Source organism: Saimiri boliviensis, chromosome 14 (genome assembly GCF_048565385.1).
Source record: "Saimiri boliviensis isolate mSaiBol1 chromosome 14, mSaiBol1.pri, whole genome shotgun sequence".
In the NCBI taxonomy this organism is placed as follows: Eukaryota; Metazoa; Chordata; class Mammalia; order Primates; family Cebidae; genus Saimiri; species Saimiri boliviensis.
In genome coordinates this window covers 80076390-80364747 of record NC_133462.1, presented here as the reverse complement: position 1 = coordinate 80364747, position 288358 = coordinate 80076390, and the positions used below count along the sequence as shown (strand labels likewise).

Genomic DNA, 288358 nt, shown 5'->3' with positions numbered 1-288358 from the left:
AAAATATAAAAACCTAGCCTGGTGTGGTGGCACATGCCTGTAATCCCAGCTCCTTAGGAGGCTGATTCAGGAGAATCGCTTGAACTAGGGAGGCAGAGGTTGCAGTAAACCAAGATGGCACCACTGCACTCCAGCCTGGGCAAGGAGTGAAACTCTGTCTCAAAAAAATTTAAAAATTTAAAAAAAAAAAATTGTTGGCTCCAGAAAACCAACAGCTATCTTTAACTGCTAAGAAAACGTTTAGATTACTAGCCTCAGAACTGAAGTAACAAAATCAAACTCAAAATTTGAATCTGTGGACTGTAAAATTGCAGAGTAGGCCGGGCGCGGTGGCTCAAGCCTGTAATCCCAGCACTTTGGGAGGCCGAGGCGGATGGATCACAAGGTCGAGAGATCGAGACCAACTTGGTCAACATGGTGAAACCCCGTCTCTACTAAAAATACTAAAAATTAGCTGGGCATGGTGGCGCGTGCCTATAATCCCAGCTACTCAGGAGGCTGAGGCAGGAGAATTGCCTGAACCCAGGAGGCGGAGGTTGCGGTGAGCCGAGATCGCACCATTGCACTCCAGCCTGGGTAACAGGATCAAAACTCCGTCTCAAAAGAAGAAAAAAAAAATTGCAGAATAAGTTGCAGTTGCAGCATTATCAGATCTCATGCAAAATTAGTGCAGTGACTGGGGCAGAGTGGAAGATCCTGAGAATTGAAATGAGGAAATAGAGGAGAATTTGGGTGACTTAGACTACTCCAAACTCCACTGGGCATTCCTTGCAAGCTAGAATTTCCCAACCCATACATCTAGTGAGGCTATTCTTGTTTTACTTGAAGATCTTATCATGACCTTGCCTCAAACACTTACCTTCTAGGAGGTAGCCAGATTGTCTCATGTCCCATTTCTGTCACTACTAATTTGCCTTTGTATCTATAATTAGGGCCAATTGATTCAGGCACATGAAGGTCAATTATAAAGTCAAACTCTAAAGAAGAAGGCTCATACAACAAAGCAATTTAGTTTATTTATATGGCAAGAGCCTGAAGAATATCAATGATAATGCATTCTCAGAGTGATAAACTAGGGAAAGGGGAATAATTTAAGATGGAACACCTTTATTGAAAGGTGTTCAAGCAGATGGGAGTCATTCTCGTAGTTTATGTACTGTATTCAATTTTCTGAAAACAGGACTCAATGGTAGCCATAGCAAATGTAATAATGTTGCAAGAAATTTCTTTCTACTAAATATGGGAAAGAATATAGGAATGTTATAATTAATTAATCAAATCTGTCTACTCAGCTGTCATTTACTATGTCCAATAAGAGGACAGGTTTTAGTAGTCTGGAGGTACAAATAGGTGATTCTGCCATCGAAACAGGCTCTTTGGTTTCAATGGGGTTTATGGGATAAGAACTTAAAAAGCAAGGTGGGCATGGTTACTATAATAGACAGCAGGGTAGGAGTAATAATCAGAATGGTTCTAGATCACCTAGACCCTAGGACCAAACTGCCCACTAAGTTCCTAGCAGATAGAGCCTCACGTAAGCCTCCATGGTTGAACAGTACTGTTCCTCATCTAATTCTCATTCTGAATAAATGCAGGACTGAGAGCTCTTTGAAGAAAAGCATGTTAAGATACTCTTGAAGAAGACACCAGCAGTAACATCACTAGTACATTCTTTAAATTATCCTCCTAGGCTTCCACTTAGGGATTTGAATTCATTTACCAGGGTTATTATGGCACAGACTAACTGGGAGTCAGGAAGCTGCTATGGTCAACTGGTAAATGTGGAGGTTTATTGGGATTAGGTGATGAACAGGGTTGCTGCTTTTTTTTTTTTTTAATTCCTCATGGTGCACTCAATGCATCTTTTAGCCCTTTCTATTGTTACTTCCTTAATAAATAAATATATAGTTGGAACACAAGCCCTCTACAACTAGCAGAATTTTCACATTGACCTTCTGATCTGTGAAATATATACTATAATTGTAGGAAGGACCAAGTGGAAGTCTTTGAAGCTCTTCCTATCAAAAGGCAAAGCCAAAGCAATACTACATTCCTAGAGAAATCTGAGGCTATTACCATCATCAAAGACTTGCAAGAAACAGGAACGACTATTCTTAGCACATCCCTGTTTAACTTCCTTCTTTGGCCAGTGCAAAACGAGTCTAGGACAGTGAGAGTGTTAATTAGGCAGTGATTCCAATTGCAGGTGTTCTAGGTAGAGTCTCTTTTATCGAGTAAATCAACACAGCCCCAGCATCTGAAATTATGGATGTTGATCTACTCGGTTCATTTTTCTTTTCACAGGTATGAAAAGAACATCAGAAGTAGTTTACTTTTACCTCACAGGGGTACCACAACATACTCACTTCTTATATCAAGGCTGTCAGCTCAACAGCTTTGTGCAAGAATTCAGTCTGCAGCGATTTTGTTCGTAATCACTATCCCACAGGACATTGCTTTGGTCCATTCATCAAGAGAATCATATTAACTTAAAGTAACATTTTTCAATGTCTTCAGATGTTAAAATTTCCATCATTCGTAACAGCAAATCAAGAAATTGTCTAAATATCAACAATAAGGGCATGAACCAAATAATGATCTACCTATGTGGTATAATATGAAAAAAAAAAAGTACCAAGAACTTGAAACACATGGGCAAATTTTTATATTACTATATTAAGTGAATAAATTAGTATAATCATACTTTTTTAGCTATGCACAGAAAATGATATTAAGTATAATCTGCTGGGTGCAGTGGCTCACACCTTTAATTTCAGCTCTTTGGGAGGCTGAAGCAGGAGGCTAGCTTAGTGTAGGAGTTCAAGACCAGCCCGAGCAACATAGTGAGACCCTGCGTCTACAAATAATTTTAAAAATTAGTGGGGTGGTTGAGCTACTGGGGAGGCTGAGGTGAGAGGATTGCTTGAGCCTGGGAAGTTGAGGCTGCAGTGGGCCATGATCAGGCCACTGTACTATGGCATGAGCTACAGAGCAAGACCTTGTCTCAAAAAAAAAAAAACCAGTAAAATTAATGATAAGGATTCAGCAATACATGCACACATATTGCTGAATGGAATTCAAATTCTACAACCATTTTGCAAAGTAATTTGTAGGTGTATGTCAAGAGCCTTAAAAAATTCATATATAGATGTTTGCTTTACATTGTGTATATTTTTGCAGTATAACCAGTATGTATTATGTTTGTGATTAGAAAAAAAATCTTTTTAAAATTCATTTTAAAAATTTTTTATGGAGATAGGGACTCGTTATATTACCCAGGCTGGTCTCAAACTCCTGGCCTCAAGTGACTCTCCTACCTTGGCCATCCAAAGTGTTGGGATTACAGGTATGAGCCACCACACTCAGCCAGAAAAAAATTTTAACTTTAAGGTTTCTTTCTTTCTTTCTTTCTTTCTTTTTGAGACAGAGTTTTGCTCTTGTTGCCCAGGCTGGAGTGCAATGGCATGATCTCAGATCACTGCAACCTTCGCCTCCTCGGTTCAAGTGATTCTCCTGCTTCAGCCTCCCAAGTAGCTGAGATTACAGGCATGTGCCACCACGCCCAGCTAATTTTCGTATTTTTAGTAGACACAGGGTTTCTCCATGTTGGTCAGGCTGGTCTCAAAATCCTGACCTCAGGTGATCCACCTGCCTTGGCCTCCCAAAGTGCTGGGATTACAGATGTAAGCCACTGTGCCCGGCTGACTTTAAGATTTTTAATAAAGGCATGGATACCACCAAAATGTAAAGATTGTTTACATCTATGTATTTATTGGCTTTTTCAATTTTCTGTATACATTTGAATTGTTCCAAATTGTCTATGGCAGCTTTCCTAATCTATTGAGGAAAACGTTGTTTAGAAAAATAACAACAGTGAATATCTTTTGTAACTGGACGTGGTAGGTTCCCATCCTCCCCATTTTCTGGATTTTTTTATTTTTCCAAAAGTGCTTATATTAGAATGTATTATTATATGTTATGATATTATTATATTAGGTAATATGTTGTTTTGCCATGCCCAATATCATTTCCTTTAGGCACTTGTTCTTCTTTATGCCATATAATCCTAAATCAATCTATTATCTCTCACGGAATTTGACTTTGAAACAGACACACCCTGGGAGGAAAAATTATTGTAGCTGAGTCATTTGCTTGACTTCCCAAGGATAAAATCCCTGAAACTACACTGGTTCCTGTTCTCCCCAAGGGCTCACTGATCATCATTAATTTTGATGCTGGCTGCTCATCAGAACCTCAAATAAATTCTTTTTTATTACCTAAGTTAGAGTCCATTTCTATTGCTTGCCACACAAGAACTTAAACTGATTCAGAAATTGTAACCACAAAGTGGATCACAGGGAACTGTAGAGAACACAGAGCTGGTCATGAGGAAAAGATGAAAGGAAAAGAGTCCTGTTTTACATTCCAAGATGAGAAGATAGCAGCCCACAGTACACAATGGCAAAATGTCATTTCCTGTGACCGTCTAGGCCCATGTGCCCCCTAGAAGTGAAGTTCAATCACTTTGTAAAACATTTTGTCATTACCTGTTGAAGTTAAACCTGTATGTATCTCATTACTAGCACTTTCATTCTTGGTACATTTACATACCAAGAGTCTTATAAAAGAACATTCATAGCAGCAGTACTTTCAGTAGCCAGAGACTAAAGAGAACTGAAATTTCCGTTAACAATTTAAATGTTTTTGTTTCTATTTGTGAAATAGTTGCAAAAATTCTAAACAAAAACAATAGCAAGGCAAATATAGCTTTGCCTAAAAGGATAATGAGCACTTATAAATTCCTGTTTATTTCTGTAGTGAAAGCTTGGTTTAACATTTGCTATGCTAAATATCAAGACTTACTATAAAGTTAAAGTAATTTAAACTGTATAGGATATGGACATATAATTTATGACAAGTCTTGATTTATGCATTTGTCTTTACAAAAGAGAGTGTCAACGGGCGCAGTGGCTAACACCTGTAATCCTAGCCCTTTGGGAGCCAAGACGGTTAGAATGCTTGAGCTCAGGAGTTCAAGATCAGCTTGGGCGATATGGAAAAATCTTGTCTCTACAAAAAATACAAAAATTAACTGGGTGTGGTGGCTTGGGCCTATAGTTCCAGCTCCTGGGGGTCTGAGGTGGCAGGATGGCTTGAGCCAGGGAGGTTGAGGCTGCATTGAGCCAAGATTGTGCCACTGCACTCCAGCTTGGATGATGGAAATGAAACCCTGTCTCAAAAAGAAAAACTATCCTTTAATTTTTCTTTCTTTCTTTTTTCTTTGGATGTAGTTTTTTGGGTTTGGGTATCAAGGCAATGCTGGTTTCATAAAACAAATTTGGGAGTAATTCTTCTTTCTATCTTTTATTTCTCTGGATGAGTTTGTATAAAACTAACATTATTTCTTCCTGAAATGTTGTTGGAATTTAACATCAAAATAATTAGCCCATGAGGGGGGTGTGTGTGTGTGTGTGTGTGTGTGTGTGTGTGTGTGTGTGTGTCTGTGTGTCTTCCTGTTAAAGGGAACTGTTTTTCCTTTAAACATAAACTTCTTTTTCTTTAGTAAAAGTTTTCACTTTTTTTTTTTAATTTTTGTTTTACTTATTTATTTATTTTGAGAAAGGGTCTCACTCTGTTGGCCAGGCAAGGGATCCACCAACCTCGGCCTCCCAAAGTACTGGGATTACAGGCATGAGCCACTGTACTCAGCCTAGTATTGTCTTTTTATATTTCATTTGTTGGATCAAATTTTCTTTCTTATTTTTCATTGGTTGTATCAAATTTTCTTCTGTTGGTTTAAGAGTTATCCTTTTGGTATTTTTTTTTCTTATGATGATTGTCCTTTTCTTAACCCAACTGAACTGACTTCTTAGGCTTATCCATATCTATATCTTCTGCTCAGACAAGTGCCTTAGCTTCTCACATTTCTTATAGATAGAATTTTGGTTGTAAGGTTTTAAAAAATGTTTTTCAAAAAATGTTTGTCCTTCCTTTTTATCAGATTATCAATTCATTCTCTATATTTTCTATCTGTTGTAGCATCTCCTTGAGTTTTTCTCATTTGGCTGTGTCTCCAGTAATTTTTTTTTTTTTTTTGAGTTGGAGTCTTACTCTGTTGCCCAGGCTGGAGTGCAGTGGCTCAATCTTGGCTCACTTCAACCTCCGCCTCATGGATTCAAGTGATTCTCCTGCCTCAGCCTCCTGAGTAGCAGGGATTACAGGCACCCACCACCACGTCTAGCTAACTTTCGTATTTTTCAGTAGAGACAGGGTTTCACCATATTGGCCAGGCTGGTTTCGAACTCCTGACCTCATGATCCGCCCGCCTTGGCCTCCCAAAATGCTGGGATTCAGGCATGAGCCACCTCACCTGGACTCCTGTAATATTTTTTAAATAGCTTTTTGTGTGACAAACCTGTTGTATGCCTGAGAATATCTTTTTTTTTTTTTTTTTGAGACGGAGTTTCGCTCTTGTTACCCAGGCTGGAGTGCAATGGCGCGATCTCGGCTCACCGCAACCTCCGCCTCCTGGGCTCAGGCAATTCTCCTGCCTCAGCCTCCTAAGTAGCTGGGATTATAGGCACACGCCACCACGCCCAGTTAGTTTTTTTGTATTTTTAGTAGAGACGGGGTTTCACCATGTTGACCAGGATGGTCTCGATCTTTCGACCTCGTGATCCACCCGCCTCGGCCTCCCAAAGTGCTGGGATTACAGGCTTGAGCCACCGCGCCCGGCCTGAATATCTTTAATATTATTATTACACACATGTAAATGAGAATTTGGCTGAATATAACATTCTATGCGCAAAATGCTTCTTCAGCACTTCTATTACTTCCTTATTTCCTGTGTCTATCAGTCCGATAAAATATGTGTCAATTGAAGTCTTGTTTCTTTGAAAGACAAGGTTTTAAATGCTGTCTTTGTCTTAGCTATTTTTACATTTCATTGTATTATATCTAGGTATAGGTTTTTCCTTATCTCTCCTTGTTAGCCTTCTCTGAGTCCTTCAAATCTGGAGTCTTCCATCTTTAATTCTGCAGAATTTACCACCATTAGCTTCAAGTATTTTATCCCCTTAGTTTGTTCCTTTTCTCTTATTTTCCAGATGTTGGCACTTCTACACTTCATTTCACTTACCTTTATCCTCTTCTCCCTTCTATCTATCTTGCTTACTAATTCCTGCTTTAGCTCTGTCTATCTGCTATTTATTTCACAGAACCAGAATATCTGTGTTTAAATCCTAGCTTCCCCTTGGACAATTTACTTAACATCTTTGTGCCTCAATTTTTTTTTTTTTTTTTTTTTGAGACGAAGTTCTTTGCTCTTGTTGCCCAGACTGGAGTGCAATGGTGCAATCTCGACTCCAGAGTAGCTGGGATTACAGACATGTGCCACCACGCCCAGCTAATTTTTTGTATTTTTAGTAGAGACGAGGTTTCTCCATGTTGGTCAGGCTGATCTTGAACTCCCAACTTAAGGTGATCCGCCGGCCTCAGCCTCCCAAAGTGCTGGGATTACAGGCGTGATCCACCTCACCTGGCGCCTCAGTTTTCTCATGTGAAAAGTAGAAATAATAATAGCACCTACCTTGGAGGATGGGAGCTAAATGTATTGGTACTATATATGAAGTGCACATAGAGCATTACCTGGTACTTAGTAAATAATATGTAAATGCTAGTTAGTATTATTTATTGTGTTCTTATATTGTTCATGTCTATTATTTCTACTTGTTCTTTCTTTGACCTTTTGTACCAGCTTCATATTACTAATATCCCCTGTGAGGATATTTATTGCTTATTTTTAATTTAGAGACTCTCTGTACCAATAATTCTGCTTTCAAAATTCAGGTAGTGTATGCAATTCAGTTTTGTTGTTTTTCCAGTTAACTATATATAGCTATATATATTAGGGAAACGTCAAAGCCCAGGGCCTAGTTTGTGTTTCTCTTGGTGACTGTAAAGTAATGGAAGAGATGAGCCTTTCAGGGCAGAGAGCCACAGGGATCAGGAAGGGGCTGATCTTAGCCCTGCTTCTTGCTACTACACAGGCAATCTCCTTTGAACAGGAATTTTCTCTTCAAGTCATAGACTCTGCTGCACTGAGGTAAGACACTCTTCTTAGAGTATAATGCACAAGTCTTGGTGGTTGGAGAAGGAGTGGGTGCAGATGTGAGTGCTTGAGAAAGTCTGATCAGCTAGCATCTGCTTTCATCAGTACCTCTCCTCCCCTCTGCAGGGCTTCAGGCTGCCCTGGTATTATCCTGAGTAACAGCTAGCCTAGCAATTGCTTCCGTGATGGTCTTCCAAAGGCAATGTCAGAGAGAAGCAGGGTTAGAATTTAAAAGACTATCCTTTTCCAGACCGGGCGTGGTGGCTCAAGCCTGTAATCCCAGCACTTTGGGAGGCCGAGGCGGGTGGGTCACGAGGTCAAGAGATCGAGACCATCCTGGTCAACATGGTGAAACCCCCGTCTCTACTAAAAATACAAAACATTAGCTGGGCATGGTGGCGTGTGCCTGTAATCCCAGCTACTCAGGAGGCTGAGGCAGGAGAATTGCCTGAACCCAGGAGGGGGAGGTTGCGGTGAGCCGAGATCGCGCCATTGCACTCCAGCCTGGGTAACAAGAGCGAAACTCCGTCTCAAAAAAAAAAAAAAAAAAAAGACTATCCTTTTCCTTCTGTCTGGCCCTTCACCCCAGGCTATTCTCACCAGGCTAAGGTCTTCTCCACTGGCCATCCCCTTCTGCACACGAGAATGAATCCTTTAGTCTATACTGAGGTTTTTAACAATTTTTATGTGGAGTCATCAAATCCTTGCTTTGCTCTCATTTCTGACTGGTGAGATGGAGCCAGCAGTCTGCGCTAGTTACTTTTTTGTCAGGAGACAGAAATTTTCTAAGCCTTTTTCTCTTCTCAGAGTTTCAAAGATAAACTTGATTGTCAAACATAGTGTTTTGGATGAACGATACCTGGAAAGATGTAGTCATTTAGAAGTTCAGTTAGTCTCTTAGAAGAGTACTGTGAATTTATACTCTTTGAAATAAGGCTTCGTAGAAAGACCAAGCACCCCTACCCACCCCCTAAATGCAGGAGATGTCTTTTTTCTTTTTTGTTGTTTTTCTCTTTAAAGCATAGTCCTTGCACATAACTTGGTAACTATATATTGACTTGATTTTGATCTATAGTTAACTCTGTCATGAGATACTTTTAAAAGAACTGACAAAACCATCTGTAATGGAAAGTCTCTGCCATTCTTAACTTTAAATTGATGAAAGAGTCTAAGTTCTGATGAAGGGTGTGTGCAAGTGTAGAACAAATTCCTTCCATGATTAGTCAAGCTACCTGACTTCAAACAAGTTTTATTTTTGTCTCTATTACTGTTAAACTGCATAGCCGTTTTCTGCTGGGCTCAGAGCAGGTTGGATCAATGTGTTTGGCCAGGGTAAGTCAATAAATCCCTAAATAAATCAACTTGTTTGGGCAAAACAAATGCCTCTATTATGACATGAACCAAGCAGAAACTTCCCTTGCAACTTTTCTATGGATATTGCATGTTTCATGTCCAAAGGTTCCACCCGCTACTGCATGGAACAAAGCTGTTGTACCTGCCTCAGAGCACATTGGAGTTTACACAAGTTTAAGAGTCTGTGTCATACTGTTGCTTTGACTCAGAATTGAATGATGGACAGATTAATGTTACCTGGAGAACATCCGATCTTAATCTCAAATCTGCCTCTGGTTTTGGTGAGACTGTTGAGAGCTCTGAGAAAGAAAACAGACATGCTCTCTTATCTGGCATGTGAGATAAATGAAATACCTTTAATTTTTAACAGCACTCTTTTGAAAGTGCCTAAATAAGCCTGTGAAAGTATGAGTTTCTGCCATACTTTGTGCTGCTTTCAAGTCTACTGAAAATGTAGTTTCTCATACCTGGTATTTCACAATGAGTTTTCTTGGTTCTCAATGATTAACAGGTACCTGTATAAGAAGAAAATCTATGGCTCTTACGGTTTACACATAGTCCCAGACATTCCATATTCAAATATAGATATCCGAAATGATCACTAGCAGCCAAAGTATGTCCTTGTATTGGAGTAGGTCATGTTTAGAGGCGGCACTGCGGAGCAAAATGTGGAGTGAAATAGCATAGTTTTAGGAGTTAAATGAGCCTGTTTTTGAGCACTGATGCTGCCAGCAAGTTAAAGCTTATGCTTTCAAGCGTATAATTTTATCTCTTTGAGCCTCATCTGTGTAATGATGCTAATCAAGTGAGATGATGTATGGAAAGTGTCTGATACATAAAGATGCTTGAATGATAGTTGCAATGAACCATTACAGTTACAACATTTACTTAATAAGCATTTAAATGTGTTCTGATTTCCAGTAAAGAATGGAATACAAAATTTTCTCTCTCCTTTGAACATACACATATCAATATATAGAAAATTTATGTTACAGATATACGTATGGAGTTAATATACATAAATATATCAGATACCTCCCAGATAATTCTGAAAGTTAGAAATTGGAAATGCAATGCGAAGGCATTCCACTTCTTTTTGCCAGGATTTAAATCATTCCAGATCCTTTAAATGACCATAATATTAACTGAATGTAAATTGAAGTATTATATAGCTACAGATTCCTGATTTATTACATTTACTCCTTCTAGAATGCAATAAAATGTTGTGCCATTCTTATTTCATGACTTTCATTCATGCCCGTAGCTTCAGCATTTTTTATTACAAACTTTAAAGATTGTATATAATAAGTTATTTTATACCTGTTTTAATGATATTTACCTAAGAAATAATGCTTTTAATATATTAATAAAATTATGATAGTGTCATGCCCAAACTTGATAAAGATAGCACCAAAAAGAAGGAACTTTATAATAATGTCACTGCAAAAATAAGAGTATGCTTAGTTGAAACCCAGTAATGCATTCAACAAATAATTCATAAATGTCAGGTAGAATAATTATAGAAACATAAGAATATAGCAATATTGAGAATTCTCTAAATGTAGTTTACCATATTTGTATGTAAAAACCATAAGATGTTATAGTGGTTTCCTTATGTGTGCACGTGGTGAAGTTGAACCAAGTTCCACCGAATTCCCTTCCCTTAGCTATAGAATAAGTTAGCTGAAATGAGGTAAATATTCTCAACTATGAACAAGTTTTTGTAGCTACAAGCAATAACAAGTGCTTCAACTGACAGCAGAAATAAAGTGTTATCAATTTTAAGGCATATTCTGATTTTAGAGGTTTCAAAATGTCCAAAAGATGTGTGCCTAATAATCAGTAGAATACAGACATACCTTGGAGATATTGTGGGTTCAGCTCCAGACCACCACGATAAGCTAATATAGCAATAACGCAAGTCACACACAGTTTTTGATTTTTCAGTACATAATAAAGTTATGTTTATACTGTGCTATATAGTCTATTACATGTGCAATAGCATTGTGTCTAAAGAAACAATGTGTATGCCTTAATTAAAATACTTTATTGCTAAAAAATGCTAATAATCATCTGAGCCTTTAGTGAGTCACAATCTCTTTTCTGGTAGAGAGTCTTCTTTGCCCATCTATCAGAAGCAACTCCTCATCCTTTCAAGTTTGATCGTAAGATTGCAGTAATTCAGCCACATCTTCAGGCTCTACTTCTAATTCTAGTTCTCTTGCTATTTTCATCACATCTCCAGTTACTTCCTTCACTAAAGTCTTGAACTTCTCAGTCATCCATGAAGGCTAGAATCAGCTTCTTCCAAACTCCTGTAAATATTTATATTTTGACCTCCTTCCATGAATCACAAATGTTCTTAATAACATTTAGAATGGTGAATTGATTCCAGAAGGTTTTCATTGTACTTTATCAAGATCCATCAGAGGAATCACCAACTATGGCAGCTATAACCTTATGAAATATACTTCTCAGGTAGTAAGACTTGAAAGTCAAAATGACTTCCTAATCCTTGGGCTGCAAAATGGATGTTGTGTTAGCAGACATATTAATGTCTTTGTACATCTCCATCATTGTTTGGTTGACCAGGCACATTGTCAATGATCAGTAATATTTTGAAAGGAAGAGTTTTTTTCTAGATAGTAGGTCTCCACAGTGGGCTTAAAACATTCAGTAAACCATGCAGTAAACAGTTGTGCTGTCATCCAGACTTTCTTGTTCCATTGATAGAGCACAGACAGAGTAGATATAACATTTCTTAATTAAGGGTCCTAGAATTTTGGAATGATCAATGAGCATTGGCTTCAACTTAAAGTCACCAGCTGCATTAACCTCTAACAAGAAAGTCAGCCTGTTCTTTAAAGTTTTGAATTGAGGCATGGACCTCTCTCTAGCTGTAAAAGTCCTAGATGGCATCTCTTGCAGGAGAAGTCTGTTTCATTACATTGAAAATCTGTTGTTTTCTGTAGACACCTCCATCAATTATCTTAGCTAGATCTTCTGAATAACTTGCGGCAGCATCTATAGCAGCACTTGCAGCTTCACTTTTTACTTTTTATTTTTTTATTTTCTTTGAGATGAGGTTTCACTCTTTTTGCCCAGACTGGAGTGCAATGGCACAATCTTGGCTCACTGCAATCTCTGCCTACCAGGTTCAAGTGATTCTCCTGCCTCAGCCTCCTGAGTAGCTGAGATTACAGGCATGTGCTACCATGCCCAGCTAATTTTTTTGTGTTCTCAGGAGAGATGGGGTTTCTCCATGTTGGTCAAGCTGGTCTCAAACTCCCGACCTCAGGTGATCCACCCACCTCGGCTTCCCAAAGTGCTGGGATTACAGGTGTGAACCACCATGCCCAGCCCTCCTTCTACTTTTATGTTATGAAAATTGCTTTTTTCCTTAAACTTAATGAGCTAACCTCTGCTAGCTTCAGACTTTCCTTGTGCAGATAGGCAAAAAAATGTAAAGTTTGATAATACCCAGGACTGTTAAGAGGAAGGGAAAATATGCATTCCTACATTATTGGTAAAGATATAAATGGCATGTCGTTTTGGGGACAAACTGTCATAATGTATTAACTTTTAAAATGTGTTTTTGGCTTTATAGAAATGAATTGATGCCTGTGATTTGTAAAGTTCTCTGAAATGGAGCATTTGAACTCAAATTTATCAACCATGTGCCTTATGTAATGAGACCAATCTAGATATAAAGGCTGAGCCTGGCCAGGGGTGGTGTCTCACGCCTGTAATCCCAGCGCTTTGGGAAGCTGAGGCAGGTATATCATGAGGTCAGGAGATTGAGACCATCCTGACTAACAAGGAAAAACCCCATCTCTACTAAAAATACAAAAAATTAGCTGGGTGTGGTGGCACACACCTGTAGTCCCAGCTACTCAGGGGGCTGAGGCAGGAGAATCATTTGAACATGGGAGGCAGAGGTTGCAGTGAGCCGAGATCATGGCATTGCACTCCAGCATGGGTGACAGAGCAAGACTGCCAAAAAAAAAAAAAAAAAGAAAAAGAAAAAGAAAAAAGGCTGAACCTTAGGATTTGATATAAATAAGGAAAAAAAAAAAAAACACTGGCATATAGATAGAACTAAGTCTGTTTACTTTAGTGTTTTCTTTGAAGTACAACCATAACACCATGTAAGTACTTACATACACGATTCTGCCAGTCAAAAGAAAAATGCAAGTAAATGCTGCTTGGAGATGTAGAAACATCATAGAGTTTATAGCCAGGGCCAACCCATGAGCTTATCTCATCTCTAGTGCTTATTTGATATGGGACTTGGGTAAGATATTTTCATTAGGCCGGGCGCGGTGGCTCAAGCCTGTAATCCCAGCACTTTGGGAGGCCGAGGTGGGTGGATCACGAGGTCAAGAGATCGAGACCATCCTGGTCAACATGGTGAAACCCCGTCTCTACTAAAGGTGCAAAAAATTAGCTGGGCATGGTGGTACGTGCCTGTAATTCCAGCTACTCAGGAGGCTGAGGCAGGAGAATTGCCTGAACCCAGGAAGCAGCGGTTACGGTGAGCCGAGATCGCGCCATTGCACTCCAGCCTGGGTAACAAGAGCGAAACTCCATCTCAAAAAAAAAAAAAAAAAAAGATATTTTCATTAAGATTCAGAAGCCAGGCCTGGTGGCTCATGCCTGCAATCCCAGCACTTTGGGAGGCCAAGTCAGGAGGATCATTTGAGCCCAGGAGTTTGAGACCAAGCTAGGCAACATGACAAAACCTCATCCCCACAAAAAAATACAAAAATTGGCCAGGCGTGGTGGCGCACACCTGTAGTCTCAGCTACGTGTAAGGCTGAGGTGGGAGGAACATGTGAGCCCAGGAGGAGGAAGTTGCAGTGAGTTGAGATCATGCCATCGCACTCCAGCCTGGGCAACAGAGTGACAATCTGTCTCAAAAAAATTTTTTTGGAAGTAAGTAGAGCAACATCTACTCACAGAACTGTGGTAAGGACCAAAAAAGATAACATGTAATGCTTCTATGGTGTTACCTGACACATAGTATATAGTCAAAAATACTAACTACTACTATTGTATTTTTAGCCTACTCTCTTGGCTATTTACTCATTTTAAAAGCTGCCTTGTGCTTTATTTAATAGACTCTAGGAGAAAGGAGACCATTTGAATTGAGTAGTTAGTTTGTAATGTCTCTGCTGTGATCTGAATGTTTGTATTTCTCCAAAATTCATAAGTTGAAACCTAATCTCTATGCAATAGTATTAAGAAGTGAAGCCTTTGAGAGGTGACTAAGACAATGAATTATTATTATCATTATATATAAAAATATAATGATAATTATTGCCCTTATAAAAGAGGCTTAATGGAGCCCTTTTGCCTATTGGCAATCTCCCAAACACAAATGTAATGTCTACCATGGGACTGCTATGAATAGATGTTTCTAGAGTTCCAGTGATAGATTCCACATCAGCAAACTGACATTCTTTAGGATTAGCTGCTCCTTTTGTCAATTTGGCTTCTACAAAAAAGTTCAATCATTATGAAATGCAAGATATTTTTGCACGTGGCTGTCCTGACCTATGGTCATCATAAAACAAGAGAAAGACCTGGAACAGTAGCTGTGTATTGACTGAATATATGAAGTGAGAACTTTATAGCAAGAACTAAAACAAAAACAACAAACAACAAATGGATGTTTACAACAGGAGAGACTATCTTAGTCCATTCAGACTGCTATAACAAAATATCTTAGACTGAGAAATTTATGAACAACGGAAGACTATTGCTCACAGTTCTGGAGGCTGATACCTTCAAGATCAAGATGCCTGCAGATGTGGTGTCTGGTGAGGGCCTGTTTCTCATTGATGATGCCTTCTATATATGTCGTCACATGGCAGAAAGGCAAAAGGACTCCATCAAGCCTCTTTTATAAGGGCAATAATTATCGTTATATTCCAGCCAGTCCTTGCTTTGTAAGGTAGTGCAGGACCCCAAAAATGACTGTGCAAGCTGAAATCAGACAAAGCATTCTTAATAACCAAAAGGAAAAGTTACAGTTTTTTTGAGACAAGGTCTCACTGTGTTATCCAGGCTGGAGTACAGTGGTGCGATCTCAGCTCACTGCAACCTCCACCTCCTAGGTTCAAGTGATTCTTGTGCCTCAGCCTCCTGAGGAGCTGGGGTTACAGGCATGCACTACTACAGCCCAGCAAATGTTCTGCATTTTAGTAGAGATGGGATTTCCCTGTATTGGCCAGGCTGGTTTCAAACTCCTGGCCTCAAGTGATCCTCCTGCCTCAGCCTCCCAAAGTGCTGGGATTACAGACATAAGCCACTACACCCAGCCAGAAAAGTTACAATTGTTCCATGATAATTACAATGTTTATCAAAATATTAAAAACTCTCTAATGTCAGATATAAATGCATAGCAAAATGAAAGAATAGTGTAACTCATATTTAGCATGTTATAATTTAAAAATTAGAAATACAAAAAAATAAAGTATTGTATTTCTTTTTTTTGAGACGGAGTTTCGCTCTTGTTACCCGGGCTGGAGTGCAATGGCGTGATCTTGGCTCACCGCAACCTCCGCCTCCTGGGTTCAGGCAATTCTCCTGCCTCAGCCTCCTGAGTAGCTGGGATTACAGGCAGTGCCACCATGCCCAGCTAATTTTTTGTATTTTTGGTAGAGACGGGGTTTCACCATGTTGACCAGGATGGTCTCGATCTCTTGACCTCGTGACCCACCCGCCTCGGCCTCCCAAAGTGCTGGGATTACAGGCTTGAGCCACCGCGCCCGGCCAAGTATTGTATTTCTTTACTAAAAATATTGAGTGGGCCAGGTGTGATGGCTCACACTTGTAATCGCAGCACTTTGGGAGGCAAGGCAGGCAGATCACTTGAGGTCAGGAGTTCAAGACCACCCTAGCCGACATAGCGAAACCCCATCTCTACTAAAATTACAAAAAATTAGCCAAGCATGGTGACGCATGCCTGTAATCCCAGCTACTCGGGAGGCTAAGGCAGGGGAATTGCTTGAACCCAGGAAGCAGAGGTTGCAGTGATTATACCACTGTGATCCAGCCTGGATGACAGAGAGAGACTCTATCTAAAAAAAAAAAAAAAAAAAAAAAAAAAAAAGAGAAAAAGAAAAAATCAAGTGCTTGGAACACTTCTTGCCTTCTTATTGTGTAACTTTTCACATGAAATAGTATGTTGCTATGCCTTGGCAAATTGGCAAATTGTCATATTCCTTTCTAAGTTTGGATCAGCTTCAATATTTTAACTTCTGAACTTTCAACATGTTAGATTATGGGTCCCTTAGGGTCTTTCTCTGTTGCTCAGGCTGGAGTGCAGTAGCATGATGATCTGAGTTCACTGCAGCCTTTTAACTCCTAGGCTCAAGCAATCCTCCTGCCCCAGCCTCCTGAGTAGCTGAGACTATAGGTGTGTACCACTATCTCCAGCTAATGTTTAAATTGTTTTGTAGAGATGGAGTCTTGCTATGTTGCCCAAGCTGGTTTCTAACTCCTGGTGTCAAGTAATCTCCCCTCCTCAGCCTCCCAAAGCACTGGGGTTATAGGAGTGAGCCACCACACTGGCCTTTGAGAGTTCCTTTACTGTAGAGTGTTTTTTTTAAAGCGGTATCATGTCCTCTAGGACATCATCCTTTTAGTCACAATTGCTTTCTTCTTCATTTATGGCTATGGTAGCATTTCTCAAGTCTCTCAAATGGTGCTAGTGTCAACATTCCCATGGTTAGTTTTTTTCTTCTGTAGCTCCATTTATTTGCTTTGAATTTCACTTCCAATGTTATCACTTTTCTTTCTTTGTAGCACTTTTTTTCTTCCCCCCTAACCCCAGAGTCTATCTCTTCAGAAAACTTTGTGGCACTTTTATCTTTGGCTGTGTCCTCCTTCAGTTATACAATTTTGTGAACTATGACATGGGTCTGTCTGTAAGACAAGGAGACAACATGACTACCTGCTTTGCTGTCTGAGTGTGAACGGAATAGAAGATGCACGGTAACCGCTAAGAACAGCCTCGGATAGACTTTGAAAAAAAGTGATGGATTTGATCGTGATTGTGCTGTGCATCTGTTATTCACTTAGTGACCCGAGGACTGAAGAACTAGCAGCAAAGTGTGCATTGTAAGCAATTACTCACAGTTAATATATTTATAGTAACTGAAATTTAAACCAGATTATTGAAGAACAGATGTTATTTAACTAAGCTAATAACTGGAATTTGTTCATACTGGAACTGTCCAAAGGCAGGACTGCCTATAGTTTGAGTAAATGGTCTTAATTATTACTCATGAATCAACAACCTCATGATTGTAGAGAAATATGTAATATAGATATGTTTATACTACAAGATATATAAATACAAAGTAAATATTAGAATAATATTATGAGGAAATTGATGATTTGGGCCTTCTGGAGCTTACGTTTTATCAGAGGATATGGGTAAATAAGTAGCCAGTCACAACACACAATGTGAGAAGCCTGCATTAGGAAAAATATTGAAAGCTATGAAGGTGTACAATAGGAACACTTAACTCTCTTTGTAATGAGCTGAAAAAAAAATTCCCTGGGGGAAGTAACAATCCTGTCTTGGGTGTGGAGGAAACCAAAAGAAGACCACAGAGGTCAGAGTATTTCAGGCAGATGTAAGGACCCAGAGGTGGGAGGGAACTTGGTGATTTCACAGAACAGAAAGAAATGTCTTATGTTCCAGGCAGAGAGAAGGGAGGAGGGAAATGGTGAAAGACGGGAAAGCTATAAAGTCAGTATCTAGGTGGAAGGATCACAGTGATAGGACTTCTATGAAAATAGGAAATAATCAAGTGCTTGAGAATGAATGGAGGTACCTTATACGTGACAAATTTATTTCCCTTACCAAGGTCAGGACACTTATTTTTTCTCCAAAACGTTTATGCTAACACACCATAGTGAACAACTTACTAGCAGTTATCCCAGTGGGACTTTACTTATTCTATCCCTGATAGGAAGTGACTCACAGCAATTAACTTATGTAAAATTTAAAAAATGTTATTATTTGCACAAAAACTTGTGGGGTTTTCCCCAAAAATATTAGAGCTGGAAAGAAACTCTTTGTTCTTGGACAAAAATCTTACAGATAAATTTGGCCTTGAGGAAATCACCTAAATATTCTGGTCATTTTGAAACAAAGATGGTTGTTGTTTTCCAACTTCATAGTCACACATAATGAGTATTCTCATGAGTTAAATTCCTTGGATGAAACAAGGAATTATTTTCTTAACGTTTATATTATGGTTATAACCACTAGCTGTTGATAATGACTACATTTTTTAAAATCTCCTTTCCTTCTTTAGTCTTTATTAAAATTAAGTTTAATAGTAAAGTGATAAAATATTAATAAAGGAATAAAAATTCATAAACATAAAAAATAAAGATCAGGAAAGAAGATGATAGCAGATACAAGATTTCAACAGATTTTCAGAATCTGCAAAGGGAAGTAAGTGTAACTGATTTAGCCTGGTGGAGGAAATCACTACTTATCATGTGTACAGAGGAGGTAGTGAACAAGCTGAGAGCTTGTTGATGGCATTCTGCAAAATCACAGAGAAGGTTAAGACTTCAAGGCAAAGTGAAGGTCAGGTGTAGGGCTAAAAATAGAAAGATGGGTTGAAAGTGTATATGAAAGACCTGTCAGGTTCCTCTTTTTTCCTACCCCTCAACATACCTACAACCATACAGAATTCCTAGGAGGGACATACAAGGTTTATTCCCTGAGAAATATTAATAGAAACAAATCAAGTCACTCGGATGCCAGTTAGAGTTGATAGTAGAAATGCAGTAATGACACACTGAATTTCATTCTAGCCAGATTAGGTGACAGTTTAGAGTCATGCTGAATTTAATTTAAAGACTATAATTCCAATAAATATATATGCCTACTATGTACCCAGAAAAAATAAACATTAAAATCTTAATGGAAACATCTCTAGAGTTTCCCATTAAATAAGATACTGACTAAAAGACTAAGCTATATATACTATATCGTGTTAAGAAAGTATGTCTCAATTCCTATTTTGAGCATTTCTTTTTTCTTTTCTTTTCTTTTTTTTTTTTTGAGACGGAGTTTCGCTCTTGTTACCCAGGCTGGAGTGCAATGGCGCGATCTCGGCTCACCGCAACCTCCGCCTCCTGGGCTCAGGCAATTCTCCTGCCTCAGCCTCCTGAGTAGCTGGGATTACAGGCATGCGCCACCTTGCCCAGCTAGTTTTTTGTATTTTTAGTAGAGACGAGGTTTCACCATGTTGACCAGGATGGTCTTGATCTCTCGACCTCGTGATCCACCCGCCTCGGCCTCCCAAAGTGCTGGGATTACAGGCTTGAGCCACCGCGCCCGGCCTTGAGACAATTTTATATGCCAATTTGAGTGGGCCACTGCGTGCCCAGATATTTGGTTAAATGTGATTCTGGATGTGTCTGCAAAAGTGTTTCCATAAAATATTAGCATTTTAATTGGTAGGCTAAGTAAAGTTGATGGCCCTCTTCAGTGTGGGTGGGTGTCCTCTAATCCGTTGAGAGCCTAAACAAAACAAAACGGCTGAGAAAGGGAGAATTCACTCTCTCTGCCTGACTGCTTGAGCTGGAGCATGGACCCAGGCCTTCAAATTTGGATTAAAACTTACACCATGGAGTCTCCTGGTTCTCAAGCCTTCAGACTTAGTCTGGAACTATACCACTGACTTTCCTCAGTCCCAGCTTGCAGTTGGCAGATTATAGGACTCCTCAGCCTCCACAGTCATGGGAGCCAATAACCTATGAAAAATCTCTTTATATATACTGTCATGCATCACCTAATGCTGGGAATATGTTCTGAGAAATGCATTGTTAGTCAATTTTGCCATTGTGCAAACATCATAGAGCATACATACACCAACATAGATGGTATAGCCTGCTATGCATCTAGGCCAGGCATCCCCAAACTTTTTACACAGGGGGCCAGTTCACTGTCCCTCAGACCGTTGGAGGGCCGCCACATGCTGTGCTCCTCTCACTGACCACCAATGAAAGAGGTGCCCCTTCCTGAAGTGCGGGGCGGGGGGGAGTCCGGATAAATGGCTTCAGGGGGCCACATGCGGCCCACGGGCCATAGTTTGGGGACGCCTGATTCTAGGCTATATGGCATAACCTCTTACTCCTAGGCTACAAAGCTGTACAACATGTTATTGTACTGAATACTGTAGGCAACTGTAACACAATGGTAAGTATTTGTATATCTAAACATACCTAAATATAGAAAATGTATGATAAAAATATCGTTTATAATCTTGTAAGACCAATGTCATATGCAATTCATTGTTGACAGAAACATTATATGGCACATGAAAATATATATATGTATGTATATATGTGTATATATATGTTTGTGTGTATATATGTATATGTATACACATATGTATATATACACACATATATATAATTGGTTCTGCTTCTCTAGAAAACCCTAATGGGCGAGAGTATTAATGGAGCTTCTAATATTGAACCAACTTTTAAGTCCCCAAATAAATCCCACTTAGCAATGGTGTACTATTTTCTTAGTGTGGTTTTAGATTCTATTTGCTAATAATTTACTTAAATTTTTTTTCATTGATATTCGTAAGTGATATAGATATGTAGGGGTCTTTTTTACTTTGTACTGTCTTTGTCTGATTTAGGTACTAATATTATTCCTGCTTCATAAAAACAGTTTGAAAATTTTCTTTCATTTTTCAAGCTCTGAAATAATTTATAAGCTGTTAAGACTTTCTGGTCTTTGAAAACTTGGTAGAATTTGCGTGTGAAACCATCTGGGCCTAGCGTTTTTTTTTTTTTTTTTTTTTTTTTGTGGGGTCATTTCTTAATAACTGTCTTCATTTCTTCTGTGGAAATAGGTTAACTTTTGTAAATCTAATAGAGCTAATTTTGGTAACACGTATTTCGGTAAGAAATCATGCACTTCATCCAGATTTTCCAATGTATTTGTCTAGAGGTTACCAAAGTAGTCTCTTCTGACTTTTAAAACTTCTTTTGTTTGAAAAGTTATTTTCCCCTTTTCACTTCTTACTCTACATATTATACTTTCTTTGCTTTTTTTTTTTTTTTTTTTTTTTTTTTTGAGACCGTGTTTCACTCTTGTTATCCTGTTATCCAGGCTGGAGTGCAATGGTGTGATCTCGGCTCACCGCAACCTCCGCCTCCTGGGTTCAGGCAATTCTCCTGCCTCAGCCTCCTGAGTAGCTGAGATTACAGGCACGAGCCACCATGCCCAGCTAATTTTTTTGTATTTTTAGTAGAGACGGGGTTTCACCATGTTGACCAGGATGGTCTCGATCTCTTGACCTTGTGATCCACCCGCCTCGGCCTCCCAAAGTGCTGGGATTACAGGCTTGAGCCACCGTGCCCGGCCTTTCTTTGCTTTTGATCAATTCAGTTAGTAGTTTGTCTATTTTATTTTTCCCCTCTCCAAAAATCAAGATTTTGACTTGTTAGAGCTACTGTTTTTCTATACTTCATTTCACTATTCTCTGCTTTTATCATTACTATTTTCTTTCATGTATTTTCTTTTTTTTTTTTTTTTTTTTTTTGAGACGGAGTTTGGCTCTTGTTACCCAGGCTGGAGTGCAATGGTGCGATCTCGGCTCACCGCAACCTCCGCCTCCTGGGTTCAGGCAATTCTCCTGCCTCAGCCTCCTGAGTAGCTGGGATTACAGGCACGCGCCACCATGCCCAGCTAATTTTTTTGTATTTTTAGTAGAGACGGGGTTTCACTATGTTGACCAGGATGGTCTCGATCTCTCGACCTCGTGATCCACCCGCCTCGGCCTCCCAAAGTGCTGGGATTACAGGCTTGAGCCACCGCGCCCGGCCTCTTTCATGTATTTTCTTTTGCTTTAAACTGTTCTTTTAGTTGTTTAAACTATAAATTTAATTCATTATTTTTGTCCTTTCACTTTTAGTGAAAAGGTATTTAGTGCAATGAATTTTTCTCTAAGTACTGTTTTAAATACATCCCATATATTCTTATGTGTAGTGTTTCTATTATCTATTATTTGTTTAAAATAATGTATTTAAGCTTGCATTTCTCATTTCAGCCAAGAGTTGTTTAGTGAGAAGTTGTTTTGTGGTTTTTTGTTTTTTACATTTCCAAGTATGCATTATCTGATGTGGGTATTGCTAGCCCTGCTCCCTCTTTATTTCCATTCGCCTGTTATATGGTTTTTTCATCCTTTTATTCTCACAAAAGGACTTCTGAATGTTTTTGTTTTAGGTGTGTCTGCTATCTGCTATATAGCTGGGGTTTAGTTTTGTGAGGCAAACTGCGAATCTTTTTGTCTTAATAGGAGAATTAAACCTATTCAAATTTATTGCTATGACTGACATGTTTGGTATTAATCATAACATTTTATTATATTGTTATATTTTCCATGTTTCTCTATGAGATTTGTATTCTTTACTATTTTATTTATAATTTTCTAGAAAAGTTTATCTTTTTATTTTAGTGGTTACCTTTGAGTTTATATCGTTTTCAATGCTCTTGGTCCCGTTTGTTAATTAACCCTTTGTTGTCTGGTTTATCAGGGTTGGTTTTTTTTCCATTATCTCTTAACATCCCTATTACTCCTCAAACAATAAACTTTTTTCTATTGTCCTTTCTCTCTCTTCTTATACTGCCCACTTTTAAGATGCATTCTTTCTACTTTATCCTATATAACATTTGTATGTTAATGTTTTATTCTCATCTCCACCTTGGTTTTAGCTTATATGTATAGTTATAGTTTATTAAATGCTTACCATCAGTTCTTTTACTCAAGTTTCCCCTGACATTACTGGTTGGAAGTAAGTACATTCTAATAATAAATTCCTCAAAAAGGACTTACTGATACGAAATTCTCTACATTTTTGTATATTGAGGCTGCTTCTCTAGTCTTCATATTGAGGGGCAACTTGGCTAAATAAAGTTCTTAATTCACAATTGCTTTGAGTGAATGCCTTAAAAATTTGTTTGTCAGTTGTTGTTTGCCTTTGTATTTTTTTTTTGAAGTCTGATGCTAGTCTAATTTTTATATTTTTGATCTTGTTACCTGGAGATTTTAAGGACTCTATCTTTGGACCTATTAATTTTACTATTATGTGTCATAGAGGTAATCATTCTGAATGCATTTTTTTCATGTACCTAGTGAGCTCTTTCAAAGCATAGATTCAGCTTTCTATTTCTGGAAAGGTTTTTGGATTATAGTCTTAAATATTAGTTCTGCTTTATTATGTTGTTTGCTTTTTCAGGGACTTTAATAATACAAATCTATTTCTTGTTGTCTATCTTAAAGTTTCAGTTCCCAACTTTCTCTTTGATCCTTTGTAAAGTAAAATTTGCCTTCTGCAAAACTGCACACAAAAAATAATAGACTTATGTTTAAAAAAATAGGATTAAGACAAGTTGCTGAAAACTAATGCAACTTTATAAATTAGAGCACTAACAAATGTACTTAGATAACAATTATAATGAAAATATCAAAATTTAAAGGATACCTTGACTGTCTAAAAATAAAGACATTTTAACTTGATGCAAAAAAGTGAAGCTAGGGATATTTTATGAAATGGCTGGCTTATCCTCTTCAAAAATGTCAGAGTCATAGAAGACAAAAGAAGGCTAAGGAACTCATTCAGATTCAAGGAGACAAAAAATACACAGCCAAGAAAGGTAAAAAGAGCTCTCATACCACGAAAAGACATGGATGAAACTTAAATACACATTGCATAGGCCAGTCTAAAAAGGATTTATGGGAGAGAAAGATGTGTAAGTGGAGTACAGGGTATTTTCAGGGAGTGAAATTGTTCTGTAATAGTGGATGCTTGTCCTTATACCTTTGTCAAAATCCACTGAATATACAACACAAAGAGTGAATTGTAATGTAAACTCTGGACTATAATAGACAGCAATGTGTCAATATTGGCTTATCAATTATAACAAATGTGCCACACCAATGCCAGATGTTAATAATAGGACAAACTATGGAGAGAAGACAGGAGAGAGGTATTTGGGAACTCTCTGTACTTTCTACTCTATTAATTAATTAAAAAAAAAAAAAAAACCTAACAGCTAAATGGAACATGTAATCCTGTACCAGGAAAAACATTTTTTCTTTGCTATAAAGGACATTTATTGGGACAAGCTTGTTAAATTTGAATAAGGGCTATAGATTAAATAATAATATTATATCAAAATATATACAATTATCAGTATATGTTTCCTGATCATTATACTGTAGTTATATAAGAGAATGTTCTTGTTTTTAGGAAATACACAACTAAGGATTAGGGATTAATGGGGTCTTATGTACATAACTCATCCAAATAACTCAGAAAAGAAACCAATATAGACAGATAAAGATAAAGCAATCGTGCTAACATGTTAACATTTAGGGAATCTAGGTGAAGAATATATTAGACCTTTTTGTATTGGTTATTGAAACTTTTCTGTCAGCCTGTAATTATTTCATCAGAAGTCAAAAAATTAAAACAGTTTAATAGAAGGGAATATAAGGAACGTTTACTGTTGCTGAGTTATGAAGACAAGGTAAAAATGTGCAAAAGTGAGGGAAACAATGCAGTAAGCAGTTGCAAGATAGACCTTGTGGTGGGGACTCAGCCCAGAGGAAGCATGCGGGGTAAACATTATGGCTGACTCATCTGTGTTGGTGGACTTTGCATTCAGCTGCTATTATACAGTGGCACACGATGTTAATCTGTACGGAGAAAACTTGAATATGAAGTAGTGCCACTTCTGTGTTCATGGATAACATGTCCTTGTTTATCAATTGCATATGGGCTGATGAGCCTTGCAGAAACAGATATGTTACATGTCTGTTTCATACAAACAGTATTTGTATTCCTGCTTTACAAATCCCAAACTAAGGCTTAGGGATGGTGAGAAACTTTACCCAAGCCATATTGTTGCTAAGCAGCCAAAGTGGTGGTGGAAGAGATGACAGTGTTCACCATAGACTCATGCTTGCTTCCATAGGATGGAGCTATTGCTGAAAAAGGGCTCACTGTCCAGAAACTGCATAAGCCAGGCTCCTTTGCATCTCAGGGAAGCCCTGTGACTAAGTTCTGTCTAATAGCATACAGAGAAGTAATGTACACCTTGTCTAGAACTGGCCCACAAAAACGCCTTCACGATTTCCCATCTGTTCTCTCTCTTGAAATCCACTAGCTGAATGGAGAGAACACCAAGGACCTAGAGGAGGGTGGAAGCCACAATGTCCTAGGGGTAGGAGTCCTTGAATGACCACATGGAAAGTCACCTAACCAGGAACGTTATACTCTGATATGAGCAAGAAACAAGATTTCTTGTTCTATAGCCTCCAAAATTTTTGAGTTTTTGTTTTTTGTTTTTTTGAGGTGGAGTATTGCTCTGTTGCCTAGGCTGAAGTGCAATGGTGCCATCTTGGCTAACTGCAACCTCCGCCTTCTGGGTTTAAGCAATTCTTCTCCTGCCTCAGCCTCCCGAGATACTGAGATTACAGGCTCCCACCACCACACTTGGCTAATTTTTGTATTTTCAGTAGACACAAGGTTTCACCATGTTGGCCAGGCTAGTCTTGAACTCCTGACCTCAGGTGATCCACCAGCCCCAGCTTCCCAAAGTGCTGGGATTACCAGTGTGAACCGCCATACCCAGCCTGAGATTTATTTTCAATAGCAGCTAACATTAAAAAAATACACTGGTGCTGGTCCTCCAAGCTGTGTCAGACTAACTCAAAGAGCCATGCTTTCGGCTGCAATCTTATACTGTCTCCAACAATAAAAGACCAAAGTAAAAATGTATAAAGAAAAAAATGTGTCTGATTCACTGTGACAATAAGAATATACAGAAGCAGGTTTAACATTTTTCTTAATCGTATGCTCCCCGGAAGGCTGAATGTCTGTGTGTTTGTACAACGCATGTGTGCCATTCTGTATATCCTGGAAGTGGGAACTCCAAGTCCTTCAGCTTACTTAAGAAACAGTGACTTTGTCCAACATCCTCCTGCTCACTTTTGATCCTATGGTCACAGGCTCAAGGCTAACTCCTAGACTCCAGTTTCACAGCATCAGCCCTGAATATCTTGAGCAGGAACTCACTAGGAAGGATTCTCTGAGAACCTCAAGCTGTCCCTCCCATGTCACTCAACAACCCCGCCCAGCAACCACCTAGGTAATAATTGGTTGGCAATTCTTATATACTCACATTTCTTAAGCCACTGTCCTGAGCCAGTCTGCAAACCTGCCCTTTCAGATGCCATAACATGGATTGTTCCATTCCAAAAATGAGCCTGTTCAATGTATTTTACCCAGTAAACTGTGGTTAAGAGGTTTTCCTTTTGTAGATGCCTTGAATAATTGAAAACTACATCATCTCAATGTGCCTTAAAACTCAAATCTTCATAATGAGAATTACTATAACATTTTTGGCAGATCAAACTTCTCTATAGTTTTCTTGTTCATAAAGCTGCATTAGCTCTTTAGTAAGCAAGACACATACATCCCTATTCTCCAGTGAAATAAAAATAACACTTATAAGGCTCAGCACAAAAATAAAATAATGACAATAATTGTTAACAGTTATTGAGTGCTCTCAATAATAACATTTCAAGAATTAGAAGCCACAAAGAGTGGTGGGAAAGGTCTCAACCATGAGTCAAATCTTCTGCAATCTATCTCCATTTTACTTTAAATGGCGATGTGACCTTGGGCAAATCACTTAAGCTTCAAATTCCACAACTGTAAAGTGAGAATATATAAGCTGCCTTTAATATAAGGTTGTTGTGGAAGATCAAATGAGAGATCCTGGTAAGTTGTAAAGCATACCATTTTGGCCTGGGGCCTACACAAAGGTAATCTTTTGATTGTTGTGCCTTTTGTTGTTCATGGCACATTACAGATTAGAAAATATTGGACTAAACAAATAAATTAATGTCTGAACAGTTTTGAAAGTTGACAACTTCCATGTTCGAACTTTTAAAAATGCCTGATTTTTATTTTGCTATGACAGCATAGCATAGTCAGGACCAGCTACACAATTTGCAGAACCCAGTGCAAAATGGAAATGCAGAGCCCCATGTTCAAAAAACATTCCAAAGTTTAAGACCGCAGCAGCAGCAAAGTATTAAGCTAAGTGCAGAGTACTTCTAAGTATAGAGCCCCGTGTGACTGCACAGGTCACATGCCTGCGGATCTGATCCTGAGCATAGGTAAGAAAACAAGTTTTGGAGCTAAATAACTTGGTTTCCAATCCCTGGTCTCCCACTTATTAGCTCTGCAAGTGACTTAACCACTCTTTGCCTCAGTTTCCACATCTGCTAAAGGAGGGTAATTAGAGTACCCATCTCAAAAGATTAGTGTGAGGTTGAAAAATTATTTTCATAAAATACTTAAAATTGGCACATGGAGATCACTCAATAACTGTAGCAATTATTGCCATTATATTTATTTTTGTACTGAGCCTTATGAAATAAGTGTTATTATTATTGCACTGGAGAATAGGGATATATGTGTCTTGCTCGCTAATATGCTCCAGGGTCTAGTACAGAAGTTGGTGCCTTGATTGTATTGAACCACTGAAAATTTGAGATTGATCTGCAATAGCAACACACATTGCTTTAATGCACTGGTACTGGTAACTTGAATCTTTGTCAAATGGACTCAAAAGCCCATTCCTTAGTCTCATATACTATCCCCTTTCCAGCATTAAAAATCTAAAGTGGAAGGTCATGGAAAAAAAAGTATCACCTGGGTGAAAAGATTATATATAGCAACAAGTTTCACATTTAATTTAACTATACTCTCCCTGGAAGACTTAAACTGTGTGTATACGTGCATATCTGCCTTTCTCTGTTTCTTGGGACTAGGAGCTCTAGGTACCAAGAAAAGAAAAAGTGGCTTCACTCAAGACACTCCTGTACACAGTAAACATCTCCCCCAACCTCAATTCTGTTAAGTCAATGAATAAATAAGTAAATGAATTATCATTTTACTCATGAGGAAAATAAGGCTTAGAAGAGTTAATAACTTGCTTTAATTACTGTAACTAATAAGTGGTCAAGCCAAGATTTCTCAAATTTGTAATCCTTTTACTCTTTTACTGCTTTCCAAACATATTCTCTCCCATCAGTTGCCTCTTCCACAGGCAGAGTCTTTGTTGAACTGTAGCAAAAGTATAATTCAGGGCACGGAGGTAAGTCTAGTTTCTAGCGTTTTTCTTCCGTGCCCCACCACATTTAGCTCCATCTGGCTATCATCAGATATGGAACTTAGACATTCATTTTGGAACATGATTCAAAAAAATTTTAAAAACACCACGTATTGCTTGCTTGCTCTGGTTTGGGGAACTCAGTTGTTGGAGTAAACCAGTCTGACTGTCTGATGCAAATACTTAATGGTTTTTAAAGTAATCACTTTAAGAATGAATAAAATCATAGTTTTGGAAAGACGTGACACAGTGTGCACAAGTCACCATCCCAATGGAATTTTCCACAAGGAAAAGATCTGTTTACACTTTATTTATGTAATACATGTTATGGAAACTTCTCTGACCCTATAACAGAGATGGCAGTTCTCACAGCTTTAGTCATCATGTTATCATTCTAACATAACAACAGCGACACCATATTTAGAGAACTGGAATTCCGCTGTGATGTGTCTCACTAGTTTTATAAGCAGAGAAAATATGCAAACACGTGTTATGATAAAATTTGACAGTATAATACAATTTGTTGGCCAGGCTTAGTGGCTTAAACTTGTAATCCCAACACTTTGGGAGGCCAAAGTAGGAGGATCTCTTGACCCCAGTAGTTTGAGATGACTCTGGGCAGCATAATGAGATCCCATTTATATTATCATAAAAAATAAAAAATGGGCCGGGCGCGGTGGCTCAAGCCTGTAATCCCAGCACTTTGGGAGGCCGAGGTGGGTAGATCACGAGGTCAAGAGATCGAGACCATCCTGGTCAACATGGTGAAACCCATCTCTACTAAAAAATACAAAAAATTAGCTGGGCGTGGTGGCACGTGCCTGTAATCCCAGCTACTCAGGAGGCTGAGGCAGGAGAATTGCCTGAACCCAGGAGGCAGCGGTTGCGTTGAGCCGAGATTGCGCCATTGCACTCCAACCTGGGTAACAAGAGTGAAACTCAGTCTCAAAAAAAATAAATAAATAAAAAATAAAAAATGTATAAAATAAAATAATAACATTTGTCCTAAGTTTATTCATGTGTAGGATTACTTAAACTGGAAATAAAAACGAATTAGGAATGCAGTTTGTGCAAGAAAGATGACATAGAATTGTGACCAGTGGGTCTATATTCAAAGGAAAGGCCTTGGCCTTACATCGATATCTGAAATATTGGTATATCTACTGCTTTTCTGGCATGAAAAGGAAGTCAATAGCAAACTGTTGAGAGTTGTCACCCATGCCCCCTTCCTACTTGCCTTAACTTGCAAGATATTGAAGAGCAGAATTCAGGACATGTTAACACTACTTAAAAATCCAGCATCTTGGCCTGTCACATTGGCTCGCACCTGTACTCTCAGGACTTTGGGAGGCCTAGGTGGACAGATCGCATGAGCCCAGGAGTTTGAGACCAGTCTGCCTAACATGATGAAAGTCTGTCTCCACCAAAAACAAAAAATACAAAAATTAGCCAGTCACAGTGGTGTGCACCTGTAGGAGGCTGACGCAGGAGAATCGCTTGAACCTGGGAGGTGGAGGTTACAGTGAACTGTGATCTGCCATTGCACTCCAGCCTGGGTGACAGAGCAAGACACTGTCTCAAAAAAAAAAAAAAAAAAAAAAAATCCAGCATCTTGTTTGAGGAGAGGTGACTTGAGAATATACAGGTGGGAAAAGTCAGATAACATGTTTTGTCATCTAATATAAGCAAGTTTCTCCTCAGAACCTCATTGGAAATCCCCAAGATGTTAAATCACACTCATGATTTTGTTATGAAGCCCTACTATCACCAACTGAGAGCTATTTGGGGAACCAAATTTGGCAAAGCTCCAACAACAGTAACAAACATTTGCAAAATTCTCTCGTTTCTTTTGTCATTATAATGATTTATTGCAGTAAGACACATAATACAAAATTTACTGTTTTAACTTTTTATTATTTTATTTTTAAATATTTTTTTGAGACATAGTGTCACTGTTGCTCAGGCTGGAGTGCAGTGGCACAATCTCAGCTCACTGCAATCTCTGCCATCCAGATTCAAGTGATTCTTCTGCCCCAGCCTCCCAAGTAGCTGGGATTATAGGCACCCACCACCACACCTGGCTAATTTTTGTATTTTTAGTAGAGACAGGGTTTCACCATCTTGGCCACGCTGATCTGGAACTCCTGACCTTATGATTCACCCACCTGGGCCTCCCAAAGTGCTGGGATTACAGGCATGAGCCAACACACCCGGCCAATTTTTTTGAGACCAAGTCTCGCTCTGTCACTCGCCTCCTGGCTTCAAGCAATTCTCCCTACCTTGGCCACCTGAGTAGCTGAGGTTACAGGATTCTTCTTCATGCCCAGCTAATTTTTGTATTTTTAGTAGAGACATGGTTTCGCTATGTTGGCCAGGCTGATCTTGATCTGATCTCAGGTGATCCACCTGCCTCGGCATCCCAAAGTGCTGGGATTACAGGCATGAGCCACCATGCCCAGCCTATTTTAACTATTTTTAAGTGTACGGTTCAATGGTGTTAAGTATATTCATATTGTTGTATGATCCATCTCTGGAACTTTTTTATACTCTTTAAATAATTCCACATTTTCCCCTCTCCCCAGTCCCTGGTAATCACCATTCTGCTTTCTGTCTGTAGAAATTCGACTATTCTATCATATATAGATATAGATATAGATATAAAAACATATATATAGTAGAGACGATATTTTGCCATGTTGCCTGGACCGGTCTTGAACTCCTGGGCTCAAGCAATCCATCTACCTTGGCCTTCCAATGTGCTGGGATTACAGGGGTTAGCTACCATGCCTGGCCTGTATCTCATATAAGTGGAATTATGCAGCATTTGTGGCTGTCTTATTTCACTTAGTAGCATGTGACAAGATTTCCTTCCTTTGTAAGGCTGAATAATATTCTCTGGTATGTATATACCACATTTGTTTTACCCATTCATCCATTGACAGACACTTTGGGTTGCTGTGCCTGAAATCCCAGTTACTTGGGAGGCTGCGGCAAAAGAATCGCTTGAAACTGGGAGGTGGAGGTTGGAGTAAGCCGAGACTGTGCCACTGCACTCCAGCCTGGGCAACAGAGTGAGGCTCCATCTCAAAAAACAACAACAACAAAAAAACCCATGAGCCAATTAAACCTCTTTTCTTTATAAATTACCCAGTCTCAGATATTTCTTAATAGCAATGTGAGAATGGACTAATACACTCTTCTTTCCGTTTCCATTACCACTACCCAAGATCAGGAATAAATGAACATATAGTTAGTACCTGTGATGTTTAGTTAAGAGCTGAAAAGACAGCAGTGGGGTTCCTCTCCTCAAGGAATTTAAGGTCAATAAAAGGAATGGAACATACTATAGCAATAGCCCTATAAATGGTCTCTACTTCTTACATCTCTTGCTACTCTGCTTGTGCTATTAGTTGCACTATCCTGAAATACACCTTTGATCACATTACCCATCCAATTGTCTCTATAGTGCTTCTATGTTGGTAATAGATAGTCTAAACTCCTCAGGTTAGCTTTGAAGTCACTGGTCCAGGAAAATTCCCATGTTATTTGAAGCTCCTTGGTATTGCTCACAACTCATGATGTCCCTTTTCCATCTAAACAAATTGTATCACTGTTCATTAAACATACCCTGTACTTCTACCCCTTGAAAATGCCTTTTCCCTACAACTGGCTTCCCCATTCATTTTTCATATCCAAATCCTTTCTGCCTTTTAAAATCCTGTTCAAATTCAACCTTATTCAGAGAATCTTGTCTCTACCTCATAGGTGAGTCTCATTTATTTATTCAACAATAAATGTTAATTGAGTCTTTACTGGTTGCAAAGGAGCTAAGGACTATATTCAGTGCTAAAGATGCATTCCGTTTTTGGAATTTTTATTATCATCTTTATCCATAGCATTCCTTTAACAATAATTGTCTGCTTCCTTAAAGCATCAGTTTTATTGTTTTAAGAGAGAAATTGAATCTTTTTTTTACTGGATCCTGTACCTTACCTGTACCTTACATGTAATAAATTCTTAAATTATTATTGACTTGATGTGAAATAGAAATTCTGGTCCCGTTTAATCTTGTCCTCACCCAGGAAATGTCTGTAAACTCATTAAGAGCCTAATGAAACAACTGAGGATTTCCCAAAATTAGAATATTACTTGTTTTGATAATTCAAGGAAAAGTACTTGTAATGTCTATGGAAATAACTGATATCTACTTTTTTCCCAAAGTGAAAAATCCATTCTTTAGCATGAAAAAGTCTACCCTTTGTCAGGTGCAGTGGCTCATGCCTGTAATCCCAGCACTTTGGGAGGCTGACTTGGGTGGATTACAGGGTCAGGAGATCAAGAACATCTTGGCCAACATGGTGAAACCCCATCTCTACTAAAAATTTAAAAATTAGCTGGGCGTGGTGGTGCACACCTGTAGTCCCAGCTACTCTGGAGGCTGAGACAGTAGAATCGCTTGAACCCAGGACGAGGAGGTTGCAGTGAGCCAAGATCATGCAACTGCATTCCAGCCTGGGCAACAAGAGCGAAATTCCATCTCAAAAAAATAAAAGTCTATCCTTGTCTTCACAGTGGCCAGCTTAAAGTGCTTAGAACCCTGGAATTTACCACATGCTATGATTATTATATGTTGCCTTTTGGCTTGTGAGCCCTGTATTCTAAAAGTCATGTTTAAAAATAGTGTGGTTTATTTATATTCATAGTTTACTTATTTGCTTAGAAGATGAGTATACTATAAAACTTTTAAAGTATAAGTACACATGTGTGGTGGGTCTGTAAATTTTATTCACACAACTCACATGGACAAAGAAAATGCTTAATTTTCTCTGTAACTGATTTGGTCTTCTTCACCAGCCTTTATAGCCTGGGTAGTGTGACATAAACCTTAAGTTTTTGCCTAGTGTCATTAACAGATACAATAATTTAAACAGTAAATTTTCATTTCTACAGATAAAAATAATCAGTGTTAGATTTCCTCTCTATTTTTTCCTTGCTTCTCTCCAAGACAAAAAAAAAAAAATGTATGCTCGCTGTGGCCTTGTGGCCACAAAGGAAAAGCTTCATCAGAAACGACAATGTCCTTGCACTCTTTCCTCTGACCTCCACAATGACAAGCACATCCTCCTGGGTACATCTTGTCTTTGCAGCATCCTGGGGTCTGCAGCCAGAGTAATTTGTAGCTGCGGATCTCTCAGCTGGGTCAGAGGCTAAAAGAGCTCCCTGGATAATTTGGCTTTACTAATATCGAAGATTCTTCTGCATTTTTACTCTGTCTTCCTTTATATTCTGGCCTGGGTGGCCACTTCTCAGCTGTAACTGCTTTTTACGTATTAGGCCCCTGTTGTAGGACCACTAGCTCTCAACTCAGCTACTTGCCGTGCCATCTCTTAGGGGCTTGTAGGAACTTCTCAGTTTTTCCCAAGGCATCCAGAAACAAAGAGGAGCTAAAGAAAATTTAAAAACTGCCTTTATCTGTCTCCAAACTCATCCACCAATTTTAATCTGCTGTGGCCTCGATCAGGTTAGGTGGAAAAGGGAATGTCAGAACCCACTATCTCCCTGCCTCTTTTTTTCTTTTTTTACGCAATACCCAAGACCAAAAGGCCACTTCTGCTTTCCCCTTCCTAAGACTCTATGATGCCTTTTTCTCAGCCCTTGATCTAGATATACTAAGGGGGAGACGAAGGAATTTGAAAAATCCTCTATCTTGACAAAGCCTGTCCTGCAAGATTATTGCCTTTGTGTAAAATATCATCTTAAATGTCACAAGCTGAATATTAACTCTTTGTTTTCTTTTTGCATTCCTATGTAACAGTTCTAATTACCATTCCCTGACTTCCTACATATCATGTCTTGAGCTGACTAAGGAGAAGGTCACGAAGGCAGAAAAGTAAGAGAAAAAAAGCATATTAATATTTTCCAAGCTATTATTCCTAAATGGTGGTATTAATATTGTAAGTTAAAATAGTATAAGTAATATTGTAAATATTTTATTGTAATAAAATACTGGTAAGATAGAGTTTTTAACTCTGGAGTGGATGATATAAACGGCAGAAAACATTTTATTTACTAATCTGCGCATATTGCAGGGTCCCACGTGAGGGAATGCAACCTGGCTGTATTCACTCTGGAAAGTTAAGAGATAAAATGGTGAATTTTGACAGTCCCACTGGTGTTATCCTAGATCAGTTATTTTTAATAGTCCAAAATATGGCTATCTATTATAAAGAATAAATAAAGCCAAAAAGGTCAAAATAAGATACTACAGAGGTTAATTAGAAAAATTAATTTACTATGTGTAATTAATTTTAAATTTTTTGTAAGTTGATTTTCATTTTGTGGATGATCTGAGTCAAGCCAAGTGCCCTTTTCCTGATTATGCCTTTCTCCCCATCCAGGCTATTAGTTGTCCAAGCCCTTCTATCTCTGGGTTATGGTTTCTAACTCTGGAATACTGAAAGTAAGACAAAGCCAAGTCTATGGTTTTAGTGAGACACAAAGGAAAACTAGTTTGTATGGTAGAGAAAGGGAGTAGGGAAGATGTCTGCCAACATTTCAAAATTAGATACAGCTATGTAACATTCTTTCCTTAAATTTTCAAAACAGATACCAACTATTTAATATTGGTTCATTAATTTAGCCATTCTTTATTCAACAAACTTTTTAAACATCTGTCATTTTACTAAGCACAGTGCTAGGTCTTAGGCAAACATGGATAAATAAAAAGCAAAGAACTCACAGTTTAGTGGGAAAGGCCAATTTATAAACTAAATTTATGAATCAAATAACTAATATATTACTAATATTGATTATTCTGTTGATATGCATGATGGATAGGCAGAGATGGGGATCTTAAAGAGATCTGATCTTTTATTATTATGATAAATAACCCAAGTCAGAAGTAATGAGGACCTAGACTAGAGCACTGAGACTAATAAAGATAGGAGATGATTTATTTCTGGGAACTTTCTGAAGTAGAAACTGGAGTGAGATGCAGACCAGCAGGGCAGCTGCCCAGGTCCTCAATCTACAGAGTTGTTAAAACATCATTGGAGCTGGGCACGGTAGCTCATGCCTGTAATCCCAGCGCTTTGGGAGGCCAAGGTAGGCAGATCATGAAGTCAGGAGATAAGACCATCCTGGCTAACATGGTGAAACCTCATCTCTACTAAAAACACAAAAAATTAGCCAGGCATGGTGGCACGTCCTGTAGTCCCAGCTACTCCAGAGGCTGAAGCAGGAGAATAGCTTGAACCCAGGAGGAGGAGTTTGCAGTGAGCTGAAATCGTGCCATTGCACTTCAGCCTGGGCGACAGAGTGAGACTCTGCCTAAAAAAAAAAAAAAAATTGGAAAAAATTAGAACTGTTGTGTCAATTATACCAAGTTTCTACAAGCAGTTTTTTCCATAACTGGCAAAATATAAACTAGTATTGCTCTCATCAAAGGAGATAGCTTCCTAGACAAAAAAAAAAATCGTAAAGCATTTCTTGCTTGTACCAGCCTAGGCCTAACTCTATTATCTCTGCAATAAACACATGCCAAATTTACAGCATAACTTGGGGGCTGGGTGCTAATTCCCAGACCACTCACCTGATGGCCATATTAACTTGGCAGTCATAATTACAATTAGAAGTTGTAGAACCAAATAATGCATGAAGTAATCCTGTTTATTAGGTATGAGAGAGTTGTGTTTTCATATCCCTCTCAAGATGTTATCTGCTTTCTAAAAATTGTTTATAAGATGAACATAATACTTTCTTTATATCCACACTAAACAAATACTGAATAATACTTAAACAGTATCAGTTGAATGAACAGCAGATTATGAGATTGCTAGGACCCTCACATATCTTAACGTAGCCCTAGGAAAAACCAACACCTTGGAGACTAAGCACATGAAAGCAAGGAAAAGAAGGAAGACTTAAAATGACAGTTTTGCCTTGGCTGTATAGACTTGTAAAATCATTGATGAAGAATGTAATATCCCAACCTAGCCTAACTGCTAGTTCATGCTATCATTTTTTTGAGGTAGACTTTTGCTCTTGTTACCCAGGCTGGAGTGCAATGGCGCGATCTCAGCTCACCGCAACCTCCGCCTCCTGGGCTCAGGCAATTCTCCTGCCTCAGCCTCCTGAGTAGCTGGGATTACAGGCACGCGCCACCACGCCCAGCTGATTTTTTGTATTTTTAGTAGAGACGGGGTTTCACCACGTTGACCAGGATGGTCTCGATCTCTCGACCTTGTGATCCACCCACCTCGGCCTCCCAAAGTGCTGGGATTACAGGCTTGAGCCACTGCACCTGGCCCGTAGATGGTTTTTTTACCTTAAGATATGTCCCTTCTATGCTAATTTTGCTGAGGGTTTTAATCATAAAGGGATGATGGATTTTGTCAAATGCTTTTTATGCATTTATTGACATGATCATGTGATTTTTGTTTTTAATTCTGTTTATGTGGTGTATCACATTTATTGACTTGCATATGTTAAACCAGCTCTGCATCCATGGTATCAAACCTACTTGATCATGGTGGATTATGTTTTTGATATACTATTGGATTTGGTTAGCCAATATTTTGTTGAGGATTTTTATGTCTATGTTCCTCAGGGATACTGGTCTTTAGTTTTCTTTTTTTTTGTTATGTCCTTTCCTGATTTTGGTATTAGGGTGATACTGGCTTCATAGAATGATTTAGGGAGGAATCCCTCTTTCTCTATTTTTTGGAGTAATTTTAGTCAGCTCAGTTCCAATTCTTCTTTGAATGCCTGATAGAATTCAGTTGTAAATATACCTAGTCCTAAACTTTGTTTTGTTGGAAATTATTTTTTTATTACTGTTTCAGTCTCACTACTTGTTATTGGTCTGGTCAGAGTTTCTATTTCTTCCTGGTTTAATATAGGAAAGTTGCATATTTCCAAGAATTTGTCTATCTCCTCTAGGTTTTCTTTCTTTCTTTCTTTTTTTTTTTTTTTTTGAGACGGAGTTTCGCTCTTATTACCCAGGCTGGAGTGCAATGGCGCGATCTCGGCTCACCGCAACCTCCGCCCCCTGGGTTTAGGCAATTCTCCTGCCTCAGCCTCCTGAGTAGCTGGGATTACAGGCACACACCACCATGCCCAGCTAATTTTTTTTATTTTTAGTAGAGATGGGGTTTCACCATGTTGAGCAGGATAGTCTCGATCTCTTGACCTTGTGATCCACCGGCCTCAGCCTCCCAAAGTGCTGGGATTACAGGCTTCAGCCACCGTGCCCGGCTTGTTGTTGTTTATTTTTAATTGTGTTATTTATTTATTTAGAGACAGAGTCTTGCTCTGTCACCTAAGCTGTAGTGCAGTGGCACAAACTCAGCTCAATGCACCCTCCACCTCCCAGGTTCAAGCAATTCTTGCCTCAGCCTCTTGAGCAGCTGGGACTAGAGGCCCACATCAACACAACTGGCTAATTTTTATATTTTTAGTAGAGACAGGGTTTCATCATGTTGGGCAGGCTTGTCTTGAACTCCTGGCTTCAAGGGATCTCCCTACCTTTGCCTCTCAAAGTGCTGGGATTATAGATATGTACCATCACACCCAGCCTGTGTTATTGTTTTATAGGCCCTGTGAGATTTATGCTTTAAGGAGGTTCTGTTTTGGTATATTTTGAGGTTGTGTTTTAGAACTCCTTTTAACATTTTAGTGCAGTCTTGCTAGTAATGAATTATCTTAGTATTTATTTGTGTGAAAAATACTTTATCTCTCCTTCAGTTATGAAGCTAAGTTTCCATGATACAAAATTTTTGGTTGATAATTATTTTGCCTAAGAAGACTAAAGATAGAACCCTAATCCCTTCTGGTTTGTAGGGTTTCTGCTGAGAAATCTTCTGTTAATCTGATAGACTTTCCTTTGTAGGTTATCTGATGCTGATAGCGTTTCCTTTGTAGGTTATATGATGCTTTTGCCTCATAGCTTTTAAGATTCTTTCCTTTGTCTTAGCTTTAGATAACCTGATGACTATGTACCTGGTTGATAACTTTTTTGCAGTGAATTTCGGGTGTTCTTTGAGCTTCTTGTATTTGGATTTCTCCATCTCCAGGGCTGCTGTTCAGATTCTTTTGTGTCTTGGGGTGATCCCTTGTTGTGGTGCTCTCTCCCTTCCCTAGGAATGGGGCTTCCTGAGAGCCAGACTGCAGTGATTATTATTGCCCTTCTGGGTCTAGCCACCCAGTATGGCTACAGGGCTCTTGGCTGGAACTGGGGGATGTCTGCAGAGTCCTGTGATGTGATCCATCTTCAGTTCTCCCAGCCATGGATACTAACACCTACTCCAGTGGAGGTGGCAGGGAGTGAAGTCGATTCTGTGGGAGTTCTTTGTTTTAGTTTTGTTTAGTGTGCTGCTTTTCTCAAATGCTGGTTATTCGGTAAAGTTGTCAGGTGGACAGACTCAGGACCTCTCATTAGCCAGGGTCTTACAGGTGGTGGAATTAACTGTTGTTTTCCCCTTCTTTAGAGTAGGGTTGTTCTGAGTTACTATAATGGTTTGAGTTGGTTGGCCTCTAGCCAGAAGGTGGCACTTTTTGTTTTTCTTTTCTTTTCTTTTTTTTTTTTTGAGATTGAGTCTCATTCACTCTGTTGCCCAGGCTACAGTGCAGTGGTGCAATCTTGGCTCACTGCAACCTCCACCTCCCAGGTTCAAGCAGTTCTCCTGCCTTAACCTCCTGAGTAGCTGGGATTACAGGTGTGCACCACCATGCTCAACTAATTTTTGTATTTTCAGTAGAGATGGAGTTTCACCATATTGGCCAGGCTGGTCTCAAACTCCTAACCTCAAGGGATCTGCCCACCTTGGCCTCCCAAAGTGGCAGGATTACAGGCATAAGCCACCATGCCTGGCCTGTGGTGGTCCTTTTAAGAGTGCACCAGCTGCAGTAGTAGAAGGGGAATATAAGCTTGCCCTACATTGGCCAGGATAAATACTTGGGTTTCTCAGGCAGTGGGTGGGGCCATAGAGCTTTCAAGAGTTTATGTTTTTGTCTTCAGCTACCAAGGCAGGTAGAGAAAAACCATCAGGTGGGGTCGGGGTTAGGTGGGTCCGAGCTCAGACTCTCCTTGGGTGGGACTTGCTGCAGGTACTGTACGTGATGGGGATGGTTCTCAGGCCAATGGAGTTATGTTCCCTAGGGGATTATGGCTGCCTCTGCTGCCACAATTTGTTCACCAGGGAGTGGGGGAAAGCCGGCAGTGACAGCTCCTGTGCAGCCAGCAAAGACAGTCTCACTCCCGCCATTTCCCACCAACAGCACTGAATTTATATTCAGGCAGCTGGGGAGCAGGACTGAGATCTTGCCCCAGGCTACAAGCCTCACCGCTAAGAAAACCAGCAGGGCTCTCAGACCTTTCGCCTCCCCACCTGCTGCACCTTCAACTGCAGCTTTTGCACTCCTATCTGCACTTCCCATTCACCACCCCTTACCCTGGATGCTTCTCAGGAAAATTCCTGCTCAGTCAAAATCATTACAAAGTTCGGCTAGGAGCTTCCTTTAACCTGTGGCACCTCCCCAATTCCACTGGCTGCCTTCCCCAAGGACCCTTGTAAAATAAGGCCAGAAATAGCTTCCTGGGCTCAAGTTAGGGACCAAGAGTGCCTAAAGGGTTCTTTCCACTGCTTCTTCTACTTTTTTTTTTTTTTTTTTTTTTTGAGACAGAGTCTTACTCCGTCAACAGGCGCCAGGCTGGAGTGCAGTGGTGCGACCTCGGCTCACTGCAACCTCCACCTCCTGGGTTCAAGCAATTCTCCTGCCTCAGCCTTCTTCTACTTTTATATTTCACTCAGTTCCCTATATCTGTTTCAGCTCTAGGTAAGTTTAAATCCTTCTTCCGTGATCAGACTTTTCAGGTTCCCCAGTGGGGATGTGTGTTTGGAGGCAGACATTTCCCCCTCTCACACTCTGAGAACTCACAGTTCTTTGGCTGTCTGATGGAGTTTGCAACAGCAAGCTACTTCTTTCAGACGGTCTGTGAATTCTTTCGGTTTTCCTGATACGTTTCTGTGATGGTTCTTGGAGCAAAGGTTTGCAACGTGTGTCTCCACACACTGTTCTGTCTGTCCAAATGAAAGTTGCACATTAGTTCTGTCTCCTATCAGCCATTTTTTCCAATGACACTTTAATCACACAACAAACTCCACACTTCTACTCCCCCTCCTCCCACATAAAATGTGAGCTGATGTCAAAATTTACATTTAAAAATCATTTATATTCTTAAGAAGTTATTGTAGCTCTAGTTGTTACAGTGATTTTGCATTTTAATCTTTATACTATATACATAGTTGGTTTATTGTTAGAGTATTAGAGTGTTTTGAATTTGACAATATATTTACTTTTAACAGTGAATTTTGTATTCTCTGTGTTTTCATGTTACTAATTAGCATTTTTTTCCTTCAGCTTGAAAAACTCCCTTTAGCATTTCTTATAAGGCAGGTCTAATGGTGATAAACTAGCTTTTGTTTGTCTTAGAAAATTCTTATCACCTCTTCATTTATGAAAGACAGAGCTGTGGGATATAATATTCTTGGCTGATAATTGTTTTATTTCAGGATTTTTAAAATGGGCTTTCTCACACTGACTGAGTATATCATTCCATTCCCTTCTGACCTGCAGAGTTTCTGCTGAAAAATCTACTTATAACCTTATGGTGTTCTCATGTATATAACAATTTGGTTTTCCTTTGTTGGCTTTCAAAACTCTCTCTTTGTCTTTAACATTGGACAATTTGATTATGATGTGTTTCATGGGTCTCTTAAGTTCATCTTATTATTCAGCGTCCTCTGGGCTTTGTAAATCTGAATTTCTATTTCCTTCCCATAAGTGTATTAAATTATCCAACTCTTTTTTATCCTCTTTTCTTTTTTCTTCTCAGATTGTATGATTTCCTGAGACCTGTCTTTGAGTGCACTGACTCTCTTGCTTTATCTATTCTGTTGTTAAATCCCTCAATTGAATGTTTTAGTTTAGTTATGTTACTCTTTTGCTTTATAATTTGATATTTGGTAGTTTTAAAACTTTTTCCTAATTGAAATTCTCAGTTGTTCTTACACTGTTCTCCTGACCTTGGTTAGCAACTTTATGATTATTGTTTTGAATTCTGTTGGGTAAATCTCATATCTCCAATTGACTCATGTCAGTTTTGGAAAATTGACCTTGTTCTTTTATTTGAAATATATTTTCCTGTGTTGTTATTTTCCTTCATTGTGGTGATTTATGTACATCAGATAAGACAACCACCTCTCCCAGTCTTGTCAGACTGGTCTCATATAGGAGAAAGATCTTAACAATGTATTTTACCGGAGAATTTAAGGTCCTTCTCAAATCTCCAAAACAGATTGCTATCTCTGCTTTTTTATGACCCCCCTGGAGCTTAGAATATATTATGTTCTGTCAGTACCCTCATGAATTACAGTAGGAGCAAGACTCTTTAGACATAGCTGGAAAGATTAATGTGTTAGATGTGTGTTGCCGTTCCTTATATCTTCATGGTGAAGCTGAGCAAGGATGTTTTTCTTCCACTATTCCTGTACTAAACCAGAAAGAGAATCTTTGGCAAATGCCTGTACTCAAATTCAGGCTGCACCCTCTGATCCTGGGGAGAAGGCTGCTGGAAGTGGATCCATCGTGTCTCCACCTCTTTGTTTTCTGTGGTCTATACTCTCACTTGGTTTCTTATCAAGTCTCATAACCTAAAATACCATCTATATTCAGACAATTCCTGCTGTGATTTGGATGTGTCCTCCAGAAATCATGTGTTGAAAATTTAGTCCCCAGTGCAACAGTATTGGGAGGTGGGGCATAATGAGAGGTGGCTGAGTCACGAGAGCCCCACTCTCATGAATGGATTATTGCCAATTATAAAAGGGCTTGAGGCTGTGACTTCAATGTCTTGCTCTTTCTTGCATGCTTCCTTGTCATGTGATGGCTTCTGCTATGTTGTGACTTAGCAATAAGGTCCTCACCAGATATGGTTCCTTGATCTTGGATGTCCCAGCCTCCAAAACCTTGGGCAAAATAAATGTCTTTCCTTTGTAAATTACCCAGTCTGCATTATTCTGCAATGACTGCACAAAATAGCGGAAGACAATGCTGAAGTTTATATCTATAGCCTGGACTTCTCCCCTAAATTCCCAACCAGTATATGCAATTGTTAGCTTGACTTCACCATTTAGATCAATAATATACATTTCAAATTTTCCAAGTCTGAAACCAATCTCTTGATAGCCACCCTCCTCAAATATATCTTCAGCAGTCTTCTCAATCTCAGTTAATAGTAACCATTCGTCTGGTTACTCAGGTAAAACAAATAAAGAAACAAAAGCCCTTGGTGAATTCTGAATTGTTTCTCTCTCTCTCTTGCTCTCTCCCTTCCACCTCCCTCCGTCTCTTTCTGTCTCACCCCACAGCTGATTTGTTAGCAAATGCTATCATTTCCACCTTCAGAATAATTCAACCACTTCTCACCAATCTCATTGGTACTGCCATGGTCCAGTCCACCACTGTCTTTTGCCCATATTATTACAGTAGGCTTGTAAATACTTTCCCCATGTCTGCCCATGTTTCCTACAGTATATGCTCAACGGAGCAACCAGTATTCCTGTTAAAATGTAAGTCAGATCATGTCACTCCTCTGTTGAAAACCCTCCAATGACTTTTCATCTCATTTAGAGTAAAAGCCAAACTTCCTTCTAATAGCTACAAAGCCCTATGTGGCCTGACTGCTTGTTACTTACCTCTATGACCTGAGTTTTTGAAAGTCTATCCCTTGTTTTGTTGACTCTAGCTACAGTGGCCTTCTCATTGTCCCTTGAATCAGCAGGTATGACTGTACCAAAGAGCAGTCTTTGGTGCCTGCTATTCCCTCTACCTGGGGTGCTTCACCCACAAACACCTGAATGGCAAGCTCCTCACTGCCTGTGATCTCTATTTAGTAGACACCTTCCCAGTGGAGCCTTCCCTAGCCACTCATTTAAAAGAATGTTCTTAACTCTATTTAAGAATGTTCAATCTTCCTAACCATTTTTTTTTTGAGACGGAGTTTTCGCTCTTGTTACCCCAGGCTGGAGTGCAATGGTGCAATCTCGGCTCACTGCAACCTCCGCCTCCTGGGCTCAGGCAATTCTCCTGCCTCAGCCTCCTGAGTAGCTGGAATTACAGGCATGCGCCACCATGCCCAGCTAATTTTTTGTATTTTTAGTAGAGACGGGGTTTCACCATGTTGACCTGGATGGTTTCGATCTCTTGACCTTGTGATCCACCCACCTCGGCCTCCCAAAGTGCTGGGATTACAGGCTGAGCCACCACGCCCAGCCTCTTCCTAACCATTATTTGTCTTCATTGCTTTATTTTTCTTACCAGCCACTATCATTTTCTAATATGCTCTATTTACTTTCCTTATTATGTTTTTCTCACTGTATGCTTCATGTAAGGATGCTTTTTATGTTTTGTTCACCATTGTATCCCCAGTGACTAGAACAGTTTCTCACAGACTGTAGGCACTAAAAAAAAAAATATGTGGTATAAGTGAAATAATGAGTGAATAAAAATTTTTAAAAACGTTTGATATATATTCAAAGCTAATGTTCATTAGCAAACAGAGCCACAAGAATGGGATTATAAAAATCATTATATTTATATTTGTCAAAACAGTGACTACCTCACCTTTGATTCCAGATCTGCTTAATAATTACAATTATGGGTGAAAGTTAAATTATAATTAATTGCTTTATATACTACCTAGCAAACTCTCAAAATTATAGCCTTAGGACATTAATATTATCTTTGAAACTATAAAATGCTATTTTATTTGCTTCTTCATAGAAATTAAACATAAGGATGCTTAGCATGCCAGAAAACAATTTTGTTTGATGAAGTTGGTCTTTCTTTTTCTGTTCAAAATGTACTTAATATAAAAAATTTACTTAATTTAAAATGACATTATATTTATACATAGTTTAATTTGTATACAGATTATTATTATTATTTTGCACTCCCAGGCTGGAGTGCAATGGCACAATCTTGGCTCACTGCAACCTCTGCCTCCTGGGTTCAAGTGATTCTCCTTCCTCAGCCTCCTGAGTAGCTGGGATTACAAGCAGGCGCCACCATGCTTGGCTAATTTTGTATTTTTCATAGAGACAGGGTTTCTCCATGTTAGTCAGGCTGGTCTCAAACTCCTGACCTCAGGCGATCCACCCATCTCAGCCTCCCAAAGTGCTAGGATTACACCACTGTGCCTGGCCTCAGATTATTTTTATAAAGTATTTCTAAAATGGAATCATTTCACTGTTACACTGTTACTCATGGGTTAGTTAAGATCCACTTGAGAAAACTTTATATTTCTACTTTCCCATGAAATATTTGAACTATCCATTAAATATAACTTATCAGAGAGTATGGGAAATGTCATATAGATCTCAATTATACAAATATTCCTAAAGAGTCTTAAAATATTTTAAGACTTTCAGAATCCAATTTAAAAATTGATTTTCTGAAATGTATGTAACATAAGTGGCCAAGAAAACCCCTTTTAAAGTTTTCATTTTAAACACCTCAATAAGTAAGTCTTTTCCCTATAGCAACGAAGTTCTCATCATTTTTATATTGTTAACTACACTCAGATCATTGGCATTAATCTGCCTCTTCCTTTTTTTGCATCTTTAGTTTGAACCCTGGTTGGAATTCATTCAGTATAAAAAAGAATTTAATTTTAATTGAGGCATTCTTTAGGCACTGTATAACTGCAAGAATAGAAAAGAAATGATACAGAGCTCTAGCTACTGCAAAAGAAGGGGCTTTGTTGGAAATCCAAAGAAGAAAGCATCCAATGCTATTAAACCTATTAACTTTTTTTGGAGAGACAAGTTCTTACTCTTTCACCCAGGCTGGAGTACAGTGTCGCAGTAACAGCTCAAACTCCTTGGCAAAAGTAATCCTCCCACCTCAGCTTCCCAAGTACCTGGGACCACAAGTGCATGCCACCACACTTGGCTATGGGGTCTTGCCATGTTGATCAGGCTGGCCTCAAACTCTTGGGCTCAAGCAATCCTCCTGCCTCAGCCTCCCCAAATGCTAGGATTACAGGCATAAGCTAAGTGCCCAGCTAATGTGATTAATCATTTTCTTAATCCTTCCTAGGTCATTGCTGGTGATGCCTAAAATTTAGTACTAATAATATTTACTTTAATTTTGGCGTTACTATTGTGAAAGCCCCCTTTACATGATAACACAGACTCAAGATTCAAGAGCTCAAAAATATACGTAGAAGCCATTATGTGCAAAAGATACCTTCTTTTGGCTTCTGGGAATGTCATGTGTTTTAGTGAGTTTTTGCTGAGCATTAGAGACCCATGTCTAAATTTAATTGCAACATCAGTTTTGAAGGAGACAAATATTCAAACCATAGGACCATGCATTAGCAAAATTTGACCAAGAGAAAAGAAGTTGTTATAGATGCTATGCAAGTATTTAAAGATCTAAAGAGTCTCAATGATTCTGCTAGCAAGAAAGAAGAGGGTCATTCAAAGGTCCAGTGGCAAGGAAGTTGCAGATTTATACATTCAAACATGCAAACTAGACTCTTCTATTATGTTCACATAAATTGGTCATGGTGATGCTGGATATTCTTCTCCAGCAAACATATGGAGAAGAGTCTCTAAAAGAGCAGTGGGTTTATCTGCATGCTTTGATTCTATGCCCTTGAGAATACATACAAGCATTTTATAAGTTGATTTGAAAAGTTTAGAGAAAGACATGTCACTTGGTTATAGAGAAAGACAAATTAATGTGGGGGATCTGAAAAGGAAAAACCTGTGGTGAGCAAAAAATTGGAAACAACTTACAATAACGTACAGCTGTTTACTGTATTCACTCCACTGGGGAGTGATCTACAGCTGTTTACAACCATATTGTGCCAAATGACATATGGCATATAGAGTTGATTGTGTTCGATTTGAAATTGGTCAGAAATTTATTTTTGCTTTGCTCTTGTCTCAGCCAATTTAAACCATAAGATCTGAAATAGACTGTAAGGGAGAGAAATCAGTTGTTCGAGGATTCACCAACCTGAATACCAAGAATTTTGAATTCTTGCTACATCAAGAAAAAACTAAAGTTAGGTGATGACAGTCACCAGACCCAACATTCTGTAGAAGCATTTGACGACCACCAAAAGAGGCAAATATTTAGTCATGAATAAACTATTTTTTAACCTTTTACTTTGAAATAATTACCAAGTTCCAGAAAATTTGCAAGAATAATAAAGAGAATTTCTCTATATCTTTTATCTAAGTTAACTAATTTAAATTTGTTTTATCATTCTGTCTTCATATCTGTATCTTATCTATATTCATATAATTGTTTGTTTTCTGGACCATTTGAGAGTAGATCTCATGCATCATGCCCCTTTACCTTATAATTCTTCAGTGTCTGTTTGCGAGGATATTCTTTTATATAACCATAGTACACTTGTTAAAATTAGAAAATTACATTACATTTATCAGATCGGAAGTCCTATTCCATCTGGGCATGGTGGTTTATGCCTTTAATCCCAGCACTTTGGGAAGCCAAGGCAGGAGGTTTGCTTGAGCCCAGGAGTTCGAGACCAACTTGGGCGCAGTAGCAAGACCACATCTCTACAAAAATTAGCCAAGGTGGCGGTTTACAGCTGTAGTTACAGCTACTCAAGAGGTTGGGGAGAGAGGATCACCTGAGCCCAAGAGTTCAAGGTTGCAGTGAGCTATTAATGGATAGCACTCCAGCCTGGGTGACAGAGTGAGACCCTGTCTCAAAACAAAAACAAAAACAAATCTACATTCCATTTTCATCAGATGTCTCTATGTCTTTATGGTACAGTCATCCCTTGGTATTTACAGGGGTTTGGCTCCAGGACCTCTGCAGAAATTAAAATCCATGGATGCTAAAGTTCCTTTACAAAATGGTGTAGTATTTGCATATAATTTATACACCTCCTCCTGTATACTTTAAATCATTTCTAGGTTATGCATAATACCTATTATAATGTAAATGTTATGTAAACAGTTGTTATACTGTATTTTAGATTTTTTCTATTATTTTTATTTTTGTATTGTTATTATTTTTCTGAAATATTTTAATCCATAGTTCGTTTAATCCACAAATAGGAAACCTACCAATAGAGAGGACCAATTCTATTTTCCTCCCCTTAAGTATAGGATCCAGTTCAGCATGACATATTGCATTTAGTTGTCATGTCTTTTTTGAAAAAAAAATTATTTATTTTTATTATTTTAAAATTAACACATAAGTGTACATATTTATGGGGTACAGTGTGATTTTTTTTGGAACGGAATCTCACTTTGTCACCCAGGCTGCAGTGCAGTGGGGCAATCTTGGCAACCTCTGCCTCCCAGGTTCAAGTGATTCTCATACCTCAACCTCCAAAGTAGCTGAGATTACAGGCACCTGCCACCACCCCCCCAGTGATTTTTTTTTTTTTTTTTTTTTTTGTATTTTTAGTAGAGACTGGGTTTCACTGTGTTGGCCAGGCTGGTCTCGAACTCCTGATCTCAAGTAATCCACCAGCCTCAGCCCCACAAAATGTTAGGATTACAGGCGTGAGCCACCACACCCAGCCTAGTGTGATATTTTGATTTGTGTGTGCAGTGTATAATGATCAAGTCAGAGCAATTAGCAAATTTATCACCTCAAACATTTGTAATTCCTTTGTGTTGGGATCATTTGAAATCTTCTCTTCCAGCTATTTTAAAATATACAATAAATTCTTATATAATATTGTTAACTATAATCACCCTACAATGCTATAGAATACTCAAACTTATTCCTCCTATCTAGCTGTACTTTTGTATCTATTAACCAACCTCTCCCACCCACTTCCCCTCTACACTTCTTAGCCTCTACTAATCACTGTTCTCCTCTCTATGTCTACAACAGGTGTCCCCAAACTACGGCCTGGCCCGCGGGCTGCATGCGGCCCCCTGAGGCCATTTATCCGGCCCCCCCCACTGCACTTCAGGAAGGGGCACCTCTTTCACTGGTGGTCAGTGAGAGGAGCACAGTATGTGGCGGCCCTCCAACGGTCTAAGGGACAGTGAACTGGCCCCCTGTGTAAAAAGTTTGGGGACACCTGGTACAGCATCAACTTTTTTAGCTCCCACATATGTGTGATAGCATGTAGCATTTTTCTTTCTGTGCCTGGCTTATTTCACTTAACATCGTGTCTAGCCTCATCCACCTTGCCTCAAATGACAGGATTCATTTTTGTTTATGGCTGAATAGTATTCTGCTATGTATATGTTGCATATACATTTATATATACACATTTTCTTTCTTTTTTTTTTTTTTTTTTTTTTTTTTTTTTTTTGAGACGGAGTTTCGCTCTTGTTACCCAGGCTGGAGTGCAATGGTGTGATCTCGGCTCACCGCAACCTCCGCCTCCTGGGTTCAGGCAATTCTCCTTTCTCAGCCTCCTGAGTAGCTGGGATTACAGGCACGCACCACCATGCCCAGCTAATTTTTTGTATTTTTAGTAGAGACGGGGTTTCACCTTGTTGACCAGGATGGTCTTGATCTCTTGACCTCGTGATCCACCCGCCTCGGCCTCCCAAAGTGCTGGGATTACAGGCTTGAGCCACCGCGCCCGGCCTATACACATTTTCTTTATCTATTCATCTGTTGATGGATACTTAGGTTGATTCTATATCTTAGCTATTGTGAACAGTGCTGCAATAAACATGAGAGTGCAGCTGTCTCTTCAGTATACTGATTTCCTTTCCTTTTCATGTATACTAAGTACTGGGATTACTGGAAAATATGGTAGTTCTATTTTTAGTTTTTTGAGGAAACTTTATACTGTTTTCCATAGTGGTTGTACTAATTTATATTCCAACCAATAAGAGTTCCCCCTTCTTCACATTCTTGCCAATATCTGTTATTTTTTTGCATTTTTGACGATAGCCATTCTAACTGGAATGAGATGATACCTCATTATGATTCTGATTTGCATTTCCCTGATTAATGATGTTGAGTATGTTTTCATGTACTTGTTGTCCATTTGTATATTTTCTTTTCAGAGACATCTATTCAGATCATTTGCACATTTTAAAACAGAATTATTTGGGTTTTTTCACTGTTGAGTTGAATTCCTTGTGTATTCTGGATATTAATCCCTTATCAGATGAATAGTTTTATCTATTCTACGACAAATACTTTTTTCCCATTCTGCAGATTGTCTATTTATTCTATTAAGTATATCCTTTGCTGTGCTGAAGCTTTTAAGTTTGTTATAATCCCATTTGTTCATTTTTGCTTTTGCTGCCATTTGTGCTTTTGGGGTCCTATCCATAAAATCTTTGCGCAGACCATTGTCCTGAAGCATTTCACTTTGTTTCCTTCTAGTAGTTTCATAGTTTCACGTATTACATTTAAGTTTTAATCCATTTTGAGTTGATTTTTAAATATGGTGGGAGATAGGAGTCTAGTTTCTTCATTCTTCTACATATGGATATCCAGTTTTCCCAGTACCATTTACTGAAGAGACTTTGTTGTGAATCAGTTGGCTGTACATATGTGGATTTATTTCTGGGTTCTCTATTCTATTCCATTAGTCTATGTGTCTGTTTTAATGCTAGTATCATGCTGTTTTGGTTGCTATAGCTTTGTAGTATATTGTGAAGTCAAATAGTGTGATTTATCTATCTTTGGTTTTTCAAGATTGCTTTGGTTATTTGTGCTCTTTTTTTGTTTCATATGAATATTAGAATTGTTGGCCGGGTGCGGTGGCTCATGCCTGTAATCCTAGCACTTTGGGAGGCCGGGGTGGGTGGATCACCTGAGGTCAGGAGTTCAAGACCAGTCTGGGCATCATGGTGAAACCCTAACAAAAAAAAAAAAAATAGAATTGTTTTTCCTATTTCTGTGAAAATTTAATTAGTATTTAATATGGATTGCATCAAATGTGTGGATTACTTTGGGTAGCATGTTATATCTCTTTATTCTTCTTTAATGGGAAACAACTCCTCAGCCTTTGTCTTTCATGACATTGACATTTTTGAAGAATATATTTCAGTGATTTTTATAGAATGTTCTTCACTTCGTGTTTGTCTAATGTTTTCTCATGATTAGATTCAAATTCAGGTTATGCATTCTCTGGCCCAAATATCATGTAAGTAGTATCCTTCTCAGAATATCGCACTTGGAGACACACGACGTCCATTCGCGCTGGTTAGTAATATTAATTTTGATAACGTGGTCAAGATATTGTCTTGTTTCTGCACTGTATAGTCACTATTTTCCACTTTACAACTAAGTAGAAGACACTTTAAGACCTCATCAAATTAGATGTATCATTCCTTGACAATGCTTGCCCAAACCAGAATGGAGTTTACCCAGCCCTACCACTCACTCCAACCTAACAGTTAGAATTTTAAGTACAGGCCTTCTGTTGTTTATTTATTATTTATATATATATATATATATATATATATGTAAAATATATATTTTTATATATTATATATACACATATATATTATATATAAAAATATATATTTTACATATATATACACACACACATATATAAAATTATTTATTTATTTATTTATTTATTTTTGAGACAGAGTCTTGCTCTGTTGTCTGGGCTGGAGTACAGTGGGCAATCTCGGCTCACCACAACCTCCGCCTCCCAGGTTCAAGTGATTCTCCTGCCTCAGTGTCCTGAGTAGCTGAGATTACAGACATGTACCACCATACCTGGCTAATTTTTGTATTTTTAGTAGAGATGTGATTTCACCATGTTGGCCAAGCTGGTCTCGAACTCCTGACCTCAAGTGATCTGCCCGACTCAGCCTTCCAAAGTGCTAGGATTACAGATGTGAGCCATTGCACCCGACTCTTTTATTTACTTAATCATAGGTATAAACTCATGGATCTTACTGAATTTAATACATTATAAATTATTACCATCCTTATTTATTGTGATGCTCGAATTGTCCCAGACTTGGATGATGAGAGCCCCTTTTGAGCTGGCTTCTGTGTCTTTTTTCATATAAAAAAATTTGTCCAATTCTTTGTTCAAAATGCCAAGAACCTGGACAACTTGCAGTCATGACCTGCTTGCTACTGGTGACAAAAGGTTAAAAATAGTCTGTTCATGACCAAATACAGAAACCATAACTTGTCTCCTTTGATGATCATCAAATGCTTCTGTAGAACTTATTGATGAGGAACTTATTGGGAACTGGAACAAAGGTCATTCTTGCTAGGCTTTAGCAAAGAGACTGGAAGCATTGTGCCCCTGCCCTAGAGATCTGTGGAACTTTGATCTTGAGAGAGATGATTTAGGAAATCTGGCAGAAAGAAATTTCTAAGCAGAAAAGCATTCAAGATATGACCTGGCTTTTCTGAAAGTGTATAGTCATCTGCATTCACAAAGAGATCTGAAATTGGAACTTATGTTTAAAAGGGAAGTAGAGCATAAAAGTTGAGAAAACTTGCAGGTTGGCCATGCCATAGAAAAGAAAAAAACCATTTTCTGGGGAGAAATTCAAGCCTTCAGCTGCAGAAATTTTCATAAGTAAAGAGAACCCAAATTTTTTTTTTTTTTTTTTTGAGACGGAGTTTCGCTCTTGTTACCCAGGCTGGAGTGCAATGGCGCGATCTCGGCTCACCGCAACCTCCGCATCCTGGGTTCAGGCAATTCTCCTGCCTCAGCCTCCCGAGTAGCTGGGATTACAGACACGCGCCACCATGCCCAGCTAATTTTTTGTATTTTTAGTAGAGACGGGGTTTCACCATGTTGACCAGGATGGTCTCGATCTCTCGACCTCGTGATCCACCCGCCTCAGCCTCCCAAAGTGCTGGGATTACAGGCTTGAGCCACTGCGCCCGGCTGAGAACCCAAATATTAATAGCCAAAACAATGGGGAAAATGTCTTCAGAGCATTTCAGAGACCTTCAAGGCAGCCCTTCCCATCAGAGGCCTGGAGACCTAGGAGGAAAAAAATGGTTTCCTGGGTGGGTCCGGGGCCCTGCTGCTCTACGCAGCCTCGGGACACGGTGCTCTGCACCCCTGCTGCTCCAGCTGTGGCTAAAACGGGACAGGGGACAGCTTGGGTAATTGCTTCAGAAGGTGCAAGCCCCAAGCCTTGGTGGCTTCCACAGGGTATTGGGCTTGTAAGTATGCAGAAGACAAGAGCTGAGTTTTGGGAACCTCTACCTAGGATTCAGAGGACGTGTGGAAATGCCTGGATGTCCAGCAGAAGTCTGCTGCAGGGGCAGAGCCCTCATGGAGAACTTCTACTAGGACAACGCGGAGCAGAAATGTGAGGCTGTAGCTCCCACAGAGTCCCTGCTGGGGCACTGCCTGGTAGAGCTGTAAGAAGAGGACTGGCCTGTAGTGATGGCTCGTGCCTGTAATCCCAGCATTTTGGGAGGCCAAGGTGGGCAGATCACCTAAGGTCAGGAGTTTAAGACCACCCTGGCCAACATGACAAAAGCCCATCTCTACTAAAAATACAAAAATTAGCCAGGCATGGTGGTGCGTGCCTGTAATCCCAGCTAGTCAGGAGGCTGAGGCAGAAGAATTGCTTGAACCTGGGAGTCAGAGGTTGCAGTGAGCTAAAATCATGCCACTGCACTCCAGCCTGGGCCAGAGAGTGAGATTCTGTCTCAAAACAACAACAACAACAACAAAGAAAAAAAGAAAAGAAAAGAAGAGGGCCACTGTCCTTCAGACCCATGGAGGAATCACAGGCATTCAATGCCAGCCCGAGAAAAGTCCCAGAGGTTGTACCCTACAGAACTGTTATGTGCACTCTGAATGAAGAGACCACCTAAATGGGCTCTGTGTATGCAAAAAGGCTGTTCATTCACCAGGTGCAACCAGGCTGAGTCCAAAAACACAGTCAGCAGAGGGTGGTGGGATAGGAGCTGGTTTTATAGATTTGGTGTAGGCAGTGGAAAGTTACAGTTCAGGGTGGTTTTTGCAAGCCAGGGGGATTGTCACAGGGTCCAGTGTCACAAGGTTGGCTTATCAGTTGAGGCAGGAACAGTGGCAGAATGTCGCAAGGTTGATTAATCAGGCACCGCAGGAGCTAGCTCTTCTTTTGTGGTTTTCCTGTTATCTTAGATAGACTTTCCCGTTCTGGGAGGCCATCTGGAGGTGTACATGCAGGTCACAGGGGTCACCATGGCTTGATGGCTTGACTATGGTGTAGTCCATGATGCAGTCAGTGCAAAGGACCTTGCAAGATCCAGAGGAGCAGAGCTGCCCAAGGACTTGGGAGCCAACTCCTTGCATCAGTGTGCTCTGGATGTAAGTCATGGAGTCAAAAGAGATTATTTTGGAGTTTTAAGATTTAACGAGTGCCCTGCTGGGTTTTGGACCTGCATGGTGCCTGTGGAACCCCTTTGTTTTGGCCAGTTTCTATCATTTGGAATAGGAATATTTAACCAATACCTGTACCCACATTGTGTCTTGGCAGTAACTACTTGCTTTTGATTTTACAGGCTCAGAGGCAGAAGGGACTTGCTTTGTCTCAGACTTTGGACTAGGACTTTTGAGTAATGCTGGAATGAGTTAAGACTTTGCAGGACTGTTGGGAAGCCGTTACGAGTTTTGAAATGTGAAAAGGACGTGAGATTTGGAAGAGGCCAGGGGTGCAATGATATGGTTTGCCCCTGTGTCCCCCCAGCAAATCTCATCTTGAATTGTAATCCCCATGTGTTGAGGGAGGGACCTGGTGGGAGGTGACTGAACTATGGGCGCAGTTTCCCCCATGCAGTTCTTGTGATAGTGATGAGTTCTCACAAGATCTGATGGTTTACAAGTGTTTGGCAATTCCTCCTACCTCCTTCTGTCATGTAAGATGTACCTTGCTTCCCCTTCATCTTCCACCATGATTGTAAGTTTCCTGAGGCCTCCCTAACGATATGAAACTTTGAGTCAATTAAACCTCTTTTGTTTATAAGTTGTCCAGTCTCAAGTAGTTTTTTTCTTTTTCTTTTCTTTTCTTTTCTTTTTTTTTTTTTTTTTTTGAGCTAGAGTCTCACTCTGCTACCCAGGCTGGAGTGCAAAGGCATGATCTTGGCTCGCTGCAACCTCCACCTCCCGGGTTCAAGCAATTCTTCTGCCTCAGCCTCCTGAGTAGCTGGGATTACAGGTCCATGCAACCACGCCCAGCTAAGTTTTGTATTTTTAGAAGAGACAGGGTTTCACCATGTTGGTCAGGCTGGTCTCTTAACTCCTGACCTCAGGTGATCTGCCTGCCTTGGCCTCCCAAAGTGCTAGGATTAACAGGTGTGAGCCACCACACCGGGCCCAAAATCTGGAACTTTTTTAAGCCAATGTGACACCTCAAGTAGAATATTCTACATCTAACCTCATATGATGTGTTGTAGTCAAAACACAGGCAAAACAATTTCATGTGCAAAATTATTGAAAGTATTGAATAAAATTACCTTCAGGTTTTGTGTATAAGGTATATGTTAAGCACGCTGTAAATGAAGAGACCATGTAAACAGGCTTTGTGTAAGCAACAAGGCTGTTTATTCACTCGAGTGCAAGCAGGCTGAGTCCAAAAAGATAATCAGCAGAGGGTGGTGGGATAGCAACCGGTTTTATAGGTTTTGAGTAGGCAGTGGAAAGTTACAATTCAGGGTAGTTTTTGCAATCCCCGGGGTGGGGGGGCAGCGGTAGTGTCACAGGGTCCAGTGTCACAAGGTTGGCTTATCAGTTGAGGCAGAAACGATGGGAGAATGTTGCAACCTTGGTTAATCAGGAACTGCAGGAGCTAGCTATTCTTCTTTTGCAGTTTTCCTGTTGCCGCAGACTTTCTGGCTCTGGGAAGTCATCTGAAGGTGTACAAGCAGGTCACAGGGGTCACCATGGCTTGATTATGGTGTAGTCTATGGTGTAGTCACTTCAAAGGACTTTGCATTGTATATAAAACATAAATGAATTTTGTGTTTAGATTTGGGTCACATTCCCAAGATATCACTTTATATAGGTACAAATATTCCAAAATCTGAAAATATCTGAAACATATCTAGTCCCAAGCATTTTGGCTAAAGGCTGCTCAACCTAAGAAAAAGAATTGATAAATATAAAGTCAAAGAAATTAAGTTAAAACCCTGTAATCTTAAATTTGAATTGGAAATATCCGTATGAATTCAAGATTTTTTTTCTCTTGAAAAACTGTCGATTTCCCAGCTCTATTAGAAAGACTCAGAAGTAATGACAGCCTAGTGGCAATGAGTATTCCTGATTATGGTTTCTGTCATTTCCTACTTAAATGAAGAACCAAGGTCTTTGGAGGAATGACCGATTCCATGTCAGGGGTAGGAAATGTACAAGGTAAGTTTGGGCCATTTTGTGCCAGAAAGCAAGAAAACTATCAAAGATTAATGTGACCATGTCCACAAGACATAGGAACCAACTCTATTTCTCATTGGCCAAAGGTGGGACAATTTGAGCATCAAAAAGAATAATTAATGCACTTCAAATATATGAAAACACATATATTCACGATAATTTTTTTTTGAAAACCTCATTAGAAGTTGCCAGGGCACTAACTCATTATTTTGAAAATTGATAAATAAAAAGAAACAGACGTGGACCCTATCTTTCATCTACAAACTATATTTCAAAATAACCAAAGAGTTAATGAAAAAACTTATGGTAGAATTCCAGCTAATAAATTGAGGAGGAATGTTAGAATTAGAAATTTATTATTTTGTGCTGGGTAAGGTGACTCACTCCTGTAATCCCAGCACTTTGGGAGGCTGAGGCAGGTGGATCACCTGAGGTCAGGAGTTTGAGACCAGCCTGACCAACATGGAGAAATCCCGTCTCCACTAAAAATACAACATTAGCCAGGCAAGGTGGAGCATGCCTGTAATCCCAGCTAGTTGGGAGGCTGAGGCAGGAGAATCTCTTGAACCCAGGAGGTGGAGGTTGTGGTGAGCTGAGATTGTGCCACTGCATTTCAGCCTGGGCACCAAGAGCAAAACTCTGTCTCGAAAAGAAAAGAAACAAATTCATTATTTTACAACCGCTATTGAAATATTGGATTGAGTCACAATTAATGGATGCTAAAATAATGGATGGTGGATGAAAAACATAATGTAGGAATCAGGCTGACACCACCTGAACCCATGAACAATATTTAATCATAAAACAGGACTATCAGACATATGTGCCTCATGATGTGATGTAATAGGAAATACACAGCAACTACCATGAAGTATGCTCACCTAAAATTTAGAACCTCAATCTAATAAAAATCCTAGATCTGCTGGGTGTGGTGGCCCACACCTGTAATCCCAACACTTTGGGAGGCTGAGGCTCGTGGATCATAAGGTCAGGAATTCAAGACCATCCTGGCTAACATGGTGAAACCCAGTCTCTACTAATACAAAAAATTAGCCAGGTGGTGGGTGCCTGTAGTCCAAGCTACTTGGGAGGCTGAGGCAGGAGAATCCCTTGAACCCGGGAGGTGGAGTTTGCAGTGAGCCAAGATTGCACCACTGGACTCTACCCTGGGTGACAGAGTGAGACTCCATTTCAAAAAAAAGAAAATAAATAAATAAATAATAAAATTCTAGATCTGACTACCTATTTGCCGAAATAAGAGTAGTTTCACAAGGAAGTAATCAGCTCAATCTAGAATATGGGACATTCAGTAGTACAAATGGCCTAATTTCTACAGTACATCAATGATATGAAAGGTGAGATGCTGGTAAAATTTGAGTAAAAGGGACTTAAGAAACATGACAATTTGTGATGATATTAGGTGAGGCAGTAGGGGGGAAGAAACAACTAAGTTCGATGTATGAACCTTGTTTAGATCTTGAATTGGATAAAGCAACTGTTAACAGAATATTTGAGATAATAAAAAATTAATATTTGTGGATGATGTATAGTGTTGAGATTTTTCTTAATTTTGTGTGATAATGGCATGGTGGATATGATTTTTGAAAGTTCTTATCAGATGTGCGTATTGAAGTTGGGATATGCTTTATAATACTTTAGCAAAAAAAGGCGGGGACATAGTATGGAGAGGGTAGGGAAGAATTGTCTATCAACAAATGTCGATAATTGTTGAGGCTAATAACTGATGAACTTATTAGGGCTGAGGTTGATTATGCTATTATCTCTATTTTTGTGTATGTTTAAATTTTCCTACAAGAAAATGTTACAGGGAAAAATATTTAGCTTTTGTCAACCTGGGTTGGTGTAGTTACTGATTGAGACTATCCTAAAAGTTGGTTCAACATTAAGGTAATGTTTGTTAGAAAGAAAAATCAGATCAACACATTATATAGTATCCCGGGTTTTTGAGCAATAAAAAAATTTGCTATGAGAGATGATTATAAATATTTGTTGTATTTCTGAGATGATCAATTTTAACGGGATTGGTGGTAATTTTTAAGTCATAAACTGATAAAGTTTGATTGATTAATCTCCCCAAATATATAGAAAATCCATTTATTATTATTATTATTATTATTATTATTTATTTATTTATTTTTTTTGAGACGGAGTTTCGCTCTTATTGCCCAGGCTGGAGTGCAATGGCGCGATCTCGGCTCACCACAACCTCCACCTCCTGGGTTCAGGCAATTCTCCTGCCTCAGCCTCCTGAGTAGCTGGGATTACAGGCACGTGCCACCATGCCCAGCTACTTTTTTGTATTTTTAGTAGAGACGGGGTTTCACCATGTTGACCAGGATGGTTTCGATCTCTTGACCTCGTGATCCACCCGCCTCAGCCTCCCAAAGTGCTGGGATTACAGGCTTGAGCCACCGCGCCCGGCCCAATTATTTTCTTTTCATAAGGGAACAGCCTTGGTGGAAAGCACAGCTGTCTCCATGTACTTGGAGAAGCACATTGATCATGTGTGCATCTGGCAGAACCCCCAGTACAGAGATGAGCAGGTGCTGTTTTCCAGTGACACCTGATTGTGTGTGTCCTAATACCATAGTTAGAAAATGGCTCGGATTTTTGAGTTGCTTTTCCCAGAACTCAAAGATCGTTTTCCTGTTTATCTTGGTGGAATGCCTATGCTATACTTGTGATTTTTCTTTTCTCTGTAACCTAGATTGTCACAGATGCAAGAAACAAGAGGTCATTAGTTAACAATCAGATGTTTGATTTCTCGAGCAGAAAATATACTCTGTTATGTTTTTAAAAACATTTTTAAAGGAGAAATAGGGCTACTCCTTGGAAGGTAGATTCTGTTCACTGGGCTTTCCTCAAAAAGTCAACACAGTCGTTTCTAAATCCATTTCCTCCTTCAACTCTGTTCTTGTAGCTAACCTCAGCTTTGGCTCTTATGTCAGCTTTGCCTCTTTTAGTTCTTGTCAGTTCACAGTGGCTACTTCTTTCTAGCTTAAGTAAATACTGCCAGAAGAGCAAAGGGAAGCCAAATAGGTGGTCAGCTAACTTTGTCTAAGTTGGTATGATATGGAGATGAAAGCATTCTTACTTTAATTCATTCTTCAGTTTCTGTAACAGTTGCTCTTGATTAGGTTGGGGCAGGAAAAACATTTGTAATAATTTCTGGCTTTGAGAGACACAAGGCTTTGCTCATCCCAGAGTATTAGTTAACCCACCTAGTGTTCCTAAACATATAATCTTAAGGACTGGAAGGGACATTCATTGTCTCACTCTCTATTTGTTTCACCTTCTGTAAAATTGGCATAATAATGCTACCTACTTCATAGCATTGTATGATGATTACATTAGTTAATATTTGTAAAATGCTTAGAACACAGATTGGGCACACAATACTAAGCATAACGAATGTTTATAAAATAAATTCCTCTGTGCTGCCTTCCGTTAAGGTTTAAATAAGTAAATAAATAAATTAAATACATACTTCCATGACATTCTGAAGTCTGTCTATAAGATCTGAGTAAGTGGCCACTGGTACAATGCTACTGGAGGTTCCAGAATCGGGTTGGTGACAAGATTGTTCACCAGCAAATGGTGTGGTGAAACCTCACTAATTTGGAATTAGTTCAGATTATTAAGCCTGAATAGGTGAAAATCCTGAAATCAAGGATCTTTGGAACTATTTGAAATCAGTATTTTATATTTGCCCATTCTATTTATTAAAATGTTGCAAGTGTGATATTTGATGGGTTAAGTATATTTAGGATATACATGTTCAATTTGTGATTTTGTATACTTAATTGGAACAAGAAAGCTAATAAAGGTTTTGATATAGACATCTATTCTTTTAAGTAAACTTCAGTTAAAATATATGAGCAGAGCATATAGAGATGTAAATAATTTGTGGACACACCATAGACTGAAATAGTGAATTTAAAAGAAATTGTAAGAATCAAGTTTCATGGAACGAGTGTTCCTAGTAAAGTTCTTGCTCTTGTGCATAATTAATAATCACTTATAATTACTATAGTAAAAGAAGGCCTAAGAAGTATTAGACTCTACTTTTATTTAAGTTATACTTTACATGATTTATGTGTGTGAAAAATGTTTTAAAAGTTTTTCGTAAGCCATGAAGATAGCTGCTTTACATTTTAAGAATTTCTGAATTAATTTGCTTGGATTTTATTAGTGCAAACAGCAGAGCTAGATTCTTTCTAGATTCTACATGAAGTGTGTTGCTGAACTGCTGAATCAAAACATAGGTTCAACCCTCTGAGGTGAATGCACACATAGCAAAGCAGTTTCACAGATGGCTTGCTTCTAGGTTTTAAAGCCAATTTAAAACCTTTTTCTGTGTTCCCATTCCATCCTATTCATCCCTCTTTTAGGAAATTCGGAACTCTGGATTGTCGTTCTTTACATGTGTGCCTCCTGCGTTGGACTGCGTGTCTCTGAGTGTAGTATGACTAATTCGTTTGTTTGTCAAGGCTAGCGTAGCACATGGTACACTCCCAATACATTTGTTGAACAGCCTAATTACTAATGCCTGCAACAATGACATTTTACTGTATTTAATAAAGCTCTGAGAAAGTAGGATACACATAAGACAGATCCAGGTCTTAATTCTTTACAGAAATGTGGATTTTTAGTTCGGTTTGGAATTTGAAGATGTGAGTATATTTACCTCAGTTTCCCAAAGGACAAGCGAATTGGAATTATTATCCTCTTTCACCTGACTGGATCCCCAAACTGCCATTTACGTATGTAGCAGACTTTTATAACAGTTTTAAATTATGTATATTTGATGAAGAGGTTTTATATTTTTGGATTCAAGCTTTATTTTTTTAAATGCTACAATGTGGTTTAGTAATTCCTTACATCCTGCTTTTGAAATCCATATTGCAGCTTTTTTAAGCTTGGAAGGCTAAATCTCAAGGACTGAAGTTGAAGTATATTCAAGTGATACACAAGCCTAGTACCGCATTTTCCACAGTAAGTGTTCGATGAAGACTGTTAAACTCTAAGTCACAGGCCTTTTTATTCTTAAGACAAATAACAGCAGAAACATCCTTGGCTTATTTATGGTAAAGTTTTGATGCTCTATAAAACAAAGAATTGTATTCATCAGCGTAGCACAGATTCCATTAAAAAGAAATGTGAGAGTCGTTAATGTAGGAGTACTGCTCTCAGTTACTACCAAAATCAACTTTTCGGGGATAATTCCATCAGTTTAAATTGGATATTGGAATGAGCACTGATTACCTCATTTAACTGGGTAGCCCAATCATGGGGTTTTGAACTCGGCGGGATTTCAAAGGTTTTAAAATTAAGTTTTTGATTTTAAGCCTCAAATTTCATAACCTTTAAGTTAGGTTGAAACGGGGCACGAGAGATGGATTAACACCATAGTGATACTTATTTTTGTCCTTAACCATTTCACGGCTTCTTGAAATAGACGCTGGATGGTGCAATGGAAAAAACAGCCTTGGAATCCGAGCGCCTGAGTCCTGGATTCGCTCCCAGTCGGTTCTGCGTGACCTTGGGCAAGTTACTTGACTTCTCTGAATTTCCGTTTCCTCCTCCACAAACTGAGGATCGCAGTAGCCACCTTGTAACCCTCACCCGAGCGCGCCTCGCACAACTCGCGCCGACCCGCAGGAAGAGCAGCCATGATGACGCCGCCGCCCCCGCCGCTCCGCCGCCCGCTCGCGGCCCGCGCCCTCCCCCAGCAGGTGTAGGCGCTGCCCGCGCGGCCCCGCGCCTTTCCGCCGCTCGCGGGCCGGCCCCTCTGCGTCCCCGCGCACTGGCCTCCGCGGCCCGGCCCCGCCCCGGGCGGAGGGAGGGCGGGCGACCCGGCTCCGAGGCCGAGGTCCGGCCCCGCCGAGTGCAGAGGAGCGCAGGCGGCCCCGGCGCCGCGCCCGCGCCCGAGTGTGAGCGCGGCCCCCGCCCCTCGGCCCTCCCCCAGGCCCTCCCTCCGCCCCCTCCGCCCTCGCGCGCCGCCCGCCCGGGTCGCCGCGGGGCCGTGGTGTACGTGCAGAGCGCGCAGAGCGAGTGGCGCCCGCATGCCCTGCGCTCCTCCACAGCCTGGGCCCGGCCGCCCGGGACGCTGAGGCGGCGACGGCGGCCGAGGGGGCCTGTCTGACGCTCCCCAGGCCCGCGCGCCCGAGCCCAGGTTGCCGTTCGCCGCGCAGGCCGCGTTTTCTCGGCCCACGGCGGCGATGAGGCGCTGAGGCGGCCGCCGGCAGTGCGCCGGAGCCGAGGACTCGGAAGCGGCCGGGCCGAGGGCGCGGGGTGCCGGCCTCCCTGAGGCGAGGGTAGCGGGTGCATGGCGCAGTGACGGCCCCGGTTTCTCTCCCCGCTCCCCAGCCTCGGGCGAGGCCGTCCGGCCGCCACCCCTCCTGCTCGGGCGCAGCCGCCGCCGTTGCCGCCGCCGCCGCCATGGCCAATGACAGCGGCGGGCCCGGCGGGCCGAGCCCGAGCGAGCGAGACCGGCAGTACTGCGAGCTGTGCGGGAAGATGGAGAACCTGCTGCGCTGCAGCCGCTGCCGCAGCTCCTTCTACTGCTGCAAGGAGCACCAGCGGCAGGACTGGAAGAAGCACAAGCTCGTGTGCCAGGGCAGCGAGGGCGCCGTCGGCCACGGCATGGGCCCGCACCAGCACTCCGGCCCCGCGCCGCCGGCTGCGGCGCCGCCGCCCAGGGCCGGGGCCCGGGAGGCCAGGAAGGCTGCGGCGCGCCGGGACAGCGCCTCCGGGGACGCGGCCAAGGCAAAGGCGAAGGCCAAGCCCGCGGCGGACCCCGCGGCGGCCGCGTCCCCGTCTCGCGCGGCCCCCGGCGGCCAGGCCTCGGCGGCTACCGCCGAGGCCGAGCCGGGGAAGGAGGAGCAGCCGGCCCGCTCGTCGTTGTTCCAGGAGAAGGCGAACCTGTGCCCCCCGAGCAGCGCGCCCGGGGATGCGCTGAGCCACGGCGGCGGCCTGCGGCCCAACGGGCAGACGAAGCCCCTGCCGGCGCTGAAGCTGGCGCTCGAGTACATCGTGCCCTGCATGAACAAGCACGGCATCTGCGTGGTGGACGACTTCCTCGGCAAGGAGACCGGACAGCAGATCGGCGACGAGGTGCGCGCCCTGCACGACACCGGGAAGTTCACGGACGGGCAGCTGGTCAGCCAGAAGAGTGACTCGTCCAAGGACATCCGAGGCGATAAGATCACCTGGATCGAGGGCAAGGAGCCCGGCTGCGAAACCATTGGGCTGCTCATGAGCAGCATGGACGACCTGATCCGCCACTGTAACGGGAAGCTGGGCAGCTACAAAATCAATGGCCGGACGAAAGTAAGTGTGGGCTGCGGGTTTGCGCTGGACGTGCCCTTCTCGGCGGGCAGCCCCTCCTCGCGCCTGCGACCGCCGAGGCTGAGGAGCAGCGTTCCTCTGTGTGGAAGGGACTTTGGTGTAGCACCCCGTGAGGAAGACGGACAGAATTCGGAGTAGCTGTGGGATCTAGTTAGCCCCTTTGTGTCCGCTGTTTTCCGCTTACTGCCAGTTCACAAACTTCTCCGGCGAATTGCACAGTTTTCTGGCTAAACGTAGGCGCTTTAACTTTGCCGCTTTCTTTCTGTCTTCCATTCCACTGTTAGTCACAATTCATACCTTAGTGGCGTTTTAGCCACCCAGTGAGGGGCTGTTAGAGTACCACCCAAGGCAAGTCCTGATGCTGCGTCTGTCCTGTGTTTGCATAAGCTCTTAAATTTCCTGTGCTGTTTGAACCACTCATCACGTTTTGATTGAGAGTCAAACGCTGTGTTCAGTTAAGAATTTGCCGGCTGACCACAAAAAGGTAAATTTAAGCATTTAGTCGGAAGACTCTACATATTCGGGAAGAATACTCTTAGAGCGACTCCCCTCCCCCTCTTATAGCTCTTACCCTCTCCCTGTTCCTACTGTTTTGAAACCCATTACAAAAAGGGAAAAGAAGTATTTCCGTTTTCGGATCTCTCTGTGTAGGTAGGCTACATTTTTAGCATTGGTTTCCTTTATTTGCTTTGTTAATGTAATCCTTCTGTTGAAAAAGAACTGTTTTGTGGCTTCCTGGAAAAAACACGGAATTGGAGCAGGAGGACTTGTTTTATCCTCCCAATTTGGTGAGATTTTTTGTTTTCTCTTTATTGTTGCGTTTTTTTTCTGCACAGATTTCTTCGCTTCCTACCTAGTCTATTTTCTCTTTCTCTCTCTCATGGTAGACTCTTTCCTCCTTAATGCTCTATTGCAGGTCTTTCTCATTTTACTTCTCGGATCTTGAACTTTTCTTTATATCCAGCTACTCTCAGACCACCCTCCTCCTCCATCAGTCTCTGTCTGATTTTGTGAGTTTTGAGAGATTGACTTGGGAGAGCATCACACTTACATGTTTGTACACACTTGCTGACTCTTTCCGGTGGTTCTTTTGCAGTGTGAGACCATCTGTTTTGACAGTTATTACATGTGATTCTCGGGCTGCTCGGAAGGCTGAACATAGGCAATGAGAAAAATTATAAACATGAAAATTTTGTGGGGAAAAATACAATGTGGAGTCTAATTTACGTATTGACACTTCATTGCTGGGTGAAGGCACACATCTTAATTTCATGTAGTCTTAGGAACAGCTGAATCATTATTAAACTGGAAGGAAAAGGGGGATCTGATGAAATCTCAGCCTTGGTCTTTCATTGATATTTTTTTAAATGAACGTTGTCATGGGTTACATCTGAACATAAGTCCTGAGCTCAGAGCAGGAAAGAAATTAGTTTGAGGGAAGAGGGCTGTGAAGACTGACCAAAGTATATAGTTGGGACATAAGTTTAAATTGGATTCTTGAAGATGATGTCCCAAATCTTTCTTGATCTGCTTTCCTTAATTTAGCTTTCCAAGTACTTTCACCTGTCATTCTTAGGTAAGGGACAGCAGACAGCCTGGCTCTGAGAGCAGTTGCTTCTGGTAGGGATGCTGTTAGAAAATAGCTACCACCTTCCTCAAGAGTTCTAGTGTTTGGGGTTTTAAGTCACCTAACTGTACATAGTAGCAGGTAATAAGGGACTGGATGAAGAAGGGATGGCCTTTAAACTCTTTGGATTTGATTTTATGCTTATATTAATTTTAGGGACACAACTTCAGGATCTATAAATGATATTCAGGAATTCCTTTCATTGTACTTCCTGGCTGAAAGAGGTTTTGGTAATTGTGTTTGAACATGTAAGTATTCCTGAAAAAACAAAGTTGTTTGCTTCGTGGAAATGAGAAGGCAATCAAAATACCACCCACTGTATATTGAGCAATCACAGTGTGTTAGGCATCAGATTAGGGTCAAAACAGGTACAATCAGAGTAATTTTTTTTTTTTTTTTTTTTTGAGACAGGGTCTTCTTTTTGTTGCCCAGGCTGGAGTACAAGGGTATAAGCATGGCCCACTGCAGCTTCCACTTCCTGGGCTCAAGCAATCCTACCACCTCAGCTTCGAAGTAGCTGGGACTGTAGGCACAGCTCGACTGTGCTGTGCTCGACCAAATGAAAAAAATTTTTTTGTAGGGTCAGGGTCTTGCTAATCATTTGATCTTGAACTCCTGGGCTCAGGTGATCCTCCTGCCTGGTCCTCCCAAAGGGCTGTAGTTAACAGACTTGAGCCACCTCTTGTGGCCACAATAATCTTAATTCCATGAAGTGAGTAGTGTTATTCCTAATTTACATTTGAGTGATTTTCAGCTCAGACTTGGCAGAGGTCTACCACTTATAGAAACCTAGCTGGTGTTCAGGCTTAAGTCATTCAGCTATCAAACTTACGCTTTTTTTTTTTTTTTTTTTTTAACTACACTAGTTATAGGTAGAACATTAAATGAGATGTAGCTTACACACTGCTGGAACTGCAATTTGATATGTATATTTTGTTGAAAGTGGGTGAATAGCACTAGCTTATGTGAATAATCCTACTCAGTGGTTGAGCTCTAAAACTTTTTATTTGGTGACTGCAATGTTTATTTCAGATAGTGGCTTAAAATCCACTTTTGTATTCACCTGAATTATGCACCTGTTGGTATAACTGTTAAAGAGATGTCAGAATATGGTTTTTGTATGTGATTGCAGAGGGAGACTTCAGAATTTTTTTATTCTTCATAACATGATAGTGATTTTTAAAGTTCTATGCAGCAAATGTGTAGTATTTTACTCATGTCAGCTTTCACAGCAGTAGGTAGGTGGTTGTATCTCTTTTTACAGATTAGAAAAGTGGGACTCAGAAAGTTAGTTCACTAGTTGGAAATTCTGTAGCATATTAGGACTTAAATTCAGATTTTCTGACTAAGAATCTGATGTTCTTTTTTATTTACATCATCTATATTGCATGTTCTTTATGTCAGGGCCTGGTAATCAGATGATATATGATTGGCTGTGGCCCATTCAGTGTAGGCTTTGTTTTCCCCTGAATTTCTACTTCAAACATGCTTATCTGGCCAGTGTTTATGCAACTATTTTAAAAAAAGGAACCACAGGGGAAAAATGAAGTAATACAGGAGAAAAACAGAAATGTAATTGTAGCCACTGATGTAACCAAGCTCCTGTTTCCACTTTCTCTGGTCTTTTTGGGATTTTCCCCTTTTTGCCCTTACCCTGCCCTTTGATCCTGTGTCTTGCTCATGCTTGTTTTCATTAACATGACTCTCAGTGATATCCAGTAGAAAGAAACCATGGTCTGCTGGTTTGTGATGAGTGGTGTGCCTTGACTTGTGGGTATAGGACGAAGAGAAATTCAGAGGACTGAGGATCATGGGAAAGTGTTGAACTTTTCTGTTGCAGTGTCCTAGACACTCTGAAGGAAAACATTTTTCCATTAAAATAGAAATGTTAGAATTGTATACGTAACATTTTTGGAATTTAATCCAAAACTTCATCTGTTCCATTAAAACATACGTAAAGAAAAGGAATAAAGAACAGGTTGGGACCAATAAGCAGCAGATTATATTACTAAGATTTTTCACTGTTACTGTAGTTAATTAGTTAGCTCTGGCTGATTATGGCTTTTAGAGCAAAGAATAGGATGTGGAAAATGCTGCTGCTTTATTATCACTAACAAAGGTGTGGTGACAATCCTTTTAGATGTTAAAAACAAAACTGACATAGAAAGAGAGCCCTCACCAGTACCAGACCATGCAGGCATCCTGATCTCAGACTTTCAGCCTCTAGAACTGTGAGAAAATAAACTTATGTTATTTAAATCTAAATAAACAAATAAACCTTAATCTACTTCTGTCATTCTCTTTATATGCTTGGGATCCAGGATATACAAATGGAAGTTAATTGTTTAATGATTTTTATAGTGATGTCAGAATTTAAGTTCAAAGTAAGTTATTCTGTATGCAGAAAGGCTGAAAATACTACAACTGCTGTAATTCTGCCAGCTATAAGGGACATGTGGACTCAGAGGGTAGTCATAATAGGTTGTGATCAACTATGTGTGAAAACATTTTGTATAGTGAGTTGATGTATAGCTTACATGTAAACTAACTCGTTTAGTTCTAAAGGAATTTTATTTTACATTAAAAGATTTTTTCAGGCTGGGCTCAGTGGCTTACACCTATAATCCCAGCATTTTGAGGGGCTGAGGCAGGAGGATCGTTTGAGCCCAGGAGTTTAAGACCAATGTGAGCAAATGGTGAGACCTTGTTTCTTTAAAAAAAAAAAAATTAGGCATGGGGGTGCGTGCCTATGGTCCCAGGTACAACATGGGAGGCTGAGGTGGCTGGATTGCCTGAGCCCAGGTGACATAATGAAACCCTGTCTCAAAAAAAAAAAAAAATTGGAGGGGGGCATGTTTGCGACTCTTATCTACTACCTAATAATCCACAAAAATACCCACAATGCCTTAATTATGTGGAGGAGGAGATGATAAGAGAGATCATCTTAACTTTGAAAGGTAATGTATTGTGGGCCACATGTGGTAACTCACTTCTATAATTCCCAACACTCTGGGAGGCTGAGGCGGGAAGATCGCTTGAGTCCAGAAATTCAAGACCTTATCTCTATTTAAAAAAAAAAATTATTAAAGAAGAAAGTGGATTTGGTTCTGCTATTAAATCTGGGTTGAATCCTGGGTCTGCTATGGTTTCTGTCCTTATTCAGCTTCTTAATCTCTGAATCCTTAGTTCCTTCGTTTATAAAATGGTGTGAAGTGATACCTGTCTTTGTAGCTTCTCAGGATTGTTGTGAAGTAAGCATATGATGTTTCATGTAAAGTACTTTTTAGATGGTAAAGTGCTATGCAGAACTGTTCTTAACTATTACTCCTTCCATTTTAGAAATTTGTCGTCTTTCTGATTCTTTGTTTTAAGAGCTCTGTGCTTTCCCTGTCTCATCCCACTCCCATAAACTGGAGAAAAAAGGGCTTGGAATGATCATCCTTTTTTTTTTTTTTTTTTTTTTTTTTAATCTAACCACTTTTCCTGCATTCACACTTTTTTTTTTTTTTTAAAGGGAAGACATAACATTTTTTTAAAGGGAAACAATAAGTCTCAGAGAGATGAAGTAACTTGTTCTAAGTCATAGAGCTGCTGACAAAATCAACAGACATTCGATTCAGTTCATTCATATCTGTAACTTTATGCTAAATCTCATCTAACAATGACATATTTCTACTTAGCTAATTTTGGTATATTTTATGCTTTTTTTTTTTTTTTTTTTTTTCTTTTTTTTTGGACAGGTTCTCACTTGCACCAGGCTGGAGTGCAGAGGTGCAATCATGGCTCACTGCAGTCTCAAGCTCCTGGGCTCAAGTAGTCCTGCTTCAGCCTCCATAGCAGCTAGCACTACAGGCATGCACCACCACACCCATATAATTTCTTAAATTTTTTGTTTTAGAACTGTTGGCCTCAAATGATCCTCTTGCCATGGTCTCCCAAAGTTCTGGCTCATGCCTATAATCCTAGCACTTTGGGAAGCCAAGGTGGGTGGATTGCTTGAGCCCAGGAGTTCCAGACCAGGGAGCAACATGGTGAAGCCCATCTCTAAAAAAAATTTAAAAATTAACCAGGCATGGTTAACCAGGTGGGAGAATCACTTGAGCCTGGTAGGTGGAGGTTGCATTGAGCTGTGATTACACCATTGCACTTCATCCAGCCTGGGTAACAGCAAGAACCTGTCTCAAAATCAAACAAACAAACATAGCAAAATGCTGGGATTACAGGTATGAGCTATCGCACTGGGCCTCTGCCATTTGAGAATATGGAATATGCTTGAACATTCAAGACTTTCTTCTCTCTTTTGCTTCTGTCATTCTACACATTGGCTTATCTGACATTCTAGTTTAAGTTTTTCTCCTTTAGATAATACCTGTCTAATTTCCTTAGATGCTCTTTATCCATCTGTCTTTCCTCTGATATTTAAAGCCATTTGCCCCGAAGTAGGCCTTCCCTCTCTTGTTTCTTTAGTAGGAGCTGTCTTCCCACTCTGTTTTTCCTCATCAGGCTTGAAATCTATCTTTGTTCTTCTTCCATGTTTTCTGAAGCCTGCGCCTTTCTGGTATGCTTTTGGATTGATGTTATCAGCTTAGTTGTTAGTTTTTCACTTTAGGCCTTTTTAAAGCGACACCAGCTATTTCAGTCTCTCTTTCATTCTAGCACATTCTTGGACAGTTTCTGTTACTTAAGATTTTACTGCTGTGCTTACATTCTACCTTCTTTTCTACTATGCCCTCGTTTCTGCATTTGGAACATTGTCTGTGACTACATGATGGCATTCAGATAATTTACTAAGACCATTTTCAGAGCTTGTCTTTGCCTCTTCTTTCAGCTAAAACTCTACTTAAAAAATCTGTTATCTAGCTAGCTAGCTATATGTAATGATGGTTAACCAAAGTCTTTTAACAGTTTATTTCATGCTTTATCTCCTAGTCAAAACTCGACTTTTCTGCCACCTTTGTACTTCATGATCACATTTTTCCATAAACAATTCACAATTAGTTTTATTTATGAAGAGCTTGGACAGTATCTGTAGTCTCTCTTTGCTTGTTGAGATCGCGATAAAGTTTTCATGAGTTCGGAATTCTCATTTTTCTTACTCAGTGTCACAGGTCCTATTTCTTTACCAAAGCAAAATACGAGTACTCTTTATCCTTTGTTGTATTCTCTGGGTCCTGTTTTGATACTGTTTTCACTAATTTCTTCATTCAACAAATGTTGAGTACCCTCCACATTCTAGGGACTAGAGGCTCTTGAACAACAACAAAAAGCCCGCCTTCTCATGTGCCTTAACTTCTACTTGGAGGAAGTGAGGGGTGGGTGGGGAGAGACAGTCAGTAAACAAATGTATAAGTAATACATGGCATGTTAGATGGTAAATACTAAGATGGAGAATAAGTAAGATAAGGATAGAGTGACTAGGGAGTACTCTTTTACATAAGATTGATAAAATAAGATGACATTTAAATAGAGACTTGAATGAAGTGAGGAAATGAGTTATGTGGATATGTGGAAGAGGAGCATTCCAAGGAAAGGTATTAAATAGCAAATACAGAAGCCCTAACTTGAAATGTGCTTGGTGTGCAAGCTGAGCACTTTGGGAGGTTGAGGTGGGCAGATCACTTGAGGTCAGGAGTTCGAGACCAGTCTGGCCAACATGGTGAAACCCTATCTCTACTAAAACAAAAATTAGCTGGGTGTGGTGGCATATGCCTGTAGTCCCAGCTACTCAGGAGGCTGAGGCAGGAGAATTGTTTGAACCCAGGAGGTGGAGGTTACAGTGAGCCAAGATCATGCCACTACACTGCAACCGGGACAACAACAGAGTGAGACTATCTCAAAAAAAAAAAAAAAAAGGCAAGGAAACCACTGTGGTTATAGTGGAAGGAGTAAAGGATATGTGATTGAAGTAGTGGGATAGGGCATATGATCACTTTGTGTAGGGTTTTACCTTGTAATACCAGGGCAAGGATGCTGGGTTTTATTTTGATGATATGGGATAATTTGTTTTAAAAGATCTCTGTGGCCGTCGTGTAGCAGTAGATGTAGGAAAGAAGGATGGAATCAGAAATACCAGTTAGGAAATGGCTTATAGTAATCTGGGCATTGGATGATGGGGGCTTAAATTGGAGTAATAGCTATGGAAGTGGTGAGAATTTATTGAATTCTGGATGTATTTTGAAAGTAGAATCAATGAGATTTGCTGATCGATTAGATATATGGGGTATGAGAGAAAGGAAGAGTCATGAGTGACTTAAAGATTTTTGGCTTGAGCGATTGGAAGGAAATTATTATTTTATCCTGCCCTCACTCTTCTGCTTTTCTTCTCTTGCCTCACTTTTTCAGTGTTGCTATTTATAGTAGCTTGCTGACACTTATTTCCCAGCCAAGCAACAGGAAAAAGGTTACGTGCTCTAAATTTTCACATTCCTTCAAATTGGTTGTGCTAGTTACTACTACTATTGACCTTCTAGCTCCATCCTTTCTTCTCTAGAGGCTCTATGGTTTCTTCGTGCAATATGCTCTTATTGGCTCTACCACTGGAACCACCTACAGGAATTAACGCAGGAAACCTTGCAGCACTTCTAGTGTTGTCTATAAGTATGTCTGTGCTTTCTTGCGTGAACCACTCACTCAAGATGACTTGTAAATCCATGTAAAAAGAAATACACAAAGTTTGAACTTTAGGGAAGAATTAAAGAAAATTGAATGGTTCAACATAAGGCAAGCATAGATTTAGATTCAATGTCAAAATAAAGTCAGAAATAAAATATCTTCATTTAAACCTACTGTTGAAATTAAAACTGCTACAGAAAATTGGGAAGAGATGGAATGAACCTAAAATATCAAAAATTGTTCCATCGGCTTATCAGTACATGACTATGATACCCATGACTATATGATAGCTTCCTAATGTAGTATGTAAAGAAGAGGATAGTTATTGATAACTTAGGGACTGTGTTTGTTGATCTGCGACAATATCAGTGATGTATAAGCCCTTCACCCCTTTGATGTGGAGCCTGGCATTGGAATTGCAAATAAAAGTACCAAATATAAAATAATACTGGTACTATTAAAATTAGAATATACTATCCAGGACTTTTAAGCATAGGAAAGCCTTGCTTTTTATTCTAAGGTGAGAGAGGGTCACAAAAGTATGGGTAATTAGATTGTAAAAAGACATTCTTGAAAATGAACAATTTATGAAGGAAAGAGTTTTAATTGACTCATGGTTCAGCATAGTTGGAGAGGCCTCAGGAAGCTTAACAATCATGGCAGGGGAGTAGCAAACACGTCCTTCACATGACAACAGGGAAAAAAAGAATGAGTGCCCAGTGAAGGGGGAAGCCCCTTATAAAACCATCGGTTCTCATGGGAACTAACTTATGAGAACAGGATGAGGGAAACTACCCCCATGATTCAATTATCTCCACCTGTTCACTCCCACAGCATGTGGGGTTTATGAGAGCAACAATTCAAGATAAGATTTGGGGGGGGTCACAGCCAAACCATATCAGGCTGCAAGTTTTTTATTATGCTCTGTTTCCCTTGTAAACATAAATTCCAATTTCAGACCATCTCTCTCTGTATGCGTATGAGTGTACACTTTTAGAAAAAGCCAGGTCACCTCTTGAATATTTTGCTGCTTAGACATTTCTTCTGCCAGATACCTTAAATTATCTCTCTCAAGTTCAAAGTTCCACGGATCTCTAGGACAGGGGCAAATGCCACCAGTCTCTTTGCTAAAGTCTTGCAAGGGTGACCTTTGTTCCACTTCCCTGTAAGTTCCTTATCTCCATCTGAGACCACCTCAGCTCAGACTTCATTGTCCATATCGCTATTAGCATTTTGGTGACAACTGTTACACAGGTCTCTAGGAAGTTCCAAACTTTGTCGCATCTTCCTGTCACCTGAGCTCTCCAAATTGTTGCAACCTCTTCTTGTTACCCAGTTCCAAAGTCACTTCCACATTTTCAGATATCTTTATAGCAATACTTCATTCCTGGTACCAATTTTCTGTATTAGTCAGTTTTTACCTGTGACTGGGTAATTTATAAAGGAAAGAGATTTCACTGGCTCACTGTTCCACATGGCATGTCTTAAGTGGCAGAAGGAAGTGGGGAGAATTGTCTAACACTTTTAATGTCAGATCTCTTGAGAACTCACTATCATGAGAACAGCATGGGGGAGACTGTCCCTATGATCCAGTCACTCCCACCAGGTCCCTCCCCTGACAGTGGGAATTATAATTCAAGATGAGATTTGGGTGAGGACACAAAGCCAGATCATATCAACCATCTCCTGAATTTTTTCTTATTAATATTGATACTTCCAACTTTTATCTATAAATGGTGACTAGGAGCTTAGCTTCTATAGTTTTGTTATGTAATTACCTTTTATTTTATCTCAAGGCATGTTTTACCTTGTGTGATGTCTTCTGTCAATTTCTGGACTATGAAATGGATGGCTTGAAAATTGCTTTTTAGCTAAAAAATTTAGTGATTCCCCACTGCCCACCCCCCACTCCTTAGACCAGGCATTGTTACTGCTTCAATAGCTCTATTAACCACCTGCCTTTAAAATCTTTGGCTACCCGTTTACTAGCCTGGGTCTTATCCTTTCAGTTGTTTTTCCTCATATTTTTCAGTTTTCTTTTTTTCCTGAAGCTAATGATAGCTTTTTTCCTAAAGCTCAGTTCACTCTTTGTTCATGACTGTCAGAAGATGTGTGTGCAGAAGGAACTTGAACACCTGTATTTCTAGATTTTTCTTTTTGGTTTGTATTAGTCATCTATGGCTACATAACAGATTACCCTAAAATTTAGCAGCTTAAAACAACACACATTTATTATGTCATACTTTCTGTAGATCAGGAATTGGGCACAGCCTAGCTACTTCGTCTGCCTCACCATTTCCCACAGGCTGCAGTCAGGACATTGGCCACGGTCTGTTGTCTCCTTCGAAGGCTTGAGTGGGGAAAGATCTGCTTCCAGCCTCACTCAGTGGCTATTGGCAGCATTAAATTCTTGGCAGATTGTTGGACTGAGGGCTTCAGTTTCTTGACATGTGGGTCTCCCTAACATGGCAGCTTGCTTCAGTAAAGTATGCAAGCCAAAAAGGTAATGGTGTCTGCTGGCAAGACTGAAGTCCTAGTCTTTGTAATCTAATGATGGAAGTGACATCCCATCACTTGTGCTGTATTCTTTTGCTAGAAGCAAGTCACTAGGTGACATTCTATTCCATAATCAGTGAAAAGGAATCATAGAAGGGTATACATAACAGTTCTTATGTCAGTTCTACCTTGGTAGTGTCTGCCTCTTAAATGTTACTGTTCTTTATGATCTGTGGTTTGTTTTCTCTTTTTGCTCTAACCTACACTTTTTTCTCCCTGGGTAATCTTATGCCCTCATGGAAGCACAAGTTCTTAAACTAGTTTGCCTGTGTTGAAACTCTTCTGCTGCTACTTAATTGCTTTCTGATTTTAGACACATTTTCTAACAACTAAAGCATTAATTCCTCATCGGTATGATAGGAGTTAATAATACTACCTAATTCAGAAGGTCTGTTTGAGGACAGATAATAAGAAAATAAGAAATACTCAACGGGTAGTCAGTGCTCAATTAATATTACCTGTAACTATAGCAAATAACAGCAAGAGTAATAACAACAATCATGACTTCAGCAGTTAGGATTTGTGAAAGACTCCTTGGTCTGTCTCTTACTTTGGCATCTGTAGAGTTCTGATAGACATTTCCATCTGAATTTTCTGGAAGTATTGCAAACTCAGTGTGATTAAGATTGAAGTTTCCCCTTATTGGAAGGAATGAGAGTTGGTAAGCCTGTCTGATGGGGATATGTAGGAACAGATTTAAAACTGATCCTGTAAACTCAATTTAGTTATTCAACAGATATTTACAAGCATCTGATCTGTGTTAGGCACTGAAGGTACCACAGTGCCCAGGTCGAAGTACTTCTCTCTGCCATGAGGAAAATACAGGATTGAACCTGTAATTCTCAGTGCTATGGATGTTTATAAGATGTTAAGTACAGGATCCTATTGGGAGCACACAAGAGGAGACTTAGTCTGTAGGCCAGGAGAGGTTTGTTTTTTTATTTTTTGAAGAAGTAGTTATTTAGGCTAAGACTTCTAAAGGTTAAGTTGGAGTTAAGTCCATTGAAAATCTCCAAGTTGGCTGGGCGCAGTGGCTCATGCCTGTAATCCCAGCACTTTTGAGAGGCCAAGGCAGGCGGATCCTGAGGTCAGGAGTTTGAGACCAGCCTGGCATGGTGAAACCCTGTTCGTTTCTACTAAAGATACAAAAAATTAGCGGGGTATGGTGCTGCGTACCTGAAATCCCAGCTACTCAGCAGGCTGAGGCAGGAGAATTGCTTGAACCAGGGAGGTGGGGGTTGCAGTGAATCAAGATCGTGCCATTGCACTCCAGCCTGGGTGATGGGACAAGACTTCCGTCTAAGGAAAAAAAAAAAAAGTCTCCAAGTCTGGAAACCACATGATGTTTTAGAAGAACATACTTTCCTCCATCAGTATGAAAATTTTACTTATTTAAAACTTTCTAACAGTTTCTTGTTCCTCATTCCCATTTACATTCTTCATCTCTGTCTTGGATTATTACAAAAGCCTATTTTTTTTTTCTTTTTGTATCTTTCTAGTCCATTCTATCCATTGCTGCTTTTTTATAAAGAACATTTCATTTCCTACCATGCAGTTTCTGTTCCAGTCACAGGAGCCTAGGCCCCTGAACCTACCTTCATTTTCTACTGCTACGCATTTCAGCTCTTTCATTTGGAAAGCAGTGAGAAGATTCTCTAACTTGCTTCTTGCTCTTGTTTCTCTAAGCAGACTTATAGCGTTGTCTTGTCTGTTGGCTTTGGCACTTCCCATCACTGTGATAGCATACTTCACTGTGGTTGGTGTCCATTCCCATTTCCTCTACTATTGTGAACCACTTGAGGTAAGAACCCTTTATTTTCAATATGAGTATACTCAGCATCTTGCATCGAGGACTCAGTATTATATTTGAATTCTCATTGCACCACTCTAACTGCAATTTTAAAAATCACTTTCTATCTGGATTGTTACACAGTATTTTTTCCCCTTAATTCTTTCTTCTCCATAAAGTACCCATATGCATCCTATATAAATTTGCCAACACTCATAAAAATCGTACTCAGAAATCTTCAGAGGTTTGTTGAGAATACAGTTTGATTCTTACACATTTAATGCTCACCAGCTGCTTAGGTCCACATCATTTATCCACCCTGATTAGCTACTGCTTTTTGAAATACAATCACTGTTTCAGCCAGACTGTTTTCCTTCTTCTGCTCCCCTTCTCCTCCTCCCAGCACATCTATTAATTCTTTGACTGGTTTACCATTCCCACACTCCTCTCCCAGCAATTCACATCTTCTACATCCTTTAGGATCTAGGCTAAGTCTACTTCCCAGATATCCTCCTGAACTCTGAATGTCCTTTGATCTCCCTTTTCTCAAAAACCTTATATACCTTTTATTCCCAAATTATCCTCTCTAGAAATTTGTAAGGGCAGGGGAAGGGATGGTTTTATGTTATTCTGTCTTAGGTAGAGGACTTTTATTATTACTCTTTGTGTACAGTATTAGTCATGACTTCTTTTTTTTTTTTTTTTTTTTTTTTGAGACGGAGTTTCGCTCTTGTTGCCCAGGCTGGAGTGCAATGGCGCGCTCTCGGCTCACCGCAACCTCCGCCTCCTGGGTTCAGGCAATTCTCCTGCCTCAGCCTCCTGAGTAGCTGGGATTACAGGCACACGCCACCATGCCCAGCTAATTTTTAGTATTTTTAGTAGAGACGGGGTTTCACCATGTTGACCAGGATGGTCTCGATCTCTTGACCTCGTGATCCACCCGCCTCGGCCTCCCAAAGTGCTGGGATTACAGGCTTGAGCCACCGCGCCCGGCCTCTAGTCATGACTTCTTAACACACAGTGAATTGCACTAGCTGATCCTCTGCCCTGTGCCTCACCTCTTCTTTACCACCTTTCCATCTGATTTCTAAAACTATAGTGAGACTTTTTAAAAGTCTGAGAGTTTTCATCCTGTTGTGGTCAACTCACTGTTCTGTGCTTGCTATGCTGTTTCTAGTCCCTATTTTCCAGATAAAAATAGCCCAGGCCAACATGGCTTAAACTATTTTTAACTCCAAGTACTAGGAGAAAGGTTTGCTGTAAAGGTGAAATGAAGTTTTATGCCATTGCTTAGGCCACAAGTCAGTTGATAGATTATGAACTGCAGTAGAACTTTGCACATCCATGAATCTCATGGAGAAGGGGCCTGCATATCCTATGTCCCTCACCCCTACCAATGGTGTGTGAATCCTTTAAAACAAAGCAGCATAATAGATATAATGTTGAAAGTGACTTCCTTATATACCCTTCTTACAAGACCTAGAAGAGAAAAGCTTGTAGCTAGAAAGCAGATACAAAGTTCAACATCGATACCCCATTGATGTGGAGAGTAAAATTTTCAAGAGCAAAATTTTAAGCTTCTAAAATCATCATGTCTTTGATTTCGTTTTAGATCTGTAATTTACTCAAAATTTCAAATACGTGGAAGGAGATGTAAGAGTTATATTTAACAAAAGAGGGCATGAGTTTAACAAGGTGAGAAATATTTATTTTATGATTAGAAAACCTTTTGGCCTTAACCACGTTTCTAGATTCAAGGATTAATCAACGTGGAAGCAGCAGTTGCTTTAACTGGATTAAAAGAGGGCATGGCCGGGCACCGTGGCTCAAGCCTGTAATCCCAGCACTTTGGGAGGCCGAGGCGGGTGGATCACAAGGTCAAGAGATCGAGACCATCCTGGTCAACATGGTGAAACCCCGTCTCTACTAAAAATACAAAAAATGAGCTGGGCATGGTGGCGCATGCCTGTAATCCCAGCTACTCAGGAGGCTGAGACAGGAGAATTGCCTGAACCCAGGAGGCGGAGGTTGCGGTGAGCCGAGATCACGCCATTGCACTCCAACCTGGGTAACGAGCGAAACTCCGTCTCAAAAAAAAAAAAAAAAAAAAAAAAAAAAAGAGGGCCATGGTGGAGGGTAGATAATAGAAATCTGGCAGTGTAAAGGTCATTTGAAATTGATTTTCTGATGCATTCAAACATTTTTATTCTTAAAAATGACAGTTTCACCTGCCAATTTTCCTTAGTTTTGATACTTAAAATGTTTTTATTCTTTGATTACAGAGTTGGTAAGGAAAATAGCCTGAAATATTTACCACAGATAATTTATGTGCAAACAGTAGTTACAGTTTTGGGTGATAACAACCCAAAATATTGGGGAATAAAATGCCTTGAATAAAGAAATGGTGGACTAAAAGTAATGTGTGATAATAAAATAACACCCTTTTCCAATAGCTTACAAGTTTTTTCCAAGGCAGTCATAAAAGTTAGCATCTCATAACTTTGTTTTGCTGGTGGACCACTTTCAGAATCTAGTGGGAGCTGTATACTTCCTCACACTCAAAATGAACGTAGTACACAAAACGTTTTGCTTATAATAAAGGCCAACCATAGACCCTATGTTAAAAACCCCTGAGTTCCAAAAAACCAAACCAAAACAAAACATTTTAAAGCATTTCATACCATGTTATGGTAGAATAAGGTTTCTGTGTGTGGTCAGTTCTTGCTCCCTCCCTGCCTTTAGAACTATGCTTGTGAGTTTCTTTCCCACCATAACTAATAGTAAGTATGAATGGACTTCTGAAAGATGTATGCCTTATACAGTCTGCCTATAGAACAAAATAAAGTTAACTGGTGTATACCAGGGTGGAAACTTCAACTTAGTGATAATGTCTTCTCTGGCGGGCATACCTGTCCTGACACATTTGCTAGGTTAATTTTTACTTTAGAAATTCTAGATATGCAGTTAGTTGTACCATAAAGGACTGAGAATCTTTATCACTAATAATTAACACTGGCTTATGATTTTCTTTGTCCTTTTATCCTTTTATTCTGTCCTGTCACCTGCTCACATGGCCTATGTGCATGTTTGTTTTGCATTTTTGTTTTTCCTTGTAACTGGCATTTCAGTAATATTAAACCTGAATTTTTTAAAAAATAAAAGCCTTAACTACTCCACAGCTGGGGAATGGGTGTGGGCAGGGGGTGCTTACTAACAAAAATGAAACTAGGATTTATACCAGTTTTGTTTATATTAAAAATAGTTTCTGTAATGGTTAGATCTGAAACATCTCTGGATAGTTTTGGTACAGGGTATCTGCAGAATTGCAGAACATGGAAGGACAATTTGTTCATATTGCCAATTTTCAGGAACTGTGCTTTGATATTGCATAATAACTGCAAGCTTTTTCTTTAATGTGTGCCTACTCTAGAGATTCTTAGTGTTTCTTCCTCTTAGAATTGTCTGGGGAAAGGGAGAACAGTGGTGCGGGGTGGGGAAGATGTTTCTTGACAGAAGCCAGAAATGGGAATAGGACCAGCTAGTACTGCCTTGGATTCTTGTCATCTGGCTCTCTACCACTGAACAAGGCACTCAGCAACTCTGCCAGTCTCTCCATCTATGAAATGGGAATAATACTGACCTAATTAACAGAGGAGTTGTTGAATAAGTGATTATTTGTAGAGGACGTTTTTAAAAAGTAGTTATATTTCTAGCTCTCAGCAGTGACTTTTCAGATTAGGACTTGGTCTTGGTTGCCCTTAACTCTGTTCTTGGAGTTGGTTACCATTGGTATCAGAAGTTGAGATTCAATTTTAGATTCAGAAATCTTGACTTGCTTTTACTGGAATGTCAGAACCTTATTTTTAATTAAAACCAATCTGTTGTTGCTTAGGCAGTTGGCACATAGGTTTGGCACTGTGAGAAAGGAGGTAGTGTTCGGTTGATAAGGGCATCTTGAACTGAATTCAGATAGTTGTGTAACCTCATGGATAATGAAATAACTCCAGCTGAGGAACACCTTGATTAAAAAATCTTTCTTTCTCCATGCCTTCTCTATTAGCAGAATGAAGTCAAGTAGCAATACTATTTTATTTATAATTGTGAATTTAATTATTTAAGCTATATTTAAAAAATCAAAATCCTTAGATGTTAATTAATTTTGAAAGCTAATGATGGATTCAGGTAAGCTAGAATGATTGGATCAAATCTCACACACAAATGAGTTTATAACACATTTTTTTTTAGAGACAGGGCCTTGCTATATGTTGCCAGGATGGTCTCGAATTCATGGCCTCAAGCAGTCCTCCTGCCTCGGCCTCCTGAGTAGTTGGGATTAAAGGCATGAGCCACTGTGCCTGACCTTATTTTACAGATCTTGCTGATGTAAGCACATATTTGATTTTTTAAAAAATCTGTTGATATTAGTATTTTATTTACCGTATGGCCTATAACTTACTAGGTAGCTTTAAAAACAAAGTAATAAGTTATTTATTTTTCTCCTAAAATAATGGGGGATATTTGGTGGCTTACCTATTTTTCAGCCATGCTTTATGGCTTATTTAACCTTAATAATGTCTTTTAAGTGGCTATTACAAAATTTGTAGAATTACGTTGGTGTCTGCGCTGTTGAATTTTACTTGTGTAATAATTGTGCTCATAGTAAAAAGTGCATTTTAAGTGACCTGTGTTGCCCTTAGTTTCATGTAGTTTCCATAATTTTTTCTGAAATTAATTATAATTAACATTTTTAACAGTCAAAACATGAAACCATTAAGATGTGAATTACTCTATTATATGAAGTAGCTTTTTTAAGTGTTGACATCGTAGAAAATTATTTTAGTTATTTACAAAGACAGTAAAGCTTATTGTTTAAAAATAAGGAATTGAGGAAATGAAGTTAAACTACATGTATTCATATGTTTTTCTTACAGAAATTTATACTGTCTAGGTATACAGAAGAGTGAACACTTTTAATTATATAATTGAATAATTTGATAACTTAATATAAATACTTGGTAATTGCAGTGTTATTTTATCAGTTTTGGAACTGCATATGTATTTTAACTGTAAAAAAAATTTTTTTTTTTTTGAGATGGAGTCTGGCTCTGTTGCCCAGGCTGGAGTGTAGTGGCACGATCTCAGCTCACTGCAACCTCCATCTCCTCCCAGGTTTAAGCGATTCTCCTGCCTCATCCTCCCAAGTAGTTGAAACTACAGGCACGTGCCACCGGGCCTGGCTAATTTTTGTATTTTTAGTAGAGACAGGGTTTTGCCATGTTGGCCAGGCTGGTCTCAAACTCTCGACCTCAGGTGATCTGCCTGCCTCGGCCTCTGAAAATGCTTGGATAACAAGCGTGAGCCACCATGCCTGGCCTGTAAAAATCTTACATGTCATGGAAAAGAAGTTGCTGCTTTATTTATGATTTTGTATGTTTTCTGATTATAAAAATAACACAGTGCTCCGAAGTAGATAAAGCAAAATCTGATAGAAATGAAAGGCGCAATGAGCGAATTACAGTTATAGCTAGAAATTTCAATACTGCTTTCTCAGTAATTCTTAGAACAAATAGGAAGTCAACAAGGATATAAAAGATTCTAACACCATCAACCATCTTGATCGGATTGACATCTGTAGAATATTCCTTGCATTAACAGCATAAAGTACATTATTTGAAAGTATATAAGGGACATTTACCAGCCTAGAACAGGTGCTAGGCCATGAAGCAGGTCTTAATAATTAAGGATTGAAATCATACAGATTATATTCTCTAACCACTATGGGATTAAATTAGAAATAAGTAATAGAATGAAATTTTTTTAAATGTGGAAATTAAACAACAAATTTCTAAATAACCTATGGGTCAAAGAAATAGATCAATGGTACAGGATTAAGAGTTAGAAGTAGACCCACACTAACAATATCAATTGATTATTATTACTTTTTAAAATAAAGATACCAAAGAAATTCAGTACTGAATATTTTTTCTTTTCTGTAAATGGTTTTGGAATACATACATATCTGTATGAAAAAAATAAACCCGAACCCTTATATCACACCATACATAACAATTAAGTCAAAATGGATCATTGGCCTAAATGTAAGACCTAGGTTGGGCATGGTGGCTCACGCTTGTAATCCTGGCACTTTGGGAGGCTGAGGCAGGCAGATCACTTGAGGTCAGGAGTTTTAGACCAGCCTGGCCAACATGGCGAAACCTCATCTCTACTAAGAATACAAAAATTAGCTGGGCATGGTGGTACACACCTGTAATTCCAGCTACTCAGGAGACTGAAGCAGGAAAAGGCTTGAACCCAGGAGACGGAGGTTGCAGTGAGCCGAGATCACACCACTGCACAGAGTGAGACTCCATTTCAAAAAAAGAAAAAAAGAAAGAGAATGAAAAGACAGCCCCTTCAGAAAAAAATATTTACAAGCATATTCAACAAAAGACTTGTATTAGAGCCGGGCGCGGTGGCTCAAGCCTGTAATCCCAGCACTTTGGGAGGCCGAGGCGGGTGGATCACGAGGTCGAGAGATCGAGACCATCCTGGTCAACATGGTGAAACCCCGTCTCTACTAAAAATACAAAAAATTAGCTGGGCTTGGTGGCACATGCCTGTAATCCCAGCTACTCAGGAGGCTGAGGCAGGAGAATTGCCTGAACCCAGGAGGCGGAGGTTGCGGTGAGCCGAGATCGCGCCATTTTACTCCAGCCTGGGTAACAAGAACGAAACTCTGTCTCAAAAGAAAAAAAAAAAAAAAAAAGACTTGTATTAGAATGTCTAAAGAATGTATTAACTCAATAAAAGGAAGAGAACCCAAAAGAAAAATAGGCAGAAAAATTGAACAGCTATTTCACAAAAGAAGATATAGGAATGGCCAAGTGCATGAAAAGATTCTCAACATCATTGGTTACTAGAAAAATTAAAACCACAATGAGATACCACTACATGTACACTAGAAGGGCTAAAATTAATTATATTGGTAATACCAAGTTTTGGTAAGGACATGGAGCAGGTGGAATCCTCATGCATTCATTGCTTGTGGGACTACAAAATGGTACAGTCACTTTGGAAAACAGCTTAGTCATTTCTCAGAAAGTTAAATATAAATTTTTCATGTGACCCAGGAATTCTACTCCTAAGTATCTATCAAGAGAAATGAAAACATGTTCGTACAAAAAGACCTAAACATTTTTATTCATTATCACCCAAAACAGGAAACAACCCAAATGTCCCTCATCTGGAGAATAAACAGAATGTGCTACATCATACATTGAAATACTGTTTAGCAGTAAAATGAAGTGAACTAATTTTTTATGCAGCAACCTTGGATGAATCTCAGAAACATCATGCTGGATTAAAAATTGTACTGTAAATTATTAACTAGCTCTTCATGGTAGAAGTTTGGATTATTTCTAATTTTTTCTGTGACAATCTAATGCCAACAATACATTAGGTATTCTTAAAGATATATCTTTGTACATTTTAACAAGATTTTTGTAAGAAAAATTTCTAGAACTAGAATTGCTGGGCTATAAGTGCTCTTTCTACCCAGATTACCTCATTTAATTTTCACAGCAACCAAATGACGTACAGATCATTACTATTTTCCTTATTCTACAGTTGAGGGAACTGAGGCACAGAAAGATTTAAAAACTTGTTCCAAACCACACAGCTAGAAAGTTATACAAACCAGGATAGTCTGATTCTAGAGCTTAACTTTCTAGCTTAGACATGTGAACTAAGTTTCTATTTATGCATGTTTTGAGGGGCATTATATTTATTTTCAGGTCTACTTGATCTTGCTGTATGCAAGATTTCTTATTTATTTGTTTATTATTTATTTCTTGTTGTATTATTTACAACAAATAAAAAGTTTCTTATTTATTTAGAGATAGAGTCTCACTCTGTTGTCCAGGCTGGAGTGCAGAGGCACTGTCTCTCGGCTCATTGCAACCTCTGCCTTCTGAGCTGTAATGATCCTCCTGTTTCAGCCCCCTAAGTACCTGTGAATACAGATGCCCGTGAATACAGATGCGTGCCAGCATGCCTGGCTAGTTTTTGTGTTATTTGTAGAGATGGGGTTTCACCATGTTGCTCAGGCTGGTCTCAAACTCCTGACCTAAAGCGATCCACCCACCTCAGACTCCCGAAGTGCTGGGATTACAGGCATGAGCCACCACATGCGGCCTGTCAATTTTAAATGGTTGAGGTGAGCCAAATATTTATTAAATGAGTCTTTGCTTTATTGAAATTGTTTCAGAAATGCACCATTGGAATGTTGTTTAATTTCAGCAGGGACAAGCTAACACTCAAGGAAAAACCTAGCCATTGACTCAAAGGAACATTATTTTGGTAGTATTCAAATATAGCATACAAATCTTTGAGCAGGTTAGTTTTTTCATGTGAATCATAACTTATGGTATTGGTCAAGTAGTAAAGATCATATTAACCTTAAACACTTACTAAGATATGTTTTCAAGTAACTCAGGCAATGTAAAAAGACAGTGTCATAGTTTCTGTAAGCATTTAAGCTTTGCATCAGGATCACATTACTGCTGGGGCCCCACTACAGATCTTCTGTATCAGAGATTCAGAATCTGTGGTGAAGACTGACAGCTCCTTAAAATTCCATGGAGAAAATATATATATATTGACTGTTTTCCCACAAAAATTAAAAATTTAAAGACAATTTCATGGAGCTTTTAATTCACATTTGGGTCTGAGAATTCTTGTGTACAGCACACTTTCCATTGTTAAGGTTATAAAAAAGGTACATTCTGTATCTCAGATACTCAGAGGACATTTATTAAGTCTTCTAAACACCTCTCACAACCAATAAGTTTGCAAAGCAAAATGACCTTTTAATACCTAAAATAATTGGTTTATATTTTTTTTGATTGTTTTAACCCTTTAATATTCTATTACCTTTTTCCCCAAGGCTTCTAAAAGTAGACGATACTATCTGCCTTTATGTGATAGTTACTTAAAAGACCTTTTAATGCCCCAAATAATTGCTTTATATTTTCTTGATTGTTTTAATCCTGTAAGTTAATACTCTTACCTTTTCCCTCAAGGCTTCTAAAAGTAGATGATATTATCTGCTTTTATGTGACAGTTACTTGTTTTTTAACCTCCTTATGACATACGCCTTCAAGTGTTATTCTGAAACTAAACTTTTGAAAGTTACTATTCCCCTTGTAAAAGGATCTGCCTGTTTTTCTCTCCTGTCTTTTTCTTGTTAACCATTTTGTAGCATCCACAGGTAGCATGGTATATATTGGTCGAAATTCAGAGTCAGGCTGCCTAGATTCCCAGCTCTGCTGTTGGCTGGTTGTATGATGCTAGCAAGTTATTTGCCTTGTTTTCATGTTTATTTCATGGGATAATCATAGTACCTATGTCATGATTGTTGAGAGGACTAAATGAGCTAATATATGCAAAGCACTGTACCTGGCACATAGTGAGCCGTTAAAATTACCACCTCTCCCCTGTTGGCTTCATTCTCCTCTGTTGGTTTACGTGATGCTGTAGTTCCCTGGCTTTCTGTGATCTCTTGGACCATTCCTTCTGTGCCGGTTTCCTTTCTTCTAACTATAAATAGTATTTCCCTCTGGTTTTGATGTCAGCATTCTTCTCTTTATATGTAATAAGGATTATAGCCCCATCAGATAGACTGAGGTTTGAATTCTACCCCTGCCACATATTAGCTGTATGACCTTGGAATTTTAAATTTCCTCAATCCTTTCCAAACTTAGGTTTCTAATCTGTAAAATAGGGGTAATTCCTTTATAGCAGGATTGTTGGGAGGATTAGAGATAATATAAAGTGCCCAGTATAGGGTCCGACACTGTAGTTGCTGAGTAATGGGATCTGCTGCTTCTGCTGTCTTTTCTAGCTCATCCAGGTTTGTATCTTTAGATATCATCACTGAACTGTTGATGCCTAACTCTATTTCTGTAGTTGACTTTCCATTTTATACTGTTAAGGTGTACTTCAAACTGCCATTAAATGTTTTATATGTCTTATTGGCATTTTAGAGTTTTCATACCTGATATCAGACTAATCCTACCCTATTATCTTGCTTCTGAAATCTGCTGTTTGTATCATGTGTTCCATACTTGATCTCCTTTTAGGCATGGTACCTTAGCATTGAATTGATTCATTCATGTTCTTTGAGTCTGTCTCTGATTCCTGTCTGTATTCTCAACACTGAGGCTCAAACATTCATTTTTGGCTTCACTTCACACTACCTTAGTTAAACCCTCCTTACTTTATCAGGTCTGTATTTTTTCCCCAGTAGCCATGAATGGCATCTCCCTGATATTTTTTGTTTTCCTAATCTGTTTTTTACATTTATCTTTCTCTCTTATCAGATCCATCTTCCCAAAGTGGGAATCAGCAGATTCTTTACCCTAAAGGGTCAAATAGTAAATAGTTTGGGCTTTCTGAGCCTTGCAGTCTTTGTTGCAACTGTTCAACTCTGCTGTTGTGTAACAGGAAAGCAACCATAGAAGTACATGACCACATAAGTGTGACTTGTCTTGCAATAAAACTTTATTTACAAAACTGGGTGATGGTCAGAGTATGGTGGCATGCACCTGTAGTCCCAGCTACTTGGGAGGCTGAGGCAGAAGGATTGCTTGAGCCCAGCAGTTCAAGGCTAGCCTGCGCAACATAATGTGACCCCATCTCTTTAAAAAAAAAAAAAAAAAGTGTTGAGCTAGATATGGCCCACAGGCCAGAGTTTGCTGATCCCTCCCTCCCTTTCTTTCCTTTTAAATTACCATTCCTTATAGTATTTCTTGAAATAGTTATCTTTTTAAAAAATTGACCGCTAGGTAGGATGAACTTTTAGCTCCCCACTCGAATCTAAAATATTTTGGTGTTAAGTGTTCTGCTTCTTATCATTTGGAGAAGTACAAATTACACAATTGCAAAGGTTCCAGAAATATTCATATGGCAATTGCCCTAATATTAGTTCCTGACTCTTTCTTACATGTTACTAGGTGGGTATGTTATCGATAACAGTGCTGTATACTGGGGTTCTTTGGGAAGGTTCTTTAGGTCTGATGGGCTTACCAGTTTCTTTAGAACCTGCTTTGACCTCTGTGTAGTAGTAGTCCATTTCACCTATCTCAGCACAGCCTTTCAGATTTCACTGAGTGATGAAGGAACATTTCTATTTGGCCTCTATATATTCCTTCTTAGGGTTTAGGTGCATTCTGTATCAACTTTGTGGACACATTCCTTATGTGCCCTTGGAGATCTTCCTTGCAACATTCTAATTTATTAAGTTAAATATTTTTGAGTGCCTTCTCTAGAACTGTACTGAGGACATAAAGACAGTTCTAGCCTTAACACTCCTCATGTTCTGATGCAGGGGTCAGCTGACTTTCCAAAGGTCAGATTGTAAACCTTTTAGTCTGTGAGCTATGTGGTCTCTGTAGGAACTACTCAACTCTGCCATTGTAATTTGAAAGGAGCCATAGACAGTACACATATGATTGAGCTTGACTATGTTCCAGTAAAATTTTATTTACAAAAATCAGTGGTGGGCCAGATTTGGCCTGCAGACTATAGTTTGTCAATCCCTGGTCTAGTGGCATTGTGCCAAGGGATATGATATTTGAAACCACAAGGTAACCAGTGTGTCTTCCTTGAGTGTAATTTTACTCAGTTATTGTGGAGAAAAAGTTAAGTAGTTTGATTGATCTTAATTTAAGACATTCTTTTAATAATGTAAGTGGCCACCCAAGGAATAGAATATAAAATCAAGATGGCTATTTAAAATGAAACAGCCTTGCAAGAAATGTCTTGTTTGTAGTGAACCTCTTAATCTGTAACTACAAACTCTTTTGCCATTTGTTGGGTAAGTTTGAGAAGCACTGCTACACATTGGGAGCTATGGAAGGATTTAGAGGAGAGCAGTGACATCAGATTTTAATTTTAGAAAACTAACTTGAATGGAGTGTAGAGAATAGTTTGGAGCAGGACATGGCAATTCTGGAGGCAGGGAGATGTGTAAGAAGACTGTTAGAGGAATCCAAGTGAAAGATAAGAGCTTCTTTTAAGATGTAGGTAATGGAGGTAGAGAGATTCATACAGATTAGAGACATAGCAGGAATGTTTGATTTGGAATGTTTGATTTGACTGATTATGTAGGGCAAGGGACGTGGAGAAGGATGAGGCAAGGATGATAGTTCTAAGTTTCACTAGGGAGATTGGTTGAACAAGGTTGCCACTCAGTAAAGGAAATAATATATGAAGAAGAGCAATGTGAAGGCCAGGGAAGACAAATAAGTTGCTTTGGAATTGTTAAATTTGCTTTGCTTGTGTACATCCAGATGGAAATTGGTTTCGTATGACTAAGGACCAGTAAGTCCAACTTGGACTTACTGGTGTGAGCATGAGATTGAATGTAATCCCCTGGAGGAAGAGTTGTGTATAGCAAGGGTGTTGCTCATGATAGAAGCCAGTGAGGAAAAACAAAAACCACCTGGGTCAGTAGAGGAAAAGGGAACGTTTATTCAAAGAAAAGGAGGAAAACCAGAAGGCAGGCGTATTTTAGAGACCAAGAAATAATAGAGGTTCAGGAAGATGAATAGTACCAAACACTACAGAGAGGGTTAATTAGGATTAGAACCGGAAGACGTTTATTGCTTTTTTTTTTTTTTAATTAAAAAGGAGTGGGGTAATTTGGGACTTTGCCTGGGGTAATTTCAATGGAGCTGTGGGAACAAAGTCAGAAAGCAGTGCGTTGAATGTGAATGGTATGTAAGAAGACATAAGCAGGGACCTTAGACCAGCACTTCTGGCCTACGTTAATGTGTCTATGAGTCACTGGGTGATCAATTGGAGATCTTGTTAAAGTGGAGACTCTGAATCAGTAGGTCTGGCATGGATGCCCATATTCTGCATTTCCAACAACCTCCCAAGCAATAGGAATGCTGCTGTTTTGACAATCACCTGAACTCAGTTTCCCAAATTGTTCATTGAGGCATCCCAGAGCACTGTAGCTAACTTGCAAGGGTGCCACGGGATATTTTAAAATTTCAAGGGAAATACAACAACATCATTAGATTGCTGTATTAGATCACTGCATTCCTTTCAGTGATGTCATACCTTTGGGAAGCTGGATTTTCAGTGCTTGCTATGATAAAAAGCAAATACTATCTGGCAATCAGGGTAGAACAGGAAATGAGGCTGTCAGTATCCAATCTGAATCCAAGGTTTGCAAAGTATGCAGTGCCCAACAGGCATCCAGTTTTTAGGACTTAAAATACTAAGTGGTTTGGCTCTTATTGCTTAACAAAGGCAACTACAGTTGTTAGATACTACTTTTGGCCTAGGAGTGCCCTGCAAGATCACTGAGACACTAAAGATGTGTGAGCCAAGAAAATCTGGAACCACTGACATAGGACTGTTCTTCGTAGAAACTTGTCTGTGGAACCAAAGAGAACTGAGATGATTGGACGGTAGCTAAAAGAGGAACAAAGGAGCATTTATTTTAAAATAAAAGAGACAGATATGTTATATGTTGGCGGAGGGAGCAACTGATAGAGAAACAGCAGGTGTTGACTTAGAGTGAAAGGTCTCTGAGGAGGTGAGAAAGGATGGAATCTGTTTTTTCTAAATATTGCCCCCAAACCAACATTGATTTGTTGGAAGAAATGTGGAACCTCATGCCCTACTCCAGATCTCCTGAATCAGAATATGCATTTTAACACAATCCCCAGGTGATTTGTATGCGTATTAAAATTTCAGAGGCACTATAAGAGGCAGGGTTAGCCTTATATAGAAGAAAAAAAATGTGGCTTCCTTTTATTTATTTATTATATACCTTCCTGCATTCTGGCCATTTTGACTGAAGGAAATGAGATGACAAAGGTTTTAGATTAATTTAGAAATCTTGAGGTAAAAAGTTAAGGAAGTTTTTGCTTGTTTGCCCTGATTACCTCAGGTAAGTAAATAGAAAATATCTCCATCTAGTGAATAAGAAAATTGGGATTCAAATAGTGGCTTAGAGAGGTGAGCGATGGAGATTTGAAATAACCGTTTTGAGGAACGTCAACAAACCTGACCGGAAATACAGAAATTGCCAAGGAGTTCCAAAGGTCCAGGTAAGGTCAGACAACTTTTAGTGGTGTCAATCTGCGTGATTATAACAACTTTTTCCATTGGTGCTTAGTAGCTTGGATGTAGGAACTGCAAAAATTGGAGTCTACATTTGTTGATTTGCAGCTTGAGGTTAATGAAAAAATAAGCTAGCAAAAACCTATCCTGAATATGGAAAGCAATGAAGCCATAAGGAGGCTGAGATGAGAAAAAGGAATAGAAGGATTGGAGTTCTTCTTGAAAGCCAGTGAAAAGGTCACATATCCTGAAGTTGGAAGAATCCTTCCCTTGTTTTATCCATAGGGAGAGGAAAATTCTTTCCCATCAGGCTGCAGATATTTAAAACAGGGCTTTGTGACTGATTAGATAACAGGAAAGAAGTTTCAGTCTAGGATGACTCCTACTTATTATGATATTAAAGACTGCTGGTTAATAATTGATGAGACATTGACCTCCAGTGAGCATTTTTTTCTAAAAGGGAAAGGCAGAGGGTGTGATTAGGAAGCATGGAGGCAGGATGAGATTTGGAAATGTTGAATTTGAGGTTGGATAGGAGAGTATGTAGGTAAAGATAGCTATTTAGACCACTGGAAACAGGGACATGGAACATAAGCTATCAGGTATGAAGATCAGTTTGGGATTCAGTGATATAATAATAGCTTCTATTGATTGTTCATTGTTACAAAGAAGACTGAGGGGTTTATATTATCATTATCACATCCTCTCATCAGTCTTTTGAGGCAGGTATTAAGCCATTTTACAGATGAGAAAGTAAGATCAGACACATGCCCAAGGCCACACAGCTAGTAATTGTTAGAACCAACGTTAGGAATTAGATCTCTCTGATTCCAAGTCCATGCCCTTCCTAAGCTCTACTGAATTTTAGGTAACCAGCTTCTGGGTCTTGATTGATACCTGACGTGTTACAGAGTTTCTCAGATGCAAATAACTGAAACAACAAAAATCCTTCAAATGAGCTTAAGCAAAGCAGAACAAAATGTATTGGTCTTCATATCTATGGGTCTACTGATTGAGTGGCAGAGTTGAAATCATGGGCTCAAGCAATATTATCAAAATTTGATTTCTTCAGCTTTTCTTTTCTGTATTACTCTCTTGTAAGCTCCTTGATATGACAAGATGGCCCGAATAGTTTCAGCATTACATCATGGAGATGTATACAGACAGAGAGCTGCTCTTTACCAAGGGCTTTGACAAAAATCCTGGAGTTGAGCTTCATTGTATCTGATTGGCTTAGGCCCTGTGCCCATTTCTGAACCAACTTCTGGTCAGGCTTGAGCCACATGTCCAGCCTAGAGGGTAGAGAGTGAACCCCGCCCAGAGATAAGAATTGAGGACTACAGGTCAGGCTTTCCCAAGTAAGCGAGACACCTGGAAAGAGAAGAAGGGACAGGGATGCCAGGCAAACAAAAGCTGCTTGTCTACACATGGACAGGGATGAAAATCTTCCCTGTGACTGCTTGAGGGTGATGATAAAGATTATGAGATTGTCAGTAATGATGAAAGTAAGTGACATTTGTTAGATGCTTTCTAGGTACCAGGTGCTATGCTAGTCTTTTACATGTATCCTATTTTTAATCCTTACCATAGGTGTGTGAAGTGTATACTGTCATTATTTCGAAATACAGTTAGTAAGTGGTAGAGCTGAAAATTGAATTCAGGCTGGCCAGCTCCACACCTCACCCTCTCTATTACCACCGTAATATTTTAATTGTAATTTTCTTATTGTGGTTTTCACATTTCGTCTAGTTAACACTGGTTGACAGCATATAGTGAACCAGACAGACCTGGGCCACCAATTGTTCTACATAGTATGCTTAATAAATAATTGTTAATATGACTTAAATAGCATTTACTTTAAGTATTATAGTAGAAAATTTTTTGAATTAAGTTCTTAGTTTTTCTCTTAAAATATTTGTGCTTTTTATGTTTAGCCACTCCAATCCCAGAACTCTTTGTTTTCTTAAACTTCTTATATCATACTTGAATATATAAAATTCTAGTTGGATTATTTCATTTTTAGTATATCTCTAGAGATTATTAAAATGTTTTTGTTAATCTTGTTTAGCCTTTGTAATGGTTTCAAAGTGTTGTATTTCTATAAAGGCTTTTTAGTAAAAAGCTAATATTTTAAGGCTTTTATTATCAAAATAATTTATTCTGAGGTTGTCCTGTTTACTTATTATTTGACTTGGTCATTCACAAAAATAAAAAGATAATCTCATGTGGTCTTATTTTTAAGATGCTTATTTTAAGCATTAAAACCTTGTGTTTTGCAGTGACTAACAGAGTTTGAGTTTTTAGAATGATAAAAGTTACCAAGTAACATTTTATTTTGGTTTTCACGATTTTGGGCTGTGTGGTGCCAATTACATTTCTTTTAGTCCTGTCTGAAATGTCCGATATATGTTACTATAAAGCAAACAGTGCAGGATTGGAAATCAGGAGACTCAGCTTTTTGTCCTTTGGGATTCTCCTCTCTCAAGAGTTTGGGCCAGACCTTTATGATCTTTAACAGTTTTAAAATTCTAGAGTTTTTATTTTAAATCTCTGCTAGATCAGAAGCGCCACCTGATGGAATGTGTAGCCTTAGAGCTAGATTGGAAGATTGTGTAGTCCAGGTTCCTTATTTTAAAGATAAACCAATTGGGCATGGTGGCGCTCATGTCTGTAATCCCAGGACTTTGGGATTGTATTAAAGATATTTATGTTACCCTTCTTTATCTGTCTAATCTATCCTCTCTGTTTCTCTCAAGGTAAGTCATTAATTTATGTATTCAGTAGATAGTTGAGTGCCTGTGTTTGGCAATAGGAGTACAAGGATAAATAAGAGCTGGTTCATGCTCTCTTGGAGTCTACAGTCTGGTTGGGGAAACCCAGAAAAAAATATGTGGGTATATAGGTGTGGCAATATATAAATAATTAAGTTTTCTAAGAATGATGTGAACAACCAAATAACATTAAACTAAGTCAAAGTGATAAAAGTAGAATGAAGTTAATGTTACATGAAACAGACTCCTCATTATTTTCTAACACCAGATCTGGTCCTTACATAAATCACACTCTTCCTGCAGTGGTATGGATGCACAGATTAAACACTTCCACTCTTGAAACAAAACTAGATAAAATTATTTGTAAAATGGAGATTGTCACTTCTCTGCGTACCTCATGGAGTTGTTGCAGAATTGAAATGAGATAACTGTTTGTAAATCTTGTGAAGTAGAGTTCTATACAAATAGAATTTGTACTCTTATGAAAGTTGTGACTTGAATCTCTGTCCATCATGCCACAAAAAAACTTTTCCGAAGTGTTTGGTTGGTTATCTGCCCACAAAGGGAGTTACACTGTTACTGAAAAAAATCAGCTGGACATAGTGGTTCATGCCTGTAATCCCAGCATTTGGGAGGCCAAGTCAGGTAGATCACTTGAGTCCAGGAGTCCAGACCAGCTGGATAATATAGTAAGACCCTGTCTCTATAAAAAATAAAAATATATAATATTTTAAAAATATAATATATAAAAATAAAAAAAATAGCCAGGATACTCAGAAGGCAGGAGAATCCCTTGAGCCAAGGAGTCTGAGGCTGCAGTGAGCCATGGTCATGCCACTGCACTCCTGCAACAGAGCAAGCAAGACTGTGTCTCAGGAAAACAAAAATAGGAAAAAAAAAATCAGTTCCTTTTTATTGCAGTTATTGAATTCGTTTTTTTTTGTTTTTTGAGACAGAGTCTCACTCTGTAGCCCAGGCTAGAGAGCACTGGCACCGGCTCACTGCAGCCTCCATCTCCTGGGTTCAAGCAGTTTTCCTGCTTCAGCTTCCTGAATTGAGATTCAGCTGGGATTACAGGGGCCCACCACCATGTCTGGCTAATTTTTGTATTTTTTCGTAGAGACGGGATTTCACCCTGTTGGCCAGGCTGGTCTCGAACTGACGTCAGGTGATCCATCCACCTCGGCCTTCCAAAGTGTTGAGATTACAGGCGTGAGCCACTGCACCCAGTCCAGTTACTGAATTCTTAAGAGCCTGATTTACATGTTTTCTGACCAGTCTTATCAACTCATTGCTTTATAGCTGTACTACAAAAATGGTACCACTCAGTCATCTACCCAAGCGAATGAAAGCCTCTAGGTCTGAATGTGTCACTTCCTTGCTTAAAACTCTTCAGTGGTTCCCTGTTACCTACTAAAATCTAAGTTCAGTATTGGGGCTTGCTAAGGTCTGGGGAGGGGCCAGAGCTATGACCAGCCCTACCTGTCGCCTTCCTTGTCTCACACATCAAGCTCACCCTTGTTTGCAGTTTACAAGCATGGGTCTACAAACACACTGTGCTATGACCTTTTCTCTTCTTGGAATATTTTCTCTTTCCTTCCTTACCTGGCTAATTCATATTCTTTCAAAACTCATTTTTCAGAAAGCCTTTCCTGATCCCAACCTTCTTCCCAGTGACATAGTGTATGGTCTGGTCATTTTAATTGTCATCTGTGTTGGGATGATCAGTCTTCCTCTCTGTTCTACTCACACTTCCTAGCACTATGCCTTACACATACCCTAACTGAACATGTTCAAAACTGAACTCCTGATTTCTCTCATTCTCCAGATTAAGTCTGTACCATATGCTGTCTTCATCTGTTTATGGTAATTACATTTTTCCTGTTGCTCAAGTCAAAACCTTAGAGTCATCTTCTCTATCATACCTCATACCAATCTTTCTGGACGTCTTGCTTTATTCTGCCTTTAAAATAGTACGAGTATCCCATCACTTGTTACCACCTTCTTTGATACCGCTGTGGTCCAAGTGATCACCATACCACACCTGATTTATTTAGGAGCCTTCTAACTAGTCTTCTGCCTTCAACTCTTGCCAGCCTTCAGTATGTTTTGCATATAGGACTTGGGAAACTTTTTATGTCAAGGGCACTTAGGTTTTGTGGACTGCATGGTCTCTGTCATAGCTACTAGACTGCACGGTTGGGGCACAAAAGCAGCTGTAGAGAATATGTAATTGAATGAGCGTGGCTGCATTCCAATACAACTTTATTTATAAAAACAGCCAGTGGGTTGTAGTTTGCCAGCCCCTGCTCTACGTGACAACCAGACTTAGTCTTTATAGTGGTCTCTAAAGCCCTCCAGGATTTGTGTCCCCAACCCCTTACCTGTCTGACTACATTTTCCACTGTTGGCTTTGCTCCCTCCTCTCCGGTCACACTGACTATTTTTCCTCAAATATGCCATGCCCATTGTCACCTGATTCTTTGCACTGGTTATTCCTTCTGCCTGGAAAATTCATTTCTTCATCTCTTTCAAGTTTGCTTAAATGTCAGCTGCTTCTCACTCAGGTCTGCCTGACCAATCACCCTGTAAATAATTACATTCTAGCATTGTATTCCCCATTCTGTATTCTGTTTTTCTTTGTAATACTTATCTTCTACCATATATTATGCTATACATTGTTTTTTTTCTTTCTCCTCCTGCTAGATAAAATGTTCCCTGAAAGCAGTAACTTTTTTGTCTTTTCTATTATTGTATCCCTAAGATCTAGAACAGTGCCTGACATATAGTAGGTGCTCAGAAAATATTTATTGAATTAATGAACACATAGTGGATATTTTTAGGGTTTAATTTTTTTAAGTTCTTTCTCTCTCACCAACACCACATCCTTTCTGTTTCATACTCTTAGTGTCGCTCTAAGCTGCCCTGCCCTCTCCATTCTCACTCCCCTTTATTCTGGCTCTCATCTTTCAGCAGTGTGTTCATAACCTCTTACTCTGTGTCATCTGGGCCATCCTCTACAAGTAGATTGAGTGATGTTTATAAATTGGAAAAATGATTATTATCATTCAAAACCCTTTTCTTTCTGGCCTTTTGCCAACTAGAATGAAGTGCTTGTTTAAAGTACAAGATCTCTTATGAAGGAATAATGGTCAAGGAAAAAAAAGTACAGGATCTCAGGCTTCATGCCATACCTAATAAGTCATAATTTCAAGCAGAGGGGATGAGAATCATTATAATTTAGGAAGTAACCCAAGTGATTCTTAGAACACAGTTGGCCAGCACTGGCCTATACGGTAAAGTTCCTCGGTGAGTCAGTGGGAGCCTTTATGAGCTGACCCTGCCTGTCTCTCCTACCCCATCCCTATTGCTCCACACTGCACTTCATCTTCCAACAGTTTTTCTATTTGATTTTCTCTCAGGACTCCGTATTGATTCTGTTTTCGCAAATATTCTTTTCCCTGTACAGAATAGAATCTTCTCCTACTCTGGAAAACTTCTATTTTTAATCTTTCAAAATTCTGCACATATGTCAGTTTTCCTGTAAAGTCTTTTTTTACCCCATTCCTGTGACAAAGTTAATTATGTCTTTGTTGTCTGGGTACCCTGTGTAAGTAAGACTCTGTTGTGATGTTTATTACACTGTACTGTGTGCCTTTGCATAACTGTTTGCCTTTTGTGACCCAACCTGAGCCAGTAGTTGTTTACAGGTATTAGGCATTTATTGAGAGGTACTGCTGTCGCTTGGAGGCTACAGTTAAATGAGTATTATAGATCTCTTCCCCCAGAATCGAGCTTCTAAATGGCATGTTAACTGGGAAAACAAAACTCATACTGAGTTCTGCCACACATTAAAAAAAAAAATTATTAGCCAGCAAGCACAAAAATACTGTTTTATTAGGTGGATGAAATTCCTACTTTCTATCCTTTCAGAGCATCTGATGAGCACTTTTTTTTTTTGAGACAGAATCTCGTTCTGTTGCCCAGGCTGGAGTGCAGTGGCACAGTGTCAGTTCACTGCAACCTCTACCTCCTAGGTTCAACCAATTCTCCTGCCTTAGCCTCCCGAGTAGCTGGGATTACAGGCGTGTGCCACCACACCCGGCTGATTTTTGTATTTTTAGTGAAGATGTGGTTTTGCCATGTTGGCCAAGCTGGTCTCAAACTCCTAACCTCAGATGATCCTGCCTCGGCCTCCCAAAGTACTGGGATTACAGGCATGAGCCACCACAACCGGCCTGCCAAGCACCTTTTATGAAAGGTTTATTTAAGGCAAAAATGCTAGTATGCCTTTAGGATTCAGCTGAACCTAACTGGAATCAGACAACAGAATTCCTTTATGGGGAATTAGCAGAACCAGCAGGAGTCATAAGGCTCAGGGTACAGTCCCTAAGAGTAGGCCACTAGATTTCACTAGATTCATGTGTATGTTCACGTACAAGCAGTGGTCCCTATACAGTGCGAGTAGCCCCGTTCTTGAGCACCATTCTTTTCTAATACTGTCATAATTTCTAATACTATGTTAATTACCAAATTCTCTGGCTTTGGGTGAGATAAGGCTTCTTGAGTTGTCTCACTGGAGTAAGGTTTTTGATTACAAGGTTTCCCCATTAACTGATGATTATTTATATCCAGTCGTGGTCTTGCATGTTAACTAACTGCTCCAGGATGAATGTGAGGAACCTCTCTCACCCATGTCCTCTAGTCCATTAAATCAAATAATAATTAACACTGTTTGTGCCAAAATAAAGAATTTAAATCAGAACTCTCCTCTAGACCCTGGAATTGAAACAGATGTTTAACTTATAATCTCTGTATCCTCATGCCTAGTGCAGTACCTACTCAGTGAGCCTCAAGAAGTACCAGAATGAATGTCTGTAATGTCAAGCAGCTAAGTGTGTTCTGTTTGTATTTTTTTTTTTTTTTTGAGACGGAGTTTTGCTCTCGTTACCCAGGCTGGAGTGCAATGGCGCGATCTCGGCTCACCGCAACCTCCGCCTCCTGGGTTCAGGCAATTCTCCTGCCTCAGCCTCCTGAGTAGCTGGGATTACAGGCATGCGCCACCACACCCAGCTAATTTTTTGTATTTTTAGTAGAGACGGAGTTTCACCATGTTGACCAGGATGGTCTCGATCTCTTGACCTCGTGATCCACCTGCCTCGGCCTCTCAAAGTGCTGGGATTACAGGCTTGAGCCACCGCGCCTGGCCTGTTTGTATTTTTTTAATGCTAAATTGCAGACTCTGCCAAGGAATTATATTAATAATATAACAAGTTTGCCATAGTTGTCAGAGCATCTGTCTTAACAGTGATACTTTCTTGCATGGGCTGGAATGAGATCTTGTAATTTTCTGGGTGGGGATCAAGCTGGGACCTGCTCAGGAACCCCAGTCTTCTTGTGGGGAGAGGTTGCTCTGTCTTCCTCATGAAGTTTGCGGTGGGAGTGGCATGTGTGGTATAAATACCCCAGAGCCCTGCTTGGGAACCTAAGGAAGAGTTGTGTGGTGCTGGTAAAATTACAGCTAAGGTTAACAAATTGTAGATCTCTGTTGTGACATCAGAGCGACACAGCTCAAAATATAACGTGTTTCACCAGATGGATTCCTCATTTGTAAAGTATAACTATCAATTCTTCGCTAAAAGGGAAATGAAAGCTCAGAGAGTACTGAGGCATCATTTTATATCTCTAGATTATATTGTCTGTTGGGAGCATCACATTTAAGTTGATTTGTAAGTGTGTCTTTAAGATATTTATCTTGGGCTAGAATTAGGGCCATTAAGGAAAGTAGTTTGGTGTTAGATTATTAAACAATTCATAATTCTTGAGCCGTTTGGAGAACTATTTGGATCAATGCTATTTCTTCTTTAATCTTTTTCTTCCTGCATTTTTCATATTTCTATAAACATGGGAAGACTTTCAGATTTAAAAAATTTTACCTTGATAATTAATATATGCTGCTTTCCTGTACAAATAATAAAAACTTTATATTAACATACTCTTCTACACAAGAAGAATAAAAGATAGAAATTGTTGTTGTGTCATATGACAATGGTTAATAACCAAAGAGCTCTTAAAAATCAGTAGGGGCCAGATGTAATGGCTCACACCTGTAGTCTCAGTAGTTTGTGAGGCCAGGGTGGGAGGATCACTTGAGGCCAGAAGTTAAGACCAGGCTGAACAACACAGGGAGAGCCCATCTCTACAAAACATTAAAAAATTAGCCAGGTATGGTGGCATGTTCCTGTAGTCCCAGCTACTTGGGAGGATTGCTTGAGCCCAGGAGTTCAAAGTTACAGTGAACTGTGATTACGCCACTGCACTCCAGTCTGGGTGACGGACCCTATCTCTAAAATAATAATAAATCAGTAGGGAAAAGATTAACCCAATAGAAAAGTGGATAAAGGATATGAGCAAGTAGTTGAAGAATTAAATGGCCAATATAAATAGGAAAAATGCTGACTTTTAAAAGTATAAGATGTAATTAAAACATTAGTAAGATAAATGTTACCTATCAAATTGAGCTGTTTTCAAAAGATTAAAACTTACTACCCCGGGTTGACAAATGGTTAAGAAGATGTGGGCACCCATACAAAGCTAGTAGGAATATAAGCTCATGCAGTCATTCTGGAGAACATTTCAGCAATTAAACAGCTGTAAGGCCTAATAATTTCACTTATAGTAATTTAATTTTAGAAAGATATCAAGGACTCACAAAGATTAACCTTCAAAACTATTTTTGATCACAGTATTATTATAATAGCATTTTTTAGTTTTTAAGGAAATAACGTGTAAGCCCTTATGTCCTTTTTGAAAAAATAAAATATGTTTATCAGTTACACTAAGAAATGAATTAGTCAAAAAATTAGTCAGAAATCATTTACAATAAATAAGCTTTTGACCACTTAGTTGTTTACTGTGATCAAGAAAGCAGCAATTTTATTTATCAACCTTATTTAGAGTAAGAGTTCTTAATCTAAATGACTGTTCCATAAGAATCTGTCCTCTGTTCTCTTCTCTCTATACTTCCTTCCTTGCAATCTCTGGCAGGCACATGGCTTCAACTGTCACATGCAAAGATGGCTCCTAAATTTACATTTCCAGTCATGACTTGTTTTTTGGAGTTCCACACTCAGGTTTCCAACTATCCTTTGGACATCCCCACCTGGATGGCCTGCCGGCATGACTTGTTTTCTTCCATATTTGAACTAGGTTTTTATAGACCCCAAATGTAGTGATAGTGATGTTTTCCTGTGCCTTGGGAGTACATGGAGAAGAGACTTAAAAGGTATAGCTGTAGAACTGAAAAATACCATATGCAATACAACAGGTTCTTGAATAACATTATTCTGTTCAGTGTCATTTTGTTATATGTTGATGAGGGAGAAAGAATCAATTCCTGGCTGAGGCCACTGTCAGTGTGGAGCTTGCAAATTCTCCTCATGTATATGAGTTTTCTCCAGGTGCTCTAGTTTCCTCCCACATCCCGAAGATGTACACATTGGTTGGACACTGGCATATCTCAGTTGTCTTAGTATGAGTGAATGTGAGTGTGTGTGAGTGCACCTTGCAGTAGGGATGGCATCCTGCCCAAGTCTCGTTCCCATCTTGTACCTTGAGCTCCAGGGATAGGCTCCAACCATCTGCAACCCGAAACTGGACTAATTGCATAAATAATTACTTTACTTGTTTTTATTAATCTTTCTTAAATGTATATATAGCTCGCATTTATTTCAGTGTTTACCATTAGAAGTGTTTTAGTCTTTCTTTAGAGGTTTGGCATTGTTTTGTGGGCACAAGTATGCTATAGGAGCTTAACTTTTATGTTAATCAGCCTGTGGTAAACTTGGTTTTGTTACACATTGTTTCACTTAACGTTTCTGAGAACCTGTCTAGGCTGTTAAGTGAGGACTTACTGTACATCTTGACATGAGAGACTTGGGCATTAGGCATGATGAGCATGTGCCACTGCAGCAGGTGGTGGGCCACTTAGGAGTCTGCATTACCAATTTCATCTGAATTCTTCTTGGGCAGACTATATACGTGCCTTACTGGAGCAAGGAATTGAAGAATAGAAAGTTGTTTTTCTTTGGGCAGACTATATACATGCCTTACTGGAGCAAGGAATTGAACAGAAAGTTGTTTTTCTTTCTAAACTGCCTCAGTTCATATCCTGCCTCTGTCACATAGAGTCTCTGACCTTCAGCAAGGTTTTTCTTTTCACTCTAGTTTAGTTTTCTGGTCTCTAAAATGCGGGGAGGAGAAATTGTACCTGCCTAAGGTTTGCTGTAAAGAATGACCGAGGTAATCCATGCCTGGCCTATGATAAGTGGTTAGTAAATGTTAGCTGTCAACCTCTACAAAAGGCATAGTGCTATGTCAAAGCATAGTGCTTTGATAATATATTTTAATAGGGCAAATTTTCGGATAGTAAACCTTTTCCCTTCATTCAGGGTAAAAATAGTAGTTCTGTAACCCATCAAAGTTTTGTAAGCTTTTTATCTCTGTTTTAAAGTAATTCAGTTCAAAAAGGAAAAATAAGTTTCCAAGTTCAGCTTCATATTGAAGTCTAGTAATGCTAGAAATAAATGTCTCTTAAATTCCTCAGAAGCATTGCAGACCTCTTGCTTCCTTTTTTTCTCAGAGTGAAAAACAAATTTATGCTGTTTCCTATCTTAAGAACATTCTCAGTCAGCCAGGCACAGTGGCTCACACTTGTAGTCCTAGCACTTTGGGAGGCTGAGGCAGACAGATTGCTTGAGCCTAGGAGTTGAAGACCAGCCTGGGCAGCATAGTGAGACCTTGTCTTTGAAAACATAAAAAAGGACATTCTCAATTGTGTATATTTTCGTATCAGAAAAGAAAAAATAGTGTTGTTTTGTTTATGTATAAATAGATTTTTCTCAATGAGAAGTTTAAAGTTGGTATCTCTACAAGATGGCAAATTAGGAATTTACCTCAGAATTATATAGTAGTGGATTGGATTGTTTCTTTTTCAGGCTTTCTAGTTTACAGGGTTATGCTGGTGTTTTACTTGTTATCCTTTTTACAGTTATAATCATGAACTGCTGCCTTTCCTGAGGCTGGTATTGGCAAGTTAATTAAATTGGCAGATTCATGCAGGCCCTCTGGAGCACTCATTCCCTCTCCCTTCTTCCTTTCTCCTCATTTTTCAGTATTCCTGTCACCAGAGCAGAGCACAGGGGACCTAGGGAATGCCAGATAAGACTACAGTGGTTTAATTTTCAGTAGCTTTGCAGGTCTCTTAATTAAAAAAAAAAAAAAGAAAAAAAAAGAAAAAAAAAGACTACAGTGGTAATAGCCACTTTTGAATAATACATTTAGATGATGATAACTGAGCTATACTGGGGATTGTGTAACTTAATTAACAAAATTACATTGAACTTATTAAAACTTTTCTTAAACGTAACATTTAAAACTTTTCTTTATTGCACCTTTTATTTTTTCAAAGAAGCCTCACTTGGAATTCAAATACTACATAGGAAGCAGCTAAGCGCTGCCTCTAGTTGAAGGTTGGGATAAAACCCACTTGTTTGGCCTCTTCTCTATCACTTCATTGCCCATTAGTCCCCATCCCTGTATATCCTCCATGGAACCCTAGGGCCCTAGGACTCTAAGGAAAGCAGTTTAGAATTGACTAATACAAACAGATCCCATGTTGGGGCACAATCCTGGTCTGTCAGTTTTGTTCTATTCTGGGATGTCTTGCTCATTTTGACAACTACTGACAAACTCCTCTCCTACCCATACATGCTATTAAAACTGCTCTTTCACCTGGTGTTTCCATTTTCATGTACAGTAACTCCATTCATTTATTCACATAGGCTGAAAACCCCGAAGTCTCTTGACTCTTCTTACTCTCCACCCATTAGCAAATCATGCTGGTTTTCTGCCTTCAGAATACACCCCACTTTGCTACTCTGGGTTCAGCCTCTTTGGTTTCTTGCCTGGAAACTGCAATAGCTAACTTAGTCTTCTCTTTTCACTCTTTCCTTCCTGCAATCTAGTACAGTGGTTAATTCCATGGACTCTGGAACCGGATTCCCTGTCCTGTGACTTTGAGAATACTCATTAGACTTTGTAAGCCTCAGTTTTCTTAACAGTTAAATGAAGATGAAAACAATGATACTTTTTACCTCACATGGTTGTGTCAGACCACTTATTACACATAAATTACTTAGAATAGGACATGGCAAACAGTAAGTGTCCAATAAATGTTAGGTGGTGAGCGATATTGAGGTTGTTGTGTTTGTTTTTCTTTTTATTCATGCAGACTTGAAACTGATGTTCTTAAAACATGAGTCAGATACATTCTCTATTGGCTGTCGCTTCTTAGCACAATATCCAAAGGACTTCCTGTGGCTTACCAGGCCCTGCAGCCCTAGGTTACCTGGTTCCTCTCGGATTATGTTGGCCCATGTTCTCTGTGTTCCAGCCACACTGGCCCACTGCTGTTTCCTGCCTTGTTAGCCTTTGAGCACTCATTTTGTCTCTTGCCACATAGGCTGTCCCTTCAGAGTTGCCCAACTTGCCACTCCCTTCATTTGAGTCTAAACCCAAATGTCAACCACTGTTCAAGAATATCATGTCAGTGTTCTCTATATACGTAACTTTTTTCATAGCTTAAGAAAATACAACTTTTTGCTACCTAACATTACATTATATATCTGTTTACTGGCAATTTATGCTATTAGACCAGATTTCATAGTACAATAGTCCGCTCTTAACTCAGAGCAATACCTTCCAAGACCAAAGTGGATACTTGAAAGTGTAGATAGCACCAAATCCTATATGTATTATGTTTTTTCTTTTACATACATACCTATAATAAAGCCTAATTTATAAAGTAAGAGATCAGCAATAAAATAGAACAATTATAACAGTATGCCAGCATAACTCCTCTTGCACTTTGGGGCTATAACTAAGTAAAATAAGGTTTCCTTGAATACAAGTACCAGGACGATTGCTCTGATAACCTCTAGAAGGCTACTAAGTGACTAATGGGCAGATAACATCTACAGTGTGGATACGCTGGACAATGGGATGTTTCATCTCAGGCAAAACGGGGCAGGACTGCAAGATATTCATTGCACTACTCAGAATGGTGTGGGATTTATGAATTGTTCATTTCTGGAATTTTCTATTTTATTTTTTTTGGACTGAGTTGTCCACAGGTAACTGAAACCACAGAAAGAAAAACTTACAAAGAGGGACTACTGTAAGTGAATGCAAGGGAACTTGTCTCTTTTGTTCATCATTTTAGCCCCAGTGTCCTTCATATACATAGTAGATGCTCAAGAGGTATTTGTTAAATGGATATATAGTATGGGATGGGGTGAGTGAATGACAAACATTTTCCCCTTCCTTCTTTGCACAAGAGATGCTGAAGTTACCAGATAGTTGGAAAGGCCCAAACTAACTTTTTTGAGACGCAGAGTTCAAGTTTCCCTCTTCTTTCCCATGAATAATAATATATTGTGTAAATCATCATAATTATCTCAGTTAACCACAAATGGATTAATTGCATTGTTAAATTAGTATCCTCTTACAGTTGCTATTCAAGGTAAACTTGTCTAAACTAGTGACAAGGAAATTATTTGGGCTCATCATATATTGAGCACTTAAACCCACTAAGCCCATGCCATACCCCTGGTTATTACCAACCTCCAGTGCTGAAAGAAGGAACTTCTTAAGTCTCTGTTTGGAGTCAGGAAAAATAGAGACATATGTAATATTCTCTAAAAATTCTGCTTCTCGTAAACAGCAGTAAATTCAAAGTATCTAGGAAAACAGGATTTTAAAATAAGGATTTAGGTTTAAGATGCCTCTTAATTTCTTAGGGATGGGAAGTGAATTTTAGTGTCTTAGTTTCTTAAGGATGGGAAGTAAATTTTGGTTTTTTTTTTTTTTTTGGAGACAAAGTCTTGCTCTGCCACCCAGGCTGGAGTGCAGTAGTGCAGTCTCAGCTCACTGCAACCTCCGCCTCCTGGGTTCAAGCAATTCTTCTGCCTCGGCCTCCCGAGTAGCTGGGACTACACGTGCACATCGCCATGGCTGGCTATTTTTTTGTATTTTAGTAGAGATGAGGTTTCCACCATGTTGCCCAGGCTGGTCGCGAACTCTTAAGCTCAGCTCAGGCAATCCACCCACCTCAGCCTCCCAAAGTGCTGGTATTACAGGCATGAGCCACCACATCCGGCCGGCAAGTGAATTTTAAAAATTAACATTTATATTTAGTATGATAGTAGAACAATTCAGTTACTGTTTGACAACTTTATACTATTTATTGACTTTAATACATGAGGAAATAAAGAACTTCAAGGATAGCTCATAACCAACCAGGCCCGGTGGCTCGTGCTTGTAATCCCAGCACTTTGGGAGGCTGAGATGGGCGGATCACTTGAGGTCAGGAGTTCAAGGCCAGCCTGGCCAACATGGTGAAACCCTGTGCCTACTAAAAATACAAAAATTAGCCAGGCATGGTGGCGTGCACCTGTAATCCCAGCTATTTGGGAGGCTGAAGCAGGAGAATTGCTTGAACCTGGGAGACGGAGGTTGCAGTGAACTGAGATTGCACCACTGCACCCCAGCCTGGGTGACAGGGCAAGACTCCATCAAAACAAATGAACAATCAAAAACAAGAATAGCACATAACCTTGAACATCTTTGTCTGTTTTCTTTATAATTCCTGAGAATTTTTTAAAAAGTACTCTTAGCAATTTCAGTTGATTATCATGTACAACTAGAATATGGAGGATATTTTGTGCTTTTTATTTTTGGGCCTCTTTTCTACCTTCATGCTGAACATCTATCAATCTTCTGAACCATATCTTGTTATAATCTGAGCAAATAATTTTCTGATTCAAAGAGGGTAAACATAAGCTAACTTGTTTAGTCCTTTTTTAAACAAAAATCACTGACATTAAATGAGTTAATGTTTGGAGTTGAGTTGACTTTTTAAATTATCCCTATTACAACATAGTAAGACCCTATCTCTACAAAAAAATACAAAAATTAACCAGCCTGGTGACATGCGCTTATAGTCTTAGCTACTTGGGAGGCTGAGGTGGCAGAATCATTTGAGCCCAGGAGCTTGAGGCTGCAATGAGCCATGATTCCACCACTGCGCTACAACCTGGGCAACAGAGCCAGACCTGTCTCAAAAAATAATAATAATTTGGTACCATTCAGAGACAGCATCAGATGGGGTGTTTGACTGGGTTGGTTCACCTGTCGGATGGTAAAGTAGGTGTTCTGAAGTGAGCTCAAGGAGGAGACAAATCTTCCATGTAACAGAACAAAAACTCACTTCATCTTGATTATCTATATGTATAAAGATTGTGAAAGTAGGACCATGACATTTTTCTGACCTTTGGTGTTATCACTGTGAAGCAGAATTCACCAGTCCTTGGATTGTTCACTGACCTATCCTGTGTTCTCTATAAATATTAATGTAGAATAGCCTTACCTTTCTTATCTACAGAATATTATTTTTATTAGAAGAATTTAAGTATAAATCAGTAGCCAGAAATCAAAGATCTGATTTATTAGCTGTTCTCTCTTTTTATTTATACATGGACTTTAAAAATCATCATCATTATTATTACAGGCCATGGTTGCTTGTTATCCGGGCAATGGAACGGGTTATGTACGTCATGTTGATAATCCAAATGGAGACGGAAGATGTGTGACATGTATATATTATCTAAATAAAGACTGGGATGCCAAGGTATGCAACTTAATTGAGCATTGACTTTTTTCTTACAGGTGTCTTTTTCTCAAAAGCATTAAGGTTCATACTTCTTACAGGTGAGACCGTCAGAGACACAGTTAAAAATTTTCCTTTTAAATTTGTTTTTAGTCTTGAGTATTAGGAGTGGATTTTTGTAAAATGAAACAAATGCTAATCTATGTTATATAATGTAATTAAACCTGTACTTAACAAGGTAGTGTTGTGCCCTTACAATTTTGAGAGGGTAGACTTCATGTTCAGTGTTCTTTGTTTTTTTTGTTTTTTGTTTTTTTTTTTTTTTTTGAGACAGAGTTTCGCTCTTGTTACCCAGGCTGGAGTGCAATGGCGCGATCTCGGCTCACCGCAGCCTCCGCCTCCTGGGTTCAGGCAATTCTCCTGCCTCAGCCTCCTGAGTAGCTGGGATTACAGGCACGTGCCACCATGCCCAGCTAATTTTTTGTGTTTTTAGTAGAGACAGGGTTTCACCATGTTGACCAGGATGGTCTCGATCTCTTGACCTCGTGATCCACCCGCCTCAGCCTCCCAAAGTGCTGGGATTACAGGCATGAGCCACCACGCCCGGCCTCATGTTCAGTGTTCTAAACATACACACACACACACACACACACACACACACACACACACACGAGGTTAAGGGAAATGAAACTTTGAAAGGTAATGGATATGTTTATTACCTTGGTTGTGATGGATGGTATCACGGGTGTGTACATATATGTCCACACTCATCAAATTGTAAATGTTAAATATATGCATTTTTGTATATCAGTTATACCTCAATAAAGCCATATAAAAAAGTACTGATATATCTTAAAAAGTAGATTCATTTATTTTCAGATATTAAGAATTTATCTAAAATCTAACTTTTTAGAAAGGTGACCTTTATTAAAATATTTTCCTTTTAATAGTTTTTAGAAAAACACTTCTGAGAACAGTTGTTTGATGATGGCTTTTAGGGGAGATTACCTGTAGATAATTGTTAAAGATTATTTGCTATGTTATTCTTTGCATTTTTGTAAAAATATTATATGGCATTGAGTTGTTGAATTGAATATTGGAGGCAGGATTTCATCTTTCCCTGATTATTAAAAAATCAGAAGTTTATCAATACTGACAAGCCCTGTAAAACCAATTAGAATGTATAATGTATTTAATCTCTCGTTTTAAATATATATTTCCTTAATATTAGCTTGTCTCATTAAATTTAAATGATTTTTAAAAGTATGTCATATATTACTACACTAGAGACTGTATAGACTATGGTTGTTTTTTAAAATCTTAAGTATAACATTCAAATGGATAAGTGGCTTGTACAGTTCAGTGGATTTTCACAAAGTGAACATACCTGTGTAGCCAGGGTTACTTTTTCTTTTCCTTTCTTTCTTTCTTTCTTTCTTTTTTTTTTTTTTAACCAAATAACCTTTAAAACACATTTCTCTCTGCCTCCCCCAAAACATACAAATGGAAACTGCCTGGGTCTTAAATGTGCAAAAACCTAATCCTACCCTAAAAAGTGTTACACATTTAGGATATGCTCACAGTGCTCCAGTAATCTTTCTAAAACACACTGACTTAAAGAATTTTCTTGACTGGGTATGGTGGCTCATGCCTGTAATCCTAGCACTTTGGGAGGCCAAGGCAGGTGGATTATGAGGTCAGGAGATTGAGACCATCTTGACCAATATGATGAAACTCTATCTCTACTAAAAATACAAAAATTAGCTGGACGTAGTGGTGCCTGCCTGTAATCCCAGCTACTTGGGAGGCTGAGGCAGGAGAATAGCTTGAATCCAGGAGGTGGAGGTTGCAGCGAGCTGAGATCGCATCACTGCACTCCAGCCTGGCAACTGAGTGAGACTGTCTCAAAAAAAAAAAAAAAAAAAAATATATATATATATATATATATATATATATATATAAAAGCGTTTTCTCTGTCCTAGTCCAAGTTCAAAATGGAGCTAACTTTACTGCTAAGTATATATTGAGGCATTATGTCAATAAGCATGGTTTTTCTGTTGCAGCTTTCAAAGTTTGAAGCAGAGAAATAAATTTCGTATTTGAGCCCAAGGCTCAAATACAAAAAACAGATTGCTGTAACTTTAGTTAAAACTTAAAAGTTGACTTTTTGGCAGATTTTGCGAAGAGCTAGAAAGCTAGAACTATGTTTCATCAACTTCTAACTTCTAGATTTTGTTAGGCTTTTTCTAAGCTGGTCTTACAATTTTTATAAGACTTAGGGTTGTTAATATACAGGTTTTAAATTAGGACATAGGCAGAGAAAAGTCCCTAGTGTTTTTATTTATAGAATAGAAAATTTTCATTGCAAGATTGCACTTAGTATTTATTGTACCATAAATTCTGGATGCTAGGGATATAGCCGAAATGGAATTAGCCCTGGCAAAGCTTAGGTTCTGTTGGAGGATACAGATCAGTAAGATTGACAGTTACAGATGGTTATGCCAAGTGTCAAGACAGATTGCTATGAGAGCGCACAGGAGGGCCACCTAATTCAGAGGTCAGAGAAAGTTTCCCAGAGGAAGAATGGAAGTATCAAGTAGCCATTTCTTTTAAAACATTTTCAGCAGGTCACCAGTGGTACTCTCAGTGACTTCAGTCAAAGGTAAAGGAGCAGGAAAAAAGGAAAAAGAAAGAAGACATGTCGTCAGTCAGTCTGGAGGTTCTTTAGATGTCTGCATAATTGCCTGAGGAATCATTCTGAACAACTGGAAGCTGAGGAAAATCGGCAAGGGCATCAGAGTAGCTAGAATTTAACCTACCTGAGGGTGATCCTGATAAACCTTTTCTTTAACTGTAGATTCTAGGTTTGGGCTCAGACTCCTTACTGTCCTGACCAGGTGTTAGAGTTTCTTTCAAGAGTCTACCTGCTTAGGAGTGTTACACAGGAGTAAGGAGCTCTATTTGGTTGGTTGGGTTTTGCCTACTCCCAGATCATAAACACCACAAGGACAAAGTCTGTCTGCATTATTCTCTACTCTGCACTCAGAGCTGACCACAGTTCCCAGTGTGATTTGATGCCTAGTTGGTGTTCAGGTAAATAATAATAATCCAGATTCAAGTTTCACAAGCAGGTAGACATCTGTGCATCAAGCCCAGTCTGGAGAGGGAGAGCCACAGGTTCTCATAAACAGCATGCTGATGGTGATGGTAATGCTAATGATAATGATGGTCATAATAAATGATGACACTTTCTGATATATTGAATTATTTAAATAAAAGCTATTTCTCACAATCCTATTGTTTGTTGAACTTTAAAGTATGGTAAACTATTTGAAATCTAATTGTAATAATTTGTCAAAATTTCTTGAAATGTATCTATTTTAAGAATGAGTTTAACAAATCATTAGCATACATAAATAAATGTTTAGTAGTTTTCAAAACTTTCAACCATCATTTTAAGACTTTTAAATTCAGATAATATTCATGTATTTCATCATGTTTTTATAAAAATCCCTAAAAGGGCTGGGCATGGTGGCTGACACCTGTAATCCCAGCACTTTGGGAGGCTGAGGTGGGCAGATCACCTGAGGTCAAGAGTTCAAGACCAGCCTGGCCAACATGGTGAAACCCCATCTCTACTAAAAATGTAAAAATTAGCCGGGCATGGTGGCGTGCGCCTGTGATCACAGCTACTCTGGAGGCTGAGGTAGGGGAATTGCTTGAAGCCAGGAGGCGGTTGCAGTGATCTGAGATTGTGCCATTACACTCCAGCCTGGGTGACAGTGAGACTCCATCTTAATAAATAAATAAATGAAAATTCTCAAAATAAGTAAATTTTTCCTTGGCATCAGTGCATATACTTTTAAAATTGCAGCTCATCTTCATACCTTATTAATTGAGGTGTATTTATGAATAATCCAATTAAGACATTGAAATTACCTTTTTTATTTGCCCCCTAAATTAAATCTTGTAGCATTTTTGGTTATTCCTACTTACATATTTGGCTCTTTTCCTAGGTAAGTGGAGGTATACTTCGAATTTTTCCAGAAGGCAAAGCCCAGTTTGCTGACATTGAACCCAAATTTGATAGACTGCTGTTTTTCTGGTCTGACCGTCGCAACCCTCATGAAGTACAACCAGCATATGCTACAAGGTAGTATTCCTTTTCAGAAAAAAATTGGTTTAGAGTATGGTAGGACAGAAGGGAATCTGTAGGGTAAACTGAAAGCTTTCTAATGAGTATTTTCATGCCAGGTACTTTTCACTGTCATTTTAATTTAAATAATTGTGTAAGATTTATGTTGCACAGTCATCTGAATTCAAATAATTATATAAGACTTATTAACAGTTAGTACTAAATGTGTGTTTCTTTACACAGCCACTCTGAAGAAAGGGAAGCACAGGTCCTCCCTCCCTCCTTCCCTCCCTCCCTCCCTCCCTCCGTCTCTTCCTCTCCCCCTTTCTCTCTCTCCCTTTCTCTCTCTCTCCCTCTTTCCCTCTCTTCCTCTCTCCCTCTTTCCCTCCCTCTTTCCCTCCCTCCCTCCTTCCCTCCCTTCCTTCCTTCCTTCCTTCCTTCCTTCCTTTCTTCCTTCCTTTTTAATAGACGGAGTCTCACTGTGTCGCCAGGCTGGAGTACAGTGGTGTGATCTCGGCTCACTGCAACCTCCGCCCCCAGGGTTCAAGTGATTGTCCTGCCTCAGTCTCCCACATAGCTGGGATTACAGGCACACACCACCATGTCCAGCTAATTTTTGTATTTTTAGTAGATTCAGGGTTTCACCATGTTGGCCAGGCTGGTATTGAACTCCTGACCTCAGGTGAGCCACCGCGCCCGGCAGGCCCTCTCATGTTTCTAGCACTCTCTCCTTGCTTTGTGCATCTCTTAACTACTGTCTATTCTTTGATTTTTTAATAGTATTTTACTTGGAAGAGAGAAAGATCAAGAAGGAAAAGGGTAGCTTTTTTAAAAGATGGTGAGGGAGAAAAGAGAGGGACAACATAGGAAAATTATGATACAGAGTAGAAAAATCAGAGGTAACCAGAGAGTAGAAATGAAGAGAAAAACAAATAGAAGAAAGAAAAGTAGAGAGCAGGTTACCACGTATGGGAGTTAATGTTAAAAAAAATGATCCTGTTAGCATTACAAATAATGAGCATCTGTTTCATTATACTTTTTCTACAAGGTATTTGTAACCTATTATGTTTAGTGCTTTATTTTAAATGCTTTTTTAAAAAACCATTTATCCTATGCTATGGCTGTCAAAACAAGATATTATAGACATTGTCATGAAAGTAAATATTTGTAGGAAAATAGTATAATTTTTTAAATACTTATTTTTTATTCTGGAAAGGTCTTGGAACATTCTGATAGTGAGCTCCTGGCATTAAGTTGCTGTATATCTGGCTTAGGCAATCATGGGGCGATGAGAAGAGGCACAGGCTTAGATGCGCTGGGTAGAGAGTTGGGTTTAGTAATAATGAGAGTCTCTTAACGACTTGATTGTCAGCTGTGCCTTTTTCTTCTTTTCTCTGAACTGTGTTGCCTGCATCCTAATTCATGTAGTGAGTAGCAAGCTAAGCAGGTTGTAGCCAGAGATCATAAGAAGTCCTGAATGGAAATCAAAGAAAAACTGTCGCATCATAGCCTTTTTCAATCCCATGTCTCCTCCCAGCGGCATCCCAGTGCCATCTCTGCCCCTGCTGCTTCTGTGAAGATTTTCTGAGCCAGAAACTGCCTCATAGACCTTCCTTTTTATGAAGTCTTGAGTGTGGTTTAGTTCTGTCCTTTCTAGATGAAATAACAGACATGTGGGAGTAGTAAATAAATGCCAGATGGCCTGGAGGCTAAGTGTGACAGGAGTTAAGACGAGGGAAGGTGGTGCCACATTGGAGAGATGGGCAAGTGCACCCTGAAGGGAGAAGCTAAGCTGGCCCAGGTGAGGAGAGGCAAGGAGTGCAGTTGTGTTAGTAAAGCACTGGGGGAAAAGGCATGGTTCTTCAAGTTAAGCTGCAGAAAATCATGTGAGGAAAAGGATTCTTGAAGTAGAATCCTTTTCTGTTCTTATCTAGAATGGGTGATGAGGCTGGAAAGTTAGAATGACATAAGGTAAGTTGCTTTCTGTTAAGGACTTGGGGCTATAGAGGGGAGTTGATCCAGATATTAGAATTCTGATTGCTAAGTAACTAAAAGTTTAGGGCATGGGCAAAAGATACATAAAATTATGTATCTGAGTACCTTTCCTATTTCCAAGGCCACCCGAAAGTAGAAGAGGCCACATGATAAGAAAGGTAGTGGAGCTCTGGAAAGAGCAGAGTCTGGAAGTCAGGAAGCCGCTTTAGATCTCAGCTCTGATATACCAGCAGGGGGTCTGTACACCTCAGGCTCCCCGGTTGTCCAAACTCCAAGACTCTGATCCTGCTCTACATTTGACTCTTTACTTCAAAATATGTTACATGATTTTTCGTTCTGTCATATTTACTGGCTCTATATTTGATCAGTGTTGCTTTTTCCTGTGTGACCACTGGCCAGAATCCACAATATATTTGAACTAATTGCTATATTCTGCTCAGGAACTAGTGATTTGTAACATGCTTTCACTTCCTATAGCATTTGTACATTTTCCCATTATTTGTATCAGAAGGTACAACTATGTCTTTTGTAGTATTTAATAAACCAATATTTAATGCCTCACTTATTGGCATGAGATATTCTAAATAAGTCAGATTTTCAGAAAAATGAAGTTTAGACAAAGTTGAAACACAAAACACAGTGTAATTGCTTTGATACAAATCCTTAAGAATTCTTAGTGTAATTTAACTCTGTCAAGGTTATAATTGTAAACATCCATCATTACTCTTTGCTATAATATAGTGATGTCCTCAGTGACTGTTGAATCTATTTGCCTGCAATGCCTTGAGTCCTTTTATCTGGTTCTCTTTTCTTCTTTTAGTACTTATTATATTGATAATGTGCTTTTTCTTAAACAGTCATTCTTTTAACCTTTTATTGCCTCTTTCTCTTTTTTTTTTTTTTTTTTTTTTTTTTTTTTTTTTTTTTTTTTTTTTTTTTTTGAGGTGGCGTCTTGCTCTGTTGCCCCGGCTGGAGTGCAGTGGTGCGATCTCGGCTCACTGCAACCTCTGCCTCATCTGAGTTCAAGCAATACTCCTACCTCAGCCTACCGAGCAGCTGGGTCTACAGGTGTGCACCACCATGCCTGGCTAATTTTTTTTTTTTTTTTTAAGCAGAGATAGGGTTTCACCGTATTGGCCAGGCTGGTCTTGAACTCCTGACCTCATGATCCGCCTGCCTTGGCCTCCCAAAGTGCTGGGATTACAGGCATCAGCCATTGTGCCCGGCCTATTGTCCGTTTCTGATCTGCAGTTGAACCTTGCAAAAAGTATAGTTCAGTGGGTGAAATAAGTGTTAAGAAAGTCATAAAAACTCATCAACTTCAGACAGCAATTTTAGGCTTTCCTGCTTCTCAGCTATACCATTTACCACTGAGGTTACTGTATAAGGAAGCTGTTAAATTTATCCTTTGATATCATTCCAGTTCAGGCATAATTTTTGCATTACAAGTTTTAAGATACCATTGCAGCAAAATACCACTTTTTCCCCGCAGTGTGATCATTCTTACTCTATTCTAAATTTTCTTTTAGGTACGCAATAACTGTTTGGTATTTTGATGCAGATGAGAGAGCACGAGCTAAAGTAAAATATCTAACAGGTAAACGTCATTTGGGGCCAGGATATATTGGTACAGAAATACCCTGTGATCAGATGATGCTTTCAGGAAACTCAAGCATAGTCTTTGTTAACACCATGACTACTTACTTTTTGTTTTTTATCAGATTTCTTACTTGCCTTATTTTTTTTTTAAAGACTTAAGTCATCTTCATTGTTATCTTTAACCAAAAGAATTATAAAAAAAAAATGCAGAAAATTTGAGGCAAAGAAGTCTGAGTAAATTATTCAAATACAAACTGAGTTTTCTGTGATTATTCTTTTTAGTCACAGGCTACTAAACTCTAGGTAACAGCCATCTGGTTTCCTCTCATTTGCTCCTTAAATTAATACCCTTTCCTTTTCAAATGTATATGCTCTAAATGGTACTCTAGGTCTTCTGTGTTGAATGTAGATGTGAAGAAAATTAATACTAAGAAGATTAATTAAAAATTAATACTAATAAATTAATACTAAGAATCAGTTAATGACACAGACATGTAGATTACATATCTGCTAACGGTGTACCATAGGTCAGCACTCTCGAACTGAACCTGAAGATTCTTCAGTTATGCCAGTTCCCTTTCTCCTCCACTCATGGACTGCCTCTCCAATAGCAGGGGGTCTGTTTCCCATCTGATGGACCACTTACCTTCTTTTCTTTAACTACTTTCTATCTCCAAAAATCCACTGAGTATTCACATTACTGATTAGCTGTATTTTCCAGAGCCATTGCTCTTCCCACTTCAATCTTACATAAAAATGGAATATTCATGCGTTTTTCTATGTATTTTTAAAGCCGTTATTTGTGGCAGAAGCTAAGTATTATGCTTTCAGAGACACTGAATACTCTGTTAAAGAAACTCAAATGGCTTTTAAAATAAAAAGACAAAATCATTATCTCTGTGTAGAGGATGGTTTTACCCTTGAAGGTTTACTATTTGAAAGTAGTGCACTCATCACAATAGTTGCTGAGGGAAGTGTTTGGAAGTCCCAGTGTGATAGTTTTCAGATGATGTTTGCAAAGTTGAAATATTATCCGTACTATTAGGAGTTCAGTGGAAAGCAGTAGCAGAAGCTCTCTGGTGCTTAGTGTATGAATGAATTTTTTATTTTAATTTTTTTTTTTACCTTGCAGGTGAAAAAGGTGTGAGGGTTGAACTCAATAAACCTTCAGATTCAGTTGGTAAAGACGTCTTATAGAGCCTTTGATCCGGCAATACCCCACTTCACCTACAATAATTGTTGACACTATTTGTTGACTTGTGAATACGAATAAATGGGATAAAGGAAAAATAGACAACCGGTTCACATTTTAATAAGGAAACAAACAACTTTTTGTGTTGCATCAAACAGAAGATTTTGACTGCTGTGACTTTGTACCGCATGATCAACTTCGAATCTGTGATTGCTTACAGGAAGAAGATAAGCTATCAATTCAAAATGGTTTTTACATCTGGATATGAAATAAGTGCCCTGTGTAGAATTTTTTTCATTCTTATATTTTGCCAGATCTGTTATCTAGCTGAGTTCATTTCATCTCTCCCTTTTTTATACCAAGTTTGGATTTGGGATAATTTTTTCTATGATTAGGTACAATTTATCAAAACTGAATTGAGAAAAAAATTACAGTATTATTCCTCAAAATAACATCAATCTATTTTTGTAAACCTCTTCATACTATTAAATTTTGCCCTAAAAGACCTCTTAATAATTATTGTTGCCAGTGACTGATGATTAATTTTATTTTACTTAAGGAGCACTTTAATTATAACTGAAAAATCAGATTGTTTTGTAGTCCTTTCTATCTTACACTAATTTGAACTCTTAAAAAGATTGCTGCTTTTTTTGACATCGCTAGTAATGAAACCTAATTGTTAAACAGTCCCCATTTACTATCAGTAACTTTTAATTAATGTTTTACAATTAGTAAGACACAATAAGAAGAGTTTAACTTTTTTTTTTTTTTTTTTTGAGACAAAGCCTTGCTCTGTTACCCAGGCTGGAGTGCAGTGGTGCATTCTCAGCTCACTGCAATCTCTGCCTCGCAGGTTCAAGTGATCCTCCTGCCTCAGCCTTCCAACTAGCTGGGACTACAGGCACACACCACCATGCCTGGCTAATTTTTATATTTTTAGTAGAGATGGGGTTTCATCATGTTGTCTAGGCTGGGGTTTAAGTTAAATTTTCTAAAAACTAAAATGACTGGCACTCAGTGAACTTGAGAATATCCTCAGCTTCAAGTTCCTAAGATAAGGGCTTTCTTAAGCTTTCAGGTATATGTGTCCTCTAGATATAGACAGTAATGTCCCATTTCTAAGTCTATTCCTTTTGCTTCTTCTTAAATTGATTGTACTTCCAAATTTGCTGTTAGGTTTTCTTCCTGTTACTGTGATCTATCCGATCTGCAGACAAGAACCTTGTCTCCGTTGAAGAGCATCAAAGGGGAGATTATGTACTCATCGAAACCGAAGTGTGTTGTTACCAACTTAATGTGCAGCAACTCCTCAGATACCTGTTGAGGCATTTCCCAGATGTGATGCCAGCCTTCTTACCTGTACTGAAAGATGTTTAGCATAGAAAAACAAAGCAAGTGCAAAATCAGATAATTTTATTTTTGTTTCATGTGTTTTCTTACTTACTTTGTAAACGAAGGAATATTACAAAATCACACAAGGCCTCCCATACTTCTGTTACTTAAAGAATGAATTGGGACGGATGTCTTAGACTTCACTTTCTTAAGCTTTTTAGCAAAACCCAAAGGTTGCGATCCATATTTTGCATGAATTATGGGTGTAAGACCTTGCCCACTTAGGTTTTCTGTCACTGTCCTAGATTTTCTTTGCCAAAATGTGAGTATACAGAAATTTTTTGTATATTTCAACTTAAGACATTTTAAGCATCTGTATAGTTTGTATTCGATTAGAGACCTTTTCTATGGGAAGCTCAGTAATTTTTATTAAAAGATTGCCATTACTATTCATGTAAAACATGAAAAGAAAATTGTGTAGTGAAGCTGACGGTGTGGACTTAGGGTGGGATTAAACGTTCAGTATAGTGATCTCACTTAGGAGAATTTGCAGGAGGAAGTGATAGTTTCTTGTTGTTTTTCCTTGCCCATATTCAGTTTTGTTCTACTTCCTCCCCTCCCTCCAGATGATAACATCACATCTCTACAGTAAGTGCCTCTGCCAGCCCAACCCGGGAGCGCAAGTTGTCTTTGCCATCTGGTCTATAGTACAGTGCGCGGCATTAGGCCACAATTGAAAAGCACTATTTTTTTTAGGGTTAGTAGAAATTGTTTTATGTTGACTGGAGGTTTGTTTGATTGTCAAGATGTACAGCCACAGCCTTTTAATTTAGGAGCCCCTGTTGTCATTCAAATGTGTACCCCTATGGTTGTAAAAAGTATCAGATTCTGCTATCTGTGGGTTGTGCTTGCCAGACAGGTCTTAAATTGTGTATTTTTAGGAAAAGTTTATATACTCTCTTGGAAATCATTGTGAAGAGATCAAGAAATCAGGACAGCTATTTCCTTAATATCCATTCATTTCATGTTAGTGGGACTGTTAACTTGTCACCAAGCAGGACTCTATTTCAGACAAAATTTAAAACTATTTGTGGCCTATATGTGTTTAATCCTGGTTAAAGATAAAGCGTCATAATGCTGTTTTTATTCAGTACATTAACCAGCTGTAAAACACAAACGTTTATGAATAGTAGGCAAAGATTTTCAGGATTCATATACAGATAGACTGTAAAGTCATGTAATTTGAAAAGCAAGTGTTTCATTATGAAAGAGCTCTCAAGTTGCTTGTAAAGCTAATCTAATTAAAAAGATGTATAAATGTTCTTGAAAACATTATGGTTGTTATTTCCAGCTGTCTTTTTTGGTTTTTAATCCTTTATCATACATTATTGGCTTTCTGAATGGTCCCTCTCATCAGATAAAGCTTTTCTGGCTTAGTCCAGAACATTTGGTGTGATTTTTGTAAGTGATAATGAGGGAAAGAAAACAGTAAACATAGGAGTTGAACAATTTTAGAAACATACCTGGGGTCATTGGACTGTCTGTGGGATCCATGAGCTCTGTTTGGATTCTCAGCACTTGAATCTTTGCCCTTTTAATAGGATTTTAAAAATTGTTTTAATATCCATAGCTGTTGACAGATCTGCGTCACCCTCTGCTGCAGAAGGAAGTGGGGTTAGGCGTTTTATCTGTGATTGTCATAGACCTACCATTGTGTATATGCAAGAAAGTTTAATTTGTGTGGTCATATGCTAAAATATGAGAGCTCTTATTAAGGTGAGATCAATATACATGTTCATATATCTGTTATTTTAAAAACATTTTACCATGTTTTATTTTCTAGCCTTCCTTAAAACATTTTGGAATTGCACTGTAATAGAGCTGGGTGGATTGAAGGAAAGGGCAACTGAGTTTGAGATGAAGTCTAGGTGGGGTAATAAAAAGTGGTCCGACAGAATTAATAAATCTGTTTAGTGTTGGCTTGACCACTTAATTGTGTGACCTCATGAGCCTATATGCAAAAAGCACAATATCTTAAACAGTTGTATGAGACCTAAATGAAATACAATGTACAAAGTACCTTACAGTGCATGGAACAAAGTAGGCCTTCAACAAGGATTATTCCCCTCTCCGCTAACAATATGGTAGCGTAATTGCAGAGAGAAAAAACTAGGTTAATGAGCTTTGAATAGTTAATGGTTTTATCAGTTGTAAATATGAATCATTTGGAAGCAGGAGTGTTCTTCTTCTTCTTCTTCTTTCTTCTTTCTTCTTTCTTCTTCTTCTTCTTCTTCCTTCTTCCTTCTTCCTTCTTCCTTCTTCCTTCTTCCTTCTTCCTTCTGCTTCTTCCTTCTGCTTCTTCCTTCTGCTTCTTTCTTCTGCTGCTGCTTCTGCTGCTGCTTCTGCTTCTGCTTCTTCTGCTTCTTCTGCTTCTGCTTCTTCTGCTTCTGCTTCTGCTTCTGCTTCTGCTTCTGCTTCTGCTTCTCTTTTTGGTGACAGTCTTGCTTTGTCACCAGGCACCATGCTGGAGTGCAGTGGCACGATCTCACCTCACTGCAACTTTTGCCTCCCAGGTTCAAGCAATTCTCCTGCCTCAGCCTCCCAAGTAGCTGGGACTACAGGTGTGCACCACCATGCCCAACTAATTTTTGTATTTTTTTAGTAGAGACGGGGTTTCACCATGTTGGCCAGGATGGTCTTGATCTCTTGACCTCGTGATCCACCCGCCTCTGCCTTCCACAGTGCTGGGATTACAGGCGCGAGCCACTGCGCCTGGCCAAGTGTTGTTTTTCTCATTAATGACAGGTCTTACTTTATAGCTTAGATTTAAATTAAGTCACTGGTGCAAGGCACTTTGTCGGATTATTTTCCCAAAGTGCATGTGATCCAGGAAAGAGAGCTGTGTTTGGGTATGAACTGCAATTATACATATTTATGTCATATTTAATAACATAATTGCGCATTGGATTTTTTTCAATTAGTTTATAAATATTAAGATATTTCTGTCTAGTCTCCATTGCTTCAAAGATGATTGTTTAGACTTCTCAGGTCATGAATTTATACCCCAGATTCTGTTTTTCGTTTGAATTTTATCTGAAGTATGATGATACTCAAGTATGTACCATGAGTGAGATGTATGAAGGGCATGGCCTCATGAGCTGGAAATAGTTTTCTAAGTAGAACACACTAAATGTAAGCCACATCACAAGATAGGGAGAGCCTAAACATCTGCAAGTAGCTAAAGCTCTTTTTTATTGAATAATTACTAAACAATTGTCAAAAATTACTGATAATTTTTGCTCTGAACAAGATGTCATTGGGGTCAAAAAGTTATTTACTTTATTGAGATTAGCATGTTTTCTGCAAAAATTATTTTATTCCAAGTGTCTTACACAAAATACTTTCACACTTTTTTTCCCTAGTATATACAAAGTGTAGGCAAAGCAAATTTTGTCTCCATTTATAAATAAAATAGGATCAGAGAAGTGGCTTGCTCACAGTTACAAAGCTTGTAAGTGGTAGAGAGCCAGGAATTGAATGTGGGCATTCTTATTGAATTTTGTTTCAGTGGCTAAATCAACTTGTTCTATGGTTGTTAAGAAAAACAGTCCCAGCTGGTTGCAGTGGCTCGGCCTATAATCCCAGCACTTTGGGAGGCCAAGGCGGGCGGATCACTTGAGGCAAGAGTTTGAGACCAGCCTGGCCAACATGGTGAAACCTTGTCTCTACCAAAAAGACAAAAATCAGCTGGGTGTGGTGGCACGCACCTGTAGTCCCAGCACTCGGGAGGCTGAGGCGGGAGAATCACTTGAATCTGGGAGGCAGAGGTTGTGGTGAGTCAAGATCGCACCACTGCACTCCAACCTCGGCAACAGAGAAAGACTGTCTCAAAAAAAAAAAAAGTATTGCCTTTAAAAATTCTTAATTTTTTTTAAAAAAAGAAAAATAGTAGTCCTTCACATTCTTCCCCTGAGAAAACAAGTTTCAACTGTTTTAAATGGTTCTTTGGTTATCTCCCCACCCATTAGTTTAAATAATGTAATTGCATTGCTGCCTTTTGATTTTTTTGTGTTAGCCATTTTCTCCTAACTTCTTCCCTTCATAGCAGATCTCTCTTCAAGGTTCCTCCACCATCCTTGTAACACATATGCAAGCGGGCATGTACTTCCCCTGGTCTTCCTTCTGTTATGCTGTAACTGAGATTAGGTTCGTGTTCCTGTTACGGCTGTGCTAGTCGAAGCTGAGACATAGGTTAAATCATGTTGACTTTACTTTTCTCCAACAACGTACTTTTTCCCTTAATGTTTTGATTTTTTCGTTTCTTCCGTGGCTTCTAAACTGCTCAGATCTGGACTGGTTGCCCTTACCGCCTGGTCTTTCTTGGGACTTCCTTCACCTATGTCCTAGAGATTCCCTTCACCACTCTTCCTGTCGGATCTCCTGTTTGCTGGATGCCACGTCTTCATCTTTCTTGGTTTACTGGATGGAGCATGCTCGCTAATGCTTCTTGTAGAAATGAATGGATGATACATTTTCTGAGGTCAGTGCCTTTACCATCACATTTCATTGTTAACTTTGGAAGTTGTGTTCCAGAATTTTGAAAAGCATTGTCTCACTGGTTCTAGGTTCCAGTGTGTGGATGCTGAGAAATCTGAAACCATTCTTATCTGTGATTCTTTCTGTGTAATCTGTTTTTTCTTTGTGGAAGCTCATAGAATATTCTTATCCCCAGGGCTCCATAGTTTTATAGTGTGCTTTAATGTGTGCCTCGCACAGTTGTCAACCACTGTGCCAGGAATGCAGACTATCAAATCACACCCCCACCATTTTGGGACATTTAAAAAATGTTCTCCGTCTATTCTCTGTTCTCTCTTTCTGGCACTCCCTTGTCCAGGCAGTACCTCTGCTGGCTTGAACCTATTATTTTCTTCTCTAGTTACTGTGTATCTTTGTCTTTACTTTGGGAATATTCTTCTGTTGAGTATTTTATGTCTGCTATCAGGTTTCTAATTTTGGGGAGCTCTTTTTCTCTAATTTAAAAAATATATATGTAACAATCTCTTTTAATTGATACAGTATTTAACATTTTTTTTCTGTTTTAATTTTTGTCTTTCATGCTGGAAATTTTCCTTAAATGTCTGGTACTCTTTGCTTGGATGTTTACAATTTAGAGGAAGGTATTTGAGCTTCTGCTTTTGCAAGGAATATTGGCTGCTTCCTGAATCTAAATCTCTTACTGTAAGTCTTCTGAAAATCATAAAGACAAAAGACAGCAGTCACCCATAATCTGTGCCTGCAGCATACCTTCAAGTACTTTTTTTTTTTGAGACAGGGTCTTGCTCTGTCACTCAGGCTGGAGTGCAGTTGCACGACCAGGGCTCACTGCAGCCTTGAATTCCCAGGTTCTAACGATCCTCCCACCTCAGCCTCCTGAGTAGGTGGGACTACAGGCACATGCCACCATACTTGGCTAATTTTTAAATTTTTTATAGAGACGAGGTTTCCCTACGTTGCTTAGGCTGGTCTTCAACTCCTGGGCTTACATGATCCTCCTGCCTTGGTCTCCCAAAGTGGTAATGAAGAGGGAGACCCAGGCATCTCAGATCAACTTCCCCTTTTCATTCCTAAGACTGTAAACTTCCCCCTTTCATTCCTAAGACTGTAAACCAAAGCCCTTTTCGTATGTAATTCCTAAGACTGTAAACTGAAACCCTTTTCATGTGTAATTCAGGATTGAGCCCCCACACTTGGCCAAAAAACTTCAGTGGAGGCAGAGAAAATTGCATCTGGCACTAGAGCCAGCATAGGAACCCACATGGGGGCCAAGAGTCAGGTGGAAACTCGAGGGTAAAGAGACAGGGCAGCAAGGGCCTAGAGTGGCAGCATACAGGAAAAAACAGGCCAGGTGTGGTGGCTTGCACCTGGAATGCCACACTTAACTGGTAGCATTTAACTTATCAATAGAACATTCTTGAATCAAGGAACTCGGCCACACAAACTTCTTGCCTTTGCCTGCAGAGAACCAACTGATTTTACAAGACAAGGAAAATAAGACCGTTTAAAATGAGCAGAAAAGGCTGGGCGTGGTGGTTGACTCCTGTAATTCCAGCACTTTGGGAGGCCAAAGTGGGCGGATCACCTGAGGTCGGGAGTTCAAGATCAGCCTAACCAACATGGAGAAACCTTGTCTATACTAAAAATACAAAATTAGCTGGGGTGTGCTACCCCATCCATGCCTGTGATCCCAGTTACTCAGGAGACTGAAGCAGGAGAATCGCTTGAACCCAGGAGGCAGAGGTTGCGGTGATCTGAGATTGTGCCATTGCACTCCAGCCTGGGCAACAAGAGTAAAACTCCATCTCAAAAAAAAAAAGAGAAGATAACATCCATAAAAACTACTAGGAGAAGAAAAAAAAAGAGAATTACAGCTAACGAAAATTCTCAACCACAGGCAGGAGAAAACTACCAATATCTGAATTAAATAGGCCTTTGCAGAAATAAAAACATGAAATTAGAAATTCAAAATCTCAAAAATGGACCAAAAGGGGGGAAGAAACACTGAGGAAGCTGAGAAAATTTGATGTAACTCAGCAAAGAAATGGAAAAAGATGAATTATCCCAAGCCACAAGGTGACCAATTGAAAATATAATGAAGAGCATTGAAAAAAAGCTAGGGAAGCAGCTGAGAACAGAACAGTTATGAAGGGTTAGAAAATAGGACACACACATGCTGCCTTGTGGTGTAGTTGGACAATGAAAACTTGTACATCAGTGAGACCGAACAATCTACAAACTCAGTACGGATGACTCCTGTCATATGGAGAAGCTGGACTCCAGCCTCTGCGTGGATCCCATGAATGTGGCTGTTTGGGTACTTGGTGTTAAGAAAACAAGCATATGTGGGTCCATATAAAAATGACGACACTTAGACATGTGGAGGTATGTATACACAAATAATATATATATATGCACACACACACACAAACATTTTATTTATTATTTTTTTTGAGATGGAGTCTCCGTCACCCAGGCTGGAGTGCAGTGGCGCAATCTTGGCTCACTGCAACCTCCGCCTTCTGGGTTCAGACAATTTTTGTCCCTCAACTACCTGAGAACCTGGGATTACAAATGCACATCACCATGCCTGGCTAATTTTTGTATTTTTAGCAGAGATGGGTTTCTGCCGTGTTGCGTTGGCTGGTCTCAAACTCCTGGCTTCAAGCCACCCGCCCACCTTGGCCTTTCAATGACCTGGGATTACAGGAGTGAGCCACCGTGCCCAGCTGAGTTACCTATTTAATTATTTTAAAAGTGTACAAACATATATATGAATCCTATAATATTTTTTTTTTTTTTTTTGAGACGGAGTCTTGCTCTGTCACCAGGCTGGAGTTCAGTGGTGCGATCTCGGGATCTCGGCTCACTGCAACCTCTGCCTCCTGGGTTCAAGCGATTCTGCCTCAGCCTCCTGAGTAGCTGGGACTACAGGTGCGCGCCACCATGCCCAGCTAATTTTTGTATTTTTAGTAGAGATGCGGTTTCACCATGTTGGCCAGGATGGTCTCAATCTCTTGACCTTGTGATCCGCCCGCCTCGGCCTTCCAGTACTGGGATTACAGGCGTGAGTCACCGCGCCCGGCCAGAAATCTTTTGTTTTTAAAAAATACCCTCCCAGCTTCTCTCATGCAAATCTAGATTTTCATGTATTTAGCTTAAAAGGAATGCTGACAACCTGGAAAAATGATTTGGATCTCAAGTATTCTACCTTGAAAGTACACCTATAACTGATTCTCTAGAAGTACAGAGAAGAGTCAGTGTTCATTAAGGTGTTTTTTTGCTAAGGCATATAACCATGGAACATGAGAAATACCCAGCCCTACCATTCACTTAACACCAAGAATCCAAAAGCTTGCTGTTTGCTCTTTCAGACCTCTCAGGTAGCGGCAAAGACATAGTTTAGAGTACTACAAGAAACAGTCCAAAGTACAGGTCTTGCCTTGTCTAGAGGATATCCTGTTGAACATGATCTTTTTTTGCCCTATCTGGGTACTGGTTGCAGAAGATGGCTATGTTACGTGAAATGTGAAATGCTTGAAAACAGGTTTTAGGGAGATTAGAGTGTTGTGTAGATCAGTCTTTGTTTGAACAAGCACATATTCTTGGCCTGCTGTGTCCCCTCACAGAACTTGAGATCATAACCTGTTCTTTCCTATTATGAATCAACTGGTAATTAGTATTCCAGTTGTTGGCAATTTTCTTTTATCCACTTTGGCTTGGCTTAGCCTGCAGTTTTTCCTACAAGTTTAGCTTACCAAGAGCACCACCTAGTGTTCAGGAAACAAGATGGTAAATCTTGGTAAATTTAGCACCAGTACTGAAGAAAGCAAACGGTACCTTGCTTCTGTACTACAGTCCGGAATCATTTAAGATTCTACTCTTCATTTCCAAAGATATGTGATGATAAAATATGTAATCATTTAACTTCTAGCATTCTAATGGGATACTAGAGAAAAGCTAGACGTAATCTGCACGTTGCATCTTTTTCTAATTTCAATTCCTTAGTCACTTTAATTTATAATTGTCATATGAAGAGTTTCACTTCATTCAGTGAACAACAAACTGCTAAAAAGTCCACAGTAGCCTCAAGGCCAAAAAAAAAAAAAAAAAAAAGAATAAAAGGCAACCATTGGTTCACAATTAATACATTACCAGGATAAAAAAGTTAAAACACAACATAAAAAGAGCTAAGACACTGCACGCACCCAGGCAAAAGTACGTCACCTGTTTCACTTTGACGTAATTATTTTAAATTCCTGTAAGCCACTTTCGGAGGCTGAGGCGGGTGGATCACAAGGTCAGGAGTTAGAGACCAGCCTGACCAACATGGTGAAACCCCATCTCTACCAAAAATACAAAAATTAGCCAGGCATGGTGGCGCATGCCTGTAATCCCAGCTACTTGGGAGGCTGAGGCAGGAAGGCAAATCACTTGAACCCGGTAGACAGGTTGCAGTGAGCCAAGATCGTGCCACTGCACTCCAGCCTGGGGGACAGAGTGAGACTCCATCTTAAAAAAAAAAAAAAAAGTCCTGTAAGCTTTGGAAAAAGTATAATCTCAGAGCTTTTGGACAATGGGACAGCATAAAGTTTTTGTCCTTTCCACCTTAGAATTTCCAGTAAGGATATGCATATGCATATCTAGCCTAAAAACAATTTGTTGTTGTTGTTGTTGTTGTTGTTGTTGAGATGGAGTCTCACTCTATCATGCAGTGGTGTGATCTCAGCTAACTGCAACCTCCGCCACCTGGGTTTAAGCAATTCTCCCTGCCTCAGCCTCCCGAGTAACTGGGATTACAGGTCCCTGCCACCACACTAATTTTTGTATTTGTGTGTGTATGTGTGTGTATATATATATAATTGCACTTTAGATTCCGGGGTACATGAGCAAAACATGCAGGATTGTTGCATAGGTACATACATGGCAATATGGTTTGCTGCCTCCAACTCCCGTCATCTATACCTGGCATTTCTCCCCATTATCCCTCCCCAACCTCCCTACCCCCCACTGTCCCTCCCCTAGTCCCCCATAACAGACCCCAGTGTGTAATGCTCCCCTCCCTGTGTCCATGTGTTCTCACTGTTCAACACTCACCTATAAGTGAGAACATGCGGTGTTTGCTTTCTGTTCTTGTGTCAGTTTGCGGAGAATAATGGTTTCTAGATTCATCCATGTCCCTATAAAGGACAAAAACTTACCGTTTTTTATGACTGCATAGTATTCCATGGTGTATATGTGCCACATTTTCCTTGTCCAGTCTATCCTCAATGGGAATTTGGGTTGCTTCCAAGTCTTTGCTATTGTAAACAGTGCTGTAGTGAACATACATGTACTTGTGTCTTTATAATAGAATTATTTATAATCCTTTGGATATATACCCGGTAATGGGATTGCTGGGTCAAATGGAGTTTCTATTTCTAGGTCCTTGAGGAATCACCACATTGCCTTCCACAATGGTTGAACTAATTTACACTCTCACCAACAGTGCAAAACTGTTCCTATTTCTCCACATCCTCTCCAGCATCTGTTGTCTCCAGATTTTTTAACGATCACCATTCTAACTGGCATGAGATGGTATCTCAATGTAGTTTTGATTTGCATTTCTCTAATGACCAGTGATGATGAGCATTTTTTCATGTTTGTTGGCCTCATAAATGTCTTCTTTTGAAAAGTGTCTGTTTATGTCCTTCACCTACTTTTGAATAGGTTTGTTTTTTTCTTGTAAATCTCTTTTAGTTCTTTGTAAATTCTAGGTATTAGCCCTTTGTCAGATAGGTAGATCGCAAAATTTTTTTCCCATTCTGTTGGTTGCTGGTTCATTCTAATGATTCTTTTGATGTACAGAAGCTCTGGAGTTTAATTAGATCCCATTTGTCTATTTTGGCTTTTGTTGCCAATGCTTTTGGTGTTTTAGTCATGAAGTCCTTGCCTATGCCTATGTCCTGAATGGTTTTGCCTAGGTTTTCTTCTAGGGTTTTTATGGTGTTAGGCCTTATGTTCAAGTCTTTAATCCATCTGGAGTTAATTTTAGTGTAAGGTATGAGGAAGGGGTCCAGTTTCTGTTTTCTGCACATGGCTAGCCAGTTTTCCCAAAACCATTTATTAAACAGGGAATCCTTTCCCCATTGCTTGTTTTTGTCAGGTTTGTCAAAGATCAGATGGTTGTAAATGTGTGGCATTGCCTCTGAGGCCTCTGTTCTGTTCCATTGGTCTATATCTGTTTTGGTACCAGTACCATGCTGTTTTGATTACTGTAGCTTTGTAGTATAGTTTGAAGTCAGGTAGCATGATGCCTCAAGCTTTGTTTTTTGTTTAGGATTGTCTTGGCTATGTGGGCTCTCTTTTGGTGCCATATGAAGTTTAAGGTGGTTTTTTCCAGTTCTGTGAAGGTCATAGGTAGCTTGATGGGGTTAGCATTGAATCTGTAAATTACTTTGGGCAGTATGGCCATTTTCACAATATTGATTCTTCCTAACTATGAACATGGAATGTTTTTCCATCTGTTTGTGTCCTCTCGTTTCCTTGAGCAGTGGTTTGTAGTTCTCCTTGAAGAGGCCCTTTACATCCTTTGTTAGTTGTATTCCTAGATATTTTATTTTCTTTGTAGTAATTGTGAATGGCAGTTCATTGTTGATTTGGCTCTCTTTAAGTCTGTTATTGGTGTATAGGAATGCTTGTGATTTCTGCACATTGATTTTGTATCCTGAGACTTTCCTGAAGTGGCTTATCACTTTAAAGAGATTTTGGGCTGAGATGATGGGGTCTTCTAAATATACAATCATGTTGTCTGCAAATAGAAACAATTTGATTTCCTCTTTTCCTAATTGAATGCACTTTATTTCTTTTTCTTGCCTGATTGCTCTGGCTAGAACTTCCAATACTACATTGAATAGGAGTGGTGAGACAGGGCATCCTTGTCTAGTGCCAAATTTCAAAGGGAATGCTTCCAGTTTTTGCCCATTCGGGATGATACTGGCTGTGGGTTTGTTGTAAATAGCTTTTATTTTGAGCTGCGTTCTGTCAATACCTAGTTTATTTAGAGTTTTTAGCATAAAGCGCTGTTGAATTTTGTCAAAGGCCTTCTCTGCATCTATTGAGATAATGTGGTTTTTGTCTTTGGTTCTGTTTATGTGGTGGATTACGTTTATAGACTTGCATTATGTTCAACGAGCCTTGCATCCCCAGGATGAATCCTACTTGATTGTGATGGATAAGCTTTTTGATGTGCTGTTGCAATCGGTTTGCCAGTATTTTATTGAAGATTTTTGCATCTATGTTCATCATGGATATTGCCTGAAGTTTTCTGTTTTGTTGAGTCTCTGCCAGGTTTTAGCATCAGGATGACGTTGGTCTCATAAAATGATTTGGGAAGGATTCCCTCCTTTTGTATTCTTTGGAATAGTTTCACCCTCTTTATATGTCTGGTAGAATTCAGCTGTCAACCCATCTGGACCTGGGCTTTTTTTTTGGTTGGTAGTCTATTAATTGCTGCCTCAACTTCGGCCCTTGTTGCTGGTCTATTGAGGGTTTCAACTTCTTCTTGGTTTAGGCTTGGGAGGGTGGAAGTGTCCAGGAATTTATCCATTTCTTCCAGGTTTACTGGTTTGTGTGGATAGAGTTCTTTGTAGTAATCTCTGATGGTAGTTTGTATTTCTGTAGAATCAGTGATGATAACTCCTTTATTATTTTTTATTGCATCTATTTGATTCTTTTTTTTTTTTTTTTTAATTAATCTGGCTAGTGGCCTATTTTGTTAATCTTTTTGAAAAACCAGCTCCTGGATTTACTGATTTTTTTGAAGGGTTTTTTGTGTCTCTATCTCCTTCAGTTTGGCTCTGATCTTAGTTATTTCTTGTCTTCTGCTAGCTTTTGAGTTTTTATCCTGCTCCTCTAGCTGTTTCAATTTTGATGACAGTCAATTTTAGATCCTTCCTTGCTTCTCATCTGAGCATTTATTGCTATAATTTTTCCTCTAGACACTGATTTAAATGTGTCCTATAGAGTCTGGTATGTTGTGTCTTCATTCTCACTGGTTTTAAAGAACATATTTTTTTCTGCCTTCTTTTCATTGTTTATCCAGTCAACATTCAAGAGCCAGTTGTTCAGTTTTTTATGAAGTTGTGCAGTTCTTAGTTTAATCCTGAGTTCTAATTTGATTGCACTGTGGTCTGAGAGACTGTTTGTTATGATTTCCGTTCTTTTGCATTTGCTGAGGAGTGATTTACTTCCAATTATGTGGTCAGTTTTAGAGTCAGTGTGATGTGATGCTGAGAAGAACGTATATTCTGTGGATTTGGGGTGGAGAGATCTGTAAATGTCTATTAGGTTTGCTTGGTCCAGGTGCTGGATATCCTTGTTAATTTTCTGTCTCATTGATCTAACATTGACAGTGGAGTATTAAAGTTTCCCACTATTATTGTGTGGGAGTCTAAGTCTTTTGTAGGTCATTAAGAACTTGCTTTATGTATCTGGGTGCTCCTGTATTGGGTGCATGTATATTTAGGATCATTAGCTGTTCCTGTTGCATTGATCCTTTTACCATTATGTAATGTCCTTTGTCTCTTTTGATCTTTGTTGGTTTAAAGACTATTTTATCAGACTAGGATTGCAACTCCTGCTTTTTTTTCTCTCCATTTGCTTAGTAAATCTTCCTTCATTCCTTTGTTTTCAGCCTGTGTGCATCCTCGCACGTGAGAGGGGTTTCCTGGATACAGCACACCAATGGGTTTTGACTCTTTATCCAATTTGCCAGTCTGTGTCTTTTGATTGGGGCATTTAGCCCATTTACATTTAAGGTTATGTTGTTATGTTGAATTTGATCCTGCCATTTTGATGCTAGCTGTTCGTTTTGCCCACTAGTTGATGCAGTTTCTTCATTGTTTCGATGTTCTTTACCCTTTGGTACGTTTTTGGAGTGTCTGGTACTGGTTGTTCTTTCCTTGTTTAGTGCTTCTTTCAGGAGCTCTTGTAAGGCAGGTCTGGTGGTAAAGAAATCTCTCAACAATTGCTTGTCCATAAAGGATTTTCTTTCTCCTTTGCTTATGAAGCTTAGTTTGGCTGGATATGAAATTCTAGGTGGAAAGTTCTTTTCTTTAAGGATGTTGAATATTGGCCCCCCACTCTCTTCTTGCTTGTAGGGTTTCTGCTGAGAGATCCGCTGAGTCTGATGGGCTTCCCTTTGTGGGTAACCTGACCTTTCTCTCTGGCTGCTCTTAGCATTTTTTCCTTCATTTCAACCCTGGTGAATCTGATGATCATATGCCTTGGGGTTGCTCTTCTTGAGGAATATCTCTGTGGTGTTCTCTGTATTTCCTGGACTTGAATACTGGCCTGCCTTGCTGGGTTGGGGAAGTCCTCCTGGCTAATATCCTTGAGAGTGTTTTCCAGCTTGGATTCATTCTGTCACATTCAGGTACACCTATCAAACGTAGATTAGGTCTTTTCACATAATACCGTATTTCTTAAAGGCTTTGTTAATTTCCTTTTACTCTTTTTTCTCTAATCTTGCCTTTTTATTTTATTTCATTGAGTTGATCTTCAATCTCTGATATCCTTTCTTCTGCTTGGTCGATTTGGCTACTGAAACTTGTGGATGCTTCACGAAGTTCTCGTGTTGTTTTCCAGCTCCATCAAGTCATTTATACTCTTCTCTAAGCTGTTTATTCTCCTTAGCATTTCATCAAACCTTTTTTCAAGGTTCTTAGTTTCTTTGTTGGGTTAGAACATATTCTTTTAGCTCAGAGATGTTTATTACCCACCCACCTTCTGAAGCCTCTCAGTTTATCAGACTCATTCTCCATCCGGCTTTGTTCTTTTGCTGGTGAGGAGTTGTGATCCCTTGGAGGAGGGGAGGCATTCTGATTTGGGGTGTTTTCATCCTTTTTGCACTGGTTTCTTCCCATCTTTGTGGCTTTATCTACCTGTGGTCTTTGTAGTTGGTAATTTTTGGATGGGGTCTCTTGAGTGGATGTCCTTTTTGTTGCTGTTGAAGTTATTTGTTTTTTAGTTTTCTTTCTAACAGCTCCCTCTGCTGTAGGACTGCTGGAGGTCCACTCCAGACCCTGCTTGCCTGGGGATCACCTGTGGCAGCTGCAGAACAGTAAGGGTTGCTGCCAGTTTATCCTTCTGTTATCTTTGTCCCAGAAGGATACTCACCAAATATCAGCCAAAGCCCTCCTTTATGAGGTGACTCTTATATGGGGGTCAGGGAGCTGCTTGAGGAGACAGTCTGTGCCTTATAGGAGCTCAAGTACTGAGCTGTGAACTTTGTTGTTCTGTTCAGAGCTGATGGGCATGTATGTTTAAGTCTGCTGCAGCAGAACTCACAGATGCCTTTTTTTCCCAGGTGCTCTGTTCTGGGAAAGTGGGGCTTTATTTATAAGTTCCTGATGTGCTGCTGCCTTTTTTCAGAGCTGCCCTGCCCAGCAAGGAGGTAGCCTAGTCACAGTCTGCCAGCAGAGGCATTGCTGAGCTGCCATGGGCTCTGCCCAGCTGCTGTGTGAACTTCCTTGCGGTTTTGTTTATAGAGGTATAGTTAGATCTGCAACAAATATCCTCCTTCATAAAGTTCAAAAATAATCTGTGATGATAGGGTGAAAACAGTGGGGACCTCTGGAGGTGGTGAGGGTCACGGGTATCAACGGGGAGCAGGCACCTATAGGAAGCCTTCTGTGGCAATGGAAGCGTTCTCTAACTTGATCTAGGTAGTAGTTACACAGGTGAACACTGTAAAAGTTTAACCAGCTGAGCACTTAAGATTTGTGCACCTGTATTACAATGAAGTAAAGAAGAATTGCAAGAAGAAAAAAGAAAATTTGTGAACAACTAAGGTGTTAGGACTATGCCAACAGCATGTTACAACCACGAGACAAAAAGTAAACTGATAAAGGTATCTTTGTCCTTCCCTATTAACATGAAAAAGATTTTTTTTTAAAAAAAAGATTAATTTAAATGCACCAATGTTATTCCTTTTATTATAATAGTTGAAACTTGGCTTAAAGTTCAAAATACTATTTCCAGATAATTTTCCACTATTACATAAAATAGGCAACTTTGTTATGTTTATGCTATACGTATCAGTTACTTATCAGCACTGAATTTTAACCACTCTGCTAAATTTTGAGAAAACAGCCAAACCCAATATAATTAATCTGGCCTACAAATTTTATAGTGGCTATTACTAAAAATATTTCAAAAGAAATTTATTTTACTATATTCCATATTCTTTAACTTAAAATCTGTTGCCACCATTTAGTAAGAGTGGGACAAATACAATTCTTTAAAATATAGAAAATATAGTTCCTGTTAAGATTTTGCAAAAAAAATTAATAATAAATAATACAATTTGAATACTCTAAAACAATATACTTTGTACTCTAGATTGTGGTTTTGGGTAGTATGTCTTGACACTATGAAGATTTACATGAGTTCAGGGAATGAGTTGTAATACTATTAATGAAGAAATAGTCAACATAACCAAATACCTGACAGAATTCCTCATATGGATATTTTTAGGAGTATACAAATAAAAAGATAAATAGATTTTAAAATCCTAAGAACAAGACAGAACAAAATTATACATGACAGGCAGAACCACCTGGGTTACAGTATACGTAAGGCAAGAGTGAATACAGCACCTTGAGACACAAAACATCTTAAAATTACAGTCTTATCTATGTATATATAAAATAGAACATTCTGTATTGGTTACGTGAACTAGATTAAAACCTAGAAATCTTAGTATTAACCAGAACTTCCTGACTGGCTGACACAGCACATTAGTGAGGTAATACAGGTGGTACTTGAGACTTTCCAACCTTTTTCAAAGACTTTCTTCAGCTTTTGACTTTGACGCAATCACCTTCAAGGCACCAGTCCAAGTGTTCATTAATCTGAGACTCCAAAACTTCATTCTGACAAACTGGGCAATTAACTCTTTTGCTCTGACTGGATGAACTGCTGGAATTCTGAATGGCTGTAGGACATGAACTATACTTTGGATCATTACTCCTGCTTTCTATTTGCTCTTTCTTGATAAAAAAATTGTCAAAAACAGTCTTATCCTCTAGCCTAGGTCGTTTATTTGGGAATGTACCTTCAGACCCATTCACATCCTGGGATAGAGTCACAGACGTTGATTCCATTGCTTTTGAAGAATTTCTTAGGGATATCTTAGAAGATGAAACCCTTCTTTGAGAACCAGAAGAGACTGAGTTTTTAGGGATGTTGCCAACTGTTACATTTTTCGTTGGAGATCCATTCACACCTCTGAAAGCCTTTTGGCTGGCAACTGATAATCTAGGAAAGTAGTTGCTTAGAACATTTTGGTGACTGTTAAGAGCAGGGAAGACTAGATGAGAATTTTTTTTACTTGAAACATTCTGTTCAAAATTCACCTTGATTTTAGAATTAGATCTTACAGCATTTGCTGAATGGTTGTGATTTAAAAGATTTTGGGTTTTATTAACGGCATGTGAAGTGATCAACTTCCCAGGTGAAGGTAAAATGCTTGTTTCTCCTAGAACATATCCTTTACCACTAAAAGGAATGACTAGCTGGGCCTCACCTCTGTTGGGTTTATCTGCAAAAAAAGCAAGTAAGATTTTTATATAAGTGCCTCATCTCAATAGATAGACAGTAACAAACATTAACGTAGAGTTTTCTCAAAATGAAGAAATAATATTTTAACTATCTTATACCCAGGCAATCCTATTAATGGGAGAAGAGCAATCTTCAGAATTAAGAGTTCTAATGCTGATGAGAATATAAAGGATAAAGTGAATTCTCGAATATTTAATTATAGAATCTTACCATGCCAAAGACCAATAAAAAAGCAACATTTACCATGAGAATTACTTAGTGTCCTTTACGTGTAATTCCAGGAGGGAAAAATCTGCTGCCTCGTTCTTATCTTTCCTCTACTCACAAAAATGAAGATAAAGTCTTTCCACATTAATTCATCTACAGCTCCTTCACTTAATTAAAGATTTGGGAAATACAGCCTATGTTCTTGGGTTCTACCACATGAAATCAACTTCCCAAGGGAAGAAGCATCTTCAGTAACTCTGAACTTCATAGGAAAAGGGTAAATCTTGAAGTACTGGCAAATACTTTCCCATTCTTCTAAAGAACATACATCAATAGAAGTCACTTGGATAGAATCCAACTGATAGGAAGGGGTGTAGTTAGGATGCATATTCCGGGCATTGTTACTTGAAAATCATTGTTTTTATTTTGACAAAAAAAAATTTTTTTTTTTTGAGGCAGAGTTTCGCTCTTGTTACCCAGGCTGGAGTGCAATGGCGTGATCTCGGCTCACCGCAACCTCCGCCTCCTGGGTTCAGGCAATTCTCCTGCCTCAGCCTCCTGAGTAGCTGGGATTACAGGCACGCGCCACCATGCCCAGCTAATTTTTTGTATTTTTAGTAGAGATGGGGTTTCACCATGTTGACCAGGATGGTCTCGATCTCTTGACCTTGTGATCCACCCGCCTCGGCCTCCCAAAGTGCTGGGATTACAGGCGTGAGCCACCACGCCCAGCTATTTTGACAATCTTTTTGCCTTCTGTTTCCTAATAACTCAGTGAGTCAAGATAGGGAAAGGAACTTTACCTCAAATATGATCAGGGATTGAGTTTTGTTTCTTTGAATAAAAAGAAAATGAAAAAGTTAATTAAAATATCAATGGAAACTATTCCTACTTTTACTTACTTCTGTATAGAGCAAAGTATATTTTCCTACCATCATTTCATGGACAATGGGATTTTTTTCCTTAAGTCTACAGCTGAAGACTTCTACACCAGAAACAATCCTTAAGCTTATCTTAATACCAGTTCTCTGAAGGACAGTATTGTCTTTACAATGTGGCTATAGTCACAGAAAAGGTGGAAGAATACACACGAAGGTACCTTTAGTCTCTGTGGCTGATACTGGGTGCTGTCCTAGTTTTGTCTTTCCTTTGCCTTTTTTTGAGTAATTCTCTGGCTCCTTGATTTTTATGAAAGTGCCTCCACAGGTTTTCTGGTGCTCAGCCCACCAATAGTCATGAGCAGAGGGCTCCCTGTTAGTAGCTCGCTTGACATAGCCGTAATATGGCGGCCGGTGCTGGCACGGCCCATTGCAGCGCCACCAGTGTCGCCGATACTCATCCACCTCATCATGAAAAGTATGGTACACCTGAGTGGAGAGAATTTTCAGTATTCAATAAGGAAGTTAGCAACTGCAAGACAACAATGTACATAAACAGTCTTTTTTTTTTTTTTTAATTTTTAATACTTTTGTTTCCCAGAGTTTTCTGAAAGGTTCTATTTTGGAAAAGAAAGCAACTATATTTAGTTTCTGTTCAAAAGTTGATTTTAATGGGAAACAGCAGCAGTTAATACTCCATAAACTGTGTAAACACAGATGCATGTGGGGTTAGAAGACAAGAAATCTTTTAAAAACAAAACCACAGAAAATCTCCATGAACACTAAAAGTTTTTGAAATCAAATTTTTAAATGATCAAAAAATTAGGATAAAGAGTTTATGTAATACCATACTAAAATAAGAATCATTCCCACTGCTAAATTGGAATTTTCCCTTTAAGTAACAATAGCAAAGGGTTCTAAAGGACTAAACTATGCCCTATAAATGCCTGAGCCTAACAATACTAGTATCTTACCCAACAAAGCTTCTGCTAAGCTCGCTCTCTACATTCTCAAAGTTCTTTGCTTATGTCTCCGTAATAAGCCTTATGTGGTACTATTTTATCTGTTTATAAATACTTCTCTTGCCAGACTAAAAAGTTCTCCAGGATCTGAACGTTTAAATTTTCTGTGTCCCTAGTGGCTACTATCGTGCTTTTGGCACCAATAAGGTGCTCAGCCAGAGAAGCATCATTCATTGAGTCAAATAAATTTCTCAGTGTGCTTTGCAGGTCTTGAGTAGGATGCCTTCTTTTTTCACTCTCTAGACAAAATTCCTGTTTAGAACCCAAGCAGACAATAGGTAAGAGGAAAGATCGGACTGAAAAGAGGGTCAGCTCTCTCAGCGCAGTGGCACTGAGGACTAGAGAACACCATCTGAAAGCGACTCCTAAATGACGATGGCCACCTTATTCTTCTGCCTTCTCATTGGAACATTACTACTTCTGTAAGAGTAAGAAGCATCTATATATGATATTTTGGTTTTTTACCAAAGACATTCAGCTTTCTAATAAATTCCCCTTGTGGGAAAGAATGCCAAGCTTTTCTATAACTTTATAGATAGTGTTAAATTCACTATCTCTCCATCCTAAGCAAAAAATTTCTACTACTTGGTAAGCATGCAAATGATGCACATTATATTAGATGTAGAAGGGACTGAAGGACATAGGTTTTAAGGCAAAGAAGCATGGGAACCCCCACACTATATTACGTTCAGAACTCTTGACTTTAATTTGTTACCAAAAAAGACGGGGAAATGGATGTTTTGTTTGTTTTGTAACATGGACTCACTCTGTTTGCCCAGGCTGGAGTGAGGTGGCATGATCTTGGCTCACTGTAACCTCCACCTCCCAGGCTCATGTGATCCTCCCACCTCAGCGTCCTGAGTAGCTGTGACTACAAGTGTGAGCTACCACACTTGGCTAATTTTTAAAATTTTGTGGAAACAAGATCTCACTATAGTGCCCAGGCTGATCTTAAACTCCTGGGCTCAAGTGATCCTCCCATTTCAGCCTCCCGAAGTGCTGGGATTACAGGAGTGAGCCACCACACCCGGCCTAGATCTGTTTTGCGTGAAATTCCTGTAACTCCTACAGCTTGAGAATGTGACTTTTAACAATGTAATCACTAAAATAAAACTATTCTACAATGTAGATACCCTGTGGAGTTCCTTATAACAGGATGTAACCTGTAAAAGCAAGGGGTGTTCACTTCATAAAACCTCTCCTAAATAAAAACACACAGATACCTAAGATAAAAGAACAGATCCTCTTCCAACTGAACAGTGGGATGTATACAAGGGCTTTGCTTAAAGTTTAAGTTCTGGTTAAGAAACTAAAAGTATTTTATACAAGCAACTCTATAATTATCTTGCTAACCTGGATTTTATATCTGATTTTTTTTTTTTGAGACTGAATCTCGCTCTGTTGCCCAGGCTGAAGTGCAGTGGCATGCTCAATGCAACCTCCACCTCCTGGGTTCAAGCAATTCTCTGCCTCAGCCTTCTGAGTAGCTGGGATTACAGGCACCTGCCACCACACCCAGCTAATTTTTTTTTTTTTTTGTATTTTTAGTACAGACGGGGTTCCATCATCTTGGCCAGGCTGGTCTTGCACTCCTGATCTTGTGATCCACCCGCCTCAGCCTTCCAAAGTGTTGGGATTATAGGCGTGAGCAACCGTGCTTGGCCCTTATGTCTGATTTTTTTAAGACTGCAAGCCACTTTCCTAATGTTGAAGTAACTGTGCTAATAATTAAATAAGGTCTTTAGAAAATTAAAACTAATAGTTAGAAAATAATAATGTATGGAGAGGCCAGGCATGTGGCTCATGCCTTTAATCCCACCATTTTGGGAGGCTGAGATAGGAGCCCATGAGTTCAAGACCAGCCTCGGCAACATTGTGAGACCTTGTCTCTAAAAAAAAATTTTTTTTTAAAATAGCCTGGCATAGTGGCATGCACCTGTAGCCCCCACTACTCAGGAGGCTGAGGCAGGAGGATCACTTGAGCCCAGGAGGTTGAATCTGCAGGGCTATGATTATACCACTGCATCCACTCTAGGCAAAAGAACAAGACCCTATCTCAAAAACAAAACAAAACAAAACATGGCGGTTAAGCACTGTTCATTTTCTATCACACTGGATTTTGTGGCCTTTTAAAGGAAGGAAATACCCAAACATAAGAAAGAATGTAATCTATTCTATTAATATTCAATTCATATTTGTTAAGCCCATGTAAGAACAGTACATTATATACCTTATACAGATGTATTATAAAGATGGCCAAGAGCTACTACGTGTTCAAAAGAAATGAAAGTAGCATTAAAAACTGTAAAAGCTTAAATATCTGCTGAGGATTCAAAAGATGGAGAAATGAGATGCCACTGGAACGATGAAGAGCATTCAGACGTAAAGCAGAGCAGTGGCAAGCTTTAGGACACAGGCAACAGAGTTGGAGGCAGTAAAAAAGGAACAAGGTTATTTCATAAAACGAATACAATAATGATTAAAACAACTAATGTTTAATTAGTGCTCAAACTGGGCTAAAATGTTTTGAAGTGCTTTTGCCTGTAATCCTTTCTCCTCACAATGACCCAATAGATAGTAACTGTTATTACTCTCATTTGCCATGGGAGTAAAATGAGGCATAGAAAAGTTAAAGTTAATAATTGGTGGAGCCAGGATTTGAATCCAAGAAGCCTAATGCTTACAGCTTTTTGAACTTCAGGCTTTGCCACGTCCTACAATGCCATGCAGAGATAGGAATCAAAGAATCCTGAGAGGGAATGACATCTGCAATGGCAGCAGGATACAGGATGAACTACAGAAGACAGTAATAAGGAGACAAAGGTGAGAGGTCAGATGAGTCCAGAAGAGAGGTACTGCAGGCCTGAATTAACCACTGACTTAGATGAGCTCAGAGGCCTCAGGGACATCACTGGCTCTGCTGCCATCCTACCATGTGGCCCCAGACAAGCCAATTCGCTTCTCTAAGTCTCTCGTTCGCTGTGGAAAATCCTCAAAGATATTTCTTTGTACCTCGTTCTCTACTTTTAATTAAATTTCAGGAGTTATTGAATAAACAACTACTAAATATCATAAATATATACGGCCTTATGTACCGTTATATTGGCTCCAGTCATTCTGTTGATTCGATGCATGTGTTTACAAAACTCTGGACCATGCCCTTCTCGGTCTTTATCATTATTAGTGACAAATAAATAGGCATGTATCATTTCATGCAGGAGGGTCTGGAACATAAAATAATCAAATTATTTTCAGAGTTTGCGTGACACATCAGAAAATATACATTTTCTTGTTCTATCTGGAGTCTTACCTTTTTTGTATCACAGGGTTCCTTGAGAACTGATAAAATTCATTCTAGGCTGGGTACAGTGGCTCATGCCTGTAATCCCCACACTTTGGGAGGTAAAGGTGGGAGGATCGCTTGAGCTCAGGAGTTTGAGACCAGCCTGGGCAAGATGGTGAAACCCTGTCTCTACAAAAATTAGCTGGGTGTGGTGGTGCATGCCGATAGTCCCAGCTACTCTGGCGGCTGAGGTGGGTGGATCCTCTGAGCCTGGGGAATTGAGGCTACAGTGAGTTATGATCATACTACTGCACTCCAGCCTGGGTAACAGAATGAGAACCTGTCTCACAAAAATAAAACATCAACAAAAAACCCACCTCATTTATAAAAATTATGTAAGCACACATTCACAAAACACTGCATAAGAGTTGAGCATCTCAATGCTGAAAATCCAAAATTCAGAAACATTTTGAGCACCAACATGACACTCAAAGGAAATGCACATTGGAGCATTGTGGATTTTCAGATTTGGGATGCTCCACCTGTAAGCATAACACAAGTATTCCAAAATCTAAACAAATCTGAAATCCAAGACACTTGTAGTCCCAGGCATTTCAGAGAAGGGGTACCCAAATTTGTATAATATCGGAAGCTCTGAAAATCATAGGTTAAGAACTCCCTGTTCTAAGAGGGCCTTTTTAACTACAAATCAACATCCAGAAAAATCAATGAATTAAACTACATAAAAACTTTAAAAATTCTTTTTTTCTTTTGAGACAGGGTCTCACTCTGTTGCCCAGGCTGGAGTGCAGTGGCTCAATTTCGGCTCACTGCAACCTCTGCCTCCAGGGTCCAAGTGATTCTCATGCCTCAGCCTAATGAGTAGCTGGGACTACAGGTGCCTGCCACCATGCCCAGCTAATTTTTGTATTTTAGCAGAGATGAGGTTTGGCCATGTTGGCCAAGCTGGTCTTTGAACTCCTGACCGCAAGTGATCTGCCCGTCTCAGCCTCCCAAAGTGCTGGGAGCCACTGCGCCCCGGCAAAACGTTAAAATTCTATAGGAAAAAAAACCCCCACAAGTAAAAAGATAAACTTAAAAAAATATATGTACAACTCATATCATAGGCTATTCCTAATATACAAGGTCCTAATGTCAACAGGGAAATGACAACCCAATTTCAAAATGGGCAAAGATTACGGAATTTACGAAGTATAAATGACCCATAAACAAATGAAAAAAAATGCCCAACTTCATTTATAAAAAGAGAAATGCAAATTCATACTACACTAGGATAGTCAGGCGTGGTGGTTCATTCCTGTAATTTCAGCCCTTTGGGAGGCTGAGGTGGGAGGACTGCTTGAGGCCAGGAGTTGAAAACCAGCCTGGGTCAACACAGTGAGACCTTGTCTCTACAAAAATAAAATAAAACAACTAGCTAGGTGTGATGGTGTGAACCTGTAGTCCTAGCTACTCAGGAGGCTGAGATAGGAGGATCTCTTGAGGCCAGGAATTCAAGGTTGCAGTGAGTTATGATTGCCTCCAGCCTGGGCAACCCAGCAAGACCCTGTCTCAAAAAACAACAACAAAAAAAACCCCCATCAAAACCCAACACTACACTAGGATTCTATGGCTTATCAAGATTGGTAAAACTCGTAAAATTTGACACCGTTAAAAAAGCTAAGGGAAAATAAACATTCCCATATACTGCTGGTGGAAGTGCAATTCTCCTAAGAAAAATTTGGTAGCATCTAACGGAATTGCAAATGCATTTGTCTTTTAAGGCAGCAACACCTAGACTAGCATGCAAGGTCATATGTACAAGGGGTATTCACTGTGACACTGCTTATAATACAAAAGATTGGAAATAACTCCAGTGTTTTGTACATCCACATAATGGAATTCTATGCAGCCTTAAAAAAGAATGAGAAGGATCTATGTGAAATAGGTTTGGAGAAAGCTACAGAGTATATTAATGAAAAAGAGAGGGGGCCGGGCAAGGTAGCTCATGCCTGTAATCCAAGCACTTTGGAGGCCAAGGCGGGCGGATCACCTGAGATTGAGAGTTCAAGACCAGCCTGACCAACATGGTGAAACCCTGTCTTAAAAAAAAAAAAAAAAAAAAAAATCAAAAAAGAAAAAGACAGGGGGCCAGGTGTGGTGGCTCACGCCTGTAATCCCAGCACTTTGGGAGGCTGGCGTGAGTGAATCATCTGAGGTCAGGAATTCAAGACCAGCCTGGTGAACATGGTAAAACCTCGTCTCTACTAAACATACAAATATTAGCTGGGCATGGTGGCAGGCGCCTATAGTCCCAGCTACTAAGGAGACTGAGGCAGGAGAATCTCTTGAACCCAAGAGGCAGAGGTTGCAGTGAGCCGAGATGATTGCGCTCCAGCCTGGGCAACAAGAGCGAAACTTTATCTCAAAAAAAAAAAGAAAAGAAAAGAAAAAGAAAAAGTACAGAAGATTGTGCACAGTATTTTGTGTAAGAAAAGTTTTGTGTGGTGGGGAGAAGCAATAAAAATGGATAGAAATATTTGCAAAACAGAAAAATGAAAGAGTAAAAAGAAACTTAACAGTTCCTACAGCAAATAGGGAGTTCAAGATGGAGGAGGATACTGAACAAGACATCTTTGTATACAGCTTTCTACAGTTTTTGGGTTTTGATTCAGAAATTATGAAAACTTTAAAACAAACACTAAAACCTACTGCCCATTCCGCACCAAGGATGCACAAGTTTCTGTGCAAAATTAACAAAAGCATTTAAGGTTGCTGGGGTTTTTGCTCTAAAAAATACAAATAATTTTTTAAGCAAAAATCAGAAAGCTCTTCAAAGACATACCTTTTTCATGATCCTCCAAAATTTTTTTAAAAAAGAATTTCCATCAGAAGAACTAGACTGTCATTAATGAATTTTAGTCTTATAAAATTATGCTGAACAGAAAAATGAGAGAATCAAACATTTTAACTTGGTCATTCATATATTCCTCTAAAAATTATCAACTGTATCTCTTAAAAGGAACTTTATTTATCTCATTATTTCTCAGAGATGGGGTCTCACTTTGTCACCCAGACTGGAGTGCAGTGACATGATTATATTTCACTGCAGCCTCAAATTTCTGGGATCAAATGATCCCAGAGTAGTTGAGATTGTAGGTGCGTGCCACCACACCTGGCTAATATTTTTTCAATTTTTTGGTAGAGACAGGGTCTCACTATCTTGCCCAGATAGGTCTCCAACTCTTGGGTTCAAGTAATCCATCTGTCTTTGCCTGGGATTACATGCATGAGCCACTGCACCCAGCCAGAACTTTATTTTTCAAGTAAATGCCACTCAATGAAGAAGACTCAAACTCAAGAAAGGTATTTCAAAAGTTTCTCAACATTCTAAATTAGAGTAATGATAAAGAACTATTCTTATAAAGGAGAAACAAATTTAGGTTCCTGATTTTTGGTTCAATTTAATTAAACATTAAAAACATCCCCAAAATGGTACTGAACTTTTTTTTATATCTATCATTTTTATATCTACCATTTTACATCTATCATTTAGTCTCAATTCAAGGATATATACCACACAGTCTCGACACACCTCTGTTTCCCATTACTGTTCTATCCAGTCAAAATGAGCTACTTTTAGTCCAACATGCCCCCCGTTGTCTGATCTCACCTTTGTTCATATTATTCCCACTCTTTCTGCCAAGCGTGGCCTCCTATACTATCTCTGCTTGTCAAGGGTACAGTTTAACCTTTAAGGCTCACCTCTCCACATTTTAATCAACAGTAGTATGACGTGAATGGTAAAGAGGGCAGACAAGAGCCTTGAGTCAGGGCAACTAGAACCTAAACCCACAATTGTATGCATGAGACCCGGGACAGGTCAGAGCGACTCCTCCTCCCGAAAATGGGAGATCCTAATTTTGTAGGGCTGTAGCAAAGGCTACGCTAATTTAGTCCAAAGTCTCACATACAATAGGTGCTCGATAGTAAGCAGTAGGAGTGGTGATGGTAGTAATAAAATGTACAGTTATAAAGCTTTTCTTTTTTTTTTTTTTTTTTTTTGAGACGGAGTTTCGCTCTCGTTACCCTGGCTGGAGTGCAATGGCGCAATCTCGGCTCACTGCAACCTCCGCCTCCTGGGTTCAGGCAATTCTCCTGCCTCAGCCTCCTGAGTAGCTGGGATTACAGGCACGCGCCACCATGCCCAGCTGATTTTTTGTATTTTTAGTAGAGACGGGGTTTCACCACGTTGACCAGGATGGTCTCGAACTCTCGACCTCGTGATCCACCCGCCTCGGCCTCCCAAAGTGCTGGGATTACAGGCTTGAGCCACCGCGCCCGGCTAAAGCTCTTCTTGACCGCCTCAACCAGATAACACCTGTTCCTTTTCTGAAGCCCCTTCATTATGATTTAGTTAACTACAACTGCGCCTCACTTGACAAGGGCATGTTCTAAAAAATCCATTGTTAGGCCATTTTGTCATTGTGCAAACATCTTAAGAGCGTACTTACACAAACCCAGATGGTATAGCCTAACTACACACCTAGGCTACAGGGTATAGCCTCTGCTCCTAGGCAGCAAACCTGTACAGCATGTTACTATACTGAATGCTGTAGGCAGTGCAACACAATGGTAAGTATTTGTGCAACTAAATATAAAAAAGAAAAAAGGTACAATAAAAATACGGTCTTGGCTAGGCATGGTGGCTCACGCCTATAATCCCAGGCCAAGGTGGGCAGATCACCTGAGGTCAGGAGTTTGAGACCAGCCTGGCAACATGGGGAAACCCCACCTCTACTAAAGACACAAAAATCACCAGGGCATGGTGGCAGGCACCTGTAATCCCAGCTACTTGGGAGGCTGAGGTAGGAGGATCATTTGCACCCAGGAGGTGGAGGCTGCAGTGAGCCAAGATAATGTCATTGTACTCCAGCCTGGGCAACAAGAGCAAAACTCCATCTCAAAAAATAAATAAAAATTTTAAAATAATAAAAATATGGTTTTATAATCTTATGGGACACTTGTTACATATGCGGTCCATCACTGATAAAAATGTTGTTTTGTAACTTTCTGCCAACAGGAAATGCTCACTTGATACCATTATACATTCCCCATTCTCTTCTCATCCACTAGTTAAAAACATTTATGCATGTGTTTATGTAATCATTTACCCAATACATATTCTTTAAGCAATTCTTCCAATTAGGGCTCCTTGTAAAGCTGATTTGGTTAATCATGCTGCTCAACTTTTAAAAATGTGTATTATTTTTTTCTGCTTATTCATTGGGTTACTAAAAAGGCTGTGTTAACATTCTGCAAGTATGAGGCTGGGCAAGGTGGTGGACACCTGTAATCCCAGCACGCTGGGAGACTGAGGCAGGGGGATTGCTTGGGCCTGGGAGGTTGAGGCTGTAGTGAGACAGGAATGCTGTGGTGTGATCTCAGCTCACTGTAACCACTGCCTCCCAGGCTCAAGCGCGATTCTTGTGCGTCAGTTTCCTGAATAGCTGAGACTACAGGTGTGTGTCACCACACCTGGCTAATTTTTGTACTTTTAGTAGAGACGAGGTTTCACCATGTTGGTCAGGCTGGTCTCTAACTCCTGGCCTCAAGTGATTCGCCAACCTCAGCCTCCCAAAGTGCTGGGATTACAGGCGTGAGCCACCCCTATTGTAGATTCTTTTTGCTTCCGCTAATTTATGCTGCATAAAATTTAAAGCTATGTTATTGCTTATAAGGTCACTATGTATTGTTGTTTAATAGGTTATTTTATTGTTATAAAATATCCCAATTTTCTTCTAATAAAACTTCTTCCCTTGAAGTCTTTAGTCTGATACTAATACTGGTTGAACATCTCTAATTTGACAATCCAAAATCTGAAATGCTCCAAAATCCAAAACTATTTGAGCACTTACAAGATGCTTAAAGGTTATGTTCCAAGGAAATGCTGACTAAAGCCATTTCAGATTTGGGATTTTTGGATTAGGGAAGTTCAACCAGTAAGTATAATGCAAATATTCCAATTTTTAAAAAACATCTGAAATCTGAAACACTTTGGATAAGGAATACTCTGGTCCCAAACACTTTGGATAAGGCATACTCAACCTATATAGCCACAATAGTTTTCTGCTGTTAAGTGTTTGGATGATATACTTCTCCCCATCCTTTTAAACTTAAAATAAGTGTGTCTTTACTGTAAGCATGTCTCTTTTAATCTACCATGCCATTCCACATCTTCAATGTTTAGTCCATGTACATTTAATTATTGATATTTTCTTTACACCCACCTTTCTCTTTACATCATCTGAGCTTTGTTCTTTTTCATTAATCAAGTATTTCTACTGTATCATTTTACACTTAGTAGCTATTCTTTAAACAAATTGTAGTAAGAAATACATTAACAAAATTCACCATCTTACCCATTTTTATGTGTACAGTTCAGTGTTGAGTATATTCACACTGTTATGTAACCCATTGCCTTTTATTATTCTTAAAAACAGTATCCCTGGCTAGGCAGTGGTGGCTCACGCCTGTAATCCCAGCACTTTGGGAGGCAGGCCAAGGTGGGTGGATCACCTGAGGTCAGGAGTTCAAGACCAGCCTGGCTAACATGGCGAAATTCCATCTTTACTAAAAATACAGAAATTAGCCAGGCATGGTGGAGGGTGCCTGTAATCTCAGCTACTTGAGAGGCTGAGCAGAGAGAACTGCTTAAAGCCCAGGAGGCAGAGGTTGCAGTGAGCCGAGACTGTGTCAGTGCACTCCAGCCTGGCTGATAGAGTGAGACTCCATCTTAAAAAAAAAAAAAACAAAACAAAAAAACGGCATCCCTCATCTCCAAGCATGTTTTAACATGTTTCCCACCCCATGCTGAGAAACTCTACCACCCTGTGCTCTTTTGTATAGATATTTCTTTTCTTTTTTTTTTTGAGACGGAGTTTCACTCTTGTTACCCAGGCTGGAGTGCAATGGCGCGATCTCGGCTCACCGCAACCTCCGCCTCCTGGGCTCAGGCAATTCTCCTGCCTCAGCCTCCTGAGTAGCTAGGATTACAGGCACGCGCCACCATGCCCAGCTAATTTTTTGCACTTTTAGTAGAGACGGGGTTTCACCATGTTGACCAGGATGGTCTCGATCTCTCGACCTCGTGATCCACCCGCCTCGGCCTCCCAAAGTGCTGGGATTACAGGCTTGAGCCACCGCGCCCGGCCAGTATAGATATTTCTTTTTTGGGGGATGGAGTTTCGCTCTTGTTGCCCAGGCTGGGTTGCAATGGTGTGGTCTTGGCTCACTGCAACCTCCACCTCCCAGGTTCAAGAGGTCCTCCTGCCTCAGCTCCCACGGCTCCAATTTGCTAGCAGAAGCAAGCACCAGCTCTAGGTATGAAGCGTGCCGTCACACTGGTTTCTGCTGCCAGCTCAGCTAGGCATCCTGAGAGCACAGCAGTGTGGCAGTCCAACTGAGGAGAATCAGTTTGTTTTTCTCAACAGGAAGATGTGGATCGTATTTTCTCTGCTTCTAAACATGTAATTTAGGCCAGTTACTTAACCTCTCTGAACGCTGATTTCTTTGCTCATAAAAATGAAAACAGCAACACATGAACATAAACAGGGCTGTTGTAAAATCAAAACAGATAATATATCTGGAAGTCTTTTTTTTTTTTTTTTTTTACTATGAAGTACTATACAAAAACATAAAGTGTCCATTATCTGCCCCCTAATTCAAGCTTGCACTGAGGGCAAAGCGTTTTTTGTTTTTGTTTTTGCTTTTTTTTAAAACACATACAGGCTAATTCACAGCACTCTAAATCAATGAAAAGCATTTGTAAATTACTGAGCTAGGAAGCAAGTTTACATGAAGAATACCTCTACAAGATCCTTTCTTGGTCTCAACTTTAAAAGGGGTTCGCTCAGGCGGATGGAACACATTCCACCCTTCCCTTCGTAGCTGCATATCCCAGCACACCTAGAAAACAACCACCATAAAAATGTGTTACATTGACCAAATATACGCAAGTCCTTAACACATTCTTGGGCAGCTCACACTAAGAAAACTCAACTGGCAGATGCCTTTCTTGAAAGCATCCCCGCCTGATGGCAAATACTCGCATTTCACCCAATTAGTTAAAACCCTCAGCAGCGCACTCTCACCACCCTGCTTCAGAAGGTGGAAGGCTGCAGGCACCTGCCGGAGACACCACACCAGTATCTGGTGTACAACGGGAACCCAGTGGAATACGATGCGGACATGGCCCAACTGCAGCTTCCCTTGCCCTAGCTGGGCTGCAACAGCTCAAAGACAATCTCATTCTGCTACTCCCAGTCTCCTTCCGACAAATTAGTTCGGTGTTATTAACAAGTCGATCTCCAGTAGCACATCTCCGAAATTATAACAGACGCCTATACAAAGGAGATTTGTACTTTACACACAATTTAATGGCGTATCTTAATTTGTTTCACTGCAGGTTTTCTATCAACTCAAAAACAAGCATGCTGGTATACAGCTGTATCTTAAACTTAACCCTGTTCACGTGCAGGAGTAGATTATTATTTCAAACAGGGATTTTTTTTTTTTTTTTTCAAATTTAGCGTGTAGAAAAAGAACCCTTTTAAAAGCATCACTGGAGATCCCCACTGCAGCACACGAGTTCACTGAAGTGGGTTCCTAACGAGAATAGAGGAGGACAGCACACATCCTTTGGAGGTCACTCTGCATCCTCAGCACTTTCTTAGGGGCAGATTTGGTTGCTTCTCCCTTCTGGCTCCTAGAGCACAATCATAAGGCAAGTCAGAAACTTGCCATTTTCAAGTTTAGTGAGATTCAAATAAGAATCTCATTTCTCATTATGTCCGAGTCCAACCGTGGCGGTTATGGTCTACATAGCTTTCTTACTGTTCGAGCGGGAGAAACACGCCAAGACAGGAACTGCCAGGTCCAAAATCAGACCCCCTCATTTAACGCCCCCTGGGACGGTCGGACCGAGAAAGGAGAGAAGCCCAGGGCCGGGGGCTGCAGGAGAGCTGCTAGTCCCGCCTCTTTCCCCAGCGGGCTCGGAACTCACAGGGTCATTCGCACGCTCCACTTCACCTCGACGGCCCCCAGCTGGCCCCAGAAGAACTGGTCGTTAAACTGAACAAACAGGGCCTGCAAGTCCGGAGTGGGGTCCACCAATTCCCACGACGCGTCCACCAGCGACAGGGGCTCCTGGGCCTGATCATGCTCCGTGACCTGCAAGTTCCACTCCTCCTGAAGCCGCAGTGCCAACATCAGGTCATCATCCATCGCTGCCAAGATCCCAGGCGGGGTCCGCCGGCGTCAGGCTGGCTCCCGAATTAGGCCGCGACCCCACGCCGCCTCGCAGAGGATCAGGACTAGCTCCTAGGAGACACCGGCTCCCGGGACGGCCAATCTCGCGATAGTCCGCGGAAACCCGCTTGAGAACGAGAACGTGAACCAAAACGGAGCTTACCCCAAACGCCAAAGCCAAGATTCTAGGGCTTTAAAAAGAGCAGTGAGCGTGACACCTCCTAGTGGGCGCAGATCCTGGGCCCGAGCCCTAGGAAGCTTTCAAGAAGCTAGTTCCAGCCTTTACTCTTTGCCAGTTATTTCAAACCTCAACGTCACTCTCGGTTCATGCGCAGTATCCAAGCTTCACTCGGCCTCTCCCCTCACTTCCGCAATAGCTCCTCTTGCGCATGCGCTTTAACCGATGGCAGTCCTACGCAGCCGCAGTCTGCCCTCGGCCCCTTGCGCAGGCGCAGTGTCTGACGCTCAGACCCGGCGCAGGCGTACTTCTCTCGTTGCCATCCTGCTTCCTCAGCCCTAGAGCTCCGCTGGTCTTGGGTGGGTCTAGACCGCTGCCGCTATTGCGGCGCCGATAGTGACAGTAAGTGCCTGAGACCCGGACGGAAATGGCGATGACGATGTCAGACAGTGGGGCGAGCCGCCTGCGTCGGCAGCTGGAGTCGGGTGGTTTTGAGGCGCGGCTGTACGTGAAGCAGCTCTCGCAGCAGTCGGATGGGGACCGGGATCTCCAGGAGCACCGGCAGCGCATCCAGGCGCTGGCGGAGGAGACTGCGCAGAATTTGAAGCGCAACGTCTACCAGAACTACCGGCAGTTCATAGAGACGGCCCGCGAGATCTCCTACCTGGAGAGCGAGATGTACCAGCTCAGCCACCTGCTGACCGAGCAGAAGAGCAGCCTGGAGAGCATCCCGCTTACATTGCTGCCTGCAGCCGCGGCCGCCGGAGCCGCCGCCGCCTCTGGGGGGGAGGAGGGAGTCGGTGGGACGGGGGGCCGAGACCACCTCCGAGGCCAGGCTGGCTTTTTCCCCTCTCCTGGGGGTGCCTCCCGCGACGGCTCCGGTCCAGGCGAGGAAGGAAAGCAGCGCACTCTCACCACCCTGCTTGAGAAGGTGGAAGGCTGCAGGCACCTGCTGGAGACGCCGGGACAGTACCTGGTGTACAACGGGGACCTAGTGGAATACGATGCGGATCACATGGCCCAACTGCAGCGGGTGCACGGCTTTCTCATGAACGATTGTTTGTTGGTGGCTACCTGGCTGCCACAGCGGCGGGGGATGTATCGCTACAACGCGCTCTATTCCCTAGATGGTTTGGCCGTAGTCAATGTCAAGGACAACCCACCCATGAAGGACATGTTCAAGCTGCTAATGTTCCCTGAGAGCCGTATTTTCCAGGCCGAAAATGCTAAAATCAAACGAGAGTGGCTGGAAGTACTGGAGGAGACCAAGAGAGCCCTAAGTGAGAAAAGGCGAAGGGAGCAGGAGGAGGCAGCAGCCCCTCGAGGGCCACCCCAGGTGACTTCCAAGGCCACCAACCCATTTGAGGATGACGACGAAGAAGAACCAGCTGTTCCTGAGGTAGAGGAAGAGAAGGTGGACCTCTCCATGGAATGGATCCAGGAGTTACCTGAAGACCTGGATGTCTGTATTGCCCAGAGGGACTTTGAAGGGGCCGTCGACCTCCTGGATAAATTGAACCATTACTTGGAAGATAAGCCTAGCCCACCTCCTGTAAAAGAACTGAGGGCCAAAGTGGATGAGAGAGTTCGACAGCTCACTGAGGTGCTAGTTTTCGAACTCTCCCCAGATCGTTCGCTGAGAGGTGGTCCCAAGGCTACCCGCAGAGCAGTTTCTCAACTGATCCGGCTGGGCCAGTGCACGAAGGCCTGTGAGCTATTTTTGAGAAACAGGGCAGCCGCTGTTCATACTGCAATTCGTCAGCTTCGCATTGAAGGTGCCACTTTACTCTATATTCATAAGCTGTGCCATGTCTTCTTTACTAGCCTTCTTGAGACTGCAAAAGAATTTGAGATTGATTTTGCAGGCACTGACAGTGGCTGCTATTCTGCTTTTGTGGTCTGGGCAAGATCAGCCATGGGCATGTTCGTGGATGCTTTTAGCAAGCAGGTGTTTGATAGTAAGGAGAGCCTCTCTACAGCAGCTGAGTGTGTAAAAGTGGCTAAGGAGCATTGCCAACAACTGGGTGATATCGGACTAGACCTCACCTTCATCATCCACGCCCTTCTGGTGAAAGACATCCAAGGGGCCTTGCACAGTTACAAAGAAATCATCATTGAAGCCACTAAACATCGCAACTCTGAAGAGATGTGGAGGAAGATGAACTTGATGACGCCAGAAGCCCTGGGTAAGCTCAAAGAGGAGATGAAAAGTTGCGGGGTAAGTAACTTTGAGCAGTACACAGGGGATGACTGCTGGGTGAACTTAAGTTACACAGTAGTTGCTTTCACCAAACAGACCATGGGCTTTTTGGAAGAGGCCCTGAAGCTGTATTTCCCAGAGCTGCACATGGTACTTTTGGAGAGCCTGGTGGAAATCATTCTGGTTGCTGTTCAGCATGTGGATTATAGTCTTCGATGTGAGCAGGATCCAGAGAAGAAAGCTTTTATCAGGCAGAATGCATCCTTTTTATATGAAACAGTCCTCCCTGTCGTGGAGAAAAGGTTTGAAGAAGGTGTGGGTAAACCTGCCAAGCAACTCCAAGATCTGAGGAATGCATCTAGACTTATTCGTGTGAATCCTGAAAGTACAACGTCAGTGGTCTAATGCTTGGGTCTGTTTGTATGTACATATATATATAGAGAGAAAGCTTATATATTATTTATATTTATATTACGTTGTATTGGCATACTCTTTATATAAAGTTTTAAACACAACTTGAAAATAAAAAGTGTCCTCTTAGAAATACAAAATCAAAAGAGGAAAAGAAGTTAAACCCAAATAACAAAAATACTGGAATTATTGAAACATATAGTATGCTAGCTATCCTTCTGAATTATGCTAATTCTCTTCCAAAATTATGGTCACACTATACGCTATAGCATTTAAGTTTTATGCTTTGATAAAACACTTTTTTTTTTTTTTTTTTTTTTTTTTTTTGAGACAGGATCTCACTGCAAGGTCTCGACTCACTGCAGCCTTGACCTCCCGGACCCAAGCAATCCTCCCACCTCAGCTTCCCATGTACCTGGAAACAGGCAGGCACCACCATACCCAGCTAATTTCTGTATTTTTTGTAGAGACGGGGTTTCCCCATGTTGCCCAGGCTGGTGTTTTTTTTCTTCTTTTTTTCCCCACAATATATATTATACAGCAGAGTCATAGTATCTATAAATACATAAGAGTTTAAGTATGTTGTGAAAAGTTTCCCAGTTCACTCAAATGTTAGGTTTCCTAAAGGGTACGGTGCCATATAAAACACACTGCCTCATATATTTCTCTTCAAAACGTTGGACTATTTGGGAAAAAGAAAAGTTTTGGAACTGGTTTTAGGGTTTTAGTCAACAGAATTCTTTCTTGAAATTAGCTGGTGTGTGGATTCAGATACTCTGATGAAAGCTTCATACTCCAAGAGGAAGCTTTCATAAAAACAATTCAGCAAATATTTCTGGTATAATTTGAATGGCTAATTTTCAGTTGCTAATTAGCAGCTTTGTAATACTTGATTTGGAAGCATTTACTTGGAAATCCTAAGGACTATAATAACATTTTTCAACATATTTCTAAGTTATGTTAGTTTCCAGCTGTAGCTTTTGTCCTCACATTAAAAAATAATAAGCAGGACACATTGGAGAATCTGGCAGCAGCTGCCAGGTTTTAGCTGCCACCGCTTCAGTATAAGATACAGCTGTCCCATCTTCTCCCATTCAGGGTAGGGTATATAGTGGCTCAGACTTCATGCAATTGGAAAAAAAAAAAAAAAAAAGTTTTCACTGAAATATTTATTTAGATTTCAGGGTCTAGATGGTTGGGAAATTAGAAAAACATGCAAATCCCATTGTGCTATGACTACTCTGAGCAGAGATTTGGTTTTGTTTCTTTTTGTAACAAAGTGAAAACAGGTGAGACAATATGCCCACAACAAAGGGAAGAAGAGAACCTTCTGTGACTCCTAACATGTTCCATGCTGCATTTTTCTTGTTTCATTTTTTTTATTTTCCTTGCTTTGCTTTTAAACATGAATATAATGCTTACTTCAAATTGTTTAGTAAAACAGAATAAAGAAATGTGAGCTTCTCAAGGTTTCTAAACTGTTGCTTCTCTTGTATATTCTACAACATTCCTCACACTTTGAGAGAAACTGCTTGCTATGATCAATTTTGTGTCTAGCTTCTAATGGTGATTCTTGTCCATAAGCACCATTTTTGATGCCCATGATTTCTCGAAAGATTTCTTTTATCTAAAGGAAAATGGTGGTACTAAGACTGTGAAAATTATGTGAAACCTAAAATAGCTGCCAAAGTGGCTCAGGGTTGTAAAACTTATTGACTTAATTATTCATGTGCCAGATAAATCCCTTTATTTTCTCTTTAGCTATGCATATTTAAAAGATTGGAAAGTATCAGATTTACAGATTTTCTTTGACTAATTTTTTTCACATAACTTTAGCATTTTCAAAAGTTATAACCGTAACTGGATATCTTAGCTGAGCAAAGACAGTTATAATTTTTTTTAAGATCACTGGAAATTGTTAAAATTTTGTGATAATTATGATTATTCTGTGCCATTTAGTTTCTAATACTATATGAAACATGTATAAATATATGATGCTGAGTCTCTGAAATACTTCTGAAATCAAAATTCCTCATAAGGCATGAAGTTGTGAAAACTTAAATGTGTATAGTTAGATATTTAAATGGTTACTTCTTCATAGAATTGTCAGCTTTTTAAAACTGGAAGTACAGGATTTTCTTCAGGTAAAATCTGTGTGTTCCAATTACAGTTGTAGATGAAGGAAGTATGCTTTTGATGAGTCAATTAGTATGGGAAGTTGACTAAAGACTCCCAGTGTTGTGACGTACCTTTGTACCCAGACAGAACAATTATGTTAGGTTCCTCAAAGTGCAGTGGGCTTTCTTCTGTAATTCTTTTGTTTCATTAGACTCTGAGACAAGTTCTAAAAGTTGAATGCGATGAGAGATTGTCAGAAGTATGATGTATACTAAAATATACCACTTAAGCATTGATTGCCTTTTCTTGTTTGCTTTAAGCATATAAAACTTGTAACTTGAGCTTGGAATCATGGGCTTGATGGAATTAATTACTCTTGGGGAAAAAAGACACCTAGTGGTATTAAGTCTCTTTTTGATTAAAGCCTCATTTCACATAATTGCCGAAAACTCACTGTTGTTTAATATACTACCTATAGTTTAATTATTGGCACTTGTATTTTGTAACTTGATATCTTACCTAGGATTGGGAATTTGGGACATGACATGTACTATAAAAATCAGTCTATGAACATACTGCTTATTGATGTGCTGTGATATGAGGGAATCTGAAATGTTTCATAAAAATAAAGCTTAAAAATTGTCTCACACTGGATAAAAATGATATTACAATATTATATCTATTGCTCTTTTTTAGTCGGTATTCAATATTTTTATATTCTTGTTACTGAAATATTCCTTGAAGACCTTAGTTTTTTGTTTTATTTATGTGGGGAAGATAGGAAGCTGTTGCTAAATTAACTAAGTGTTCTGCTTACCATCAGAATTGTGACTAAATCAGATCTCAATTTTTTAGGATTCCCTTGAATGGAAAATTTCAAAGGTACAAAATGTGAATTTATTCTAAAAAAGTAGAGTTTAAGCCATCTGCACATCTCTAAATAAAGAAAATGTAGGCCACGAGACCTAGGAACTAAATGACAAGCCTCAACCGTTTTTTTGTTTGTTTGTTTTTGTTTTTTTTGTTTTTTGTTTTTTGAGACGGAGTCTTGCACTGTCGCCCAGGCTGGAGTGCAGCGGGGCAATCTTGGCTCATTACAATCTCTGCCTCCCAGGTTCAAGCGATTCTCCTGTCTCAGCCTCCTGAGTAGCTGGGATTACAGGCGCCCGCCATCATGCCCAGCTAATTTCTGTATTTTTAGTAGAGATGGGTCATTCTAAGTTGGTGTATGTTTGCTCAATGTTTTTTTTTTAAGATGGGGTTTCACCATGTTGGCCAAGCCGGTCTCGAATAGCTGACTTCAGGCAATCTGTCCACCTCAGCCTCCCAAAGTGCTGGGATTACAGGCATGAGCCACAGCACCCAGCCAGGACTACATTATTCAAGCCCAGAAAATCTGTAGTCTTGATGAGGCACTTCCCTTTTTCATGGGCCACACAGGACATTTGTAAGGAAAATTTGTTAGTACCAGCACTCCAACTTCTAACATGTCAGCAATTAAAGTATTCTCTTTCTGTCTACTAGGATTCATCCAACACTGTGCAAAATTAGCAAGCTATGTGGACTCAGGCAATTCTATAGGTTCCCATTTAGTATGCCCAATTAATGAATGCAGAAGAGCAAACTTACATACCTTTTGATTTTATAACACTAGGAATGGGAAGTGCTTCCAGTCAGACATGATTCCGGCCGGTCACAGTGGCTCACGCCTATAAACCCAGCACTTTGGGAGGCTGAGGTGGGTGGCTCACCTAAGGTCGGGAATTCAAGACCAGTCTGACCAACATGGAGAAACCCCATCTTAAAAAAAAAAAAAAAAAAGACATGATTCCATCTAATAATACACTTAGGCAGAGGAGACACAAGCACTTTGCATGAAGTCCATTCTAATATTCTAGTTTTCATCCAAATTTTTACCTTCATCTCATCAATCTTGATATCCCCAGATGCTCCTGAGCAAACTGTTGCCCAGTTAGGACTTCACCAACAGGCTTTGATAATGTAATGCATTGGGATCCTGTGGGAAGTCCTCTCAAGTTTTTCTCCACCCCATTTCCATTACCTTCACACGTAGGCACAATCCCCGGGTCTGCTACTGAGGATCAGGCTGAGGGACACAGATTTGTCCTGATTAATGTGCCTGATCACTACCCGCCGTGATTCGAGGTCAGATTTCTCATTTTTGTCTTTGCCTTCAGTCTTCTCAAATTCCTGCAAACTTGGGTAAATAGGGCGGATCTGTTTAGGGTCCTTCGATGTTGGGACACTAGCAGGGGCACTCGTGGGTCTGCTAAACCTCCCATAGTGCTACAATAAAATCTTCCTTTTGATTTGTCAATATTCAGCTTTTTCATCCCAGTTCTTTTTTTTTTTTTTTTTGAAATGGAGTCTCGCTCTGTCACCCAGGCTGGAGTACAGCTCACTGCAACCTCTACCTCCCGGGTTCAAGCGATTCTCCTGCTTCACGCTCCTGAGTAGCTGGGACTACAGGTGTGCACCACCATGCCTGGCTAATTTTTGTATTTTTAGTAGAGACGGGGTTTCACCATGTTGGCCAGTGAACTGACCTCAAGTGATCTGCTGGCCTCAGCCTCCCAAAGTATTGGTATCTGCTAGCCTCAGCCTCCCAAAGTGTGAGCCACCACACCCCGCCCATCCCAGTTCTTTTTTTTTTTTTTTTTTTGAGACAGAGCCTTGCTCTGTCACCCAGGCTGGGGTGCAGTAGCGCAATCTCGGCTCACTGCAACCTCCACCTCCAGGGTTTAAGCCATTCTCCCACCTCAGCCTCCTGAGTAGCTGGGACTACAGGTGCCCACCACCACCCCTGGCTAATTTTTGTACTGTTAATAGAGACAGGGTTTCACCGTGTTGGCCAGGCTGATCATGAACTCCTGATCTCAGGTGATTCACCCTCCAGCTTTCCCAAGTGCTGGGATTACAAGCATGAGTCATTGCACCTGGCCCCAGTTCTTAAAATTTGAAAATTTCCACCCTGCTGGTGTAGCAGGAGCCCCTCGAACACCGAATGGGGAAGGAAGGAGTTTATTCCCCTTATTCCTCCTTCCTTATTCCAGGAGCTGAGGAATAATTTGTCCAAATTCAGCTCATTTAACAAAGGAAGGTTCTGCCTTTATGTAGGCTTATACTTTAGATATTACACATGGAAGAATCTTAGGTTTACATCTTTGGAAATCACACATGAAAGTGTTTCAGGTTTACAGTTTTAGGACTCACATGTGAAAAGGTTTCTGGGTTAGATCTTGTTTTAAGTAAAAACAGTGTCTTCCGGAGAGTTTCCCCAAGACCAAGCCTGCCACCTACAGGAAGGTGAATCAGGAGGTGAAACAGTTGGTCAGCCGTTTCTTCTGTTGAAATGCAGAGTGGCAGTCAAAGGGAACTTGATCCCAGATGCCTGGGTCTCCTTCCTCACGGGGACAAGTCCCTTGACTATTTCCTTTGACTTGGCCCATTCTTTTGTGAATGGGCATCATTTTCTTGGCATCTATAAGACCTATGAGGGGAAGCTGAGATAACAAATCTGATAGGATTTCTTGAACTGTGCTTGTTTTTGCAGCTGTAAGTTTCCATGAGATTCCTGTGCAAAAGGAGCTGATTTAATCACACTGAGGCAAGAGGGCAGCAGGACTTGTTTTCTGAGCACTGGTCACAACCCAGCAGATTGAAACAGTATCTGGTCAAAAAGGATGCATTAAGAAACTGGGCCAGGCGCGGTGGCTCAAGCCTGTAATCCCAGCACTTTGGGAGGCCGAGGCGGGTGGATCATGGTCGAGAGATCGAGACCATCCTGGTCAACATGGTGAAACCCTGTCTCTACTAAAAATACAAAAAAATTAGCTGGGCGTGGTGGCGCGTGCCTGTAATCCCAGCTACTCAGGAGGCTGAGGCAGGAGAATTGCCTGAACCCAGGAGGCGGAGGTTGCGGTGAGCCGAGATCGCGCCATTGCACTCCAGCCTGGGTAACGAGAGCGAAACTCTGTCTCAAAAAAAAAAAAAAAAAAGAAACTGGCCAAAACCATCTAACACCAAGATAGCAACAAAAGCAATCTCTAGTTGTCCTCACTGCTTATTATACCCTAATGGTAATGCATTTGCATGCTAAAAGATACTCCCACCAGCAACTTTGATAGTCTACAAATGTCGATAACTTGGGAAGTTACTTTGAATGGTTTAAAAGGGTTTCACTCTCAGTCCCAGGAACTCCCAACCTCTTTTGTAGAAAATATGTGAATAACCTGCCCCTTATTTAGTTTATAATTAAGGAGTAGCTCTAAACACAGCTAGCCAACAATACCTGAGTGCTGCCCTGCTGAGCCGAGATCGCGCCATTGCACTCCAGACTGCGTGACAAGGGTGAAACTCTGTCTCAAAAAAACAACAACAAAAAAACAACTGATAAATCATTCTACCTAGGAGAGTTCCCCATGAATATAAAAAACTGAACAAGGCCAGGCACCGTGGCTCACGCCTGTAACCCCAGCACTTTGGGAGGCCAAGGTGGACAGATCACTTGAGGTCAGGAATTTGAGGCCAGTCTGGCCAACATAGTGAAACCCCATCTCTACCAAAAAATACCAAAAAAACCCCACAAACAAAAACAAAAGCAGCTGGGCATGATGACATACACCCGTAGTCACATCTACTCAGGAGGGTGAGGTGGGAGAATCACTTGAACCTGGGAGGTGGAGGTTGCAGGATCGCACCACTGCACTCCAGCCTGTCATTCAAGTGATTCCCCTGCCTCAGCCTTTTGAATAGCTGGGACTACAGGTGTGCACCACCACGCCCAGCTAATTTTTGTATTTTTAATAGAGATGGCCAGGATGGTCTCGATCTCTTGACCTCATGATCTGCCCACCTCGGCCTCCCAGAGTGCTGGGAGTACAGGTGTGAGCCACCTCGCCTAGCCAGTAGTTTTTTTTTAATATCCAGAGCCTTCAGTGTTGATGTCATACTTTCACTCAAAAGTCAATGTAAAAATTTAATACATATGGTAAGCTGAAAAGTGTTAGTGAAATAGGAGCTGAGTTTTGCTTTTCCAGACATGTTTCCAAAAGTTTATTTTATTTTAAAACACACACACAGTGTCGGATACAAAGGCCTTTAACCACTGTGGTGGGGAAGAGTAAACTGATTGCTTCCAATGATCGTCTCTTCCCTCTGCGTCCACGTTCTCGAAGTCTCAGGGAGTAGGAGAAGGCACGTCTCTTCCTTCACTTCCCTGTTTGTTGTAGTCCTTTGATGAAAGTAATTACGTGACTGAATTTTCCATAACTATTTGTCGATTATTAAAGTTTTGCAGTGGCTGGTTTTCCTACTGGTGTCTTACAACCTAAGATAACAAAAAGAGAGGTATCTCATGGAATGATGTTGATTTTGCCCTTCCTCATACAGCTGCTCCTTAAACCACTGCCCGGGGAGACACTGGACACTTGTGCAGAGCTTTACAGACTGGCCAGAACCCATGGGGACACTAGCCCACTCCACAAGGGAAGCGGTAGATGCTCCAAGAGGTGGCGGTGTGGCCAGAGCCACAGGGCCAGGGCCAGGGCCAGGGCCAGGAGAAACCCAGTCATGTTTTCTGAACTACCAGTCCAATATGTTCAAGCTGACATTACATCTGCTTCCTGTGATCACAAAAACAGTACTTGTAAGATGATCCACTCAAGGACACTGTGCTATTCAATATAAGCGGCAGATATTTTTTCCAAATGTTAACCTCCTTTCTAAAATGGTCCCATGATTGCTAGGAAACATGTTTTTCATCTCCTCTAACTGTATCTCTGTTTATGTCAACACTCAGGGACTCTTACTGTCAAGGAAGACAACACTCAAGGACTCTTTTTAGGCTGGACTATTTCTTTGTAGCTGATAAGCTTTAGAGAAGAGGAAGGGTTGGATTATTCCCCCAAGGATGTGCTCGGCCCCTAATTCTGAGTTCAGAAGATCTATGTGATAGGGACACTGACCCTAATCTCTCACTTGGGAAAGACAGTGAGGTCATCAAACAAAGGATGAAAATGAAGTGCTCTCTCCGAGGCAAGGATGTGAAGGGTCTGGGCCTCTGGCTGAGATCAGTCACGTTCGGGACAGACTCTTTCTATTGCGTAAGACTGCTTCTTTCATGCCTGCTGTGTTTTGTTAATTTTCTTTGTGCTTTCTCTTTAGCTTCCTTGAGAAAATGCTACACTACATAAGTAATTTCCTGTTTATGTTAGAAACCTACTACTTACTGATCATTCTGATAAAGTGTTTGGTTCCACAGAATACTTTCTTATTTTAGTTGATCAGCAAAATGTGAAAACTTATATTTTATTAAACTGCACTTACCAAGCATTTCTTCTAATTTGGTTGTGGCAGGTTCATTCACATTAAATATATAGTTATTATTTCTAGGAGAAAATAACAAGATTTATTATTACATAAACTCTGGGGAAAAGACAGCTTTTATGTTTTGTTCCTGATGGTAGCTCTTGTAAGGCTACTTTTCAACCTTCAACCGCCTTCCTCAAGGCCAGTCCTAACTAGTTGAAAGCCTTGGGCTCCTGTCCCACCTCCTGGCTTCTTGCTTCACTCTTTTGACCACTTAAGAGACATGACTGCCAGAGATTACATATTAAGTTTTACCACTGTTAAATTCAATCACTTAGAAGAACACATATTTATATGTTTATATACATACACACATCTGTATCTATATATTATATATGTATGTTTTATATATGTATTATGTATGTATACACTCATATGCCCACTACACTCCCGAAAATCTTTCTTGTAATTATAAATTTCAACATTAGGTCAAAGCAAAAATATTGGCCTAAAGTACTTTGTTTCTTTGCTTCAATTGCATTTCTATTCAACATCACATATAATTTTCAGGGTAACTCATACTGACTTAACTAATTAGGGGATAGATAAGTAAAGTACAATATAACGTTTCCTGGATCATCCATTTCTATGTCTCTGTGGATTCTGTGCTCAAATGTCATTCATTTCCTTGTTTCTGGAGCACCCATGGGATCTTGTACAGTACTTACAACTTCTTCTTCTCCACTACTCCGAGCCTCACACAAGCTGCTAAGGCATTTTTCTGCACATCAGAAGATAATACATCGTAACATTGAGAGGTACCTAAAATCAGGGGAGAGGAAGAGTTGGTTGACCAGTTTTTGTTCTCAACTAAAAGAAATCAGCACCCATAGAGCAGTGACCGACCTTGATCGAGAAGCTGACTTGTAAATTTTCTGACTGCGGCCAAGTACTGTTTCTCACTGAAGTGGTCCTCTTCTTCACTCAAAAGGTACTTGCAAATTATCTGATTTTAAGAGGAAGGATGAGAGGAACAGAAACAGAAAAAAACAAAGACAATAAACAGTAAAGAACTTTACATTGTCCCTCTTAAGAGAATGACATATCATAGCAGAGCAGAATAAAGACCCTCCAAGGAATCAGCACAGAGAAACCAAATAATTTTTAGGACATCTCCTTTGAGTTTACAATACATTTTACAATTAGAAAAGGGTTTAAAATAATAACAACATTAATTAAGGTATAATTTCTCTCTTCAAGGGGTACAAGTTAATTACCATCAGCCTAGTATCTCTTAATGCTACTTGGGAGGAGAGGGGTCAGATTTTAATAACTTTGCTTTTTGTCTCTAAATACACCTAACAAACTACCATGCTCTAAAATGCTTGATGATTTCTACTGCAGGAAGGTGATTAAGGGTAGAAGTAGCGTTTATCAAATGCTCAATAAGTGCTAGACTTTATGCAAGGAGGCTGAATGAGTTATTTCACAGACCACAAGCACCAGGAAGTGCTTTTTCTCTCTAACATAAGCATCTGGTAATTTGTAACTGACTTTATGTATCATTTAAATCTTGTCTTTACTGACTGTCTGGTTTGATATCTACCAGGCACTCAGTAAAGGCAAGACTTGAATGATAAAGTCGGTTACGTATTAACTGACATGAAGACCTCTTTAAGACATGAGACACAGTACGACAGATGGTGCTTGGGTATAACTGTGGTCCGGTGAATACTGTGCTCATGGCATTACTAAGCTGTTGTCCTCTTGGGTCTGTAATGAACCAAGCTTCCTCCTGAATGCGGGGAGCAAGGTCTTACTGGTGAAGTGGAATCACTGATTGTATTAATCACTCTCCTTCCATGTGCCAGGGGAAGACACCTGCCCTTCAGACCGGAAATAAGGGTTAGAACATCTTATTGTATTTGATACGGGGGGCATGAAGAAGAACTTGCCAAATTTACCTACCTGATAGCTTTCCACAAAAGGTTTAAAGAGTCCTATTAAAAATTCTAACACAGTATTTCCTTTTTCTGTAACTAGGATGTCTTTCGTTGTCACTTGTATGGCCTCACTTTTACAAAGCAAATAAGAGCCTTCTTCAAAGTCCTAGAAAGGAAGAGGAAGCCATAATGCACCCCCTAATCTAGGTTAATGGGTACACTGCCAATCTCAATATATGCAGCCACAGGCCCTCAGACAACAGAATACCAGCTACTTCCCCAATCCTTCCAACAATTCTGGTAGTGACATAGTAGCCAGAGAAGCAACTGTTCTACATTCGGAACGTTCTCAAACATACAACCTTTCTGAGCATTACAAGTCACAACCTGGGTGAGGAATTTTCTTTCACTTTGCAGAGCCGCTCCTTAATTTCAATAGGAAATATATAAAGCAAGTCCTAAAAATATTTAGAATTATGCTGTGGTTAAAAATTTCTGGCACTCCTGTCCCACTACCTACAGAATCAAACCTCTTCTCTTTAAAACAGCACACAAAAACCTAACACGCTTCTTCTCATCTACTGTCACTTCCCACTTCAAACAAGTAGCAGTCCAGCTCTGTGAGCCTGATGACTCCTGAGCTGTCTAGACCAGGCAGGACCATTACTCGCTACTCTTAAAGCAAAAGGTACTTGCCTGGCTGACTCATTCTAACAACTTGCTAACAGGAAAACATATGCTGATTTTTAAATGTTAGTTTAGTTTAACTAAAATAAAGTTAGTTTAGTTGCAATGGCCATACTGATAGTTCAAACAATGACCCTCATCTCACCAGATAATGCCTAAGTTATTAAATAACTTGACCAAGAATCAAACTAGAGTCTGCTGAACTGAGTGCCCCAGTTTCTCTGGAAGTCTGCCCCACTTTGCCTTGAAGAAAGGGATGGCACCCTGCCTGAGACACATCTGGGAATTCACTCCTAATGTTTCTAGAACTCACACTGCAAACACACTTGCTCTTTGTTGTAAGCACTTTACCTTTAGTGTGTTTCCTGGAAGGAAGATGAACTCATCTGCAAAAACATCGTGTAGGAAGCGAAAGCAACTGTAGACATCCTCTGGAAATAAATTCATTATGTAAAATTACAACATTGCCCTTTAAACTTTAAGGGAGTACCAGGAAGTCCTTACTATCCCAAAACATAGTATTTCAAATGCATATTTTATTCATGTAACATGAAAAGAATTCAGTCCAAATCTTACCTACAGAGTGAACTACAGTCTAGCATAGCTTTTTTTTTTTTTCTTCTTCTTTTGAGATGGAGTCTCGCTCTGCCATCCAGGCTGGAGTGCAATGGCGTGATCTTGGCTCACCACAACCTCCCCCAACCTGGAGGGGGTGGGTCAAGCAATTCTCCTGCCTCAGCCTCCTGAGTAGCTGGGATTACAAGTGCCCATCACCATAGCTTATTTTTGTATTTTTAGTAGACACGGGGTTTCACTATGTTGGTCAGGCTGGTCTCGAACTCCTGATCTCGTGATCCACTCACTTTGGCTTCCCAAAGTGCTGGGATTACAAGTGTGAGCCACCGCGTCCGGCCCTAGCATAGTTTTTAAATGACTGAACCTAACTTACAACCAGGCTTCTCCTCAGTCAGTCAGGTAATGAGCGAGACATCGCAGTTCTTACAGGCCAGGGCACTTCATTTTTCCCTACCTCATGGCTCCCTAGGGCTTCCTAGTATGGAAGGAAAGGTAGTGATTTTTTTCATTTCCTTCTATATTAATATTTCCTGCTATCTTTACTGTATCTCTAGTACTTTTCCTTAGAATCACTGTGGAGCTTTGAAAAGCCAAAACGCAACAGCAATGGCTGGCCCATGCCCGAGACCAACTGAAGAACCTCTGGGGTGGCGCCCACTCCCCTAGCAATTCTAACGTGGGGCCTTGGAAGAAACCCCTGGCCTTGACTACAGGCTCCTGTGAGGACTATGTGACCCATGCTGTCCTCATTTTTACACTCCTAATGCAACGAGAATGAGACCGTGCACCTCGTGCATAGTCATCTACTGCTGACCGCTCATGTGCTCGCCTGCCTGTGCGGGAACAGGGAACAGGGACAGCAGAAACAGTGCCGCAGACCAGGAAGTGGGTAACCGTGCTCAAATGCCTGATCCTTCTCTCAGTAACTCACAACTTTCTAGGCCTCATTTTCCATATTTATAAAAGGAAAGGTTTAGATTAGATTGTTTCTAGGTCCTACCAATTCCAACATTCTAAGCAGAATGTTTGGGTGAAACAAACATTCTGCTTAGAATGTTGGAATTGGTAGGACCTAGAAACACATATTTGGGTGAACAAAGCTAACTTCTTCTCAGTGTAGAGGCCTGCTCTTTGCTGAGGTGAGGCGGAACATTACAAGGCATCAAATGTGGCTCCCTGTAATGGCCAGGCCTCTTCTAAAAGTCAAGACTGCAATTCCTGAAAATTACCTTTCCTGCACCCAGGTGTCATCTGCAATGCTATTGCTACTAAGGATGGACGGACAAAAATGTTGAGCAGCTGGTTCCTATAAGCTGAGCACATGAGGAGAGTGATGTGCTGGAAAATAAGTCCATCGACCACTTCTGAGTCTCTGGAGTCCACTTTCAGAATCACCTGGTCTCTGACAAGGCTGGCGATGTTCGAATGCAGAAGAATGCTGGCCTGGACCACTTCTTCAGCAGGTTTATTATCTACATACAAAGACAATTCATTCAAACAAGATGGGTCACTGCAGGGAGTCTTGGGCCTAGTGTGCATTAACACTATTAATAGTAACTTGACAGACACGCATTTTCAAGTGACAGGTTTTAGTGGCTACCACTTAAGGTAATGATACTAAATGTAAAGAAAATTTTACAAGCACTATTTGATAAATCACAAATCAATTCTTTCTAAGGACATGTAACAATCTTTCTTATCCTAAATTTGTCAGCCATTTTGAAAGGCACATCAGTTTCTACTCTGAAAATTAACACCACTTCTGTCTACTTCAGGAACCAAGGGAATCCATGGTTTTGTAACAGTAAGTTATATAACTGGAAAGTCACATGCAGGTGAATGTAAGAACACGAAGACAACAAAGGTCTACGATTAGTATATGAATACATTAAAACATACAACACACACACACACACACACACACACACACACACCCCTTGCTCAGCCCACACCAAGATGATAAAAATACCACTTTGCAGTTTTCCCCACATCAAAGATAACTAAAGAAGCAGACCCATGACAGTTCTTGGCAGCAAATCACCTGATACACTGGCCTGCAGATAGCTGTCAGGCAGGTAGAATTACAGAAGCACAATGAAGAAATGGTGATATTTAACAAATATTCTCAGCACGGAAAATTATTCTACTATGAACCTGAGCCAAAGCGGCACACTGTTCTAGTTGGTGGCAAGTTCTGCTACTGCTTCAAGGCAGGGACAAGTGAGAGGTATGGCTTCCTCCTGCACTTGATCACGTTCATTCTTGACCAACCTGCCTTGTCTCAGCTTGCTCAGCTGAATAATATTTTATGTGAAATGATCATAAAAAGCTTGAGATATGAGTATGCTTAGGAATCTGGGGTAATCTGCATAAAAAAGAAAAAAGGAACTGAACTGTAGTGATACTGAATAGATACTCTTAGCTATGGATTAGTCATGGTATTTATCCCATCTTGAAAAAGCAAAAACACTTTAGAACAATGGGTACCTATGTTTTCATACGTTCCTGGGCTAAACAATGATGGGTCTGAGCCCTTTCAGCTATTTCTCATGACATCCAGCACTTGCTACCCTGTCTCATAACTAACATGTCCTTTGCCTCCTACCAGACCATCATACCACTGGCAACAGACGTCTGATTTGTCTCTTCTTGGTGACTGGCATTTTTGTCAGGAATTCCTCCTCAACATCTCTTAGCTATGCCGAGTGCTTCCACTGCTATGGCTCAGGCACCCTGCATTTCTCATTGGGACAGAGCAGGCTCCTAACGTGTTTCTATGACTCCAGTCTCTTCTGGTGGTGGATGGTGGGAAGGGGCGGAGAAGTCTGTCTTTATTTTCTGTCTGCACCCCCGTCCCCCAAGTCCAACAATTTAATATCACCGATGAATCCTTGGTGCCCTAGCCTGACATCTCGCATTCCTTATCCCTGCCTTGGTGAGGCTCCTCTCCTTGTCTTCCTGAAGGGTTCAAAGGTTGCTTCTGTGAAGTCTTCCTGAATATGGTCCCTTTCCTCTGCAGTACTCTCAGGAACGCTCGGCAGCAAACTGCAGCACACATGTCGCTCCTTGTCTCTGTTCACTGAACCCTCACTTGTTTACACATTACCCACCCAGCCCACCCTCTACAACCGAGGGAAACTCCAGGATAGGGATGGCATCTTGTTTATCTTCATATCCCTCGCAGTACCCAGCACTGATGAGGTATTCAGTACTGGGCTGATCAAAGAACAGTAGGTACTTGACTTTAAGTAATTATCTGGTTTTAAAAGGACCAAATTTCCTATTGTAGCCTGTACAATTTTTTTTTTTTTTTTTTTTTTTGAGACAGAGTCTTGCTCTGTCACTCAGGCTGGAGTTCAGTGGCGTGATCTTGGCCCACTGCAACCTCTGCCTCCTGGGTTCAAGCAATTCTCCTGCCTCAACCTTCTGAGTAGCCGGGACTATAGGTGCCTGCCACCACACCCAACTAATTTTTGTAGTTTTAGTAGAGGCGGAGTTTCACCATGTTGGACAGGCTAGTCTCGAACTCCTGACCTTGTGATCTGCCTGCCTCAGCCTCCCAAGGTGCTGGGATTACAGATGTGAGCCAGGTCCAGGTTATAACTCTTCCAAATTAGGCAAGCATTCTCAACACATATGTTCTACCTACATACCGGGCCAAATGAGAAACCCTCCAAATGCCTGGGTTAAGCCTTTTAGCCATAAAGTCTTTTCCACCAGAGCATCCAAGTCCATAGATGGCCGGTTCTGAAGCAGAACAGCAATTATTAGGGTCCAGGGGCTCAGAGCCATGTTTTGAATTTGCAGAAGCTGCATTTTGTAAGCAACTTCAGTGACAAAGGCATGCACGTCCTCGGGCTGTTTCTGAGGAATGTATCTAAAAGGAAGAGTACAGAGCAACAAATTACAGTTCTGCTCTTGAGGCAAATGGGGATAGAAAAAGACTGACCTTTCAGAAGCTTCTCATACTTTCTGCTAACCGAATTCTCTCAGGTCAGGTGCAAGTAGTATTCCTTTGCTTTACTGTACTGTAATCTGACCATACCTTTCTGCGATATGCTCTTGGGAGGTGATAAAAATACTCTAGGGGTCCAGGGGCCTATTATTTCTGGTTCCAGGCAAACAACTTCTGTTGCTTCCTGAATAGGAAACACCATTTCTTTGAAAATGGATGCCTTCCCCAGTAGACTGAATTATTGTCTTTTCAGAATCCATAGCACACTGAACATATCTCCACTGTGGAAAACACTTATCAGATTATATAATAAATATTTTATACTGAATGAGCCATTCAGTTTGCCTGACTTCATGCATGGATTACCAAACTCTGAATGGTAGGATAAGGCCTACTCAGAGCTGGCTGGAGCAGAGATACACATATGACTTAAAAATAGGGTGGCTTAGGCCGGGTGCAGTGGCTCAAGCCTGTAATCCCAGCACTTTGGGAGGCCGAGGCGGGTGGATCACGAGGTCAAGAGATCGAGACCATGCCGGTCAACATGGTGAAACCCCGTCTCTACTAAAAATACAAAAAATTAGCTGGACATGGTGGCGCGTGCCTGTAATCCCAGCTACTCAGGAGGCTGAGGCAGGAGAATTGCCTGAACCCAGGAGGCAGAGGTTGTGGTGAGCCGAGATCGCGCCATTGCACTCCAGCCTGGGTAACAAGAGCGAAACTCCGTCTCACAGAAAAAATAATAAATAAATAAATAAATAAATAAAAATAGGGTGGCTTAATGTGAAAGGTGTAGCCAGGAAGGGTGCCCTGTACTAGGTAATAACTGGCCAACCCAATTTAAGATCTAAAGAGAGAAAGCCTGTGGCTGGAAAAAACTACCATAAGCTTCTGTGATGACTAATATAGCTGCTGGGAAATGGCTATAGCTACAGGTAAGTTACAAATGCAGGCACATGAGGCCTGGTGTGGCAGGTGGCTTGTCTCCCTTACTTGTTCAGGTATACTTCTCTAAATTAAGAAAACTCAAATGTATATCTGTGTTCTGTATCCTGAAAGAATGTAATATATTTTCTTGGCCATAAAACTATAACCTTCTTGAGACTAAGGACGCGTTCTCATTCATTACCATTATGCAGTCCTTTCTAGGGTCAAAAATAATACTTAGTCCATACTTTGGCTAGCCTACCAATAGCACTTAACAATTTCTGTACATATACTTGTTAATAATGGCATTATTTCTTCCACTTTAGTTCCCCTGAGAAACATGATCACAGTCTGACTTTGCACATTTGACATACATATCTTATAGCTTATCATCTTTTTGGGGGTAAACATATAATTCTTCTTTAAATGAAAGTTTCCACTGATGAAAAATGAAATGATAACAGTGTTTCTGATAATTTTCTCTGGGATCTTAGGTAAACCAAGAGAAGTGGTCAGTTCCAGAATTGCAACTCACACCTTTGGATTTTAATCCTCATTTCTATGACAGTTATTAAAACATAGGTCACACCTTGGAACCAAGTTATATGAGCTCCGACTCATCCTCCCAGCAGCCAAAGATCGAAGTGACACAGGATCTCCAAAGTACACATGGATGCTTCCAAAATTTTCAGAGAGAATCCTTCTGGCTTTCAACAACCCCTAGTAGTACCGTAACGGGGGAAGAAAATGAAAAGGGATAAATTTAGACACTAGTTGATGTGTCAGTCAGCACATTCTCTAAATTAACCTAAAATCATGCTTAGCTCTCCCTCACGTACAGTTGTAGATTCTTTTGGCTTAGGAACTCCAAGAAGCTCATACACATAAAGAGTTTCTTCCAAGATCTTATCATAACTGATACTAATTGGGACAAGGTAGGTATCAAAGACTTCTCTTTTAAAAAATGGCTCCATCACAATATTCAGAAGACCTGCAAAACACAGGGAGAACTGCTTCACAACATATTGAAGAGCAGAGCAAATATGGGCACATAAACAGAAAATACTAAAAGCATACATTATACACTAAGCCAGTAAATATCAACAGTTATACATTTACACTTGAAAAATCTTGTTAAATAAAGTGTCAAGTTCTCTGTAGCAGCTGATGTCTTTGGGTTTGTATTTTTTCTTTTAATCTGTAGTGACCTACCAAATTTAGGAGTCAATGTCTTGGCAGAGCGGCTTCTTGTCCCTTCGAGGAAAAATTCAACAGGAGCATAACCATTCTTTAAAGAGAAAACAAACAAACAAAACACAAAACCCATTGCCTACTCTCAAAATGATAAATGATTCTTTTGATTCCTTTTCCAAGCTCCCTCCCCAGCTTCCTGAACAAACACAGCTTACAGGGAAAATTACACAAGAGAGTCACACAGATTAAACAGATTGCTGAGGTTATAAACATTTCTTGAGGGGAAGTGAAATAGCTAAGTGTTCTATTCAGAAGTTAAGAGTTTAAATGAGCAAACATCAGTGAAGAAAATATGGCTTGAATGTACTTGGGAATTATTTGCATTTACCCGCAACATAGTTTTTACATATTCAGAGAAGACAGCCCAGTAGAGTTTATTGCCACCAAAGGTACGCCGCATGAAAAAGGCACCCGACATTCGTAGCAGCTCACCAACCATTTTCATTCCCAGGAAGTCTAAAAAATAAAGAGGGGTTAATATTTATTTGCAGATCTTGAAATCGTCTATAAAGATCTAAACTTAAACATTCTTATTTTTCATTTATATTTTATTATTTTATTTTATGAGACAGGGTCTCACTGTGTTGGCCAGGCTGGTCTAAAACTCCTGGCCTTAAGCAGTCCTCCTGCCTTGACCTCCCAAGGTACTGGGATTACAGGCATAAGCCACTGTGCCTAGCCTAAACTCAAACATTATTGAGAAAGATTTCATGAATGTAAGATACCCCTATGATAATATTATACTTTGAGATTAAAATGCATAAGAGATATCTAGTAGAATTATAGAAAAGAGTGAATTCTGTGGGCCAGGTGCTCACTGGGAAGTTACCTTGTGCCTCTCCATGCACTGCTGAATTTACAAGTAGGCCAGCTAGAGACCAGGGACAATAGCAGAGCAACAGGACAATGCTATGATGCCAATTTCTTTACTTAGCCATGTTGCCGACCAGACAACAGACCAATCTGTGCCCTCCATGCTCTGGACAGGCAGGCCAAACCAGCTCTCATCTTTTTCCTATCGGGTAAAAATATCAACCTAATTTTATTGGAACAGATTAAATAGGGCAAATCTTATAAGAAATGAAGATTGCTAACAACAGTTTTAAAATAGTCTACTCTTCATTTCCCTTAATTTTCAAACAACTTCCTCACAAGTTTGTTCAGATGAAAACGCTTTTAAAGCACTGAAGTTCTTGGCAGTTTTAACCTTGCCACTCATTACGTTTATTAACAAACGTATATTATTGAATCCCGGCTTTCCTGGCTACCCTAAAAGGGAATGGATAAAGAATTTATATTCCTTAGCAATCTTACTTTTAGGAATCGATCTTACAGGAATAAAAACACTAATATAAAAATGTTACGACATTGTTCACAACAGCAAAACTACTAAATTATGAAATATCCACATTGACAAATATTATATAGCTATTAAAAATAATGTTATACATGAAGTTTGACCCTTAACTTGCACCATATACAAATATTAACTCAAAAAACCAAAGACCTAATGCAAGACTTGAAACCATAAAATTCTTAGGAGAAAACATAAGGGAAGAGCTTCATGGCCTCAGATTTGGCAATGATTTCTTAGCTCTAATACCAAACATACAGGGAACAAAAGAAACAAATAGGTCAATTGGACTATATCAAAATTAAAAACTTCCATGCATCAAAGAACACAGTCAACAGAGTGAAAAGGTAACCCATGAAATGGAAGACAATATTTGCAAATCATCTGATAAGGGGTAAATATCCAGAATAATTCCTACAACAAAAAATCTCCAAACAACCTAATTAAAAAATAGGCAATGGACTTGCACAGACATTTCTCCAAAGATATACAAATGGCCAATAGCACACAAAAAGATGCTCAGCATCGCTAATTAGGGAAATGCAAATCAAACCTACAATGATTGACTTGTAGTTCACACTTATTAGAATTATTATTAAAAATATCAGAAAATAACAGGTGTTGGCAAGGATGTAGAAAAACTGGAACTCTTGTGCACTTCTGGTGTGAATGTAAAATGGCGCAGCTGCTACAGAAAACAGTATGGTAGTCCCTCAAAAAATGAAAAAAAAAAAAAAAAAAATTAGCACAAGATCCAGCAATTCTACATATACCATTTTTGGTATGTACATAAAAAAAAAGGAAAGCAGGGTCTTGAGCAGATGTGTTTCCAACTTTAAAAAGGAAGGAAATTTTGATACATGCTGCAACATGGATGAACGTTGAGGACATTCTGTTAAGTGAAATATGCTAGTCACAAAAGGACAAGCACTGTACGATTTCACTTACATAAAATATCTAGAGTAGTTAAGTTCATAGTGAGAGAAAGTAGAATGCTGATTGCCCAGAGTCAGGGGGAGGGTGAAATGGGGAATGTGTTTAATGGGTACCATTTCAGTTTTGCAAGATGAAGAGTTCTGGAGATGGATGGTGTCGATGGCTGCACAACAATGTAAATGTACTTAATGCCACTGAACTTTATTTTTGAAGATGATTTAGATGATAAATTTTACATTATGTGTATTTTAGCACAATTAAAAATAAACTTTAAAAAGTTAGATCTATTTATTGCCTAGAGAGGTGGCCATTAATATATTATCAAATTAAAAAAAGCAAAAGTCGGGTAATACCTGTAAGTAGTACAGTCTCATTTTTCAAGCTTATACCAAAGAACCCTGTGTGCATGAACTCTTGTAGATGTCTGTTCAGGCACAGTAAAGCACAGGACAAAGGACATAACCCAAGCTATTCAGTGCTACAACTGGAAGAAAGGAGGAGAGGCTATTTTCATCATCATCTTCAAAGACCTCAGTACTGCCAGAACATGCCAGTGAACATGTTAAAAAAAAAAAACCAGAAAAACAATACGTACCCATTCCTGCTGCTATAACTGGCACAGGCAAATCATAGTTGTACAGAAGAAAAGACAACATCAGGAAGTCAATGTAACTTCGATGACTAGGCAGCAGAACAACAGGATGCTCCTGGATGGCTCTTTGTAGCTTGAAAGTAAACGTTACGTTTTCAATAATTTCAGTTGTCATGTTATCAAATCACATCTCAAATCAAAAAACGAAAGAGTTAAGTCTATGTATAGACGGAATACCAATCCTCTTTTTCTGCCTTACTACCATCCACACAAACAATTTTATCTGATAAGGTAAAAGTACTGTTTCTAGTTAAACAATTTCACATAATGTAAGCATATTAAAAATGCAAATTCTTATGGATCAGAATAATGATAACAGTGATGATCGCTAACATGTATTAGTTGGGCACTATATCAGCATCAGTTTATATACCAGTTATCTTGCATGCTTTGTTTAATAGCACATATTTAACAAGGTCTAAGTCTTAGCTTCCTTGTTTGTAAAACAGTCATGCATACAGTAAATGGTAGAGCTGTGAATGGAAACCAAGTCAATCGACTTAAAGAGCCAACTGTTAACTGCTATATTGAATTCGTTGGTTGTAGTTAGAGAAAACAAAGCTTCTGTTGGAGAGATTTTTTAAAAATCTACAAAGTCATAGGACAAAGTGAGAGGAATGGTATGTGCTATGTGCTGGAGGCACTGCCAGGGAGAATGGGTGCCATGTAGCAGGGAGGGATAATTTGAGTTTCCAGACATAATTCTCAGGCCATTAACCTCAAGATTCATTGGTATCCATGTGTTATCTGTTATTCTGAAATCTAATATAACAAAGGCCAGGTAGTCTGTGATCATTTAAGACATGGCTCACCAACACTCCTTGTTCTCAAACACTGTAACGTTCTCTAACTGATTCAGGGCATAAGTCAGCAATCTTGAAAACAGGAGGAAGAAGAAATATTTGACAGGAAAGTAAATGACTGAATTAAAACAAAACATTAAAAGGCATGAGGAGGAAGGCAAATGAAGTTAAGAGCTTTCCTAGGAGAAAAAAAGTAATAACAAACACAAATAAGTAAATATAATCTTTGTAGGGATTATTTCCCTTCACGAAATTAGAAAGATCATCATTTGGCAATCATTAACATAATAACTAATGCAGACAAAAACCATCAGGAAAGTGTGATGCAAAATAGGATATTTAGCCATTCTCAAAGTGTCTTTTCACAGGAGACTCATTAGCTATAGAGGAAAAAAATAATAACTTCAAGTACAGAAACCTGGCAGTTATAACCTTAACCAACTGATGGAAGTGAAACATCTCTAGTAATGAAACCAACAGGCCCCATGTGCTGCACTGAGAAGAATGCGTCGCTCCTGGGGTACTCCTAGCAAAGGTATACAAGCCGAGCCTAATATTGAGATGCTGTCACTCAAATTCAAATCAAGGATACTTCAAAATAATTAGCCTGTTTTTTTCTTTAAGAAATTATCATGAAACACAAACATAAATACTAAGGAATTATTTTAGATTAAAAGAGTCTTACATGGAAGAGGGTAAAGAAAAAAGTGGAACACTTTCTAGGATTTCTAGTGCGACATATGATCTAGAATTTTCTTTAGCTAGACAGGATATGATTGGGACAACTGGTGAAATATGAGTCAGGTGTGTATTACTAGTATTGTATCAATGTTAATTTCCTTATTTTGATAATTATGCTATAAGACAATTAACCTTAATTATAGGAAAAACATACCAGAGTATTAGGAAAGGATAAAGGAAATTCTGTAAAGGAATTTAGGTGAAGCATATACAGAAATTCTCTGTATTTCCTTTGGAACTTTACTGAATGTCATTAAGTTAGTCCGTAAGTCTTACTTGACTAAGTTGGTCTGAAGCCTGCAGGTCTGCAGTTAAAAGGAAACAAAAAGCAAAAGACTTCAGAGGTGCACACCCTCTTCTGCCTAGACTGGAGGCCTGATGATTAGGCCCTAGGCTTTTTATTGACCAAGTGAGCTGTCCTTGAGTTGACTAAATTGTGAGGGGTTGAAAAAGAGACTGTTTAATTTTAAGAAGAGATCTTTTTTTAAAAAAATCAATACTCACCTTCTGAATACCTTCCTCATTTACACACACTTTCGAGAAAATTTGTTTAAATACTTTGCTTAGAGTGAAGGCAAAAAACCGAATGGCTCCAAGGCGTAGTTTGTGACTCATTTCATCTAAAATCTCACTAACTTCCTCTCGGAGGACATCCACAGATTGAAGGGATTCCTTGGAAAGCTAAAAGGAAAGGAAAAGCAGGAATAATTTCTAAAAAAAAAAAAAAAAAAAATCAGAAAGCTTTACTCAAAAACCAGTATGACTAGTTCCCAATGGATTAATCTTCTAAAACTCAGAGTTGGTGTATTGTCTTTTTAATTTAAATTGACATAATTTCTTAACACAGTCATAGTAGACAAATGATCCTATTTGAACATGTTTAAAGGCTAGAAATTAAAAGAAAAATGGCTTTCTAGGATAGCATTTGAGAGTGAAGAAAACACTTCACCTTTCCATTTGGTTTGTTAATAAGTTTACACCCAAACGCTCTAAAATAAGTTGCTGCCCATGATCTAGTGTCGTAGCACAGAGTGGCTTCTCTCAGTATACTGCTGCAGCACTCTACCACCTTGCTCAATGCGATCACAAGGTAATATACAAGATTACATTGAAATTATTGACTCAGATTATATCACATCTATCAGTCACAGGGATTAACTATCGAAGGATAATTAGTGAAATAAAGGATCTCACAATGGAACTTATTTTATTCACACAGCCCTTTAGATCTTTTGTAAAGAAAACAAAAAGTTTGCTCTGTGCTAGGACTGTTAAGGGCCTAGGGATGAACAAGTTCAGCTTCTATCCTTGAGGAAGCCTGATTTGCCCATTTTCATTGTCCCCTAAACAAGCACTTGGAAATGAAGGCTGTATGATAAGTAATCCTTATGCTTCCCAAAGGACAGTGCTTTACTTTAGGATGGAGCTCAGAAGCTCAAAGGCCGGGTGTTGGTACCCCAATTACATGTAGTGAAGAAGTATCTTATATCCTTTTTTTCCATTTAGGTGAAATTCACACATTATAAAATTAATCATTTTAAAGTGAACAATTCAGTGGTATTTTGTACATTCACAGATGATGTGCAACCACCATCTCTATCTTGCTGTATATCCTATCTTTTTGGGGGCTCAGTTCAACAGGGCTAAGAGTGAAGAACCAGGATAACTCTTTCCTTTACCTGTGTTCCTTTGTTTTATTCAGAGGTTACCTGAAACAGCAACTGTACCAAAAAAAAAAAAAAAAAAAAAAAAAGTTTGAAAATAAGGTCAGAAAAGAACTCATACTGAATATCAATGGACTGAAGACTAAACTGCTGAGGAAGTAAAGACAGTGGCCACAGAATGATGGGAAAGTTTGAACGACAAGTAGAGGGAGGATATGAATTAAAGCAAAAATGTTTTCCTGAGATGCAAAAGTCTTGGATCTGTTTTTTGTTTTTCATTAATTAGCATTCCACTTTTAAAAAATTGTGTTAAAATACACATAACCTAAAATATACCATTTTAACCATTTTTCAGTATACAGCTCAGTGGAGTTAAAGCCTCGGACTTGTTTATAGACCAAATAGAAGTCCCCTGAAGGAAAGGCTGAAGACAGAAGAAAAGTAGTCAATGCATGCCAGAGTCTCAGAAGAGGCTGGACAGGATGGCTTCCAGACCACAGGGGTGTGGCTGGTTGTGACTAGGAGAGAAGGCACCTTGTCTCTGAGACTGGACTAAAAGGGACAGATGGAAGAGGGGACCCCGAGGCTGCAGAATGTGGATCTGCATTACTCACCCACTCTCCCAGGAGCAGCCAGGCACCTGGTTAAAGGAATAGAGAAGGTGAGCTGGCAGATTCCAGGCTGCTTTTTTTCCTGGTCAGTCTGGAAGGAAAGATTGGGGCAAAGGAGAATTAAGGATGTTTGTAAAACAGCTACTCAGATAATCCTAACAACAGCTGGACAGGAGGAAAGAGCAGAGGACAGAACTGTGAAAATGGAGGAATCAAGGGACTGGTAAGAGGGATGAATTTTAGGAAACACAACCACGAAAGGAAGTCTAACTGTAAAACTATGGAAATAGTTCAAGCCAGAGATGGTAGAGAGCCAAACAAGGGTAACGAGAGGTGCTAAAGAGAAGGGCAGGGCAGGGTTATGTTCAGTTTTGTTTTGGGCAACAGAACGGGTGGTAGGACCATTCCTGAAATAGAGACCACAGCTCAGGGATGGAAGGCAGTAAAGTACAGGGGCTAGGAATTAGTTAGCTATACAGATTCTGAGATGTTTGTGGGACATACAGATTAGATATCCAGCAGAGAATTGGACAGTTGGAGATAAAAGTCTAAACCCCAATAATCTAGGCACAGCTAGAGCTATTGACTGGGTGCCACCAAGCTATAGACGGAAACTGAAATAGTAAGAATGATGGATAAAATGGACCAGGGAGACAGCAGAAGGGAGGTAAGAAGCGTGAGGGTTCAACTCTAAGAACACTTCCGGGGCAGACAGAAGAACTTATGAAAGAGACCAGTGAGGAACATCTAACTTGAGATGTTACAGAAGTCAAGGTAAGATGATCCTGAAGAAGAGATGTCTAATAATAAGGGACACAGCAAACGATAACGTGAAGATGAAGGGCACCTTGGAGATCCATGGAAGACACCACATGTAGCCCACTCTTCTCAGAAGCAGAATAAGTAGGGAAAGAGGGAAATGAGGCAGAATACTTGGCCAAGGGAGGACTTATCCCTAGACAGAAAATCCTCACGCCAGCTTGAGCCAGTGGAAAGGGCTGACGGGTTGGAAAGGATAGAATGAATAGATCAACAACACAAGTGAGCCTGTTAAAAGAAATGCTTTCTCCGTGACTGGAGCAGAGTAGAGGATGACATGACCTCTTATCTGTGCAATTATGCTTTTCACTTGCTCAGCAGATACATTTCAAGGAACCCAATATGAGACTTAATAGATAAGCAATAGTCTTATAACTCCTTTTCTCATTTTTCCGACTCTTCAGTCTGTTCTCTATATTATAAACTTGAGCCATCTCTTAAATGCAATAGCAATCACCTCTTTCCTTGGCTAAGACCCCTTCAATGGCTACTGTTGCATTCTGTGAGATAAAGGCAGACTGAGTTAGAGAGGTAGCAGCAGAGGTGGAAATACACACACAGGAAGAGACATTTAGGAGAGAAAATCAGCAGTCTTAGTGACTGACAGCATATGAAAGAAAAGCAAGAAGTTGAAGATGGCATCCAGGTTTGTGGTGGTTTGGGCAACTAGTGCATGGAGGGGCCATTCCTGGAGACAGGGAAAACTGGGTGGGGGTAGGAGGTAATATATCTAGACACATGGTTCAGGGGCAAGGGTGGGAGGGGTGAAGAGCTTGACTTAGACATCTTGAATTTGAGGTGCTTTGCAAATTCCAAGTGGATATTCTAGCAGACATATAAAACAGATACATGAAACTCAAAAGAGAGCTGGGCTGAAGGACTGTGTTGTTATTTATTATAATAGGGAGATGTTAGCATAAGGAAGGTACTTAAAATTCTGGCAATTAATAAAACTGCCAAGTGACTGGATAGAAAAAAACCAGAGGCTGGAATAAAATCCTGACGAATTCCATCATTTAAAGAGACAGGCAAAGGAAAAGCCCATAAAAACAAGTGAGGAGGCCAGGCACGGTAGGTCACGCCTGTAGTCCCAGCACTTTGGGAGGCCGAGGTGGGCAAATCACCAAAGTTCAGGGTTTGAGACCAGCCTGACCAACATGGAGAAACCCTGTCTCTACTAAAAATACAAAATTAGCCAGGCGTGGTGGCACATGTTTGTAATCCCAGCTACTTGGGAGGCTGAGGTAGAATTGCTTGAACCCAGGAGGCAGAGGCTGCCGTGAGCCAAGATCACTCCATTGAACTCCAGACTAGGCAACAAGAATGAAACTCCGTCTCAAAAAAAAAAAAAAAAAAAAAAAGCAAGTGAGGAATGATTAAAAACATATGGGGCTTAGAATAAACGTACAGTGTCGTGGAAAAGAAAGGAGAAAGAGCAAGAGCCAAAGGCAATCATAGCTTTGAAACAGGTAGAATGTTCCCATAAGAAAGTCATTCACAACCTCAGAAAGAGCCATTACAGTGGATGAGAAACCAGATTTCAGCAAGCTGAATAGTAAATGAAGGGTGAGGAAGTGTGATGGTAAGCATGGACAACATGGCCAATTTTGAGCCAGGTACCATGGGTCACACCTGTAATCACAGCACTTGAGGCCAGAAGTTCAAGCCCAGCCCGGGCAACATAGCGAGATCCTGTCTCTACAAAAAATTTTGAAAAACAAAAAAGCTGGGCATGGTGGCACACATCTATGGTCCAAGCTGCTCAGGAGGCTGGGGAAGGAAGACTGCTTGAGCCCAGGAGTTCAAGGTTACAGTAAGCTACGATCACACCACTGTACTCCAGCCTGGGTGACAGAGAGATCCTGTTTCTAAAGAATAAAATAAAACAAAAAACCCCCCATCAATTTCTTAAAAGAGGAGGAGAGAGGTAAAGGTGGGGGAAGAAAGAGATGGGCAATACTAGAGAAGGCAGGAGTGAAAGGATGTAGGTCTATTTAAGCTGGGAGAGAAGTAAACATGGTAAATGTTGATGGGAAAACAGCTAATACAGAAGTAACTGAAGAAATACAAAGGGATAGTCAGGAGAGGCAAAGGTCCTGAGGATGAGGGAAAGGGTGGAATTCAGAATAAATTAAGCTCAAACAGGAGGTTTAACAGCAGAAAATAATGACTACTGGATGCAGGTAAACTGGCAGATTTGATCACAGGAAGTTGAGAGAGTACTCATGATGGTTTAAATTTTCTTTCTTTTTTTTTTTTTTTTTTTGAGATGGAGTTTCGCTCTTGTTACCCAGGCTGGAGTGCAATGGCGTGATCTCGGCTCACCGCAACCTCCGCCTCCTGGGTTCAAGCAATTCTCCTGCCTCAGCCTTCTGACTAGCTGGGATTACAGGCAAGCGCCACCATGCCCAGCTAATTTTTTGTATTTTTAGTAGAGACGGGGTTTCACCTTGTTGACCAGGTTGGTCTCGATCTCTCGACCTTGTGATCCACCCGCCTCGGCCTCCCAAAGTGCTGGGATTACAGGCTTGAGCCACCGCGCCCGGCCGGTTTAAATTTTCTTTGTGGCTGGGCAAGGTGGCTCACGCCTGTAATCCCAGTGCTTTGGGAGGCAGAGGCAGGCAGATTACCTGAGGTCAGGAGTTTGAGACCAGGCTGGCCAACATGGTGAGACCCCATTTCTACTGAAAATACAAAAATAAGCCAGGTGCAGTGAGTGGCAAGTGCCTGTAATCCCAGCTACCTGGGAGGCTGAGGCAGGAGAATCACTTGAATCTGGGAGGTGGAGGTTGCTGTGGACCAAGATCATGCCACTGCACTCCAGCCTGGGTGACAGAGGGGGATTCTGTCTCAAAAATATATATATATATTTTCTTCCCAGGAAGAAAAACCATCTGCTGCAAGTAAGAGGAGGAGGCAGGGTTGGAAGTTCAAGGAGAGTGGGGCTGCTAAAACTGTCATTTTGGAGAATGAAAAACAGTTCACTAGGGAAACAGAATTACTGGGGAATGTGGAAGGCCCAGCTGTGCTGCCTAATCATGAATTTGTATGATTTCGATAGATCTAGTTTATGTGATTTTTCTCAGCAGCACAGCCAAGTCAGAGAAACACTGGGCTCAATAAGATCTTTTAAATCAGTAACACTTAACCTGGGTGTGCATTAGAACAACTTGAAGAGCTTTAAAAAAAAAAAAAAAGCAGAAGAAAGAGAGAGAGATGCCTGGGTCCTATCCCAGACCAGTTAAATCAGAATCTCTGTAGATGGGACCATGGCCTCATTTTAAAAAATTCACAAATTCAACAAATATTGATTGAATGTCTTCTACGTTCTAGGCGCTGGGAATACAGCAGTGAAAAAAAGAGACAAGAATTCTTGCCTTCATGGAGTTTAGCTTCTAGTAGATAGTAACTTTTTGCCAAAGTTCTCCAAGAGATTCTTTAAGGAAGAACTGCTGTTGTCAGCATCTAATTGATGAGGAAACTTGACTTCACTTATGAAATAGGCCCAACCTGATAAAACTGATAGCTTCTCAAGGACACATAAGGTGAATAAAAACAAAGGATTTGCCCGACAGGTTATATATCCAAATTGAGAAAACAGAGAGCAGAGATAAAAAATTTTCCCAAGGCCACAAACCGGATTAAACTCCAGTTAAAAGTGAAAAAAGCAAAGCTCTACAGTCAGTCTTAGAGCATGAGAGAGAAATTTAAAGCCTGACAACTGTCTTTCCTCTTCACTAATTAGAAACCAGAGCAGATTCCAAGAGGTCAGAGAGGAAGCTGCAGAACAGATATGGTATAACCTGAAATCTGGGGCAGTATCACTGAAGACAAAACTGAAGATATCTCCATTAAAAACCAGAGGTAACAGGCAAGGTCAGGGAGAGGCCTTAAACATGAGCGGAGTCGGTTCTGTATTCAGGGAAGACGAGAGTGAGCCACAGTTTCCATGAGTAAAGAGGCAGCGCTAAATATGAACATTCTTTGGTAGCCAACATCGAGCAAGAATACTGAATTCTGAATTTTGTAAGGAACTATCCTTACAAAAACACACTAGTTGGATGCATACTTGTTTTCCTTTAAGACATTTATAGAGGACCAAAAATTAATAAAAAAAAAAAATTAAAAAGGAGAGAGTATATTCCTTAGAGGAGTTTCTTAGGAAGGATGAATATTTTTCCTTCTGACTAGGAAGAAAATGGTATGGAGCACAGGAGACTGCTGTTAGCAAAAATGAGGCCAGTCAATCCACGCCACACTCCCAAAGCTACGAATGAGAGGATGTGGGCAGGACCAAGCCCCAGGCCAGCAATAGCTACAATGCATCCATTTATCCATCTGTGGGGCTATGACCACATGAGCACCTGGGTGATATGACATGGAGGGCTAGCAATCAGGAAGATCTAATCCTACCCACCAAATACCTTCATTTTGATGTCTTCAAATCACACAGCTATAACAGAACTGAAGTTTCCCTTCCAAACTGGTTCCCTCTTAGGTTCCCTATTTCAGTGAATTGCTTTATCATCCTTCCTTCTTTCTTCTCCTTCCATTCCTACACCCAACTGGTCATAAAGTAGACCCCACCTCTCAAATCCCTTGAATCTGTCCATTTCTCTGTTTCTGCAACCACTCCCCAGTCTAGGCCAACTATGACTTACAAAGGGATTATTGTGAGAGCATCACAAGCAGACTTTCTGTCTAGTTTTAGCAGAATCGTGTTTCTAAAACATCACCTGATCGTGTCATACTCTATCTTGAAAGCTTTCAACATCTTTGTACTGTACTACTAGGATAAAATCCAATCCAGCGTGATTTACAAAGTCCTTCACGACATGACCCTTCTTATCTTTCCAGGCTCATTTCTTATTATCACCCCTTCTTTACTCTTTGGTCTGGTCGTATCAAACTAGTTTCAGTACAGTGAAAGTACTGCAAAAGTTCTACAGGTTATTCTAAGGAGAAGCCAGTGTTGAGACACCACTGTTGCTGGCATCTAACTGATGAGAAAATTTGAATGCACTTGATGGAACAGGCTCAACCTATCGCCTATCAGATAAAACTGATAGCTTCTCCAAAAGAAAACTACAAGACTTTTCTTGGCTTTGGTCCTTAAAATAAGCCAGTGTCTCCCAGACTTTGCTATACTTTGGAATCACCTGGACTTCTTTAAAAACACTGATATTCCCTTCCTTGACATTTTTATTTAATTGGCACGGGGGGTGATACGGGGATTTTGAAAAGCTCCCTGGGTAATGCTAATGTGGAGGTTTGAAAACCACGGGAGTAAATTATTTGTTTGGCTTGAAGATTCTTTCCCCACTTCACCTGCAAAATCTCCAATTATCTTTTAGGTCTCATGACAAAAAACCACTTCCTTGACTCCCTACACCAAATTAGTTGCCCCTATAATTAATTAGCAGCCCTGTACACTGGGCTCCCACCATCATGTCTCCTATCGTATTTCACTGCATGCCTAGGTGACATGCTCTGCTCAACTACTCACTGTTAAATCTCCAGTTTAATGTCTAGCAAAAGGCTAACACCATGGCTATGATAAGTATTTGATAAATGTGATGAATACAGCTCAGCCTAAAAGCATATACTAAACACAGCAAAATAAATTATAGAATCAAGAGCTTGCTGACATGAACAAATCTGGCCATGGTTGAAGAGTGAATCGCTTACCTGTTTAATGACATAATGAATCTCTTCAGAATTGAGAACACTACATTTAATATCAATTGGTTTACATGGAGTAATTCCCTTATAGACAAGAGGTGTGTAGCATTTCATTGCAAATTTCAAGTCACTGACATGCCTCCTCTCTTCTAAAATATCTTCAAATTCATCCCACTTTTTGAGCTCCTTCTGTGGATAAGGAAAGAAAGTAATGAGCACATACTGAAAAATAATCAGGACAGATTAAAGACCACATTGCTAAAGTTTCATCTTTGACAAAATTTTACCCTATAATATGAACAGAGGCAGAGTGTTCTAATATTAGACTTTCATATAGTAAGAAAAAGAGATGTAAAGAAAATTAGGATTAATAAACTGAAACTGAGTTATAATATTTTATTTTATCTCTGATTGTTATAATTGCCAGTATCTCTTTGGGAAATTTAAGGAAGACAGCAAAGATGAGACAAGCCCTCGAGTAATCTGATCAACTTTACATGATTTCATCTGCCACATTGACAAACTTGTTTCATTTGCCTCTACTTAGCTTTAAAAATCACATTATAGCTGTGTACCTCACACTGGCCAAAAAAAAAAAAAAAAAGAGAGAGAGAGAGAGAGAAAGAAAAATCACATTAAAACATACATTTGAAACCCAAATTATGTAAAATAAAACCATATAGGTGCAAACAAAAGGAAAAATCACTCAAGAAACAGGCGCTCCCATAAAAGGTGCTAGTGAGTAGTATATGGCTGTGACAGCTTTCTTTTCTTCTTTTTTTTTTTTTCTTTTGGAGATTAAGAGTTTGTTCTCTTGCTCAGGCTGGAGTACACTGACACTATTATAGCTTACTACAGCCTTAAACTCCTAAAGCAATCCTCCTTCCTGTCTCAGCCTCCTGAGGAGCTAGGATTACAAGTGCATACTACCAAGTCCCGCTAATTCTTAATTTTTCTGCAGAGATAGAGTCACGCTTGCAATTCCAGCACTTTGAGAGGCTGATGCAGGAGGACTGCTTGAAACCAGGCATTCAAGACCAGCCTGGGCAACATAGCCAAGATCCATCTCTACAAAATAAAATAATAGTAACAATAATAATAAAGAAGTACAGGCTTGCTCTGTTGTCCAGGTTGGTCTCAAACTCCTGGCTCAAGTAATCCTCCTCCCTTGGCCTCCCAAAGTGCTGGGATTACAGGTATGAGCTACTGTGCCTGGTCTGAGACAGTTTTTTATTTCTTATTCAGCTCCCGCCATTCAGCTTCTATCCAACCAGCCCCTGAAACTGCTCTTTACAAAGCTACCAATGACTTCCGAATTGTTAATTTCCTAGAGTACTTTTCTCATTACAAAAGCCGTAATAATCATAATAATTGTAGCTAACACGTATAACTGCTTAGAGTCAGGACACCTGTAATATGTGCTGACTCTAAAGTGTTAGGCACCATTCTGAATGCTTTAGAGGCTTCGGCATCACTCTTCTATGAAAACTCTCCCAGAGTTCCCCAGGTGGAATCATTCATAGTTTCCCTGTCATTTCTTTGCCTACTATCTACATCTATTATGGTATGTATCCCACAACACGGTAATTGTTCACGTCTGTCTCCCTACTAAAATGCACTTATTATGAAGATAGTAAAGCTCATTTCCTCTGTGTTTCCAACATCTGGTTGTATTTAGAATATAGCAAAATTGGTCAATAACTGAACTCAGTAACTAAATGTTGAGGTAATAGAAGAAAATACAGAATGTTAACTGAGACCACAATTTGACATAAGAATATAAATGGAAGCAAATAGCATTTATGAGGAGTTTACAAAAGGGTAGCAGGTAAAATATGCAAACACGACCATTTTTAGGCCGATATAGAGAGAAGACTATATGAAGGAAAGGTCTTTCCACTGTTGGGAGTTCTCATGTAAAGTTGCAATCCTTGTAATATATGAAATACTCTTGCTTATAAGGCTGGAAAACCTCAAATCCCACATTTCTCATTAATAAACATATAGTTATATCAGTCTGAGCTCTATAGACTCCAGCCAACTACCATTATATAATTTTAGGTCTTAAAAACAAGAACTTCCCATTTAGTGGTCCTGAGAATGGAAGGAGAAAAGGATCAGAATCAGCTGAGGATGTATGTATGTATACAGTCATGCACTGCTTAACAACAGAGATACGCTCTGAGAAATGCACTGGTAGGCAATGCCATAGTTGTGCAAACATCATAGAGTTTATGAACACAAACTCAGATGGTATTGCCTACTACACACCTAGCTATATGGTATAGTGGTTAGCCTATTGCTCCTAGGCTACAAACCTGCATAGCATGTTACTGTACCAAATGCTGTAAGCAATTATAACACAATGTAAGTATTTACACATATAAACACAGAAAAAGATGCAGTAAAAAAATACAGTATTATAATTTTATGAGACCACCATCATACATTGACTAAAACATTATGCATCATATGACTGTGTGTGTGTGTATGTGTGTGTATAAATATATATATAGTTGACCCTTGAACAACACACGTTTGAACTGCACAGGTCCACTTATACGAGGATTTTTAAATTTAATTTTTTTTTTTTAAAATAGAGATGAGGGTCTCAGTGTATTGCCCAAGCTGGTCTCTAACTCCTGAGCTCAAATTATTTTCCCACCTCAGCCTTCCAAAGCACTAGATTACAGGTGTGAACCACCATGCCTGGCCTATATGAGGATTTTCTGCTTCTGCCACTCCGGAGAGAGCAAATCCAACCCCTCCTATTCCTTCTCCTCCTTCTCAGCCTATTCAATGTGAAATGACAAGGATGAAGTGGATTAATGATGAGCCACTCCTACTTGATGAATAGCAAATATATTTTTTCTTCCTTACGATTTTCCTAGTAACATTTTCTTTTCCCTAACATACTTTATTAAGAATACAGTACATAGTATACATAACATATAAAATAAGCATTAATGGATTGCTTAAGTTGTCAGCTAGGTCAACAGTAGGTTACTAATTAAATTTTTGGAGAGTCAAAAGTTATTTGTAGATTTTTGACTGTGCAAAGGGTTGGTGCCCCAACTCCCATGCTGTTCAAAGGTCAACTGTACATACATAAACACAGATATGTATGGGAGCGAGGGAGTCTTCAGGATAAGTAGCAGGCATGTATACTTTGAAAAAGCTTGCCAAATATGATCATCTACAATCCTTCCATGGTTGTTACTTGCAAGGTGGACTTACATCATGTCCACCTGTCTTAGCATATGACCCCAGGCTCTTCACGACCCCCACCCCTGCTTCACGACCATTCCTCTTTATCCCGCAGTCCAGCTATGCCAAGACCTGCAGTTCCCTAAATGAACTATGTGTTCCCAGATCTCTGTTTAAATTGCTCCCTCATTAGAATAGCATTCATTCTCAAATAGCTGAATGCCTATGTGCTTGACACCATGATACATGCTGAGGATATAGTGGTGATCAAGAGAGAGATCATTTCTTTTATGAATAACAAGGTGGATGATGGTACCAGTTATTGAGAAGGACATTTACAAATGCTCCTTCCACACTGTGTCACTTGGGAAATATTTAGCCAACAACCAGAGCTTGTGTTCACCTCTTCTGTGTCCCAAATTCTGGTTCTCCCATTTACTTAGATTGAATTGGTCATTCTTTCCTTTCAGTCTTTACTGAACTCTCAATAATTGGATTTTCAAGGTGGTCTCTGAAACACTTCATTGAACTTGTATTTGGTGGCTCCCTTATAAGATCATGAACTTCTTATCTGGGTAGATAAGGTGTCTTATACATTTCTATACTTCCAGTTTCTAGTAGGAACTCAAGTCATTATTTGCAGAATGAAAAAATAAATTACAGAATGAAGTCACTTTTTGAACCCTGTTGATGATGGCTCCACAGAGTTCACAGGGGTAAGGCTCAAATCTCCCCATTCTGGCCCTTACCCAATGTCGAATCCAGTGGTTTTAACTCAGGTTGCACATTAAAGTAACCCAGGGGCACTTCAAAATAAATATTGATATCCAGGTTCTACCTCTAGAGATTTTTGATTAATTCGGCCTCTGAGTGATACTTAGCTGTCAGAATTCTTTTTTAAAATACTCCAGGCCGGGCGCGGTGGCTCAAGCCTGTAATCCCAGCACTTTGGGAGGCCGAGGCGGGTGGATCACGAGGTCAAGAGATCGAGACCATCCTGGTCAACACGGTGAAACCCCGTCTCTACTAAAAATACAAAAAAATTAGCTGGGCACCGTGGCGCGTGCCTATAATCCCAGCTACTCAGGAGGCTGAGGCAGGAGAATTGCCTGAACTCAGGAGGCGGAGGTTGCGGTGAGCCGAGATCGCGCCATTGCACTCCAGCCTGGGTAACAAGAGCGAAACTCCGTCTCAAAAAAAAAAAAATAATAATAAAATAAAATACTCCAAGTGATTCCTAGGTGCAGCTAGGGTTGAGTGTTACTACTCATTAATTGGCCTTCCCTATACCATGGTTGAGAAGTTTTTAGTATCATTAAGTAAGTAAATTTACATGGCTACTCACTCAGGAACATAACACAAAGAAGAACCCAAGTAAGGCTCAGGGGAACTATTTCTCCCCCATCTTACTTAGTAGAGCAGGCTTCTCCCTAATGATAGTGAAATAGGCCTTTCTTGTACCTCTCTTTCAACTGCTCTGGAGGATCCATTCATTCAACAGACAGTCACTGAGAGCCCACAGTGTACCAGGCACTGTTTTATAGGCTGTGAATACAGTATCGACAAGGCAGGCAGGGTCTGTATTGAGAGCTTGTGTGTCCTTATGAAACACAGACAACAAATAAACAAGGTAAATGCATTTAGCGATACCACAAGTAGTATGTTGGGCAGTGTTTAACCATTTAACACTTGATGTGGGAGAGCTGTGAGTTATAGCATTTGTCAATTTTTGTGGGATAGACATTCCCACCAGGGTAGATTTAAAGTGAGCCATCTGACCCCAAAAAAACACAAAGCTGGGGAGAAATGGGTAGTAGCACGCAGTTATACATGATCTTCACCTTCCAGCAGGATAAACAAATAATCTCAAGAATGCAGATGATAGTACAATAATGAGGAAATGCTAAGTTTTCAGTATTTATTACTTTGTTTTTAAACATGACTTAATTATAAATTTATATAATTTAATCTTTAATTTTTAATAACAGCTGTGTTTCAAGAATGGGCTCACAAACTTCATGAAAATTCAACAATCAGCTCTTGTAAGCCAATAGAAGACTGCTGTAGCACACCACTGGAAAGAGAATATAAGGAAAATAAAGCTGGGGGCAGGGCATGGTGGCTTACACCTGTAATCCCAGTGATTTGGGAGGCTAAGGCAAGAGGATCAATCACTTGAGACCAGAAGTTTGAGACCAGGTTGGCAACACAGTGAGGCCCTGACTCTACACACACACACACAAACACACACACACACATCAGTCAGGTGTGGTGATACGCACCTATAGTCCTAGCTACTAGGAGGCTGAGGAGGAAGGATCACTTGAGCTCAGGAGTTCGAGGTCACAGTGAGCTATAATTGTGCCACTGCATTCCACCCTGGGTGACAGAGTGAGATCCTGGCTCTAAAACTAATTAATTAAAAAGCCAAAACTAAAAAGAAAAAAAAGAAAGAATATTGGGCAACTAATGAGGAAAATGAGGAAGAATGATTTCAGAGCTGCTTCAGATTCAACGGTTGTGGAAGGTCTCTCTGAGGAAGTGATACTTAAGTTGGGGACCTCAAAAATACAAAGAACCAGCGATGAAAACTTCTGGGAAAATGTAGCATGCCACACAGAAGGGACTATAAGCATTCTGAGGAAAGAGCATGCTTGCTGTCTGAGAAACAGAAGGCCAGAGTGGCTAAAGCCCAGTGAACAAGATTAGTAAGTCAGAGCAACAGCAGTTAAGAGATCATGTACAGTCCTGTCAGACACTGTAAGGCATCTGGATCTTTCACTGGGACTTTAACAGGAAGCCATCAATCCATCCTCAGTCTTCTTTTCATTCTAGGGTCTCACTGAAAGCTTTCAGGTTCAGCGATGGCTTTAGATACAACCTACTCGCTGATGACTGCCCAAACCTATATATTTAGGCCAGACCCCCTCTCTTGCTCTGGCACCATATTTCTAACTCTACTTGGATCTCTCCCAAACACCATGGGATGTATCTGGCCCAGAACATGATAATCCATAAGTTAAAAATCATTACATTTATCTCTTACATCACAAACTGAGTATACTCCAAATTGAATTCTATTCTATTACCCTGACTAAACCTGCTCCTCCATATTTCCCATCAGTGAAAGGCATCATCATCCGCCCAGTTGCCAAATCATAGAAACCCAATAGCTTCACATAGGCTCTTTTCCTTAGCCACCACATACAAATGGTTCCAAAGGCAGATGATTTACTGTCCTAAATATCACACAAATTCATCAATTTCCCTTCTTCCCCGGCTCACTATTACTGCCTTACTTCAGGCTTCATTACTTCTCTGAATGACTGCAATAGTATTCTAACTGATCTCCACTTCTATGCATCAGATTCATTCCCCAACCCGATTCTCTTCCTACAGTCTCTACTTAAGCAAAACAGGTTGCCTACACAGATAATCACATCAGAAACCTAATAGTCGTCTCAGACTTTCAAAAATACAAATGTACTTTGGGAGGCCAAGGCAGGTGGATCACTTGAGACCAGGAGTGCGAGACTAGCCTGGCCAATACGGTGAAACCCTGTCACTACTAAAAATACGAACATTAGCTGGGTGTGGTGGGGGCGTGTACCTAAAATCCCAGCTACTTGGGAAGCTGAGGCAGAAGAATTGCTTGAACCCAGGAGACAGAGGTTGCAGTGAACCAAGATCGAGCCACTGCTCCCCAGCCTGGCAACACAGCAAGACTGTCTTGAAAGAAAGAAGAGAAAGAAAAGAAAAGAAAAGAAAGATCAGCTCAGATGTCACCTTTTCTTAGAAACCTTCTCCAAGGAGAAAGAAAGGAAAGAAAGGAAAGAAAGGAAGAAAGAGAAAGAAAGAGAAAGAAAGATGTTACCTTTTCTTAGAAACCTCCAAGTTCCCAAACTGGCCAGGTGACTCTTCTTGTCACTCTTAAAATACCCTGTGCATGCTTCAATCATTGCCCTTACCCTACTTAACTGTAATTATTTGTTTACTTTTATGACTTTTTGTGCCGTTAAAGGCAAAGCCTGGATCTGTAACTTCTGTATCTTAGAACCTGAGAGTAATGAGTAAGATACTGTATATACTCCTAATGTTTGTTGTAATCAGCTGTATCTTAAATATTTCTAAAGTGCTACTTTGCAGAGTATTACACAATAACAGTGTATGTGGGGAAATAAAAACAGCCTGAAGTACTAAGAAAGAGTAAGGTTACCATGGAAGTAAAGGCTATCCATATCCAACTGCCATAGTTTTTCACATGAAAAAGTAGACTCAAGTCTTATTAAAGAATCATTGGCGAATCGGGAAGTAAAACAAAACAAAAAACCCCAACTCCTTCCTTTAATGCACAAAAGGAAAATTCCAGCCAATTCACAAACCAATTGAAAGCTGAAAAAGCTACACGTTAAAAGGTGGATCTCCACAGCAACCCTCTTCCCTTCAACCCTGCTCTGGAGTAGCAGAGTCAGAAAACAAAGTTAAAGTACGTCCACCACAGAACTGTGGGGCGAGAAGATCAATGAAGAGAGCGATTTGAACGATAAGCTTTAGAGAACTAGGCAGTTAGCAATCAGATACTGAAAGTTCTTGATACAGAAGGAACAGAAGTTTCTCCATGTTCCAAAGAATATTGATGTCCCAATTTGAAAGTAGCCATATTCTCTTTAGAAACTGGGGTGTTTATCTTGCTCTTTTGTGTCATCCCTGTTTTGACCTTCTGCACAAATGGACACTATATTTAAGCCAAAAGGGGACACTAAGCACGACATGCTAATATGATTTTTTTTTTTTTTTTTTTTTTTTGAGACGGAATCTCGCTCTTTTGCCCAGGCTGGAGTGCAGTGGCGTGATCTCGGCTCACTGCAACCTCTGCCTCTCGGGTTCAAGCAATTCTCCTGCCTCGGCCTCCCGAGTAGCTAGGATTACAGGTGCCAGACACCACGACCGGCTAATTTATATATATATTTTTTAGTAAAGACGGGATTTCACCATGTTGGCCAGGATGGTCTCGAACTCCTGACCTCAGGTGATCCACCCGCCTCAGCCTCCAAAAGTGCTGGAATTACAGGCGTGAGCCATCAAGCCTGACCCCTAATATGCTTTAAACTGTATTCTTTTATTTCCTCCTAAAGTAGCTAAAAACTAATTTCATGTTTAAAAACAACAAGAAACAAACAAAAACCAAATCAGTTACCCCAGGAATGTGCAATCGTGAAAGCTATAAAGCTTCCATCACATAATTTCTTCATGAAAACAGTGGGTGACCAACATCTGTCAGCAAAAAAGACTCGTTAAAACAGGGGGTTGGGATGAAAAAGGCAAGCAGGAGAGAAGCTGGGTGGCGCTTGCCGTCCTCCAAAATGATTTGTGGAAAAGGTACAATAATGCCTGGAAGATAAAACAGGCAATAAAAATGCCTAGAAGTTCTAAATCTTGCTACATTAAAGTGTTTAAAACTCTATCCCTACATACAAGACAAGTGCTTTACTCCCAGGAATGTAACATCAGCCAAGGGCGGAGTGCAGAGCCACAGACTATCTCAGGGCGGGTCAGACCCGCAGGTTTCTCAGGTTTGCCCAAAAGGTAGCTCGACACGCTCTCGCTAGAGATGGGGAGACTCCAATTCTCATCCATCATTCCTGTGTCCAGGAGCTTTCTGAAGGCCCAGGGCCTGACAGAAAGATAAGGAACAAGTGGAAAGGAACCAAAGGAACCGTAATCGGTAGAAACTTCTAAAAGCATGCACACACAGAGACACACAGCGATACACCGTTGTCTTGGAAACCAACCCAACCAACTAACCCCCGCTCGGGAGCCCAGGAACCAGCTCTTTTGGGCAAGGGTCGTGAGCCGGAAGAAGGAAGAACTGGGAGAAAGGGGTCCTATCTCGCGCGGCTCATCTCGGGGCCTCTTTTCCCTGGGTGCCTACCGAGTAGAGGAGCACGACAGCGCTGGGACTGGTGGGGCCAACGGAGAAATAAGAGTTAGATGAACTGGAAGACTCCATGGTGCGGCTGCCGTCCCGGGCGGGGTCTGGGATTCTTTGCTAAACGGTTGTGGTGGTGGTGCTGCTGCTGCTGGGGGCGGTTCTTTCTCGCAGGACGGCCCCACTTTGCCTGGGGCGGCGGCACCCTCTGCGGCCGCTCCACAGGACCCCGGGCGCCGCCATCTTAGCCAGGACGGAAGCCGCGCAGGGCCCTGTGGCGCATGCGTGCAGACGCGGAACCCGGAAGTCGGGGCGCTGAGCCACGGAATGAGGAGTGATTCTTCGGCGGACCCCACAATGTCGCTGGAGCAAGGGCCGGGGTCCGCCACGCCTTCCAGTTCTCCGACACTTCTGGACGCTCTGCTCCAGAACCTCTACGACTTTGGTGAGTGCGAGGGTCCCAGGAGCCCACGTGGAGAGCAGATTTGAGGAACGAAGGTGTCCTGTGCAGCCGGTCCTGGGCTGGCCTCTACTTTGAGGCTGAAGGTTCTTGCATGTCAAGCATCCTTCACTTCGTCCCACGTGGTTCCAGTAGCGGATGCAGAACACATTTCTCCATCACACATTATTCATCAAACTTTCCAACTCGTTTCCAAGTGTGGGGACTATCGTACTTGCTTGTAGGAAGAACCAAGACCTTGGACTCTCGAAGTAGCCCACATTTCCATGTTTTCCTGAGCTCTGGGAAATCCCCTTTCCCCATGCCACCCGCAGAGACCTACCTGACCCTCATTCGATGGTGTCATTTCGCTCTGGGGCCTCGGTCCTCTTGGGTAGTTCATCAGTTTCATTCTTGTGTGTTCCTTGACAGGGACTTCATAGTCCTTGCCAATTGTCCTTTTCACAACTCTTTCTTTCTCTCTCTCTTTCTTTCTTTCTTTTTTTCAAACAAGTGTGCTGACCTTTTACTCTCCTTTCTTTATCTTGATGCGGGAAAAGGAAAGTAAAAGAGCCCATTAAAGTCTCATGGCATGTCAGTGGGAAGACTGTGCCATACTTTGCCCGGGGGAAGGTGACACCCTTTGCACATGTACCAAATAAAATCATTAGATTTCAGGACAAAACACATTTCTTAAAGTTGTGGCGCGATATTTTAAAAGCTATTTTTTATTTTGGAACTGCTGAAAATTCTAAGCTCACCTAAACAGTAGGAATCATACTTAAAAGTATTGAGAACTTGTCATCTACCACATGCTTTTCATATATTTGCTCATTTAATTTTCAGCTTCATGAAATAGACACTTGTCATGAATCCCATGATTGCAAGTGTAGAAACAAGTACTAGAAGTTAATGAAACCTGATGCAGGTTGTATAACTGGTAATTTTTGCAGAGCCTGGGTTATGATTCTAGCCCCAGACCCCACTCTTTAACTAGCATTTCTGTGCCCCTACTATAGTTTATGTCGTTACAGGCTGAAAGTTATGGTAGGAGCTCTGAAGGCATTGAATGTGTCTTTTCATATCTATATTCTTAATGCCAAAGGTTAGTTGGCTTTTCAATGTTTATTGTGTAAAAGATGAAGCAAATAGTTGCAAGCGTAAATCAACAGCTAGTAATGTAGAGAGCTTTGTGGTATTTGTCATGTATGTGAATAAGGAAATGTAGGATTCTGGTTAGAACTTTCAAGTGACTGGTCAGAGTTTGAACAGGTGAAATATAGAGTAGATAAGAGGATTTAGTAGAAAACAAAGGCATTCACATTGAGCCAGTTGTCTTGGGTTCACCTTAATTCTTAACTGTGAAAGAAAATAGGAAGACTATTCCATGTTCCTGTAACTCAGAAAGCGTTAAAAAGAAACAGTGGCTGCAGTGGCTGCTGTTTTTAGTGTAAAGCCCATTGGGATTACTAGCCCTGGAGACTATCGCTGTGATGACACTTTGAGTAAGGACCAAGGTAGGGACTAAAAGTGATTGTGCGAACATGGGTCAAAGACATAAATGCAGTTACCTAGAAAAAGATGACTACATTTTGGATTCTACGCATTTTGCAAATACACTCTACTTAAAGGAAAAAAATAGTTTCTTTGTGTGTGCTTCTGGGTGCATATAGCCGTGGAATATGTACAAGTACATTCATATGATATTGATGGTAGCTAAAACTGAAAATCTTTGTTTTCCTTCGTGTGTTTGAACAAACAGGAGAGACGGAAGGTGAAACAGAACAGAAGAAGATCCTGAAGAAAAGGGAAAACAAGAAGAGAGATGTGGAGGGTGCAACGGCCTTGGCAGCAGAGCCATCTCCCCTACCTGGTTCTCTCATAAGAGGCCAGAGGAAGAGCGCTTTAAGCTTCTTCAAGGAAATCAGAGAAGAGCTGCATTGTGCTCCTGCTGGCACCCCCACAGGTCCCTCTTCAGGACCAGAGATCCTCGCTCCTGCAGTTCCTCCCTCTTCCCTAGAGAACCATAGGGAACAAGTAGAAGTGGTAGAATTTCACAGCAGAAATAAAAAAAGAAAACTGAAGCCAGATCATAGCAAGAGCACACAGGTAATGAGTTGGTTAGCTTAAATGTATGTGGTGAAACCCCTGGTGTTGTATTATTAGGTGAATAGCGTTTTAGACTGTGGCAGGAATGCCTGACTATCCTCAGGCCCGCAGATTTCCCAGAAGGATTCACAGGACCCAGGACTCAGCATATAGCTCTTATCAGTCATGTAGGCCTGCAGGCTGACCTTGGTTATTCAAATTCTAACCCTCCAGAAAAAAGCAGGTATTCCCAATCAGTCACATTGCTAGTATAAACTACCTGGGCAAACTTATTACAGCGGTGGCTTAAGACCTCAGGGATGCAAAAACACTCTGATGAGGCAGAATATTCTAATTGCTTAATTCTCAGGAGCCAGCCAATTGCCAGTCATGAAAATAGGACTTTCTTGGGAATGTACAGGGTTTGATAAACACAGGCTTGCTGAGTTAACCCTTTGAGCAATTCTTTCTGGCATTCCTGCTGTGTGCTAGCCACAGTTGTAGGCACTGGGATATAGCAGTGAACAAAATATGTAGAAATTCTTGCTCTCAAGGAAAAACAAGGCTGAAGGAAAAGCAATTTGAATTTTCTGAGCAGTAATCTTTTTCAGACTGAACTTGTAAATCTGACCCAAAAAATTCAGTCCTCAAGGGAGGTGTGGTTACTTCTCCAAATATTTTTAATTCATTTATTCACGAGAATATCATAATGGCTTTGACAAATTCATTGCTCAAATCTAGATATTCCGTTTCTATAACATCCCCATGTTCTACAAACCTTTGTCTATCAGCAAAGAAGTGAGGATTGTATGTATTAGTTTCTAAAGCCACTCTAACAACTTACCACAAACTTGGTGACTTAAACCAATAGAAATGTATTCTCTTACAGTTCTGTGCGCCAGGTGTTGGCAGAGCCATGCTCCCTCTGAGGGTTCTACGGGAGAATTCTTTGCTTCTGACCAGAAGGTGGCTTTAAGAGTTTCCTTGGCTTGTGCTTGCATAACTCTAATCTCTGCCTCCGTCTTAATGTGGCTTTCATCCCTGTGTGCCCGAGTCTCATGTTTCCCTCTGCCTTTCTCTTGGCTTTAAGGCCCACCCTGAATCTGGGATGATCTCCTCTTGAGATGTTTAATTACACTGTAAAGATCCTTTCCTAAGTAAGATAATATTCACAGGTTCTGAAGAGGAGTGGGTCATGGCCATAAGTTTTTAGAGGCCACAATTCCAACCACTGCAAAGATAGTTTGGCTTGCACTGTTCTTTATGTATGTATAAATGCATGTTAGTGTCTGTCTTTATGGTTTTAAAAGCCATCTGATAATCTTTTCTAAAATTCAGAGAGGACTTCCTGTCAGGCTTACTGGCATCTCTTCCTCAAAGATCTTTAGTGCATTCTGCAGGCTGAGTGTGGTGGGTCACACCTGTAATCCTATCACTTTGGGAGGCCGAGGCCAGAGGATTGCTTGAGCTCAGGAAGTCGACGCTGCAGTCGGCTGTGATTGTGTCACTGTACTCCAGCCTGGATGACAGAACAAGACCCTGTCTCAAAAAAAGAGAAAAGATTATTAGTGAATCTGTAACCATATCTACCTTTATTTTAGGATTCTAGGTAAGTAAACTTCTTAAACTCTTAGGTTCCAAATGCTGAAGCTCTGGGAGCTGTTGCAGAAGGGCCGAGAAGTGGATTCCCTTGGTGTTTGGGGCAACAGAGCCCGCAAGCTGGCCATCTCCCAGTACCCCAGTGTTCCCTACAAACACTGGTATTTTCTGTATGTATCATGATGTGAAAAGGTTGGAAAGCGCTGCATTGCAATGTAATTTGGCATTTGAAGACTTAAACTAACATAAAGCGTTTAGGCACCTCTTTTTTGTTTCTTCAAATGTCTCAGACTTCCGTTTCCTCTTACATTCCCTCGTATTCTTCTTTCTGGAATGGAAAGTTTCTTTTTAATAGAAAGGACAGAAGAGTTGGCATTGAATGAGTCTGCATTTCTCTGTTGCTTAGTAATAGAACATCTGTGGCAGGCTCTCAGATTGTCCGTTGCTTCCAGTTCCAAGCGACCCCTTATGCATTCTAGTTGGGTTTTCTCAGGACCCTCAGCTCACTCTACATTTTGAACTTCCTGACCTTAATGAAATTTTTCATTTGTCATTGGTGCTCTGCTCTTTCCTCTTTTTTTTTTTTTTAATGTATTGTTTGAAAATGTCTCCTGATTAAGGAGACAGAAGGTAGACACATTAAAAACACATATACCCATAAAATGACCTTAGAGTGTTGACATTGCAGTGTGGAAATAAATACATGTGAATATAATGCTAGTTCTTACAGCATATCCTGGGTACACCAGTTAAAAGAGGAGTCAGCTAGTTGGTGCTCATTGGAATACACCATCTCTGCTGAGTTTATGCAGTATGCTAAATTATAGTTGTGCCCTCGTTCCCTAAAAACTTCTAAGCCATTGTAGGACAGTTAAACAGACATGGGTGGCAAAAATGTATGATGGGTAATGATAACCTTCATGACCAGTCATGGCACCAGCTGGTCATCTTTAGAGAATGCTGGAGAAACGAAGGAGGGAATGGTGAGTTGGACAGCAATCCAGCTGGCCCTTCCTCACCCCAGGATATGACCTTATTTTTCCAGAACTTGTGCTATAAATCCTGTGATTAAGCTGCATTGTGCATTGAAGCAGGTTTTCATGGGTGTATCTGGGAACCTGGCCACCATTTATATATATATTTTTTTACATTTAGGGACAGGGTCTCGCTCTGTCACTCATGCTGGAGTGCAGCGGCGTGATCATAGCTCACTGTAGCCTCCAGTTCCTGGGCTCAAGCCATCCTCCTGCCTCAGCCTCCCAAGTAGCTAAGACTACAGGGCACACCACTATGCCTGGCTCATTTTAAAATTTTTTGTGGAGATGGGGTCTTGTTTTGTTGCCCAGGCTGGTCTTGAAGTACTGGCTTCAAGAAGTCCTTTTGTCTCAGCCTCTTAAAGCACAGGGATTACAGGTGTGAGAGCCACTGTGCCCAGCCATCATGTCTCATTTTTAATGTAGTAACTATACAAGTAATTTGACTGGAAATACTGAGAGATTACATAGTCATTCCTTTATTTCTTCCACCAATTACTGGGTGCCTGCTGTCTGCAGACCTTGCAGATAGAGCAGTGCAGAAGATAATAGTCCTTTGCCCTTCTGGAGTATACTAAACAATCTACTTTGTAGTCGAACAATATAATATAATTAAATGGAGTTATAAACAATTAGGGTCCTGGGGTACCATGCAGAACCTGCTCTAGATATAGTGGTCAGGAAGGTCTCTCAGGAGGTACCATTCAGGCTAATGCTGTATTAAACGGTGCTGGTGAACGGGGCAGAGAAGAGTGAGCCAAGGAGAGAGAAAACAGTCTTGCCAACACGCTGGAGGGTGAAGAGGGCTGGCATGTTCAGGGAGCTGGAAGAAGTCTAGCAGGAGTAGAACAGAGGGGAGAATGCCAGGTCTCAGGCAGTGGTGGGCCTTGGGACTTCAGTCTTTACATGAGGAGCCACCAAAAAATTTCATGCAAGGGCATGAGGTGATCTGATTTAAATTTTAAAAGGATCACTGTAGCTCCTATATGGTGAATGGATTATAAGGGAGCAATAGCAAGAGGCATGAGGAGTGATCTCAAAAGTGAATAGGCGAACCTACTCTTTCATAGGTGCAAGACTGCCTGTGAAAAAGAAAATACTTAACGCTTTTAAGCAATGGAAGTGTCAGATTAGCCCAGGCACGGAGGCTCACACCTGTAATCCCAGCACTTTGGGAGGCTGAGGCGGGCGAATCACAGAGTCAGGAGTTTGAGACCAGCGTAACCAACATGGTGAAACCCCGTCTGTACTAAAATAACAAAAATTAGCCAGGTTAATTACAGGTGGCATGTGCCCCCAGCTACTTAGCCACTTAGGAGGCTGAGGGAGGAGAATTGCTTGAACCTGGGAGGCAGAGGTTGCAGTGAGCCAAGATTGCACCACCGCACTCCAGCCTGCTGGACGAAGTGAGACTCTCGTCTCCAAAAAAAAAAGGAAAGAAAGTATCAGATGTAGCTTAACACGTGTGTGTGTGTGTGTGTGTGTGTGTGTGTGTGTATGTTGCTTAGCCCTTATGGCTATGTCACTGCCATTTCTTCACACCTAGCATTGGGCCATCTTGGTCTTAACATGAATCCTTCATTGCCTCTGTTTCAGGAACCTTAGCCTCCTTTGTGGCCTTAGATAAGAAAGTGATAAGAAACACATAATACAACAGTGTGCTGTAGATCAGAAAGGACCTTAGCATCCTGGGACCCAGGTACATGGAGGCTGCCCCGGAGCATATAGCAAACTGCTAATAATTACTGGGGGTGTACTGAGAGTATTTATTTATATTCATTAATTTATGGTCTTAGTCCTCACAATTCCTGGGACCCGTCTTCATTTTACAGAGGAGCTTGAGGTCTATAAGAGGTTGTGTTACTTGCCTATAGTCAAACATTAACCCCACAGCCCCATATCTGCAATTCCAAACACCCAGAGCTCTGGAAACCACGATTTGATTGATCTTTTTTCTTTTAAGATTGGTGCAAATTTATTTGGCAGAAAAACCTGATGACGCTTTTAAAAATCATTTTTGCTCCTGTCATTTGGTGTAAATATTCTTAGATATAGCCACAGAAATATTAATTATGGGTTACCGCCTTGGACCTTACTGTAAGTGGTCTGTAATACTCAGTATATTCAGTTTGGCCTTTTTAAAATATAAAGACTTCTGAGTTTTAAAGCTGGAACCTGACCCTAAGGATGCCAGATAAAGGATTATGGAGCTGAAGTAAGTGCCAAAGGTCAGGTTCAGACCCCAGGCTTTCTGGCTTCAACGCGGTGTACTTAAACTGCTATACTAGAGAGAGCGTAGGTGAGGTGAGGCTCATCTCTTTGTCCTTTGAGTGACACAGGACAAGTACACTGACTCTGAGCCATTGCCAGACATGGAGACATTTCTCCAAAGTTATTGTCAGATAGCTTTGATCATTCCACAGATTCTTGCAGCTCCCATGTTACGGTCTCAATTCCCCGCAATATGCTTGTGGTCCACTGCATGGTGCTCCACCCTGAAATCCTCCGTGCTCCAGTGCTGCTCCTTACCTTTACACCACACTCCTTGTTCCTGAGTAGATCAGTGTTGGATGGGTGTTAGGAAGAAAGTAATCTAGTTGAAGTGATTTAGACTCATCAAGGTGTAAACAAACTTCTTAATATTTATACAGCTGTCTGCATTTTTTAAAGAGCATTTGCTTATGCAGCTACTCTTTCATTGGAGACAGGTTGGTTGGGCACTCCAACTAATAGATTTAAAAAAAAGAAAATCTAAGCTATGTTAAGAGACAATACTTACATCACCCCATAGACAGGTTTGCTGAGTCTGGTGGACTGCCTGCCTTCATCTCAGGTTTCTTCCAAACTGTTCTTTCTTTTTCTAGCTTTTCTTCCTTCTTCCCTGCCCAGCATGTAAGTTCTCAAAATCTCCATACATACACCTCTCCCTTGTGTGGGATAGCAAGGCTAGATTAGTTGGGATAGGTTAGTCTGTGATTTGATAACCAATAATCCCTACATCCCGGTGGCTTAAAAGGCAAAAGTTAATTTTCTTATGTTACATGGCCATTGGGATTCGCAGAGCCAAGTCTCCTGCCCCACACCGTCTTCATCTGAGGACCCAGGATGATGCGGTGCCGTCGTCTGGAGGGTTGTTAGTTGCTTTAGTGAAGGAAAGGGGAGTTAATGAAGGGCTCTTAAGGGTTCCATGTGGAAGTAGGCACACACCCCTCTGCTTGTGTTTTTTGGCCAGGGAAAGCCACCTAGGCCTGCCTAGCATCAAGCAGACAGGGAAGCATGAGTCTTCTTTGTGCCTGGAAGTAGAGGAGGACCCAGTATTGCCTTTAGGCAGTAATGCCTCCTACTGCAGAGAATAGCGGGGTAAAGAAAACCGAGGAGACCACCGATGGTTTCTATATCCGGTCATGTATTACGAATAATGTACTGAAGTGATTTTCAAGCCATGAATAAAAATAAAAATTAGACGGTGGTGGTTCATGCTAATAGAGACTCAGCATCTATGAAATAATGAGCCAAGAATTTTTTTTTTCCAAAAAGTTTGTGTTTGTTACATACACAGATCTAGACCTCAGACCCTTTCTCAGAAAGACATCAATAGCTACAAAACTAAGATGTTTCTGGTGAACTGTTTAACAGAGGGATGAGGACACCGAGCTATTTGTGTCTGGGCCACAGCTACCACGAAGGGGCTCTCCCGTCCCTTGGTCTAGTCGGCCCCTCAGCCCTGATGTCCCCACAGCCAAGGTAACAGGGGGTTAGGTATTCTGTGTGGCTGCTGATGGAGATAGCAGGGACTAGGAGAGCCCTGACATTGCTCCTCTCTTTTGTATGCCAGTTTCTTTCCAGGGCCCAGGGGTTTCACCCGTCTGGGATCGTTTCAAGGTTTCTTTCTGTTTTTCAATTTTTAAATTCTGGTGAAATATACATGAATGTAAAATTGACCATTTTAGCCATTTTTAAGTGTGCAGTTCAGTGGTGTGGAGCACATTCCCAGTGTTGTGCTGCCCTCACCACCATCCATTTTATAACTTTTCAGCTTGCTGAAACAATGCTGATGCACTATACCCATTCAACACCAGCTCCCTATTCCCTTTCCCCCAGCTCCTGGCAGCTAACCATTCTAACTTCTGTCTCTGTGAATTTGACTCCTCTGGGTATTTCATAAAATGGAATCATGCACATACCCTTCTATGACTGGCTTATTTAACTTAGCATCATGTCTTCAAGGTTCATCCATGTCATAGCATGGGTCGTAAATTTCTTCTGCTTTCAGGCTGTGGAATATTCCATCATATGTATATGTCACATTAAAAAATATCTGTTCATCTGTTGGTGAACATTTGAGTTGCTTCTGTGTTTATTATGAATAATGCTGCTGTGAATATAGGTGTACAAATACCTCTTCAAGACCCTCCCTTCAGTTCTTTTGGGTGTATGCCCAGAAAAGGAATTGTGAGATCCTATGATAATTCTATTTTTAAGTTTTTGATGAATGGTCATCATTGTTTTCCCCAGTGGCTATACGATGTGGTAAAACATTCCCACCAATAGAGGACATGGGTTCCAGTTTCTCTACATCCTTGCCAACACTTTTTTTTCTGTTTTTTTTTCATAGTAGCCAGTCTAGTGGGTCTGAGAGGGTCACTTTCAGGTTCCTTAAAACATGTCTACTCTTTTGGTGATAGATACTATAATGATATAGTAACAGATGATCTTAATAAGATTTTTTTCTCTCAGTAGACTAGAACTAGTGTTTTGGAGAGAGATGTGGATATACAAGAATTTAACCTAGAAAAGGTATGTATTTTGACATTGTTAAATACTTTTTATTAACTTTATTTACAGTATTTGTTTATAAACATATGTTTATATTAAATTTATTGTAAATTTATAATATGTGAACTATATGTAAGCTTAACTATTTATAGTACCTTTTCTTGGGCTCCTAGTACATGTGTAGTATAAATGTTGATATGACAAAAAAATAATAGTTTTATGATATCTAAAAATGAATATTTTACATGTCTAAAGGTTGGGAAAATGATTAAGCAAATCATACTGCATTCACTTTTTTTTTTTTTTGAGACAGTCTCTCTCTGTCACCCTGGCTGGAGTGAAGTGGCATGATCTTGGCTCACTGCAGCCACCAGCTCCTGGGGTCAAGTGATCCTCCCACTTCAGCCTCCAAAGTAACTGTGACTATAAGTGTACACCACCACACTCAGCTAATTTTTTTTTTTTTTTTGAGACGGAGTTTTGCTCTTGTTACCCAGGCTGGAGTGCAATGGCGCGATCTCGGCTCACTGCAACCTCCGCCTCCTGGGTTCAGACAGTTCTCCTGCCTCAGCTTCCTGAGTAGCTGGGATTACAGGCACGCACCACCATGCCCAGCTAATTTTTTGTATTTTTAGTAGAGATGGGGTTTTACCATGTTGACCAGGATGGTCTTGATCTCTTGACCTCGTGATCCATCCGCCTCAGCCTCCCAAAGTGCTGGGATTACAGGCTTGAGCCACCGCGCCCGGCAATTTTTGTATTTTTAATAGAGGTGGGGTTTCACCATGCTGGCCAAGCTGGTCTTGAACTCCTGACCTCAAGTGACCCCCTGGCTCAGCCTCCCAAAGTGCTGGGATTACAGATGTGAGCCACCATCCCTGGTCTGCATTCACTTGATTGAATAGTACATACTCATTTAATACATGACGGTTTTGTGACTACAACACTACTGATATAATGGTAAGTATGGGGATATGTGTATTCTGTGGTTGTACTGTTTTTTAAAATGTGTAAGAAAAAAGACGGGAAGAAGTAATTCAACTACTAAGAGTGGGTATTGCTTTTTCTGTTCCTTCTGAAACCATGGGTCTGTGTTTGAAGCTGCTGCTATATCTTGTTTCTAAGTGTGAGTGTGTGTGTTTGGAGAGGTGCTTTTCAGTTTATATTACTGCCTTTATGGACAATGGCTTGTTTTAAAGGGCATCCTAAAGTACTACAGAGCTCTGCATTCAATCCTGGCTCTGTTATTACTTTGTGTAGAGATAATTCTTTGCATCAGCTGTCCAAATTAAACATGGGAGATAGCCAGGCCTGGTGGCTCACACCTGTAATCCCAGCACTTTGGGAGGCTGAGGTGGGAGGATTGCTTGAACCTAGGAGTTCAAGGCCAGCCTGGGCAACATAGTGAGACCTCATCTCTATAAAACATTTTTAAGAATTAGTTGGGTATGGTAGTATGTGCCTATAGTCCTAGCTACTCAGGAGGCTGAGGCAGGAGATCACATGCCCAGGAGGTCAAGGCTGCAATGAGCCATGACCACACCACTATACTCCATCCCGGGGGGTAACAGAGCAAGACCCTGTCTCAAAGAAAAAAATGGGAGAAAGATGTTGTGAGACACGGTATATGGTAGGAGAGCCTCTATAGAGCTCCTTCAACCACACAACAGTGGAGTTATTATTCCTGTGTGCTATTATTACAGTGCAGTGGATCTGAAATGCATTACTTCTGACAATATGTGTTTTTTTTCTCTGGAGTTGTTGGAATGCACTTGGATCTGATTGTGCTTTGTGTACGCAGGCTCGTTTAGAAGTACACCGGTTTGGGATCACGGGTTATGGAAAAGGAAAGGAGAGAATCCTGGAACAGGAACGTGCCATCATGCTGGGTGCTAAGGTGAGGGGCTGCTGCCACCGTGCATCACCAGACAACATTTAGAAAAAGCAAGAGCAAGGAAAGCCAAGGGCAAGTCAGGGCGAGGGACATGGAATGATATTGCAGAATAAAATTTGATGGTATGTTTCCTTGTTCTTTCATTTCAGCCTCCTAAAAAGAGTTATGTGAATTACAAGGTTTTACAGGAGCAAATTAAAGAAAAAAAGGCAGCAAAGGAGGAAGAAAAGAGACTGGTAGGTGTAATGGTCTGTTCTTTATTAAACTAGAATGGAAAGATGGATGCTGTTTGCTGCAGTGGAAGGCTGGAAACCACTGCTTGGAGAGCAGTGAAGACACCAGAATTAAAGGATGCCCTGCTCTCCACTTCTTCAAGTTAGCTACATTTAATAATACCAGCCAAGTAATCTGGCATACTTACATGCAAAGTTTGCTTGGAAATAGCAAACTCCTTGTCTTAGTCTGTTTGCGTTGCTGTAAAGGAATGCCCGATGATAGGTAATTTATCAAGAAAAGAGGTGGATTTGGGGCATGGTTCTGCAGGCTGCACAGGAAGCATAGCACTGGCATCTGCTTGGCTTCCGGTGAGTGTCTGAAGCGGCTTCCATGTGTACAGAGATCACATGGCAAGAGCGAGACGTGAAAGAGCGAGGCAGCAGCGGGGAGAGGTGCTGGGCTCTTTTTAACAATCAGCTGTCATGGGAAGTGGGAACTAACAGTGGGAGAACTCACTCATTATCCTGAGGAGAGCACTAAGCCGTTCATGAGGAATCCATTGCCATGACCCAAACACCTCCCGCAAGGTCAACTCTCTAGTACTGGGATCAGATTTCAGCATGAGGTTTGGAGGGTTAAATATCCAAACTATAGTGCTTCTGTTCCGATAATGCAGGCTACTTTGATCTGCGTTTTATGTTGTGTAGAACACAAGGGCCTATGAAAACCACAAGGGGAATAAATGTTACTCTTTCTACCTTTTACTTATAAGGAAAGATTTGAGTTTTCATTGTAAGACTGTTAGTCTTACCTGGAATAGGCATTCACATTCTTTTTTCTTTTTAACTGAGATGGGATCTTACTGTGTTGTCCATGCTGGTCTTGAACTCCTGGGATCAAATGATCCTCCTCCCTTGGCTTCCTGGAGTGCTAGGACTATAGGCATGAGCCACCACACCAGGCCCAGCCTTTCTCATTCTTGAAAGGGTTTTAGGATAAAACTTTGAGACTGTTATGTTTAATATGCCCACTTGAAAAAAATATTAAAAGTAGCATCTCAGTGACTTTTGGTCACAGACCTCTTGCCTTTTTTTGAATCCCATTATCCATTACTGATATGTATATGACCTTAAATTCTGAAATCAGGTCCAAGAAACAGATATTTTCAAGAAAAAGAAGAGGAGAGGACAGGAAGACAGGTGAGTGATTTATTTCATCAGGCCCTGGGGTTGCACGATCTGGATAAACCTATTGATTAGTTCTGAAAAGGATGCTTTGAATGTATGTGGTGCTGCTAGCCCATTAGAGTGCTTCACTGTCTCCCATTTATCCTAATCAAAGTGGGATTTAGTAAACTGCCCAAGATCAAACAACTACCTGAGAACTGAATTAGGAAGTTTCTCCAGTCTCCCACTTTAACCAGACGCTCCAGGTGACTAGTGGAAAAGCTGCAGTTTACATTTCCAAGAAAAGCTGCAGTTTACATTTCTAAGAGTCTGCTGCTACAGTAGCATAGTCTGGGTCTGTATTGCCTGGTCTTTGACACGCCATGTAAGATAGAGCACTGTAGTTATGAGTAAGGGTTGTTGACTTTGTTGCTTTATACTTGTTTCTTACCTTTGGTTCAAGTGCCTTTTCCTCTGTCTTTGAATTACTGTTTCATAATGGACTCTTTTTGTCTTAGCCTTTTTTCTGGGGCTCCTATACACGTGTATGTGGTCATTTGTTCTGGGCACCGATCTCTTGTCTATTGAATGCCTCTTTGTGCCAGGCATTTGGGTGCCTTAGGTGTTGGTGTATAGCTGTAATCACACTAAAGATATTCCTGGCCTTGAGGAACTTACATTGTAGAAAGAGAAACACCCCAAAACATACTAACAGATAAGTAAGCTGATACCAGGTACTGGCAAGTACTGTGGAGAGGTCTAAAGAGCATTGTGAAAGAAAACCACAGGGAGAGGGTCAGCTGAGAAATTAGTCTGAGGAGGTGACATTGGAGCTGAGACCTGAACAAAGAAGAGGGGCAACCTGGAAAGATCTGGGAGCAGAACATTCCTCATGGAAGGAACCAGTGCAAGGGCCCTGAGACAGGAAGGCAGTGGCACGTTTCAGGGACCACAGGAAGGTGCAGTAGGGAGAGGAGTGTGCGTGGCATGTGACCAGGAATTTGCAGGCCAGACTGCAGTGGCCTGATTGGTGGTACTGCGATGCTTGTTTGAAGCTTAACTATTTATAGCACCTTTCTCTCACTTTAAATGTAGGAAATCCAAAAAGAAGAAGTCCGCTCCCAGTATTTTGTCAAGTGGACGGATTGGACAGGTTGGAAAATTCAAAAATGGAACATTGATTCTGAGCCCAGTTGATATCAAGAAAATAAATTCTTCCAGAGTGGCCAGATGAAGTACTCTATCAGATACAACAAGGAAGGGGAACAGCCAAGTCAGCTGCAGTGACACTGGACCCTGTGAGATCCTAGACAGATCGTTCTTACCACACGCTTCACAGACCGCTTTGTTTCGAAGGAAAGAAAGTCAAACAGAAGTAACATTTCCAGTTGCTGAAAGGTCTGCTTCATGGTGCTGAACGTATCAGGCCAAGTGCAGCATGAATGTGAAGTGAACCTACTGAACAGTGTCTTTTAATGTTCTCCAGCAAGCTTTGCTCCTATTTCACGTTCACTGGCATTTGGTGCATTTGCTTGTCATACAATTTTTTTTACAACTTTACTGTTTCGTAAATGCTAGTAGTTTACCTTAAATTGCCTTATAATATTTTTAATGATTTCATGTTACAATATCATGAAAGAACCAAGCATAGGGTAATTTATCAGTTTTGTGGAAAAGCAGTTTTAATTTTTAGCCTACCATGTATACAAAGTGTAGTTCGTAAGAAGTGATATAAATAAAATACAACTTTTGCAGCATGTCTGTCTGTGACGGTTAAATAACAGGTGTATTTTTTTGTGTTTTTTTTTTTTTTTTGAGACGGCGTTTCGCTCTTGTTACCCAGGATGGAGTGCAATGGCGATCTCGGCTCACCGCAACCTCTGCCTCCTGGGTTCAGGCAATTCTCCTGCCTCAGCCTCCTGAGTAGCTGGGATTACAGGTACGCACCACCATGCCCAGCTAATTTTTTGTATTTTTAGTAGAGACGGGGTTTCACCATGTTGACCAGGATGGTCTCGATCTCTTGACCTCATGATCCACCGGCCTCGGCCTCCCAAAGTGCTGGGATTACAGGCTTGAGCCACCGCGCCCGGCCAACAGATGATTTTAACTCGTATTTTTGTACCCACGTTCAAGTGAATGTTGTTTTCATCGGAGTTGCCATCACTTTTGCAGCTATACTTAACGTTTTTAATGATACTGCCCATGCTTATAGTGATAGCAACTCCTCAAAGCTTGCAGCACATTAAAAAAAAAAAAAGTCTTCAATGATGGTAACAATTTGGACTTTTAAAAATTTCTGGTTTGTTTTGTTTTGTTTTCAGTTTTTTAGACATAAGGCCTTGATCTGTCACCCAGGCTGCAGTGCCACAGCATGATCGTAACTCGCTGCAGCCTTGAACTCTTGGGCTCAAGTGGTTCTCTTGGCTCAGCCTCCCGAGTAGTTGGGACTAAAGGCATGCACTACCACGCCCAGTTAGTTTTTAAAATGTTTTGTAGGGACTGCATCTTACCATATTGCCCAGGCTGGTCTTAAACTCCTGGGCTCAAGCTGTCCTCCTGCCTTGGCCTCCCAAAGTGCTGGGATTACAGGTGTGAGCCACCATGCTCATCTTCTTCTTACACGCATGTCTCAGTGCAATTCTGGAAGAGCTTCTCCCCACACTATGTGAAACACAGACGTGGCACTGTGGTGGGTTGTGGTGGGCACTGTAATGTCCCACTAGATGCCCTTTCAGGAGTGAAGGACTTATTTCTTCAGCTGCCGAGTGCTTAGGGAAAACAGGCCTCAGCTGTCAACCCTCTGCGGGGACTGCCTCATCCCCTTGCCAGGGGAACTCACAGTCAATGAATGATCCGTGGGAGACTGTGAAAGCTCAATCCTCTCATCCCAAGTCAGGAGAACTCCAGAGTTCAGTTGGCTGAGGCCTTCGTTGGTTCTGCATCGTGCTCCGTGTCTCCCTCCATCCAATCCTGCTTCCATCTCTGGGCCTCCCTGAGTGTTGATCCCAAGAGCATGCCCTCAGAAACATTTGCTCTCTCATCTCTGTGTCTGTCTCCTACCTAGCTGAGTCCGTTTGGTAATCCTGAAGATAACTGGTCTTAGGGGCTATCAGGGGCTATGTCAGATGGCTGTTCTTGAGGATTATGAGGTGAGAAGGCAGCAAAAAACAGAGTTTGGGTTCAGGCCTGTCTAGTCTCGGTCTGTGTGGCTGAAGGGGCAGGTTAGGCTCCTTGCTGCTCACGGGTTTGTTGGGATGTTTCCGCAGATCTCTACGTGGAAGATCTACTTTGCACTCATGAATTGCCCTTAACCGCATGTTAACTGTTATGTATCTCCACCCCTATTATCCCTTGCAAAAATGAATTTTATGACCTTCCTGCTGTTTGTGGTGGGGCCTTCTGGTTTATTTTTATTTTTTATTTTATTATTATTATTATTATTATTATTTTTTTTTTTTTTTTTTGAGAGAGAGAGTTTCATTCTTGTTGCCCAGACTGGAGTGCAATGGCACGATTTTGGCTCACTGCAACCCCCGCCTCATGGGTTCAAGTGATTCTCCTGTCTAAGCCTCCCAAGTAGATGGGATTACAGGCATGCACCACCACACCCAGCTAATTTTTGTATTTTTTTTTTTTTTAGTAGAGATGGGGTTTCACCATGTTGGCCAGGCTGGTCTCGAACTCCTGACCTCGGGTGATCTGCCCACCTCAGCCTCCCAAAGTGCTGGGATTACAGGTGTGAGCCACCTTGAGTGGCTATTTTATTTTTGACACAGGGTCTTGCTCTGTCACCCAGGCTGGAGTGCAGTGGCCAATCATGGCTCACTGCAGCCTTGACTTCTGGGCTCCAGTGATCCCCCCACCTCAGCCTCCTGCGCAGTAGGGACTACGGGTACATTACCACACCTGGCTAATTTTTGTATTTTTGGTAGTGATGGGGTTTCATCATCTGTTTGTTGCCCAGGCTGGTCTCAAATTCCTGTCTCCAAGTGATCCACCCACCTTGGCCTCCCAAAGTGCTACGATTACAGGTGTGAACCACCGTGCCCAGCCTAGTTTAGAGTCTCATGTAATCACCTTGAAATTCCTGGGCATACAAAGCAGAACCACAATGACCCTGCTACTTAGCGATTTCCAGCCCCACTGGGGGAGAGACTGGGGTGGCCTCCCCTCTTGTAGCCTCTGCCCCGTCTGGTGGGCCGTCAGGGCCAGCTGGGAAAATAGCAGACCTTACTGCCGAGCAGTAATGACAGACCACACCTTGTCTTTCTGTTGTTGGCAGTGTCAAAAGAATTTATTTCAAATCTGCTTAAGACTGTGGTAAAACTCAAGTTTTCCAAAAGGTGATACAGAAAGTTCAACCAACCCCCAAAGACCAGAAAACACAGTGTTTGCAATTCAAAAAATACAAACGCTTGTGGATACCAATACAAAAATTAGAAAAAAGTTGCTTTCCTTACCACACCCCCCTACCCCCCATGTTTTCAGTGGAACATCAACAGTAACAGGACCAAGAGCTGCCACCAAATACCAACAACCAGTGACCAAAAGTGGGTGCAGTGGGAGAGAGGGAGGGAGGAGGAGAAATGGGGGTAGAGAAAGGCAAGAAAATGGGAGTTCTGTCGACGGCCAAAACAAGGACACAAAGCTTTTTTGTTTCTTGTTAAACCCCTTTGCCAACGTTAAACAAACACCTCTCATGCTTAATACAACAGCTTAGTGCCAAGGCAGCAATCCTACATCATGCATTGAACGTTTTCTGCTTTGCCCGCTCCCTGCTTCCTCTGGGTGCTGAGAAAGCCGGGGGCTCTGGATGTCCAGTTTCCAGGGCTGGGAGGAGCTGGAGAGGCTTCCCAGGCTGGGTCTCACCCGGTAAGTACCTGACACATTCCTCCTACAGCAGTTGCCTGCAGTCACCTTCCCGAACCTGAAGCCTGGTTTTGACCTCTCCTCAGTGCTTTACCTGAGGGCCTGGCCTGGTCTGCAGCGCCTGCATCACTGGCTCACGAGTCCCTGGGCCCTCCCCAGGACTGCACTCCTTGAGAGAAGAACAATGGCTCCGGACGAGACTTTCCTGGAGGTCTCAACTCCCAGCTCCTGACTGATGTCAATGTCAATCATTGAAAAAGCCAGGGTCTCCCCCAACCCGCGTAGCCTGTGCTGGTGAAGCCCCAGTGGTTATCAGTCATCTGAAAGTGACATGATGACCCACTAGCCCAACCAGCCTTCGAGACTTCAGCTCAGTTGCATCTCTTCACACTGTCCATACTGGATTTCAAACCCACTCACACTGCAGAGACCTTTGGAAAGAAAGGAGACAAGCTATGGGTTGAGAGACCGCTTAGATACCAGAACTTAAGTAACAGAGAAGGCAGAGGCCTGGGTTAATGTCCTTCCTTGGTTTAAGGGGGTTTCCGCCCACAGAGGCCTTGAGGCCTAGCAGCGAGATTGCTGACAGGCGGCCTGTTCACACAAGCCTCACTGGGAATGGGAACATATGGCGTGTTAATTTCTATGGTCATAGGAGACCTGTCTTAAAGGTCTATTTCACCTGCTCGCAGCCAGGCAGCTCCTTGCCCTGGTCACAAGGAGGCATGGATGGAAGACACTGGTCAGAGAACACTGGAAACCCCTCACAGGTTTGATTCACTGAATGGGAATCATTAACTTAGATGCCAGAGATGAAAGACTGCACTTTTTTCTTTAAAAAGTGTTATTCTATAATCCTCACAATACATCAGAGGAGGTAGGTTAGTATGACTAGTCTCATTTCAGGAGGGGATACTGAGGCACAGAAAGGTTAAGAGATTGGCCCCCACCCATACCATGAATCACTATTAAAGCCAGGCTAAAAGAGGGAAGTAACTGAGGGCTGAACTTGGTGTCTCGTCAATACATCCTGCCTGAAACGTGCCCTCATGTTTTTACAGCCCAGATACAGTTAAAGCCGCAGGATCCTTTGATCTTCTGGGAGGAGCTGCCAAAGAATGCAGTTAGCAAACACAGCTACCCGCTCACTTGCAGAAGAAAAGTCCTGAAACTTTCCAGCATCACCATAGATCTTAAGTGTTTGCCAGTAGCATCTGTTAGATTTTTAAAAAACCATTTGAGGGCCACAAACCCATTAAGAAGTTTCTGTTGCTTCCAGTAAAATGTGGCCAAGGAAAACAAAGTTCACATTCACATGTTTTGCTTTCTAGGAATTGGGGAGGGGGTTGGGGACATCTTCAGTGAGTCAAATTTCGAGACCCAACAGGTTAGCATCTGTTGGGGGTGGCTCACCCCAGTTTCCCCTGCCTGCCCCCTGAAGACCTTCGGAAAAACTGGGCTTGGGTGTCAAGATAAAGGCAGCTTTGTCATATCCAGGCTTTCTACGGAACAATGCAGCTGGAGCACCACAGTCCCTCCGCAGATCCACGCATGACAAACCGCTAGCATAACCTGGTGGTTCTCAACTTGTGGAGGCCCCAGAAGATGATCTGGCATTGTCTACAGATGCTTTTAGTTGTCACAACTAACGTGGGGGTTGCTACTGGCAGGTGATGGGTAGAGAGAGACCAGAGATGCTGCTAAACCTCCTACAGTGTACAGGACCTACTGCAAAATGTCAGTAGAGGTTGAGCAACCCTGGTGCCACCCCACAGGCTGTGTGACAGTGTTCTTCAGCGTGCATATGTTGAGTCCCCCTAAGGACTGACCCTCCCTCACTACCTCACAGCCAGCAGGTGGCCATGGGACTGGCAGCAGCCTCCCTGATGCTAAGCCACCTGCCTGCAGATGCTGAAACGCACCTTCCCAGGGGACCAAGCCTTTCACTTGCAATTAGAATTAAGGCTTAAATGCAAATATCCCTGGAAGAAATACACAAAGATCCTGCATTCTGATCCTTTCCTGAGAGTGCTGTGGTGGGGTGGAGGGCAAGGGCGTCAAGAGGGAGAGAAAGGGGACAAAGAAGAGGGTGGGCCTGCCCCCACCTCTCTTGGTGAGCTCCGCAGCGTCTGCCCAGGCTCAGTCTGGAAAGCACCACCCTCCCCAAACTTGGTGGGCCATAGGGCACCTAGGGCACTGTTGCAACTACAAAGTACATATCAGGCTGAAGATGCAGCCTGGAACTATATACAGGTTTATAGTTTTTAGGTCAGTTACCTTGTGGGTCAGTATTACTGTTGTCCTCTTTAATTGGAATCATGATTTTCCCAAGGAGAACAGAGAGGGGGAAAAGCAGGCTTCAGGAAAATACTTCCCCGCTTTGAATTAGGAGCTGGGATGCTACGTATGCAGTGAGGTGCTAGTGGATATTTTTGAAAAGAGATTAATTTGAAAAGGAAAAGGCATACACTTTGACCAAACTTGCTCACTAGCAGAGAACAACCGCAGAACCACATCACAGAGGCGGTATTTACAACGCAATGGAACGCGACGTGTTTAAACTACTTTGAATTCCTTTTTCACTGAAACTGCTTGATAGATTTACACCAACTTACTCCTCAGCCAGCCCAACAAAAGCATCACCTCGGTATCATTTATATGTACAAATATGCCACCGTGATGTAACGTGTTACAGAATTCGATGGTGGATGAGAATTCCATGAGCTGTCTGTCATTTCTATTCCGGCCATGACCTTCCCGGCCATGAAGAATTGATAAGATCCTTCTTCACTTTTCTGATCCCTCAAAAACACAAGTGTGTGGCACAGACCCGCCTTTCTGTTTGAAGTCAGAACATTGAAGGTGTTTTGTGCTGAAGATGGGAGAGGTGTCTGTGAAGGATCGCTCGATGCTGTCCCTGGCATCGGCCTTATTGCTTCTGGGCTCCTGGAGGAGTCAGAAAAGGGAGATTCCCAGCCCCCAGGCTCAGGGCGGCAGTGGGGAAGAGGGAGTCCTGGCTGCCCCTCTCTGGACTTCAGGGAATTTTCTTCTGAATGAGGCCATCAGAGTTGTGGGCGTTTTTCTCCTGCACTTTCCACATCTCTCCTGACCTGGATGCTGTTCCCTTAAAGGGCTTAGTTTCAGGGTAGCCCCAGGCAGCTCGTGCTCCAGTGATGGGCAATTCCGGATTCCTCCGCAGAGCGGGGGCCACCTGGTGACCCGGGCTGTGGTGATGTGGGAGGCTACACAGCCCTCCTGGGGCTCCCCTGTGAGAAGCTGCTCTCCACGGGCAGCCCTGCGTGGCCCGCTCTCATTTCGGGGGCAGGGTGTGGGCCTGTTTTCTTCAGAAGAGAGCTAGACTTTCCCAAAGCTGATGGCTTCCTCAGCCCCAGGAAAGTAGTGGCTCCTTTTTGTCCCCAATCTTTAGGGATCTCCCCTGTGCTCTAAGCCATGGCCACCCAGAGCTATGGCTAAGGATGAAGCTGCAGGAAGATGGGAGACAGAGGCAGCTGTGCGGGCGAGGATGCAGGTTACCAGGTCTCGTGTGTTCCCTCCAAGGGCTCTGGACGGGGCTCTGGGATGGGAGGAGGAGAGCCAGACACCGTTTGGTGGGATGACAAGGAAGAGCCAAGACCTCGACTTCCAGGAAGCAGACGGCTCCCTGGCTCCGCAGCAGAGGCTGCCACACAGCACCGGGCAGCTCCTAGAGACGGGGCAGCTGGCCTTGCCGGCCACATCTGCAAAGACGGCGGACCAGGAGCCTCGCAGACCAAGAGCATGAGCTTTGAGGTAGGATTGTCGGGCCTGCTGAAGGGCGGGGGAGGACCTGCGTGGCTCCAGCAGGCGGTTTTGAAAGCAGGCGTGGTGTCTGAACAGGAAGGCAGAACCGAGGGTGCACAGTCGGTGCCGGTGGACGCGGTGAGTTTTTATAAAAATCCAGTCCAGCAAATCGACAAGTTAGTTCTCAGCCTCAGAAAGAAAATGCTTGACACAATGTATTCTTTTGAAAAGGAGACGGAAATGTTACTACCAGGCGGAGCTGGAGGTGGCAGGTGACTGGGAAGGTGAGAGGAGGAAGAGAGGAAGGGTTCCCTGGGAACAGGACCCCCGGCAGGCTCCTGGCTCAAAGCCTCTCCCAGGAGCTCTCTCTGAGAGGCAGGGATGACTCGATGTGGATCTCTAGGGAGAAGGCTGGTGTTTCCAGAGCCCAACCCCAGCAGGTCAGACTCGGCACCCCAGTCTCACAGTGGGAAGCTGAGGGACAAGGTGCCTGGTACCGCCCTTCTATTTTCTGCCTTCCCCAGAGGTCCCGCCCACCCATCAGGGCAGAGCCGCCCTGCCTGCCACAGGGGCCACTTGTGTTCATGATGCTTTCATAAGGACTATAGGGTGGACTGACTAGGAGAGGCTTTCCCAGGGTCTCCCATCTTACATGCTTATGAGTCTCAGAGTGGTCCAGCTCAGAAGAGCAATTTGGATGCGTTTTCAGTTAACTTCTTGGGTTGCCAGTTTCAGAAAGGAGCCACCACCAGGTGAAGACTTATCACATAGTTATTAAAATTTTCGTGTTTTCATGGGCATTTAAGAACTAAGAATTGGGCCAGACCCAGTGGCTCATGCCTGTAATCCAAGCATTTTGGAGGCCAAGGCGGGTGGATCATCTGAGGTCGGGAGTTCAAGACCAGCCTGACCAACATGGTGAAACTCTGTCTTAAAAACAACAACAACAACAACAACAACAACTAAAAATTGAGTGAATTAATTTTAGGAGACTGTCATGCTTGTGTGTGTGTGTGTGTGTGAGAGAGAGAGAGAGAGAGAGAGAGAGAAGGAGGGAGAAAAAGGAAGAGGGAAGAAAGACAGGGATACAGGGATAGAGGAAAGAAAGGGAAAGGAGAAAAGGAAGAAAGAGCGAGGGAGGGAGGGAAGGAAGGAGAGAGAAGGAGGGAGGAAAAAGTAAAGACGGAGGGAGAAGGGAGAGAGAGACAAAGAATGCAATTGGCTGATTAATAAAGGAAGCCATTTTAAAAGGTTCTCAGCACTTCAGTGAGAGAGGCAAAAGTCAAGCATGAATGATCAATGTCCCCTTCTATCAATCCTGCATTGGATCTGCAAGTGGCAGGTGCTACTAAAGACTCCAGGACCCAGAAGCAGAAGGAGAACTTTCTCAGCGTGACGAGAATCTGCAACCTCCTCTGCTCTGAGGAGGCCGGGTCTTAGCAGAGGGCCAATGCCTGGGGTGTGGGATGACAGCGTAGCTCCTGATCGCCGCTCTCAGGAGGCCAGTCTCAAAGTCTCCCTTCCTCTCCCTCCAAAAAAAAGACAAGCTTTGAAAACAGATGGCAGGAAACTTAGACATGAAGCCCAAATGCTGACTCCCTTGAGAAAAGTCCTTTTTGAAGAGTGATGTCTGGGTGAATAAGGGTGGCACATGTACTCGCCTTTACCAACAACTGTGGCGGCCGGGGGCACAGTCTGAGGACCCATCCCCTGTGCCGCCAAGAAAATGTGTCTCTACAACATTCCACGCTGCCAGGTTGCACCCATGACTTGCGTATCCTGCTTTTGTGGGTTATTTGAGCTTAGTGAGAATGGTGGGCGTTTTGCCTGTGAATGCCACCGTCACAGGCGCGGTGCCGAGCTGGAACGGGGCTAATTGCCTGACAGCTTTGGCTGCCCCAGGTTAGTGGGCACTTCCAATCCTGTGTGCAGGGTGACCTGGAAAAGAAGACAGGGGAAGTGAGGGTGGGAGGGGCTGCCGTGGGGACCCTGAGAGCCACGAGGGCAAAGCAGACACTGGCAGGATCTCCTGCTGGCTCCATCCATCCCAGGCTACAGCTCAGGGCTGCTGGAGACGGTTGAACGTTACATCATTCAATATCCCTAATTAAAGGCGATGTTGGTTTGCACCTCTTTTCTCATAAGAATCACTCAGCTGCCTGGTTCCTCATTCTGCCAGAGCTGCTGGAGCCGGCAAATTAGACGCTATCACAGGAGCATGGCTCTCATGCACTGGCTCCTGTGGTTCCATATTTGTGTCTACTTTCTAGCCATGACCCTCTTTCCTTTCCTATTAACCCCATTCTATTAACTGTGAGGAATAATAGCCAACCTTTTATTTATTTGTATTTTTTTGATATGGAGTCCTGCTCTGTTACCCAGGCTGGAGTGCAATGGCAGGATCTCAGCTCACTGGAACCTCTACCTCCTGGGTTCAAGCAATTCTCCGTCTCAGCCTCTCAAGTAGTTGGGATTATAGGCACCCACCACCATGCTCAGCTAATTTTTATATTTTTAGTAGATACGAGGTTTCACCATCTTGGCCAGGCTGGTCTTGAACTCCTGACCTCATGATCCACCCACCTCGGGCTCCCAAAGCGCTGGGATTACAGGCATGAGCCACTGTGCCTGGCCTATTTTTTTAATTAAAAAAACTTATTTGTTAATTGGTAGAGATGGTGTTTTGCTAGTTCCCCAGGCTGGTCTTAAACTTCTGGGCTCAAGCGATCCTTTTGCCACGGCCTCCCAAAGTGCTGGAATTACAGGTGTGAGCCAACATACCCTGCCAAGCCCATCTTTTAGGTTGCCACAAACCCCTTTTCTAAATGAGTAGAGGATTGAATCGATCAATCAGTGATTGATATAGACTCCTCAATATTCAAGACCACAAAACAGGACCCTGCCTCGCTCCACTCCAACTCCCCATCCCAAGGGGGAGGAGGACTCTGCTAAGATGAAGGATGGCACCTCTGTGTTTCTCTGTCCCTCACACCCTCCTGAGCTCTCATTCTTGTCCTGTTTCAGGCCTCCTGAGCTACCAGCACTCCCCAAGGATGACTCAGCCCTGAGATCTGCTTCTCCAGAAGCTGCCACTGTAGGACCCCTGGGTGTCCCAAGTGAACAAGTTAGAGGACCGCCTCCAGGAAATGTCCAGTTGGTAAGCTCTGTCTGGTCAGGCACTGTGGTCAGTTTTTATTTTGTTTTGCTTTGTTTTTCGAGATGGAGTCTTGCTCTGTCACCCAGGCTGGAGTGCAGTGGCACAATCTCAGCTCACTGCAAGCTCTGCCTCCTGAGTTCAAGTGATTCTCCTGCCTCAGCCTCCCCAGTAGCTGGGATTATAGGCAGGCACCACCATGCCCAGCTATTTTTTGTATTTTTAGTAGAGATGGTGTTTCACCATATTGGCCAGGATGGTCTCTATCTCCTGACCTTGTGATCCTCCCACCTCGGCCTCCCAAAGTGTTGGGCTCACATGTGTGAGCCACCGTGCCCGGCCTGTGGTCAGCTTTTTAACGGCCCACTCTGACCAAGGGCACTGCAGAGACCTGCGGCAAATGGTGGGGAGCAGCCAGGCCAGGTCCAGCCTGGGGGACATGTGTACCTGCACATTGCGGTTGAGGCTGAGGGCTGGCATGAAGACCCCGTCCACCTGGCTGAAGGCTGTGGGGCCCTGCTGCTGCCCGTTGATGAAGAAGGTCAGGGTGTGCTTATTCAGGTCCAGCAGCACGCCGACGGTGGCCCCTTTGCATACGCCGCCTTCCGTCCTGGGAAGAGAGTCCCCAGGAAGATCATCACCACACCCAGCCTGGGATGTAGGTGATAACTCAGGAGAATTATTTATTTATTTAGAGACACTGTCTCACTCTGTCACCCTAGCTGGAGTGCAGTGACACTATCTCGGTGCACAATAGCCTCAACCTCCCAGGCTCAAGAGAGCCTCCCACCTCAGCCTCCCGAGTAGCTGGGACTACAGCTAATTTTGTTTGTGTTTTTTGTAGAGATGGAGGTCTCACTATGTTGCCCAGCCTGGTCTTGAATGCCTATGCTCAAGTGATCTCCCCACTTTGGGCTCCCAAAGTGCTGGGATTATAGGCATGAGCCATTGTGCCCGGCCAGGAAAATTATTTATACTATGCTGGGAACACCGTCACTTAAACATAGTCCCCAAGGTGGTGATGGGGTGCCATCCTGGGCACAAGAGCCTTCTCTCACACTGTGAACCCACCTTGTTAAAAGGCCATGATGAAGACTTTCCCCTAGAGGAACCAGGCTGTTCAGTCCCTTTTTTTCTGACAGCATCTGGGACCTGCACACTAGAAAATTCAGGTTTTGTTGAGCATGTCCAATTTGAAGCTGTGCGGCATGGAGAATGGGTAAGAAAGGCACCTTTCCTGCCAAAGAAAATAACTAACTTGGTGCCCTTTCCCGCTCTAGCCAAGTGAGGATGCTGAGGTCGATGAAGATGTGGACATCCAGGCCTTCAGGAAATTTTTGAAGGTCCCTACCCTACATTAGCTCATCTTCCCAGAAACATCCCAGGGTCCCTTGAAAAGTGGCGTATGGTGGGGAAAGGGTGCTGAAGTGGAAATCAAGTCCTATGTCGGAGACACCATCCCACAGGTGACTACCAGGGGAACCTTGAGAATGTCCACTGTGCTCTTGAGCAGTGTTGGGGATGTTGTACTTCATAGGTGGCAAGAATTCACATCCACTTGGTAGAAGGGCATCTATTAATAAAAGTAAGGAACATGCTCCCAAGGGGGGCTTGGCTGACCAGGTCTTCTCACATGGTCTGAATCCTGCAGACTCTCCTTCTCTGAGGTGTTTTTTTGTTTTGTTTTTTGTTTGTTTGTTTGTTTTTTGAGACGACGTCTCACTCTATCAACCAGGTTGGAGTGCAGTAGCACGATCTCAGCTCACTGCAACCTCCGCCTCCCAGGTTCAAGAAATTCTCCTGCCTCAGCCTCCCGAGTAGCTGGGATAACAGGTGCGCACCACCACACCCGGCTAATTTTCGTATTTTCAGTAGAGACCGGGTTTCACCATGTTGGCCAGGCTGGCCTCAAACTCCTCAGGTGATCCACTCACCTTGGCCTCCCTAAGTGCTGAGATTACAGGTGTGAGCCATCACGCACAGCTTGTTTTTTTTTGTTTGTTTGTTTGTTTTGTTTTTGAGTAGAGGTTTCTCCCTGTGGCCCAGGCTGGAGTGCAGTGGTGCAATCCTAGCTCACTGTTGCCTGGAACTCCTGGGCTCAACGGATCCTCCCACCTCAGCCTCCCCAGTAGCTGGGACTAGAGGCACACACCATGCCCAGCTAATTGTTAAATATTTTATAGAGATGAGGATCTCACTATGTTGCCCAGGACTCCTGGGCTCAAGGGATCCCTCTACCTCAGCCTCCTGAGTAGCTGAGACACAGGCTTGAGCCACCCCGCCCTCTCAGGGCTGAGGGCTTAGCCTTAGCAGCTTCACTCTGCTAAGAAAACCATGTTTGTCCTTCCAGATTGGGAATGAGTTGATCAACTGGACGCTGCTGATAGGGCAGAGGGAAGGTGAGCAGCGAGAAGAATTCATGACAGGATGTCCCGAGGAGGACTTGGTGGGTGGCCCAGAAGGTGTTTCCGAGAGAGGGCTTTTCCCCAAGGGTGCCCAGGGCGGCACCCGGCAGGTGGGAGACAGGAACTAGAACCACGCTGCTGGTGCTATTTGGACACTGACCACCGGGTGGTGGTAGTGACCCATGGGAGGTTCGGGAATGGGTCCGCCCTAAGCAAAGCCTCTGGCCCAGTCCCCTCTGGGGTCCAGCTTCTCGGATGCCTTGGCTTCCTCCCCGACCCACATTCCAAGGCGTGGGAGGACATGCAGACATCTCTGTACCTTCTCCTGGCCCCACTTCTCTTCTGCTTTTCTTACTGAGGGGACACCAATGAGCTGTCAAGGACAGCAGAGGCCCGAGAAGGGCTCAGCAGCTCTTGGGAGGGGTGTGGTGGCCAACGGCCGGGACAGCTGGGGAGTCTGCACCACACAGGCCAGGCTGGGGCCTTGGGTTCAACCTAGACAGTATCAACTGGCCCCGTGACGTGAGCCACTTGGAGGCCCAAGTGGCTGAAAATACCTCCTCCCAATTCCTGCTGGCTTTGGGGACAGCAGAAGGGACACTGGTCTCCAGGACCCTCATTCCCAAACAGCCCGTGTCGGCGGAAGGCAGGATGGGGCCCAGCGCACCTGTTGGTGTGGGAGTTGCAGTGCATGAACCAGCTGCGGTTGTTGTCCACGTACATGGCCCAGGCCTTGTCGTCCTTGCCCAGCATCATGTCCTTGACCACGCTGGCCCTGGCCACCCCGAAGGCGGGGTCTGGGTGGTTGTCGTACCGGTCCACGTGCAGCTCCCAGTAGTGTACGCCCTTGGAGAACGCAGCCGTGCCGAGTACCACCCGGTCATCATAGCTGCTGCAGGTGGCTGTCTGGTTGTCATTGGATAAAATGATGTCCCGGTGCCCAGAGTTGGGGTCAAATGTGAACCAGGCCACTGAAAAAGAAAGAGGCAAGAGGAGCAGGGTCAGGGGGTGGAATTTGCTAGTAATTTCTAACCGGATCAGAGACACAAACACACTCACTTCTGTTACAAAGTGAGCACCCAGCAGTGAAGGGTCTTTCTTGTATGATTAGCTCATATATGTGAGCATACACACACATGCACACACACATGTACACACATGTACACGCACATGCACATGCTCACACACTCCCTGCTCTGTGTTCATCTAAGTTGCCAGTCCTATGAGCCCAGCCTTGCCAGGGATTTTCAGACCTAAAAGCCCCAAATCTAGATGCATTTTCTGGTCTTGGTTTCTAAAACCCTTCCAAACACTCAGACACAGTTAGAAGTACAGGAGAGATAGGCCAGGCACGGTGGCTCAAGCCTGTAATCCCAGCTCTTTGGGAGGCCAACGTAGGTAACTCACCTGAGGTCAGGAGTTTGAGACCAGCCTGGCCAACATGGTAAAACCCCATCTCTACTAAACATACAAAAATTAGCTGGGTGTGGTGGCACACACCTGTAATCCCAGCTACTCAGGAGGCTGAGGCAGGGAAATTGCTTGAACTGGGAGGTGGAGGTTGCAGTGAGCTGAGATCATGCCATTGCTCTCCAGCCTGGGCGACAGAGCAGGACTCCATCTCAAAAACAAAAAGAAAAAATAAAGTACGGGAGGAAATAGATATTAATGGGCCACCTCTGTGTTTGAGACACAGAGAGGTGAGGCGATGTGGCCAAAGTCCCAAAGCTCAATTCTTCATTCTGCAGCCCACCAGGTGGTGCCTCCTGTTGCTCCCCAACCCCTCAGCACCACCCCCAGGTTGTCGGAAGTGAGGTGCTTACTCTAAAATGATGACCACGATACACAGGGCAAGGACCGCTCATCTCTAGGGAGGAGAGTCTCGAGGCAGAAGCCAGCGCACTCTCCTCTAGGTACAGAGTGACTCCGCAGGTTGCACCATTTTTAGAAAAGTGTCCCTGGCTGTACCCTTTGACTCCAGCATCTGCTCCTGCTCCTTCTCCTCCCTGCCTCTGGGAGACCATCCAGCTGTGGCAGCAGAGAACGTGTGGACTAAATGATAACAACGAAGGCGGGACTTGCTTTCGAGGCAGTGGGGAGCTGGAAGCTGCCTCTGCAGCCTGGGCTGAGCCACACCCAGAGGAGCAGGACTCTCTTCAGAATGTGCTTTCTGTTTCCCTCATCGCTTCCTGCTAAGAACTCAGATGACTGAAATTCCACTGAATCAATATCAACATGCTGTTGTTGCCCAAGACCTAAAAGGCTGTAGGTAGGTGTATACACCACTGGGGATTAAAGGGCACTTTTCTGCTGTGAGAAAGGCTCAGATGCAGGGGCTGGTGTTGCATCTATCCTGGGGTTTTCTTGTCTGAGACTGTCCTACTCACTCCTTGGCCCTTGAAAAGTCGGGGAGTTTAGCCTCCCTCAGCTACTCCATAGTTAGTCCAGCCCAATGGGGTGAAGGAATGTTTCTTTAGTGGCTTATAGGCACGTGGGTACATCCAGGTGCTGTGTGTGCTGAGCAGGGTCAGGCATCCGGACCCTCTGGCCCCTGCCCCATCTTCAGCAGCGGATCCTTCCCCACCCCTACCTTTGTCCACGGGATGAAATGTGGGTTGGCCCTAGGAGACGATCTTCCTCTTCTGGGAGGCCACTTACGGTCCCAGAAGGGCACGCCCTTGGAGAACCCAACTGTGCCCAGCACCACCCCCCACCCCCACGCCGTCATCATAGCTGCTACACGTGGCTGTCTGGTTGTCTTTCGATAAATGATGACTCCGTTCTTCCCACTAAGAGACTCCGTGCTCACCGTCGGATGTCTGCAGGACGACGGTTTTACTGTAAGGCCCGACACCAGAGGAGTTGAAAGCTTTCACTCGGGCGTTGTAGGTGCTGTTGAAGTGAAGACCATCGATGGTACACAAAGTCTCCTTACCAACGTACACTTCCTGAAAGAGAGCAATACTGCTCACCAGGCTCCTCTACCATCTGCAAAATTCCTCTTATCAAATGGCTTCTGGAAACACATTGACATTAAAAGTGCTGCTGCCAGCTGTGGTGGCCTGTAATCCCAGCTATTCAGGAGGATGAGGTGAGAGGATTGCTGGAGTCCAGCCTGGGCGACATAACAGGACCCCATTTCTAAACAATTTTTACTTTTATTTTATTTTTTTGAGGGGCAGAGTATTGCTCTGTTGCCCAGGCTGGAGTGCAGAGGTGTGATCTCGGCTCATTGCAACCTCCACCTCCCAGGTTCGAGCGATTCTCCTGCCTCAGCTTCCCAAGCTGGGACTACAAGTGTGTGCCACCACGCCTGGCTAATATTTGTATTTTTTTTAGTAGAGATGGGGTTTCATTTTATGTTGGCTAGGCTGGTCTCAAACTCCTGACCTCAGGTGATCCTCCCGCCTCAGCCTCCCAAAGTGCTGGGATTATAGGCATGAGCCACTGTGCCCAGCCAAAAATTAAAAAAAAAAAAAAATCTTGCCCAAATAAAAGTTATGAAAAAGGAAAATTACATTCAGTCATGGCCAGGTGGGGTGGCTCACACCTGTAATCCCAGCACTTTGGGAAGCCGAGGTGGGCAGATCATGAGGTCAGGAGTTCAAAATCAGGCTGGCCAACATGATGAAACCCCATCTCTACCAGAAATGCCAAAAAAAAAAAAAAAAAAAAAGAAAGAAAGAAAAGAAAAGAAAAGAAAAAAAGAAAAACAATTAACCAGGCATGGTGGCACATGCCTGTAATCCCAGCTACTTAGGAGGCTGAGGCAGGAGAATCTCTTGAATCCGGGAGGTGGAGGTTGCAGTGAGCCACGATCACACCACTGTACTCCAGCCTGGGCGACAGAGCAAGACTCTGTCTCCAAAATAAATAAATAATTAAATAAAAATAAAAAGACCCTCTTCCTCATAAACCCTAGCCCTTGGGTCTAGCTTTTGTTAGTGGCCATGTCTCAAAGAGGAGGGACCATTTTTGAGCTCAGTGGCTGCTGCTTTTATATTTTCAGTCTTTTCTTTCTTCCCGTTTCAAAAATGCTAGCTCTCCTATCGGTTTCTGGGGTTTCTGGTGGAGGAGCTCCTTCAGTTCTTGGCTCATCTGCATAATGGGAGTGACGGGGGTCTGCACTCAGTGATCTGGCTTGAACAACCTCATCTTACCTCCCTAAATGGCCCATATTCACATGGGACTCAGCAATTCCCAGGGAAGTGTCATTATTTCCTGAATTCTTACATTCCCGTATTTTTCAAGCAGATAGTGAAATGACACATACATAAATTTCTTTGAGAGAAACTAAGGGAATGTTTACTTTCGGCAAGATTTGTTAAATGAGTGCAACTTCCCAGGAGAAGAAATGCAGGGGTTGCTGTGATTGCAGTGGTTTGTTAGAGTGCGTGTTTATTTCATCTTCTTTGGGCTAGGAAGCAGGTGATCTCAGAAGGCCTAGAGTTGGTGCTCCCTGGCATTCACATCTGCCTGAACTTCACTGAGTGAAATCTGGAGGTGGTGTTCTGTTAGGGGTCTGGATTGGGCTGGAGTCCTGCTCCAGAATTTCTAGCAGATGGGGAGTAGAAGATGCATTTCTGGCTCACTAAGAACCTTTATTGCCCCCGTGACAGTCCATCATCAGGGATGTGACTGGAGAATGCCATCCCTATTCAACAGCCATTTATCAAACATCCTCTATACGCCCGGCACCTTGCCAGGTATATGAGGGCCAGACAGTGCTTCCTTGGCTCCAGACATGATACCTCCCAAGACAAGACAGAGCCAGGTGAAATAATTAGAGGACCAGACAAGACAAGGTGTGATAAAACATGTTGAGGGAATGTGTTGCTGTGTGAGGGGCTGGCGGTAAATGGGGAAGGAGGTGGATGCAGAGAACGCCTTCTCTGAGCTCTCCCAGCCCCCCACCTGTGACAGTCCTCCCAGACCTAGCCCTTGGGAGGGAAGTCCCATCTCTGTGAGCCCAGGCCGGCCAGCCCTCTTTATCCTTAGTGCCAATGTCCCCTCGGGATAGCAACATGATGTCCCTGTGGGCTGGACCAGAGTTTGGGACAGTGGGAGCCACTCCTGCCTCTGCACTGGTACCCCCAAGCCCCCACCAAACAAGCGGCAAGGCCTCACCCGGAACTGACCCCCCGCGCCGTCGTCCAGCTCCAGGATGTAGCCGTCTACAGGGCTGTGGGTGAAGGGTGGCATCCTCCAGGCCAGCGTGACGCTGTTGTTGCGGGTGCAGCATTTCTCCAGCTGCAGTAGGGGGACGGGTGGTACTGAGAGAGGGACACGCATGAGTTAGTGCACAACACCCTCTGAGGGCCCCGGCCTGGTCCCCCAACCCACCCCATCCCAGGGCTCCTGGTCCCCAAAGATAGCCAGGCTCAATTCCCTCCCTCGCTACCCTGCAGTCACTCCCAGATTCCCCGGAGTCAGTCTCCAGATGGGCTGGAGATGAAGCCAAGCACAGGTGACCTTGCATGTCTCAACCCAAGGGGGTTTCCTTCCTGGAATCTCAGGAGCCCTGGGAGATGACCCCAGCCTTCTGAGCCTATGGCCCTAAGGAAGGATTTTCTCTTTCCGATCTGCCCACTGAGAACCGCTGGCTTTAACTCACACCATGAGGAACGCATGGACAGTTCCAACAGAGTCCAGGCTTCCTGCGAATGGCACAAGCCCTTTGGGGTCCTCAATGCAGGGCCTACAGCTAAGTGACAGCCAGCCTGCAGCTCACACCTGGAGCTGGGACAGTGAGGGGAGATGCCTTCAAACCTTCGGCTGGAAGCATTGAAAAGGTCAGGGGATGAGACCCAGACAACAGAAGCAATTCTTGAGTATGGGGCGGCCAACCTAAAGAACTAAGGATTTGGATCGGTTGTATCAGAAGTCCTGCTGAGGTGAGAGTGGGAGAAGTTAAACATTTTCTAGCTCGATTCAGGCTCAGGAGATTTTAGAAATTGATACAGTCCACTCTGACTTCCTGCTTTTTTTTTAAGAGAAAATTGAAACACTGGTTTTCTTAAAAGTAGATATTTCAATTTGGTTCCAAGGATTCGGGCATGGGACTGGCTGAGCAGAGCCTGACTCCCAGTCTTCAGTTAACAAGATGGCAGGAGTCCTCCCTCCAACCCCTGGGTCCCGCTACTGTGCTCTCCCACTTCCTCTCTGAACCCTGACCAGCCAGTGACCATATCCAGTCCAGTTACCCCTGACCAGTCCCTTGACCCCATCCAGCTGGAAGCAGTATCTGGAGAGGCCCTAATCTACCCCCTGCACCCACTTTCCAAGTGACCTCACTCTTCCGCTGCAGCTCCTCCACTCTGCCAGGCTTATCCTGCTTCTCGGCACTGCGTGTCATATACACCTGGGGCAGGTGGGCTTTCCAGACCTTACTGGAGGAGCAAGCTGTGTGGGAGTGAGCATGGCAATGTGCGAGAGACTTCCCTTTCTTTAGTTTAAAAATGGCCACAGATTCTGCATGTAAGGACCCCCTGAGCCCACAGATTCTGCAAGTGTGGCCCTCAGTTCACACAAACCAAAGAGCTTTATTTCCCCTCCCTGGCATCTGTGGAGGGGCAGCACTCCACTCCCTCTTCCTCCTCCTCCTCCTCCTCCTCCTTCTCCTTCTCCTCTTCCTCCTCCACCTCCTCCTCCACTCCCTCTTCCTCCTCGTCCTCCACCTCCTCCTCGTCCTCCACCTCCTCCTCCTCCACCTCCTCCTCCTCCTCCACCTCCTCCTCCACTCCCTCTTCCTCCTCCTCCTCCACCCCTCCTCTTCTGCCACTGCCTCCTTCTCCACATCCTCCTCGTCCTCCACTTCCTCCTTCTCTACTCCCTCTTCCTCTTCCTCTTCCACTACCTCTTCCTCCTGCTTCCCCTCCTCATTTACCACTACCCCTTTCACCTCCTCCTCCTCTGCCACCACTTCCTTCTCCTCCTCACGTTAGATCTCACCCCGTGGCATGTACAGCTGCCCCTTCCTCTGATTCCTCTTCATAGCACTTGCCACCATAGAACATTCTATTATACATTTGTTTAGTGTCTATTTCCTCCTCTAGAGTGTAAGCCCAATCTCGTGAGCTGGTAGACTTGTTCACCACTGCATCCTGAGCACGTGGAAGAGTGCCTGGCACACGGGAGACACTCCCCGAGCACTTCTGAATGAATAAATGATTGTCGTTTCACAAATGGGAAGTCTCTGGTTCCAGCTGGGCACTTCTCACCCCAGCGCACACGGCTGCCAGGGGCTGAGCTGGGATTGGAACCTAAGTCCGTGACTCTGTCCCACCCTGCCACACTCTGTGTGTCACAGGTCTCCCTACAGCACCCAGCTGCCCCCTCAGACTGCATGCCTCTTTTGAAAGAAGCACTGACTGAACTGGGGCCAACCACGGCTCACCCCTACATTTCATTTGAATGAAGTCCAGCTGGTGGATGGCCTGCAGTAGCGGCTCGCTGTCCAAGGTCAGATCAAACTCCGCAGACACTTTCGGCTCCAGGGCGCCTTTGACCCACTGTTCCTGAGACACCTGGACACGCTTGATCAGAGCATCTGAGATCTTAAAGGGGAGCAAAGAGTTTAAGGTTTTGCTTTGCAGAGGAAACATTGTGCAGGCAGCGGTGAGGAAGAAGTAGGGGTTTTGCCTCTATGGGGCTCAGAGACAGAAAAGGACTGTGTTCTGAAGCCATGGCAGAGATTAAATGACCCCTGCCTACCCAGCACAGGCTGTATAAACATGCATTGAAATGTTGTTTTAATCATATTTCATAATCACTTGAAATGAAAAGAAGCGCTTGGTACTTAAAGAGATTGTAGCGAACACTACTGAGAAATACAAGATGCATTTAAAATATGCAAATGCATCCTTCATTAGATCTGTTTCCTAGATCTAGTACTTTGCGGAGTAAAACATACTAGTAACTTGCCCCGTGTCGAAAGAAACCGTATTTCATACCCCTAAAGTTTTGAAGCCCACATCTGCCCCTGCCTGTGTCTCCTCTGAGCTGTTTTGCAACTTCTGCTCCAAACTTGACTGTATCGCACCCACCGTCCTGCTCTCCTTTGCTGGAAGGTCCTGCTTATCAGACCTTAGCACATGCGCTTGTCCAGCCAGGATCTCGTGTACCTTTCTTGGAAAATAATCAAAGGGATTCATTATTTTCCTCATAGACAGAGGCTGAATCACTGCTATTTTCCTGAGAGATACTCATGACCCTGAGTCAGCCTGAATGCAGGAGAGATGGCCCTGAGAAGATTGCACTGTCTCTGAAGGCAGCTGGTCACCGGCCAGGCCTGCAGCACTCGGCACATTGAGATAATGGCTATGTGGATTCTGCTAACTTTTCTCCTGATGCAATCTGTCCAGCTTGTTTGGCAAGATTGTCCTTTCCCATTTGTGCGGACAATGTTGCAGTGAGGCATTGCAGCCCTAGAGATGATGTCATTTCACCTCCTCATTTCATGCATGCTGCAAAATTAGGTCACATCTAGTGAGAGTCAGAGCCAGGGTGAGAGAGAGCCTAGGTCTTCAGGAATCACTGAGCAAAGGAGAATCTACTCAACTCTGAGCCATGGAAGAGTCTTGCCTAGAACTTGGGCTGATTTGGGGAATGGCGGGGCAGTTGGAGGAAGCCCACCTGGTGTCTTCCAGGCGCGGGCTCACCTGTAAGAACCCAGAGGGGTCGTTCTCCTTGATCACCTCCAGGCAGTACTCCATCAGTCCGGTGGACTGGCGCAGCTTCAATGTGCAGTGATTGATCTGGTCCCAAACCATCTGCAACGGAAAGACTCCTCTAAGTAACCATCTCATGAGCGGAAGAGCAGGCAGGCCACGGCAGGAGTCAGACAACTAGCGCCAATACAGCCTGGAAGAGGCGGTGCTGCCTGGACTGCCTCGCACCCGCTCCTCTCTCAGCTCTGCTGCTGAGCTCCGTGTGTCCTCTTTGCTGGGAAATAAGTGGACTCACTTCCCAACAAGCAGGGCTACAACACCCAACACAGAAACCTTTCCAAACTCGTAACAGTCATGCAGAGAAAGCATAATCTGAAACTCTCCATACGATCAGTGACAAGCTTCTTGACTGGCTTCCGACCTCTCAGTGTCCCTGGATAACGCCGCTTCACTTGTTAACCGTAGGATCATCCCCAGCATGCATTCCTCCTTTTCTTGACTGTAATATTTTGTGGTCCAGTTAGGAAACATCTCTAGCATAGATGAGCTCCTTGGACAGTGACAGCCCATCATCAACTCAGAGAGTTCATGGGTACCTGGCTGAGTTGGGGACTCAGCGTGATGTGAGGGGGAGAGCCCCATCTTCCCTTGGTGGGAACTGGCTGTGTATGTTATTGCTGACTATTGAGTAGGTGAGATATCAGAGAGAACCTGAAGAAGGAGACAGAGCCGGAGACCTGAACAGGGTCAGGGCTAGTCACTTCTGCTCTGCAAAATGGGAACAAGAATAGTCCTTTAGACAGAAACAGGGAGGGAGAGGGTGGGCTTCTGACTTGAAACCCACAAGATACACAGGGCCTCTGTGTATCTTGGTATAGATTGGTCTCTGTCAGGTCACAGGAATGTAACTGAATCAGCTGATGCATCTCTTCCTTGCCTCATTCATTCGTTCATTCATTCACTCACTCACTTAGCTGATATTTACCCAGTGCCTACTGTGTGCTCCACCCCACACTGGGTGCAGAGGATGGGATGGGGATTCGATGTGTCAGTCCCCCAGGTACCTACCTTCAGCTTGTGCTCCCTCTCTTTAGTCACCTTGGTGAGCAGCTTGGCTTTCTGACGAGTTAAAGCATCCACAAGGGCGTCACACTGAGCAACCAGGCAGGCTTCGTAGTCCAGTCCGTTTTCCTAGCAGGGGTCGGCGGGGTGAGTAGGGGGAAGCAGAGAGTTAGAGGGGAGAAGACACTAAAATCTGGTGAGTGCTATAGACAAAAAGATATATTTCAGAGTAGTTCATCCTAGAGTTCTCTATAATGTTGGTAAATTAGAGGCAATATTTATGTGAAGTGAATTAAAGCAGGTACTATGAATCTCAACACGTCCGTATGGCAGAATCTTCTGTAGTCATTCACATCTTGTTCACAGGGCATTTTTAATGCCATGGGAAAATGCTCATGACAGACTATTAGGAAGGAAAGAAAGCAAGATATGCGTTGTTCACAGCATAATCACATACACTGTGTGTGTGTGTGTGTGTGTGTGTGTGTGTGTGTATGTTTAAAGCAATAGAACAATACATATCAAAGCAGTGAGAGTGGTCACCTCAGATGGGGAGATACTGGTGAACTTTTTCTTAGTTCCTTCCAAAGTTTCTGTAACATGTACTTGTGCTTTTCATAATTGGAACAAAGTAAGACAAACCAACAAATAGTGCTCTTGCAGTCAAGTCTGTCTTTCTCAGCTGTGGGCCAAGATGGCCAGGGGCAGACCTGCGTTATTTCTAGTTAAATGATTACAAGCTTGCTTTGCTTTTTATACACTGAGATTCGTGCCACAGATCAAATGTTAAGAAAACTCCAAACAATGGTGCAGTAAATAAAAATTGTTTAAGGCCTGTAAAAGCAGAAATCAAGCAGTAACAGGAGGCCTGCAGACCACCTGAGAGCGCTTTAAAACCGCGGAACGCAGCGGTGTGGTAGCCACGCAGGAAAGCTGCTTTGGTCCCAGGATCTCTTCCCAACATAGGGTCTGTGTGAGGGTCTCGTAAAGAGGGAAGGAGGGCTTGTGCAATAACTCTGGGAAGGAATGTGACCTCTGCTTACAAGACTCGGGAGGGTCTTTGCAGATGGGAGCTTGCGGGACAGGAAAGTCTTGCAGGGCAGAGATTACCGGAATGCCACAGGCTCTGCCTTGGTTCTCAGAATATGGACTAACTCTGATTGCTCTGCGTCAGCAATGCCCCGGCGATAAAAGCCCCTTGATGCATTGTGTGTGGTCAGACCTGGGGGCACCTTATCTGCTGTGCTCCTATGCAGATGCACCTTGATAACAATTATGGCAAAATTTGGTGTCCTAAGTTAGCATTTTTTAGAAGAACCACATTTGCTACTGAATGCTGTAGTCTCACACTCTCGCTCCATTTGATCTTACCCCAGGATAGCTTTAGTTTACCCTTCTCACCTCCCCTCACCACAGCCCACAATATTAACAAGATAATGCACCAATAAAAGCGTGTGTAGCCTAGAGCAGTGCTTCTTGCTTTGGTCCCCTGGACCCATGCTGTGGGACCCTACTCTTGTCTTTGTCTTTATTTCTTTTCTCAATCTCTTGTCACCACTGGGACTAAGGGCACCCACGTACAGGGTTGGGGCTGGCATCCAACACTGTTTTTTTAAAAAAAAGTCCTTCTGGGTCTCAGCGTGTATCCAGACCTCATGTTATGAGCTGAATTTTGTCTTCCCACGTTCGTACATTGAAGCCCTAACCCTCCCCAGTGCCTCTGAATGTGACTGTATTTGGAGATAAGGCCCTTAAAGAGGTCATTACATAAAATGAGGTTGTATGGGTGGACCCTAGTCCACTGTAACTGGTGTCCTTACAAGAAGAGATGAGGACACAGACACACAGAGGTCAGACCATGTGAGGTCGCAGGGAGAAGACGGCCATCCACAGGCCAAGGCGAGAGGCCTCAAGAGAAACCAACCCTGCTGATGCTTTATCTCAGACTTCTAGCCTCTAGAGCTATGAGAAAATAGATTCCTGCTGCGTAAGGCACTCGATCTCTGGCATCTTGCAATGGCAGCCCCAGCAGGCTAATACATCTCCTGTCTGTGAAACATGGGAAACATTACGACTTAAAATGCCCTGTGGCTGAAGTCTGTACTGAACTTGTTAGGAAAGGTGGTTTTTAAGAATTCAAGGGGCTGGGCACAGTGGCTCAAACCTGTAATCCCAGCACTTTGGGAGGTGAGGTGGGTGGATCACGAGGTCAGCAGTTCAAGACCAGCCTGGCCAAAATGGTGAAAGCCCGTCTCTACTCAAAAATACAAAACATTAGTTGGGCATGCTGGTGTGTGCCTGTAGCCCCAGCTACTCAAGAGGCTGAGGCACAGGAATCACTTGAACTCAGGAGACGGAGGGTGGAGGTTGTGGTGAGCCGAGATCGTGCCACTACACTCCAGCCTGGGTGACAGAGCGAGACTCCGTCTCAAAAAAAAGAGAGAATCCAAGGACCCTCAGTCCCTTCTCTTCCTCCAGATATGTGAATGCTTTATGGGTTTCTCATCTTATGAGCAGTTCCTCTATGTGTGCACATTCATACAGGAGCACCTGTGTGTGCACCCTCTCCCCTATAGACAGAGCCTGAGGTCAGAAATGGTGCCTCATTGATCTTTGTATCTTGTGATGTGCTCAGTACATGACATAGCATAAGAGTTCAGTAAATACATTTGTTTAGTAAATGACTCATTGATATTTTGATGCATTGATGACATGCGCATATTTGGCCACAAAATCGCCATGTACAGATGCCACATAGGATGACATGGCATGTAGAGTGCTAGATCACATCTTTCCGGCTCTCTCTAACTGGCTCCTGTATCAGGTATTGCGTGTGTGCCAATGAGTTGAGTATGTGATACTTTCAGCACCCAAGGCTATAGGGCAGGGCATGTTAATCTTCTAAGGTCCATCACTGAGAAAATGCCCATCGCAAGACTTTTCCTTTCTTCTTAATACGATGCACAACATGCCAACTTTCCACATTGTGTATCTCTCCCAATGCCGGAGCTGTGCTCACCTGGACCTGCTGCAGTATGTTCTTCAGCTGAACCAGAAACTCCTTTGCTTCCTTTGCCTTATCTGAAACTCCGTTTAAGGCCTGAGATAGTTGTGCCTGAAAAAGATACCACATGTTGAAAAGAACAATTAGGTGTGAAAGGCACACAAAGTTTGTACTTCGATGTTTAAGCTTATGCTTATAAGAGGGGATAGGACCGATCCCACGAGCCTGCTGTTCTCATTGATGAAGGGACCACCACTGACCCGTGATCCCTACAACATTTGTTTATTTGGTTGATTGGTCTACATTCTCCTTTCTCGTTGCCAAAGCTGGATAGAGGTAAGGAGCACTCAACTAACTGGCTAAGAGTCCAAGACAAGAAGATAAACAGAGCCATTGACTTGGCCTGGCCCCCTCTATCCATCATCAGTACACGCTTGTATGGACATTCCAGTCCCCACTCCATCCCCACATAGTCATCTCCTGGCATGGGGTGCACACCTTGGGGAATGGTCTGCCCTGAAGCATGGACAGGAAGGGGCCTGTGGGTCCTGGAGGTTGACTAGGTGTAGGGACTGGGAATCCTAAGGCATCCTCTAGAAGGGGCCCACAGGCTCCTAGCCCTGGGGATTCGTACCCTTGAAGAGAGAGGCGTGGCCAGCAGGGTCTTCTGAAAAACGAGGATCAGTTGCTGGGGCCCGAGGGTGAAACTGCAAGCTGAGCTCAAATCTACGGCTTTTGGCACCAGGCTTCTTTGTAATTAACCACGGAACAGACAATTGATTTTGCCTTTAAAACCTAGCTATTGAGTAGACTGTGATGTTGTTTTTTTTTTTTTTTTGAGACAGGGTTGCCCAGGTTAGAGTGCAGTGGCTCAATCATGACTCACTGCACCCTCGACCTCTCAGGCTGAAGTGATTCTCCCACATCAGCCTCCTGAGTAGCTGGGACTACAGGTATGCACCATCATGCCCAGCTAATTTTTGTATTTTTTTTTCTAGTAGAGACAGAATTTCACCATGTTGGCCAGGATGGTGTTGACTTCTTGACCTTATTATCTGCTCGCCTCGGCCTCCCAAAATGCTGGGCTTACATGTGTGTACCACCGTGCCCGGCCTTTTGCATTTTTTAGTAGAGATGGTGCCCAGGGTGGTCTCGAACTCCTGGCCTCAAGTGATCCTCCCACCTTGGCCTCCCAAAGTGCTGGGATTACAGGTGTGAGCCATCACGCCCATCCAGATTGTGACCTTGATTTTTAACATGACTCTCATGTTCCACATTAAAAAGCTGAGGATAGAACAAAGCAGAATCAGAAAGGCCAGGGTCTCCTTCTCCCCCAAGTCCCCTCGCAGGTCTCTGCTCAGATGTCACCATGTCAGTGAGGACTTTCCTCATGACCTTGTACGATAGCCCCCTCCCCTTCCCCTAGCTTATTCTTCCTCCTAACAGTTGTCACCACCCAACTGAGAAAATTTGTTTGCTGTCCTAGAATATAGGATGGGGCTTTTCTGGGTGGTTCGCAGCTTATCCCAGCACTGGAAGAGTGCCTGGCACACGTTAGCATTAAATAAATATTTGTTGAATGCCTGAATCAATGAATGTGATTCTCTAGACCACACCAACGGTTGTCCAAAGTGTGGTTCTAGACCAGCAACATCAGCATCACTGGGAGATTTGTTGAGGTGCACCGTCTCTGGCTGCACCCAGATCTGCGGATGAGAAGCGGCTGGTGAAGCCCAGGAGTCAGGTTTACCAAGCCCTCCAGGGGTTCTGATGCAGTTTGTGATCCCCTGGACTGTGCAAGTGCAGCCTCAGCTGAAAATCTGTGGAAAAGATGGCAAAGGAAGCCATGGAGTGGATGAAAAGAGACAGGGAGGTATGTGGAAGACGAGGAAGGAGGCCCAGTTCCGAGGAGCAGCAGCACGCAAGGGAGGTCCAGGGCTGGGCTCTGTCTGCTCAGAGAGAGCAGGAGCCTCAGGCTGAGGAACAGCAGAGGTACAGCTCCTTGGAGAAGCTTTTCCCTGCACTATGGGGCTCATCACCCCCAGCCTCACCGCAGTGGGTTTAGGCCCTCCTCTCCATAGCTTGCCCACAGTGCACCACCGTCTGTTGCCAGCACCTAGGCAGTGAAACCTCCCATAGAACGTACAGTGACGGCAGAAGCGTCCCAGCTCTGCCCTGCGCCCGATGGCAGCCACTAGCTGCCTGTGGGTACTGAGCACTTGAAGTGGCTAATGTGACTGAGGCGCTGGACTTTTTCTATTATTTAGTGTAAGTTTCAACTGCCATGTGTGATTGGTCAGTGGCTAGTCTCATCTGATAAAAAGCAAAACAATTGCTTGACTCGCGGTATATGCAGAGTGGGACAGATCCCTGCAGATTCATCACTGCTGCTAGCACCTTCCTGGAGGAACCCAGCAAGCTAGCTTCCACCTGAGAGGCAGGGTAGTTAGGGTCACGCACCAACTGCCCAGATTTGACACCCATCTGATAACCTACAGGTTACATTTGGCAGGCTTCCTGATTAACCACGGGGGGAAGGTCTCGTGATCCATGGCTTACATCCTGTCTCTGAGAAAAGGTTCTTATTCTGAGGTCCTCCAGTCTCACAGTGAGTTCCTCAAACTGTGGACATACTGATTAATACATAACCTACTGACATCGAAAAGGACACTGTAGCGGGGTGGAGTAGCTCATGCCTGTAATTCTGCCACTCAGAGGCAGAGGCAGAGTCAGAAGAATTGCTTGAGGCCAAGAGTTCAAGACCAGCTTGGGCAACATGGAGAGACCTCCCTGTCACAACCCCTGGCCCTGCTTTCCCCACTCATTCTCACCCTGTCTCTACAACAAATATTTTTAAAATTAGCTGGGCATGGTGCTGTGCGCTTATAGTCCCCTACTAGGAAGGCTGGGGCAGGAGGATGGCTTGAGCCCAGGAGGTTGAGGTTACAGTGATCTATGATTATGACACTGTGCTCCAGCTTAGGTGACAGTGAGACTGTGTCTCCAAAAAAAAAAAAAAAAAAAAAAATGACGCATTTGTTTCTGAATCACAACGTTTTACTGATCGTCTTGCACATGGAATGTTAGCCTGTATGTTGTCATCTATAAATGAATACATCAATGAATGTAACCTGTATGTTGCGGCCATCAGTGGAAAAAGATACCTCTGACAGGAGGAGCTCTCCCTTCTCCTAGACTTTCTAGATAAGCTTCCAACCTGTGACAGGTTCTGGAACACACCCAGCTTTGTTGGTGTGTCTTCCATGGTGGATCCTCACACTTGGCTTCCAATGAACCTTTATCGAATTACTTCTGCCTCGACAGCCTTAATTTTGGCACATCCTTAGTGGGGTGCAAGGCCCAGGACAACTCCACCCATCCCAGGATACTCACCCTCAAAAGGAGGCTGAGGGGTCAGCATCATCCACAGGCCCTGGGGAACATCTCAAATGAAAGGGATTTTCAAGTTGAAGTTTATCAGTGACAGGGAAAGAACAGCAACCCCTCCCCAAGACACCCGCCCAAAGAATGGGCCCCCTGGGGCTGGAGCTGGCCTCTCCTTTCTTGGCCAGCTCAGGCTGCAGTAACAGAACACACAGACCTGGGACTTAAACCACAAACATGGATTTCTCAGAGTTCTGGAGGCTGGAAATCTCAGAGTCCAAGATCCAGATGCCAATGTGGTTGGTTCTTGGTGAGGGCTCTCTGCCTGATTAGGTCCTCACATGGTGCCGTGGTTTGGATATAGTATTTTTGGCCACATCCAATCTCATGTAGAAATTTGATCCCCAGTGTTGAAGGTGGGGCTTAGTGGGAGGAGTTTGGTCATGGGGGCGGGTCCCGCATGAATGTCTTGGTACGTCCTCCCCTTCTCCTTAGCGAGTTCTTGCTGTATTAGTCCCGATGGGAACCGGTTGTTAAACAAAGCCTGGGTTCCCTCCTCTCAATTCCTCTCTCACCATGTGATGCCTGCTCCCCTTTGCCTTCCACCGTGAGTGGAAACTTCCTGGGGCCCTCACCAGAAGCAGATGCTGGGGCCATGCTTCCTGTACGGCCTGCAGAACCATGAAGCCCCATAAACCACCTTTCTTTATAAATGACCCAACCTCAGGCATTCCTTTATAGCAACGCAAATGGACTAAGATGCATGGACTTTCCTTGGTGTGTGCAGAGAGAGCTCTTCTGTCTCTTTCTCTTTTTATAAGGGTGTTAATCCCATCAGAGGCGGCTCTGAGCACATCTAAATCTAATTACCTCCCAAAGGCTCCACCTCCTAATATCAGCACATTAAAGATTAAGGCATCAACATATGCATTTGGAAGGGACACAAACATTCAGTCCATAGCGCCTCCCACTCATCACCATCCTCAATGGAGAGATTTGTCTTTTGTCTCTACATTTCTAGCCTACTGTGCTACATAAAGTAGGAGCTCAACAAATGCTCCCTGGCTGAATAAAAAGCAAAACAATTGCTTGACTCAGGGTGTATGCAAAGGGTGGGATAGATCCCTGCAGATTCATCACCGCTGCTAGTACCTTCCTGGAGAAACCCAGCAAGCTAGCTTCTAACTGAGAGGCAGGGTAGTTAGGGTCACGCACCAACTGCCCAGTATCAGGGCAAGGACGCCTCTGCCCTGGCCAGCGCCAGCCTGCCAGGAGCCCAGCTCCTACCCAGAGCCTGCTGACCTGCTTCCTGCTTGGCGAGAAGACTGAGGAGCTTGGCAAGGAGCCCAAGAGCAGAGTGGTTTGAAGGAGAGCCATGAGCGCAGGCTAATGCCTGGTTGAAAGGGGGACAGTTTCACAGCTCAGTGGACACTGCTTCCCGACCCGTCAGACTTGCCATCTAATTTTCCCTCCACTGCTTTTTGATGCCTTCTTGGTGAGGTCACCTGAATGCAAGCCACCTTGGGACCTGCCATGTGCTCAGCCACGTGAGGGCCCCATGCCCTGGTCTACAGCCATTGAAGAGCCCAAATGCACAGTGTGAGGGCCAGGCACGGTCGAGGGACATCCTCACAAGCACACACTGGTCCTTTTCTTCAACCCAGTGCTTTGTGTGTGAAAGTCACTTCTCCTCTCCTAGGGAACAGCATTGTGGAAACCAGATCTGATAATTCTAGTGGTAAAGGTTTGGGGACGGAAAGAAAAATTGATTTTTTTTTTTTAAGAGATGGAGGTCCGAAGCAGTGGCTTATGCCTATAATTCCAGGACTTTAGGAGGCCGGGTGGGAGGATTGCTTCAACCCAGGAGTTTGAGACCAGCCTGGGCAACATAATGAGACATCATCTCAACAAAAAATTAAAAAATCAGCCAGGCGTGGTGCTGTGTGCCTTTGGTCTCAGCTACTTGGGGGGCTGAGGTGTCAGGAAGACCACTTGAGCCCAAGAGGTTGAGGCTGCAGTGAGCTGTGATTGTGCCACTGCACTCCAGCCTGGGTGACAGGGCAAGACCCTGTGTCAAAGAGGGAGAGAGAGAGAGAGAGACAGAGAGACAAAGGGAGACAGAGAGAGAGAAATGGAGATCTGGAGATCTCACTCTGCCACCCAGGCTAAAGTGCAGTGGCACAATTACAGCTCACTTCAGCCTCAAAATCCTGGCCTCGAGTGATCCTTCTGCCTCAGCCTCCCAAGCACCAGGATTACAGGTCTGAGCTACCGTGCCTGGCCTCTCACTGTAGATGTGTGGCCTGGGAGAGCAGCATCAGCTGGCTGCCCTGCTGCCTGACTGCGTGTTGGGGTGCCACAAGGTAGGCAGCATAGTGCCTGACATGTGGAACGTGCTCCATAAATATTTGTGTCACTGAATTGATTTTGCTCTAGATTTTTGTCTGACTAGCTCCCTGAGATATTCAAGTCTCAATCCTCTCCCACACCGGGCATAATTAAAATGGCCATGTGGTCACTCCAAACCCACTGTTTCTATGGCATGGAGCCCCATATGGTCCCTGGCGTCGGCAGTCTGACCCTACTCTGGGGACTGACCTACTTTTTATGACTTCTGGGTGTTTACTATTTCCAGGTTAACTGCCCTCACTGACCTGGTTCAGATTAAGTCACACTGGATGGGGCTTCCGATGCCTGCCCCTCCTGATGCCCTGTCTCTATTGCAGACCAGAGGGTTCCTCTACCCTTCCCTGCTCTCCCCATTTACTGAGCAACCTGGCAACAGCTGGGGAAGCCCCCCACCCCTCATTGCAATACCCCTTGCCCAGTCCATGGAGAGCGGCTTTGTCTTCTAGTCTTGTCTCAACGGCCAGGCCTAGGCTCCAAGAGCCCAGTAAGCAGAATAAATATAACTTCCAGGCTCGGCGCGGTGGCTCACGCCTGTAATCCCAGCACTTTGGGAGGCCAAGGCAGAAGGATCACTTGAGCCCAGGAGTTCTAGACCAGCCTAAGCAACATAACAAGACCCCTGTCTCTACAAAAAATACAAAAATTAGCTAAGCGTGGTGGCACACACCTGCAGTCCTAGCTACTCAGGGGGCTCAGATGGAAGGATAGCTTGAGGCTGGAAATCTGAGGCTGCAGTGAGCTGTGATTGTACCACTGCACTCCAGCCTGGGTGACACAGTGAAACCTTCTGAAAACAGATGATGAATAAACATCACTTTCCCAGCGGCCAGCCTAAACGGAGGCTCAGAAGCATGGTGGGGAGCCTTGATCACCCTGAGATTGGGGCAGACGCAGCAACAGGCCTGGAGGCTGGAAACAAGGTGTGACCCACGGAGTCCCTGGAGACGACTCACAGGGGTGGGAGAGGGAGGAGTTGGGCGTGTGGAGACCCCAGAAGTGTAGAAAGAACAGGACAAAGAGGGTCCTGAGAGGGAGACATGGGCAGACCCCTCCCCATGAAATAGTGGCAGCCAGACTTCCTGGATTCCCCACCCCACAGGCTCCCCGCTTCCCAGTCAGCAACCAGGATCCCATCCCCCACCCTGAGGATCCAGGCCACAGAGACTTTGCTCCATGTGGCATGAGGGATTGATGGTAAGGGCACAGAGGAGAGGGCGGGCCCCTAGGTAGAAGTCCGTTTGGGGAGGAGCCAGCTCAGCATTGGCTGAGAAGGGAGCAACGCTGAGTGACAGCCCCTGCTGTGTTAGGCTGGGGGACACAAGCTGAAGGGGACCCCCCCAAAACAGAAGGGGTCATTGGCAGAAGAACTAGGAGCCAGGGTTTGACCCAGGCAGCCTTTCTCTGCAGTGGCTGTGGCCGAGTTGGGAGGAGGTTTCCTGAGGCAAGGCAGCTCAGATCAGCTCCCATCCCAGCAGCTCCCTGTGTTTGGGTCACTGAGTCAGTAAGGAGGAGAGCTGGGACTGGAATGGGGCTCTCCAGATGCTGATCCAGCATTCTCTTCAGTGCATCAAAGTCACCTCCAACTCTCAGAATCCCCATATGGAGCCTGCTGCCACAACTCTGTCGGCACAGACTAGATCTCTTTGAAGGCGCCACCACTGCCTTTATCCAGGGCTGTTGCAAAAGAAGAGAACCCTCTGGGAGGATCTGCCTTTCTTTGAATCCCCAGGCTCACTCTATCATGGGTTCCTATGGGACATTAGTTTCTCGTCACTGTTGTGACAAGTTGCCATAAAACTAGTGGCCTAAATCAACACAAATTTATTATCTTATGGTTTTAGAGATCAAAAATCCAAAGTGTGCCTTACAAGCCTAAAATCAAGGTATGGGCAGGGCTGGTTCCTTCTGGAGGCTCTAAGGAAGAATCCTCTTCTGTGCCTTTTCTGGCTTCTAGAGGTCACCCGCATTCCTTGGCTTGTGGCCCCTTACTGGCATTGCTCAACCTTTTGTGCTATGGTCTGAATGTGTCTCCCCAAATTCATATGTTGAATCCTAACACCTGAAGAGGTGGTTATCAGGCAGTGGGGGCTTTGGGAGGTGGTGAGGCCGTGAGGATGGAGCCCCCACGAAGGAGTTTAGTGCCTTTATAAAACAGTCCCCAGAGATGAGGAACAGTGAGAAGGTGCCATCTCTGAATCAAGAAAAGTTCCTGCCAGGCACTGAATCTGCCAGGCACTGATCTTGGACTTCTCGACCTCTAGAACTGTGAGACGTACATCCCTGTTTTTTATCAGTCCCCTGTCATGGCATTTTGTCACAGCAGCCCGAATGGACTAAGACATCTTGCTTCCATCTTCATCTCCTATGACTAACTCTGATCCTCCTGTCTCCCTCTTACAAGAACCTTTATGGTGACATGGGACCCAGCTGAGGATAAAGCAGGATAATCTCCCCGTCTCAAGATGCTTAACTTCATCACATTTGCAAAGCCCTTTTGCAATGAAAGGTAACATTCAAGGGTTCCAGGGATAAAGATACGGAGGTCCTTGGAGACCATCACTGAGCCTGCTATGAATGGCAAGGACATTCATTGTTTTTAAAAACCTATTTTCACGTGTGGTCACAGAACTGTTCAATGTCTGCTGCTCAGAGGACTCTGCACTCAACTAGGTCATGTTGGATTTATTCAGTGTCGCACTCCCAGGTCAGACCCCGGAGGCGAGTACACAGGACCCACTATAAATAGTGCCTGACCGAGGGTCTGTTTCTACCTAGATTGTCAGCTTTGTGCTGGGGCCATGAGGCAATTCTCAGGACAAGATCCACCCACAGAACCAACATCCACCAGCCACAGATCTATCCCCTGAGGCCAGAAGAGTGGATCTAGTGGAGAACAGTATCATTTTTGTGCCACAGGGCAAATCTCTGTCTGCCTGAACCTGGTCACAACCTGGACTTGATGGCCTCTCCTCTCCTGTGGGGGGGACAGGATCAATAGCAACTGGTGACTTCCCATCAACAGCAATAGCGATAGCAATCGACAACTTACTAAGTGCTAAGCTCTTTATATGCCGAATTTAGTTGATTCCTCATAACCCATCAAGGAGGAGCCATATTATCCTCATTTTACAGAAGAGGACCCAGCCTCAGAGAGGGGAAGTAATTTGCTCGAAGTCACACAGCTAGTAAGTGGTGTAGCCAGGACTCAAACCCAGATTTTTCCAAATCCAAAGCCGATGCTCTTTGCACTCCATTGCACTGCCCTTTGGATATTCAACCGACATGAAAGGAGGACAAAACCTCATTTCCCATTAAAATCCTGCAGAGGCAGGGCTGCTGGGCTGACATTCTGCCATCTTCAGGCTGAATCTTTATTCTTGAGGGGACCCTGTCTGTGGCATTCTGTGTGCTTAGGCAGGGCTGCTTGTCTGCCAATGGTGGTGTCATCAGACCCGAGTTCCATTCCCTCCTTCATTAGGATTTCAAATGTGCAGCTGTGTAGGAAGCCTCCACAGCCAATTTGCAAATGTTGACAAAGCCGTGTTGCCGTCAGCCTGGGCTATGTCCCCGCACTGCAGTGAAGCCCAGTGACACTGACTGCCACCTCCCCCTGCTCCTGTCCCACAGAGAGCAGGGTGTCTGGGGGAGGCAGAAGCAACCAAGCCCTGAATAGCAATATGGCCCCATGTAACACAGGTCCCAGTGTGATGGAGGGTGGAAGGGGTTATGTGGACACAGTCATAGAACACACTCCCCCAAAGATGTCTCCGTGAGAGAGGGAGAGCATGGGAAGCAAGAATGGATTTGCAGGGCAGGGACGTGCAGGCAGCTCTCCTCTGGGAGAGAACACAAGAACAGGACTCACTTTTCTCTAAGAAGAGAGATTCCATAGATTCACTGCACTGTCATTTCCCATTAGCCAAGCTTTCATCTTAGGCCTCTGGATTCTTGGTCCCACAGCCTAACCAAGCGACTGCCTGCCTGGGTCTCTCTCCAGAAGTACTACAGCAGCTCCTCTGTGCCTGGCGTGGATCAGAGAGAGCTTGCGCCATGTCCCTCTGGCTACCCAGCCGCTTGGCTTCCTTCTGCTCGCCTTTCCCAGCCCACCTCCTGCAGCTTGACATCCCACTTGGGAGACAGTAGAGACGGGATGTGTGTTGAAAACAGGAGCTGAAGCTTCACTGAGAGTTTCACACCATCAGTGGGCACAGAGGAGGTTGTGAATTGGACCGCAGGGGAGTTCTCTCACTTTTTTATCTGCCCTTCAGTGCTAAGGCATTGGTTTTTTTTAAATTGTGGCCGATAGTAATCCCTAATAAGTTAAAAATGCCCTCATCTGTTGGCAGAATAGTAGAAATAAATGAAAAATATAAAGGACTCTTTTTTTTTTTTTTTTGAGAAAGAGTCTTGCTCTGTCTCCTAGGCTGGTGTGCAGTGGTGGGATCTCGGCTCACTGCAACCTCCGCCTCCTGGGTTCAAGCAATTCTCCTGCCTCAGCTTCCTGAGTAGCTGGGATTACAGGGGCCTGCCACCACGCCCAGCTAATTTTTGTATTTTTAGTAGAGACGGGGTTTTACTGTGTTGGCCAGGCTGGTCTCAAACTCCTGACCTCAGGTGATTCAACTGCCTCGGCCTCCCAAAGTGCTAGGATTACAGGCATGAGCCACCATGCCCAGCCCAAAGGACTCATTTTTTTAAAAAATTAAAAGGTAGAGGCTCCTGGGTAAGCAGAGAAATTGATTGCTAAGCACCCGCTGAGAGAGGCACGGATACCACTGAGGCACACTCCCCCGCCAGGCAGGTGACCTCCTTCTTTTGTCCTGAAGTCCCACTTCCTTCTCGGGGAGGCTGGGACCGATGGAGGCAGCTCTTTTCCCTGCCTCTTCCTTCTTCCCCCTTGTTGCTCACATGTGGCTGTTTTCCTTCATCTTCTTTTTTTTTTTTTTTTTTTGAGACGGAGTTTCCCTCTCGTTACCCAGGCTGGAGTGCAATGGTGCAATCTCGGCTCACCGCAACCTCCGCCTCCTGGGTTCAAGCAATTCTCCTGCCTCAGCCTCCCGAGTAGCTGGGATTACAGGCACGCGCCACCATGCCCAGCTAGTTTTTTTGTATTTTTAGTAGAGACGGGGTTTCACCATGTTGGCCAGGATGGTCTCGATCTCTTGACCTCATGATCCACCCGCCTCGGCCTCCCAAAGTGCTGGGATTACAGGCTTGAGCCACGGCGCCCGGCCTCCTTCATCTTCTTAAATGCTGTCTTCCCAGGTAAAATGTAGAGAGAGATCCAACAACTAACACAGCTCTGACTTCCTGGTCACGCCATTTGCCTGGGAAGCTTTCAGCTTTCTGTTTTTAGACTTTTAGATTGATCTCCTGGTCGAGACCCCTATGCTTACGAGATGGGCATCCTCATTAGCCTCGCTGATGACACAGCCATGGATGTCGCGGGATGTATGGGTAAAGCGGTCCCCTTCCTCTAGCAGGATGATGGAGCCAGCCCAGACAGCCCGAGAAGCTCCTTCCCATCATCCAAGCTTTCATCTTAGGCCTCTGGGGGTGCTGAGCTCGGAAGGCAGCCTGGCGTTTTCACACAATTGGAGATACGGCTCAATGCAAGCCTGTAAGCTGGACCGGCCTCAGGGGAAGAACGATGGACTGAATTGTGTCCCCCAAAATGTAGACATTGAAGTCCTACCCTCCAGCACCTCAGAATGTGACTGTACTTTGAAGAGGTGATTCAGTTAGAATGAGGGCATTAGGGTGGATCCTCACCCAACAGGACTGGTGTCCTTATGAAGCGGGAAATTTGGACACAATAGGGACAGACCTGTGCAAGGGAAAACACCACGTGAAGATTGGAGTTATGCTACCAAGGGCCTCTGAGGAGCTGGGAGAGAGGCTGGGGCAGGTCCTTCCCGGAGCCTGCAGGGGCAGCGCCGCCCTGCCGACACCCGGGTTCCAGACTTCTGGCCTCCGAACTGTGAGACGACGCCTTTCTGTTGTTCTAAGCCACCCGGTTGTGGTACGTCGTTCTGGCAACCATGGCAAACGAATACGGAGGGACTCAAAGGAGGTCCACAGGTGCCCTGCTGAAACCAGGAAGCCAGGACGGGCCGGTCTGTCCTGTTCCGACTAGAGGTGCGCTCCTTCTTCAGGAAGAAATCCTGTTTTTGCCAGACGCTCTTGTCTCTCCTTCGGGCCCTTGGGGCTCAAGGTCTCCACTGCTGTGATTCACGCAGAACAGAGTGGGAGCGCCTCAGCCGGGCTGTCAAGCCCTTCATCCATTCACTGATGTATTCATCCAACAGGCATCTGCCAGCCACCTCTGAGGAGGGTGTTCTGCTCTCGGGGAATATCCCCGTCTCTTCCCCTGGGATAATCTGCAACCGAAGCACCTACCTTCCAAAAGACCTGCCTCCTGCCCTTCTTGCCCAGTTATGAGCCCTGGTCCCGGCTGTCACCGCCATTTACCACACCCAGCTCCAGTCCTAGCCCATGTCCAGCTCAAACCCTCCTTTTTCGTGAAGTGTTCCCCCCAGGCTCCATGAACGTGTGTGGTCCGTCTTCTCTGTTCTCCCATCACCTCTTCCTCACCACCGTCTGCTTGAGGTCCTAGTTACTTAGCTACTTGCCTGTGTTCCTCACTAGATCGGGACTTCCAGAGTGAGCCATTCAACCATCTTTGTGTCCCTACGACAGAGCCCATGCAGGATGGGGACTCAACAGTGTCTTCTGAATTCACTGATTTCATGCCCCTGTGTTCTGGGGAGCTGTGAAAGGGCAGGACGCGTCTTGGCTCCCCTGGGCAAAGGTCCCAGTGCTGCAGCCCGAGGTGTCCTCTAGGTCTCCTTCCAGGGCCCCCACGTCTCACTCCCGATGTGGCCTCCTCTTGCTGCCTGCTCATCCCAGCTCATTCCCTGGTCCTGTACTGGGGCCGGGACACAGACTCTTCCTGGGGGTCCTGCTGTGGTGGGAGCTCCTGGGTTCCACTTGTTTGGGCTGTTTGAGGTTCTTCCCCACGTCAGATGAGGAAAACCAGAGCCATCCCCCCTTTTTCTTTTCCTTTCTCAGATGCCTCCAGTGCAGGAGGGTGGGAGGGAGAGCTGGTCCAGGGGTGAGGGGAGACCCCCTTCTCACAGGGAGTTTTCAATAAACGCTCTGGGCATTCTGAGAAGACTGGAGACATGGGAATGGGTGCTGTGGAGTTCAAGCTGAGCAATTGGACGCCGAATTCCCTGGCAACACACATTTTCCCTGGAGCCAGCAACTCGGATTTAGGAGCCAGCAGATGGTGACGAGGTGCCCTGCTCCCTGGAAGTCCTGGCCCCAGCTCAGCTCCACACTCGCCTAGGCCCTGTGAACACAATAAGCTGATGCTCCCTGACCTGCCAGCCACCCATTCAGGAGCCCTGCTGGGTGTTTATCCAGCAACCCTTAGAGCTGGGCTTTGGGGCTGGGCCTTGAATTCAAACCCTAATTTTACATGACCTAGTTTCTTGCCCTCTGTGAGCCTTCGTGTCCTCACCTGTGAACTGCGTAATGATACACACCCCAGAGGTCTCCCTCAAGGCTTAATGGCAGCATGCATGGAAAGCCCTGAGTTCAGGGACTGTCACTACTCACGGTGGTTCTGGGTAGAATGAGAACCCCAAAAAGGGCTTCCCCGGCAGCCGCAGGAACCATCGTTTTCCTGCTGTTGATCTTCCATTATCCTCCATAACAGTACCCCAATTTTGCTTTGAGAAGTTGCCTTTTCTCCACTGAGTACAGCATGGTGGGGCTGGAATTAGGACTCCAGTACTGCTGCCTTCACTCTGACAAAGGGTAGGCACATGCTTGTATGAACCCCGGGAGAGCCAGCCCTTTAAGATGGCTCCTGAGGGGCTACCCAGGTCTCAATTCCGGCGCCGCTGAAAGTCATTTGCCGATTGCAGGTTACACGCATGCCCTGTGCAAACCGAACAGTAGCTCAGCGTCGGTCAGCTGTCTGTTCCTGATCACACGGCCAGAATCAACGGCTGCTGAAAGTCCTCATTCTGCTACCTGAACCTGACCGGTGCAATGTGACCTGCAGTCAACTTCAACATCCACAAATCGGAACTGAACAAGCTTGCCTCCCTCAGAGGCAAGGGGAACTGGAATTAGAACCTAAGCGGAAACGTTTTCCATGCAACACAGCCCTTCTCTCTGTTCTGGCAGATGTACCTTCGTCTTATACAGAAGGCTGAGTCTCCCCGGTTGGCAAACTGCTGGTTGGAATGAAGTCTTATTTTAAAAGATTCCTTCTCAGTGGATTTGTTATCACCCTATTTCTAGGCCAGTAGGATGATACCTCCTTGGAGTTCAAAATTGAACAGAGATAAAGAGACCTGGAGAGATGGGTGTTTGCTCCATAGTTCCCTGAGCAGGCCCCTGCTATTAGAGTATTCCTGTACATGCTGGTTCTTCACATTTGGGGAGGTCTTTGGAGCCAGAATGCCTGGATCTGAATTCCAGCTCACTGACTCTGTGGCGTTAGGTGAGTCACTCTCTCTGCCCCAACTTTCCTCAAATACAAAAGGTGGGTAATGGTAGTAGGTACCTAACAGAGCTGTAGTGAGGGTTAGGTGAGTTCATAAATGCACTTGCATTCTCCTACTCTCTGCCCAGTCTGCAGGGCCCTACCCAGCACCCCTAATCAGCACCTTACTATCCTTCCCCTACTTTAAACCTTCCTTCTCCCCAGCCCATGCCTGGAATCTAAAATTCCCCACTTCTCTGCTAACTTCAGAGGAGCGCAACCTGGTTGAATATTTTCACAGAGTATGAGGAAACAATGGGCTTAACATACCTGAGTTAGTAAATTTCAATGTTCTTTCAATTGCCAGCTCTCTTCTTGTTTCATTGTTGCACCCAAAGCCACTTAAGCCTAGTGTTCCATTATTGGAATGCTAAGCCTGTGGGACTTGTTGATATCCTACTGCTAAAGGTCATCACCAAGGTCTGATTGAAAAATTGCAAAAACTTGCAACCTCAGGCATAAATGGGTTAATGATCACGGTAACATTGACCAGCTATTAATGTTTTTGTGTGTTACAGGCTGAATTGTGTCCCACAGAAATTCACATGTTGAAATCCTAACCCCTGAGACTTCAGAATGCGAGCTTGTTTGGAAACAGGGCATTACAGATGTGATTAGTTAAGATGGGGGTCACACTGCAGTAGAATGGGCTCTAATCCATTGTAACTGGTGTCCGTATAAAGAAGAGACATTTGAACACAGACACACATGCACACAGGGAGAACGCCATGTGAGATGAGACTTCTGCTGTCACAAGCCAAGGAGCCAGCAGAAGCAGGGACAGAGGCCTGGGGAGGTTCTTCCTGGTGCCTTCAGAGGGAGCACTGCCCTGCCAACACCTTGATTTTGAACTTCCAGCCCCCAGAACTGTGAGACAAGAAATTTCTGTTATTTTAAGCTACCCAGCTGTGGTAATTTGTGATGGCAGGCTTAGCAAACAAATACATTATGTATGCTTTTTTTCCTAATACATATGTTACATATATATTCACAAAAAATCATATTATATATACTCTTTCTCCACATCATAAAAATGGGTCTTGGGCTCTCTAGGAAACAGGGGAAGCAGGACAAATTTCTCATATCTTCAGGAATAAACTGAGTGCTCAGAAGGTATAATAGGACCCTTTTACCAACTTCAGCTGACTTCATCCTCACACCAGCATTTTGTGTGTAAGGAAACTGGCTGAGAGCAGTTGAGAAACATATCCAAAGATATATAGCTCCGAATGGAACCTGTATCTTTTCATGCAAATTCCAATCATCTTTCCATGATATCAGCCAATGATGGAGTAGAAAGCTGGTCCAGGTAATCCCAGAATAGACCTTTCTAGACACCCCTTCAGTGTGAGGAGGGAAGCTGCCTTGCCAAAGGGCCAGTGAGCTCAATTAGGTTAAACACTGCTTCTCAGTCCCAGCACAAGACGACCCTGTGACTCCGGTTGTTTTGTGCCCCAGCCTTGGACAGGGAAGCAATTCCTTCCTTTCGCAGCACTCTGAGCCTTGACACTCAATAAAAATCATGATGATAATGGTGACTTTCTTTTATTGAACATGCATATGTGGTGTACACTGTGTTAATTAATTCCTTAAAACAAATTATTTCATTTAATACGCCGTCAGGCCATGGCAAGTGGAATTTCAGCATTGTTGGCTTACAACTAGCTTTCTTATTGCCCCTATTCTCCTGCCTCTATAGCACCAGTGATTTTAGGAATGTCAGTCTAGTAAACTTACACTCAGTGTGTTCTCTTGAAAGTTGAAGGAGTGCTGAGAATATGGGAAAAGTCATACCAACATTTCCCAGCTAGCTTTTCTCATGTCATGAGCGAAGCTGACTGTTTCTCACATGGTCATCACACATAAGGAGGGAAGGGAGAGCCATGCTAATGAGCATGGATGGTTCTTTTCAATATGGGGTCCAGGAAATGCATCATTTTTTCTCTTCTCCTTTTCCATACTGTCCCCAGGAATGACCCTTCCTCTATGAATCACTCTATTCTGTGATTCAACAAATAGTTAATAGGGTCCGCTCTGAAATCATAATTTATGGCATGGATATTATAATACATTTACGTTCTATTTATTTATTAAATAGATGTTTCTTGTGCTTTGCTGGCTGTCTGATGCTCTGTTGGGTACTGGGAGTACAAAGATAAATAAGACACAGTCCTTGTCCTCAAAGTGTTCAAAGTACAGTGTCATTTATGCATGCGATGTATAAAACTGGTTTTAAAAAGGAAGAGATCGTGTAAGTTTCTGTTAGTCGCAAGACACATTGATGGGTGTCAAAGTCTAATTAAGATGGGATTTTGTAGGGGCCGGGCGCGGTGGCTCAAGCCTGTAATCCCAGCACTTTGGGAGGCTGAGGCGGGTGGATCACAAGGTCAAGAGATCGAGACCATCTTGGTCAACAAGGTGAAACCCCGTCTCTACTAAAAATACAAAAAATTAGCTGGGCATGGTGGCTCATGCCTGTAATCCCAGCTACTCAGGAGGCTGAGACAGGAGAATTGCCTGAACCCAGGAGGCGGAGGTTGCGGTGAGCCAAGATCGTGCCATTGCACTCCAGCCTGGGTAACAAGAGCGAAACTCCATCTCAAAAAAAAAAAGATGGGATTTTGTTTTTAAAGCTGTCTGGAGTTATTACTAAAAGTGCCCATGGAGACTCTAAGAATATCTCATTGGTGGAGAAGTATAACTGGGCACAGCAAGTCACACTTCCATGAAGAAAGGCTAGAGAACAGAGAGTAATCGACTCATGCTCTGATAGCAGCAAGAACAAGCCTGGGATGGGATGTCTGATGCATGAAGCCTCAGGACCAGACTCCTGACTTTGCCAATGTATTAAGACCATTTGCTGAACCAAGCCAGGGGAGGTTCTCATTGCCTCGTAACCAAACTGTTTATTTAGCATCAGGCCAGTTCTGGTCTCTTACAATAATAATAGAATTAGTTCAGTGACAATAGGTGTCTGATGAGAATTTGTCTTAGAGTTTTCTCTCTGTCATCAAATTAGTTCCCCCTGACACCCAATCCTTTCAATCCTTTGAAACCCAACTCAACTCCCATCTCTCTACCCTCTGCTTTGTGCTCATTTATGCCTAAGGCTGTTTCCACATATTTTAGCACCAATTATTTGTGCTCTGCCATTTTTCCTGATTTCTTTTGCATAAGTGGTGAGATGAACCCTCCTGTCCATTTAAATGGTCAAAATTAGCCTCTTTTTAAGTAAGTCCCTATCACTGCCCTTTTCCTCCTGGGAATCGCTTATGGCATGGTTTCTTCACCTCTTTTGTTTTAACCCCTCTCTCCCCATCTCTAACCCCTTAACTTAGCTGAGCAAATTGAGATGTTCAAAAGTTTTTTGTTTTTGTTTTTTTTTTGCCAGATTTTATTGGCAGACAGGGTAAAACGACTGAAATTTACAAGAAACTTCAAAAAAGATGATAGCCTGGCTATTCCTATTCTTCACTGAAATTTAAATGAGGCTAAAGTTTAATCCTTCGCCTGTCAAGCTAGATGTCCCCTTAAATGTGGCTTCTGAATCTATTTATCCCATCATTCCCCACCCCGCATTGTCTCCAGATCCAGTATGTTAGCTCAGATACTCAAAGGATGGGTAGTTTGAATTCCTTCATTTTTATTAGACATGGCATCATATTCATCAATGTTCCTCTGCTTTGTGTAAATATAGATGAATCCCTGGTCCAGCAGATAATCGGCTGTTTAAACAGGAATTATATTTTAAACATCTTGAACACCTCATGCAGTAATGTACAGCTAAATTTTTCTTTCTTTCCTGACTAATAAACCTACCCACCATCTATGACCCCACCTCAAGCATCATCTTCCTTTTGGTCTCCCCACTCACCACTCTTTCCCTGTTCCCCTTCCTAATCTGCAGGCGAAATTCACTGCCTTCTCTTCACTGTTCCCTCATCTGTTTATTCACATTACAAGTAGGGCACTTATTCCACTTCTCATACCAGGAGTATATACATCCGATTGGCTGTACAATGATCCTCTCCTGCAGCAGGCTGTAAGCTGTCTTGTGGCCTGTTTTACGTGTGTCCACAGCCCCTAGCACAGGCCGTGGATTACAGGAGGCACTCAAAGAATGCTTATCCAGTGGATTGTTTTTACTGAATAATATGGAAAGTCATGAGACGACATTTCTCCTTCACATGCTGGAAGGGTCACAGATGGGCTCGGAAATGAAAGCCACCTTAATTGAGCAGCTTTAACTGGGAAATTTTACCTGGGTCCCACATTCCACCATCCCATGACACTCAGCAAAATCCAAAGGCGCAAGAAACCTGACAGATGACAACACAGATCCTCCTTGCTTTGTCCAGATGCCCTGCGACCTGTGGCACCCCAATTGAAAGAAGATCTTTTGCAAGCCAGAGTAGCCCTAGGCGGTCACCCACAATGCATATGAGGCCCAAATGGCAGGAATCACTCAAGGATCTATCTGAATTTTGATTTAATTCTCCTGGTGGAAAATAATTTTCCACTGGGTTTATGGTGTTTCTCCACGTGTTGCAAGTGAGGCACTGACTGCTCTTTGTTCCGGGCTACATTTCCAAGGATGTTTGTATAGAGGACATTGGAAGACAGAGCTGGTATCTCCCTCAGGAGCAATGAGCTCCTTTTCACCGTCGTTTGTAAAAGATTGGGGTTCGCTCAGCTCAAGGCTCATCTCCTGTAATGCAGCCTGCTGCATGTGCAGGTGTCATTATCTAGCCCTCTTCATATCCCCTTATGGGAACTGGCCCAACGTGCAGATGTTCTGGCTCCTGCTGTTGCTGTGAGTAATAAACTGTTCTCCATGTCTGAATTAGGAGTCTAATGTCTTCTGGCTGCACCCATGAAATGCTGGCAGGCTAATTTGTTGGCTTGTGAGTAGGCTAAAATCTCAGACTCCTCACAGTTCCTGAGTGCCCTGATGTCCCCTTCTGTACATTTTCATACTCCCAGTAGGTTACAGGTGTAGAACCCTGCTGGGGAGACAGGACTGTGTACAGGAAAAACACTCATCACTGATAGCCGCAGGTACTTCAATGAAGGAAACCAATGTGAGAGGTAAAACTCATGCCCTCCCAGCAAGCTGATGGTGGGTGGTGACATTCACATGAAAGTGAAATATGATGAATGGCTGCACTGTCTGCACCAGGCAAAGTTCTCTTTATTGTGTGGGGCTGGCAGGGAGCAGTAGCACGGCTGAAGGACTCAGAAGATCTCTGTTTCTCGATCCAAACGTTTCCAAGCAGCCTTCCGTTTTTCTAACAGTGACTGCAGCACTGCTCACAACTAGGAGACTATCTTAATGCAAACTTCCAGAGGATTCTAGCTCTCTTTGGTTGTATTCAAGTAGACTACTTATTTGTTTATTTATGCATCTATTAGTTTCAAAAGGGGCATAAGGCAGTTTGCAAGGGTTTATAAATTTCAAGAAAGCATAAAAAGAAAGAAAAACAACCTTCCAGAGCACAGTGAGGACCTCTAGTAGCTGAGGGAAGAGAAATGAAAAATCTCTTTCTTCCTGGGTGAGACAGAGAAAAGAGACACAGGCCCATAGCATTAGAGGGGCCTGACTGTTGGGGAAAGGGTCAGACAACTGAGTAGATACAGAGAGGAGTTGGAGAAGGGAGTGGGAGGGGGGCTAATTGGTAGACTTGCCACAGCCTGAAAAATAACCAGTGGACTAGAAATCAATAGAAGTTACCCAGACTGTAACACAAAGACACAAAAAGAGTGATTAAAGAAAAAAGACTAAAAGTAAAATAAAATACTGGACATGGTGGCTTATGCCTATAATCCCAACACTTTGGGAGGATAAGGTGGGAGGCATCTGAGGCCAGGATTTAAGACCAGCCTGTGCAACACAGCAAAAATGCAATCTCTACCAAAAATAAATAAATAAATAAATAAAAATTAACAAATTGGCTGGGCATAGTGGCATGTGCCTGTAGTCCTAGCTACTTGGGAGGCTGAGGCAGAAGGATTGTTTGAACCTAGGAGTTCAAGGCTGCAGTGAATTATGATTGTGCCACTGCACTCCAGCCTGGGAAACAAAGCGAGACCCTGTCTCTTAAAAGAAAAAGAAAAGAAAAAAGAACAGATCATCCAAGAACTGTGTGACAATAGCAAGCAGTCTCATATACGTGTTATTGAATTCTGGAAGGATGAGCGAGAGAAAGAAGAAGAGAGATAGAGGATAGAGCAGGAGAATTTTCTGAAGAGATAGTAGACACAAGTTTTCCAAAAATAATAGAATACACAAAACCAAAAGTCCAAGAAGCTCAGCGAACTCCCAGTAGGATATGAATGCATAAACCTCTCTCCATTCTGCCTCTCTCCTAATTCAAGTCCCCATATTTATAGCCCAAACTCCTGCAACAGCTTCTAATTACACATCCTGCCTCCACTCTTGTTCCTGTACGATCCATTTTCTAAACCACAGTCAGAGTGCTCTTTTAGAAAAGAAACATCACACCTCAGCTTAAAGCCTTCTGGTGGTTACCCATAGCACTTACTACTAAATCCAATCTGTTCCATGTGGCCTGCCAGGCCCTGCACCTTTTCTTTACCTCTCTGTTTCTGCCCCTTATCTATCTATTTTATTATGCTCCAAACTCACTGGCCCATTTCTGTCGTTTAAACACACCAGGTGTCACCTGCTCCTGGTTCTTGGCTCTTGCCTTCCCTGTGAAATGTGCTTTCTTCAGAACCATGCCAGGCTAGTTTTTTCTCACCCAGTCTTCAAATTGTAGCTTGAATACATCCGAGATTATTTTTCAACTTTCCTGCCAAAGACGTCTCCCTAAGTGCTACTCATATTTTAAAATACAGACAGGGTCTCACTATGTTGCCCTGGCTTGTTTTGAACTCCTGGTCTCAAGCAATCTTCCCGCCTCAGTCTCCCAAATTGTTAGGATTATAGGCGTGAGACACTGTGCCCGGCCCTGCCTAAGTATTTTTTTATCACATTGTTTTTACTTCCATCTTGGTATTTATCACTATCAGAAATTATCCAGCTTATTTATTTGTTTGTTTACTTGTTAATTTTCTTTCTCTTGCGACTAGATTTATGCTCTTTGGGGAAAGAAAATTCCATTGGTGGCCTCAGTGTTTAGAACTGTGCCGGATATGTTATACAGGCATTCAAGACGTCCTCATTGACTGAATGAGTAATTAGGTGAATTGAAGAAGAAATAATCATTAGCAGCATCAGCTCAGAAAAAGGATATGATGGTCAAGAGACAGCATCAGCATTTACATTTTAGTAAGTGATAGAGATGACTTTCAGTTGTGCTGCGCAGCTCAGCTGATAGGTAAAGCCAACTATAAGGCAACAAATAATTATCGAGTGAGGGAAAGTCTCAGTTCTTCATTTTACGAGGCTTGTCGTTTCTGAGTATTCATGGTTCACTGGTTTCCTGGTTTATAGGTATCACTCAGAATCAAACTACAATGAGGACTCGGGGAATAAGTAAATACAGGCGTGTGTCTAAATTTCCTAACACAACCTTGACCTAATTTTTTACAACTATGTGCTGTCCGGACAGATTTTAGACGTCATGTGACTATGGGCCAGCCTCTCCTTCTGGAGTGAGAGCTGGCAGGTGTCCACATCCCGTCTGATACGTCTGTCACTGAGGCCTCATCCACACTCCCGGGTTTCCGGATCCGAGCTCACCTTGCCCTGTCCTTGTGAATCCTTCCGCATACTCTCTCTCCTCCATATTGTGTCTCCTGTCTGTAGTCACTGTAGCCACATGTAAAATAGAGAGGGAGTGCTAGCATTCTCTCATGTCCCTTCCAGCGCCCAAACTCTTGCCTTGTTTGTCCTAAACGGGACACTGTAGCTCCCCTACCCCGTCCCCACCTTTGATTCCCTTTTCCTGCTGCCCCATTCCAGTTGAGTGAGAGGTTGTGCTCCATCTCAGTTCCCCCCAACCCCCCGCTTTTAAAAATAGCTGTCAGCTAACGCTTTATTTCTTCTACGCATAATTACTCTTCAGCTGATGCCATAGGAATCTGTTTTTGTTCAGATATACACATAGCATTCTGTTGCATTTTTACAGTTACTCAAAATGCGCAGTGAGGAACAATAAAGGGGGCTGTTTTTGTTTGCTTTTAGAGTTGGGGTCTTGCTTATTGCCCAGGCTAGAGTGCAGTGGTGCAATCATGGCACACCACAGCCTCAGACTCCTGGGCTCAATCATTCCTTCTGCCTCAGCCTCCCAAGTAGCTAGGACTACCCTGGCTAACGTTTTAATTTTTTTATACAGAAGCAGTCTCTCTCTGTTGGCTAGTCTAGTCTCAAACTCTTGGCCTCAAGCAATTCCCCCGCCTCCACCTTCCAAAGTGCTGGGATTACAGGCATGAACCACCATGCTTTTTTTTGCAAAATCATTTCACATCTTGCTGTGCAAGTTTAGCAAGCCCCTTCTCCTCAAGTTTCCTCATCTGCAAAATGAGGAGGTTGCAATTTATAATCTCTCTGTTAGAAAACAGCAGACCCTAGAAAACAAACATTTTTAAACCCTCAGTTTCCTGTCAAGAACTTTGCAGAAGGAAATTCCAAACCGGGAGGAAGGAATTTGCTAAAGCCCCCTCCCAATGCCTGTCTGGATTCTCTGCTATCCCTTACGGCCCCTGGTTATGATTCTCATAACCTCCACCACTACCCAGGCAGCCCCTCCACCACTCCAAATGGCTAAAGAGTGGATAAAGCATTCTCTTTGCTGCTTTAGATAACTAAGACACATACTAATACGAAACCCAAGGTATAAACAGTTAATAGGTTTCTTTCAATCCCAGGAAAGCAGTGAAAGCAATTTCTTCAGAATTTCTTTCTCCTGAGACTCCTCTGCTCTAACTCAAGAGGACTCATATAGCTTTACAGACACTTCCCACCCCTTCGAGATTCCTGCCAATCTCTGGGCCAGGTGATTTTGGAGCACCACATGGTTTCCCAGTATCCAGCGTTTGTGTAACCTAAAAATCCTGACTGGTGCCCAGGGTGATTAAATAAGACTCTAGTTAAAAGCTCTCAGACCCCCTAGAGAGGACACATCCACTTCTCAGATGTAAAATAGAGAGGGAGTGCTATGGGCCTAGCACCCTGAAGGTCTAAAAGCAGTCCCATTAGGGCATTTCAAACTTTAATGTACATGCAGATCACCTAGAATCTTGCTAAAACGCAAATCCTGAGTTAGCAGGACTGTTTGAGATTCAAAATTCTGCATTTTCAATGAGCTCCCAGGTGATGCTGATGTTGCAGGGGGGAGGACCACACTTTGAGTAACAAGGTTACAATTTACAGGTCACCAAATTATTTTCTATTAAGGGCCAGATAGTAAATAATTTCAGTTTTAGAGACCATATCATCTCTGTTGCCACCACTCAACTCTTCCAAAAGAAAATATGGCCAAAAGCAGCCATTGGCAGTAGTAAATAAATGAGTGTGGCCATATTTGAATAAAACTTTATTCACAAAAACAGGGAGTGGGTCACAGTTTGCTGACCCTTTCCCTGGTCTGTTTCAGAGATTAAGAGATCCCTCCCATCTAGAACATGCTATATTGTTGACTTCCACATGTAAGCTCCATCACCATGAATGTCTACGGGCATAAAAGTCCTTCCATTGCAGGCTAAAAATATAACAATACCTGTGTGACACAGTGACCACCACAGCAAACATCATGAAATATATTCATGAATAGTGACAGGAGGATTGTTCGTTCACAGTCTTTGAGGTTGTCTTGAATTTTTAAACCCTTGTATTTCTCTGTATAGTCTTCAAAGAGAAAATAAAGCAATTCAAGTTTGTGGATTCTTGCCTTCTTTTCTCAAACCCATTTTTTGTTTCCTAGATTTGTGTGACAAGGAAAGTATATTAAAAAGAAAAAAAAAATTTAAAGGAGTAACATAAGGGTTCTTTCTAATAGTTGTTCCTGAATTACTGACCTACTTGGAATTAAATCTAAGCATAGGTAAGGGTTACAGGCAAGGTGGTTTGAAGACAGTGGTGATGTTGGCAGCTTCTAGTTAGCGGGGGTCGGCTCATCTTTCCAAGGACCTGAGCAGATTTACCATTGGTTCTTAGCCATGCTGGGGCCGATGGGAGAGAAGCCAGCCTAGGCACTTCATTTCCCAGAACTTCAAAGTTGATAGAAGATTCAACTTCTCAAAAATCTAGGCTTCCAGGCCAGGTGCAGTAGCACATGCCTATAATCCCAGCACTTTGGGAGGCTGAGGCAGGTGGATCACCTGAGGTCAGGAGTTCGAGACCAGCCTGACCCACATGGTGAAACCCTGTCTCTACTAAAAGTACAAAAATTAGCCAGGTGTGGTGGCGCATGCCTGTATCCAGCTACTTGGGAGGCTGAGGCAGGAGAATTGCTTGAACCTGGGAGGCAGAGGTTGCAGTGAGCTGAGATGGCCCACCATTGAACAACAGTGGCAACTCTGGGCAACAAGAGCGAAAACTCTGTCTCAAAAAAAAAAAGTCGAAGGCTGGGTCGCACCTGTAATCCCAATACTTTGGGGGGCCGAGGCAGACAAATCACTTGAAGTCAGGGGTTCAAGACGAGTCTCGCCAACATGTCAAAACCCTGTCGCTACTAAAAATAATAATAATAAAAAACTTAGCCAGAGCTGGTGGTGGGCACCTATAATCCCAGCTACTCAGGAGAATGAGGCAGGAGAATCACTTGAATCCGGAAGGTGGAGGTTGCAGTGAGCTGAGATAGCACCACTGCACTCCACCCTGTGTAACAGAGCAAGACTCTGTCTCAAAAACTAAAAATAATAATAAAAAAAAATCTAGGGCTTCCACTCAGAATGAGAATGAGCATATTTCCATACCAAGTGTTCTGAAAGCCCTGGCGGACTCTGTTCAGATTGGACTCCAAACACTCTGCTTAAAGTTGGCAGTTAGTGTACAGTCATCAGCCATAGAATTGTAGATTTCAGACCTCATGGAAGATTTTTACCGAACATTGCTCCCTGCTTACATTTTTGCCTGCCCAACCCCACCCAAAATGTTTTAGGTAGGCCCCCAAAGTCTTGTCTTTTCACAGACCTTAAAATCCAAGAGGGTATAGTGAGTGATAGCTGTACATGTTAAACCAATTGTTGAGGGAAGATCCCAACTAGTAGTTAAAAATATGAAAATCTAGATACATGTCACCTTCTTTTTAAAAATAGTTCTAACAATAATGTAATGAAAATAGCAAACAATAACTACTGGAAAGAAGACAATCCACCTTATCATTTCTCCCTGTGGTCCCTGTTCACATGAATTTTTAATTGTTTACATAATTTTGTTATTGAAAAAGAAAGTAGGTGTCATCTTTATGAAAGGTAATTTGGAGACATTGATTGGATGTGGTAAAGTCAGGTATCCTTTGATACAGCAATTCCATATCTAGAAATGTAACCTGAGGAAATAATTAAGAGTGTAGGCATAGATTTAACTATCAAAATGTTTGTAACAGCAAAAGACAAAAACAACCCAAAGTTCAGTCTTAAGGTGTTGATGAAATAAAATATAACTGCTTCTGATGAAATGCCAGGCAGCCATCAGAAATGATGTACATTGGTCAGGTCAGTTGCTCACACCCACAGGCATGATCCTCGTGCTTTGGGAGGCCAAGGTGGGAGGATAGCTTGAGGCCAGGAGTTCAATCGAGACTGGCCTGGCCAACAGAGCAAGACCTTGGTTCTACAAAAAATTTTAAAATTAGCCAGGCATGGTGGTGGGGTGTGCCTGTAGTCTGAGCTACTTGGGAGGCTGAGGTGGGAGGATTGCTTGAGTGCAGGAAGTTGAGGCTACAGTGAGCTGTGATCACGGCACTGCACTCTAGTCTGGGCAACAAAGAGAGACCTTGTCTCAAAATATTTTTAAAAAAGATTTACAAATATTAAAATATTTTTACCTGTGCTTACAGTACAACTATGACTACATGTTCTTTGTCATGTATGTGTTATCCCTTTTAATAGAAGAAATATTTTCTCTGAGCCTTTAAAGCCTAACATACCCTTTTTACAAAATAAGGTAAGACAGAAGGCCGAGAAGCCACCTACCCTTTGGCAGAGCCTTAGGACATGGGAGTTGGCTGGATGCAGTGGCCCACACCTGTAATTCTAGCACTTTGGGAAGCCAAGGCAGGAAAATCACTTAAGGTCAGGAGTTGGAGACTAGCCTGGGCAATGTAGTAAGATCCCATCTCTTAACAAAAAAAAAAAAGACATTTGAGTGTCAAAAGTCCTGCCTTTCCTGCGTTTTCCAGGTCACACCCTCTCCCTTGCTTTTGTGAGGTGCTGACTCAGTTGGAATAGTACTTCTGGAGTATTGGTGAGATTTTCTTTTAAGACTCTTCTATTTGGCATGGTTCTCAAAGAACTCCAGAAGAAGAGCTTATCTATATGTAAAAAAAGAGTTATTCTATAACCTCAACTTAAGAATCAACTCCTACACATTTTAATTCAGAGTTGGCCATCTGCACCCAGCAGGTCAGAGTTCTCCCTGAAGCAGGAGTTACAGATGTTGACATCCTGTGTCACATCACACTGGGAAAGAACTATGCCACACAGTAACCCTTTTCTCTAGTTTCAGGAAAAACAAATTCTCATAATCAAGAAGCAAAAAACCCAAATGCTCTCCTTACAGTTACCCTTCCCTATCCCATCTTCACATCAGAAGCTCTTTGAAACAGTTAATCCTCTCCCAAGAAACATGTATAGAAATGTGTTTAGTCAAGCCCTAAAGTTTTTATACTGCTTTTAAAAGGTGGTAATCAATCATGTTTTAAAATAGATTTCAGTGTCACATATTTGTCTCTTTACTTAAGAATCACTAATCAGAAGGCAAGCTGCATTCACACCAATGAAAAATTAAAGCAAGGCTTTGCTGACAGCTTCTTTAATCACAGGAATGTTAGAGAAATATTGCTGTCCCAATTCTAGTTCTGGTGGTACAATGACGCTTTGTCAAGATTCTGAGATTTTTAGATAACAAGAACAACAAAATCCAGAGACTTTATGTTTTGCTGGAGAACTTAAATCACCAACAGTGGGAGTCTTAATGGAGTGTTCTAATTTTTCTTTCAAAAGTAGCCACCCTCACAGCATACATGCTGGTCTAGATGCCCAGCCACAAAGCAAGACCACCAGTGTTTGACCAGGGCTCCCCCATTTATCTTTTCTTTTGATCGTCAGTCCTCAGGTAAAATGCTCATAATAAGCACTCAGTAATTTCCCTTTCTGTAGAAATCAACGGCACCTGCTGAAGAGGACCAGCAGTGCTTCTGTTCGTTCTCGAAAACAGGTGTTCACAGAAGTATCTTGGAGTGTTCCTTCTGGATTTAGGAGGATGTCACAAAACTGAGATCCTGCATAGTCATATTCCCACAGCTTACACTGCCCACTGTATGGGGCAGATATCACATGTGCTTCCCACATTTTCTCATAACTTTGCAGTTGGCTGAGGATAGAAATTTTATGAAACTGCTGTTGACACCAAGCCAGGCATGACCAATGATTTTTCTTGTAGAACATTAGTTCTTGAAACCATAGTTCATTATCCAACTCAGTTTTCCATGTAAGACACTTAATTTCTCTTACAATTGCAAATTCTCACCTCAACTCTCTGGTTTCCACTCTTCACTAATTCTGAACATCTGAGTGGCAACACTCAGAATCAGTTTTGGTTCTCTAAGCTGTGAAGATTTAGCAGTTTGTGACATTTGATGTGAGCTTTGGAATCTGTACTTCTTGTCTTGGTAATTGGTCATAGCCTTTTTAATAAATAATTTATTTGTAAAATGATGTTTATTCACTTGAAAGATGAAATAAGCAAGATAGCTACAATTACTGTGAAGCAATATGCAATAAAATGTCACATGAATGATAACTAATTCAAGGCAACCATTCTGATTCAGCTCAGAGCTATTTTAGGACTCAGCATAAACACTACCAAAAGTTGCCAGCTCACGTTTTCGCCTGCTAACCAAGTAAATGAGGCCAGATGAGCACTCTTTGCTATGCCCTGTAGCTTTCTGTAAGTCCACTGGTTTTAAGTATTAGGACTATACAAATAAGCAGTAACATTTGATGTTATTTATTAATAATATTTAAGGTGCTGTGCTAGAGGCTAAATACACAGTATTATACTAAATCCTTACCACAATTGTCTAAGTTCAATATTTTTTCCTATGAATTTTAAACTGTGCCTAGACTTATATGGCTAGTAAATTGCAAGTCCTAAGATTTGGATACAAGTCTGTGTAACTATAGAGCAGGATTTCTCTCCAGAGCACTATTGACATTTGGGGCTGGATAATTGTTTTGGGGAGTTTTCCTGTGCACTGTTGAATGTTTTTCAGCTTCTCTGGCCTCTATCTACTAGATTCCAGTGGCACCCTGTGGTGTGACAAATGTCCCCAGACATTGCCAAATGTTGGGGAGGGGTGGGGTAAGGGGTGAAAATTGGACCCAGTTGAGAACTACTGCTCTAGAACTAGGGATTTGACTACATGTTTCTCTTTTTTTCTGTGTATTATGCAAATCCTCTTAAAGGTGGATTTCTAAAATGTTTCACATTTGTTTTTTCTAATTTTTTATTCTAAAATGTTAAATTATAGTAACAACATATGCTCATTATAGCAGATAATACTATAGAGTAACTATATATGAAGAGTAAATCTATATAGGAATGGTTAGTCCCTTAGTCTCTTCTTTCCCTCTCATCTGTGCTTACTTTCTGTTTATTTCCAGTTGGATGGTATGTGATAGCCTTGACCAATTATTTTATTTTCCTTCTCAATCCAAATATATATTTCTGGCAGGGCTGTTTGGAGACCTTTTGCCTCTTTGCGGTGAGGGTTTACTGGTAAGAGCACATGGAATGATTGGTGTCTGAAGTTCCAGAGGCGGTTAGGGGTCCGTCCCACAGGATTCTAACTCTGCCAGGCCTACCTCATTGACCTCTGGGGAAGTGAGTTCAGTTGCTTAGCTTTGGCCTTTGGATGGGAAATTTAGGTGAATGTTAGAAAAACCCACTCCAGTCTTGACTTGGGGTCTGATCGAGGACCTGACCAGGTTTTAATGGCTTCTCTCTTTCTGGCAGTATCAGATACAAGGACACATTGCCAGCCATAAATGGATGAGACTGGCAGAAGGGAAAAGACGATCCTGCATGCCTTAACTCAAAAGAGACCATCAAAGTAACTTATTAGTCAGACTTTGGGAGTAAAAGAGTCCTGTTTCTGAGTTTGGGGTGCCCTGTGCCTACATAAATCCTAAAACCTGAGGTGGGCGGGGACTTAGCAAGTCATCTTTCCACACCCCTCCCATCTCCAGCATCCAGTCCAGAGTACCTGGAGTTCCTTAGGTGTTTGTCAAATGACTATCTGATGGAATGAATGGCAAATGAGTAAGGTAATTTCTTCTTGACCCTTTGACTGACTTTCTGCCAGCTCTACAAGGGAGAGACCAAGAGCCTTTCTCCTTGTACCCTCTTCCCTGGCACCTGCACTCCCGCGTCCTGCCCGGTGGGCTCACCTTGTGCTGTTTCCACATGGCCCCCAGCGGCTTCACCTCGTGCTTGGTGTGCCGGCCCTCCTCCAGGCACAGATAGCACACAGGGGTTCGGCAGCTCACGCAGTACATGCTGTAGTTCTCCATTTCATGCTCCGGGCACGTGGGGAACTTGCGGGCCGTGCTGCCCCCAGACGCCCCGGCCCCGGTGCCTCCCGGGCTCTTGCAGCCCCCGCCTCCGCTGGGGGCGCCCTGGGTAGCGCTGGTGGGTGCAGAGGCTGCCTCGGTGGGCGCAGGCGGCGGCGGCGGCGGCTGCACCAGGCGATGCTTGGCGAAGGGTCCTCGGGATGGATGGCACTTGAGCTGGCAGGCAGAGCAGTAGAGGACGTCGCACTGCTCGCAGAGCGTGGCTGCTGGCTCTGGCGGGGTGCGGTCGCATAGCTGGCAGATGGCCACCGCCACGGCTGCGGACGCCCCCGGCACCCCCCCGCGGCCCTGCTGGTACCGCTGCACTATGGCCTCGAGCAGCCGGTTGCGCTGGAAGCCACGCAGGCCACGATGGTCCAAGGAGGCGCTGCGGTGGCACTGTGGGCACGTGATGGAGCTCGAAGACGAAGACAGCGAGGAGCAGGCGGCACCACGGGCCGCAGCGGCCGAGGAGCCGGGTGGTGCAGGCACCATGGGCAGCACACGAACCCCATTGGGGGACTTGAGGCTCGGGGTATAGGATCCGTAGCCGCTGTCTGTCTCGCTGTACAAGCTCAGCTTGTCCACGTGGTCTCCGCCACCTCCCGCACCGCCGCCGAGGCCGCCAGCTGCACTCCCGCCCGCACCGCTGCAGGCCAGGCCCGCCGCCGTGTCGTGCTCCAGAGAGGGAGCGGCAGCTGCGCCCGCGGGCAGCCCTGAGCTCCGGGAAAGCAGGAGCGGCTGGGGCAGGTGCTGTTCGCCGTCCGGGGTCTGCACTGCGATGGTGCGAGCACAAGGGAGGCAGACATTGTGGGAACAGGGCAGGATGATGGGCTCTCGAAACAGAGAACCACACACGGGACACTTCAGCTCTTCCTCCATCGCGGCGCCTGCTGCCTGCGCTGCTCTGCGCTGGGGATGAATGGCCGGAGCTCGGGAGACTGGCGGAGGATCAGAGTGGCGAGCTCCGGTGAGACGGCAGGCGGGGGCATCACACGGGCATGCCCACTTCACAGCCGAGGGGCACGCCCCTCTCTCTGTCCTGTAGCCACCGCCCTAGGATGACGGGGGTGGGGGCGAGAGAAGGGAGGGGGTCCTCACCTCCTGCCTGCGAGGCTTCTGCACCGGCGGCTTCAACCTGCGGCCAGAGTCTGGAGTGGGTCGGCTGCCCTCGCGGTGGCCTGCGAGGAGCTCTAGGTGATGAATCAGCACCAGCGCCGCCGCCGGCCGCAGCGCGCGCCTCCTCTCCACTCCAGGACCAGCGGCCGGGCTGCTGTGCGCTCGCTGCTGCAGCCCCTGGCTCCGGTGGGCGGCCACCCCGAGGCCCCCTTTTTGCCCCCGCCCGGCTCCTTATTGGGGTGATCGGTAGGTGAGCAGGCAGGTGCGAAGGCCGCTCAGCTGCGGGGCTGGGATCAGCACCACGAGGCGGCGGACAGCGCCCCGGAGCCGAAGGTGGGGCGGCAGCTGCCGGCTCGCCAACCCCTGGGCAGCCACCAGCCGGGTCGCTGGGGCCGCGGCCACCTTGGCGGGACCCGACCCGCCCGGAGACAGCCGCTCGCCTTCCTGCTTGGTGGCGGCGGGCGTCGGCTGACTGCGCCCTCGGGCTGCCTCCCTGCAGCCGGGATTGACCCGCTTCCCTGGTTCCCAGCTGCTGCTCCTGCGGCGCCTCTGACCTTGGCCGCGCGACGCTGCAGCCGGCGGGCGGAGGGCGAGCGCCAGGCTGGCTCGGGAATCCCTTCCCCGCCTCCCTCCCGCAGCTGCCGCCGCCTCCCCGTGCGGCGCGCCGAGGAGTTGTAATTTCCAGAGCAGAGTAATGGGGAAGAGGGGGGAGGAGGCTTCAGCTCAGCGAATAAGGGCTCGCCTCTTGCTGCTAGGGAATCAAGGGGCAATTTTAAGGGTTTTGCAGAGAGGATCATCTTTAATGACAATCCATTATTTGGATGGAGATTGCATCTTGAATTAGTACAATGCCCTGCCCCGCCACACCCCTGTCATCGTCTCCCTGGGCCACTCCAGTTCCACCCCCACCCCCAACCCACCGCCATAGAAGGGGGAAAACAGGGTCCTAAAAAGCCAATCGTTTAGAAATGGATAGGCAACCTGGCCTGACAGTCGCTTTTTAAAACTATCACAAAGAAAAAGAAAAGCAAGTCACAAAATGTCGGGCAGCCTTAAGTCCAAGGGTGAGGTTTTATTTATGAATTGAACCACAAGCCATTTTGTCTCTTCGTTTCAACCAAGGGTGCTCATCCGCGCTCCAGGTCAACCGTGTGCACCGAATGAGTGAGGACACTCGGTGCGGCTCACAAAATGGGGCTTCCTGGAGAAAGGCGAGAGCGCGCTCGGGTACGCTCCTGGGAACCGAGTGTCCCCCGACCCAGCCCTACCCGCTGCGGATGTGGCGGTGTGCCGCAGGCGGGAAGGCGGCAAGCGGGGACGTTCCTTTTATGAATGGAAAAATCTTCACATTCTCCAACGCCAGCCACTAGCGGCGGGAACAGCTTCCCACCCGCGGCCCCGGCTGTTTGGTCTGCTGGGCTGTTCTTCCCCGCTGCTGCCGAGGGAAGGCTGGGTGGGGGAGGCAGAGGTGGGTGGGGAGAGCAGAAGGAAGCGCTGGCAGCGCAGCCGGCTCTGTCTACAGAAGTTTCACGCTGGCATGTAACAGATACAGATTAGGAAATCGTTTATTTAACAACGATATGAATATTGAAGTCACGCCTCCTCCCGTTCCCAGGTTCTCTCGTGCTCCAAACAAAGACTAAAGACCGGAGGAGTCGCAGCGCTAGACGAAGGCCCAGGCTTCTGCTGGTCCCCGGGTGAGGAGAGGCAGGCTGGCCGGGTCAGGCAGTGGGAAGTTGCAGCCTGCGCTGGGGCTCAGGACAAGCGTCTAGGGGACAGGAACCCCTGCAGGGGGACCCCTGTGGAGGGGCGTGGCAACGCGCTCCTGACAGCAGCACGAAGGTCCAGAGCCTTGGAAGTCAGGACGCCTCGGGACCACTGGGCTCACTCAGCAGCTCGCTTAAGACTTTCCTACGCTCGGATCCTAAACTGCCAAATGAATATTGTCATAATACTCATGTCTGAGAACTAAATGAGCTAGTTGTAAATACAGACGACGTATCCTACTTTCTGTTTTTGTTGTGGGGGGCGGCAGTCGGGGGGTCTCTCACTCATTTGCCCAGGCTGGAGTGCAGCGGCGCGATCATAGCTCACTATAGCCTCCAACTCCTGGGCACAAAAGATCCTCCTACCTCAGCTTCCCAAGTAGCTGGGACTACAGGCCTGTGCCACCACACCAGGCTGTGTTTTAAAATCCTACGAATCTTCAGTTTGGCTTTGCAGCTTGCTTCCAGTTTGTGTTAAAGTTGAAAAGCAGGCCAAGCTAAGGCCAGATAGAGCATCTCACAGCATTAAGAGATTTGACTCTACTTCCCCTCAGCTAGGGGGCTTGGGGCAATTATCTAAACTGTAGCCACAGATGGGAAATGGTAACAATCCTGTTAACCTGCCTTGTGTAGATAACCAGCCACAATGAGCTGGATCCTGCCTGCAAGTCTCAGCTAAGCCTTCTAGAAAGGTGCTATGGAATCTACAGTGCCATGTCAGAGATGCAGTTGTATGGGTAGGTCTGTAATTGAATGCACTTAAAGATGCATCTCTGTGACCCTAGCAAGTGCCATCATTCATGCGGGCTCAGCCCAGCCTCCTGGTGCCCACAAGGGAAGTCATAACCTCTTACGGTTCTACTGTGAACAGGTCTGTCACAGGCCAGTAGTCACGCCTGAGGTCCAGTCTGCTTTGTCATTTTCAGACCAAAACAAATTGCTTGGGGGTAGGGGTGTCATCCTGGAGGGGTGTTTAACTCCTTTCCTGTACAGAAGGACTTCGTTCGAGCACTCCTTCACTCAGGCTGAGTGAGGTTTTGTTTTCCATGGGGAAGAGGTGATCTAGTACATCAGAATTCTACACTTGTGCATTTCTCATGCACTCTTGTCACCTAAATAACAAAGAGAGAGGCTCTCTGAAAGAAAAGAGGTTTATTTGGGGGGAAAAGTACTGCAATGGAAAGATGCCTGCCATAGTAAACTCCGTGTGTATTCAGGGAGGTAACAAGACAGAGGTTTTTAAAAAGAAAAAAATGAGGAAGATTGCATAATTGTTTTGAAATAAGTATCCTTGGCTACAAATTATCAGTAACAGGGGTGATGCCAGTCTAAGGCTGGACAGGCAGTTGCTGGGCAGATGTCCTGACAGAAGTGTTTTTTGGTGTAACATTGTGATGCCTCTGTGCAAGGTTGTAGGTTTTGAAGTCTTTTGTGATCGTTTTTGATACGAGGCATTTATGCATAAAAACTCTCCCTTCGTGGCTCTATTTATCAGAGGTTTTTTTTTTCATTAGTGACTCCATTTTGATTCTGACAGCTTTCACACTCAATCCCCATCACCTCAATTCCACAACATAAGTCAGCTTACCCTTGCACTGTACTGTTGCTAAGGCATTGTGCATTTGGGGGATTAACATCCTACCACTCCTTTGTTTGAATGACCCCAAAATTGAATGATATTTGAACTGAAGTTACAAAGCTAGCTTCAATGCTTCCCTGTATATAATCATAATTGCTAACAATTGTCAATGTCCTCCATAAAAAGTCCTCTTTCCGTCTCAACTGTGCCATGAACCATATGAATATGGATAAATCATTTTATTTCTCTGGACGTCTGTTTTTCCCTGTTATAAACTTTGGGGATAAAATTCATTGAACTTCAAATTTCCTTCTGGGGCCAGGCACAGTGGCTCACGCCTGTAATCCCAGCACTTTGGGAGGTAGAGGTGGGTGGATCACAAGGTCAGGAGATTTACCAGCCTGGCCAATACGGTGAAACCCCGTGTCTACTAAAAATAGAAAAATTGACCAGGCATGATGGCACATGCCTGTAATCCCAGCTACTTGGGAGGCTGAGACACGAGAATCACCTGAACCCAGGGGGCAGAGGTTGCAATGAGCTGAGATAGCACCACTGCACTCCAGCCTGGGTGACAGAGTGAGACCCCTGCCTAAAAAAAAAAAAAAAAAGAAAGAAAGAAAGAAAAAAGAAAAGAAAAAGAAAAAAAAGAATGATATATCTTCCCTTAAAAAAATGACTCTCATGAAAAAGTTTGATCCCAAAATTGAATGACATATTCTTTTGTTTTTTCAAGTCACTAGTATATTGTTAAAGGCTGGGCTGTGTGGTGGGTGAGGTGAGTAATAATATTTGAATTGTAACACTTAACAGTGTAGAAAGAGAATCTCATTTAATCTTCACAACAACTCTGGGAATTAGGCATCACTACATTTCCTCAATTTTAAGATGTATATATGTTTCCATTTTAATGTTGCTGAAATAAAATTGTATACCACAATTGACACAAACTTCCTACTGTTACCTTGAAATTCTTATTAAACTGAGGGTGCATCTTATCATCACTGGGACTCATGGAAAGTACATTAGTAATTAAAACTCCACAATCTACAGCCATGAAGGCAGAGAAAAACAGACTCTGCCATGAGTTACTTTGGATAATGTACTTCAGGATGGTTTTTGCACTTAAGTGTCCCAGAAACACTCAAGAGGCAGACTAATGTAACTTCTCCTCCAGAAAAAGCACAAATCTGTTAAATAATTTACTCCAGCTAACACAGCAAGTTAGAAGTAAATCAATCTGCATTCCTTTCAGAACCCTTTGAATTTCAAGCATGAAGTAGAATGGAATTTAAGGCTTTATCAGCTAAAATCAGATGCTGTAATAGCAAGTATAAGAATCTCTAAAACAAAATTTTAAATAAAAGCTTATGATATTTTTTCTTTTAGTTTTTTGGGTTTTTTAACAGTTTAGGTGAATTCAGGAAATTCTAGAGAAATCTACAGACCAGAAGCCATCTGGTCTAAAGTAGTCTGCATTTAACTCAAAGAAAGTGACCATATCCACATCTATGTATAGTGTGCCAAAGCATCTCTGCAGCAAAGTTAATGAGGAACAATTATCACTAACAACATAAAGCACTCTTCCCAGGGTGTGTAATTGGCTTCTTTTCCAGAAAACAGTTTCTATTGAGTAATCTTAAAATCGAGCCACTTTTCCCTTCAAACATCCTTGATTGGTGCTTAAACCTTCTGTTTTAATTTCTGAATACCAAATGATGACCACCCCCTTCTAATTCCAAGACTCATCTTCTGTACAGATCAAGTGATCTGGTCTTAGAAAGCCTGCTTTTGTCTTACAGCATCTTTTGCAAGCAAAAGAATTTAAAATCAAATCCCAGATGAAGAAAATTGATTTCAATTTATAGGGTTCTTTATATACCCAGGGTATCTCTGGAATGCATGAAAACTAATACTATTACCACAAAAGCAATTTTTGGTACTTCCCTCTGGTTACATATTTCAGCTATAAGAATTGCAATAGTTTGACCAGGCCTGGTGGCTCACGCCTGTAACCCAAGCACTTTGGAGGCCAAGGCAGGCGGATCGCCTGAGGTTGGGAGTTCAAGACCAGCCTCATCAACATGGTGAAACCCCGTCTTAAAAAAAAAAAAAAGAATTGCAACAGTGCTGTACACTTTCATGGCACCCCTTCATGTATTTTATTTATTTATTTATTTATTTCAGACAGGGTTTTGCTTCATCACTCAGGCTGGAGTATAGTATTGTCATCATGGCTCACTGCAGCCTTGAATTCTTAGGCTCAAGGAGCTTCCTCTCTTAGCTTCCAGAGTAGCTAGGACTACAGGTGCATACCACCACACCCCGCCAATTTTTTTTTTTTATGTTTTGTAGAGATGGGGTCTTACTACATTACTCAGGCTGATCTTGAACTCCTGGCCTCAAGCAATCCTTCCACCATCACCTCCCAAAGTGCTGGGATCATAGGTGTGAGCCACTGTACCCAGCCCCATTATTTAATTTAATCCTCACAGCAATGTGGGTTGGCCTGGGAGGTGATGAAAATGAAGGAAGAACTCTGACCCACATGGTAGGTTCCCACCAACCATGCTAATACAACTCAATTCCAAATCTAGGCACAATTGTTTAGTTCACAGGCAGGCAACTGACTAGGCTGAGCCAAGCAGAATCTTTTCTCCCCAAAGTGTAGAACTGGAAACCAGAGAAAGGATCTGGATGGATCTCTAACACAGATGTTAGGAAACTGTCATGGTCCTAAAAAGGAAAAAAAAAAAAAAAAAGAAAGAAAGAAACAGAGAGTGAAGAAAAGCAGAAAGAGTAGAGAAGACCCTTCCTGAGGTCTCACAACTGTGCATGTTTCTAAGAGTCAGTTACATTCATAAATAAAAACTCCCCTCTACTCTTGGGATAAATTTCCTTTCCTTATTTTTCTTCCTTTCTTTCTTTCTTCCTGCTCCCACCCCACCCTCTTTCTATTCCAAAACTAGCTGGGGAGATGAGAGGGTAGTATGGAAAGATAAGATTGGCTGATCCATTGGCCTATTCAGACCATTAGGGGACATCCTTATTTAATTGGACACTTTAGTCAGCTTTGTTGGGATATTGAAATATTTCTTCTTCTCAGCCTCTCTTTATTGAAGTCTGACCTTGACTCTTTGTTGGCTTTGCCCTTGTTCTTGGATGCTATTTTCTCCTCTTAGCTTGGCCATTTCAGTCCATTAAGCTCCACTTCACCCTTTGCTCTCATCCTAACTGCCTACGCTAATGAGCCATTTTTCCCCTTCCTTGGGCTCTTGCTTCCTCCCCCTGACCACAGTGAGAGCTGTGGTTCCATGATGTCTTTGTTCTCTCCACTCAATATTCTCTTGAACAGAAAATCAATATTAGATTGCACTTGATGGTGCCTATAAGTCCAGTGGTCTCTCATATTAAGACAAAGAGCAAACCCTCAAGGTTTGTAAACTGTAGAGTGCTATACTGGGGATAACAAGTTACTTGTTACTTGGTGGGTATAAGAGAGATCAGAGCACAAGTTGTGGAATATTGCATGAAAGTGCTTTCAAACTCTGATAATCTTATGCAGCCATTTCCCCTGTAAGGCTGTACCACCAGGGAAAAAACAGTCATGCCATAAGGCAGGGCATCTTTGACATGGCAACGTGCTATATGCCACTGAGAACCATGTCACCATCCAATTCACTAGCCCGTGGTGTTACTTATAACGTGGAAATCACTGCTGAAGTGTAATGACTACAGTTTCCTAACAGCAACCACATTTGTCTGATTCCTACATAAGGAGCCCTTAGGGTTGGTGGAAACTTGACAGACTTCCTGAGATCTGGAGTCAGCATGGTGGTTGGGAGTGTTGGCTTGGAAGCAGTACCACACGGGTTAGAATCCTGGCTCTACTACTTACCAGCTGAGAAAACTTTGGCAAGGTGTTTAACCTCTCAGCCACTTGAATTTCTCATCTGTAAAACTGAGATAATAAAAGTACATACCTCAAAGAGCTGGGACTACCCTGTAGAATAACACGTGTAAAACATTTAGAGAAGTCGATGTATAGTGCTCAAAAAACGTTAGGTGTTGTTACTTTTAAAATTTTCTGCTCCTTAGCCCCTTAATGTAGGACATGGTGACTGTTGAATGGCTGATTCTCAACAGATATTTGTGAATAAGTGAACTGCAAGTAGACAGTTTTGACTGGAGTGTCAGGCTGTGCTTGAGAATAGTGGAGAGAATGAGCCACTTGTCTTTTGTGAGTGAGAAGGGAAGACAGAAGTGCTATCAGAGCCATCTATCAAGAAATGGCTGTAATAGCTAGAAAAAAAATACAATCTCTGCTCTAGAGGAGCTTAATGTTTAAAACAGTGATCATGGCTAGAGGCAAAAAAATGGGAAGTAATGAACATGCAAAAAACAGAGAGCAAGCTTTAAAAAAAACAAAGGAAAGAAAGAGATACATTTAAATATTTATGCTATACATAGATTTAGGGTTAAGAACACGGATTTTAAAGCTTTTAGTGAAAAAATGCCAAATAAAGACATGACCTAATAGTGCTTGCACATAATTTATATAATATAACTGGATAACATTTGGATATATTAATCAAAATAGTTTCAATTTTTAAAAATAATTTCTCTGTATCTCAAAATCCTTCTATTTAAACTCAACACCCATTGCATAAAGATTATTGTCATATTAGAACCAGAGAGAAATTAGAGAGTCAAGTCTTGAAAAGCTGCAAGCTTCATGGAGGACCTGAAATGGTTGTACATTATATTCAGACAGACAGGCCAGAGCGGCTGGGTCACTACACTCTCCACAAGTGCACCAGAAGCACCTGAATGTTTTCTTCTGTGTCTCAGACCTAGCCCAGAAAATTGGCAAATCTAGAGCAGCCTTTTAGAGTCTACAAGAGCCATATGACCAGAAGCCGGACTGAAAACCAACTATCTCAGCAGAAGTCAGTGTGTGAGGATGATAGTGACAGTGACAGGAACCTAGATACTTAGTCCACCTACACAGACACATATTCTCACAACAGAAAACACTCCAGAACTGAGGTTTACTCCAGGGAGGTGAGGAGGGAGGGCTGAGTCAGGTTTGCCTGGAAATGACTCAGACAATTGACTGATAATAAATTTCCATCATCTAGCAGAATAGTGGCTGAAATAGAAGCTAAATTCGCCTGTAGAGGCAGTAATAAAGTTACATTTCTTGTAACCCCAAGTTTGTGGGATGAGATTCGTGCTTGATTTGTATCTTTCATTATTTAGTCTTCACAACAGACCTGTAAAGTGGAATCACAATAATCTCACTTTATAAATGAGAATGTAAGAGATGGAAAAGAATAAGTAACTACTCAAACGTTCTGGGCCACTAATTGGTGGCACAGAAATTTAACTCATGCCTTCTGTTTCCATATCATCATTAATTTGAAAAAGTTTGTGTGCCTGCCAAGTGTCAGGTACCATTAGTGAAGAAGGCAAATATGGTTCCTATCTTCAAAGAACTCCCACATCAAGCAGAGGAGACAGAAATTTAAAATGTGTAACAGATATTAGCTGGGGTATGCTTACACACTGAAATCTAGATATTTTGGATTAAAGTTGGTGATTTCACGTTATGAAAATCCAAAACCCTTTCTAGAGTGTTTAAGAACTCACAGGATGCTGGCATGCTCGATGTCATCTCTGCCTATGGCCATCTGCTACAAGTCATTTCTGTTTTTCATCTCATCATCTTAGACATGGTACCCAGCCCCTTCTTGAGTTTTCCTAAGTGCCCACTCTCCCCTATTTATGACTCTGAGCTAATAGCTGGATTCAAGACTTGAGCCCTTTGGACCTGTGTTTGGCTAATCTGGCTGAATCTCTGTTCTCAGCAACCCACCCTCTGAATTTCTGCCCACCACAAAGGGAGTCAAATCCTGGTGCTGCTGTGGCTCAGCTCTGTTTCTCTCATTCTCATCCACCCCATCTTCATATGAACAAGTGGTCCAACCTACCAGAGAGATTAGAAGAATGCAATATGGATCTCAGAGCTGGGGACAAAGTCAAACGATGTAACATATATGTAAATTGAAGTTGCAAGAGGAAAGGAGACAGAAGCGGGCGGGCTGTGATAACTTAAAGGTATGCATTGTAAACCCTAGGGCAAGCACTAAAAATAAAGTGGAATGAAAAAGTCAATAAGGCAGATAAAATGGAATCATTAAAAAATTCTCAATTCAAAAGAAGACAGAAAAAGAGGAAAAGGGGATCATAGAGCACAAGAGACAAATGAAAAACAAATAGTAAGATGGTAGATTTAACCCCAATCACAGTGTGCAATTACATTAAATATCAATGTTCTAATCACTTCAATTAAAAAGTAAAGATTGTCAATTAGATTTTATTAAAAAAGCAAGAAATCTGATTTAAATATGAAGACAGAAAATAGGTGAAAAGTAAAAGTACGTACAAAGATATATTATGTAAATACTAATCAAAAGAAAACTAGAGGAACTATATTCATATCAAGTACATTCAGAGCTAGAAATGTTACCAGAAATAAAGAGGAATATTATATTACTAGAAAAGGATAAGTTCAAAAAAACATTACAATCCTATGTTTAGGCAGAGTGTGTTAACAGAATTTCAAGGTATATAAACAAAAAATGGAAAAAACTGAGAAAGAAATAGATAAAACTGCAAATATAGCTTGAAACGTCAACATTACACTTTAATGTATAAAACAAACAAAAAATTAGTGAGGATATAGAAAATTTGAACAACACTTAACCATCTTGATCTAATTGATATTTATAGAACACTCCCTCTAACATAGCAAAATACACAATCTTTTCAAGTACACATAAAACACCTACCAAAATAGTTTATACTTTGGGCCACCAAACAACTGTCAATAAATTTGAAAGGATTCAGTCATACAACTATGTTTTCTGATCACAATGAGATTGATTTAGAAATCAGTAACAGAAAGAAAACTGAAAATTCCAAACACTTGGAAACTAAATGATACACTTCTTAAAAAGCCATAGGTCAGAGAAAAATCAAAGGAAAATTACTAATTCTTTTGAACTGAATGGAAGTAAAAATACAACATATTGAAACTGTGGGTCACTAAGAAAGAAAGTAGTGATTAGACGAAAATTTAACGGCACCAAATGCCCTTATCAGAAAAGAAAATCAATTACCTAAGTTTCCACCTTAAGCAACTAAAAATAAAAGGGCAAATTATATTCAAACTAAGCAGAAGAGTGGCAATAATAAATATAACAGCAATTATGAGTGAAATAAAAACAGAAAAATCAAAAATATAAATTCAAAAGTTTGTTCTTTAAGAATATCAATAAAATTGATAAAACACTAGCAAGACTAATCAGCAAAAGGGAGAAGACACAGATTACCAATATCAGGCATTAAAAAGGGGCCATTGCTCAACAAAAGCCAAAATAGACAAATGGAATCTAGTTAAACTAAAGAACTTCTACATAGCAAAAGAAACTATCATTAGAGTGAACCAGCAACCAACAGAATGGGAAAAAATTTCTTGCAATCTACCCATCTGACAAAGGGCTAATACCAGAATCTACAAAGAACTTAAACAAATTTATAAGAAAAAAGTAAACAACTCCATCAAAAAGTGGGTGAAGGATATGAACAGACACTTTTCAAAAGAAGACATTTATGTAGCCAACAAACATATGAAAAAAAGCTCATCATCATTTGTCATTAGAGAAATGCAAATCAAAACCACATTGAGATACCACCTAACTGGCTATCATCAAAAAATCAGGAGACAGGCTGGGCACGGTGGTTCATGCCTGTAATCCCAGCACTTTGGGAGGCCAAGGTGGGCGGATCACTAGGTCAAGAGATCAAGACCATCCTGGCCAACATGGTGAAACCCCGTCTCTACTCAAAATACAAAAATTAGCTGGGCATGGTGGCACGCACCTATTGTCCCAGCTACTCAGGAGGCTGAGGGAGGGAGAATTGCTTGAAACTGGGAGGTGGAGGTTGCAGTGAGCTGAGATCCCACTACTGCACTCCAGCCTGGTGCCTGGTGGCAGAGCAAAACTCTGTCTCAAAAAAAAAAAAAAAAAAAAAAAAAAAAAAAATCAGGAGACAACAGATGCTAGAGAGGAAAATAGGAATGCTTTTACACTGTTGGGGGAGTGTAAATTACTTCAACCATTGTGGAAGATGGTGTGGCAATTCCTCAAGGATCTAGAAACAGAAATGCCATTTGACCCAGCAATCCTATTACTGGTTGTATACTCAAAGGATTATAAATCATTCTATTATAAAGAAACATGCACACGTATGCTTATTGTGGCACCGTTCACAATAACAAAGATGGGACCAACCCGAATGCCTATCAATGATAGACTGGATAAAGAAAATGTGGTACATATACATCATGGAATACCGTGGATAAATACCATGGATAAAGAAAATGTGGTACATATACTGTGGAATACCATGCAGCTTTGCAGGGACATGGATAAAGCTGGAAATCATCATCCTCAGCAAACTGACACAAGAACAGAAAACCAAACACTGCATGTTTTCACTTGTAAATTAGTGTTGAACAATGAGAACACATCACACAAGGAGGGGAACATCACACACTGGGGCCTGTTGGGGGGTGTGGAGATAGGGGAGGGATAGCAGGGAATGGAGGGATAGGGGAGGGATAGCATTAGGAGAAGTACCTAATGTATTCCTGCTTCTCCTGAATGAAGAATTAAAAAAAAAAAAAAGGAAATACCTAATGCAGATGATGGGGTGATAGTTGCAGTAAACCACCATGGCATGTGTATACCTATGTAACAAACCTGCACGCTCTGCCCATGTACCCCAAAACTTAAAGTATGATAATAATAATAAGAAGAAAGTTTAAAAAAAGGGGACCATTCTTAGAGCTCTCTAGTCAATAAAAAATAAGAGGATATAATGAATAATTTTATGCCAAATGGACACATTTTAAAAAAGACACATACTACTAAAGCTAACTCAAGAAGAAATAGATAACCTGATTCATCCTTGTCTGTTAAATTATAAGAAACTCATAATTAAAAACCTTTTCACAAAGAACACTTCAAGACCAGATGGCTTGACTGGTGAATTCTAACAAAAATTCAAGAAATAATATAAATTTTATATGCACGTTTTAAGAAAATATAAGAGGAAGCGACACTTTCCAACTCACTTTATGAGACCAGCACTTCTCTGGTGCCAAAACAAGACAAAGACTTTATAAGAAAAGAAACCTCAGACCAATGCCTGTCATGAACACAGTAGCAAAACTCCTCAACAAAATTTTAACAACTCAAATCCTTTATTATATAAAAGGGATGATACTTCATGATCAAGTGGGGTTTTTCCCAAAAATGCAAGTCTATTTCAACATTAGAAAACTAATTATCATAATTTACCCTATTGATACTCTTTTTAAAAGGCCTATGTCCATCTCAATGGGTGAAAAAGTGGTATGGGCAAAGTTTAAGACTTGCTTATAATTGAAGACTCTCAGTAAATCAAGACTAGAAGGGAATATCTCCAGTCTGATAAAGAGCAGCTGTAGAAAACCTACAGCTAACAGCATCCTTAATGGTGAAAACCCCAATGTGTTCCCCGTTAAGCTCAAGAACAAGGCAAAGAATACCTTTCACCACTTCTGTTCAGTATTTTACTTATGGTCTCCATCAGTGTAATAAGTCAGGAGAAAGAAATTAAAAGGCGTACAGATTGGAAAGAAAAGATAGCATTTGTTTGCATATAACATGATCAACATAGATGATCTATTGAAAAGCTATGGGAACTAATAAGTGGGCATAGCAATGCTGAAAAGGTAGAGATACAAAAATCAATTATATTTCTATATGCTCACAATGAGTACTGAACATATGAGTAAACGCCATTTTATAACCATCAACAAATTAAACATTTAGGGGAAATGTTAGCAAAACATGTGCAAGAATTTACACTAACGTCTATAAAACATTCCTAACAAATTAAAGAAGATCTAAACAAATGGCAGATATACTGTGTTCATGGATTAGAGAACTCAACATTGTTAAAATATCAGTTATCACCAATTGATCTAGAGGTTCTACAAAATCCCAATCAAAGCTCTGAAGGTTTTTTCCATAGACATTGACAAAGTGATACTAAAATTTATATGGAAATACAAAGTACCAAGAATAGCCAAAAGAATTTTGTGAAAGAACAAAGTCGAAAGACATGCACTAATTTCAAGACTTGCTATAAAACTCCAGTAACTAAGACAATGAGTATGATTTAAAAATAAATATACAGATAAATGGAATAGAAAAGACTCCCACATATGTGGTCAATTACTCTTTTACAAAGGGGCAAATGCAATTCATTGGAATAAGGATACTCTTTCACCAATTGGTTCTAAACCAATTGGATATTCATATACAAAAATAAACTCTTACCATAACCTTGCATCATACACAATAAATTAACTTTAAATTGCTCATATATCTAAGTATAGAGGTAACTATGATAAAACTATTAGAATTTTGTGACCTTCAGTTAGGCACCAATTTTTACATATGGCAAAAAGAGAACAAACAATTTTAAAATGCTGATAAATTAGGCTTTATCAAAGTTAAAAACTTCTGCTCTTCAAAAAACACTGTTTTAAGAAAATGAAAAGACAAGCCACAGACTAGGAGAAAATCTTTACAAAATACATAGCTGATAGAGGACTTGTATTTAGAACATTCCAGCAAGGATGGCCAAAGATTTGCCTAGACGTTTTACCAAGGAAGATACACAGACGGCAAGAAAAGTACATGACAAGATGCTCAGCATCATTAATTATCAGGGGAATGCAAATAAAAACCTCACAGGGCTAGACACAGTGGCTCCACCGTAGCAGCAGGCTTCTTCCTGGGCACCCAGGCTTTCCTGTATATTCCCTGGAATCTAGGTGCAGGTTGCCAAGCCTCCTTGACTCCTGCATTCTGTGTACATGCAGGCTTAACACCACATGGAAGTCAGCCAGGCTTATAGTTTGCATTCTCCAAAGTGGCAGTTTGAGCTGTACCTAGGCTCCTGCCCCTTTGAGCCCCAGCTGGAGCTACAGTGGCAGGGAAGTGGGAAGCAGTGTCCTGAGGCTGCTCAGAGAAGCAGGTCCCTGAGTCTGGCCTATGAAATCATTTTTCCCTTCCAGGCCTCTGGGCCTGGGAGGAGCGTCCTCCTAAAGCTCTGAAATGCCTTCCAGGATCTTTTCCTATTATCTTGGATATTAACAGTTGGCTCATTTTTAGTTATGGAAATATTTCTAGTAAGTGTTTGTTCCGTGGCCTACCTGTATTCCCCTCCCCAGAAAAGTCTTTTCCTTCTTTGCCACAGGGCTAAGCTGCAATTATAGGCTACCTATATTCCTTACCACATGGCCCTCTTCATTTTCCAACCAGCAATGGCACATTGAATCCTTCTTGGACTTTGACTCTCTGATTTCTTCTGCAACTATCCAGAGAAAACCCCCAGCCATAACAGGCTCCTGTGATAGAGTCAGGCCCACCTGGAAAATATCCCCAACTTCAGGTCAACTGAGCCATGTAACATAACCTCATGATGAGAATAAAATCCATCATTTACATGGTCCTGGGATTAGGCAGGGAATATACAGACAGTAGGGAGCAGAAATTCTTGGTGCCATCTTAGACTTCTACATGCCACAATGTCTGCAGGAATCTTCCTTTAGAAATTAAATTTCATCTATTTATACATCGAAAATGATACCTTTTTGAAAAAGATAAGATTACTGTCATGCATCTCTTAACAATGGGAATATGTTCTAAGAAATGTGTTGTTGGATGATTTTTGTCTTTGTGCAAATATCATAAAGTCTTGATGGTATAGCCTACTGCTCCTCTAGGCTACATGGTATAGCCTATGCTCCTAGACTACAAACCTGTACAGCATGTTACTACACTGAATACTGTTGGTGACTGCAGCACAATAGTAAGTATTTCTGTATCTAAACATACCTAAACATAGAAAACAGACAGTTAAAACGTGGTTTTATAATCTCATGGGATTGACTGAGATCTTGTTATGAGGTGCATGACTGTATTTAAATTTGGGGTTGTCCCAGAAAATCTGGGATATATTATTGCCATCTGCTCTGGTTACTTTCCTGCTACTTATGTTAGGATAGACAGAGGGGGACTGGGCCTGCATGTTTTGGGTGCTTACCCATGTGCCAGACACATGCTAGACATTTTACATACGTAAAGCATCCATTGGCCTCTGATTCAAAGGAAATGATGGGGGTGGAAGTAGAGAGGGGTGGGAGGTAAACGCAATTTCCAGTGCATAGTGTTGGAGGCGGGTGGGAAATGTCGGAATGCAAAGCTGGGCCATTCTCAGATTCTGTCCCCAATAAGGCAAAGAAGAGAACCAAAAAATGGGGGGTTGTAGTGATGAACCCATAACTAGTCTCCATTTAGGTGTCTGGGGCAGAGCTTCTCAACTGTAGTGTCACTGGATAAACCTCTTCTGTCTACCCCTGCAAGCTGTACCAGTGTCATCATTTTTAAGATGGGCTATCAGGTAAAAGATTTTGCAAAGCACTGCTCTGAGGTATAAGACATAGCTCTTGTAGACGTGAGAAAGAACGCAAAGGACCCAGGCAGGACAGAAGCGTGTCTCATGGGAGATGGTTCTAGGGGCAGGAAATTTGTCCTGCAGTCTTATGGAAGTGCTTGGCATATCCTTCCTATGCTATAAGACAATAGATAGGATTTAGGAGTTAAAGGACCCAGGGCTATCGATAGCTCCCCCACTGCAGACCACAGAAGAAGGAACTGGGCAGAGATTATGACAAGACTATGGAGCAGGTTGAAGGGTGAGCTGCCCGCTTCCTGGCTCAACTGTTCCCAAGCCCCCGTGAGTGTCAGCACTAATGCCTCAGCCTACAGATTGGGCTTTGAGCTAAGCTCAGCCAAGGCGAGGCAGTATGGTGGAAAGGGTGGGTTCTGAACTGTGACACACCTGGGATTCTTTCCCGATTCTACCACATACCAACGTTGAACCTCCAGGCAAATTTATAAAACCTGTCTGGGTCTCAGTGTCCACATCTGTAAAATGAGACTGCTGGTATGTTTCCCTCATATGGTTGCAATGGCCATGACAGGAAGTTACTGCCCGGAACAATAGATGATGCAAGGTGGTGTTTTGACAGCTCCCAGCTAAACTGGGCTTCCAGTTCCAGAGAAGCTAGCAATCTGCCCTAACAGGAAATGAAAGGCAGCTGAATGTGGATATTTACTGTGTGCCTTTTGAGGGATACTTCTTTTACCTGATGGATAGCCTAATGTTTAGTGCAATCTGCCACCAGAGGAGTCTGTCACATGGGGAACTTGTTTATACTGGCAGATGTCCTTGTGGCTGTTGTCCAATCTGTGTCTAGTTTATGCCTGACTACTGCCCTAATGCTGGGAGCCTGACCTTGTGTTGTTCCAGTGTCCCAGAGAAAACCCAGCTGGGGACAGCCTCTGGTTCTTCAGATGGAAGGTGTGAAGTCAATACACCACCATAATAGGTAACAAGTTGAAACATTTTCCTGGAGAGGAAGAGCACAGTGATTAGGAGGGCAGCCTCCATCCCTGGGTCAGGAGAGGCAGGAATGAAGAGTCAGGTAGAAAGAGAGAAAGAGACTGGGGCAGGGTTGGGTGAGAGCATGGCAACTAGCAGCATATATAAAGGAATAGGGTCTGGGTCACATCAAGTTCTTGCGGAAATGCCTGAATGGTCCATTTAAAGGAAGCAGTGGGAAAGTGAGGAGCCCAGTCTGGCTAGACGGGAGAGATGCCTCTGATTTCTTATCTGTGGCCACTGCTTAAGTCATTTGAGTGTGCTGGTCTCCTTCTAACGCCTAGGCAGCAACCTTTGCTGTGTAGAGAGCTTAAATACACCTGGTGGAAAGGCTGGCTTTAGTGTGGTCTGGGGACATGGTACCCCCCGTCAGACAGGGAAGACAGCTTAACTGTCCTCTGCAGCACTGCCACAATCTGTGTATCTGGACTTAGGCCCAAGTCTGTAATTCTCTGTCTAGCTCTTCTGTTTTGTAGTTTATTCCTTTAAACTGGCAAATAAAAATTGCATATATTTATGGTGTAAATATATACATGATGTTTTGATATATGTATACAATATAGAATAACTGAATAAAGCTAATTAATAGATATCCCTCAAAAGAAGACATACATATGGCCAACAAGTATATAAAAAAATGCTAAACATTACAATCATCAGGGAAATGTAAATCAAAACCACAATGAGATATCATCTTACTCCAGTTATAATGGCTATTATCAAAAATTCAAAAAATAACAAATGTTAGCAAGGGTATGCAGAAAGGGAAATCATATGCACTGTTGGTGGGACTGTAAACTAGCATAGCCATTATGGAAAACGGTATAGAGACTCCTCAACAAACTAGAAATAGCCAGCTACAGTGGATTCCACCTGTAATCGCAGCACTTTGAAAGCCTGAGGCAGGAGGATTGCTTGAGGCCAGAAGTTGAAGATCAGTCTAGGCAATATTGCAAGCCCCCATTTCTGCCAAAAAAAAAAAAAAAAAAAAATCTAAACTAAAAATAGAGCTACCATATGATCCAGCCACACTACTGGGCATATATTCAAAGGAAATGAAATCAGTATGCTTAAAAAGAAATCTGCATTTCCATGTTTATTGCAGCATTATATACAAGAGCCAAGATATAGAATCAACCTGTGTCCATCTACGGATGAATGAATAAAGTGTAGTACATGTACACAGTGGAATACAATTTGTCCATAAACAGTGAAATCCTGTCATTTGTGGAAATACGGATGAGCTTGGAGACATTATGTTAAGTAAAATAAACCAGACACACAAAGATAAATACTGCATGTTCTCATTCATATGTGGAAGCTAAAAAAAAAAACAGTTGATATCATAGAAGTAGAGAGTAGAATAGTGATTACTAAGGCTAGAAAGGGTAGAGGGAAGAGGGAATAGGGAGTGGTTGGTTAACAAATACAAAATTACATGCCAGGTAGGAGGAATAAGTTCTAGTGTTCTATAGCACCAGACAATGACTACCGTTTTCTTATTTGTTTGTTTTGGTTTTGGTGGGGTTTTTTTGTTTGTTTGTTTTTTGTTTTTGAGACTGAGTCTTGTTCTGTTGCCCAGGCTGGAGCGCAGTGGCATTATCGTGGTTCACTGCAACCTCTGCCTCCAATGTTCTAGCAATTCTCCTGTCTCAGCCTCCCGAGTAGCTGGGACTACAGGCACATGCCACCACGCCCAGCTAATTTTTGTGTGTGTGTTTTTAGTAGAGATGGGGTTTCACCATGTTAGCCAAGATGGTCTTGATCTCCTGACCTCATGATCTGCCCCCGCAGCTTCCCAAAGTGCTGGGATTACAGGCATGAACCATCTTGCCTGGCCGAGAATGACTATAGTTAATAACAATTTATTTCTTATTTGCAAATAGTGAGAAGAGAGGATTTCAAATGTTCCCACACAAAGAAATGATAAATGTCCAAATTGATGGATTTGCTAATTACCTTCATTTATTGCGCATGTACACATCTATCAAAGTAACATGCTACACCTTATAAATATGTGCGATTATATGTCAACTAAATATTTCTAATTAGAAATAAACAAAAACAAGTACAAGAAAAAAAGAAGACATACAAATGGCTAATAGGAATATTAAAATGTTCAGCATCGCTAATCATCTATTCAGATCACTTATCCATTTACAATCAGATTACTATTATTATTATATTTTGCTATTGAGTTGTTTGAGTTCCTTATATATTTTAGATATTAATTCTTTATTAAATATGTGGTTCACAAATATTTTTTCTCATTCTGTAGGCCGTCTCTTCATTCTGTTGATTATTTCCTTTGCTGTGCATAAGCTTTTTAGTTTAATGCAGTCCCATTTGTCTATGTTTGCTTTTCTTGCCTGTGCTTTTGGGGTCATATCCAAAAAATCTTTGCCCAGGCCAATGTTAAGAAGTTTTTCCTTATGTTTTCTTCTAGTAGTTTTACAATTTCAAGACTTACATTTAAGTCATTATTCCATTTTGAGTTGGTTTCTGTCTGTGGAGTGTGAAGAGTCTAGTTTTATTCTTCTGCATGTGGATATTAAGTTTTCCCAACACTGTTTATTGAAGAGACTGACCTTACTCCATTGTGTGTTCTTGGTAACTTTCTCAAAGATCAGTTGACCCGTAAATGCACAGATTTATTTCTGGGTCCTCTATTCCATTGGTCTATATGTCTGTATTTGTACCAGTACCATTCTTTTTTGGTTAGTGTATCATTGCAGTAGATTTTGAAAGCAGATAGTATGATGCCTCTAGCTTTGTTCTTTTTGATAAAAATTGCTTTCTTTGGCTATTTGGGATAGTTTGTGGTTCCATATGAATTTTAGAAATTTTTTTCTATTTCTGTGAGAAATGGCATTCTGATAGGAATTGTATTGAATCTATAGATCACTTTGGGACATTACAACAACTTAGATCCTTCCAATCCGTGAACATGGGATATCTTTCCATTTATTTGTGTCTTCAATTTCTTTTTTCCATGTTTTATAATTTTCAATGTAGAATTTTTTTATCCCTTTGGTTACATTTATTCTAAATATTTTAATTTTTGATGCTATTGTAAATGGGATATTTTTCTTGGTATTTTTTCAGATATTTGATTACTGTGTATAAAAATGCTACTAATTTTTGTCTGTTGATTTTGTACTCTGCAACTTTACTGAATTTGTTTGTTAGTTCTAACAGTTTTTTGGTGGCATCTTTAAGATTTTCTATATATAAGTTCCTGTTGTCTGTAAACACAGATAATTTCACTTCTTCCTTTCCAATTTGGATGCCTTTTATTTCTTTTTCTTGTCTAACTGCTCTGGCTGGGACTTTCAGTACAATGTTGAATAGAGGTAGTGAGAATGGACATTTTTGCCTTGTTCCTGAATTTACAGGAGAAGCTTTCAAATTTTCACCATTGATAATGATTCTAGCTATAGGCCCTGTTCAGTTCTTGTTTGTCCCTTTTCCTCTTCCCTTGGGGTTGGACCTCATCCCATGTCCATGTGGCTGATAGCTACTGTCCTTTTCCCAATAAGACCAGCACTCAGAACCACAACGATGCTGCATCTTGACCTTGGCTTCATCAACCAGTTTGGATCTTTTAGCTCTAGTGCTGGACTTTTCCATACCCATTGGGATCCTAGGCACTTTGCATGTGATTGTGCTTTTGGAAGCCTTTTCTGCACAGGGTTAGCCTGGCCCTTGTTTCCTTCCCTCCTTCTCCATCCTGCACTGCCAGATCTAAGAATGGTTTAGCCTGAGTTCTGATAGCTGAGGGTTGAGAAACAAGAGGAGGCAACACCAACATGCATAAGGACCAATAAGTTTCCTCCTCACCCTGGAGAGACAGTTCTGGGAAGGTGCACTGGGTGGTGAAGAAGAGAGGGAAGGGGCTTCTCAGGAGAGGGCAAGAAGGGGAAGCATATTCAAGATGGAGAGCTTAGTCCAGGTACATTGAAGAACAGGCAAACACCCTGTCTTGCTGGAGGGAAGCGTGGGGTTGGGTAAAGGACCCACCTGGGGAAGCCACAGATGACTTGCATCCCATTTTTCTTCTCTAAAACTCCCCTGTCCCTAGTCACTGTTTTACTAAGACATCCTCCTTCCCCTAGGCTTTTCCATACCAGAAAGTGGCACCATCTACTACCCAGTCACTTAAGTAAAATATTCAGCACTTACCTTGAATGTCTTACTCTTTTCTTGTGTCCAAGTTCATCACCAAGTCCTATTGGTTCTACTTGAGTTTATTTCTAAACAGTCCATTTCTACCCTCACCCTTCTAGTCCAGGCTACCATCCTCTTTCCCTTGGACAATTCCAATACTCCAGTCTCCATTCAGCAGCTACAGTAGATTTTTTTCAATTTAAAAATTTTTAATATAATTTTTTATTTATAATTGACACATACTGATTGCACATTTTATGGGGTACAGTGTGATATTTCAATGCATGAATTCATTGTATAATGATCATATTGGGGTAATTACTATATTCCTCACTTTAATCTTTTATCATTTATTTGTAGTGACAACATTTAAAATCTTATCCTCTAGCTACCTTGAGATATGCACTAGGTTGTTACTTGCTGTAGTCACCAATCACCATAACTTACTCTTTCATCTCACTCTGTGTACCTGCTGATCAACCTCTCTCAGTTCCCTTCTCCCTGAGGCCCTCCCCAGCCTCTAGGAACCACTATTCTACTCTCTACTTCTATGAAATAAACATTTCTTGATTACATATATGAGTGAGAGCATGTATTGTTTGTTATTCTGTGCCTGGCTTATTTCATTTAACATAATGGCCTCCAGTTCCATCCATGTTGCTGCAAATGACAGGATTTTATTGTTTTATGGCTGACTAGTATTGCGTGTGTGTGTGTGTGTGTATGTTTGTGTGTGTATTTTTTTCTTTATCTATTCATTTTCTCCTGCACTTTCTTTACCTATTTATCTTTTTGTCTGTTCATCTTCTCTATTCATCTCTTCTTCATTTATTCATACCATATTTTCTTTAACTACTCATCTGATGGGCATTTAGGTTGATTTCATCTCTTGGCTATGGCAAATAATGCTGCAAAAAACCTGAAGGTACAGATGTCTCTTTGACGTGCTGATTTGATTTCTTTGGATGTATACCAAATAATGGGATTGCTGGATCTACAGTGATTTAAAACACACACACACACACACACACACACACACACCCTATCCCTCCTATCGCTGCTTCAATTCCTTCTATTGCTTCTCCTTGATCTTCTAATAAATGGCTTCCTACCAGGGGCCTTGCATCCTGTGAGGAGGACACAGCCCTTGCTGACTCTCATGTCCTTGGCTCCAGCTCTTCTGGCCTCCTTGCTGCTCCCAGAATACACTAAGTCCTTTCTGTGCTGCTTGTTCCTGCTTTCCAGAATGTTCCCGACACCCACACCACCCATGCACATCACCCAGAACACCCATAGAACACCCATCTTCTCAGAACACCCATAGAAGTGTCACAGCCTTTCCTCTTTACTGCTATTTTCCCTGGTTCTTTTCCTTTCCTGAAAGGACATTTCACAATTTGCGATTCTCTCGCTTTCTGTTTATTTACTTTTCTGTGGTTCGCTCCCTGGCCAGAAAGCACAGTGTTAAGGGCAAAGACCATGTGGATCTTGCACATTGTTCTATCCTCAGAGCCTAGCAGTGTGTGTCACACATAGTAGGTCCTCAACACTGTTATTAAATGAGTGAATGAATTAGAGATAGATGAGTATGCAACAGGAAATGCTCGCCTTACAACCTTATTGCTCAGGTGGTGCACATCACCCACATCGCTGAACACAAGGGGGAGGCTGGGACATGATCTAGGAGGGAGAGAAGCCTCTCCAGCTTGGGAAGGTGCCAGGGCAAACACCAGTGGTATGAATGTCCAAACGTCAAGGGGGCCAGAGAATACAGCCTCTGACTTCTCTCTGGATCAGGTGTCACCAAAGGGAGTCCCCACTTCTAAGCCAAATCATTCTGGCTGTGGAGGCAGTTACATAGGCTGGGTGGGCGGGTATCTTACAGTCTCAAATGTGGCAGAGATTAAAATTCAGCCCTGCAGGGCCCATGAAGCAGCTTAGCCACAGAATCTGCCTCTGCTGTTTGCCAGACATTCCAGTACATTCCACTCACTCTTCTCTTTGGCCTCCAGCAGCGGCAAATCCACAAAGGCCTCTTTCACCACACACACACATGCCTTGTGTGAACAGGCTCTGGGCTATTTAAGCAAGGCCTAGAACTCTGGTTGTGTTTCAAAGATGAAGTGATTCTGGTATTTATAGCTTTAGTGAGGGCTTTGGACCCTTGGGGTGAAAAGCTAAGTAAACTTTAGCTCTTGGAGCCCAGTTGTCTGTGATGTTCCTTCATAAGAAGTACAGGTTATTAGCAGTTCTGACTGCAGCCCTTGTAGAGAAACTCACGATTTGTTCCCTGTGGTCAGCACACAGCACACAGTTCCCAAAGAAGTAGTGTGAGAGCATCCTCAGAATTTGTGCTTTGTATAGCACTTCTCATTTCCCAGGAAAGGGAGAAGTCCTTGCTAAATGGAAGACCATGTAGCCCAGAAAGCCAAGAGTAGGATTGGGGAACTTGCCATTCTCTTCTTCCTTTACTTCTACTTATGCCATTTTGGAAATCTCATCACCATTTTGAAGTCTGGTTACCCTGTCTACACACTGGGCCCAGAAACGGTCTGCATGGAGCTGTTCCACTGAAGGGAAGGAAATTCTCCTATAAACACTAGGTATCTCAGCCAGCAAAGCTCTGGTCACCAAGCTTGCAAAAGTCAAAAGAAGAAAAGGAAGAGAAAGAATTCTGGACAGGAGTTGAGGCTGCTGAAGGAAAGCCAAGAGACAAGGATATTTGAAATGTCACTGGCTGGAGGTATTTAGAAGAGAGCTGCAAAAAGTAATAGATGAGTCACAGAGGAAATGAAAACCTTCCTGTCGGCCAGGAAATAAAGTCACAGGACAACTTATTGAAGACTTTATGTTCTCAAGTATTTATAGCAGAGAAAAGAAATAACTGGTTTGGCCAAAAGGCTGCACATGAAGTCTCTGTCCAAAATCACAGAGCAACTTTCACTGGAGGTTGGAGACCCAACATGGGGCCGACAGCACACACGCTACAATTTTTGAAAAGCTCATGATGTTCCAGGGGTGCTACGTTCCTTACCTTGTCTAAACATTGCAGTAACTGGGAAATTGCCATCATGATCCCTATTTTCAGATGAGCAAACTGAGGTTCAGACATGGCTACATTTTCTTTTTTCTTTTAAAGTCATAAAGCTAGTAGCCCACACTTAACTCCCTTATCCCGCTGTGTGGTGATTTGAGACAGCATGGCACATTGAAAATGGCACAGATTCTGGAATCAGACAGGCTTGGATTTGAACCCCAACTCTTCCCACTTACTAGATGAGTGACCATGGGGGAACTTCTTTGGAGTTTTATTTCTTTATCTGTAAGAATTGGTATTATTCCTCAACCAAACACTTGCAAACAGAATTCAACAACACGCTGAAAGGAGTATATACCATGAGCAAGTAGAATGCATTCCTGGAATTTAAAGATGGTTCAACATATGAAAACAATCAGTGCAATATACCACATTAACAGAATAAAGGGGGAAAAAAACCACATGCTTACTTCAATTAATGCAAAAAATGCATGTGACAAAATTCAACACCCTTTCATGATAAAAACACTTAAGTAGGAAGAGATGGAAACTGTTTCAACATAATAAAGTCCTTACATGACATGCCCACAGCTAATATACTCAACGGCGAAGGATGGAAAGCTTCTCCTTTAAGATCAGGAACAAATCAGGGACACTTACTCACTTTCATCACTTCTAGTTAACATAGTGCCGAAATTCCTAGCCAGGGCAATTAGAGAAGAAAAATAAACAAAAAACATCTGAATTGAAAAGGAAGTTAAATTATGTGTTCACATAATATGATCTTTTATGTAGAAACCCCTCAAGATTCCACTAAAAAACCTATTAGCACTAATAAACAAATTCACAAAGTTGCAGGATACAAATGTAAGACGTAAAAATCACCTGCATTTCTATGCATTAACAATGAACAATACAAAAGAGAAATTAAGAAAACAATTCCATTTACAAAAGGATCAAAAAGACAAATACGTAGGAATTAGCTGAACCAAGGAGGAGGCGGAAGGCTTGTACACTGAAAGCTACACAAAG

General features: G+C 42.0%; 6 protein-coding genes across 11 annotated transcripts; 3 read left to right on the top strand and 3 right to left on the bottom strand.

The window, feature by feature from the left end:
• The first annotated feature begins 62108 nt into the window (after positions 1-62108).
• On the top strand, positions 62109-118271 carry EGLN1 (egl-9 family hypoxia inducible factor 1). Of its 3 annotated transcripts, XM_003940799.4 has the most exons (5): positions 62120-63450; positions 106590-106709; positions 110705-110841; positions 114348-114415; positions 115550-118271. In XM_003940799.4, exons 1-5 carry the CDS (start codon positions 62560-62562, stop codon positions 115612-115614), a joined length of 1281 nt encoding a protein of 426 aa, XP_003940848.3. In that variant the 5' UTR covers positions 62120-62559; the 3' UTR covers positions 115615-118271. The 3 variants fall into 3 exon arrangements, with proteins under 3 accessions (XP_074241429.1, XP_074241428.1, XP_003940848.3); XM_074385328.1 differs by lacking the exon at positions 110705-110841 and having other exon boundaries at positions 62109-63450; XM_074385327.1 differs by lacking the exon at positions 114348-114415 and having other exon boundaries at positions 62116-63450.
• A 10905-nt stretch (positions 118272-129176) lies between these two features.
• SPRTN (SprT-like N-terminal domain) lies at positions 129177-149205 on the bottom strand. 3 transcript variants are annotated; one of them, XM_003940780.4, is made up of 5 exons: positions 148553-149184; positions 147357-147456; positions 139301-139429; positions 135405-135672; positions 129177-134078 (listed from the first exon to the last, which is right to left on the bottom strand). In XM_003940780.4, the coding sequence occupies exons 1-5, from the start codon at positions 148771-148773 to the stop codon at positions 133333-133335; spliced, it is 1464 nt and encodes a 487-aa protein (XP_003940829.1). In that variant the 5' UTR covers positions 148774-149184; the 3' UTR covers positions 129177-133332. The 3 variants fall into 3 exon arrangements, with proteins under 3 accessions (XP_003940829.1, XP_074241427.1, XP_039320242.1); XM_074385326.1 differs by lacking the exon at positions 139301-139429 and having other exon boundaries at positions 148553-149186; XM_039464308.2 differs by lacking the exons at positions 129177-134078; positions 139301-139429 and having other exon boundaries at positions 135045-135672; positions 148553-149205.
• A 61-nt stretch (positions 149206-149266) lies between these two features.
• On the top strand, positions 149267-154353 carry EXOC8 (exocyst complex component 8). Its single transcript, XM_003940778.4, has one exon. The coding sequence runs from the start codon at positions 149403-149405 to the stop codon at positions 151578-151580; it is 2178 nt and encodes a 725-aa protein (XP_003940827.1). The 5' UTR covers positions 149267-149402; the 3' UTR covers positions 151581-154353.
• Positions 154354-158750: 4397 nt separating this feature from the next.
• On the bottom strand, positions 158751-192049 carry GNPAT (glyceronephosphate O-acyltransferase). The gene is made up of 16 exons (XM_003940776.4): positions 191778-192049; positions 182645-182827; positions 174367-174543; positions 172262-172391; positions 169705-169832; positions 169335-169410; positions 168962-169113; positions 168712-168842; positions 166894-167117; positions 164470-164712; positions 163016-163095; positions 162003-162143; positions 160941-161040; positions 160763-160856; positions 160053-160114; positions 158751-159054 (listed from the first exon to the last, which is right to left on the bottom strand). The coding sequence occupies exons 1-16, from the start codon at positions 191853-191855 to the stop codon at positions 159011-159013; spliced, it is 2043 nt and encodes a 680-aa protein (XP_003940825.2). The 5' UTR covers positions 191856-192049; the 3' UTR covers positions 158751-159010.
• Positions 192050-206740, top strand: FSAF1 (40S small subunit processome assembly factor 1). Its single transcript, XM_003940779.4, has 7 exons — positions 192050-192219; positions 193976-194322; positions 201675-201731; positions 203512-203607; positions 203754-203840; positions 204967-205019; positions 206082-206740. Exons 1-7 carry the CDS (start codon positions 192102-192104, stop codon positions 206218-206220), a joined length of 897 nt encoding a protein of 298 aa, XP_003940828.3. The 5' UTR covers positions 192050-192101; the 3' UTR covers positions 206221-206740.
• A 5757-nt stretch (positions 206741-212497) lies between these two features.
• On the bottom strand, positions 212498-263207 carry TRIM67 (tripartite motif containing 67). 2 transcript variants are annotated; one of them, XM_003940775.4, is made up of 10 exons: positions 261865-263207; positions 231948-232043; positions 228935-229057; positions 227858-227968; positions 226594-226753; positions 224325-224470; positions 222007-222145; positions 219865-220168; positions 217240-217402; positions 212498-215576 (listed from the first exon to the last, which is right to left on the bottom strand). In XM_003940775.4, the coding sequence occupies exons 1-10, from the start codon at positions 262906-262908 to the stop codon at positions 215511-215513; spliced, it is 2352 nt and encodes a 783-aa protein (XP_003940824.1). In that variant the 5' UTR covers positions 262909-263207; the 3' UTR covers positions 212498-215510. The 2 variants fall into 2 exon arrangements, with proteins under 2 accessions (XP_003940824.1, XP_074241426.1); XM_074385325.1 differs by having other exon boundaries at positions 226600-226753.
• Between the last annotated feature and the right edge of the window lie 25151 nt (positions 263208-288358).

Coding starts and splice junctions, on each gene's coding strand:
- SPRTN (XM_003940780.4), bottom strand. CDS start 148,773: ATGGATGATGACCTGATGTTGGCACTGCGGCTTCAGGAGGAGTGGAAC. Junction 147,457..148,552: donor TGGAGCGTGCGAATGACCCT/GTGAGTTCCGAG, acceptor GTTGTTTTCTAG/GTGTGCTGGGATATGCAGCT. Junction 134,079..135,404: donor ATCAGCCACAGAGACTAAAG/GTACCTTCGTGT, acceptor CTTTTTTTGCAG/ATAAACCCAACAGAGGTGAG.
- EXOC8 (XM_003940778.4), top strand. CDS start 149,403: ATGGCGATGACGATGTCAGACAGTGGGGCGAGCCGCCTGCGTCGGCAG.
- GNPAT (XM_003940776.4), bottom strand. CDS start 191,855: ATGGAGTCTTCCAGTTCATCTAACTCTTATTTCTCCGTTGGCCCCACC. Junction 174,544..182,644: donor TTCATTATGTCATTAAACAG/GTAAGCGATTCA, acceptor CTTTCCTTTTAG/CTTTCCAAGGAATCCCTTCA. Junction 167,118..168,711: donor TCATATAACTTGGTTCCAAG/GTGTGACCTATG, acceptor TCTTCCTTTTAG/ATACATTCCTCAGAAACAGC.
- EGLN1 (XM_003940799.4), top strand. CDS start 62,560: ATGGCCAATGACAGCGGCGGGCCCGGCGGGCCGAGCCCGAGCGAGCGA. Junction 63,451..106,589: donor AAATCAATGGCCGGACGAAA/GTAAGTGTGGGC, acceptor TTATTATTACAG/GCCATGGTTGCTTGTTATCC. Junction 114,416..115,549: donor TAAAGTAAAATATCTAACAG/GTAAACGTCATT, acceptor TTTACCTTGCAG/GTGAAAAAGGTGTGAGGGTT.
- FSAF1 (XM_003940779.4), top strand. CDS start 192,102: ATGAGGAGTGATTCTTCGGCGGACCCCACAATGTCGCTGGAGCAAGGG. Junction 192,220..193,975: donor CCAGAACCTCTACGACTTTG/GTGAGTGCGAGG, acceptor TTGAACAAACAG/GAGAGACGGAAGGTGAAACA. Junction 203,608..203,753: donor CCATCATGCTGGGTGCTAAG/GTGAGGGGCTGC, acceptor CTTTCATTTCAG/CCTCCTAAAAAGAGTTATGT.
- TRIM67 (XM_003940775.4), bottom strand. CDS start 262,908: ATGGAGGAAGAGCTGAAGTGTCCCGTGTGTGGTTCTCTGTTTCGAGAG. Junction 229,058..231,947: donor ACATACTGCAGCAGGTCCAG/GTGAGCACAGCT, acceptor GACCCCTGCTAG/GAAAACGGACTGGACTACGA. Junction 227,969..228,934: donor AGAGGGAGCACAAGCTGAAG/GTAGGTACCTGG, acceptor TTTCCGTTGCAG/ATGGTTTGGGACCAGATCAA.